This window comes from Balearica regulorum, chromosome 3 (genome assembly GCF_011004875.1).
Source record: "Balearica regulorum gibbericeps isolate bBalReg1 chromosome 3, bBalReg1.pri, whole genome shotgun sequence".
NCBI lineage: Eukaryota > Metazoa > Chordata > Aves > Gruiformes > Gruidae > Balearica > Balearica regulorum.
The window spans coordinates 45587872-45876229 of NC_046186.1; the positions used below are offsets into that span (position 1 = coordinate 45587872).

At 42.7% G+C, this 288358-nt stretch overlaps 7 protein-coding genes across 14 annotated transcripts; 2 read left to right on the plus strand and 5 right to left on the minus strand.

Moving 5' to 3' along the window:
• Positions 1-19578: 19578 nt before the first annotated feature.
• On the minus strand, positions 19579-49088 carry FAXC (failed axon connections homolog, metaxin like GST domain containing). 2 transcript variants are annotated; one of them, XR_012834477.1, is made up of 7 exons: positions 48698-49088; positions 48030-48165; positions 42420-42616; positions 33923-34140; positions 28155-28271; positions 26094-26566; positions 19579-25932 (listed from the first exon to the last, which is right to left on the minus strand). XR_012834477.1 is itself a non-coding variant. In XM_075747773.1 (6 exons), the coding sequence occupies exons 1-6, from the start codon at positions 48970-48972 to the stop codon at positions 26283-26285; spliced, it is 1227 nt and encodes a 408-aa protein (XP_075603888.1). In that variant the 5' UTR covers positions 48973-49088; the 3' UTR covers positions 19579-26282. The 2 variants fall into 2 exon arrangements, 1 of the variants encoding a protein (XP_075603888.1); XM_075747773.1 differs by having other exon boundaries at positions 19579-26566.
• An 11821-nt stretch (positions 49089-60909) lies between these two features.
• On the minus strand, positions 60910-67752 carry COQ3 (coenzyme Q3, methyltransferase). Its single transcript, XM_075747774.1, has 7 exons — positions 67608-67752; positions 66563-66686; positions 66041-66193; positions 65772-65871; positions 63956-64198; positions 62629-62788; positions 60910-61193 (listed from the first exon to the last, which is right to left on the minus strand). The coding sequence occupies exons 2-7, from the start codon at positions 66652-66654 to the stop codon at positions 60997-60999; spliced, it is 945 nt and encodes a 314-aa protein (XP_075603889.1). The 5' UTR covers positions 66655-66686; positions 67608-67752; the 3' UTR covers positions 60910-60996.
• Positions 67753-71430: 3678 nt separating this feature from the next.
• Positions 71431-100914, minus strand: PNISR (PNN interacting serine and arginine rich protein). Of its 2 annotated transcripts, none has more exons than XM_075747776.1 (12): positions 100786-100914; positions 86529-86647; positions 85139-85324; positions 81992-82215; positions 80140-80326; positions 79683-79873; positions 78919-79056; positions 77784-77883; positions 77017-77070; positions 75558-75728; positions 72027-73128; positions 71431-71776 (listed from the first exon to the last, which is right to left on the minus strand). In XM_075747776.1, the coding sequence occupies exons 2-12, from the start codon at positions 86614-86616 to the stop codon at positions 71746-71748; spliced, it is 2472 nt and encodes an 823-aa protein (XP_075603891.1). In that variant the 5' UTR covers positions 86617-86647; positions 100786-100914; the 3' UTR covers positions 71431-71745. The 2 variants fall into 2 exon arrangements, with proteins under 2 accessions (XP_075603891.1, XP_075603892.1); XM_075747777.1 differs by having other exon boundaries at positions 71579-71776; positions 72027-73125.
• A 6175-nt stretch (positions 100915-107089) lies between these two features.
• Positions 107090-166794, minus strand: USP45 (ubiquitin specific peptidase 45). Of its 4 annotated transcripts, XM_075747779.1 has the most exons (18): positions 166640-166794; positions 157148-157257; positions 154846-155015; positions 150218-150321; positions 149610-149710; positions 140306-140451; positions 138930-139025; positions 136739-136869; positions 124349-124436; positions 120664-120745; positions 119584-119675; positions 117468-117524; positions 116005-116148; positions 112226-112895; positions 110494-110591; positions 110021-110107; positions 109409-109562; positions 107090-108206 (listed from the first exon to the last, which is right to left on the minus strand). In XM_075747779.1, exons 2-18 carry the CDS (start codon positions 157245-157247, stop codon positions 108073-108075), a joined length of 2454 nt encoding a protein of 817 aa, XP_075603894.1. In that variant the 5' UTR covers positions 157248-157257; positions 166640-166794; the 3' UTR covers positions 107090-108072. The 4 variants fall into 4 exon arrangements, with proteins under 4 accessions (XP_075603894.1, XP_075603895.1, XP_075603896.1 ...); XM_075747780.1 differs by lacking the exon at positions 119584-119675 and having other exon boundaries at positions 166640-166694; XM_075747782.1 differs by lacking the exons at positions 107090-108206; positions 109409-109562; positions 110021-110107; ... (1 more) ...; positions 112226-112895; positions 119584-119675.
• Positions 166795-169654: 2860 nt separating this feature from the next.
• On the plus strand, positions 169655-172121 carry TSTD1 (thiosulfate sulfurtransferase like domain containing 1). Of its 2 annotated transcripts, XM_075747775.1 has the most exons (4): positions 169655-169778; positions 169967-170137; positions 170359-170518; positions 171839-172121. In XM_075747775.1, exons 1-4 carry the CDS (start codon positions 169694-169696, stop codon positions 171900-171902), a joined length of 480 nt encoding a protein of 159 aa, XP_075603890.1. In that variant the 5' UTR covers positions 169655-169693; the 3' UTR covers positions 171903-172121. The 2 variants fall into 2 exon arrangements, with proteins under 2 accessions (XP_075603890.1, XP_010300917.2); XM_010302615.2 differs by lacking the exon at positions 169655-169778 and having other exon boundaries at positions 169829-170137.
• A 4388-nt stretch (positions 172122-176509) lies between these two features.
• On the minus strand, positions 176510-195371 carry CCNC (cyclin C). 2 transcript variants are annotated; one of them, XM_075747784.1, is made up of 12 exons: positions 195208-195371; positions 194118-194224; positions 190365-190449; positions 190050-190119; positions 188269-188320; positions 185362-185417; positions 184038-184073; positions 182167-182258; positions 181360-181427; positions 180996-181075; positions 178938-179056; positions 176510-178260 (listed from the first exon to the last, which is right to left on the minus strand). In XM_075747784.1, the coding sequence occupies exons 1-12, from the start codon at positions 195237-195239 to the stop codon at positions 178206-178208; spliced, it is 852 nt and encodes a 283-aa protein (XP_075603899.1). In that variant the 5' UTR covers positions 195240-195371; the 3' UTR covers positions 176510-178205. The 2 variants fall into 2 exon arrangements, with proteins under 2 accessions (XP_075603899.1, XP_075603898.1); XM_075747783.1 differs by lacking the exon at positions 190365-190449 and having other exon boundaries at positions 195208-195341.
• An 18274-nt stretch (positions 195372-213645) lies between these two features.
• On the plus strand, positions 213646-220701 carry PRDM13 (PR/SET domain 13). Its single transcript, XM_075750054.1, has 4 exons — positions 213646-213786; positions 215490-215621; positions 215720-215840; positions 219233-220701. Exons 1-4 carry the CDS (start codon positions 213646-213648, stop codon positions 220699-220701), a joined length of 1863 nt encoding a protein of 620 aa, XP_075606169.1.
• Positions 220702-288358: the final 67657 nt, after the last annotated feature.

Consider the following 288358-nt stretch of genomic DNA (forward strand, 5'->3'; position numbering starts at 1 on the left):
GAGCACACTGCTACCTCCAGCCCTGGAAAACCCCAGTTCCAGGCACCAGAGGCACCTGGTGCAAAACTCCATGCCACGGACTCGTATCTCGCCACGCATTTGCTGGAACGCCAAAGGCCAGATACGCTGAAGATGCTATGCGTTATCCTGGGGGCACTGCTGACACCCTGCCAGAGTCGGGCTGGCAGGAGCTGCCGAGGCAGATGCTTGCCCATGTCTCCCAGCAGAAGCACAGCCGAGTGGTGACTATCCAGGAGAGGGGAAGAGGTACAAATAAAATCCTCAAAGTAAGAGCATGGTGTGCTCGTGAAATCTGATTCTTTCCTAATTATTTCACTTAGCACTCTTTATGTTGCCAATTATACAAGAGGGTGCAATTATTCATGCTATAGGAATTGCGACATGAGAGCAGGTCAGCGGACTTTTTATTATTAGATAAAGTTCATCTCTCCAGAAATATTCTCATGGGCCAGTCTGTGGCAGCCGAATGAACTCTCACAAGAGTGATGAACCATTGCTAATTCTCCGCTGCTCCATATGCAGAGCACGTTTCACCATCCTCATCATCTTTAACACTATTAGCAAGGTACCTTTTAAAAAATCTGAAAGACCCTACAACAGATGCCTCCACAGTTCTCTGCCCTGGGAAGAATATAAAATTTAATTTAAAAAAAAAAAAAAATTAAAATAGGCACTGCTTAATGTAGCACAGGAGAAGCTTAGTGTAGACACACTGAAGTTAGTATTATTGTGATAGAACAGAGCAGAATAGGATAGAGCAGAACAGAGCAGAAGTTACTTCTTTGTCCAGATCAATTAGCCTATATTCTGGCAATTAGGAGTAGTTAAAATTGATGATGCAGTCAGCTATCACTTTGAATCATTTTTATTCACAGGCACGTATACAATGAGCAGGGCAGGAATCAAGAGGAAAGTTTCCGCAGTCCCAGCTCTACACCATTTCCAGCCCACACTCTGCCCAGAAAGGGAATCCTCTTCCTCTTTTTTGCCACATCATGTTTCCTGTCCTTTTCTTTCTGTCCCTTGGATTTTCCTGCCGATGTAGTTGGTCAAACTCTTCCTCTCCCTCCCCTAAATAAATAAGTTTCTGACCAGGCTTACAAACAATCCACATTTTATGCAACAGTTGTATCTATTTTGGTCCTGAATGATGTACAGTGGCCACGTTCACCAGTTTTGATCAGGTTTCCTTTAATCTCCATCATAAAAATAGAATATCTAAACCAAAGTTTGATAATGTCCAGTGACAAATACCTTGAAGAAAGATGCAAGTCTTCATACAGATAACTAATGAGAAACCTGCTCTTGGAGGAAGTGTCTGCTTAACCCCTGTCTCTTGAATGGCTTCTGTATTTACTGAGGCAAAAAGGTTTACATCCCGTTTGCATTTTTCATCCTATCTAATGTGACTGTAGACTTCTTAGTTAACTGTAATTGCCCTAATAGTAAATGTCTAATCTGCTCTTAATCCTGCTAACCACTTGGCGCTCCATGACACGTAGCCACCACAAGTTTCACAAGTTTATTTGCATTGTGTTAAAAAAAGCACTTCTTTGGCTTTTAAGTAGTAACAGTGCTTTTTAGTTTAGATATTAGTTTCATTTGACATTACCAGAAAGAACATGCAATCTATTTACTTTCTCCATTTTCAGTATTTTATATTCTGCCAGTATGTTCCCACTTCCTTATCTTCTTTCCAAACTAAGCAGTCTTAGTCATTTCAACCGTAACTCAGATGGAAGCACCTATTTTTACAACCACTTCTGCTACCAAGATGGCAGCTTCTGCTTCACACTTCTTTTTGAGACAAAGGAAACAGAACTTAGATCACAATTCTGGATGATCATATTTTATGATTTGTGTCTTCATGACATGTCAGACATGACTGTAACATGTACGGTATTCAGCCCCATTCTTTGCACGGCCAACCTTTCAATCCTTTCGTCTATAGCTGCATATTGATCAGCCACTTTCACCGAGCTCTGGGGCTACCCCAATTATTTTCTTAGTTATGCTGAACTGAGATCCCAACAATATTTATGAGTAGCTTAAATTATTCCTTACAATGAACTGTTTTAGAAGGAATAATTTAAGCTACCTTGTATTCATTAAGAACAGAAACCTTCACTTTCCTTGTCACAATCTAGTAAGTAGTTTATTTTCTTTTTTAAATCCTCTTTTCAAAACCTGACTGTCAACACCCTACCTTTTGGCATAAGATCTTCTCTTGGGTCATTGAACTTTTTTCCTACTGGTCTTCATTCTTCAGCGGCTCCCCTGTACTTCCTACCAGAGCTCTGCTCTATGCCCGAGCTGGCACGTCCACTCTCCTCCATCGGTTCTTGGCATAAATTAGTGCAGCGGTATATCATGAAAATTTACATTCAAACAAAGAAAAATTTACACCCTGGGTCAGTAAGATGTGAGTCAGTAACAGGGAGTTCTGTGTCCAGTTCTGGGCTCCCCAGTTCAGGAAAGATAGGGAACTACTGGAGAGAGTCCAGTGGAGGGCTGCAAAGATGATGAGGGGACTGGAGCATCTCTCGTATGAGGAAAGCCTGAGAGAGCTGGGTCTGTTTAGCCTGGAGAAGAGAAGACTGAGAGGGGATCTTATCAATGCTTATAAATATCTAAAGGGTGGATGTCAAGAGGAAGGGTCCAGACTTTTCTCAGTGGTGCCCAGTGACAGGACAAGGGGCAATGGCCACAAACTGGAACACAGGAAGTTCCATGTGAACATGAGGAAAAACTTCTTCACTCTGAGGGTGCCAGAGCACTGGAACAGGCTGCCCAGAGAGGTTGTGCAGTCTCCTTCTCTGGAGATATTCAAAACCCACCTGGATGCAATCCTGTGCAACCTGCTGTAGGTGATCCTGCTTTAGCAGGGGGGTTGGACTAGATGATCTCCAGAGGTCCCTCCCAACCCCTGCCCTTCTGTGATTCTGTGATTCTGTGATTCTGTGATTGTGCATATACTTCCTGGTACTTGGGTCTTGGGCTGCTGAAGAGTTATTTTTGCCATCCTTCTCTCAGTACAACATACTTAAAACTAGTAGTTCATTATGTCACTCATTTTGTTTCTTGCAAACACAAGGTCCAAAAATACATTTTAAGTCTGGTTTCTTTTGCTTTAAGGCTAAAGTGATACAGAATAAATTCTAACATTCCCACCAAAGGAGAAAGGGAGAAAGAAAGATGCTGGCATAAGTAGGACTGAATATGGAAAATCCTCTGCAGTAGGTGGAAGAATTTCTTTCTTTGGTTTTATACCCATAGACACCACAATCAATGTATTAAGCTATTCATAATGGCATGTCTTAAGCCTGGCTCTTCCAGAGTGTAAATTGATTATAACTACAGACATAAAAGAGAAAAATGTGTAATTATGCTTGGCCTCAAAGATTTTAACAATAAAACAACATCACTGACCCCTCTCCATGACACAAGTGCAGCCTGGACAGTGTCAGAAGACAGGATGTAATTATGTAACAAGGAAAGACCAAGATTGTGAAAGAGGGAATGACACATGGGAACCTAGAGCTCTGACAAAAGGATCCGTCTGCCCTAACTTTCAGACCTGAAACAATGGCAAAGCCTGACCTTGTTGATTTATGGTTTTTTAATTATCAATGGGAGGAAACAGAAGTCTCCAGAGGCGATTCATTGTCACCTGTTGTAGGTGTCTGAGGATAATATTAAATGCTCTCTGGAGATACATGTTCTATACATCGGACTCCGAAGGGAGCCTTCATGATCTAATTCCAGTGTAGACATCCAAGAGCCATAAAGGAACTAGCTTTGATCTACACATCTAATTTTAAGACAGCTGAATTAGGTTGGATGTACTTCATACAACCTTGTTTAACGCCATCTTCCCTTTCCAAAAGACAGAGAAGGAAAAGATTGTGACCCCAGCACATAGTCACCCTGGGTAGACACTGTACAACGGACCTGGAGAGATGCTGAGCACAGCAGGAGCCCCCAGCATCTGGCATTGCAGTGGCCCAAACCTCAGCAGTAGCTTTGCCAGAGGTGAGCTTGGCTACCTGCCTTTTTAGCTTTATATGCCTTTCCAGCATATATATAGTTCTGCCTTCTGCTCTAAACCACGGAAGACCCAGGCTAACAGCTCATGCACTTGTATTCACAGCAAAGAATCAAACCTGCATGCAGACAGCAAAAATAAAAAAAAAAAAAAAAGCCAAACCTCAAGATTTTCCCCACTACCCCATTAAATCCACACCGAAGATGAGAAAGGGAAACACGAGCAGCCATGAGAGGTACACTTACGTGACTGGGTGCAGATGGACATAATCTCACTTCAGTGTGAAAAACAGAGGGATGCATTAGTGCATGGATGTGCTTGAGCTAAAAACTCACCCCATGTCTCCTCAGAACTTAGTTTCCTTGCAGGAATGCTGGTGGGGATGGCAGTTGTGAACACCTGCTTGACAGAAATGAGTGTGAAATGCAATACTGCTTGTTCAGCTCTTTGACTACGTTAAGTGCCACTAAAACACTGCAAGTGCTAAATATATTATTCAACTTTTAAAGGTATAACGGGAACTGGCAATCATTATTGGCTTGGCCAGAGTCTGTGTCAGATTTGTTCTGGCTGGAAATAAAAAGCATAGCTATTACAATTTGAGTAGGAAAACTTGATCATTAGCTCATATAATTGCCTCATAATATATAAGGACTGGTTTACCTCTCTGTGATCAGACCAGGGAAATAAGCTCATAATTCTCACAGCCAGTCCCACCCGCTTGACGATTGGCCACACACAAGCTGAAAAATCCAGCTCAAATTCTGCTCTGGTAGAGACTCCATATAGACCTAGCACAGGCAAAAGAATTGGGTGAGATGAGAATTCTTGTGGTAACAACAGGAAATAAGAAAAAAAAAAAAACCCAGAAAAAAAAAGAAGGAAATCCACTCTTACCTTAAAAATACAACAATACAACCCCATCAGTTCGCTGCCACTGGGCTTCTCTTGCAATCAGACTGCATCAGCCAGACCAAGGCTGTGCACCAGCAGCTGCCTTCCCCCTGCACAGGACCAGCAGGCCCACAGTCGCAACTGGCCGGCCAAGAGTTATTTAGTCCAGAAGGTCCTACAAAACATCCACTCCAGTGTTACCACACTGCCTAGCCCTGAAAACACTTTTTAAATGTTATCATGACCCTTAGCAAATGCCAAAAGCCATTGCTCAGCAGCACAGAAAGAGAGCAGAAGACATCCGCCAGCATCTAAGCACCTAAGACCATGCCATTTATATAATTATTGTATTAATAATGAGAAAGTAACATAAGCGTTCAGGAGGTAGGAAATGACAAAACGAATGTGACCCTAAAGCTCTCTGGTGTGCATGTTTTACAATACAGTCCTTAATTACATTACTGCTGGGTTTTATCTTTCTTTTGGTACCCAAGATACAGTACAGGAATGGCTGGGTTTTGCTTAGAATTTACTATTGTAGCACCCAGCCTTTTCTGTCAGCCACCTACATCAATACAGCTACACACCTCCAGTGACAGTCCCACACATATACTGGATCTGACGCTTCCTAGAGCATGAGGTTAACTGTAGGTATGCAAGGTGCCCCATCAGCTGGTTTGACAGCTGGATTTAATGCACTTGCACACAATCAAATACTGCACACAATACTTTTTCTGAGTACACTCCATAAACTTGCTATTTCTGGGAGTGCCTGCATGTAAAACATCAAGTCTTCAGTGGGGTAGTGTCCTCTGGAGGAACCCTTTCCCCCTCTGATTGTATTGGAGCAACCTCATTCCTGACTAAAGCATGAGCTGTTAACAGGCAAGATGAATAAGCACCAGTGATGCCTGTTTTGTTGGATAGTCAGCATTTTTGTAGTAGCCACTCTGTTTGGATCAATCTCCGTGTACTCCATTTATTGCTGTGTGTTTCGGTGGTCTGAGAACCAGGGGTCGAGTGACTCAGGCTGGACAGCCTTAAGGAGGGACCACACAGGTGTGGCTACTTGTGAATACACGGTCAGTTAAATTACTTGTTCAGTACCATCAAAAAACTCTGTCTGGGCTGAAATCTGACTTTCCAGGATGGTATTAGCCTGCTAAACTATGGAGCTGTCCTTCTTCTTACTTTTGTGTTTTGTTTACTACTCACTTTCCAACTCCTGCAGAAGACATGCTATAGAGGCCCTGCAGGCAATAGTCTCTTCCACCACCCACCCAGTCCTGCCACCTCTCCTGCACACCCTCCCGGCTCTGCTCCGTGTTCCTGGCAGCTTTCCCAGCTCCAATAACCCCAAGGTTTGAGGAAGAGCTGATTGAGCAAGTAAGTTTACAGACTTCCTAGAGAACTTAGCTCCCCTGCACTGGAAAAAGTGAGAAAAAACGTTCACTGAATTCCATTAGAGTGAAAACAATGGCAAACAGGCTCATGAAGATCACTAGACAAAAATTTTAAGTGCTCTTAAACTACACTTACAGAGGTGTTTGTCCCCTTTTTTAGAATTACATGCATCAGGTGCCCATCTTCCTGAGGAGTAAAGAGCATTTTAGGAAGGGTGCAGTTTGATAAACAAAGAAAAAAAGATGTGGCAGCTTTTTCAGGCTGGGCAGTACAAACATGGAGCTCACCAAGGTTTAAAAGAACAAAAATTAAAGGATGCAGGGAAGAAGCCCCAGGACTGACTACACAGTAAGAAATTAATCTGACAGAGCAAGATCAGAGGGTGTAGAGGGTGAGAATGTTTTTCAATTTAGAATCAAAGGGAATGTTACAAAGGGGAGGAAAAAAACAGGTACCGAGGGTAACTTTAAGATACCACATCTGAGCAAACAGCCCAGAGGAACCTGAGACTGTCCAAATATCTAAATGAAAATTCCAGAAAGCCCCCAGCACCAGTGTGTTGGTTTTGCGTGGCAAGGTTTTGGTAGCGGGGGGGCTACAGGGGTGGCTTCTGTGAGAAGCTGCTAGAAGCTTCCCCTGTGTCTGATAGAGCCAATGCCAGCTGGCTCCAAGACGGACCCGCCGCTGGCCAAGGCCAAGCCAATCAGCGCCTCTGTGATAACATATTTAAGAAAGAGAGAAAAACAGTTAGAGAGTGCTTTTGCAGCCAGAGAGAGGAGTGAGAAGATGTAAGAACATCTGCAGACACCAAGGTCAGTGAAGAAGGAGGGGGAGGAGGTGCTCCAGGCGCCGGAGCAAGATTCCCCTGCAGCCCGTGGTGAAGACCATGGTGAAGCAGGCTGTCCCCCTGCAGCCCATGGAGGGAGGATGAGGGGGTGTAGCGATTCCACCTGCAGCCCATGGAGGACCCCACGCCGGAGCAGGTGGAGACACCTGAAGGAGGCTGTGACTCCGTGGGGCGCCCGCGCTGGAGCAAGCTCCTGTCAGGACCTGTGGATCCGTGGAGAGAGGAGCCCACGCCAGAGCAGGTTTGCTGACAGGACTTGTGACCCCGTGGGGGACCCACGCTGGAGCAGTTTGCTCCTGAAGGTCTGCACCCCGTGGAGGAGACTCACGTTGGAGAAGGCCGTGAAGGACTGTCTCCCGTGAGAGGGACCCCACACTGGAGCGGGGGAACAATGAGTCCTCCCCCTGAGGATGAAGAAGCGGCAGAAACACCGCGTGAGGAACTGACCGTAACCCCCACTCCCCGTCCCCCTGTGCCGCTGGAGGGGGGCGGAGGTTGAAGCCGGGAGTGAAGTTGAGCCCGGGAAGATGGGAGGGGTGGGGGGAGGTGTTTTAAGATTTTGGTTTTATTTCTCATTCCTCTGCTCTGTTTTGCTTAGTAATAAATAAGATGAATTCCCTCTCTAAGTTCGGTCTGTTTTGCTCGTGATGATAATTAGAGAATGATCTCTCCCTGTCCTTATCTCGACCCGTAAGTTTTTTTTTCGTTGTACTTTTTCTCCCCTGTCTAATGAAAGAGGGGAGTGATAGAGCGGCTCTGGTGGGCACCTGGCCCCCAGCCAGGGTCAACCCACCACAACCAGAAATGAACTTCTTTGCCTGGAGCTCTGACCTGGGTCCAGCAAACAGCAGTGCTTAAGTACCAGGGAACATAAACAAAATTGTTTAAAAAAAAAAAAGGTTAAATGCAATCTTAGCTTGAAATGGGCTTGGTGATTAATATCTATTCAAGAAAATAGAAAACCTTATCCCTTCTACTCTGCAGCTTTCACCTGTAAGCTTATCATCAGGCTCTTGAGATGTACCTGTGGCTGTTCAGGAAGTCGAAATAGTCAGCAGGGCCTATTTCTGCCCAAAGGTAGTCCTCAGAACCCTCTTCAGGCATGAAGACAAAGAGACTGCAAAGCACATAGCTTTCATCAGCCTTACAAATTTGCTTCATTAAAACTGGGCTTATGTAGAGCAACCAGGTTTGGGAACACCTCAAAAAACTCTTGAAGGCCCGCTGGAAGGCAGCTAGCACTGCCTTTGCTGGAAGTTGAACCAGGACTGATGTTGCAGGTAAAAATATGGAATAAATTTGGTCAAACGTATCAGAATTTCACTGTCCTGCAGCAGGGATGGATTTGATCTAGTGTTTTGACACTCTAATTATCTGCTACTTGATTTATCCTCTACCCTATAAGACAGAACAGTGTTTACTGATCAAACATAGCTTTTTTCTACCAAAAGGGGTCAAAATCTTTTGTTTTGTGAGCCAGTGCCTGGCTAACCAGATCTCTTTGTATTAGTATTCTGAGAGTGGCCCAACAGCAGAGTAGCATGGAGGGGAGCAGTTGTTTTGGTTTGAGTCCACTTTGTGTTTTTTAGCCCCAAGCATTGCCTCCAGCCACTTGCACTTCCTTAAGAGGATTATTTGCTAGTGATATTTTCTTGAAAAAACATCAACACAATGTGATGCTGTTGCTTTTGCTTAGGAAAATAAGAGAAGTTAATGACCAGGCATATGTCCAGGAGGGATTACTGATGTCATTAATATTTCTTGTTTATTTAGTGGCTTAAAAATAACAACAGCAACAAAAACACACTTCTCTCAAAACTTTTTTTAGTGCAGACTACCTGATCTTGGTAACCCCGTGTTCCTCTCTCCCCTCCCACCACCCACTTCCACTGTATAGCCTGGGAATTTGGCTTTCAGCTCTACAGGCAACAGAAACAGCTCTCAGAACCAAAATGTTCCTTTGGATTGACCCATATCAACATTTTTTCAGCATTTCTGGTGAATTCAGGTTGAAGTGAGGTCATTTTTTGTAAAGGCCAGATCACTGGGAAGAAGTCATTGTCAAAAAATATCTCCCGTGAGGTCAGGTCGTGATGGGGAGGACTTTGTGCCCTGGTGTTGAAGGCACTGATGAAGGTTGGGGTGCGTTGATATGGGGCCAGCTGTGCTTCCATAAGAGCAAAGAGCTGAACTGAAACCTCCACTGTTCAGAGCAGTGCCCTAAATCCCCAGTGGTCCCTCTTGGCCCTCATTGTCTCTCATTGAATGGATATGGGGGATGCTGTTTTGGGAGGGCGAATGAGTCTGAATGCAAACCTGCAATCCATTTTGTTTGTCCTCCTCCTGAACCTATAGCTGTTGTGTTGGGGACTGTGAAGAGTACATCCCTGCCGCATACGTGTTTGTGGACCTACAGAGCACTTACGCAAAGCAGAACAGCTTCAGCTGAAGAACCAGGGAACACGTCGCTACAGACCGCACAGCAGTCCAGTGGAAAACACTTGAGTTTGGATCAGGTTCGGATTAGAGGATGAATTTGAGGTATCATCTCCCACAATCCAAGTGACTGTCCTAACCCAGCTGAGGAGATTTGGGGTGTAATTGAATGATTTACAGGTAATACTCAAATAGAAAAAGGTTAAAAGTCATTATGGATTGGGACTGCAAGTCAAAATTAACATCCTGCTCTGGAAACAACTCGTCATTTCTCTGTACTACTTCTCTCCACCTTCACTTGACACAGGCCCACCAGCCATAGGCAATAATTCCCTTTCCATGCAGCAAAATTTTTTTCTTATGGGAGAATCATCAATACTCCTTAAATGAGAATTCCATGGGTATGTTCCAGGTGAGACCTTTATGCCCCACAGCAGGTTTCCAGCAGCACCATTTCTCTATGTGCTTACACGTTGCTCCCAACATAGCAGCACTCAGTACAAAAAAGTAAAAAATACCTGTCTAGGCATTTGTATGTCTCTATCTCAGGACATGGGAAACTCACAGTTTCCAGTGGGCTTTTCATCAGAAGAAAAATGATGAAAGAGTATTGTTCCTACTTTATAAATAGGGAACTTGGAGGCCAAGCGGGCTGCCAAGACCTCGCAGCAAGGAGCTGAGTTTTTAAAACTGATTGTTGATATGATGGGGAAAGCTCCAGATATTAAAAGAATAAAAAAATAATTTTAAAAAAAAAAAAGGGAAATGCCTACTTATTGGTAGGTAGGTCACAAGGAACCAGCTGACAGTATGCAATATTTAGCATTTGAAACAGTTGAAATGGTCACCACCCCCCCGTGGTGCATTCGCTGTTTGGAGAAGGTAACATGAACAAGCATCTCTGCAGATACGGTTTCCCAATTCCTTCCTGTTGTGTTACTAAAGTAATTTAGACCTACCTTTACCGGGAGATGTTTCTGTCAACAAACTTCTTGCCCCAAATATTGAGGAAACCAATCAGAAAAAGGGACAAGAATCTAATAACAGAAATGCTTTCGCAGCCTCCCCCAAAAATCAGTCACTGGTGGGCTGTGTGTGGGTTTGCGCACACACACACCCTGGTCGAGTACGAGCCTGGAGGCTCAGTTTGATATAGGTGAATAGTGAAAGCAAGGCAAGTACGGAGAAATCCTGCTTCTTGGAGTTTATCCACAATTTTGAATGTACTGTAATCCAAGCCTTCAGCCGAAAGAAATGTGTTGCAACCCAAGGCCGGTGACAGATCTGGGAGGCCGTAATCCCATGCAAAATGAGCCAGATTTGTAAATCCATGTAAAACCACTGAGGGATAAATCACATGTGTACCTACACAGCGAGTCCAATCCAGTCACAGTGGGCATGTGGAGTCTGACCCAGCAAGCATCAGGCTGGCCAAATAGAGATTTTCATCGGTCACCCCGTGGTTTCTCATCTGCCCTTCGCAGTTAAGGGTCAGGCTCCTTTTGCTTTTCCAGTGCCATCTGAGCGTCCTCTCCTGTCAGCGTGGGCGCGCTGAACCTTGCATGGGGAACTGGTGACCAGCCAACCTGGCAGATGAAATGATGGGTCAATAACCTACCGGTATGCATCTGGCCAGTATATCTATACGCTGTCTGTTACATGCAGTCAAAACTACTTCAGTACAAGTCGCAGAGCTCCTACTTGGTCAGCTACTAAGGGATATTCTTCTATAATTAACTGATGGAGCTTGTACTTGGGGAAATGTGAGTTTTGCCTCTGCTGTGACCTTCTTCAACATGTCAACACAAAGACTGGCTACTCTACTGTAAAAATCAAAAAGCTCCAAAATGCTTTAGAGATTATACTACTCAAATACAAATAGAGGGGGGAAAAAAGTTACAAAATCAGCTCCTTGACAGCCATTCGAAGGTACTTTTGACACCAATTTGCCATGGGGAAACTGAGGCACAGCAAGCGTGGGTGACAAGCACAAGGTCATACATGCCAGTGGGAGTTCTGGGAATAAAGCCCAGAAGCTTCTGGCATATTGAGACACAGACATATATTTCATACCGCCTTGGCAGGCTGCGGATGCTCTCCTCTCCTCTCCTCCCCGCACTCAGTGTGCCACAGAAACAGCCTTTGTTCTCCCTAACTTGCTTCCAAATGTTTCAAACATCACTTCTGCTGTGAACCATAAAATTCAGATTCGGTCTCTGTGGTGCGCTTGTCCAGCCGGTATGTGGCTGTTTCTGCTTGCTGCTGGGCTGGACTTCCTCTGATATGGAGTGTTCGCCAACTCCTACACCTTTGATCGAGGTACGGGGTCAGTCTGGAGAGCTTGTCCTGATATTTTTAGATGTCTTTTGTCCGTCACAGACACCCTCTAGCCACGCACGCTCATCACAAGGAGACCTGTTTTCATTTGGTGTTACCAAAAAATGTTTAATTCTAACGACAACTTTTACCCTTTGCTAGCTTAAGCTGGATTATGCCACAGCATAGTGGCAAAAAGATACACCAGCCCATCAGCAAATCTTTATGCCACAGGAGGGTCTAGAGCTATGGTTTTTATTAAACTGCTTGTTGGCTGAAACCTGGGCTGAACACAGGTCAGGTCTTTAAATGAAGGAAGAAGAATTCTGAGTGCCTCTAGGACAATTTCTGAGCATCACAGATAGCCATTAAACTGTTTGTGGGCTCTGTGTTATTTTTTGCTTGGAAGAAAGTCCTGACCTTGAAAGTTGTGTAAACACAGGAGTTGTACAACCACGTTTCCCCTGTTCCCCTCGTGCCCTGTGTGCAGTACCAGGGACGGTATCACACGCTCTCCACACGCTGATGATAAGCTGAACTAACAAGAATATGAAGAAAATGTGCCAAACCCACAGTGGGAAATGAAAATCAAATCCCCTTTCTCGCATCAGCGTCAAATTTTTATTTCTTGACAAGATAGGAGCTCGGTGGAAGGGAAACGAAACGATTAAAAAACAGATAAAAACTAGAAGAAAACCGCATATCCAAGTCATCCACTGCCCTCCCGTGGCTGCATGTAAAGCACCTCCCAAGCACTTAGCAGAGAAGGCTCTCTCTTCACGGCTATTCAAATAAATTTCCCAAATTAGTAGATTGCCTTTATGTTATCTTTCCCCAGCACTTAATGGCTGTGGGCTAAAAGATTGTTTCTAACTTAAATAGCAGTAGAATATTAATTTAAAAAAAAAAAAAACCAAAACCAGAAAGTATGTTACGTGTACAATTTAAAAACCACAGGAAAATATAATGTATTAATAACTCTCTACAATTTTTAGAAAAATATAATAGTGCATTCTTGTGTCACTTTCAATAAAAACTCTTGCTATAATAGCATTATTCTCTGAGATTAACCCTGGATTTTTCCTTAATACAGCGCAAGAGTCCCTGAAAAATTCCTGGATCAGGCGCAGATAGGATTACAAAGTCTTACTCATTTTCCTATGCCATTGCCAAAGGAGCAGGATCAGGGCTGTCAAGCGCATTGGAAGCGTTATTCTGTGGCTTTTGATCCAGCAGCATTTTTGGCGTGTGGTGTATTTGTTGTCGGTGCGTATACGATTGAGGTATAAGAGTTGTTCAACAATCCTAAATCAAAAATTGACTGCATTTTTCAGAATTTCTGCTGTTTGCATGAGCTGCTTCCCACTTTCGCCGATCAGTAATCTGCAAATCGCTAAATTACTGCCACACCACCAACACCGCACAGGTTCGTCTTGTTTCTGTGAAGACAACGGGAAGATGTGCTGTCACCACAGAGGCGAGTGCTGAAGGTCAGATGAAGGACAGGCTGCAGACAGAGGCGATGTCAGCGCAGACGTGATAACTAAGGGACAGCTTCTCTGCGGCGGGTGTCCCCGTGACGGCCGGCAGCTGCCCCGTGCAGCGGCTGGAGAACCTGGCGGAGGGATGTCCCAGGCTGCCCAAATCCACCACGGCCACCCTGCCCTGGGCCAGGCAACCATGCAGACTGGTCAACTCGAGGAAGCTTCTGCTGCGAAAGCTGTTGTGAGAAAACCCCTAAGCAAGGGAATGAAAGGGGAATTTTAAAGGATGTACAATTCTTCCTATTTAAATATGGCTCTGACATGGAGGAGGAAGGAAGGGCCCTCGTTTCCTCTCCACCAGAACACAGAGGTGATGGCTGAGATGGTGACACACAGTGAAGCCTGGAGGCGTTTGTTTCAGCACAACATAGCATCTCCAGAAAACAAGTACACTCGGACAGCTGCGTCCAGACACCACAAAAGGAAGAGTAGGTGGTCAGGAACTGGAAACAAGAAAGACTAAGGAGGCAGATTTGTCACCACAGGGAGCTGCAGGAGTCATCCGAGCATGCTGGCAATACTGCACTGCTTCCACGTATCCATCAAGGCAAGCACAGGAGAGGTGTCTGCAGAGGAATGATTCAGGATGCAACAGGGACCTTCCCTGCAGCTGACAGCAATCAATCATCAGTGAGGATTCTGCAAAAAGAGAGGAAAGGGGCACAAACAACAGAATTATGTACATTTCCCTGATGTATAAATACGGCAAGATTGGATGGGATATCTTATGTCTCTCTTCCAGTAACAAAACATAACTAAAATCAACAACAGTGCCACATGGGCAACCCCTAGAAGAAAGATGTCAGGGTCTTTTTTGCGGCTTCTTCCAGAAGATCTCTTCAGAGTCTCTTTCAATTTTCTCCAGGAAAGAAAGCTGGAATATTTATGGTCGAAACGTTCATTGCTGGATCCTCTCCTAGCGAGATGGCAGACTGCACAAACAGGAGGGAGCACATCATCGCGTGCGGGAGCAGCCGGCTCTGCTGGAGACTTGTCAGAACAACCAGGAGGAGGTTCAATTGCAGAAGCAAACTGAAGGCAAATACAGCAGAAGCCCAACTTCAGTCCTCCGCAAAGATGTTTTGCTGAATGCAAAGTTGATGATTTGTTTCTGCTTCCTCATATGTGGCTGCTAAGAGATGAAGTACCAAGTAGGGAGCACTAGCTGTTTTAGAAGCATGGTGTATCTGTACTAGATGATGTAATTGTGTCGCTGAAAGCTAGTGGCATGATTCACTTGGCTTGAATGTTAAACTGGCTGATTATACCCTGCTTAGGATGGGCAGGTTAATGGAGCGGGAGGATCAGCACTTTAAATTACAAACATCAGTCTCTCATTTAGAGTTCTGGATAAACAAAAACTAATGATATTTTGAATACGTATGGAACAAAATGCTGACTAAACTCGGCCGGGAGGGGGGCATCCAAGGGGTCTGACATCTCCAGTGTCAGTCAATCACTCATATCTATTTCATTTCATTCACATGTCAAAGAGAAAAAAATATTTACTTACCTAACAAAGCTTCGTTTGCTTATGTTTGCAGTGGCCTGATGACACGAGCTACCCTCAGCTCCGGTAGGGAGGCAAACAGGCTTAGATTACAGTTAAAAACGGCACTTCTGTTTGACGGAGATTACACAGAGCGAGAATGAAAAACCAGCTAAACGGGGACTTTGTTGGGCCTTTCCTTATTCGGGGCATTGTTATACCAGATCAAAATCAGGGTGATTGACGCCTAAGTTGTCATTTTAACCCCAGCACAGAAGTTTGGGGATGTGCAGTTAATAACTGGCCCTGGTGCCTCCCAGCAGCAGGGAATCAGATAAGGGGTGCAGCGTGAGGCTGCTGCTCGGGCCAGGGCTGCCTCAAATTCCTTTCCCTAAAAATATTTTTTACTTTGAAGCATCCTTCTGTCTTGAATCCGGATGGAAACAGCGAAGTTTAATAAGATTTGTAAGCAGAAATGCTGCAGGATGACACATTCTGCTTCAACATTTTTTGCCTTGTTGAGTGGCATGGTGCACAGGGAAAGGCTGCCCCAGAGGGCAGCATCTAGCAGGCTGCAGGGAAGTACTCAAGCCAAAATAAATGACTTGTGCCTCCTCTGAGTCATTCCAGCCATGTTTTGGTATCTGTGAAATTTAATCATTGATGTTTGTAATCAGGGCTGTACAAATTATGATTATATAAACATGCTTAGCTGAATGTTAAGTATTTTATTTATCATTTCCTTCCTCACCCCAGTTTCTTCTCCCTCTTCCCATCTCCTCAGCCACCAAAGGACAGTAGAATACAAGATTGTCTGTAGAGCTGAAAAACTGTTTAATTTAGATGATGAATTAACCTCTTCCTGACTTAAAATTCCATGAGACAAGTATGCATTTATGTTTGTGCAAGTAAAATTTGTCACAGAATCTACCAATGTTTCCTCCTGGTGCTAAAAGAAACCTCAAACAGCAGCAGCAAATCCAGAAGCTTCTCACCTTACTAGCACAGAAAATGCTGAATTTTAAGATAATCTGATAGAAGCCATTCTGAAACCTTCAAGATGCCACCAAGCCTAGAAATCTAGGTTTAGATGGGTAAAAGTTTATCACAAAATCTACCTGGCCTCTTTGCCAGCCTCAGCCACTTTAAGAGATGGACTGAACTGTCATCACAATAAAGCTGTTTCATACAGGCTTCGTGAATGGAAACGTGCCCGCTGCAGCCTCTCAGTCTCTGTTGTTGGGTATCGCAGTGTTAAGTATGATGGAGACACCCTCCTGGGGATCTCATCCCTCTTCCTCCACACATAACAACCACTAGGTTTGCATTTGTAAATGAGTGTCTTCTGCATCCTCCTGCTCCTATCAATAGCTTCTGGTTCACCCCGTTCATTTAAATGTCTGCTCTTTTTTCCCCACCAGCTGCAGCTATTTGCCAGCATGTATCACATACATCATGCTTTCCTGACATTTGCCTAATGCTGTCTCAGGCAATGTTTCCAAAGCTCCCCGAAATCTATCTATGGATTAAAAATAATAATAATAATAATAATAGACAAGGCAAATCATTACTAAGTACTTGACTTTCATTCATCTTGTGAGCCAGCTCCAAAACCATGGAGAGATTAGTTAGCGATCGTACCATTCGTTCTTGTTTGTCACATTTTTAGGCTCGTTGTAAAAGTACTGATATTTTCATGGCTTTCAATAAAAGACTGAAGACTGCTTTAATAACTTGTCTAAGGGATTTGATATTGTGAACCACTTCATTATGCAGGCCTTGAAAAGATTGCTAGTCACTCTGATTCCCCAAGCGGGTTCCAGAATTATCCATTACATCATTTATTTATTATATAAGCAGTCTGTCAGATTTAGTCGCTTTTTTCCCCTCTTCGATTAAGATTTGCTTTTGGCCTCGCAGCAGAAAGCAAGTCAGTCCACTAATAGCGATAGCAGCTAGAAAGTTTTCATATCATCCTCAAACTTTCACAACCCCTTGGTACTCTGCAGGGTTTTGGTAGCTGGTTAGGAGCTACAACGAAACCCAGGCACTTCCCAACTCACCTTTGTTAGGTCATATACACTAAAGTAAATGTAATCTGTTGAATTCTTTTAATGGGAATAGCAGGGCTGGCATTGGCTTTTGGAAGATAGCTGGGGCAATATTTACTATTCAGATGGCATTAAGCCTGACAATGCAGAATAGCTACAGTCCCACCTTCAAAACACGTAACAGTACAGCTGAAATAATATAGGAAAGTTTTCCGGTGTTGTAAGAGGAAAAGAATGGGCTGTTCACAATTTGCACAACTCAGGAGAAAGGAGGCACAAACTTCTCCCCCCTGCTTTCTCCATCAGCGAACCTTCGCATCTTCCCCTTACGAATCATTGTGCGACAATGAATCACTGATCACCTTCAGCGATGGGGCCAAAAATAGGGCTGGGGGCAGAGAAAGGCTGACATCGGGGAACACTTCCTATGCTCAGCCCCGGGTCTCCCAAGCGACAGTGAGCACATCGCTCCATCTCAGAGCACTCGGGATCCTCCTGGGAGCAATCACCTTTCCCTACTGCACCGGCTCTTTCTGTGATGCTCTATTCACGGGTTAAAAGGGGTGTCGAGAAAGCACGACAACAAGAGCCGCGTTAGCATGCAGTGAAGTTTGCAGGCTGAGTAATTATGGTTTTCTTTGTCACAGGGAATCACTGCATGGGAAATTATGGCAATTTCTCTATGTGTAGACTTAGTTGACAAATCAAAGCTTCTTATTTAATAATGACTGTGCTTCAAGGTGGCTCCCAAACAAATACTGCCTTCAAAACGATGGCAAAGCATGGCCTAATCGTAAAGCCTTCATGCCTGGGCAGAGAAAATTGAGCTTCTTTTGCTACTGTCTGTAAGGGCAGCACACTCCCCAGCTGCTGCAGATTGTGCCATGAAGGACAGAAAAAGGGCTGCTGCCTGGTGACAACCCATGTCTCCTCTCTCCAAATCTTACTATTTCTGTGTCACATTTCGCCATTAAATCAATTTTCCGGTTTGACAAACAAGGCTCTATTTTAGACCCTCAACTTCCATCCTAGAGCTATCAGCACTTCTCTAAGACCCTCTAACCCACATAAAGCACATCTGCTAAGAATATCTTTGATGCCTATTGCTTGTTTATGCTCTTCCTTTCTTTGAGTCCAGCCACTGGCTCTTCCTCTATCAAATTCCAGTTTCTTGCACTTAGTTGCAAGGCTCTTGACGACTCATATCTTTTTAGTCTTGTCTATTACTGCATCTCAACAGGGATGTTGTGAAAATAAACTGGGTAGTACTTTTCAAGCACCTAGAAACCATGGTAATGACTGCCACAGAGACGCTCATGAGGAAATTAATCATTCTGTTGCCACTGTAGGGCTTGAATCCGGCACAGTAAATAATGTTTGGGGGTCACACAGGCACCCTCCCCTTTTTGGCAGTACATTCTGAAGGATCAGGCTTACCACAAGTTACCGTGATTGACCACATTCCTGCTGGCAAGGCTGCAGTAAGCAGCTGCATGTGCCCGCGCGGCCCAGAACTACCACGTAATGTCCAGAGTATTTCTCACGTGCCATAATTTAAAGTTTTTGGGACAGGGGATAAACAGTTTGTGTTTCTCCGAGACAGAAGTTCAGTGGGAGAGAGACCTGACCTTAACAAGGCTCTCAGTTTTGGCTCCCAGCTCTTCTGAGCTCACAGTATTTGTTTCAAGTCCTGTATCTCAAGTCAGGTACGTGTTTCTGACCTCTGTGTTTATTAAATACATTGACATTGCTAGCCTTCATGGAAAAAAGCCAATAAATACCAACTTCACTGGCCATAAAACTGGAAGGCAATGAAAGGAGCTAAAATCTACTCAGAATGGTACTACAGAGTTGTCTGGCTTGTCTTTTTTACCTTAATGTTCAGGTAGATGAAGTGCACATGCAACACTGACATCACTGCGTACCAAGTGGGATTTGATGTCAAGCTTCTGTGACGTCTGAGAGCACCTGCATATAGTCTTCCACCTTTATCACTTGCACGCTGTTGCCCCGTATTTTTTCCAGCAAGGTCACGTCTCCCGTCACACAGTCCCTACCCTGCGTTCAGGGCAGCACAATGTGTCTGGCTTAAGGACTTACGCTTGCTGAAAAAATTCGAAAATATTATGATACAATGAGACTAGCCAGCACAGTGCTTTGGGCAAAGACCTTAAAGCTTATGCACTCCTCTGATGGAGTTCCCTTCTCAGAATTATTTATTTTCACACTGGAAACATTAACCACGAAATAGGGTGAGGAGCAGGGACCTCTCCTCATGCCCAAGTTTAAGTGCAGTCCTTCCCCCTGTCCTGGCCCCTGAAATCCTTCCTGCAGTGCCAAGGGGAGAAGTAACAGAGTGACTCCATCCAAATAACGGGGGTGGCTGAAGTATTTGCCTGGGGAGATGTGAGTTAATGCAGCAGCCATTAAAGTTTCATGCACTCCCCGTTCTCACACTTAAGAGAACACTATTAGTTCACAGCTCTACAGAAAGCAGAGACACGTTCAGAATAACGACATGAACCAGAAAGGTATTTTAGATCCATTAGCTATAATTTACACACCAATGACATACGGCATAAAGACAAAATATACAGATTTTCATATATATATATACACATGGATCAACACAGTGCACAATTTAAAGTTATGTTACAATTAAGTGTACAATTTTAAATATGGCTTTATAAACTAGTAGTAATAACAGTGCTAAAATAATGTATGTCTCATGTAAGTTCATAGACAACATAATGCAGCTACAGCATTAAAGTCCTCATTTAGCAATGTGTTTCTTCATTTTATTAATTAAACCTTGTACACTGCATCTAGCTGGATATATCCCTCCCCCCATACCCACCCACAGGTACTTTATTCTTGCTGGATTGCATACCCCAATGGTTAAAACTGTGGGACTTGCATTCTTCAAGTATAATGGAAAATAAAAACCTGTACATTCAAAAAAAGATTAGTCGTAAGAACAAACTACAAAGTGAAGGAAGAACACACGCAAACATAGTGCCCAGTGATAATATCATCACGACCAGTGAAGCTTAAAAATGCACTTTTTGTTTGTTTAGAGAACTTAAAAAAGCAAGGGTCACATCTTGTTTGCCTTACTACCCCAAATAAGGCAAATTTTTAGGTGAGGATAATTAGAGGAATAAGAGAAGTGGTAAATTCTGGATCACTTGGAAGCTTGGTCTGAAATTCTGGCCCCACTGAAGCAAACGGCACTTTTGTCAGTGACTTCAAAGGAGGCAGGGTTTTACTTGTTCTGCAAGAGTTGAGTATCTTTTGGAAGCATACACTCCATTTCAGCTTCAGTTTGTTGAGCTGAACATGGAGATCATTAGATGAAATCTTACAATCCTTTTTATGCACGAGTCAGACTAAATGCCTCGAATGATCACCTCTGGCCTTAAAAACCTGGAAGTGGGGCAACCAGGACGTGGTACTAACAGTTTAGCACTGCAGGGACACACTGAACGCTTCCGTTGATTGAGATTCCTGTGCTGTACACGGACATCCCATTTCTGTTCCAACTCCTCAGGGAACTGCAGAAACCTTGGCTGAGAAGTACTTCACACCAGAGTACATCCATAGGGAAGGAACACCAAAAGACGCCCTCTCCGATGGCCATCAAAGGGAGGATTGCCCAAAACCACAGAGACAGAGCCGATTTGTGTTTCAACACCTCTCCGCTAAGGCAAAGCCACAAAGACTAGGGTTCCTGACCTGAAAATTAAATCCCCCCTCCTGTCAGACACCCATGTGGTACAGGGGGATTGAGAAACGCCTTCCCTTGACAGGGCACCAGCTGGACACGATGGCCCACCTTCACCAGTAAGCTCAAAGCTGTGTTCACTGCAATGCTCTGTTAAAGGGGTCAAATCCAGACGTATCCTCATCATTGCCCTTCGTCGCCAGGACGCAGACGACTCTGCAGCACGGGATGACGACACGCTGGCAGCCTCACCACAACCACAGCTTCCGAAAGGAGTCTCTGCGCTGCCTACCTAGCACTAACGAATACCTGAAGCATAGCACGGCACACATGGACACTTGTAGTACTAATCAACTGCTGAAAACCACCACGGTCACTCTAAGGTACCTCTGGTCCTCTTGGTGCACGGGAGTAGACACAACTGCTTGGGCGCTCCTTCAGATCACAGCCACTGACACGTACAGACATGACTCACGCCTACGCTAGGTATATCCATGTCCATATGCCAACTGCTGGGTTGCCCAACGTAATTCTGCATTTAGAGAAGATAATTTGCTTTATTTCGATCACATGCCTAATTTTGCAGTATTAGGGGATGGGGGGGCCTAGACTAAATAGCTACTTGTCAGAAAACAGATTCAAATTCTTATTCAAACATCTAAGGACAAGACCCGCTTGAATTCATCCTCTGCCACAGAAATTTCACTTGGTGAGCTGCCCTGCATAAATCTGCACATAACACACTTTTCCAGCAGGCAGTATTTTGTAAGGCTTAGTATCTGACAGATACAGCCCTTTCAATGAAAACAGTATGAAACTGTCATGATTACTTGAGCAGACATCACTGACAAAAAGAAATTTGTGCCTGAACTGTTACTGCAGAAATATTTCAGGCAATATTTTTTCAAAGAGAATATAGATCTGGAGGGACACTGCCAAGGTTTTAAAGATCAAAACACGTGACTTGCAGTGTTATAATTGGATGGGAACAGTCCTCCAGATCTGAAACATCGCGTTTGGTTTGGTTTTTAAATCAAGCACCACATTTGTAGTATTTCTGTAGGACCTATACATCCCAGCATCTGTTTCCCCCACTCAGTAACAGTGAGCTCTACTGACAGAGCCAATGAGTCCGACAGGGGTAAACAAATCCCTTCTGACATGACAGAGTGTTATGAAGTCAAACACTGCAATTCACATAAGAAAACAACAGACTGCTTCAAGCAGGGCTTGCTTTAAACTCCCATTTGCCAAATGAGGAGCAGACCAATTACCCATTCTCTTAAAGTAGAATATGGAAACAAAGTACTCAGCCTTTGGCGGTATTTAAGGTAAAGTAACCAGGAGGAATCGCACTGTCTCCTCACTGGGATGAGGGGCTGCACTCCAGCCCATGAGCAGGGCAGGGCTCCTGCCCGGCTGATGGAACGACGTTGGCCAGGCCGCAGGTTCAGCCCTTGTCCTCCTGCGACGACCTGCCACTCAGCACCCTCCCCGCATCCCACCCGCTGCCTCCTCCCTGACCATCCAAGGGCCCCCTGTCGTATTTTAGGAGGGGACAGACAGTGTGGAGGAGCCCCAAGCTAGCTTTCCTCCTGCCAGGACCGTGTACCACTATCTACCCGAAAACAGCCTGGAGCTGCGGCTGGGACCACAACCACATTTGGTGCTGGCAGCTGTGATGTTCTCAGAGACTGCACGGACACAGGACTCTTGTGATGGGGGTCCCTGAACCCTTCTTAATGTCACCCCACAATAAGTGCCTAGCCCTGGTGGTGGAATCCCCAGCCAGCAAAAAGTCTTATGTGGTCTGTGTCACCTCAGGCATGACATCGTGGCAATCCACCTCTCAGCTCCAGCTTGAAGAGGCCATCCCAGCTCACCCACCAGGCAGTCAGCACCCCACGGCTGTCCCAGGTTTCACCTGATGTCCCTGACCCCCATCAGCAGCACAGCCAGGACCTCTGGCATCCCTACGACAGACTTGCTTGCAATTTTGATCAGTGAGGTAGAGAGGAAAAAACGAAGAGAGGAAAAAACAAAGAGAGGAAAATTAAAAAATATGTTCTCCAACTATTTTTAGCTCTGTATAGCCCCTCAGCACTAAGATAAAAAAATAGAGACGATCGAGGAGAAAACAAAAACAAAACCACAAAACACTGCAGGACTAAGAAAATGTTGCTCTTTTAGCAGAATTCTGGAAAGTCAACAAAATTTGTTCTGGGTTTTTTTGTTGTTGTTGTTGTTTTGAGGGTTTGTTTGAAGAAAACTCATCTTCTCTTTCCCCATGCAAACCAAAATGAACTAACATTTTTTCACAGATATTTAAAAAGCAATTTTTTTAAAAAACATCTTACCTGCCCCCAGGAACTCTTTATTAAGACCAGCTTCCAAAAGAAAAGTTTGGATTAAATCCTTTTAAATAAGTCTAACAGTCAGTATTTGTTTCTGGAAGGGATAATTAAACCCAAGGATTTCCTACAAAACCTGGACAAAACACTACACCTATAAATTCCTAAAGATATGCCATTTCCTAATTTCACCTCTATAGTTTCAAACACGGCCAAACACAGAAATGTAGACTTTATCAAGAGTAGTTGTCACAAGGAGAAAGCCAACTAACTTCTCCCAACTAAATTCTCTAAAGTAACCTGAGCAGTCCCTCAGAAAAGGAAGGCGTGTGACGAGCTGCAAAATACATTCACCTCACTGACTGACACCCTGGAAAACCCCAGCCGACAGTAAAAAGCCACCTCCCCTTCTGCAACCCCTTCCCATCCTTTCTTCTTCGCCCTTCCCAGGGACGAAGCCGGTTACCTGGCCGGTCAGGGTGAGGTTCAGGCTCCGCTGAGCCATGCTGATTATTCACAACAAAAGCAAAAAACGCTGGGTGTGAATGTAACCATGGCCCCCCGTGGCATGTACATCCTTGGCACAGGTACCCGTGCCGTGGTACGGCAGCACCGGCTCTGCCCGCCGTGCCAGCTACTCCAGGTGCTGGCGGAGAATGGGGCCGTGGCACACCACCAGCTCTGTGCTGCACTGGTGTCTCCTGTCTCTTGCACCCAGCCATGCAAAATCCAAATCTGGCTGCACTCACACAGGAGAGTAAAATGACATCATCAACTTCTGGTTAACCTGTGTTTCGGAACGTCACATAGACTGCTGTCACGGACAGATCTGTCAGCCCACCAAAATGATAAAGGTGACAGTGTCTGCTGAATTCAGGCTGGTCTTTTAATAACTGGGACTCACAGCTGGGACTCACCCGCTGCCAGCAGGAGCCTCCATACCTACAAGCACACCCTCCCAACATTGAAAAGATGGAGAAAGCACAGCCTTCAAACATGGGTAAATGAACATCTCCATCAGAATTTCAAACACATAAATGTTTTTAAAGAGGAGCTTTTTGACATAGATGCCTTTTATCCAGAATACCAATACCTACATCTTTGCAGGTAGCATCTGCCCTAACTCAGCTATGGAGATTCACAGGCATCTCAGGCCATCATTTCTGTGCTTTCAAGACTTATCTTCCTGTGCCCTATTCCTGGGCTTGGTTTCCTGAGAAGGGTCCCAAATAACTGGTTGTCTTCCTCCTTCTCAGTTTTGATTCACTTTGCAAATGGTACTTGCCCACAACAGAGACCATTGAACTGGAACACAGCTCCCAGGACATGCCTGGGGAACTGAGGAAACAGGTACAAATTCACACCCATCTCAGACCACACCAAACTTGTCAGCTCTTGCTGCAGTGGCTCCCATGCATGACGAGAGCTGGGAACTCACTACAGACATGTGTGTCCCCACTTTCAGAGCCATGGCTGGCTCAGTGTTTCCCCGGAGTAAATGCTTTCCTCTGCAGAAGACAGTCCACAATCCGAGAAAGAGAGGTATTCTTTGAAGGCTGGAGTTATTTCAAACTCCAGACTATTCAGACTACCAACAATTAATATCCTAAAGCAGTTGTCTGCTCTGCCTGCTCCCAGAACGTATGGCACAGCCAACACATTATAAAAATTTTGCTGAGGGATCTTGATTCATCTAACTGTAACTCTGAGAAAGTCATAATTAAAATATTTTTAAATGGGCCACCATCAAAGTCTGCAGGCAAATACCCAATCTTATATGCATGTTCACAAATACCGCAGCTGAATATGTCATATATTTTATCTCTACTTAAAACCAACTAGTTATGGCCAAGCAACACTGATGTCCAGGCTTACCTTCAAACTGGTAAATCCATTGGATTCATTCTCCCCTCTAACCTGCATTTAGGGAGATATGAACATGAAGCATGTCAGCAACCGTGCAATCATTCTGGATTTGGGGTTCCAGATTCATGGATGTGCTAGCAAAGGCACCTTGAAATCACTTCTGGTTGCTCTTTCAGCACCTGGAAATCCCCAGACGGCAGTGCTGACTCACCTGTCCTATCTCAGCTGCCTCCCATGCACCGGCTTTAGGGATCATGCCCTGTAACCCAGCACAGCACCCAGCTCCCACTGAAGCAACCTCCTCGGCAGCTCTACAGCGTCTGATTGGGGAGGCCAACATCTTGCATTTACACAGCATCCCATACCTAGAAATACGCCAAATTGCTTTGCAAGCTTCATGGGTTTGATGCGTCTGTTGGTAAAGAGCGCAAAGCACCCACTGCCGAGACGCACCAGACTTTTAGTAACAAACCCCAATTCTTTAGCCTTGCCTAGCAATAGCAGACAACAGCCAGCAGCAGGAAGTAAAAACATAATAATAATTCAAAAACACAGAAGAAATTTAGATGCCTGAGGCAGGCTTTGGCCAACACACATTCCAAATGAGCGTCTCGGAGATTATACATTAAAATTGACATTTCCCTTCTGAATAAAAATGTTCTAGAGTAGCAATTTCAATCTTCTGCAAAGAACAAGAAACACTAAAAAGCTCCTTTCTGTAGGAATATGCTTTCCTCCTGCCTTCCTTGACCATCTCGAAAGAACTAGGAGCAGTTCTTTCCTGCAGACACTGTAATAATATATGCACCCAGAGTGCAGGTAGCTATCAAATAAAATCACCAAGTCAAAACTGTATTGATGCCAAATCAATATATCGATCATTTTCTTCCATGGGAGAAAGGTGTGCCAGTCATGCCTCTTCCATTTTTGTCCTCAACCCATTCCTGTAAAGATAAAATATCAGCACAAACCAGCTCTGGCAAATGCCCCACTTCCCGGAGGTCTGTCCAACCTGGTTTTGAATGTGAACAAAAATATAGATTGAAAGATCCTGTTGCCCTCTGGACCTCAAGTGTGCCCATATGTGTTTTAAATAACTGTTTACCTTGGTTCCACCTGAACAGTTACACAAAATGAAATAAGGTTGAAATAGTCCACGTAGCATATGACAGCCAAGTCAAGCACAATGGTCTCTTCCGAAGTGGTATAAACCTCTTCCTGCCCTGGAGGAGAAAATAAATCAGACTGATCCCAAGAAGCAGCTTGTCTGCAAAATGGGAGATGCTTGTACACATCACTTGCATTGTTCATGATCTCTGTAGTCATCCATGTCCACATCCGAATCAAAGAGGGAGTGTCCAGTGTAATCTGTGTCAGGTGTTTGAGAAATACTGTTCCCTTCCTCATCAAATGTTTCTGTCCTTGAATAAAAACTGAAGTCCTGCAAAGGGGAGTAAGTCTTGCTTGCTTCGCTGCTTTCCTCGGATTCATACAGAGTGTTATCATCATCATGGTGCCATTCTGGCCAAAATTTCCTCCTTATTCTTTCACAATACATAGCAAGATTAATCAGTTCACCTGCAACACAGCACAACAGACTCCAGTAAATACATCCCGTCAATAATGCTCTACCTCACCTGCTGATGCAGAAACACATTAGCACTGTTTGGAAACAAACTGTGGAGATTCTTTCCAAAGACGTTTCAAAATTCCAAGACCCCATCAATCCTCTTAGCGGATCTATTTTTAACTTACATGTAATTTAAAACACATATAATCAACCTACATACAAAAAGTAGGGTTACGCTGGAAGGAATATAAATGCATGTAGCAAAATAACTATCCCAAATTCAACCTCTACAGAAATAAATCAAGACAAAATACTAATACTGTAAGTTTTTCATAGTAAAATTCTTGCTTATTTTGCAGAAACTTGGTTTCTAAAGACAGAAGCTGATCCTATATATACACAATATACTTTATTAAAATACAGTGAATTTGGGTTTTGCACCACCAGATGGCAGCGTTGTCTACAAGATAATTTCACATTTTAAAGATTTTTCTATGGTCACTGGCTCACCCCTATGTTCCTAGCCTTAGTACCTTATGCTTTATGTTTATACATACATGCATGCTTAGAGTAGAAATTTCAAAAAACTTCAAAGAACAAAGAAATAACAGCATATTAAAGGGAATGTGTTTGTGAAACCTGTACTCACAATAACATGAGTAGATGGATGAGTACAGAGAATCATCCATACTGCTTGCATATTTGCATCTATTACCATCTATTTTCACCAGAGACAAACTAGTTCAAAAAACACAGTATTCCTTCTTGAAAGCTAGGCCCTTCAGAATTTTATCCATGATTCCCCAGATGTCAAGGGGAAGAACTGTACAGACAATACTCATGTCCTCATCTGAAGTATTTTTTCCTCAAAGTTTTAATAATGAGCAAGTCTATGCCTCCTCATTGTTGCTTTAGTAGCTCTCTTGCCAGAGTAGATCTACAGGTCAGATTAATTCCTTTTACACCTATTTCACATCCTTTTCCTCCTTAGCTCTTCCCATTTTTTATACCGCATGGTTTTACTCTGAAAAGGGATGCAAAGATACCATCATGTGCCTATACCAACTCACAAGAAAAAAAGAGAAAAAAAAAAATGTGTGGAGGGGAGGAGTATGTTGGTTTCCAATTCATGCAAAACCACAGTGATTCCAAAGTCAGGCTGGCCTTTTTCCTTGCCCAGCATCTTCAGTAACAGCAAAAGTTGTAATTTCAGTGGGACAATAGCACTTGTAGTTCTACCATCAATGAAACTACTCAGTGCAGCAGAATTTGGCTCATAGCTGTGCTTCTGTCTTCTCATACTTTACCCAGCATTCATCCCTTAAAGGTATTCAGTCTTCACTATGTTAAACAGGGAAAAGATCAAGTACAGGAATAGAAACAATTACTGTGTAGAACATTAAAGAGCAAACAAACAGGAATTTTAAGATAAAACAACATTACAGGATACAAAATGCTACATCAAAGGCAAGAACAGCCTGTGATTGCAGTTGAGGCACTGCTGCAGTTTTCACATGTCCTTACAAGGTGCTCCAAGTTTAAACACAGCAAATACTACCAAGAGTTTTTCATCAGAGGTCCCTGAAGCTTTCTTACCTTTGATTAGTCTCTCTGGTCGAGTCCCTGGTAGTGTCCACATTGCCTGTGCCAGATGCCCAAAGACAGTGGCATCAACAGTGGAAACGTTTGGTCCCATAATGTACTTCTTGTCACCTGTAAATACAACAACAAACATTTCTCAACCAGGTGCCGCTTCTCCCAAACTAAAAAAAAAATACATTCCCTGGTTACATTTTTTTTTCCTTTTTTTTACTGAAATCATTTAGCTGAAAAGGTTCACTGGTTCAAAGACAGGGATTCAATGTTGAATATGGTTCAGAAGCTGTTGCGAGGGTTCAGCAGGTGAAATCCGTTACTGCAGCTTCCCATGCTCACCACTTCTATAACTAGGCCAACTACAGAACTACCACTGGCCAAGTAACCTCCACCGCTCATCACAGCTGGCAGCAAATACACACTGCACTCATTCTGCTGCATTTAAAATCTTCTCTGCAGCCAGCAGGTGCCTGTAAGCATGATTTTCTCCTTTGGTGAAAACCCAAAATCATTCAAGCACAGTTCGAAATCATGAATGCACCCTGCTGAAAGAAGCTGGTCACCCTGTATCTCTCGTGCATGCAGATTCAGTTTCAGGTTACTCATCTGATCACATGAAAAAAGAAAGTCATACCCAAAGCTTTCCTCTCCCACCATTTGTTCAGTCTGAACCCGATGCACCAGGAAGACTGACAGTGACTGCTCAGAAATGACCTGCATCTCCAGGAGGAGGACACAGCCGCAGGCAGGAGTGAAAAGCTCCTCTCACACACCACCAGTGTGGTGCCCCGACCCCCAAACACTGGTTTCTACCTGGCAGGGACCAAACAGAGGCACATCAGGCACACAGGCAGGCACGTGAAACAGCAGCTGCTTGGGACTGGCCTGGGTCAGAGGAGGGACATGTCTGCTCCACACCACTATTCTGCTTACCTCTCTGGGCACCCCAATGCCATGATGGTCCTAAGTGGCCACCACAGCACAAACAGATGGATAACTACCTAAGACAGGGAAGAAAATCACGTTTCAAAGCCACTGTTTGCAAACAAACATCCAGTATAAACTTCTTTCCTCATCGCAGGCACAAGACCTGGAGCAAAGATTGCACACAGGGCACGCAGGTGAAACATGCAGTATTGCAGAGGTCAGGTTAGATGGTTGCACTGTCCCTGCCTTAGCCCAAAGCACTATAAAGTCTGTGAAAGATGGTACATAATTGAATTCTCCAAATCCAGTTATCCCATCTCCCCAGGACATTCCTCCCTGTCCAATATAAGCTGCCTGTAATTCAGCACATTATTAAATGTTAGGGTTATTGAGTGAGTTTAGAAAAACTGTCCAGCAGTAAAATGCATCAAATTCCAGAGTACGGTACAACAAATGCTGTCATGTCCCTGCACTGTAGCGTGGAGAAGCAGTGCTCAGGAATAACCAGTGACAATAACCTCCTCTAGCCTGCCAGATATAATTTTAACATGGAGTTAAGTCTCCCCAGCTCTTTCACAATGCATCAATCTATCGTTTGAAAACTATGTACTGGGTAAATGTGTCTTTTCAGTATTTATGTGACACCTAGCATTCATCGATCTCAAACACAGCTCACAAATTGGTCCCAAAACCACAGTTATATGCCAACACCAGGAATTTAGCACCATACAACTGGGTCTAAGACTCAATCCGTAATGACGTGCTAGGAAGTAATACTGCTGTTTCCATTTGGCTACAACTAAGGCAGACAGTGAGTGAGGGCTGAACCATCCCACTCAGAGTGACTCCCCAAGCACAACACCTGCACCTTCAGGTGCATGGAAACAAAGAGGAAGAGGAGGAAATAGAGCTGTGGTTCCATAAAACTGTAAATATGGTTTTCGGTCACCTTGCACTGCATAAAACAGCCTCCATGCACATTTCCTTCTACCAGTTCCAATCTGTTCCCAAAACTTCCAATGCAACACTTTTCCAGAAGACTGACAGACCAGGTATCATCTCTCAGTGTCTAGTTTTATGCCAGATTACACAGCAACTGTCACATTGATGCTGCCATAGTGCTAATAATCTCACACACCTCGCTGCATCCCCTGGCTAATCCAACAGAAATACAACCACCTGGTCACACCAGACTTGGATCAAATTTGTACTGCCTGGGGATTTGAGAGTACACAGCTCCACTATTTATGAATGCATGCAGCAGAGGATAAAAACCAGCTACTTCAGCACTGGGTCAAGAAATCCCGGCAAGAGACAGATCTATGAGACATGAGGCTGGCAGGAGACCCGCACCCTTCCACAGCAGCATGTACAGCCCACACAGGCTGCTGCAGGGCATTTCAACTAGCGTTAGAGGCTGGTGTTCAGGTTAGTCCCACCTCTGTGTTTCAGCTCTCAGCACCCCTGCCCTCCACAAAACACCAAATGTTTATCAAAAGCCAGTTCAGGAAGTTGCTGCCCTGCAACTTTCTGCTCAAAATCCCCATTTACTGAAAAGCCTGGGGCAGGCAGACAACTGAGAGGGCACCAACAGATTTATGGGCACTGCTCACTCAATTTATTTTCTAAATATCAAAATGTATATTTTTATATATCGCTAGATCATATGTCCAGATCCGCCCCACTTCCTTACACTACTACCAGGCAGTCGGAAACTACTACAACACAAGGAAATTACATTTGTGTCCTGCAAGACTGCAGGACAGACAGCAAGATGATATTAAGGGGGCAGGCTGATCCATCACAGGAGGATTAGTTCCAACTTCCATCAGAGATCTGGAGGAATCTGTTAAGGAATTAAGTACATGGGAGAAGGAAAAATGATTCTCAGAAATGAAAAAGAAAGAAAAAAAAAGCACCCAAGATGTGACTGGGAATGTCAAAATGAGTGGCACAAGACCTGGCAGCTGCCAAGTTATCATTCTCTGGAAGCAGCTCTTGGAATTTAAAAGTTATTCTTGTCCCCATGTGAATGGTCTCTGTTAAAAAATGGGTAGCATTAATCAGATATGACTGATGACTGACAGCTACAGTTTGGTATGCACAGCTATTCTGCATGACAGGCATCCTTTTTAAGCTCTTAATATTGCCCTCTAATTAACGGCCAAAATTGCAACTGTTTCCTCTTCCGGGAAAATACATGGGCACATATACACGGAAGGGAATCTCACAAGGATTTTTGTGCAGTCAACAGGCTGACTGACTGCCTTCTCCTTCCCTCTGTGAAACAAGGGAGTCTCCAGTCAGGCTGGAAGTCCTCATCCCGCCTCCTGTCCCCATCCCAGGATACTAGCTGGAGGCCACAGTTACTAGACCCAACCACAAACAGCTGGCTGGAGAAAACCTGAGCATGCTGGTGTTAATGAAAAATCAAGACAATTGTAGAAAAGTAGACAAATGCACCAATAATCAAAAGGGCAAATATAATGATTCACGTAATTGCACGCTGATTAATCTGACATCCGTTTCAGAGGGGAAGATGAAAAAAAAAATTACAATATTCAGCTGACAATGTAGCAAAATAACATGAATACAGCAGATGCCCATCAAGGCTTTTTGAAGTACACAAGGCAAGACATTCTCATCGATGATCTGGAAGTAAAAATAAAACTCCTGCTGATAACATATGTATCATACAATTAAAAAAATTGATATAGTGAAGAAAACACTTTATCCTTGAGGATTTCCAGTGATTTTTCCCACTAAAAACAAAAGTAAGACTGATTATAGTATTTACCTTCACAAGGAGATGACGCAGGCCACCCAGGGAGGAACATCTGCCTGCAGGCTGGAATTGGACAAACTCTGATTTGGAACAGGTCAGATTTTGAACAGATTTTGATGGTGATTAACGTTTACCACCAATTACTAATGAAAGTAGTAATTCCACCTGCTGAAATCTTATAATTAAAACTGGATGCCTTTCAGAAAGACACACTTCAGCCAGAAAAGAGAAACAGGCCTCAAGACAGCAACCAAGCAGTTTGATTCACAGAGGTCTGTCTAGATGATTTAATGATCCCTTTGAACTCAAAACTTTACAAATCTGAGTGTTAGTATAGACTCCAGAGACAGACGGATGTAGATTTCAAACAAGCAAAGCAAGAAACTTTTACAGGTACTTAGGAACTTGTTTCAGTTTTCTCTCGAAGGCTACATCTACTCTTGGCAGACAGGGATGACTTTAGCATAGAGACATCCACTGCCGCCCCGTTCAGCCTGCCGTTCTGTCTAGCAAGAACCAGGAGGCTCTGCTGAGCTCCCAAGTCACAGGCTGAACTTGCCCCAGCTCCCACCCGAAGCCCATTCCTCTCTGTGACATACAGGGAGCCACATGGTGCCAACCTCAAAGCTACAGGAGCAGCAGTCCCACAGTTGAGGGCACCTTGAGCTGGCCACAGCTCTGCAGATGCGCCCAGACCTTTTCTTCTAAAACGAGCTGCTCCCTCCCTTCCTTCTCCCAAAAAGAAAAGGGACCTCTTAAGCTCCAAATCCAGGTTTTCTTTGAAGAAGCACTAGAATAGGTAACTTTTTGTGTTAACAAAATACAGCATCAGAAAGCATTAACAGAAGAGGAGCTGTCAACAAATCTCCCCCTTGCCTATTGTGCCCGTGCATCACATGTCTTTTTTCCACCTTGCTCCTAATCCAGCAACTTGGCAGGTTTGTTTCAGAAAACAAAGTTACAGAAAACTCCATACAGCCCTATCTAGGTCCTCTGCTAACACCTTCCTTTCCAAAACACCTTGGAAGCCCAGAAGCATTTCTCTTCCTTCCCTCTCTCAGCAAGCACTCAGTTTCTGCCTTCTGCTGGGCTCCCCTCACCTTGCTCCCTCCATCCACTCCGCACTTAACCTATTTAAAGCACATGCAATATGTGCTCCCTCTGGATGACAGGGCAGCGAGGCATCCCTCCCGCCCTCCACTCAGCCACCTCTTTAACAGGGAACAAAGCAGCCACACAGGTACCATCTCTCTCGGTTCCTTCCACAAGAGAGATGCAAGTTCAAGGGAAGCAACAATTTGCTCCAAACAAATTGCTCAAAATGCAAATTTTACACAGAAGCACAATACGGTTACCTCTTGTAAGAAGCACAGTGTAGACAGCTCCGGTGCAGATTTCAGCCTGAGCTACACAACAGAAATGAGGCTCATGTAGTTCTTGCTAAGTGAGCTCAACTTTAAGACTAACCCTACGGGATCCACCCGTGACAACTAAGAAGCCTAAAACCACCTATTTTGACAACTAGGCCCATCTTCTACTAGCGGCTTTGAATAAAGCTGCTAATGCCAACCAAATACAACAAAGTCCAGCTCATCAAAATAACATCTGCAAAGGGTTTTCAAATGGCAGCCTCATCACCATCTATCAAACAGCCATGAGTTCCATGCAGAAAAAATGAGACACTCTCCTCCAATATAAATAAGAGGTTTAACTTGCAGAACTAAACACTACATTTTCCTATACTCACATAGCAAAATGCTCTTCCAAAATCACAGGCCCCATTCTGCTCCTCTAGACACAAACACCCAGTGCTCAGAGAAGAAAGCCGCTTACCCCTCTAGAGATACAATTTGGTAGCAAACAGCAGGGAGAGAAAGACGGTCCCTGCCAGAGCGAGGGTGGCACTGAATGACAGCAGCAGTGCAGATTCTACCCACCGACAAAATGAGATCATTTGTGTACGTGATCAGGTGGCCAGGAAGCACTAGGGGTTGATTTAATCCTCCGCACAGTGAGCTGCAAACAAACAGAACACGCGTAATTCATTGTACGTTACCCAGTAGGCCCGCTAGAGTCCGCATGTCCTTCTCCATCAGCGTGTACATCTCCTCCTCTGAGAAGCGGCCAATGCCATGGCCATACATTTCCCGCTTCACGATCCCTTTGGTCAGATGGCAGAGGATCCACTTCAGCACGTCGCTGAAGGGGCCAAAAAGTGAAACCATCTTTTGAGTCTCGTGAAGATTTTCCACCCATTGGCAATAAGCTAAAGTCCTAGAAAGATGCAAAAATAAGTTATAGCGGTGCAATACCCAGACAGCCCATCGCCACCCTGCAAAGGCTGGCACAAAGGTTAGGCAGAGAGCTTTCTTAACGCCGAGTGCTCACTGCCCTGATGGAGAGGTAGCTTCCAGTGAAGAGTAGACCCTGATGCAACTCAGGGTGACAGCAGAGAAAACTGACATTGCAATACTTACACAGACCGCCCAGCGCTTATTCTCTCAGTAAATCATGGCTCATTTCAAGAGAAAATGAGATTCACAATGAAATATAAAATAAAAGCCGCAGAATTCTGCTGAACACACATAACAAAAAATGCGGTGCCAAAAGAATTTATTAGCGAAAGATGATTGACTGCGCAGACCAGGGGAAAACAACAACAATTAAACAGCCCACAAAGAAACCCATTTCTCACCAACCTATTCTCATTTTCTATACTGCTGAAATTTAGCCAAGCAGTAACTTTGCCTCAACATAAATATTGTAGCAGTCATTTTTCACGAGATCTCTGCTCTCCTCAGAAACTAGCAATGATACAATCTTTTAAAAATAAAAAAAATGAAGGGGTGGTGGTTATTGGGGTAGTCTTCTCCTGTACTTTTTTCTCTCTTCAAAATGTTGGTATGTGTTGAGACATATTTCTAAAGGACTCTGTTGTATTTCAAGTTGTATTTCAGCTTTATTGAATGGCAAATATATTATTTTGAAGCAGCTTTTTATAAAAATTTGCCTTACCAGATGAAATTTTTGTTTCCTACATTAATTTTTGCTCTTTACTAATATTGTAGGCAAGTTGCTGTTGCTACTCAAGAAACTTCTGAAAAAAGAAACATTAACTTTTTTAGTTAATTGACATTATGTATTATATTATTATTTTTTAGTTAATTTGACATTATGAAGTTAATTTGACATTATGAAGAAACAAAAAGACCTTATGACTTTTGCCACCAGGTTCAAGGGATGTCCTTGGAAAAAGGACTAAAGACACCTCAGAGTAGACATAACAAACATATGAAGCCAATAGGGTCTCAGGAACACTGGGAGTCAATGCCCGTATTCCATTATGTTTGTAGCAATTCGCAAACTGAAAAATCTAAAAGTGGACTTACGTATCATATGAGAACAGGCTCATGGAGACAGGATAAACTAGTGAAGCTAAATCGAAAAGTTGAAATATCAAAAGTTGGAAGTTCATGTAAACAATTATATTAAATATTAACTTAATAATCAAATGTTTCCATTTCCAATATGATCAAAGCTCAATTTTTTGAATTTTTTTTTTTAGTTTGAAATATGACTTCAGTTTTATCATTGTACATATTTCTAATGGCATATAATTTCCTTAGTGCTGATATGGATCAACCAATACAAGAAATAAAACAAAACCAAAGCAGTATCTCCTGGAGAACTCCTGTGGAATTTTTTTTTTTTTTTTTTAAATGTATGCTTTATCAAACTCCTGTATGTCAAGGACAGAAGCTGAATTCAGCAATACCATCGGGGAACAACCACATTCACACCATGAAAATATTCGAATCTTTAAATTTCCAGAGATTCTTTACTTGAATTACTAGTAACACGAGGTAAAAGGAGAATATCTGGCACAACAGCTTAAAAAAAGAAAAATCCACTTATAGCTCAAATTTAGAATGCTGCCAGCAGAGCGGGTAAAAGGCATTTTAATTCTATTAAAAATTATCCACTGCAGGACAATGCCTTCTGCTCAAATTGATTTCATTAAAGTCAGTAACAGCGAGGCACATGCAGGTTTTGCTGCAAACGCATGAACAGCAAAGAACAAAAATGCACCTACGTTTCCGATGGCTTTTATCCTCAAGAGGTTTCTCTACAACCTCTTGCACTGTACTAATATGACCACAACATCCCGCTGACATTTCACACGCTTCAGTACCATTCTTCAAACAGAGATGTTCTGCACAATCCTTGTTTTTCAAAATGGATGGATCAACTCAAGTCATTGGGCTGGTTTCAGCACAGCAGAGTTTGAAACAAAGCCAGATTTAGCGAGAGGCACCAGCACAAAAGGGTGAACATGAAGCCAGCAAGCACAGGAATAAACAGCTCCTGAAAGTTCGGAGGTATTAACTTTGCCTAGAAGAAGTGGTGCGAGACTAACTTGCTCCAGGAACAAAAGTAAAACAGGATTTAAGAAGGATGGAAATAAGACTGGGCTGAAAGCATAAGGGCGCTCCATAGAGCAGAACGTTTCAGTAGTTGTGTTTCACGGGCCTGGGAAAGGACAAGGTTCCTTGGGCAGGTACAGCTCTGAATAAAAACTCCAGTCTTGATGCAAACACTGGGAAATAATTACAAATACTATTTATATCTGTAAGTTATTATTTATTACTTGAATAAGCTAAGAAAACCCTGCTCTCTAAGACCACTGCTGCGTCTCGCTGCAAAGACCCTCCTTCCCCAGCATGGATCTGACCAGCTTCACCCGGTGACTCTGCAACACAACTTAGTTGCTTTAGGACAATGGGTCCAACCATGGAGAGGGACAACAAGATAAAGAAGCCAAAACAAAACAGAAAGAAGAAAGCAGACTCTGCTACAGCTTTTTTTTTTTTTTTTAAAGTTACCCTAGTCACACAAGACTAACTCAGCCCTATGGACTTGCCATCACTGTTGTTCACTCCAACCACAACAGCAAGCTGGCACCGCACCAAGAATGATCAACCACATCCAGGATGGCTTTAATTTCATGAGACAGGATGAACAAGGTTTCCCACAAAACAAATCAGCCTATACTTCAAAGCAAAAATACATTTCCCTAGCGCTCGCTTGCTCTGGGGCAGAAGGTCTTTGGATCTGGAAGAGGCAGGGATCAGATGAAGTGTTTAACAATCAAGACAGCAACGCAGGAAGAGCAGAACTGCACAGGATTTAGGTAATCCTGCTTAAGCTAAACTGTCAAGCACAATCTTAGAGATCTGCTTGTCACTTTGAATGAGTAAAGTTGACACATATCCCAAATCTCAAATTTACATGGGCAATGAATGCAGCTAAAAAGACAACCACAGAGTTCACTTCTAGAATTTTATGGTTCTGAGCATGCAAAAGCAAAGAAAAACATAGGCTCAGATTCAGAGACAGTGAAAAGCACTTTTAGAATTGGCTTTACAAGGACTTTGTTAAAAAAAAAAAAAAATCTATTCAAAGGTTCATTAATCCGTGCTTCCTACCAAAACATACTCCTCTGCATTTAATCCCACCCATCATCCCTCTGCTCAGACTACATTACTAGAGTATTATCAACATTATAAAAGTTAGGAAATACCAGAAATCAGGTAGTCTACATAACCTACTTCAGCATACCTATACATTTGAAACTACAGTTAGTATTTATAGGATGACATCATTATTTTAAATACTGGCCTGAACTGAGCATTTTGGGAAACATTAACATTCCCATCTGTGCCAGCACATCTGTACAAATCTTAGAGTATAAATAAAACAGTAATGCGCAAGAGCCATGCTGCAGGGGTGAAGCAAATCTGAAGTCTAAATGTAACAGCAGCTTTGGCCTCAATACATAAATCAGGAAAGGAGATGGAGAAAGTGACTCATCAACAGCGGCTTGTCTGATTATCCCCAAAATGTCTGAACATCAAGGCAAGGGAAAGGTGCTCCCATGGATGTGAACTGGGCGTTATTTTTCCTATCTGAACTTGTGCAGACCGGAATTGCTTGATCTACAAAAGGACTATAATGAATTCATTCCACAATCAGCTGTAGAAACCCTACCTGCTGTGCATCATCCCAGAGCATCTGGCTTTTAAGCTGCCAGTGGCATTCAAGCCTCATCACTGTTAACAGCAGGAGAGACGTCACTCTTATAATTGACTTGATGTATTTAAACATATTTATATTATAAACATATTCTATGTTTAATACATGGCAAGTCTGAATACTGACCAAATTCATTTGTATTCTCACACCATGCTTTTTCTAAACACATCACATATGTGATGTTTACAGGGTCTTCTTGAAAGACAAAGCAAGAAATGAGTTAAATATGCGTGTATATATATACATGCACATACTTATAAATCCCTAAGGTTGTGTTTGACAATACAGCTAAACCAATCTAACTGGTTGGTTTGGTTAAGCTGCATATTCAAGGCTTTAGGTTTTCACTCAGCACATTAGTGTCACCGATGTGATATCCCTCTCCTGAGATTAAAGTGCCAGAAAGCACCTCGCAGCGACTGCTAGCCCTCCAGGTACCAGGAGCTGCCTGGCTTGAATGCCGGCACTGCCCTCGAGCCCAGGGTGCCAGTACCAGAAGGACGTGAGAATGTGACATCCTCCAGCCCATCTTACATAATCCCACAAACGTGCTGCAGATACACCAAAAACTCAGCACATCCTGAAGATGGCTGTGGGTGCCCCGCTGGTTTCTGAGGGCCCACGGGTCGTTGCAGGCAGTGGAGGTGACCCAGAGCAAGCCTTCAGCAGATGACAGAGGCCTGCACCAGATCCAGGACCTCAGGTGAGAGCCACAGAATCAGTCCACTCCCATCTCTTCCCTGCTGACTTGGCCCAACACTCACTCAGGTTAGCAGGCTTTTTTTCTTTTGCTGACTTAAACATAGCAAAAGCCTAATAGTTATGGTATTCTCCAGGAAAAGGAGATCCAGCACCAGCTCCAAATCAGTCTTGTGCATCTCAGAGATATGCTCTAATCCCAGCACTAAAATAGGTACACTCACTCATTCACTGTCTCTCTGCCTGACCCGTCAGGCAGACGGTTCAAGCAGGGGGTCTAGCGGCTGAGATTCACAACAGCCTTGCGTCGCTCTCAACTACAGCCAGAGCAGCAATTTCATAGAATCACAGAATATCCTGAGTTGGAAGGGACCCATAAGGATCATCGAGTCCAACTCCTGGCCCCACACAGGACCAGCCGAATCAGAGCATATGACTGAGAGTGTTGTCCAGACGCTTCTTGAACTCAGTCAAGCTCAGTGCTGTGACCACTTCCCTGGGGAGCCTGTTCCAGGGCCCGACCACCCTCTCAGTGAAGAACCTTTTCCTAATACCCAACCTAAACATCCCCTGTCACAGCTTCATTCCGTTCCCACGGGTTCTATCACTGGTCACCAGAGGGAGGAGATCAGCGCCTGCCCCTTCGCTCCCCCTCATGAGGAAGCTGTAGGCCGCGATGAGGTCTCCCTTCAGTCTCCTCTTCTCTAGGCTGAACAAACCAAGGGACTTCAGCCTCTCCTCATACGTCTTCCCCTCTAGACCCTTCACCACCTTTGTTGCCCTCCTTTGGACACTCTTCAATAGTTTTGTCCTTCTTGTCCTGTGGCGCCCAAAACCGCATGCAGTACTCGAGGCGAGGCCACACCAGCGCAGTGTAGAGTGGGACAATCGCTTCCCTAGACCGGCTAGCAATGCCGTGCTTGATGTGCCCCAGGATACGGTTGGCCTTCCTGGCAGCCTGGGCACACTGTTGACTCATGTTCCACTTGCTGTTTACCAGGACCCCCAAGTCCCTTTCAGCATGGCTGGTCTCCAGCGTCTCGTCGCCCAGTCTGTACGTATAGCCAGGGTTGCCCCTTCCCAGGTGCAGAATCTGGCACTTGCCCTTGTTAAACCTCACACGGTTGGTGATTGCCCAGTTCTCCAATCTGTCCAGATCTCTCTGCAAGGCATCTCCACCCTCGACAGAATCAACAGCTCCTCCCAATTTGATGTCATCTGCAAACTTGCTCACAACACCTTCTAGTCCTACATCCAAGTCATTTACGAAAACGTTAAAAAGAACTGGCCCTAAAATGGAGCCCTGGGGAACCCCACTAGTGACTGGCCGCCAGCCTGGTGTAACTCTGTTTACCATAACTCTTTGGGCCTGACCCGTCAGCCAGTTGCTCACCCATCACACTACGTTTTTGTCAAACTGTATGCTGGACGTTTTGTCCAGAAGGATACTGTGAGAGACAGTATCAAAAGCTTTACTGAAATCTAAAAAAATTACATCAACTGGCTTCCCTTGGTCACCTAGATGGGTGACCTTGTCATAAAAGGAAACTAAGTTTGTTAAACACCTGTAAGAGGCACTAATTGGTGAAGATGAGCAATTACCTCAGCAAAAGAAAAATGTTTCAGGAGGAGATTCTGAGCACCCATCAGGATTAGCTCCATCCAGAGACAGCATACCACAGGATGCACTTTGCTTCTTTGTTCGATAAATGTACTACAGTATTACTTATTTATGATGAAGCTACTTTGCATGCTGCTGGCAACAAAACGGTATGAATCACATTTTATATGACTGCTTTGGAGGCTTGATTTTAGAAACCTTATTCTGCAGAAAGGCGATCACTATTACAAGTTCCTCAGCGTAGAACTTGATGACACCATGAACAAGCCCTTAGCTTCAGGTGGGAAGTAGGCAGGTTAAAGGACCGATGTGAAGGGATCCCACAACCATGGATGTAATGCTGTCAGGGAGAAACATGGTCCTACACAGCTAAAGCTTGATTTTACTTTGGTGTATCTACAGGATGGTCAAAGTTGTTATCCAGGAATTACAGCAATACAACTGTGATGCCTCATAGCTCAGGCTTTGCCTAGTACAGAGAATCGGCATAGTGCAACCTCACCAACACAGCATGCTTCTGGTACAGCCACACGGCAGGGTCATACAGTAAGACCTACAGCTGAATGTTTTACTACACTGCAACAAAAATACATGCCTTGGTGAAACTCAACAGTGTAACTAAACAGGAAAGACAACAAGGATATACAGCCAGGCATGCACATCTCTATTCTTACTTGGTCTAGCTTTGTCCACCCATTTCAGTGCCACCTCTCTGGGTCAGCACCTGAATTTGCAATACCTGTGATGCCCCTCTATGACATGCTCCCCTGTATGATGCCCGGCAGTACTGAGTCAGCTCAGAGGGAGCCTGGATGGACAGAAAACAGCCTCACAGAGGAAAGCACAATTTGTAATTGAGACACAACAGTAGTATAAGTTTGTCATCAGTAATGTTACATTAAAAGCAGTTAAGTCTATGGACCATGAAGCAACCAACACTAAAGGCAAGGAGATGGAGCCTCATCTTCCCTTTGGCAGCTATAATAATTGAGGGGTGAAAAATGAACAAACAAAAAAAGCTACATTTGCAGGCTACTTCAGTCAGATTTTTCAGGCTATAGCACTGCAGATGGGTATAACTGGTGAAGGTCACACTTCTTGGAAGGCAGGGATTACATTTCTAAATGTATCATTTAAATCTGCCTACTGAATGCTAAAAGTATTCCCAGGAAACACTAAAAGTTATTTTAAGAACTATACGTACACACGTTGCTGCTCATGAGGTGAAAGAAAAAGCAAGTAAACGCATTCAATTTAAATCACACTGTTTTGAAGAAAAAAAAAAAGTGCAACATGAATGCAAGACTTGTACAGCAAGGACTTAAACACATGCTAGAAAGCAAACTATGGGGAAAAAACCTTGTGCCTGCTGAGGCAGCCAATGTAGCACCCAAGATGCCAAGTCCACCTGCTACTTCTATGAATCCGGACTGGAAAGGGCACTTAAAAAGGACTGAAATGTAAAGGTGGGGTGGTGGAATTCACAGGTACTATTTTCAAAGATGTCAGTAAAATGCATAAAGTACCAGCAAGGTTACATTTATGTTTTCCATTCATATACATACTTCAGCTTTTCAGGATACTGTGACTAACACTGCATCCTATCAACTGGCAATGTTGTCAACAATACATATAAACAGGAGTATCCTGTGTTACAAGAAAGACAATAATCCATATTGTAATCACACACACAGATAACTAAAATCATTAGCTGTAAGAACATAGTATTCCAGATTCACTACAAAAAATGGATTTGTTCCCTTGCGCCCCCCCTAACCACAAATATATTCAGCCATCTTGATTTTTTGCTCTTTATTAACAAGGCTGTTTCTGTACGGAGGTCATACGAAACAGGATGAAGGAACAAGCCCTTTGCTGCTCCCTTCTGCAAAGCTGCAGGCGAAGGGCCTGACTCCTTACCTTGCTTACACAGCATGACAACTTTTCAGGGGAATTACCCCCAGTTCATACTAGTGTATGCAGCAAGAAGCAGCAGTTTTCTGAGGTGAAGAGAGTTGTGAAATTAATAATTGGGTACCCAAGCTTTCTGCAAAAGAAAATAAGCATTCATGTCCAGGCACAAGCACAGGGGCAGATCTGACAGCACAAGAACTCAGCTAACTTCGCCATGCAAGCTTACCAGTACAAGTGCTCCTCCACCATTTTTGTCACGGCTCTGGAAACAGCTCTTTCATGCGGGCCAAGGTGTTTATTTAAATTCACTCCAAGTTTCTCTTCCAAAAAGTCAATTATGAACTCAGTGCCAGATACTTTCTTGTGATTGTATTCAATCCAAGGCATTTTCCCTTGAGGGGAAAGTTTTCCATCAAAATAGTTCTAAGAAAAAAAAGCAAGTAAACAAACAAACATACAAACAAAAAAGGCCCTTCAGGTTCTGTATCAAAGAGAATAAAGCTTTTAAAATATTTTTCTGTGTTTTTAAAAGCATTATTATCAAACTTTTTTTTTTTAAATTAATACTCAAGATTAGTGGTAGCTGTTCAATCAGAGCAACAGCTTTACCCTATATGACAATTCAGATAAAATTATATCCAGTTCCTGCAAGGTGTTATATGCTTTTACGTTGGATGCCATGTAATGTAATATTATTTAAGTACCCAGGTTATTTAAGGGGTTGGAGATGCTCAGGTATTCTGCAAGATTGGGTCCATTATTCTAAACAAATTTTTCATCACAGGACTCACACCTAAATTGGGCTCTTGCACAGAGCAACACTTTACACATTAAAAGTACTTTAGAAAGATTAATCCACTACCTACCTCAGATAGCTGCATTACCTCCAAGAATAAAACACACACAATCACAAGCACATATATAGTGAAAGGCATATCATCCCTTCACTGGGCAGCAACTTAGAGTCTCATACATTTACAAACACACTTGTTACAACTGGGTCTCCAAGAGCCCAGGACCAGTGCATCACTGAATACTGGTATATCTGCTCCATGTAGCACTCACACAGAAGTAGCAATGTATTCTCCCCACTTTCCAGTTGGAGAAGGTGAAACAGAGTCTCACCTGACAAACACAAGAGGAACAGCTGGCTTCCAAAACATAATTAGATGTTTGACTTCAATTCTCTCTTACTTCTGAAGGCAAAGACACAAGGCAGAGCTTTCTTCCTTTCTTGTAATTCTCGTCCTGTTATTTAGTGAATAGCAAATCCTAGCTCAGAAAGTCAAACCATAAAGGCTCACAATAAATGCCCTGCACTCAATCTCCAGCAGTCACCCTAAGCATTTTGGGATCTAGTTCCTAATTGCTGGAGGTTTAGGGTTACCAGTTCTGGACTGACCTGTTTGGGTCTCAAGTATTTATCCTTCCTGGATGCACTAAACATGGATTAAGGTCCTCCTCCCACAGCAAGGCACATACACGAGGACGCACCTCCAGTTCAGCATCCTGGCTACCACTCAAAACACACATGGGCAAAGCACTACGAACACGCAGCCACTCCCAGAGGCTCTTCCCTTGTGGACGAAAACAGACAAAACTGGTAACGCTGCTGGGAAAACAATGCCTTCTAGCTGTAGCCTTTTCTGGGATTTCTGCCCAAACAAATAGCATGGTAGGAACAGCAGATTATATTATGTCTCATCAACCACATCCCTGCATAGGAAAATAAAGTAACCAAATGCACTCTGCTTGCATGTGTGGGTGACATGGGGGTTATTACTCTGGTCCATGGGAGAAACTCTACAATGGCTGAACACATGAAACGGAAAGGAGAGCACCACCCCATCCTTCCACTTTCCAGACCCTTCCTTCATTAAAAAGGCTCTTTTAGCACTCGAACTGATAGGCTTCCATAATTTTTCATTATGAATTTATTGCAGAATCATAAGCTTTTTCTGGAACTACATAGTGTGTCTATATGGCACTGAGCATTGCTGGTTTAATTTTTGTTAAGCCCTTTCAGTATGAGATTTCCCTTCTTGTGCACAAACACTGATGTTTTGCAGAAGCTACTAGACTTGAAGATGTGTTTATTACATATTGCACTTACTGTAGTCCATATCATTTGCAATCCAGAAAAAAAGCAAGTTCTTATTATTCAACTGCACATTTCTTCAAGCATATATATATACTATATATAAATACATTGCATAAAAACTTGTTAGTACCGCATTAATATTATACTCTCAAAAACACAAATGAGAGCTGAAGTTCTTATAGGAAAGTTGGTTTATCTAAAATTAAAAAAGCCTTCTCAGGATTTTCATGTTTCAATACATACAGTTTATCAAACAAAATAGGAAACATCTTTCAATGACCTGAGAAAACCTTAGTCTCTTGACAAATTTGTTATATTGTTCTTGTATCCACTGTTCTCAAATGGGTATTTTTAGGCTTGAAACCTTGGTATCCTTACAGCTACTACTAATGGTCATCAAATATTTATCAATTTTCCACTTAAAAACTGTTCCAGCTGCAAAGCAGGGAAAAGTCATGGTATTATCATTAAAAAACCAAAAACTACCAAACAAAATACCCCCTCATACCTCATAGTACATTTAACTGAACTGCAGCCTGCAAAGCAACACTAACAACAGCTCCCCAGAACCTCATTTATAGAGAAGTTTATAAACAGAATAGCATAGGGCACTTCTGGGCTAATTTTATAGTACTTTCTTCTTTTATAGAAGAAATTAGGCTCCACATTTTCAATTAGTGCTGCTTCTGCTTTTACTTTTACTCATGCCTCTTCCCAAGGAGGCTACCATCTTCACAGACCTGGCATGAAAACAGCATGTTTCTGCTGTGCTAACACAATACTTATCGGATTACATAAACACTCAGCTCTTAATATCCACAAGGGAATCAAGGAACACCCAAAAGATCTCCACAAGCACCCAGAATGAGCTCCTTCAAAACAAGTTTTATCAAGAAAAGTATCAAACATTTTGGAAAAAAAAAGCTGGGTACTATGACAGCCCAGCTGGGGTGGGGCTGCCCAAATTATTTTTGACTGAGAACTCAGACCTAGAAAGGTAGTTTCAAGAAAATATAAGCACCTTACAAGACCGCATCTGTTGGGAGAAATTCAGATGAGAGTAAGGTAGGAACATGTCACCCAACTCCACTTCTCACATGCCATTAAAATATGTTGTGTAAAACACAGCACATTATTCAATAGTCTGATGCACTATAATAAAGTATAAACACAAGGAATCGAAAGAGTAAAAGCAGTCTGACCACCTCGCTGCTTTTTCTTCACCCTGTTTCACAACCCTCCCTTTGAAGCACCCCTTCCCTGGGAAGGCAATGACCACAGCAAGTCCCCGGAGGCAAGCCCCGGCACCAGCAGCCACCCAGAGTGCCATGGCTTCTCCATCACGGCCCCCACCGGCACACAGGGAAGCGAGGTGTCTCCTCCTGCATTCAGCTGCACCGCCCTACACCCTGCTGCCTGCCAGGGGAGAAAGGGGGGGGCCACTGGATGTCTCTGTCACCTACAGTGTCCTACAGATAACACAGCCACAATGAAACAAAATAAAAGCCTCTAGGTAGTCTGAGTATAAGGAACTTTGTAACTCCAGCTGAGAATGGCACTACCTGCTGGCTCCCCTCCTGCTACCCTACCACTTAATCCCACGTTGGCATCCATACCTTCCTCTACCCGCTGGAGATGAACACAGCACTGTACTCCTAACACAAGAAACAGAATCTGACTCTTCTGGGGAAAAAAGCTACATTCTCAGCTTGTAAGTTTAGCTTCACCAAATTTACCTCTAAAACCCTACACAGGGTCAATAACCCCACAAACACCTTAAGTCCGTCTAAGTCGGCACAGCTAAAAGCAGCAACCTGGCGTTCCCAGCACTGACGAGATCCGTTCCTGCAGCATGGCATGTGGAGCGTGTGGGGGACCAAGATGGGCTAAAAACAAATAACCTAAACCTTCAAGGCTCCAGCTGGGCCAGCTCTGGCCCAGAAAAGCACGTGCCGGAAGGGACAAGGGGGAGCCATGAAGATAGGACTGCTGCTTTTGGTGGTCCTACTGGCCTACGCCAGCTTATTGTGCTCACAGCTAGTGAGTACAAATAGAGAGATGCAACACCAAAAACCAATGCTGACCTTCAGTACAGAAAATAAAGAGGGGAGGACAATCCTCTGGAAATCCCTCTCTCTCTGAAAAGCTGGGTGACTCACTTCTACCCAGCATCAGGTGTCTGAACAACTCCATCCTGAATCACAGAAATGCGCAGTGTTATCTTTTAGAAGTGACCATATCCTGTCACAACCATCTTTTATACTGCAGCTTTCTTTAACTACTCTCTACCAGAGCAACATTGATCATTAAAAACCTCTGGACTGCATCAACTGCCATTAGAAAGAAAACAGATCTCACCAAAAGAGTTTTCCCTTCAAACATGCCATTTCTACCCAAATTGCTCTGGGTGAAGAAATGATGTGCACTAAGTCCTCCTGCTCCAGTGACATGTTCAAACTTCAGTATCTTGCAGGTTCTGCAATCTTGAACAAGGGAAATTTCCCTCTTTAATGCTCTGAAGTATCTGATTCGAGTACCATTAAATCTTAAGATAATGAACATTAAACTCAGGCTTTTAAAGACTTAAGCAAAATGTACTAATTAGGTTTTCTTTCACTTCCAATGTAAAGGAGTTTAATCGCATACAAAGCTGAATCAGTATCAACCACAAATGTGTAAAAAAAAAAAAAGTTGTAACATAGTTGCTTTTCCTCTGTAAAACACTGGACATAAATTAAACATTCTTCCTAACACCTTGGTATGCAGCAGTAAAAAGGGACTTGAACCCATGTGGGGTGAGCGTGCCACTTAACCACAGCTCAGCCCCTTTGAGACAAAGTAAGATGCCAAATTTACATCACTGGGGGGGGGGGGGAAGAGAGGCAGACATTTCTTCTACCTAAGATTCCTGTTATATTTATCACCACTGTTGTATCATCTTAAACGCACTCAATGCTTTACGCAAACAGAAAAGAAACCCATCCCACGTTTCAAAGAGCTTGCATGCTGTACAGCTCAGTGACACCGCAACGAGGCACACGCCAGACTCACGGCGTCACAACTAAACCTTGACGCTAAGAGGCGAGACTGCTAGATTCAAATTTCTGCTCTCCTGGCTTTCATTCACTGGAGTAGCTTGGGCTTCGTCCCCTGCAGGAAGATGGCATGGGATGCACCCTGCCACAATTCGGGAGCGGTATTCATGACCTCTAAAAGCAATCCTGTCTTCCTGCACTGGAAGGGAAGCACCTGTGATGGGAGGTGACGCAAAAGGCAAACACGTCTTCCCAGGAGAGGTCCGGAGAGAAACCCTCCAGGAAAGGGTTTCCTCTGCACCTGTCTAATCTTGGCCTCTTTAGCACGGTAAAATTCAAAGACCAAATTATGTCACGCTTTAGTTCTGGGGCGTTATTTAGAGTTATATAAACTCCAGACTACTCTTCCACTTCAGCATTTCCAGCCAAGTTACCTTCTAACACTCATTTAGCTTTGCCAGTTAAATCTAGAGATGTTCCAGATCAATGTTATACAAGTCATGTTTTTAAAGGTTATACACCAAATTTAACCGGAGACATAAAACTGTCAGCGTACCCACCTAGTTGTAGGTGTATGTTTACATGTCCCTGGGTGAGACAGATTGGGGAGGGAAGAGAGACGGAATGCTTATTTGCCATTTCAATTCATTTCACTGCAATTACAGCGAGCTGCAATGTAAAGGAAAACAGCACAATGTACCTGGTAGGGCAAATCAGCCATCCTCAAGTAAGTTTCCATTTTTAGACAGAACGGAGATAAACTTGGAACACCATTTTTAGGCCTTGAAAACTGATGCAGTATGATAGCATCTTTCGAATCAAGCTCTTGCTCTTTCCTGTCAGAAACAAAATAGAATTAAAAAAAAAAACCAAACCCACAGGAGCATGATATATTTATCTACATTAAATAGATAACAAAGAAATCCTGGCCAAGGCAACACACACATCCTCCTTTAATGGAGCAGTGCGAGGCAGGCGGCAGGCTCGGCTCGGCTCGGCTCACCCTGCGCCAGGGCAGCCGAGGGCAGGCAGAGCCCCGCACAGCTCCAGCACGGCGGCTGCCAGCCCCCGCGGCCGCCCTGGGACACCTGTGGAGGCGAGCCCAGGGCACCCCTTCACAGCCGCCTCCTGCACTGCTGCAAAGGGTAAATGGAGGAAAAAGGGTTGTTTTTCTTTTAAAAAAAAAAAGGCAAAATCACGGTGAAGCAGAGACACCAACCCACCAGGCCTCAACGCCCTCTCCCCTCAGGTAAGCGTCGCCTCAGCCCCGCGGTGAGCGCGCCCTTCGCTTCTACCAGCGCTTCTTCCCAGCGGGCTGCGCCCGGCCCCGCGCAGGCCCCGCCGCTCCGGGAGCCCCCGCAGCCTCACCGTATGGCCAGCAGCTCGTGGAGCAGGTAGGCGGCGGCGGCCAGCAGGGCGCCGCCCGTCAGGTACAGCGTCTTCTTCCACCAGGAGTCGGAGCCCAGCGCCGCCATGGTGCCTCCCGCGCCCCCGCCCGCCAGCGGGAAGGCGACGATCTCGCCCCCATAGAGGGCGGGCGGCGGCTCCTCGGGCCCCGCGCACCACCCCAGCGACAGGCTGCGGTTGCGGCTCAGGTCTGCCACGCAGGAGCGGGGCGCCGCCAGGCCCACCCCCCACAGCATGCTGCGCCCGGGCCCCGCATCCCCCGCCGCACCGCGGAGCCCCCACACCTGCCCTGCCCTGCCCAGCCCAGCCGCGGCGGCGGGGAGGGCCGCGCCGGGCTGCTCCGGCGGCTCCCTCAGCCGTCGCTGCGCGGCTGCGCAAGGCGGCGGGAGGGGAGGGGAGAGGAGGAGAGGGGATGGGGTGGGCCGGGCCTGCCCTGCCCTGCTCTGCTCTGCCCTGCCCTTGCGGAGGCCCCCGCGTCCCCCTGCCAGGCCCGGGGTGCGAGGGTTGCATGGATGGAGCCCATGCCGTCGCTCGGCAGCCGTTGTCCAAAATTTCGGGCTAAAAGCCGTGCTCCTGACCGCGGTTCATGCCTGAGTTTTCGGGTGTAAGCCGGTGCTGTCAAGATACCCGTGGTGTGCTGCTCCGAGGATCACTGCGCTGTTCCTTTACGGAGGAACGCAGGCCTGGAATTTTATCCCGTATTTGGAACAAAAGACGCCACGCCATCACGCCCCAGTGCCTGACCGCAGCTGAACATTACCACACGCTTCTCTAAATACCCGGCATCCTGCAGCAATTTTCTCTCTATTGTTCTGATGTGCTGTGAGGTGACCAAGGAGAACAGTTTACACGCATAAAGGTACAAAGAATGGGAAGCAAAGTGACCCTGAAGAAATCCCTTGAGATTTATCTGGCACTGAGGGTGCCGGTGCTCCCTTGCCCTCCAGCCTCCCTGCTGCAGCGGGAGCCCTGGGTGCCCCATGACGTTGTGAGCAGGGCTTGGTGTTACATTCTGCCAAATATCCACAGCACTGCCCCTAAAATGCTAACAATACCCTTTGTTTTCTGATTAATACCACTGCCCAAATACTTAGTCCTTCATTAAATGCTGTCATGTGTACACAGCTGGTCCAAAAATCTGCCACAAGTTAGATACTTTATTATGCCATAAGGGGCAATAGAAGTGACCCGATTCTTCACACAAGCGGAGCAACTTTCAGTGCCCAGTGGGGCATAGACAGGGTCTATGACCATGGCTTTGTAGATGCTTTACCCCAGGGTATAGCACAGATGAGACAAAGGAGGAAGAGATTAGCTGTGAGCAAAGCCATGGAGTTCAGCGCCAACTTCTCCAAGTGCCAGCAGTGGCCAATGAGAGTCTCTGCCTCCTGCCTGCACTCACTGGGAAGGCTGCTATGTTCTGGCACATTCCTGCGGTAGCTCCTTGCAACGTTTTGGTTTATTCCTCACTTTTACCTTGTTGTTTACAGGTATTCAACAGCCACAGGCTACATCACAAGAGCCCGGTGTTTGATACATAGCCATACAGAGTGTTCAACACTCTGCTGATGCCCCACTCTCGGGAATTAATGGGATCAAAGAGGTCCCAGGGACCCAGTAGATCTTGTTCCACAAACAGGTTGTTCCCTCCAAAACCTGCTGCGCTCCTTTGCCCTCATCCTTAGTGAGGTGCTGGCTGAGCACCTTCTTCACAGCTTTTGGGCCACTCCATGCTACAGATGATGCACAGGTAATGAAGTAAGAGTGGAAACTGAGAGCAGCAGCTGCTTCATGCCACAGCTGATGATTTGCAGCATGAGGTTTTGTTAAAACATGAGGGCAGTGAAGAGACAAAGAAAAACGCTTTTTCTCTGCTACAGCACCTGCAAATCTCAGGCTGAAGATTTGTTCAAGTGACAAGCCTAATAAATCTGGACGGTCACAGCCTGGTAGCTGGTCTGAGCTTTTGCTACTGCAAGGGAATTACTTGCTGTGTTACAGATAAGAGGGTTCCAGTTACAGATGGGATCTAAGCTTCTGCGAGGGCAGAGGAAGGTCCTGGGCATCCACGTCCCAGCTGCTGCCACTGCCTGACTTTCAGAGGCAAATGAGCTATCCTAAAACCTGCGTTGTGAATCAGTGGCCAGCACAAGCAGGGAAGAGCTGTGAAGGAGAGGAAAGAGGGAAGGAGGAAGTAAATCATTCACCTCCCAGTGCTGCCCCAGACAAGGTGGGCAAACCTGGTGTTTTGAAGAAAGCATTACTGCAATTTATGCTGTGAAAGTCAATGCTGTGTTTTGGTAGTCCAGTTTGTGCCTTTGCTGGCATTACAATGCTGTACAAAGGGAAGGGAAACCGGTTGCCCCAGGATTACTAGAGCAGTACTCTAGTCAGATGTTTAATATTTGTTCGACAAGGAGATTGCTACCCTCCTCCTGGAGAAAGACCTTACACTGTGTTACTCCTGTTCTGGGTGCGGTGTTGCCCAGAGGCTGCAAGAGTCCAGCACACAGCTATGCCTCCCAGGATGCAGTGTGGGAAGCCTCGGCAGCAGAGCCCATGTGCCTCGTGGTATGTCAGATACAGATCCCCACAGACACCCTGGCAGCCTTGCCATCCTGCTCATAAACGAGATTTTAAGAGGTTGGTTATGACCTGCATGGCACTGGCTGGACTTGAGCATTGAAAAGGTGCAAGTCAGAACGTCACATCTCGGTAGCCAGAGTTTAACACCAGCAAATTAAAGAACACAGATAAAACACAAGTTCTGTACCCTCATACCTGTCCTACACACTTGACTCGCTAGCAGTGCTCTGCCAGCCTCTCTTCCTCCTCAGGCTTTCAAAGTCTCCTGCCAGCAGGTACTGGATCAGTTTGGCTTGGCAGTCTGGTAGCCAAGCTTATCTGCGAGCAAAACAGCAAGGAGCATGTCCTCAGCCTGCCTTTTCCATGGGCGTGGAAGGCAGCGGTGTCCATTCCTCCAGGGAAGGTGCGCAGCCTTGCCAGGCAGCGCTGTGCCTGTGACCAGTGACCTGTATCAGAGAGGCTTGTTAGACAGCAGTAGTGCCCAGGAGCCCGAGCTGCAGCACTTTGTCCAATAGTAAATATTGCTTCCTGCTGCTGTGCATCGCAGGTGCTGCAGTCTCCCTTCGAAGCTCACAGGTGATGCCCACCAGACTGACAGCCACCTCGCTCTCTTGCTCAGGGAGGGTGGGAATCCAGCTCTGCATCTTTGCTAAATTACCACTTTTTGTTGTTGTTGTTTTGGAATGGGGAAAATAAGAGCTAACAGTGATACACTCATGTGCCTGTCTGGCTGCAAATACACACCGAGCACGGCACAGTCTGGAACCATGATCCCTCGGCTACATCATGCAGAGCAAAACAAGATCTAATATGTTAAAGTACACTTTTATCTCTAATCTGTTCTAGTGCAGCTGCCTAAAGGAAGAGAGTATAACAAAATAAAATAAGTGGAATTTTCCAGTTAACATAAATCTAAACCTACTTTGTTATATAGCAAGTCAGATTTTTCTTTTGAAGTCTGCAGTTTGATTTGGGGGCAGGGAGGCACTAATAAACTCATTAGTGTTACTAGATTCTGTATGTTGGTATAAAACCTCTTGTTCCTCATTACATTCATCTATTTTTTTTTTTCTGTAATGACTTTGCACCTCTTTAAAAAAGTCTGTGGTTAGCACAGTGGGCTGTCAAAACTGTGGTCTGAGCTCAGCATTTGCGGAGTCCCACCGCAGAAGCCATCCCATCTGTATTTTGGCTGCAAACTAAATAAATGTTTTAAAAATCAGGGCTTATGTCAAACACCTCACCCTGAGTTTTGCTTTCCCATACTGCTGCTAACTGGGTTTGAACAGCAGAGCTTTACTCACCAAATCTCCCCCCCCGGGACTTCAAGAAATAGAGCCACACATTTTTTCCTCATCTCCCATACTGGTATCACCCGTGGCTCCTACTCACTGCCCTCTCTCTTCCAAGCGACCAGAGTTTGGGCAGCACGAAGCTTTTAACAGCTCCATTAATGGGTACGGGTTGTTTTCACGGGTTGCTCTGCCTGAAGCGAAAGCGGCTCGCCATGCCCGTGCATGGTGACCAGCTGTCCCCAGCCAGTGCTCAGGCAGGGTTCTCACTTCGTGTACAGGCAGGGCATCCTCCGGGCATACAGAAACGCTTTCCTTCTCTTTGAAACAGCCCAAACTTACTGAGCCATTCTCTGCAGAAGACATAATTTAATAGGGTTTTGTGGTGAGGGCTGAGTTTATGAGAGGGTGAAAAAAGGCTTTTTCATCACCAGCAGGCTCTCCAAGATCCTTCTGAAATAATTGCTGACTGCTGCCAGGATTGGTTTTGTTGTAATATTAATGATCTCTCTGGGCAGCTTGAGTTTCATATACACGTCTTTTTAATTATTCAGGTAAAAATTGCCAATGTAAAGCTACAAAATAGTCATGCTGCATTTCGATTTGGATCTAGAAAAGGGGTTAATGATAACTTTAATGACATACAAAGGTACAAATACATAGGAAATGCAAAACATCCAGAGTCCAAACTACTGTGCTATACCGAAGTAGCTATTTCTAAGTCCACATTAAGTGCAATTCAAGCAGTTCCCCAGAGTTTACTTTGCACTTTCTGATAAACAAAAGCCACTTTCTGAGGTGACACATATCCTGAGACTACCCCAAATGATATAAATAACTCAGCGTTCCTTGCTTTTGACAAAAAAAAAAAAAAAAAAAAAAAAAAAAGACTTTACCTGAAACCTCCTGCTTTCTGCAGGTGGAAATATTCAGGCTGGCAGCTCACTGCTAAGTTGGTCATATCCATGAGTTATTATTACAGAGCCAGATAAACAGGAAAAAACCTCAGCTGACAGACCTACAGTCTCACAATCCTGTAGTTGTTTTTATTTTATTACAAGCTTTTTGGATGACTGACAACCCTCATAATGTCATATGAACAGTTACATACTTTTATAGTCGGATCTTTCATGTGAAACTTTCTCAGCGGAATCATAGAATCGTTTAGGTTAGAAAAGACCTTTAAGATCATCGAGTCCAACCATTAACCTAGCACTGCCAAGTCCACCACTAAACCATGTCCCTAAGCACCACATCTGCGGGTCTTTTAAATACCTCCAGGGATGGTGACTCAACCGCTTCCCTGGGCAGCCTGTTCCAATGCTTGATAACCCTTTTGGTGAAGAAATTTTTCCTAACACCCAATATAAACCTCCCCTGGCGCAACTTGAGGCCATTTCCTCTTGTCCTATCCCTTGTTACCTGGGAGAAGAGACTGACCCCCACCTGGCTACAACCTCCTTTCAGGTAGCTGTAGGGAGCGATAAGGTCTCCCCTCAGCCTCCTTTTCTCCAGGCTAAACAACCCCAGTTCCCTCAGCCGCTCCTCATAAGACTTGTGCTCCAGACCCTTCACCAGCTTTGTTGCCCTTCTCTGGACACACTCCAGCACCTCAATGTCTTTCTTGCAGTGAGAGGCCCAAAACTGAATACATCACTCGAGGTGCGGCCTCACCAGTGCCCAGCACAGGGGGACAATCACTCCCCTAGTCCTGCTGGCCACACTATTCCTGATACAAGCCAGGATGCTGTTGGCCTTCTTGGCCACCTGGGCACACTGCTGGCTCATGTTCAGCTGGCTGTCGACCAGCACCCCCAGGTCCTTTTCTGCCTGGCAACTTTCCAGCCACTCTTCTCCAAAAGCAGAACAGCCTTGGGAACCAGCTACAGATTGCTTGCCACAGCCCCATACAGTGGCTCCCCGTCTTTGCCCGTTTGTAAGTGCTCTCCCTCTCCCACTGACAGCATCCTCTGATCAGAAGGACTAAGATTTGCAGTACATGCTGCTGTGACCTCGTTGGCGTCTTACTTCATGTTTGATTAATAATTGAGATATATGAAGTTTTTGCAGATTTCCTTAAACAGATTTCCTTTCCTTACCGTATTTACTCTTTTCAAAAGATGCATGCAGTCTTCAGAAAAAACCCTGTTAAGTAAGAGGTGGTTTTTTGTGGGAAAACAAGTTGTTTAATGCATCTGCCTTAGATTAGCTAGCAACTGGCCTGAGGTGACATGAGATGCGATGACAGAGATGAAAGCGCTAGTTGCTGCAGACCCTGCAAAATGGGGCAACATACCATTAGTGAGCACAAACCCTGTCAACCCAGGGTGACAGGACCATGACATGTGAAGAGGAGATTATGCCAGTGCAACACACCTGTCTGCTAATCAACTGCCAACCAAAGGTAGTAGGAGAACGAGAAGGAATGGCAACAGGGAGGAGGAGAGCCCCGTCCAGAGGACGTGTCCCTGAGGCCAAGGCTGCGCTTTCATCCCCTCAGAGCTCTGAAAATGCAGAGGGATGGGAGAGCGAGCGACAGAGCTGATGGCCTGCTGTCTGCAGCCTCTGGGAAGGCGAACCAGTGAGCACCATAGCAGATAGCAGGATTTTGGTTTATTGTGAATTCGGTTCTGGAAAAAGGTGCTTGTCAAGTAGTCCTGTAGACAGCAGCTTTTTCTAATCTACAGGTAGGATTCAGTAAGGCAGAGATGCTGCACAACCCGCATGGGATTGGAATGGAAGTTTCTTCCATTACCCGCCGTGAAGCCCTGCAGCCCGGGTGGGTAGCTTAGGGGGAGCACCCCCACGAGCAGATCCCCCGCGGGTCTGGGGCAGCCGGGTCCCATTCGCTTTGTAAAGCGTTAACTTCAAGGTGGATCAAGGGAGGCGAGGCGCTGAGCTGCTGCTTCTCCCACAGCAGGAAGGCAAAGCTGGGAATTAAACCCCAAGTTTCAGTGCTGGGGCTGTGCTTCGTCAGAGGGCGTTCAGGGTAAATCTGCTAACTTTTGCAGTTGTGTGAGCTGGATACGTTCTTCTGAGGTCTCCTTTTTATTGTATTTTTTGTTTAATTTTTACCTGTCTTCAGGTTGTATGTGCTTACTTTAATTCAGAAAATAAACACCAGATCTTTTTCTATACCTTCTATTATTGCAAGTTTTTAGCATGCAACTACTGTACAAGGCAACATTAGCATTTTAAGCTTGAAGATGTTTCAGGTTTGCTTTTTTTTTTTTAAGTTAACACAACTCATGAGGATGTAACAGAGGTTTCAGATTTATTAATGGAACACTAATGGTCTTCACAATCCTTTTAAGCAAAAAAAAAAAATTATGTTTTAGAAAAAGTGAATATTGATTATATTGCTGGAGTGACTCCATGTGGGAATAAAAGCACAATAAAATGCAGATCAAAGTATATATCCTGAATTCCTAATGCACTGAAAGGTGGCTGTGCAATTAATGCATGTGTAAGTCAAGACAGGTCAGGTGATTTTATATCATAGGTGAAATCCCAGCCCTTTTGGCTACAATAATACATGACATCATTTTATATTGCTTAAAGAAAATGGGACGTTTGTCAATACAAATAAACTCTACTGTTAGCACAAGCTTTAAATGATTAGAATTTTGTCCTATAACCTGGAGGAACCAGGGGAAATGCAGGCTAGCTTTTATCATGAAAACATCACCTGAAAATAATATTATTTTTATTCAAATTTATAGTACTGTTCAGCCTAAGCAGAATCACATTATTTTTAAAAGGTTGTAAAAGTAGCAATCTACTTTCCATTGGAGAAGGGGCTGGGGAAAATAAGTGGTTATGAGTGCAACACAGTGCACTACATAAAAAGAACTATTTTTTGGTCACTCATCACGAAGCAGGAGACAATGCAACAAAATTTACCCCGAGCTGGAAAAATAGGAAGTTATTCTGAGACAGCGCAGAACTGAATAAACCACAAAGTCTGCGTTAGAGGAATGGAAGGACGATTGTACACCAAGCTTTACTGCTCCCTCGCCGGCTCAGCAAAGCCCAGCGGAGGCAGGACAGGAGAAGCGGTGCTTTGAGGACTTCAAAAGGGAGGTGATGGGGAAGAGAAATTATGCGTTCCTGGGTATGCATTTTTCCCCTTTAACAAGTTAACATCAGTAATTTTATTAAATAAACATCGATTGAAGTCAACAGCGTTGCAGTTTTAGCATACAAGTTGTTTGTACCTGTGTGCATCTTGGGGTAGACAGTGAAGTTTTGCTATAGCTTTATGCTCCTGATGAAAGGAAATTAAATGTGAAGTACAGCGGGAATACACCTGCGTGCGGCAGGGTAAGAGATCCTCTACACAAACAAGGGGAGCACCACGAATGAGGGAGCTGGCAGCTACTCCTGATTACTAAGTGACCAATATTGAGTTTGAAGTGAGAGGAGCCCACCTCTCCTTTCCAGGAGCTCGGCAAGGGTGTAGGCATTTGGAACAAGCCACTCGAGGTTAACATGCAAAAACAAGCAGTGAAGCTGTGAAAAGTGAACTGTTGGGCTTTGGTCTGATGCTGAGGCACTCTCCCAACCATCAGTAGTTCCTCTCGAAGGCACACTCAAACCCCACTGCCCCATACACCTTTGCTTCTCGTTTATTGTCTCCATCGGAATTATATTTATCTGCCAGGCATCACTCCTCTTCCTTCTACAACTTCGGGCTTTTCAGTGCTGCCCCCCCACCCCATTCCGGTGGGGTGCCTCCCAAATCCCTGCTACTACAGTATCAACACCAATGTGATGATTCACTTTGTCTCACTTTTTCCCCTCCAGCGTGCTTCATCAGGCTGGCTAATTACAGAAGCCTTTTGACTTCCGAACCTCTAGACTGCATGCAATTACTCCTTTCAAGCATTTCTTAGAAGTGTGTGGAAAGTAAGCTTTTTTTTTTTTAATTAAAGCTGAGCTTTCAACATAATGAAAAGAACTTGAGAAGCCATTTTCAGAACAACTTTCTACAAGACAGTCTTTATTCTTATCTCTTCTCACAGCCACCACGTATTTCCTTTCCCACTACTTTCTCCCTCATTTTTTCCATTCCCTAGGAACCTGACACAGAGTGTTTATGGAAATGTATGTAAAGAAACTGTAAAGTCCTGCAAAAATGGCCATGAAACATCACTGGACCACCAATGGGCAATGGGATAGCATAACGGGACATCATGGAAACTTCAAGTTCTGCTTTTATTTAAAAAGGAAATTAAATGCAAATCTCATACTACTCAAACTGGGCTTGAGTGCAAATAATGTTTCAGTTACTGTCTGAAGGTGTCGTCCCACAAGACAGGGTGAGCCAACCTAAAAGCTTACTGCCCCTCCCCTCTCCCTGGCCATGTGCTCCCACTGCTTACCTCCTGGCTGGTGCTGGTCCTCCACGGTGGCAAAATTCAGCTCCCTGAACAGCACAACCACCACCAGCACCCCAAGGGAGGGGAAGGGGAAAAAAAAAAAAAAAAAAAAAGGAAGAAAAAAAAAAATTTACAACTTGGACAAGCATCAGTCTTAGCAGAGAGCTGGGACTGTGGGGACCAACTGGGGAGAGGTGAGGCAACATGATGAACCACATCAGAGCTGAATATCTGAGATCACGCAGAAAAACATAGTTTGCTCTGTTGGATTTTTTTGGCCAGATCAGCTCCTTGGTCTGGTTTGTTGTGCTACAGGAAAAACTGGCTGGGAATAGGACAGTCAAGGGTCCACATCCAGAAATAAAGAGTAAGCCCCACATATCACCTTTTCCCAATCTCAGGGCAAAAATCACCTCTTGCCTCACCCCTATCCCCAGGTGTGTGGGTGGTGCTAGAACATTACTTTTTTTACCTCCTACTACCACTACTCCTGTAAGCATGGAAGCTATAGCTCCATAGTCATGAACAACTTGCAGCGGCAAAGCCAAAAGATTTGCAAATTTATTTGACTTAAATTCTGTCCATTCCAACAGCAGCTATTAAATTTCCACAGCAACTGGACAAAGAGAAGTGGGAAATCTCTATTGGTTTCCTATACACACATTTTAAGAAAAAAGTTTCTGCAGTATGAATACGTAGTTCATATTCAGTGCACAGTACTGAATTTGATTATACCGTGTCAGATGCGCATTGAGGAATAATACAAGGATTTAAAAAAAAAAAATCAGCTAACAAGCAAGGCGTATGCTATTCTTGCAATGTTTGATACTTCACTAACATGATCTCTACTGCAATAATTTAGTTTCTAGCTTAAAAAGAGGATGTTTTAACCAGAGTGATGAAATACAGCGAGAAAAGTTAGGATGCTCCACCTGGAGAGGATAACTGAGGACGGAGCACATCGGGGCATCTGGAGCCAAGCCATGGGTACAAGGACCTGTTCAAGCAGTCCCCACTCCCTTGCCCCCACCACTCATTAACCTCTCCCAGGTTGATAGGGCTCGTACACACGTCGGAGTGGAAGGTCAGGCACTTGTGATAAGGTTTTTGTCAAAAACAGGAGTATCCATGGACAACCAGGTCCATGTGCTTGTTGTTTAAATGCCAGCCATTGTTAATTCAGTATGCGAGCCCCGGCAGAGAACCCAAGCAGCATCAAAGGCTTTTTGTGCTAGGTGCAATAGCAATAGCAGTGAAATAAAACCAGTTCCTGCCCCAGGCGGCTCACAGTTTAATGAAAAAATACAAGCAACAAGCAAGCGGGAAGAAAGGAAAGGATGAGAAAGCCAGGAGAACAGCTGGTTACACAAACATCTGGGTTTAGGAAACAGGTGAACGGGGGACTGTTCTCCCCTGGGGGATGTTTCTAGTGGGCTAGTCCAAGTTTCTTTCAATTCACAGTTGGAAAAATTTGAAACAATCAATCATATAGTTGTAAATAATTTAGATTAAAGTTGATTACTCAGCTGGGGGAACTCACTCACATGCCTAAACACACCGTTAGGAACAAAGAGCGCTGGTTATCTGCTCTGGCTCCATGTTGTTCCCAGCATCGCTCCTGAACGCTACACGCGGCTTTGCAGGCATGACCAATGGAGCAGACTCCTGTGCAAAAGAACACCAGGCAGAAGCGTTCAGAATTGCACAGGTGGGTTTTGAATATCTCCAGAGAAGGAGACTCCACAACCTCTCTGGGCAGCCTGTGCCAGTGCTCTGGCACCTTCAAATTAAAGAAGTTTTTCCTCACATTGACATGGAACTTCCTGTGTTCCAGTTTGTGCCTGTTGCCCCTTGTCCTGTCACTGGGCACCCATCCTCTTAACATCCCTTTAGATAGTTTTAAGTATTGATGACATCATGTGTAATACAATAATTTAGCCCACCAAACCTCTACAGCAGGAAAAATGCAGTAGTGGCAAAAAACCCCCATGCCCCAGAACCACAAAAAAAAAAGTTTAATTTTTACCCCTGCAAACTAAGTTAGAAAACCACAGCCAGCCCACCTCTCTACCTTTATACAAGCAGGGAGAAAAAGAGGCAGAGAGAGAAGGAAGGAGATAAAACCACAGATACACACATGACATTTTATTTAGAAAGTCCTATTGCATTGCAGATCAACACTTTTCCTTACCTGGCACTAGGACTCTAAGACTGAGTAGGTATGGCACGTCAATTCTAGGACAGACCACCAGTGTATCATTTTTCTAGCACAAAGCTCTGGTCGCTTCATAAAATTCTACCCGCAACTTTTACTTCCCTTTACTTGGGTAGAAAATTGAAATAGGCATAGATACAAGTACCTTTATAGTGAAGAGTCTTCTGACAGCTGAGGCACTCTGGTCTAGGAGAGTCTTCTTCCACTGCACAGTTAGCTCACGTCAACTGTAGAAATAGCATGACCTGACAGAAAAGGTTTGCTGCTCTTTTTTTTTTTTGTCCTCTCATGGAGAAGGCATAATATAGAAACATGTGTTTGTGGTTTTTAAGTGTTTTGTCTATTTTAACTGACTCAGGCCAGTAACTTACATATCTGAGGTATTTATTTATCATACACTATTGTGTTTTTAAATCATTGTACATTTAAGCTATTATTCTGTGGAGATCTGAGTTTTCCTAGTGGGACTGAAAATGCCATCACATGTAAGAGCTTCCTCCAAGGTACTGACACAATAATTTTTATTTCCCTGTCCAACAATTTGAAACTATTTTCTTATAAAAATACTTACTCTTTAAAAGCCTTGCTCATTTCAGTCTGATATGATACCTGAGATAATGGGCACTTGTTTTTTTTCTGAGACTGCCCTAAAATATTTGGCCAAAAACAGCATAAGCATTATTCATGCAAACCGCAAGCTTGTTGTTAAAAAAGGTTTTATTAAGTCCATCTGGGTAAAACCTTTTCTGTTCCTGGTGGCAGTCCATCACCACACATCTAGGACAGTCACAGGGTAGTGCCAGCTGTGGCTGAGGGCTGTTCACTTTCCGTCTCTGACGGGGCATCTGTTGGGCTTGTCTGTCCCCGAGCCGCCGATTTCACAGCGTGCATTGCATAGTTAACGCTCGTGCTTTCCATCCAGCTCCACGACCCCGAGAGGGGATTGTACAACATCCCATTCACGGTCTTGACCGAAAAGCCATCTAGAAAAGAAAGAAGCCATAAAGCAACTAATGTTCTTAAATATTGTAAATCACTGCAACATCAAACCCTTTAGAATAGCGAGTCTGAAACATGCTCCTTCCTCCAAGCTGGGGAGCGGCGCTTCACAAGCTGGCCTTTGTCAGACGCCACCGCAAGCGGTGGCAACAGGCATCCCTGGTGACAGCCGGTCCTGCTGCTGCAGCAGCAGCAATAGCTCTGTGCTAGCCACACACCATTAGCATGCTATATAGTGAGCCACTGCAAAGCAGTATGTTAGAAACCCCAGCGTCACAACACCACATTTGGGTGACTGGTAACGTTTTCCGTAGGTGGAGATATTCTTCAAATTGACATCACACACTTCAACATCAAAAATCTGAGCATATCTTTGGAAGGATTCTGCAGATTCCCCGTAGGAATGGAAAATGTAAGAAAGATGCCATTTAGGACTTGGTGCAAGTAAACAGTGATTTAGTACTCCCTGCTGAGCAGCTCGCTGTTCGCTGCATGGCTCTGCTGTGTCCCAGCACAATACATGAGGGAAGGCAAAAAACCAACACCCTATCAAACCAAATCACTCCACTGCACCTGCTTCTCCTTTCGAAGGCAGAACAGAAAGAACCACCAGCATGTGAAGTGGTATTAGTCATGTTCCTTATGGCATCACTGCAAAGTGCCAGGAAAAGCCCTTGCCAAGAGAATAGCTCAACTCATACTTCAGCTACTTTACAGTGAACTAAAGTGAACTATTTGGTGAGAGAGTTTTAAAACAACTGCAGGGAAGGAGGGCAATGGGCAGAACTCTTCCCAGCTCAGTGCTTTGTCTCTTTTAAAAGCAATCAAACCAGGGCAATTTAATTATTTCTTCAAATCAGTATCATACAGTTTCTCAAGAAGTGACTAATGAATTTGTGGTAGGATTCATCTTCATCTTTTTGAAGAAAACTTTTAGTAACATAGTACGAATAAAGAACATGGAACAGCAACCGAAGACAGAAACATCTTCTCCCAAGGGAAAGACAGCAAAGAATACAGTGGCAGCAGTGCAGCTCTGGAGTGCCAACACAGTTATTTTCTCAAACCTGACCTAGAGCACATGAATGACTTCAGAGTGTACGTTCTGTCACCAGAACAGGGTGGAAAACCTTGGCATTTTTATTTAGCCTATCAAACACGGGGCAGCTGTAACAGTGATATTCTGTGAGTAATCTCTGCATTCTTAGGACTCTATTTATTTATTGTATGCAAAATCCAGTAAGCAGTAGTGTCTTCAGACCAGGAATGATACTCAGAGTATACGACTGGTAACTCACACAGGAAAAGCTGTGTATTGCTGCCAACACTCACCCCCCCCCCCAAGCTTAGCCCCTTCCCATTTCTACAGGGCCCATTTGGATATCTCTCTGCATTCCCATCATCTGGCCTGGAACTTACGTGATTCCAGCAGGCGCTCCAGCTCTTCAGGGGGAACAAACTTCTCCCACTCATGTGTTCCTTCTGGTACAATGCCTATTATTTTTTCTGCAACCACAATTCCCAGGATATACGACAACTGCGTTTTATTGATTGTAGTAATGAATAAAGAACCTTCAGGCTAATTAAAAGATTAAAATGTTCAATTAGAATAATAATTATGTTTTTTTTTTTAAAAATATAATTACATTAAAACACATAATTTGTCTACTTTCATGTCTACTGCTGCAAGAGTAAGAACTAATTTCATCCCAGGATAGGTATTTACAAGTATACCATTTAAACACAATAAAGAACATAATGTTCTAGCAGTATGACTCAGTAGTCCTCAAAGAGTCAACATAATCAAAGTCTTGGATGGTCTGAAAACCATTTCCATCCCCAAAAAGCATCTAACAAAGTAACTTACAATGTAACATTGCCCACGGAATGGATACATAAAAGGTATTAAGGTATATACAACACCTATTGTAAAAAGAAACACTTTTTAGCATTAAAACTAAAGGGAAATGTGCAATACTGCTTAATTTTTGAGACTGTTGAATGCCATACTTTTTTTAATTATTACAGGGTCAAAAAAGAAAGCCAGAAATTAACTTTAAGTACTTAAGAGACCGTTTGGTAGAAATAAACGATAATTTCTATGTCCCCAACAGGCTCAAAATCAGTCAAAGTTTCCAATCAAATAACCTATATTCCTTCCTGTGACCAGAATAATAAATCAAGAGATTAAAGGAGAGCTGCTGCTTATGTATTGGGCCTACCGTCCTTCTTTGCAAATGAAGTAATATCAAGAGGAATAAAACAGCGCCTGATTATCTCCAAGCGTAACTATGACTGCTTTAAAAGCAATCCAGGAGTACATCTGGCGTGATGCTAGAGCTGGAATAAAACCTTGTGCACCAGAAACATCATTACAGTCAGTTTCAATGCAGCGTGAGCCACAGCCACCCACCAACTGCATGTTCTCTCTCACTAGGTGAAATCAGATGCAACCAGGTTTCTCAAGGGCTGATGCAAAGCAACACTGCAATGCTAGGTGATGCCATTAATGCTTTTCTAAGGCAGGGTTGGGGAAATAAATTTCCTCTTTAGTTACTGAAGTTGGGAAGATGTACTTTCATCATGGAGGAGAATGGAAGGCACCTCTGGAGTATGATGCAGATCTCAAGCACTTCAAGGTGGAGGAATAAATGCAGATTTAGATGTTTTCACATGCCTTCAAATGAAAGCCTTAATAATAAAAGAGAATAAATATTCCTAATAATGAAAGCAAAAACTCTCTTACCTTTAACACCTGAGAGCAACACTTGATAAACATTTCAAGGTCAGCCACATGCTCCACTACTTCAGAAGCTACAATTACATCAAAGGTTTCCATAGACTCTTCCACAATCTCCTCCAGTGAACTGGACTTGTACTGTATTCTCTTGGCCAGGACTGGATCAAATGACTTGTGCTGATCTGCTGTTCTAATGTTGTCCTCCAGAGGATCAATTCCAGTAACTGAAGCTCCCAGTCTACCTAGAGGCTAATAATACAGAGGATAATTTATTGTCTGCATGAAAACAATTTACTTAAAGGTTTCTGCAACTTTGCAATGTACATACATGATGCAGAAAACATCTACCACAGAATAAGACAAACAACAGTAAATGATGAGCGCTGATCCAGCAGTTTTATTTTAAATGCTTATTAAAGTAATAAAATCCTTAGATTTCAGGGAGGTAGTGTTAATTTTCTCAGAAAATGCTATACTAGAGTGTACACATTTAAATCGTCTTTTAGAATAAATTGTTCTGAATCCGTTTTGTTACACCAAATAAAGACTTCTTCCACTATTACCCTGCGACAGAGGAAAAACAAAGGGAGGAAAACAATGCCATATTTAATTACTGTCATTACTTTCTTCAACATCCACCTGTAATGGTAAATCCTCATATCTTTTTAATGGTTACTTAATATATGATTATCTCTGGGACTTTCTCACTGCTGAGAACTAAACACTGATGTTTACTAGGATAGCATCAGGCTTGGCTGTCACTCAAGTTTCTCCAGTGTCTTCTTACTCATGGGTTAACACCCCAGCCATCACCTCTTTTGAAACTGAAACAGGGTACAGAACATGACCACATGTATGTTATTCCAACCTGAAAGTCACCGGTTGTTCAGCCCGAGAAGGTGATGCAGCACACCAGTTCTGCCAGCCTTGTTGGAGAGCGGGCTCTCACAAGACTACAGGGTTTTGCTCAGAATAAAAGAAAAAACCCACAAAAACAAAGAAGAAGGGAAAAAAAAAAAAAACCACAGGGAGAGATTCTGGTCCCTTTGTAACAGATGCTGATGAAGTTCCCAGAGTAAGTCAGCCAGATCTGTAATCCTAAATTCGCAAACCATGCCTAGTCCATTGATAGGACACACCACTGTTCAGAGCCTCTGCGGCCAAAGGGTTCCACCACAGACAGTTACATCTCGGTCCCGAGTTTGCGCAGACTCCTCGGGAAGGCGCTGGAACATCAGCCCTTGTACCAGGAGCACCTCTCCTCACAGAGGGGAGGTATGTCTCAGGTGTCTGATGTTATTCCATGCTTTTCCCATGAGATCAAAGTGAAGGTGAGAGTCCCCACCCCCCAACAGAAAAAAAATGAAGATAAGCAATTCACAGAAATGAACATGTAAGACCAAGTTTATAATAGAAGATACTTACTTGGTAATGAGGACTGTCGTAATTAAAATATTCTTGTATAGGCTTGTAAATTAAGAAAAAAATTGTTTTCATACCGTTACTGCCCAGAGGAATACGCAAAGATTTTTACATCATTCTTCCCCTTTGTTTTTCTTTACAGTGTTTGAAATCTTGTTTTTCTGATGAACCTCAGAATTTTAGAATTTCTCATTACCAATTCTCTCCTGTTCTGTAAAGCACCACCACTGTGCTAACCAATTATTCTATAGGGTTTGTAGAACACACAGCATTCCAAAACATTCAGTAACTAATATATCATAAAAGAGAAAAACTCCTATTTGCAGCAGTGTAATAGTAAAACAATTCAAATACTTTGTATGCTTTTTAACAAGAGAAACCAGAGCACGCTGTTTCTTACCTCACTTAGCAGTCCACCGCCACAGCCAACATCAAGAATCTTTACTCCAGAAAGTGGACTTCCTAGATGATAATTACTACTCATGTTCAACAGAGTATCTCTGAAAGAAAAGGGATGTGATTAAGAGCAAACACACAAGGTGGTTTAGTAGAAGCAATATGCAGTTATCTTAAGTACTGGTAATTGTTTTTCTTTTACAATGTTTTCTGAGGTTATGCAGAAATAGTACATATTTTAAAAAAATAACAATCTGTCTCCAAAAACCATACCTAATAAATGGCACTCTAATATCATTCATAGAATGAAGGGCTGAATACTCTCCTTCTTCATCCCACCACTTATGTGCAAGGAGCTGGAATTTTTTCATTTCCTTTGAATCCACTGATGAGTGCAAAGTGCTGAAAAGTCTCTTCATGGTGAGCCTAGATAATGAAAGATGAATGTCACAAAGCTAATATTGATAGTTCATGTCAGCTGAAATACGCGAAAAACAAATTCTGCATTAGAAAAAAAAAAGATAAAGCCTGTGTTCCTTTAGAGATTCCAGTTATACTTGGTTAAAAACAAACAGCAGATTTTATGCACTGTACATATAAAGTATCTTCCAAAACAGATGGCTGCATACCTGTAATTTTTTAGTAATTAATAAAACAAAAATAGGCCACATCAAACACTTAAACATTTGAGAGATTTAAAAATTACTTCACATGACACTGTCACAAAGTAAAATTAAGTTGTTATAGAAAACGGTAGTCCTTATCACACAGGATTATTTTAGATACAATACTTACATGTTGCTTTTTATTTCAGTCAGAGACACAGGCAGAGTACTACTTGATTTCAGCTGTATTTTCCAGTTGTAGTTCTGAAGGGTACCTCTCATGCCTGTCTGAAAAGACAGATCAGCATGGTCATCTGCATAAATAAAAGAAAGGCAACTGAATGGAAAACATCAGCTTTATGAGAACTCACAGGCAAAACACCTAGTTTAACAAAGCTGCTCTAGAACAACAATACTAACCATGCAAATCTTTACACGTTTGCTCGCTATCGTACTTAGGAAGCGCATGGGGATTAAATAAAAGAGCATATGCTAGTTCACCACCCCCGTACTTCTCAAATTATGTACAATGACATTTTTCAGAGCCTGAATGAAAAGGAACTTTTCACCCAGCTGAAATGTTTCAGTTAGAATTTCACCAAAATGTTTACTCTGACCACAAGTTACGCGTACACACACAGAGAGTTATCAATACTGGGCTCCGATTCCTGTTTCATGACATACCGGAATAAGAAATACACGTCTGCACGCTCATTTTGTATCATATGAACTGGTAAGAAAACACAAGAAAACCTGAGGGATGGTGCAGAGCCAGGCCAAGGACACCACCTTAAAAACTGTTCTCCACGCCTCTGCTCTGCCCACGTACGGCCGGGCTCTGACAGGCGTAACGCACACTCGCCCGCGATCCAGCTGCTGCCTGGTCACCCCAAACCATAGCGACACCTCATTGCCCCCACAGTAACGGCCACCTCAAGGTGATTTTAGGCCGCAGTGAGCAATGGAGAGGTCTGCAGATACCGCTGGGAACGCAATCACGCTGAAGGGCTGCACGGGGGCCAAAGGCGGTGGCAGAGGAAAGACGTCTGCCTCGGGAGAGCTGTTGGATGTGCGGAGAGCCCACCATGGCCTGTCACACGAGGCCTGACAGGCTGGCGTTGTTAGGCTGGCTCAGCGTTAGGCTGGCTCATGGAGCAGCGTTAGCAGCACGCCTGCGAGCACGAACGCGGTGCATCCGGTGAGAACGGCCGGTGGGTGCAGCCGCAGGCACGCACCGCTCCGCTGTGGGGGCTGAGCGGCAGTGCCGTAGCCCAGCAGACGGCCGGCGGCCAGGCCGCTCCCGCCGAGCCCAGGCCGGTCGGCGGGGCCGGGGTGGGGGGTGGGGGGACGCCGCCAGGGTCTGCCAGAAACAACCGCCAGGTCGAAGCCGGAGGGAGGTTTGCTGGGGCCCCATGAGGGGGCTGGTGAAGCGACACCCCGTTAGGCCACCTCAGCCGCGGGGAGCGACGCGGGCCGGCCAGGCCCGGCCGCCCGCGGGCACCTCGTCGGTCCGGGGCCCTCCCGCCCGCGCCCTCCGCGTCCGTCTGCTCACCGCCCGCGGCCACCGCCCGCCGGCGCCCGAGGGCGCGGGTGAGAGCGCGGACCGCCCCGCCGCCGCCCCACATCGTCGCGGCCGCCGCCGAAGCGCCGCGCTGGCCCCGCCCCGCTCCCAGCGCCGGGCGTGCGGCGGCGACACGGTGCCGGCTGCCTGTCGGGGCGGGCGCCGGGAAGGTTGGTTCCGCCCGGCGCTGGGGCCCGGCGGCCTCGCAGCGCGGCGGTGCCCGTCCGGGTCTCCCACCGCCGCCCGAAGGAGGCTCCGGCTGCTGCTGTGGCAGGCGTTGTGGGGCTGCACGGCCGGGTGCGGCGGGGGAAGCCGGCAGCGGGGCAACGCCGCCGTTTAGAGTACTTTAATAAATATAGATATCCGGAATATTAAAATTTTATTAACACTTATTTTATAAAATGAAAGCCATGGCTTCACCTGGAAGCTCTGCTGAAAATTAACACCGTGATTTTATTTAAGTTTATGCCCCGTTACCCCTGCACGCGGACCTGATCCTTGGGTGTGTTGGCACAGGAAAACGGCCCTTTCGCAGCAGCCACCAGCCATCGGCTTTCGGTCTCTTTCACCACCAAGTAACACCGGACGCGGAGGGGAGGCCCAGGTGACCGGACTGCTCATACCTGGGAGAGCAGCCACCCCCGAGGGCCTGTGCCACGGAGCTGGGCCCTTGGGCCCCCGAGGTGGCCGGGCTTGAGCCCAACTCCTGATCGCTGCCTCTGGGGACCCATCGCAGCTGAATCGGCGCTGCCCGCCGCAGAGGCTGCCCCGTTGCTCTTCGCAGGGCGCGCCTGGGCGCTGCTGCCCAGGGCCCCGAGCTACCGGAAAACCAGAGCTCAAAGGCGGCCTTCACGCTAAGGCACACGCAAAACTAAGTGTTCCTTCTGCGCTGGTGCGTATTGCTTTGCAAGTTAATTGGTAACTTTTCACTTGTGTAGCAAAACAAGCGCAAGATCTGGAGAAAAAGAGGCAATCTTTACACTGCCATTGCTTTTGCATTTGCAACTTTAAAAGTTTTAGTAACGAGCAGTTAAATACATGTGCACTGGCAAGTGTTTTACGTAATAGGATAAAGGCTGGTTTTAAACTAGAGGTAGCTATTCCATTTTTCTGTTGTTAAACACAGACTTTAAAACAACAGCAGTTAAAAGCAGCAGACTAGACATTAACCTCTCCCACAAGACAGGGCCTCAAGGACCCAAATAACATTTTGTTTTCCCAAACCAGTTATCATACCACGTTTCAAAAAGTGTGTAGTTGCTCAATCTTTAAAGTTACTATATTTTACCCAGCTATTCTTGTTTGGCCTATCCATGGCTGCAGCTGGTTCCTGTTCTTGGATGGCGTAATGGGTGCCTTGGGGTACATACTCACATTGGTTTTGTCATCATCATCTTCAGTATTTGCATGGAAACCACTTTTCACTTGATACCACACTACCCCTTATTTATAAAAAATAATTTTTCAAAGGAACTCAGAGTTGCTGCATAACATCCACAATTGTTTTGTTCTCCTACAGTGCACAAGTACTGATATACTTTCAAAGTATTTATTTAAAAATGTAAAAGAATAGAACAACCAAATTTAGAGCTTTCCAAAATGATACATTCCCATTTTTGTATATATTTGCACGTTTTAATTTAAGATTGCTTCAGATGTATGGAATTAAGGACTGGATATTATTTTAAGCCTTTACCATGAAAAACATTCATAAGGAAGTTACTAAAACAGGAAGAAGCTTAATGTCTGTGAAGCTGACATAGAACCAGTGTATTTTTAATTACTGATGTGCTGCGTGTGCTGTTTAGTAAGATTTCTGAAACAGTTAAATACAGAGATTGTATGCTCTTTTTATTGGCATACAGTCACTACCCATGTAAGTGCATTTGTGTCAAAAAAATAATTTTCATATTTACAGGAGGTGACAGAATTCCAGTTGTTGGCAGAGTATATAAAGCTTTTCATACACAATCTTTTTTTATTATTAGACAGAGAATATAAAATCTGAACTGAAAAAAATCAAATTCAATGTGTCACAGAAACTGTATTCCTCAATAGCTTTTCTTAAACTTAATTCTCTTTTCTCTCTCTCTCCCAAGACATCCTTCTAAGACATCTGAAGTGTTATGGTACCTATTCTTCAAAACGTCCTCACTTTTACCAAGAGCCAATAGCGTACTGATGGTGGATCAATACATCGTTACTTATATCCATACCAATGCAAGTAAAATCCGTCTGTTGCAAATTATACTTTATTTCACTAAGAGGTATGACTGCTTACTCTATGTGAAAGGACTGAATTGGGGGGGGGGGGGTGTTATTTATAACTGATTAACTAATTATTTCTCTGTAACAGTGTTTTGATAAACATGCATGTATTTGCCAGCCATTAGCTTGCTTAATAACTGTATAGTTAAAATGTGAATCTTTGCACTGAAGCAGTTTACTTCTGCATCTAATTTATGAAAAAAATTACATCGGCAAAAACGCTACATAGCTGAATTCTAATTTTAGTTAAATGGATTAATCTGTTCACGAAGACATGCTTTCCAAGTTGCCTGTACTAGTATGTTTTTTCTTAGAAGATACAGCCATCAAAGAGATCTTACTTTGATGTTAAGCCTTTTATCTTTTTCACAACTGGTATCATAGCAGACCTTCTAGGCACAGAACTCCAATCTTTTCCTGAATTAATGTTCTTCTGTAACAGTCACCAGCCTAGGGTTGTATATTGTTGTTTTTTTAACTAGTATTATTTCACATTCTTATTACTAACAGTAATAGTTTGTTTCCTGAAGAAAGAGGTAATCAGTGACCTCTTTCACTTTATGGTGATATTAAAACCAAAAATTTAGTTACGTTGCTGTCTAATCAATGTATTAGCTTTACAGGAATCACAAGTCTCATAACACTAACAAAATAACCAGCTTTAATGTTTACTATACATTTAATGCATGTGCCAAAATGTGAAGTTAACCTATTATCAGTTTTCTAATGTGTACTGAGTGCCATTTATAAATATATTCCATAAAAACATCTAAAATACTGAGTCTTGTTCCTGTAATATCCCTGAACGTCCAGAAAGTTCTCTTTGAAAACTGGGTGAGGAATATAGTTCCAGAGCTCAACACTGTCACGCAAGACCAGTTAGTCACACATATTCCTGATGGGGATCAGTCTGTTTAAGTATAGCTTGTATTACAGTGACCCATATTTTACACATACAGCATATATTACTTGCTAGTCCCGATAAAAAAGGATATTAAAAATCTATTACACATGTCTAAAGAAAAAATATGATGTCTTTTCTTTGTTCTTCCACACACCCCCAATAGATTAATTTCATCAGGTCCATGGATTACATACTTTGACAACTGTTTTGCGTTAAAATCTTTTTCAAGTACTTTAAAAATTTGTTATACCAAAAAAGCTGCCTTTTTTTTTTTTTAAAAAAAAAAGTACTTTCTACAATTTAACACAAAATTCAGGTGCAAGAATTTTAAACAAAAAATGAACTAAAGAGCTTTATTGACATCACAGTACATTCAATAGTAATTTTAAGAACATTACAGCTGAAAGAGAATGGCATGTTTTATATTCTTAATAAGCACTACCGTTCTTGAAAAAATGTAATACAAAGAAATCCTATTAGGTATTTAATTCTGAGCAGCATTTGGAAAAAATACACCTATTTACAGATAAAAAAAGGATTCTGGTTTCACCTACATAGCCACAATGTGCCTCTATAATGAGACAAGCCTTTTATAACTCATGGAATTTTTAAACGTCATAGCACTGGTGCCGTAAATTCCTCAGCGTTTACGACGAAGAGGAGTTGTTGATCTGAAAAATAAAGGAAAAGGGAAAAAAAGTTAATTGGAAAAAATAAAAGACCCCCAAACCCACACACACTTTAGGCTTAGTAATTAATAGTTTTAAAAGATTTTCCAAAGTTACTTTTGCCTAAGACAAAAAATTTAATAAATACCATACTTTATTTAAAAAAAAGTTCATATGCCGTACACATGAAGACGAATAGCAAAAAATAAATAAAAAAAAAAAAGTCAGACAAAATACTTTAAAAGTATACTACCTTGATCGTGACTTAGACTTGTGTTTGCGGCTTGCCTTCTTACCAGACCTTTGAGATTTCTCCATGGAGCATGACCGAATATGCTTCGATTTCTTAGCCTTCTTTTCCTTACTACTTCCTGGTGATTCAGAACTACTCCTTGCACTAGATTCAGAGCCTGATCGTTTTCTGCTATCTTTGGTAGAAATTTTTTTGCTTTCTTGTCTGGAATCCTGTCTTATTATTTTCACACATATTGAATCACTGCGAGAGAAAGTTCTTTCGCTGTCTCTTTTTCTCTTTAATCTATTGTCATCGTGATTGCCAGCCTTGCTTTCTTTTTCCTCTTTTTTGGGCTTATCTTTTCTTTTTTCCTGATCTCTCTCCCTTTCTCTGTTCTTTTTTCTGTCTTTATCTACACCTCCGCCCTGCTCCTTCTTCCTTTCTTGATCTTTACCCTCACTTTTATGTTTGTGCCTGTTTCCAGTAGGGCTTCTACGCTGGTCTTCAGTTTTACGTCTATCCCTGCTTCTGCTGCGGCTCGCACGGTTAGCTCGCCTGTCTCTTGAACGGCTGCTACTTCTACGTCGATCCCAGCTTCTCTCTCGAGAAGGACTCCGATTTCTTCGTCTCTCTCCCCTTTCAGCACTGCGATTTCTACTAGATCTTCTCCTTTCCCTTATTTTCTCCCTGCTCCTACTCCTCTCTCTCCTATTTCTGTGGGAGTAACTCCTGCTTCTGCTGCGCCTAACTTTATGTGAAGGCGTCCTACTGCGACTGTGTCTCTTCTTCCTTTTAGGAGAGGAAGAAGGTGAAGAGCTGCGACTACTACCTGAGCTCGTGCTATACGATGAACTAGATACGGTGCTGCTACTGCTACTGCTTCTGCTATTGCTGCTAGTGCTGCCACTGCTAGAGCTTCTTGACCCGCTCCTTCCTGTCCTGTCTTTACCCTCTTTTTTGAGTTCTATATCGGGTGCAATTGCATTTGGAGATCTTTTCTTTTCATGAACCATATCTGCTTCAATTTCTTTTGCCTCCTGTGATGCCGAGTTACTGTTTTGTTCTTTGTTGATAAATTCATTCATCTCTTTTGAAACTTTTTCATTTTGTAGCTTTTCTTCTGAGGCAAAAAAAAAAAATATACAAAAGGAAAATGCAATTAATTTGAGTAATATGTCACGAATTTCCATATTGTGACTTCTGGCAAAATCACATTTCCAAACGCTTTTCATAATTCTTATAATTAATACACTGTCTGCCATCATAACAACTATGTACCAAACAAATTATTATTTTTTATAACTCTAGAAAAGTTATCCTCCTGGTTTAGAAAAGCGCACAACCCAGACACTTTTACAAGTCCTTGATGTTATTTCATGCTTCAGTGGTTTAAGATGAAGTTCTCAGATGAATATCCTAGAGCACCAGAACTCCCAAATTCATCTACACACACATACTTTTTCCTCCTGCAACCTTTCTACACACCTGGTTCTCCCCTCCTCCTTCCTACTACACTCCTCTAGCAGTACCTACACCTCCTTATGGCATTTTCCAAGGATAAATTAGATTAGTCCTACATGCTAACTAGGACAAGCAATTTACATTTGTCCTTGTTTTCAACAGGTGTTATAGCCAATGAATTCCAAGGAAGGGAGGAATAGTGTAAAAAGGAGACTTACTGATAATTATTTGCTTAAGACTCAGCTCAAAAATTAAGACCACAGCATTTAATACAGATAGATGGTGAAGCTCTTCCAGAGCAAAAAGTTAATGTCAGCTGAGATCATATGTAAGCTCGGTAGTCAGCAAATACTATAAATGTGGTAAGAAGACAACAGAAGAATTAAAAATACATTTCTTGAAAGTAACATAATGAGTATCAGACCAAGATCTTCTTACAGCAAATGAAGAAATTCAGTCCCTCAGAGCATCTTCCAGAGGTTTCCAATTTTAAAAAAGCTTTACTAATTTCTATTCAATCTAGGATTCTTTGCATCACTGGCCAAGTTTATCTCCCCTCCCCATTTTTAATTGAATCCAGAAAAAATAACTGACATACACTATTTTTAGCCACAATTGGCCTTTTGATGTGGGCCATCAATTCCTGAATTCACTTAAGGAATAAAACTGCATCAGGAAACCCAGAGTGCTCCAAATGGCAACCGATGGCCAAATGTAACCTAGAAAACAATTCCATCTGGTCCCCCAGTTATTAGGTAATGCAGGCAGAAACCAGGTCTTCTATCTTAGAAGATGCTATATTGTGTATTAGAAATCATCTGCCTTTCCCAAACACTGCTACAAATGAGATCCTGCATTTAGTATTCTTCAGATGTATAGAATCAGCTTCTTTACTCTAGATTTCTATTTCTGTTAATAGCCCCATGGAGATGTCCCCAAACTGGCATCTGGCCTCTTGCACTAGGAAGAAAGAGGTCATAGGCCACCACTCGGCCACTCTCCACATGGCTATCCTTTTATGCATAAATCTTAAAAAACACTCAAGAGAGACAGGAATATTAAGGAAACTAAAAGTTTAGCTAGTTCAGCCTTTTATTAAGGGATCCCTATGTCTTATTTCTAGGCCTTTAAAATAAGAAGTAAAAGGAAGAAATCATCCATCTCGAAATAAGAAAAAAGTATGCTATTATAATAGTACTTTCTTTTTCCTCCAGCTTATGAACTCAGATCACAACTTCTTACCATTGTATTCATCTGTTGATCTTGACTGCTCTTCAGCAGTGCAAGGTGTCCATGATACCCTTTTGACCTACATTATTGCTACAAAAGGACAAACCTTACCTTGTATGGAGAAGCAGGAGTAAATCACAGATTTTTAATTTTTTTTTTTAAATCAAGCCTGCCACCTTCTCAGAAGCTGAGTGTGAAGTGACAGGGGTCAATAATCTTTGCCGGGTATTAGGTATAAAAATACAGTTATGAAGATGCAGCATGTGGAAACAAACCTCAACTGCAACTAAGAACAGCGAGGTCTCAGCCTCCCACTGTACATTCTGAAAGGTGCGCTGCACAAATTTATGTAACATAAAAGCAAGTTTTTCAGACGACGTGAAGTGTGCTTCATATACTTAAGAGTATACAACTTTAAGGAATCAAGTTTATATAAACTGCAGTCTGGTGCAGAAAGGTGAAATTTATCCCCCAGTCACAGCTGAGATGCATTTTTTTAAAAATTATTAGTGTTATACACACATACACATTTTTATAAAGCAGTATTATTATTTATGTAGTACAATATCTATAACATATAGATACATATGCACCACGACTGCTCTTTTCTACTGAAGTAGAATAGTTTATGGAAAACAGTACATGGATTTTTTTTCTTATTAGAAAGAAAAGCAGCAAACCCCATTTTGATCAAGCAGCTCAAACATCTTTTTTGTTAAAACTTTTAAATTAAAATTATTTCTAAATTTGGCTTCATATGTTTTGGCTTAAAATGTGTTTTCTCTCCCACCAATTTACATATACGAAGTAGTAAACTCCATATACAACAGCATAGTAAGAAGACATTATATGATTTACCTTCTAGCTGTTTTTCTAGTAGTAGTTGCTGTTCCCTCTCTTTTCTCCAAAACGCTTCCTGTTTTTGCCTGATTCTGTGTCGCAATTCCTCATCATCAGTATCAGATGATTCAGAGCCTCTGTCACTCCTCTCATCTTCACTGTCTCCTGATCCATAACCACCCAGTCCACCTGCGTGCATAAAGTCCAGTCTATCACGAGGAAAGATTAAGCTTTGTTCTTAATATTTCTGTGGGGCAAAGAGGAGAGTAACATTGCCCTTCCTTCACTTCCTCTTCTCTGAAGAAGTCACTTTATTCTGGTAAGTGCCAATGTTGTTTGACTGGTGTGATCAAGGCCCCCATATCTGCATTGATGCTCACTGTCTGGTTCTACTCCTTCTGGAACAGCTCGTCTATTTTCGGCAAGCAACCACTGTGATCACGGTACTTTTTCCATTGTATGGAAGGGCAAAAAAAGCTCCCTGCAGAGATCATGACAGTGCCTGCCTCTGTATCAGCAACTGGACAGAAAATGCCTGGGACCTTTCCTAGAAGACATCTCTGAAATGACTTCAGCCGCCTCCGTAGTCCAAGGCTATAGAAATTCTGAATGCCATATCAATTTTTTCTATATTGATTTAGAAAACACTGCACTTTGACAGGTACGGAGATGGAACACAAATGGACATTCTTCTCTCCTAGAGATATTAATAACTACTGGACTGATAAGAAAGATAAAGTTAATTTAAACATCTGTCATGGAGATATTTTACTTTCTTTCAGTCTGAGGTTCTTATGATCTATATTTATTGAGTTAGTTTTAAAACATGTGAATACTTGTGATGATAACATTCAATCTAATTCATTGGAATTCCATGTAACAAACACATAACTGATCACTGACACTGCTGTAGTATGTTTCAGATGATAAAAAGCATGTTGGGAAAGATCTTTTGCTGTTGTGTCTCAAGCTGGAATTTCAATCTTGTGTTGTTTCTGGTAATATACGATATGGGAGCCTCTGTGCTTATGTGGCTTTTCAATAAAATAATAACATAGTATTTTTATTTCTAGACTTTCACATTACTCTTCTGTCAACCTTCCCTTCTTGTTTGGGTGGATCAAAATAGGAGAAAAATATAAACCAGTATTCCTCTCTTTGAAGACTGCAGTGTGCTTCTGAAACAATCCTACTTTGAAAAGTAAATTTATCTAAAGCTTTTCTGTATTTTCAAAATTAGGGCAAGCTTCTCATACACTAACTCACACTGACTAGTCCTTTACTCCAAAAACCATCCCACTTTTATCAGTAGGATCACCTGTGGAACAAACAAAGGTGCTGATAATGATAAAGTCATCAGAAAGTGACCCATACTGCTGGGCAATTCAAATCTAGTTTCAAAATGCAATTTCTAGAAACGCAAGGCAAGAGTGAAACTCCCCCTTTAAGCCCTCTCAAAAATAAGGAACATACTTACCGAGTCCAGTGAGGGAAGCCAGTGCACTGGACTGTGCCAGCTGTTTTGCAGGAGCTTTGTATCACATCAACAACAGGAACAACATGTTAACACAAATAGCCACGATTTCATAGTCATGAGTCTATGGTATTGTTAAATCTACTACTATTGCTGTTCTTTGGAGGGAGAGAAGAAACATTAAAAACGCATCATCCATTTAAAACCACTTCTAGACTTTTCTGACCATGAAGATTTAGAATTTAACTGCATATTAATAGTGAACAGAAAAAAAAAAACAAATATATACTCATAAATCACTTTCCAAGTTACAGCATCTGCACGTAATTTTCAAGTTTCAATAGTTACATATTTAGATTAACTCATTTATGTTAAAAAAAATCTGTTATGTAAGTCAATACATGTTAATAGTGACAGCAAATGAAGTACTAATTGAGGACTCAAAGTTTGTCTCTTTTCACTTCTGAACAGCTAAGAACTTGAGATAAAGATGATAGCAGTAAGAAACAGCTACAACTCAAGAGCCATTGACACACAGGTACCATTTTAACTAAAATGAATTGTATGAAAGAAATGGAATAACTGAAGTAACTCACGATACACTGCACAGGACAACAGTACATGATTACTGGATTTGAACTCTACCAAGTTGGATGCACTACACTGGAATTGTTCTCGGGGGATAACTATGGAGGTTAAATGTTCTAGAGACATGCAAATATAGAATATTCACAGAAGAAACTAAAAAAACGAAACAAAACCCGGCATACCTTTAGTTGCTTTACGGTGAACATCTTTGGCCACATAATAAATTTCTTCATTTGTAACATCTAAGAGAATCTCTGTCAGCAGCATTTTTGTCATCATCATCTGAAGAAAATTGTATATACAATTAAAGGCCAAAACCTGTTAAATAAATGCTGCATTCCAATTATATCCATAGAGCTTCACTTTTTTTGATGGCTATGAAAGTACTCTCTTGCACATTTTATTTAATGATTTCTTTTCGACAGACATGACTGAAAAACATAAGTCTGAAATTGTTTAAATTTGACCTGATTTTAAAACCTTCAGGTTTGTATTTGACTATAAACTGTGTCCACATGTATTACACACAGCTATCCAGGGCACTGATTCCTAATGTCAAAGATGATACAACAAATGAATATGTAGATCAGAACATACTTAGACTGATCTCATCTATTATTTTAAAAAATAAAAAACACATTTCTATCTGGTTTACTGCCTCACTGACTGCAATCCTGCAAAAATCATCAGAGGTTACTTATGTAGGATTTTATTATGATATATCTACTAAAAAAATTGAAATGTTGGTAGCTAGCTGTCCAAGCTGCTCAGTCTGGCCATGTGCTTTACAAAAACACATTCAAAGTTTTTAGAATTCAGGGCCTTCATTAAGAAGGTTTCTGTTGTACAATTAGCATACAACTATGATTTCAAAGTACGAAGTTTCTGCAGACACGGTGAAATTGCTGCTGGACTAGGACGTAGGTTTCTAGCACTTCTTTGCAAGAATACATTTTGTCAATTCCCCTTCACAGGAACTGAGGCTGAAGCACAGATTTCAGACAGGTGCATTTAATCGTTAAAAGTTTTCAGGAACTTGGTAAGTTAAGCCAAGCCACAGAATCAGTAACGATCAATGTAAAGATTACAGTCATTACATTCTGTCACTATTGTGTTAAATATGAGTCATATAACCTATATCCTTGCCTATATGAGAAAGACAACATTATAAAGAGACATGCAAATATAACCCCGCTTTACTGTATAATATGTACTATATCTCTATTGACAGTATAAGGCAGAGAAAAAGTGTTTTACTTTGCCTGAAAAATATGAGCAAACGAGACAAATACTTAGTGAGAACTACATTATTAATACCATTTGATACTCCTTTTCTTCTTCTGTCATTTCTGGTTCACTTTGCTCCTCTTGAGGAGCTGGGGATGGACTCCTGCTGATTTTCCCAATGCTTACAGCTTCTGTGTTTTCAGCATCTTCATCTTCCTCATCACTGTCCTACAAGAACAGCATCATACATTTCAGGAAAAACTTAGATGTAAATCTCATTAGTTTCTATTTGTGATAGTCAAATTGATTTACTTCATACTGAAATCTGTATTACAGTTATCATAAAACGCTACTTCTTTTCTCCCTCCTAAAAAACATGCAGGTACCCCTCTACCCACACGAGATAAGTAAATACATAGTTGTCAGTTAGTTCACTGCCAGACAGCTACTCAGAACTGCAAACAAATGAGATAACTGCTACAGTGAAGGCAACGCAAGGCTTCCTAAATGGGCTCAATTTAGCAAATACAGGTATCTGAATTTGCTCTGCTACTGATTCAGAATTTAAACCTTCAAAGACCACGTATGTTCCCAAAATACAGAAAAGAAAAAAAAACCCACAATTTCATCATTGTTTCTTTGCTACTGCAGATCAAATAATATACTTTTACCTCTCAGACACTAACAACTTCAAAACACCAACTAAATATCAACAAAGCAGGAGCTTAACTTTACTTTAGGCAACAGAAACAAAGAGATAACGAGGAATACAGAGTCTTGCTTTTGAAGAGACCAAAAAGTTGATACCTTTAAGGAAATACAAACCTGAGCAAAAAGCAAACCCTTCTACTTACAAATTTACTTTTCTGTGGTAACCGTGGGCCATCCCCTTCTTCAGCCTCCTCACTTTCCTTTTTTTCTTTTTTAGACATCTGTGAACGTTGCTGCTCCATCCTCTCTTTTTCCAATTTTTTCTGTTTTTCTCGTTCCATCTTTTCCAGGCCCTCACGAATCCAGGCAGGCAGAGTTCTCCGCTTCACAGCATCTACATAAGCAAGGTTTACAGTTTTGTAAGATGAAAAAAACCCTCCCCTCAAAAAAGGAAAAAAAAAAAAACCCACAACAAAGCAGCAAACCCTCCACCCCAATCCAAACAGGCCGCACATCTGACTATGGGGAAAAAAACATTTATAATAGCATTATCTTTCCCCCATTTTTTACTTTATTAAAAAAAAAAGTCTGCAAATTTTGCAATTCTTTTAAAAACACATCTTTTATATTTTTTTTCATTAAGGAGTGGTTAACATGTACCAATCTGTGGAGGCTCCTGCTTCACAGGCATCGCAAGAGGTGAACGCTGTCGATCTCTGAATGAGGGTCTTTCCCTTCGATTTTGAGGAGGTGCAGGAGGTGCTGGTGGACCTGGCGGCCCTGGTGGTCCTGGCTGCCAATAAGGTGGATGAAATCCACCTTGAGGTGGACCAAAAGCAGCCCCATGCTGAAAGAGTAATGCAGTTTATTTTTCTTCACATGTAACACTAAATACAGCATGTGCGCAAGTCGGTCAACAGAAATCCATGCAAGTAGGAATCCACGATTTCTAGGCTACTGAAATATCTCAATCTCTTTTTCTGTGGTCCCCAAGAAACAAGTTTTCTTTAAATATTTAATGAGTAAACTTAGATTTAAGCAGGGATACTAAAGAAGCTGAAAGGGCTTTGACCAATCTCCTTTCATATTGTGCTAAACATTAAGCCCTAAAATCACCATCCATTTCCAGCAGTTCCTTGCCAGCTTATCATCAGAGCATGCAGTTAAATCAAGAGTATACAAAATTAAGGTTTAAAAGTCTAGCTATGTAAGCAGTCTTTCCTTCTAACTACAACACAAGGACAAAAATGAAAAGTTCAAGCTTTTATTACAAGAGAATCTTGCCCTGTGCGCTTTCCAGTAATCATTCAAGGATGTTACTAGTATGGCTGATTAAAATATTAAATGCGTAAATATGCAAGTTTAGTACAGACCCTGGGCTCTGAGCAAGCTGTACACAATCCAAAAGTCATGTCTTGAGGCATACATTAGGGGGTTTTTGGTTTAATATTTGGTGCTCAGAAATCCTAACAAAACTATTTAGGAGGAGAACATTTAGGAAGAAAGTTACAGCATCAAATATTTTGTTATTATATTCTATGGACTATTTAAGTCACCAGTGCTAGAAGCACTCTACCACTACAATTTCAGGTCAAGCATCCCTCTGTTATTCACTGCAAAACAAGTCTTCTGTAGTATTTAGAGAAATTAATTTTACGAGTTGGTCCCACAATAGTAAACAAAGAAAATTATAACAAACTAGTGTATTTGAAAATTATACGTTCACTTCCTAACAATACTGCTGAACAAGAGAATTTAATAACAGAGAAAAGTAGGCCAGAAGACAGAAATACATTTCTGCCTGTCTTCCCTTGGGTTTGTTTGTGAACAGGAGGTAGGTGTTTTAACAGATACAGTTTGTCATTTATATCAAGATTTTTGAAAGAAAAACACTGAAAATAGGGGAAATATCCAAAACTTCTTTGTGTTTAAAGATTTGTGCAATGCCCCCTGCTATTATTAATGCTAAAACCACCTACAGATTTATTATGCTATGCAACTTCTATGCCAGAAGGAAGAAAAAATTGGATGTGGACTTTTTAGAAATACCATTGTTTATTCAAAGAATCACAGTAGATAGATATGGAAAGGATCAATGGATCATCCAGTCTATCTCCCTGCAAATACAGGACTGTTCCCTATGATACATTATCTAGTGTATTTAAATATATATTTCTGAACTTTATTTTTTTTTCCTCCTCTTTTTTTTTAACCACAAAACTACATAAAGTTAATTTATATACTGAAACACAGTGATTCATTTTAATATTGCAGACAACAGCCATTTCTCATTACTAGTGTAGAAAAAAAACCCTTTGGCCTCAGACCAGAACTGAAAACTCTAAAGTCTCTTCTGTAAAGTATTTGGTAAAAATGTATCTTAGCAGATAACAGATTCTGTAGATGTTTGTAGAACTGAAGAATGAAAGTCGCCGCTAGATGATATTAGAGGAACACATCCACGGAAGGGACTCTGCGCGTCTACAATATTAAAGCAACAAATATGTTTCACCTGATAGTCAAACTGGTTCACTGGCCCCATTGCAAAGTTATCGGGAGGTCCCCCAAAGTTGTGATTGTTCTGGTTAAATATATGCCTGTTGTCAGGAGCAAATTCCCCACTGTCCTGACTGTTGCTGTCTTCAGATGGAGGAACAATTTCCATTTGACCTGGGGTTGGAGCCATCCACTGCTGATCTGGAGGTGGGTGAGGGGGTTGGTGAGGCATTCCCCATTCTGTTCAGGATTTAGAATACAGTTCAATACCAAGTTAGTACGATCTATACGAGTCACCAATCGCTCAATGTTCTATTTATCACAAGGTTCCTCAAAGCAACACAGATGATAAAGTTACAAAGAATCATCAATCTACAGACTGTATTATACTATTCCAATAATTTCTTCAACGAAATGAAGGAAATACAAATAGCTGTAGCTGAACTAGAACACGGAGCGGACAGAACTGGATGGACAAAGACACACTGTAGATTTGTTTTTATAAATTTCCAGTGATATTGAGTCCACTGTAGCACTTACAAATTGTGCAGACTGTTAAAGAACTGCTCCTGCTTCTCTGTGTTGTTTCAACTTTCAAAGTAATAAGCTATTTTATTCCTTTGTATAATACACTTAAAAGACCTATTACGGAAAGCAGATGGTTTTCTGAGCAGCAGAACCACTGAAGCCTGCTTTACAAAGTCTTGTATCTTGATAATGGATGATTCCCTGGATTCTCAAATGTCTAGCAGAGGTCCCAGCATAAGCTACAATTAGCTAACAGAGTGAAATGAGTTTAAGGAATGAATTAATAGCTCATGCAGCCATAAGCTTTGTCTTCTTAGGAAATCAGTCTAAAAATTATGTCAGCTATACAGATATTTATAGACTATGACAGAAATACCTTGTAACTTTCAGCAGTAACAGAATTAATAGCTAGCCTCTCAGCTTAACTCCTACCTTCCATCTAGTCCTTTTAATAATTCTTACCATTTTTCTAAGTTTTACTGTCCTTCCCATCTGCATAATAATTGGATCCATTACCGTAGCAACTAAAAAGGGTTAACATAGCTTTTCTACTTGGTTGTTCAAAGATTGTATCACTCCTTTCACTCTGTCATCCTGGTAGGTCATGTTTACCTGATTATCAAATCTTTTTCCAAGTAAATACTCCTGAAGTATTCTATAGGACAAAATCCTTTAAGTACAGCTTACAACAGTTATTGTTCATAAATGTGTAACATTTGACACTATTTAAACACCCAGTTTACTTCAAGTCAAGCATACAACAGATGCTGTTTTCACTTGTGGAATATGAATTCCTTCAGAAGTGTCTCCTAGTTACACAGTTCATTTTCAGATTGCCATTTTGCCTTTTCATTAGTAGCACGTAAAGGACTTTTGGATCCAAAAAGAAACTTGGAAGGATATGGGGAAAGATGAAGCTTTGTAGAAAGAGTAAATACATGAAGAGAACTTTGGCTAACCATGTATGCTATGATTTAGTTTGTCTGCTTTGACTACCTTTACACATTAAGAATGGCATTGCCTAAATTAAGGGAAGCTGGGTTGTATCTGCATCAGCATGGTCTTTACCAGTGTCTCCCAAAAAAACAGGAAAAGAACATATTCTTTGAATGAGATACCCAATGATAACAAAATGCATTGGCACATTGTTTCCCATTAACAAAAGGTTTTACATTATTCTCACTCCTAGATCTAAGATGTTCTCCTGTTCTGCATTTTCTGGGTGAACTTGAGCTCCTAATGTTTATAATGATCAGTGAAATGTCCTCTCATTTTTACCATTCTGTGACTATTTGCAAAAAATACCACTTAAGACATGATTCTCTTTCACCTCACAGACGAAAAAGCATAGGAGGAAGAACTCACCACCACAGGATCACATGAAAAACAAAGCTGTCCAATACTGACATAGTATTTCCAGGAAAACCTCTAGTTACTATGCAGAAATACAGCTAGAATACACTCTATATATTGCCGCATAGTAAAGTTAAAATTCTTACATGTGGCTACAGTAACTTATAGCCCAGGGCAGGTAGGTGAAACTTTAGTGAAATCTGATGGCTACCTCCCTTTTGTTAGGCACATGTAAGAACCACCAATGACATTTTAAGCCTACTTTTATTAAACATTGTACTGAGGCAAATTTGAATAGTCACAGTGAAAATTTGAGGCGTTATTCTTTCAATCATTAACAGAATCAAGCATGGAGTGCAGTTTTCACTGAGACAACAGAAGGCACACATGCAGGCTTACTACCTTGGCTCACGCATTTCAAATTGCACTACAGTGTGGTGACATAACAGACCTTTCAGAAAACAACTTCAGAAAAATTCTTAGTAGAAAATACCCTATCTCTACCCCATGCTTATTGCCAGTGTTATTTTTCGAAGTTTTAAAAAGAAAATGAACTTTTGGCCAAAACTGAAGTTTTGAGGAAGTTATCAAGGACTGAAAATAATTGATACTAACAGAAGTTTTCAAACAACTTTTACAATAACTGAAAAATTATGCAGATGACAATCAGATACGTAAATCAAAAGGGCAAATGCTTAGCATATGAAACATGTAATTAAAACATATTTTACTCATCTCCTCTTTCAAGATTTTAAAGACACCTAAAGTCAGCATTTGCCAGTTACATTGTGAACTCATTCTACATGTCAAGATCATGCCAGAAGCAGGTATTACACTAAAGAGAGGGCAACAGATGCTTTTTAATTCTGAGGCATCCTGTTGTCTTCTGTGCTGCTGTTCCTAGTGCAGTGGGATAAGCAACAAAACACCTACGATGTAAGAGTAAGATCCAGGGAAATAAACATATAACTGCATTTCACACTATCTTTCTATAACATTCAGCAACAAATATTTTGCATATGTGTATTATAACACCAATGTATTTATTCTATATAGAGATTACTGAATTGCACTATCAGACCTTTGTGTCTATACTGTTACCCATTTTGTGGAACACCTGACTGGAAAGCAGCAGCTGTGGTACTCAGTTGATTAGTTGATGTTTTTGGTAGTAACCTGAGGTTGAAACCTGAGGGATAGGGCATATTCACACCCAAAAATGTCTGACAAAAATAAAGTTTCATTACATGAAAAGAAGAAATGAATAGGAAGGAAAACAAACCTGGCTGCCACATTCTGTTGAAGTTGGGATCCCCCTGAAAATTATTATGGTTGTTTGGACCAGACTCTATTCCTGAAATATCCTGTCCGTTTGGCATCATTCCTTGTTGTTCCACTACACTCTGTTGCCCTGAGGCTTCTCGCTGAGCAATCCATGCTTGAGCTAATGCAGCCCAGTCAATCTGGCCTACAATAAGCAGAGGAAATTTAAAAGGTTAGTATTCACATGTCTGAAGTTTAACGCTGTTTCTCAATTACATGTCTCATTGCTCAAGAGAAATGGACGTTTATCTTCAGCAAGTACTATGAGCACCATTAAAAATTATTCACAGTGTACAGTAAAACAAACGTCACTGTATATACTTGCTGAAGTAGTTTCTCTGCATATGTTCAAAATGCCGTAAGACAGATTATTTTAGGTTCGCATTAGCACTGAATGGGTGGTAGTAATACAGTTTTTTCATAAGTGAACTAATTTTGACATCGAAAAGAAATACACATAGCCTTAAATTCTGAATTCATGAAGATTCGAGTGCAAGAAAGATACATAGCTAGAAAACTACATTTTGCAATGTATACTCTTTGTGTAACCCCTGATTTCTGGAATGCTATTTTACGTTACAGTTCTCTCCCCTCTTTTTTTCTTCTACCATTCCTACCAGTAACTAAATAAACTGCACTCTCAGATGAGGAGACTGGTATGTCTTCTGCTCATCAAGTCAGGAAATCTCTCTAGTGGAGTTACAGAAATTGAAGAGACAGAAAGCAGTGTAAAATCAGTGTGCCTGATCACTCTGCCTGAGTATTAAATATACACCTCCACTCTCTTTATCCATTTCTGTATTTCCCTTGATACTTTGTCACCCCACCCTCAATTTAAGGTATATTATGTTCTACTGTTTAAAATTCGGGATTTTTTGGTGGGGAACCTAAAACAAATATCACACTAATCTTTCAGTTAAGAGTTTTTCTGTGTATACATCTGCATTAGTACTTCTGCCACACAGGCACTGACTAAAAAGCAAACTTTGTCAAAGAAATGATTCAGCTTGGCTAAAGAACTGACAGGGATACAGATTCTATAAAGTACATGAGATCTAAATGTTGATCTGTATGACTGGTAAAATGTTGATAATTTGTCCAGGATAACTTGGGTTGGTTGCTTGTATTTTGCATATTAAATATTAACTATGTCAAAACATTTGGAATTGATGTATGTCTTCTGTATTTCTAGTTGTTCAGAAAAGCATCATAAATGTATTGAGATCAGCTATAAAAAAAAGCAATTACCAGTCATGCTCTGTAACAAAGATTCAAAGATTCAAAAATTCAAATGACAACAGGTTTAAAAAAAAAAAAAAAAAAATCCACAAAGCTTTCTATATACTTACTGGGATCTTGCTGGTGCTGAAATGACTGCATCCACTGCTGTTGGTTCAAAGGCCATTGCTGCCAAGGTTGTCCACCTTGATCCCACATCTTTTAAGTCTTTATATAGTCTATATTTCAACTAAAAATAATAGTTGTATGTTTAAATAGATGCCCATGAAATATCACATAACTGAAACTTACATAACTGCAGATATAGTTAAGCCTTGCAAAGCAAGCTGAAGCAATGCTGGCTTAGTATTTTAAGCTGGAGGAAATGGTTCATCCTTTAGAGTAATATCTGAAAACATTACTGTAAGATTTCAGAAGCCTAGTATGCACTCTCTGTATTTTCACAAAGAAATTAACTACAAAATGAGGTTCAAGGAGAGCTACGACAAGTTTGTAAGACAAGAACTCATCTGACAATAAATGCAATTTAAAGTAAGTCACAATACAAAATACATTACTTAAGTTATACACTTGGCTGTTTCTTAGGGAAAAGATGTGTATTTTTCTATACCAGTGTCATGCAAGGCTGTTAAGCGAGACAAAGAAAAATCACCAAATGGTAAAACACATCGTTAACAACTGCACTGCAGAACTGCACAGGTATAAGACGGTGTCCACGTGCATTTTATGCATTGTACAGGCTCATTATAATTTCTAAATAACATATGCCTTCAAATCTGAGAGAAAAAAAAATATCACTGCGGAACTGCACATTTACCACATGGTCCCTTCAAATCACGAGAAACATTTTTTGGTGCTGTGTCGTATATCCTCACCAAGCAGGCAGGAGCAGCCCTAGGACCTGAGGGCATGGGAGCTCCACAACCCGCTTTAAGTGAAGCTCCAGGACCAGCTTTGCAAGAATTCGATGAGGCACAGCAGTCTACCAGGTAGGTATGTCTATAATGGCATATCAGTTCCTTCTGGTCATTTATACCTCCTACGTACACCTAACCTGCTACATATGGAGGACAAGAGATCAGCCACCTACACGACTCCAAACAGCTTTTCTGAAGACAAAGCCCAGGCCCAGTTTTGGGAACACTTCACTCCAGGAACCGTTCCCAATGCCAGTATGGGTAAGACTGCACCAAGCGTGACTCCCTCTGCCCTTCCCAGTCTGTTAACAACTTCTCAACAGGCCTTCCACTCTTAATGAATATACCCGCACACCATTCAATGCACGATCCTTGATTTCATGCTGTAAGAGTACCACCCACGTAAGCTGTTTCAAACGCTCCAAAGAAACAGAGAAAAAAAAAAATCATTCCCTGAGGTGCCAGAAGCAGCACGCAAGACCTAGTCGATGCTCACAGCCAAGTGCAATACCAAACAGATGAATTACAGCCTGTCCGCTTCAGAGGAAACTAGCTCAAAGCAGCCAGTGCCACGCGGGTGGCCAGCCAGGAACATAACCCTGACCCCTCTTACTGAGCAGGATGCACGCAGCCCCACAGACAGAGCCAGCTTTCGGCAGGTGCAAGAAGGGCAATTAGAGTGGATCCCGTTTGCGAAGGGATCTCATGCTTAGTGCTTATGTGTTCATTTAAATTATTTCATGATTGTAAGGAAGAGAGCATCATACTACAAAAACGCACAGCAAAAAAGGCTGTACATAACATTGTGGGGTGTTGAGTCATGCAGAGATGAATGCAAGCTCATATTTCACATACTTCTGTCAAATTGTATTTTTAATCTGCAAAACTGTAGATCACCTTTGCTTTGAGACCACATACACTCAAAGCCAGTACAAAAGCTACACATATATGGCTCAGAAAAATTCAGATGCAAATGCATTTTTTGGGGGCTTTTAAACAAGACCAGATCAACTCTGGGAATAGGGGGGAGTATTGGGAAAAACTTACTTTTCTACTTTCACAATCTTTTCTTGCCAAACTAAGTATTTGGGTTTTTTCCTCTTCCACGATATCTTCACGATATTCACACTTTTAATAAGTGAAGAGAGTGTCCTTCTCTTGGTTTTCGTTTTGCTTTGGGGTTTTTTTTTTTGGGGGGGGGGGGGGGGGGGGGTTTGGGGTTTTTTTAGATATTGTGATCTGTACCTAGGAAATCAACTTTCTTACACCAGTTGAGAGTAAAAAAAGTGGCCAATGCGCACTTAATCCAACATCTAAGCTAGCCCTGCCACTCCTAGCTCTCCAAGTACTCACATATACATATTTCATATGCAAAGTATGAAAAAGTAATTTCTCATACTATTTTCACCCTCAAGTAAGAAAAAAGTAAGTATCTGTTTCTTCCTCCCCTTAATTCATCTTTCCATCCAGAATCCAAATTATTTCAACTGTCAAAATAAACTTGTTTACATCTTAAAACAAAGTTTTAGCAGTTGTGGTTCAAGATAACCACTAGCCTTCACAGCACTGCACAGCCTAATGGTGCCGCTCCCTTTGTTTCCAGCTGTTAAATCACACTACCGATAATAAAAATGTATTTCAGTAATTCTGGTATCACTTTTTTACCTAAATATGCAATACCTTGGAAAGAGTTCATGAAATTTCACTACAATAAACTTAGCAAAAGATTTAAAAGATTAAATTCTTCCACCAATAATGTAAGAGGCAGGTTTGCATATAATTGAATGCCAAAATAATTAATTTTTCAAACAGTTAAAGAAATGTCAACTTCTCTTATGGAAGTGTAGTAATATTAAGAGCACCTCTATAAATTCAACTGAATTGGAACGTCCTATGCACAGTTTTTTCTTGATTGGATCAGATGAAATTTATTTTTATTGGACTGGCTATATTTCTGTCCTAAAAACTTGGACATTCAGTACTTTTTAATTTGGGTTGGTTTTTTTTTTTTACATTTTCCAGCTAACACAATTAGCTTGTAACAAACTTTTGTACCTGTTAAAACACTTATCTGTTTCTCATGGATTCTGCACCGAAAAGCATGTGTAGTATTCCAGCTTTTTTTTTTTCTTTATTCTCTCACTACGGACAAACTGAAGCACTAGTTTGGAGCATAAGAAGGTCTAAGGTAACAAATTCCTCCAAATCTCTGCATAACCTGCCCCCCGAGATAGCAACTGCCTTACTATTTTACAAGGTGTTCAAAGAAATTAATTCAACCTTTTTTGTGGCGGAGATAAATTATTCTTCAGCTATATCGACTGACATCTGAAAAGGTGACCAAGAGACACAGCAGACAGACAGCGACTTTAGGCAGCAGCAGCATTCCTTCCCCTCCAGGCTTCCCTCTCAGCCAGTTATCATGCCCATAGCCACTGAGGCCAAGCCCACGCTCCTAAGGAAAGCAGTGCCAAAGGACTCCACCGTTTCCCCACTACAGAGTGGCATTGACCAGGCCACCTAGCACTCCTCCGGGCTGCTCCCAAAAACGTTTCAGGTTCCAGCACAGACCTGGGACCCAGCGTGCAGATGGGACGTGTTCGTTCTGGTTTGGAAGGCCAGAGACTTCCATTCAGTGCCAGCTGGCTTCAGAGCCAGAAGAAAAAAAGAGAAAGAAAAAAAAAAAGCAGTCGGGTTTTAGTTGTTAGCGTACATAGCTGCTTCTCCATCACTCTGCAATATAATATGGCCTAGAGTCGTCAACTTTCCCCAGAGAGATTATTTCACCTTATTATTGCTATTTTGGGAAGAGAAATCAGGTGGGCAAGTGCAAAGCAAGAGGTCAAGACATGCAGTTGATTTCTATTTTGATGCACAACAGCATGACAAGACAGCAACAACTGCGTTAAACCCTGAAGAACTTCAACATTTGGTTAATTCAATTTATGCCATCCAGAACAGACTGATTTAAAATCACTGCCATTTGAAACTGCTAATTTTAGTTTGGGAACTGTATTTGAAAGCTATTAATTCTGTACTGCATTTGTACTTCTACTGTTTTCCTGAAGAAATGTTGATTTTCATAGGTTGGCAACTATAAAACATACTGGCTTTGAAGTACACAGATTTACTACCAAATTTAGTGTAAAAACTTTCTTTACTAATCAGAAATACGTATTAGACAAATACCTAAGCAATTACATCACTTTCTTCATGCATCTGTGTATGAAGCCTTTTTTCAAATATTAAAACTGGCCAAAACTATTTAAAATTTTCTATTTATTTCAACTCATCTTCATTGTTGTGCTAATTGTTGGACATAAGCAGGAAAAGAAAGGAACATAATTAACATGTTAAAATGTTTATAAAAGTAACCTTAAGATGTATTGGCTAAAAGAGATAACCACATGTATTAAAATTCTTTTAGTATTGAAAATTAAATTATGTATTTTAATATGCACTATTCAAAGCTAGTGAACGGAAGAGGTTTGTTCTAAGGCCTCCTTCTATATGGTGACCTGAAACAGAACACCATCATTTTCTGAGAAACAGATTTACTTGCCTTTTTGCTCCCTGCTTGGTTGCCTGCACTTTTTCCAAATTTTCACTAACCAGTGTATAGTAAATATGAAAAAGATACTTGATGAAACGTCCTGTTACTTACTACAGGGAGGCTACAAGCATTTAAAAGTGGTTCATTGTCTTCATAAATTGTTTTGCTAAGCACTGCAGTGTTTAATGATTTTATCTGCTTTTAAGTTCTAAAGGCAAACTGGCTCTTTCAGTTATCATATTCTAAAAGATAACTAAATAAATCTTATATACACACACATCTATTAAATTACACGTACATAGGCTATTTGATGTTACTCTTTTTTTACATGAAAGTAACATAACTTTGTATACTACTTGTGAAACTTTACTCAAAAGAGTATAACAAGAACTTTTCAACAGAATCTCAGTATTGTCCCATCAGACACCACTGACACTTCGCTAGTAATGCTATTTTAAAGATGTCAAAAATAAAAACAGACTGAGGCAAGTCTTACCATAATGAACAAACCAGGTATGACAGCTACCAAACTTTGGAACGCTTTTGACCCTCAGTGCCATAAACTGGAAAGGGCACAAACTACTTCTAAGAGAACTCACAAAACACAGCAAAGAAAATGTAGCCTGTTCTCAGTAATTTTAGATTTACCACAAGGGATTCACCCCCAATACCGACGAGAAAAAAACCAAAAAACTCAAAACCAACAAACAGTGCCTCTCCCTCACCAAATCAGTAACTTAAAGGCTTGAAACAGCTGAAACCTCTTGTACTAACATATGTGACAAGAAGCAAACATCATTTTCCTGAGACACATCAAGTAGTAATAATAGGAAAAAGAGAATGAAAGTCCTCTCCCACCTAATTAAAATCTGCATGGCCAAAACTAACTCAGGATGCTGCCACACAAATTATAAATGAGTTTTAATTTCTTACAAAGTTCCCAAATCAGCATCACCTGAAAGAAAGAGGTTTCACCCAACACAACAGACAGCTCTAAGCCTACTTCCCAGTAGCGACAGAAGGCCAAATACACAGCAGAGCATCCAAATCACAGTGAAACAAGCTGAAGGGGGCGAGGGGGAAGACGGATACTGGCTAAAATCTGCTGAATTCAAACATCAGCAAGAGACCAACAGAGGGGTCCATCAACTGAGAAGTCATTAAGACAATCTGATTATGATGCCACCAGTGCGTACAACAGGTTTTGAAAAGCAAACGGGTTCAAAGAATGGATCCATTTTACAGGTACCTACTTGCAAAGGAAAATGCAGATGCTACCCTCCCTTATGATGACGGGTTAAGGTTTTTACTTAGCTGTTCTACCCTCTAATTCAACTGGATACAGCCTTTCTCTCTCTCTAGCAAACACGAATAAACAAAAGAACATTTATTAGTGCTTCAAGAGCCGTTCCCTGATGTCAGATCACAGAACAGGAACCTGAATCTATTAAAAATCTGTTTACCAATGAAGAAACAGAAGACAATTCAGGATTCTTTTTGTTTTGTACAGAAACACAATCACATGAAGGAAAAACACCCCATCAATTCACGTTTAATTTGTTACGCGTACTTAACAGATTATGAAAAGTTAATGTGACATCTCAAAGTTTTGCTAGAGTTTTTAAAAGCAGACATGTTCTGAAATATGTTCTGTTGTATGTTTAAAAAAAAAAAGAAAGATTCCTATTCAAAGGCTGGACCTACTGGAACTTTATTGAAAGGCAGGATCTGCTGAAGTTTCATTATAGCAAATTACTGGTACTAAAATGTACCACCTTTGAAAGGACTGCTGGTGAAAGCTCCCCTGCTGGCAATAAAAGCTGACATAGTAGCATAGCTAGGACTTACCTTGATCCCCAGCAAATAGCAACCTCTGAGAGCCAGCAGCCCCCAGAAAAATTTAAAGTTGGTGTCAAACTCTCTACTATACTTTAGTATTTTACCCAACAAAGCACTAGGTTAAGACAGAGGAAGAAGAGATATTTTAAAAGGCACCTTTCCACTCCTCTTTCGATAGCGATGTACATCTCAACTACAGATTACACCTCACTGTTAACCTGTTCTTTGAGCAAAAGAGGCACCTCCTTCAACCTGCCTATTTGTCTGCAAAATAAGACATTTTCCAATATGGTTGTATGATGTGTCCAGACACACCACACACACTGAAAAGTACACAATTAGAAGCTACTTACGAGTAACCAGAGTTTTGTGTGATAATTGATATGCTCACTTTTAACTCTAGGAGACTCCCCCCCAGCACTCCCCACAAAACACCATTACCCTGAAGCAAATTACAGACTTTCACACTGACGGGAACGTCATGCTGAGAGCATGGTAGAGCATGGTTTCCTGACAATCTCCCAACAGCACAGTGCTTGGTGAAGGGCCCCATAGTTAGTTGTCCACTGATGTGAAAGATAGGCCTGTTTTTTTAGACAAGGCCACCAAAAGAACTTGAGCTCTAATGGACTCGCTCAGATTCCTTGGACAACTCTACCTCAGCAGTTTCATAGTGTAAGCTCACAAAATCTGTTACTCAGTTCAACAGCGCTTGCGCAGAGGTAACTATGCTTGGACCTCTCAACAACAGAGAGGAAAAATCTTGGGGCGCGAGGCTCAGACCTGCGAATGGCAAAAAACAAAGCCCACTTGTCATCCCAGAGATACTATCTTCCTTACACAACTTATGACGTTGGCTGCAGCAGAACCGAAAAATATCACAAAATTTTACCTGGAAAGATAAGCAAGACCTGCTCCTAAATAAAATTTAATAGAGCTAATGGATAACCTGAATTGCTCCAGTTCATGCAGGTAGTCCAAGACAAGCAGCACAGAGACTTACAAAGTTAGCTCCAGAAGAGCACAACTTTTGCTTTACCTATTAAACCGTCTTTATCTCAACCCATGAGTATTCTCACTTTTCTGATTCTCTCCCCCATCCCACTGGGTGCTTACTTGCTGGCTGGGGTTAAACCATAACAACCAGGAAGACAACCAACCATACCTAGTCGGCCAGATGAGTACATCTAGTAGAGTCTTTCTTGCTCCTTCTAAGAACCTTCCATCATTGTGACAATATGAACGTTACATGGCAACCGAACTACACAGAACATCAACAGCTTCTGCAGAAGCAGAGATCTGGAGACTCTGAACAGCTTGTCCCAGGCAATTCAAGAAAGTGAAATATCTCAGCAGTGAAAAACAAGTATTCTTTGGAGGATGAAATTAAACAGGATATTTGTTTAGAAGCAAGATTACCTGAACTCCAAGAAATCAGGAGACAGCCTAGGACTCAGGCTGTCCCTAGAAGGAAAGTAGCAGGCTGTGTCATGAGCTGAAGAGATCAAGGTTAGATCTGTCTACATCAGATTATCAACTTCATTTGACTAGATCTCCAGGAAACCATCTGACAGTTTGGTTGTATTCAACCCTGTAGACAGGTAGCCTAATGACAGATCTAGAGCCTACGGAACCATAGCCAATAATCAAGTGCTTTCTGATGCAAAAGAGAGGCTGTTGCATCACCTTCCTGATAACGTGACTCATCATCCCTGAACGGCAGGTCCATATGCGGCATGAGATGGCCTGACAAGTTTTACTTGCAATCTGAGCTCTGACACGTAGCTGCCCAAGTTCTGGTGACGAAAGATCTTGTCTTGCAAGCCTTCCAAACAAGCACTGTATTTTAGCAAAGAAGTATCCATTATCTAAATAAACAAGATGAAACTGCAGGCTGTCATGCATCCTTTGAGAACCTCTACACAGCTGGTCTTTGGACCCCAGAGTTTAAAGACAACACACTCTTGATATTCCATTCATCAGTCAGATATCTAGGTAAAATCCCAGATGTTCCCTCTCCTCTAAGATAACCTGCCATTGCAGTCAAGACTTTTTGACTATCTTTAGGTCTACAGAGTAGCTGAAGGGAAGGACCCAAAGAAGTAGAAGTGTCCTGGTTTACAATAAACTACAAGTGCTGGTTTTGAAACAATATTAATCAATTTCATTAGCTAGGTCATCTTTTGACATGAGTTCAAGACAACGCAAGCAGCAAAGGTACATCGGTCTCTGTTTGATGCTCTTTGTGGAATTCCTGTACTGAAGGCAGCCATCTCAAAAGCACCACATGCTCTGTGTGCAGAACTTCGCTGTCCCATATAGGCTTAGGGTCTGGAGATGGACCTAAAGGAAAATGGAAAGGTCTCAGAAGCAGAGGTCCTTTAAATCAACGGCTTGATCTTTTGTGCAAGCGCGTTGTTGTAATGTAAGGACTTTTCCTTTCATTCAAGGTAGTCAATACTGAGTCTGTGAAGTTTTAGCACAGTGACTGAAGGTTTATGGTGAATGTCCACGATGAATTTTGTGGAACCAATCAGTTGTAAACAGTGTAAATCTAACCATACACTCACAACACCTGGAACAAAGCAGCACAAAGATAGGAATCAGACCAATGCCACCAAGAGCTCAAGCTGAACAGTATTGCTTGAGAGCTGTTCTTCTGCCCCCTTCCTCCCACTATGCTATTCCTTCATCAGGGTCATGGCAGCATAGACATGACTGATGAGGCTGGAAGGACTAGTGGATAAATACTCTAGGGATACAACTCCAACAGTTGTGGTGGGTTGACCCTGGCTAGAAGCTAGGTGCCCACCAAAGCCACTGTTGCTCCCCCTTCTCAACTGGACAGGGGAGAGAAACTGTAACGAAAGGCTCATGGGTTGAGATAAGGACGGGAAAAGATTGTTCACTAATTACTGTCACTGGCAAAACAGACTCAACTTCGAAAAAAATCAATCCAATTTATTACCCAGAAAACAGAGTAAAGCAATGAGAAATAAAACCAAATCTTAAAACACCTCCCACAACCGCTCTCTTCTTCCCAGGCTCAACTTCACTCCCCATTTCTCTCCCTCCTGCCCCCCAGCAGCACAGGTGGACGGGGAATGGGGGTTGTGGTCAGTTCATCACATGTTGTCTCTGACGCTCCTTCCTCCTCAGGGGGAGGACTCCTCACACTCTTCCCCTGCTCCAGCATGGGGTCCCTCCCACGGGAGACAGTCCTCCACCAACTTCGCCAACATGAGTCCTTCCCATGGGCTGCAGTTCTTCATGAGCTGCTCCAACATGGGTCTCTTCCACGGGGTACAGACCTTCAGGAACAGACTGCTCCAGTGTGGGTCCCCCACAGGGTCACAAGTCCTGGCAGCAAACCTGTTCCAGCGTGGGCTCCTCTCTCCATGGGGCCACAGATCCTGCCAGGAGCTTGTTCCAGCACAGGTTTCCCACAGGGTCACAGCCTCCTTCAGGTGTCTCCACCTGCTCCAGCATGGGGTCCTCCACGGGGTGCAGGTGGAATCTCTGCTCCACCATCACCCTCCGTGAGCTGCAGGGGGACAGCCTGCTTCACCATGGTCTTCACCACGGGCTGCAGGGGAATCTCTGCTCTGGCACCTGGAGCACCTCCTGCCCCTCCTTCTGCACTGACCTTGGTGTCTGCAAAGTTTCTCACATCTTCTCACTCCTCTCTCTCTGGCTGTAAAAGCTGCTGCTAGGTTTGGGGTTTTTTCTTCCTTCTTAACTATGCTATCGCAGAGGCACTACCACCGTCACCGATGGGCTCGGCCTTGGCCAGTGGTGGGTCCATCTTGGAGCCGGCTGGCATTGGCTCTGTCAGACATGGGAGAAGCTTCCGGCAGCTTCTCACAGAAGCCGCTCCTGTAGTGCCCCCCGCTAGCAAAACCTTGCCATGCAAACCTAAAACAACAGTTCACATGTTTCTCCCATGGAATTACATAGAGCAGCTCATTCATGGTATTACCAACATCCAATTGAGCTGGAGTCCAAAGTCAATAAAGGACACAAACTGTATAAACTCCAAGAATATCTATTTCTATGTGCTCCAAACTGGAAGGAAACATAAACTGACCACTTCTTCCATGACTGTCTCACTGGAATAAAGAATACTTGACTGTAAGAATCTGTAGACAACAGGTGTGACTGAAAAAAAAGAGGTGCAAAGGAAAAATGGCCTTGCATACCCAGAGAAGCCCCTATACCAAGAAGAAAAAAAATAATGCAGAAAGGGTAGCACAAGAATCATCAGCTGCTGGTCTTAATGTGGGAGACCCAGACAGGTAAGACAGAATACCTCTGCAGCTGAAAAGATCTGGGAGTATGCACCTGCACAGGAACAAACTCTGGGAGTTAACTGCAGAAGGGCTGCAGACACACACTCACTCAGTCAGAACAAATGCATACCATCACTTAGACAAAAACACACCAGCTTCCATTTTATTTGGGAAAACAAATATTTACTACTATGTTACACTCAGCTGCAATCAGAAAATGAAATATTTATGGGGTGAGTTAAGTTTGTAATAAATCAGAAAAAAACAGTTAAAACAACTATCTTGACTGCTACTCTGTTTTGCCCATCCCATTTTCAGTTGGCCAAAGACTTCTCTACATCACATACAGCATCACCCAAAGTTGTTGCAGGTATTTAATACCCAGATACTATGCATCTTTTCTCCTCCCAAGAACCAGAAGCTACACCAATGTGCCTGCTGGGATCTGTCAGCAAGATGTCCAGTCAAAAAAAATGTTTAAATTTTTTCCACCCCATTTACAGTTGTGTATCACTAGAATGCTGGAATTCAACTTCAGTTACTCCACTGCATTTTTTAACATCAGAACTGTTCTTTCTCAGATTGAAGAATAGAGGTTTTCCAAATGCGTAACCAAGATCCAAAATACAGAACCAGAAAAAGAACTGAAAAAAACAGCTTGTTCAGCATCTACAAAGTTTTCCAGAATGTGGTTCACATCTCAGCATGTCTGATGTCTGACTAATATTTACAGTGCTACCAAGATGAAGTATGCTGAACAATGGCCAAATTTAAAAGGGGAGAAAAAAAAAAACCCACCCCACTATGAAAACTTGTTCAGTGAGTCATTCAAACAGTGTGGCTTCCAAAGTCTGCTATTTTAAATTTACATCCACATATCCACTAAGCTGAAGCCAATCCTTTTAAAAGAACAAAAGGACCAGATATTGACAACTCGGGTATCATTCGCTTATCTTTTGTATTTTGAAGACATAAGGACAAACACACACTTTGATTATCATAAAGCACCAAAACCACTGCTAGAACATTCACTATCACAGAAACATCATAATAACTTAAGTAGTTTGAGTCAAAACTCTATTGGGTTTGGGGGAAAAAAAGTCTGATATGATTATTTTTTTGCAGTTATCATTCCACTAGAAGACCTGATGCTAGATTTCCAATTAGCCATGTCATACAGCATTTTTTTTCTGAAGTGAACTGTCCATCTGCAACTTCCTCCTTGATGAACATGCTCTGTACAAAAAATGAATAATACCAATAACTAAATAAACAACTATTCCTCCGTGCTCATGAGTGGATATTACCCTCAATGATAAATAGGGTTATCACCTAAGGAAGAGAGATCAGCTAGTGATGAAAGTAGGAACATCTAATAAAACCTACCCACAGTATTATTTGTTGCCAAAGGCTGACTTGTGATAATTACGTGCCTCAGACATGAAAAGAAGGGAGACTGGACACTCCTGTCTATTACAGGACACTCCTGTAATATCTTTGCATAATCCTGTACCTAACTGAAAATCAAACATGGTTAAGACTCCTCTTTGCCATTACAGGTTATGTGGCGAGTTGTCCACTAAAAATTTGTGGACTCTGAAGCCCTGCAATACCTCTGAGCCCAAAATGGAGCAACCACTCTTTCAAAGCAGGAGTTTGCATGTCATATGTGACAAAGACAATACAGCAAGTCTCATAATGGCGTAACAGCAGAGATGACACAAGGTTTGCTGCTGCCCCAGACAAATTAAAAATCAGTAGCTTGTCTTCTGATTTGCCAATGAATTGCCAGTAATGCTAGCGGCTTGTCCCTGGACAAAGCCGAGGCTCCCCGTTCGTCCTGTGTTCTACAATCAGGGGGAGCCGCAGCATCTGTCACCTCCGTAAGAGGCACCATCTCTCAGCCCAGCCTGACTTCAGAATTGCAAAGGGGTTTCTTACTCCTATACGTGATATAGTTATTCAGCTGGACTGGACTGTTATTTGTAACCCTGCCTTTGTAAAATGATGCTTGAATACTGTCTGCTGGTAGACATGCCTTATGCTTCGAAGACTACCATTCCTCATGTTTAAAAGGTGGCTGACCCTTTGCCTTAAAACAAATCCTTTAGAGCATCCCTTGCTCCCTGTATCCTGCACCTTTCAATAAAGATTGCTTGCATACAGACATTCACAGGTACGACTGTAACAGAAGACATGAACAACCACCAAGGTGACTGAATACTCTGTAATTTGTTTCAGAAACTTGGTACATTTCAGCTGAGGTAGCCCATCATGGAAAGATCCAGTGGTTTGGATTGGAAGGGACCTTCAAAGATCATCTAGTCCAATTCCCCTGCCATGGGCAGGGACATCTTGCACTAGACCAGGTTGCCCAAAGCCCCATCCAGTCTGGCCTTGAACACTTCCAGGGAGGGAGCATCCACAACTTCTTTAGGAAACCTGTCCCAATGTCTCACCACTCTTACCGTAAAAAATTTCTTCCGTATGTCCAGTCCAAAGCTACCTTCTTTCAGCTGAAAACTGCTACGCCCTGTCCTGTCACTACAGGCCCTGGTAACAAGTCTCTTTCCATGTTTTCTGTAGGCCCCTTTTATATATTGAAAGGCCACAATTAGATCTCCCCAGAGACTTCTCTTCTCCAGGCTGAACCAGCCCAACTCTCTCAGCCTGTCTTCAGAGGAGAGGTGCTCCAGCCTGCGACCATTTTTGTGGCCCCATCCTTAACTGTAAAGCCTAACACATTCCATCAAAGTTTAGTCCAACACTGAACTTCATGGGATTGTCTGAAAAAGTACTGATAATTGGTCTGGATAAGCGGTTAATGCAAAAAGGTTCGCAAACCTGTGGTCTGTTTAAGGATCAATTTAGAAACATCCTGCGTCTGCCAAGCTACTGACCCAGGTTGAGGTACCTTACAAGTGTTGCTGTGTGCGATGATCTGGTTAATTTTAGTTCTCTGGAGCCCTCCAGCGGAACAAACTCATGAGAATAGCCACGAAACCCATGAAACAGCACAAATATTCCACAAAGACATTTTATCTGCAGGAGCCAGGCTGTTGACACAGCCAACTACCAAATCCTGGTGCACGTGTTGCTTCCTAACTGGGTTACTGGCTAAATCAGTGGATGTTCTCCCCTGCGCATCGAGGGGCGTTACTCCGCTAGCAACGAGCAGCGTTCCTTCGGCGCGTCCCGGGCCAGCTGCGCGCTCCCCCCGCGGGCCTGCGTGCGTACGGCCGTCCTGCGCGGGCCTCTCCCGGTCACACCGCAGGGCCAACAGCACCCACGGCGGCTTCACCCACAGCTGAAGGCGGCGCCGGGCAGCCCCGGGCCCCCCGCGCGGCCCTGGGGCATGCGCACTGGCCGGTAACGGGACCCGTCCCCGGCGGCTACCGGGGACCCCCCAGTGGGGCGGCGACGCATGCGCGTTGGGCGGGACGGGGTCCCGAGGGCTCCCCGGCACCGGCCGCCCCTCGTCCCCCCCGCGCCCCCACCGCGCATGCGCAGCGGGCCACCGGGGCGGCGGGGGAGGGCGAGGAGCTCGAGTCTTCCCTTCTCGTCCGGGCCGGCGGTTCCCGCTCGGGGCAGCGCGGTGCCGCCGGCTTCTCGCGGCCGGTGAGGAGCTGCCGCCACGGCGCGCGGCACCCTCCAACGCCTCCCGGCTGGGCTGGGGGAGGAGGAGGAGGAGCGAAGGGGAAGATCGGGTCAGCTCGTCACCCGCTGGCCCCCGGGAGCGCTGGCGAGCGCAGCCTGCCCCGCTACTTACACTCTCCCCCGCCTCCCGCCGCAGGCGTTGCCGCTGCTACCGCTCCGCGGCCGCTTTCTCCCCTCTTTCGCTCCTCGTCTTCACGAACAAGACAATATGGCGCCTACTAGCGCTGACCCGGAAGTAAAAGGCGTCACGGTGGTGACCCTTGCCTGGAACACGCGAACGCCTCTCGCCACCATCTTTGCTAAGGGCTGGCGGTGCCTCCCTTCCCCTCCTCCCTCGGCGGGAAGCGGCCGCCCGCGGGCAACGCCACGCCGCTGCCATCTTTACTGTGGGCAGCCACACAAGTTCCTGTCGCTCGCCGCTCTCCATGGCAGCCGCGGCGGGGGAGGAAGGCGAGGCCGCGCTCACGTCAGCCTCCCCTTGTGCGGGGAGAGAGTCCCCGGCCGGCACCGCGGCCCCGCACCGGCGCCCTCCCTCAGCCCGCATCACCTTATCAGCGCAGGACGCCCCGGGGGCCTCCCGGCGGCGGGGCTGGAGCGCAGCTGGGAGCGGTGGGAAGCAACCGGGATTCCCTTTCCCGCCTGCGTGCGTTAGCGTGAGGAGACCCGCGGGAAGCTCCTCAGGGCTGTGGCCTCCGCAGGTGCCTGCTAGTCGGAGAGTGATCACAGGTTCCACTCTGGAGGGCGGAGCCTACCTGAAGAAGTATATAAAGCTACTTCGTTAAGTGGATGTAACTCTGGGCCATCATACCGCATTGAAATCTATAAGGAACTTACGTGGTGCATAGCTGCGGGGTGTCGGCAGTCTAAGCCAGGTCAGCGTATGCATATCTGGAGCATTCGTGGAGCAGGACAATTCTTCAAGTAGCTTATTCAGAATAACCAAATTAACTTTCAAGTTATGAGATTTACCTTGAAATTACCATTGTGTTTTAATGTATGAAGATAAACCAAAATCATCCTTGGTAAATAGCTCTTCTTTTATCGACATTGGGGTTGATTCTGTAGGCAAGGACTTAATGGTTGCATTGCCTTTTGTGGAACAGAGATTTTCATTACCTAGCACATTACTTACCGCTGTGATCACTTCCTTCCCTTCCTTTAGCGTCATCTGTTGTAAATTCCTAAAACATCTGTCATCTCTTTGATTGTTGGATAAAGTAATGTTAATACCTACATGGAGTGACAGAATAAATTAACTTTATAAATTACAAAAAATTGAAAGCTTCAAGAAATTTGTGCTTTACTTTATGTAATGATTTCATTGTAAGAAGTTATTATGCTATGTATTGGTGTTATCTGAAATGTTCTAGACGTCTACTCTTTTAGTGTTGCAGTGGCTGGACCAAGAATGCTTTCCATGGTGTCCAGCATCGACTGACGCAGCTGGAACCCTGCAACGGTAGTGATGGATGCACAAACTTTAAGCTACTACAAAAATTTGGGATGTGAGGGGGACCCACTCTTGGGCCTGGTCTTATCACAGAATTAGAGAACTCAATTCTTGCAAAGGGAACAAACTGTCTCTTAATCTATGACTTATGCCACAGATGGTAAGGCAGGGGGGCACAAGTGGTGTAGCTTAAGTGTTTGAGGATTTGGACTCATCTCTGGGTGGCTCTTCCAAGTGCAGTGAAGCTGCGACAAAAGGACAAAATATTCTCTCTTTACTTGGGAAAAAAATGGAAGCTGTGTGAACTCAGTTGTACAATGTACAGCTTGTCCAACCATTTGGAAAACTATATTGTTTAAATATGTTTTATTTATACATTCGTCACATATAACATAGATGAAAAGACAAAATGAAGACAAATGGCAGCTTTACTCTGAGAAACTTGTGAAAGCACAAGGAAAGGATAGATTGGAAAACTGATCAGACTTGTTTTTTTAAATACAGTCTAAGGCCCTGTTTACTTAGAAATATTTGGAATTAGAAATCTACAACTGAAGTGTACAGTGTATCAGTACTGTAGTAAAATTCTAAAAATACTGGGTTTTAAATACCTGCAGAGTAGAGTTAGACTATTGGTTCAAGCAGATGAAAAAAGCAAATGAATGAAAACAAGATGAAACTTTTAACATGCTTGATTTATTGCTCAGAAGTATTTTGAACTTGGCAACAGCGTTTTTTATTACTTGTGTTGGCTTTTGTATAAGTACAAGCACATCTGAACATATCAGGGACTATCCCCATGCATAAATGACAGTAGAATCAGAACTCAACTTTGTGCAATGGCTACGTAGGGAATGGCTGCCACGGACATGGTGGATTCATTACAGAGTTCATTGTAATGATCCCTGGATTACACAGCTCAAACCCAAAAACCTAGCCTAGCAGAGCAATGAGGTTAAGAAGTCATAAACCTGCTCAAAGTAAACGTTTTTCTGTTATCTTTTAAAAGCATATATTTTTATATTTTCTACTAGAAAAATATTGGAAGCTGCAATAGATGTAAGAAACATTCCTGACACTTAAAAAATAGTTTTTCTACTAATATCAGTGAAGACAGAAGTATTTATAACTTTATATAAATAAAATGTATACCAAGGAGTCTTAAAGTAGTTAGTGGATTGCAATTGTTTTATTATGACAAATAAATTCACTTGGACTTTTTGTATAGTGTTGTGCAAAGGAAGCGTTTTGACTTGCACTAACACACTTCTGTCTGAAAATATGTTTTATAATCTCAGTTTACAAAAAAATAAGATTTTGAATAATTTTGAATAATCACTTTCTCACTGTTTCTGCAGTTTATTTATACACCAACAGGAGAGGTACAAACAGCTAAAACAGCTGGCAAGACAACATCCAAAGACACAGTAAAGAGATACAGAAGCAAATATAATCCATTCAAAAACAATTAGACTGAAATGGTTCCACTGAAAATTAGTGGCAATCTCTTTCACATAGATCTATAAATCTTTGTTTAAATGCATAAATGTGTACAGGGCACAACAAAAAAGTTTTCAGCTGAGGAAAACTGAGGGGTTCTTTGATTAATCAGGGCTGCTGTGAAGCTGTTTTGTGAAGTATACTACCACTTTTTAATTAGAATTGGATGTGCTATTTTTTGCTAACATAAGAGTTGTATTCAAATGCTTTGTTCCCATTTTAATATATCTTAAAGTTTCTCTTCAAGAAATTATTAATAATGTTATTTCGTTACTAACATGTTCAAATAAGGTTTTTATAATGGGTTAATTTGAGAATGTAGATGCATTAATTTCACGTCCCTTTATGATTCAGTTTGTGTTAATATAAAAAAGAAGTCCAAAGAGAAGCAAATAGCAAAGTTAAGACATTTCAGCCTCTTAATGAATCTATAAGCCACTCTTACCTGCTACCACTTGAACTCCATAAGCAAGAGCACTTCATTGATACAGAGGGTGAGAGGGGCAAGGAAGGTTTGGCAGACTGCATGGAGTTAATTTTCTAAACAAAGACGATTACAGTGTACATTTTGGGCAGAGAAGTTTAAGATTTGTTTGTTTTTCCTTCACTGCTAAGTATTTGTAGTCCTCTCTTAGGAGAACAGACACATACAAACATGACAACTGTGCATGTATTGGTGTAGGTAGGTTAGTATAATAAATCTCCCCATCACTTTTTGCTATATTTAGCATAAATGGTATATAAATCCAAAGATAATAAAGTTTTTTCTGAGAAGAAAAACTATAATCTGGACTAAGTCCTTAGCTGATACAGCTGTCTGTGTTGATGCTTCCACTCTTGGGAAGCTTTTGTAGGGGGTTCCAGTTGTCCTTATGCAAATGAAGTACTTCTCATAAATCAAGTTTACTTACTGAAGAGTGAGGAACTATTTACTTTGCTTTCTTTCTCATTGTTTTAAAGGCACTGTCTTGTGACTGGTCAGCAGAGAGCTGCTCAGGAGTCACACCTTTTCTCAGATACCTGTGTTGCCTTCTGCAGGTAGTCAGTGTGGTGGTAGGGAGAGGCAAGACCATAGTTAACAGTAGCTCTTCCAGTAAGAGTTTTGCTAGTTCACAGAATACAAGGGATGGGACTGGGAAACATTATGTTGTGGTTAAGGATCAATGAAAGAAAAGGCATTGACGCAGAGGCTTATGGAGACCCTGAAAAGATAAAGATGAGGCTGATGAAGAAAACAGTGCTGCCCTTGCGAGAAGAAAAGGGTGGGATGAAGAGAGCACCATTTCTAAGCTATTCCACAGGAAGCAGCAGGCTACTGCACTTTCTCAGGGTGGGCAGGACCACAAAGGTTGCTGTAGCTCTGTGAAGAGTAGATGCTGTTGGCCTGAAGATTTTCTTGTTCTGGTAACAAGATATTTTAAGGAGAGTCTTTAGAGCGCTACAGTTAAATTCTGAAAACACATAGTTTTTGAATAATGCGCACGCACCTGGCAGCTGCAGTAAACTCCGAGTTCCTAGACTTTACAAATAGCCTCTAAAATCATGTCTAACGTTTTAGCAAATACAGGATGTACATCCTTATTTTCCTGGAACACTCTGACCTTCTCTTGCAATTCCTGATAAGGAAGTGTAACAGGTCTTCAGTATGCGTATTTATGTGCAATCACTTGCTTTGAAGCCAAATTTTGCCACAAACACTGTGTCCCCCCCTTGAAGGACACACCAACTGTGACTTGCATCTGAAATTGTGTATGACATTCTCTCGTTAGTCATCAATTCTTCATTCTAAAGCCATAACTTCACCTGTGGCCCTCATTTTTAGAATTAGAATGTTTCCTTCTATAATATTTTCATCCCTGTTCCTGATTCTGAACTTACTGGAGTTGCTACTAACACTGTGGGTTTGGGTTTTTTTTTTCCCAACTCGGGAAGCCCCACCCAGGAACAGTAACGGGGGCTACCTCAGATAAAGGCGTTAGGTTTTTTTCATGCCATTTTCTCTCCATGTTCTATAAAATACTGTAATGGTAAGGAAATGTTCCCTGGGTGTTAATGAGGAAGTAATCCTGCCCACATCTTTTGTGGCACCCTGGTCAGTATGTCCACTTGGGAAGATGTCAACAGTTCAAGACTGTGAACTCTGTTTCAAGAGCGTGTGAACTCTTGAAACTCTTCTCTAAAGAGAAGCGAAGACCATCTCAAGTTTCCTGAAAATAGCATTAAAATTACGAGAATACAGGTTAAGAACCTTGCTCTGTTTCTTTCCTAGTTTTGTACTCTAGGGAGGTGGTTCTAGGCTAAAAAGTAGGAGATTAATATAGGTACTTCAGTAATTTTACAGAAGTCAGCAAAACTAGGAACTTCAGGCCTCATCTAGGCAGTCTTTTTTGCTTTAAGGTGGATAAAATACACTCCATCTGTGGTCTCCTAGCAAGATTGTGTCACAGAAGTGAAACTTAGTTGGTATTTGCTGTGATTCTTGCCCAGAACTAATTCTGAGGTTTGATCAGATATATACAAAGAGGGGGAAGGTGTGTGTAGGTGGATGAAGGGTATGGGAGGATAGGGAGGTAAAAGAGAATTAACATATTTTAACCAACTCTAGTCTAAACGTGATTTTTTCTTTCTTTCTTAGTGTAGGCTCAGGTTAAGATGTGTTTAGTTGGAACACAGATGGCTAAAGTTGATGGCTTGGTTTCACTGTGTTTTACTACTTTTGGGTAGACTGAGAGAATTTTAATCTGTGGAGGGAAAAATTATTGCAGTAGCCAAAATGCATAACCTAATTTTGACCTAAACAGAGGAGTTTTCCAAAGGAAAACAACATCCTGTGTGACTAGGGGCTTGCTCTGTTACGACAATCAGTTGTATGGCCAGGATCTTAGTGCCTGCACAAGTACGTACAAGTAATGTGGCTATAAAATGTACCTCAGCAGTTTGAGCAAATGCAACTAGGGCAGGTTTTGCTATTTTCTTATGCAAGAGTGAAGGCAGGTGGGATGGAGCTCTGAAACAGAACTAGGGTATAGGAAAATCATGCAAGCAGGTATGACAACATGTGATGGAGATAGTAATAGGGACAGCATGTTTTCTTCACCAAAAAACATTTCTATAAATGAAAATAGTAAGCAGAAATAAACATAGTCTTTTCTCTACCAAAGAGCAAGTTGGACAGGATGGAACTGTTACAGAAGTAATTTGTATTTAAGTAACTGCTTATTAAATAGATGAATTACCACATAGCTTCACAGGAGTCATCAGATTTTGACCTTAAAATGTATCTATTACTCTCTGGGATGGAAATGAGAAATAACCAAAAGAAGTAACAACTCATAACAGGGCAGTCAAACAGGACACAGAAACAAGTTCTGCCACTAGGACACCTGCTGTCCTCCACTGATGACAAAGGGAAGTCCAGACACGTATCGGAGGGCAAAAGTCATCATTTACTGTCCAACTCACACAGTGCAAAAATAATTTATAGTTTATTATTCCTGTGAGAAAAGTATTCAGGAACAGATAAACAAATTCATGTTTAGAACCAAAAGTAGCAATTACCCGGTTACACTTAAACCCCATACATACTCTTACACAAGCTTATATACTGTACATTGTCATAATTATGAAGTTGAAAATTTACTAAATACAGAACTATTTGCAATTCTTTTTCCTAGTAGGTAAAATGACAACATATATTGATGGATTTATGGTGCATATATATGAGGATATACATACGCACACCAAGTGTATATATATATTAAAACAGGAGTACATTGCTATACCAGTGCCAGTTGGAGGCTGCTGAAAGGGTCCTGGGTATCTGAGGAGGGTTCACTGTCACTTTGTAGAAGCCGTGCTTTCCCCATCTATTCCCACCTCTACGAGGACAGTGCACTGGAGCACTACCCTGAGACAGCTGTTACTCCATTCTGGAAGCACTGTGCTTTCCAATTATTACACGTGGAAGCAACACAATTTGACAGGTTCTTGTTGGCAGAAATCTTAACAGTTGGCATCCAACCCAGTGACAGGAAGGATCGGGACTAGATCACAAAAAGTTGAAGTATTTTATATTGTTACTGTACACCAGCAAATCCAGGCACTTAACGCTATCAGGATTTTTATTCTCAACTGTTCTAGAACTATGGATGAAACTTATCTTTATTGAAATCAAGAACAAACTTTCCATAGACATCAGTAGGATAGGAGAGCATCTTACATTCTAACGGTAGTGTATTTTAATGAATCCAGAATTTTACATGTTTGGCAAAGTGCGTACTTTCAGATACCATTCAGATATTTATAATAGCGTGACTGAACTTCAGAGTCAACGTATGATAAATTCTCTACAAGATAAAGGCACAATATTTACAGGTACTCTTACCACTGCAGCTTTAAATAAGATAAACTAAATAACTGCTACCATCTTTTAAATTAAACTGTTGAAAATTATAGTAATAATCTTTCATAAAAAAGTAGATATGCTTGTGCGTTTAGTACTCTTGATTCTGGAACCATCTGAACATGGGCATCACTAACATACACCCACTGTCCTCCTGATGCTCCCATGGCTTCTTTTATACCTGAAATGCAAAAGCAAAAAAAAGTGTTTCTTGTCTTTCACTTCATCATCAAACAAATACAGTGGATATTTCAAAAAGCAGGAGAAGCTTCTAACCCACAGGAATAACTCATGACTTAGATGCAGTTCAGTATTTGTAGTTTGAAATTTACATGTCAAAGAGTAAGAGAAACTGGTGGAAGACAATGCTTACAAATGTTCACTGCTATCACTTTTTTCATATTTTTTCAAGAAGCCTAAGACACTGCAAGCTTACTGAGTTCTAACAGTAAGTTATACTAGCACACAACCAGTTCCAATATAGGGAAAAAAAAATCGTATTTCAAAAGCTGACCAGTGTGAAATTAAGAACACAGGAAGATCTAATCTGTTCTAACCATCATTACAAGGGAAGCGTAAGACTGAGGGAGACTTTTGTTTCAAAAATAATATAAAAATTGTCCTTCTGGGAAATTAGCTTCAAATGCCAAGTGGTACTGCACAGGGTAGACAGGATAGTGCTTGGTTCTCACGCCTTCCATGAAGGGAAACAGTGAATATATTTACCTTACTCTGACAGCTCAACATTCTTGCCTCCAAAAATCATTCACTAACAGATTCTATCCTAGAATCTTATTTCATTCTGCATATCCAAAACATATGAATAAGAACTAGTGTGCTGTTTTCAAAATACCAACAGAAACCCAACAGCAAACCTTGTATCCTCCATGAAAAAGTTTCTTGCTGTTCACATTAAACCAGAATATTCCAGATTTTTAAGCATTAAAAAATTTCCAATCTTTAGATTGGATGCTCAAATATACAGAAAATTTCATTTTAATTGTGATGGATTCAGCTCCTGTACTAGAACATTTTCAAATACCAAACATGCCAAACAATTACATTTTACCGGGCATAACTATTCATCTGGATATATTATTTTGACTAGGAAAGAGAAGAGAGTTTTCCATCAATTCTGTTTAATACCTGAACCCAAATTCCATTATTCACTCAGCTCTATGTGGGGTTAATACAGAAGTAGGTCATGTACTGGGTGTAACAGAAAAAAGAAAAAAGGAAATGTATTTATGTGGCCCTAAAAATAACAGAATATTCTGTGCTAAAACAATTCTTTGCTCTAAATCCCCTTAAGGATAAGGAGCTGTAGCCAGTGGTTGCTTTTGGTTTTTACTCACAGAGAAAGGAGGCTCTGTTTGTACATACCCAGAACATTTTTGGTGGTAGAAATATGGTCTAGTAATTTCTTGGAGGGTGTCCTGACTTTCACATACGCTGCATAATGACCACCTCTCATTGACCCACTGTGCTCCACTATTCCGTAAAGGCTGTATAGCACTCTTGCACCATCTGTAACATTCTGCATTCCCAGAAACACAGAAAACAAAGATACATTATTTCACAATGAATTTTACAGGTATCTTAACTAGCTATCAGCAGTATTACTTTAAAAGAAGAAGACAGACATCTACAGCATTTCCGTGGTGAAATACATCTATTAAAAATACTCAATAGTCTATTAATTGAATTTAGTAACCATGGAAGCAGCAATACTTGTCCTTAATGCTGTTAGACACACTAACACCATCAGGGCACCATAGCTTAACTGATACTAGTTAACATCCATAATATTCTTGATAGGAATGGAATTTCAATTAATTACAGTTCTGACCTTGGGATACTATTTGAAAACATTCACGCTATAATTTCTCTAGGAAAGCAAGGAATAAACAACATCATCATCATCAATCCAGCTTAACTTGTGCTCAGGACAACAACTGTTGAAGTACAATAAAACTAAAGATTTGAAATGAGTACCTTGCAAGATGCAGAACAAAATGGTGCCAAGTCTAAAATCAGTGGGAAATCCACATGCCTATTTACTTTCCGTAGACTCAAGCCAGCCTTCAAAAGAAAAGAAAAAAAACCCAAACCACTGTAAAATAAATATTTTTACTAGGAAGCTTTTTAAAGCTAAGGTGTATTACTATACTATTAAAATAAACCAAAACCAAGAATAGGATTGTAACTGATTTAAACATTCTTTGTTATATTTTCAATACAGTGCCTGCTACACATAATGGACACATAAGAGGTTTCCCTGGATACATGTGAATGGCTAAACACACTCTGAAGGTATTAGACAGTCAAAAAACCACAAGCATGTTTCAAATAGTGGTTCTACCAGTTCTCCGTATAAAAAACAAGTATCGGTATGCACAACGACACTTAACGAATTCCTTGTCCACCAGTGGGGCAGAGGAATATACAAGAGGGTTTTGGCCTTTTACCTGGTGGAATCTTTTTAGATGGAGAATGAGAACAGCAGGAACTGAAGAAATCAGCAGCTGTTTCCGAGCATTTGTGTAGACGCCTTCCATTTTCTTTTCTGTATTTATGGATATAAAAATAATTTGTAAAGTGAGGGCAGTCACACAGCATTTCAGTTTTTTTGTTAAACATCTGACAAAATAGATCTATGTTGCAATGATTTTTTACGTGTTATATAAAATGCAAGGGAAATTTTGTGGAGTAACAGAAACATATTTTTCTCATTTTTCTAGTTGTTAGTAAACATAATCTGCCAAATCTGGGCATTATTTTAGCCCGTCCTGTGCAAATCAGACCAAAAGTTGGAAGCACGTACACTATCTAGGTCAGCTTGCACACTGAGATACCTACATCGTCTGTTACTATAGCACCCAACTTTCCTGTTAAAACCATTTCACCTTAGTCCTAACCACTAAGACTAATTTTCCATTCTTCACTTCTTTCTGAATGACTCCGCACTTTTGTGCTTATTTCAAAGAAAGGTCTGAGGAGGGGTGTCGACTTCAGGATGCCTCATAACCTGGTGGCTCGAGCACACAGGACTGGGAAATGTGGACTCCGATCCCCCTGTGGTGCAAAGCGAATCGAACCCGGGTCTCTAACCAAAACTAGCTCAGTGGTTACCAATACAGTGAAAGGGAACATGCCACTGGCATTTTTTTCAGTGAAAAAAATTAATTTACTGATTTTACACATGTCCAAAGGAAAATACTTAATTTGAGGTAGAACGGAGCATTTCATGTAAAAGTAGATGACTTCTTACATCTTTTGGTTTAGAAGGAAAAAAATTATTAATGATTATTGTAAACTGATTTTCCTTTTCAATTTTTCACTGTGGCCACGGAACCAAAATATTATTTATATAGCACTTACTCTCAGTCCAATAATGATAAATGAATTATTATAAAATACTATTTTTAGATTAATTTTTCTGAATTTACTCATGCTTAACTTGTATCTCTCCAGATATCTATAAATGCACAGCAAACAGGCACTTTTTTGTTACTGTACGACCTCCCTTTATATTTTATTGACAAATAATCGGAAGACCTTAATTTTTTTATCCTTCTGAATCACTATATATATATATATAAAAAAATCTTCCAGTCTTTTTTAAAAGTTTATTCTTCATTATATTGTTCTTAACTCAGTGAACCCTAGTGTTCTGCTTGGGCTACACAAACATCAAGGAAAACATTGTCACAAGAAGGTGGTTCTCTCTCATCTCCATTCTTACAAAGCTTTGTTAAGTTTTTTTTTCCCCACTCTTCATTACAAGTGTCTTTTTTTTGCCCCTCTTACATACCTGATTACATTACTTCCCTGAGTATGTAAGTTGCTAGAGCTGAATATTACAGCATTTATTTCAAAGCTTCTAGGATTGTAAAGAACTGAAACAGCAGCAAAGAGTAGTATCGAATGATGAGCCTATTCAGTTTACGGTCATCTTTAAATTACTTATCTTGGATAAAATAAAGATGCAAAGTAAATTCTAAGTTACATCTATGGTTATGTTCTAATATAAAATTTAGTGTTGTTGCCTTTGCAGGATGAAGTTTTAAGCTGTTAGTAGCCAAGTTCTGCTCGGGAAGACACGTTGTATTTAGCCACAAGGGGGAGGCCCATGCTGGAGCAATGAAACTGGTTTTGAGAGGCAATTTTGTAGTGTCCAGACAGATACAAGGACTTTACCTGTGGAGTTGGTTTTCTTCTGATACTTCTGCTTCCTTTCTGTGCAGCTCTCACATAAAAGCTTGTTGTTCCCCATCAGGAGCTCTACAGAGGTGAATTGGTAAAGGCAGGACTGAACAGAACATTCCTTTGAGCTAGTTATGTAGCTTTGGGAAAGTGTCTGAAAAGCATTTTGAGGGTTTTGGGATAGTGGGGATTTGTCTACTGAGAACATGGAATTATTCGATAAACCTAAGGCTGGATCCCCACGGCTTGACTTTTTATCTTCATTTATAGTATCACAGAAGCTGAGTTTGGATATGGCACTGGAAATCATCTCATCATTACTGTCACTTGGTTTGGTGTGTGGCATTTTAACATTTATGTGGTTGACGTGCAAACCAGGCGTGTTGCCGGATGGGCTGAAAGCTGATTGCTTAGAAGCACTTTCACTTTCTGAGGCTTCACTGTCTGCATCAAAGCTGCTTTCAGAGCGGCTGGCTTCCTTCTCACTGCCGTCCGTCTGACTTCCATTTACAGTGGAGTCAGCAGTCGTGTCTTTGGAGTATGGGACGCCAGAGCTACCTTCCAGCTCAAGCTTTTTGGTTTTTTCCTGCATGATAACAGGACTTCTTTCTTCTTCATTCGAGGAAGCTTTTCTGGCAAGCCGTCTCTCCTGGTTCAATTGATTCTGTAAATTATGACGTTGTTATTTCAGTAATATATGGGAGAAACAGAAAACAGATCTGTGATCTAACATAGCTTTTGAAACATGACACATTCAAAGCAAATTAAACCTATTATTTTATATTTTCCATCTCTCACATGTTTAAGCTACTTGATCTCCTTAAGATCTTTTTAAACCAGTTTAGGATTAGAAACCTACACCCCCGTCAGCTAAGAGCATTATACTTACTGTGAGATCAATACTTCCCACAACTAATTACATTCACTTTGTGACAGCTGTGGATGGCACATCTAAAGTGGTACTCAATCTAACTTAAGCTTCTAAAAGGTTCTCAAGTTTAAGCTAGTCCCCTAGCCTCCCATCAGATGGGCAGCTCCAGAAGAAAATTCAACTCACCTTGTAGGCATTTGTCTTAGAACTAAATAAAGCATCCCTAGTCATACGTTTGCTCATTTGTATATTATGAGAAGTTGATTTTTTTTATTTTATCAAGATTGCAAGAAGAAAAAAAAACCTTTGCTGCCACAGAAAACTACTACTGTAAATTAAAAAACAAACAAACAACAACCAAAAAAAACCCCTTAAAGCTGCCGTGATTTTAAGTGATTTATAAGTACTCATGATTCTTTTCTTTCTTTTTTTTTTGGCTTCTTTCCAAAAGAAGTGAGCAATTTTCCTTCCTCTGTGCTTTTTTCCTTTATCTAAGCTGGATCAAAATTCCAGTGATGCCCGTGGGAATCCTTCCACTCACTTCAACGGTTTGAGTTTTAGGCCTTTTCTCCTGTAACAATCAGTGTCTGCACTTTCTTTCCATCCTTTGTTTTGTTTCCAGCACATGTCCTTTTCCTACTTCTATCTCATTCTCTTCTCCTGTCAGTTTTTTATATGGTTATTCAGTTATATTTTTCCTCACATGTATTTAGTGTGTTAGGACCTGTTTCAGGAGAGTATTTATGGTCCCCAACAGGGCACAGACCCAGCCAGTAGGGCTCACTGAGATACGAGGTAAAAGAATCTAAAATTGTATCATGACCCCATAACCTATAGCCTAGGCACATTCCTAATATAAGGCTTGAAATTCCCTCTGAGTCTCAGGAGCCCTGCACTTGTACCTTCCACTTCCTGGCATTAATAAGAAAACACCTTTTAAACACACAAAGTGACACACAGCAGGAGTTAAGCTCACATCAGTGCTCTCACAGAAAAACTATGCAAACTAACTTTCATAGGTTGCTTCAATAACAGGGAACCTAAGTGGATGGAAATAGCCGTCTGCACACCCGATTGTGCGCCCAAGCTGCAGCAAAGGTGTCATTTTAGACATGGCTTTGTGTTTAGTATTTCCTACTGACTACCTTTAGGTAGCTTCATATTTGGTAGAGAGGGTTTCTGGACTGGTTTTGTTTCGGATCCCACTCCAAGTCATGGGTACCAAAATGATGCTACAGGTAACTCCTACCTTACAGGTATTGAACTTTGTTCAGTCTATCCCTTAAATATATTCCATAGACTCAATTCATGAAGAATCCTCAAGAACATATTCAGTTTTAAACTTTAAGCAAGAACTTAAGTCCAAACGAAGTCTACGTGAAAGACAAAAAATATTCTTGGATATTTTCTTAAACAGGGATTAAACCAACACTTAATGTACAACTTTGTAATTCAAGTCCTTAAACTTATAAACAAGTGACCAGTTTAGCAAAAAAAAGAATAAAATCCCAATATAATTTTTTTTTTTTTGTCTCAGTTAAGCTTGCTTGCTTTATAAATAAAGAAAAGGGAGAGGAACTTGTTTGAAACTACTGCTAGTATTCAGGGGTATTATGCCAACAGCAGTCAAAAAATTCTTAAAATTGTGAACCTCTCCATTTCAGGAGAAAAGCCCAACCCACTAGTGTTCAGGCACTCTGTGGCCTACGAAACCACCCACGGGACACCCCCATTTTCACAAGCAAACTTACAAACTGGTGAACTGATGTCACAGAACATCAACAAACACTGATTGAATTCAACCACTGTTTGGGATTAGAAGTTTTACTGCAGAACAGATAAATTACACTGAAAAGAATTCAAAAAAAGTCTAAAATAATGATAAATACATGTCTGAAAAGATGGAGGGGGAGCAGAGAATCACAAAGCCTCACCAATTAGACAGGCATACTTCGTAAGTCACTCTGTCCATTCTTATCGAAAGCAGAGTTATTGCTTCCTTTATATTTGTCTAATCTATTTTACTTAATCCATATTATATTTTATTAATTTTGAAAACATTTCAGTAATTGTGTGGTATGTATCACTATTAACACTATTATTAAGATTCTAATTGGCCACATAACCCTATAAAGATGATAAGGCTTATTAAAAAGGAAACAAAAGGAACGTTAATACTGACAGTATATGACATACAATGACATTATACGGCAATAATGACAATGCGAGCCTTTGTCCCATTTCGTTAGCAAGAATATACATGCACAGTAATTATTACAGATTTCTTTCAATCAGCAAGCACTAATACATGTAAATAATCAACCCGGTGAGGCTGGCGTATTTGCAGAACCATTTTCTGGCACCAGAAAGAACTGTGTTACGAGGCTGCGCTGGAGACAGGCTGAACCAAGGTCCCCAGCCCTTGGGGTGCTGAAGGCCAAGTGGATGATGGAAACCGTGCCCTCTGTCTCCACGAGTCTCTGCTGGCTGTATTATTTTTGTTGCACCCACCGCCAGCTAATCCCTGGCATGGCACTAACACAGACTTGCCTGCTGTCTCAGCCAGCATTACAGTTCTTGTGATTGCAACCAGAAACAAACTATGAGGACACCAAAAGAAAAGCAGTCAACAAAGCCAAAAGCACCATGAACTGAAACCAACTTGCAGATTATTTTTTTCCCCCTTACAAACGAAAACCTGTAACTGAAAAGTGGATGGTTCCCAATGACTGTCATTTCTCACACTTCTGCTAATAACCTAGCTATTTTAAACCAAGTCTATCTCAGCTATATGTATACAAAAAAACCCCATCGATAGGTGTCAAAATTCCCACCCCTGTAGCCCCAGAAACTTCAGAATAAACTCAAGACAACTGGTTAGTGTGAGTATTTAAGTTCTTACCTTATCTTTTGTTAAAGCATGTTTCTTGAAAATTTTGGGTTGATTATTCAGTGTAGTGATAGAAGAACAGTTATACTGGCCAAGATCTGCCTCTTGTACACTTTTACCTTTACCTGTTCTTCCCAAAGGCACAGGTTTTGCAACCTAAGAAATTAGACAAGAAATTAGAAAAGGAAATAACGCCAATTTTGTATTCCTTCGCAACCTACAGAAAAGATGAATGTAGGTGGGTTTTTTCCTGTACTTTAGAAAAAGGTAACCTACATAAATCCAATTAACTGAATTGTGGTAGAAGACTACTTTCTAATTTTATTTATCATAAACTCACTGTCAGCATCTTTGAAGGATCACCTGAGAACCAGAAGAAATAGGAATGATACAAAATTCCTGTACAGAACACATACCAAATAATCTATTCTAGTATGGTATAAGCACGTGCGTCGCTGTACGAGATGTGAATTTATCAAAGGTCCCCATAAGTCAGTCTCTGGTGCCACTTGTCACCTTATGAAGGAGCTGCCACACATCCCCCATCACATTAACAGCAGCAGCATATTAGACTGTGCACCGACTACCATAAAGTAATGCACGTCCTCAAGTAAGGGCAGCGACTGCCAGCAGACCACCCTCTTGAAGAGAGCCCATGAAGTTCCCACGCCATACGTGTGAGCTGGGAAGCACAGGGGCCTGGGTACTCAAAATGCTCTTCAACGTTTAACTCCCACAGACATCTGCACTCTATGCAGCAACGAAGAGGAAGAGTTTATTATGAACGAAACTTGTGTTTGGAGACAAGAATATTTTGTACATGATTAAATATTTCATTAGATACTCACCCTTAAATGTACATGAATATATTTGGGGGGGTGGCGGAAGAAACACTCCCAACCCATCGCCCCCCTCCCAAATGAAACCCCCAATTCATGCAAAACCAGAGTATACGCCTTCAAAGGAACACAGTTCCTCTGCAGCTAATGGAGGCATTCTGTGAACTCTTTATGCCAAAAACACCAGAATAAATACGTTCAAAGTCTATCCATTTTTACACTGTCTCATCCTGTAGGTACACTTCAGTCCAACTCAGTTCTCTAAGTGCAAATCGACAGGCTAAAATCTAACTCTCTGGACCTTCACAAAAAGTCTATCATCATTCTATTCATGTAAGTGTATACTAAAAATACTACTAAACTAATCTCAGACCTACATATATTGTAAATTACTATGCTCATTTGTTCAAAGTTTGGACAGATTTAAAATATATGCACTTATGACATTGTATGCCTATATGTATGTATATGTATATATATACATAATATCATATAATGAACACACAGTATGACAGTGGACAAGCATACATTCTTAGACTCGAAATCAAAACTGTGTATACATAAACATCTTCATAAAGGTATGTAAAAACAATCCGCTGGAAGCAATAGTTATTTATTACATATTCTGTTTCTTACCCTCTCCTCTATTATAGGAAGTGAAAGATCAATGAAAGGTTCTTTTACTGTTGAAATCTTGAAGAAAAAGAGAAAATGCATATTAAATGCAAAGAACATTATATGAGTTTAGCATATAGCTCCTCTTGTTTAATCAAATTGTTACCAGAAACTATACAAAAAGCTAATTAGTTACAAGATGTATCAAACTACAATGAAGAACTTCACACAGACTTTTTTTGGTTTTTAATTTATTTTAAGTTAGCTCTGATTTTCTTGCTAACACTGCACAAAATTTCACCACAGAGACATAAAGGCAAGGCCATTCATCTGGGCACGAACTGGACCCAGAAGCAGTGTGGTGCTCAGTTCCTCTGAGCTCCAGAGAGATTTTCAGGTCCTGTGGGCTGTCTAGATGGTACAATTCTGCAAAAAGCTAACTTTCAGAGTTTCCTGATCCTGGACACTTGTCTATGTAGGCATTTGACCTCGTATACTGTTAAGCAGCAAGGACTGGTTAATGACAGTTAGATGACAGTTTCTAACCTGATGCTCTCAGAAAAGATTAAGGCAGGCTTACTGGTTACAGCCAAAAGCTTTATTAGAATTTTTCACACCATAACATGTTCTAGTAATTGTTAGAATAAACCAAATTACTGGGGAAAAGGGGATTGAAAAAAACCCCAACCTTCTTTTCTGTACTAAAGTTTTATTTTGCCATCTGTAAGCCATATAAAAATCTAAGCTGAAACTGGAAATACCTGGCAAAGCATACCTAAAGACATTCTCTCTCAGCACTTCCTATCTGTCTTTATGACTAGACCATCTCATCCAAGCCTGTTCCTCAAGCTCTCTCCCTTGCCATTCTCAAATTCCTTCCAAAACTGACTTATTTTACCTCTGGAAAGACTGTGAAAAACAAGACCTTAAAAAAAAAAAAAAATCATGTTGTACATATAAGTTACCGAACACAGGCATGCCCTCAATTACTGTCAGCGTTGCCCTTCTCTTATATTTGTGCCTCTATCTTCCACCTGCAACGTTAGATATGGACTGTAGGCTTACGTCTACCTGTCATGCGAGAGACTCAGCATGGTTTAGGTTCCAGGAAAGCAATAAATGAGATAAAAAGCTATTGTAACTATGGTGACTGACTGCCTGATGAGCGATGTTCAAATGGGTTCCTCTAAAGAGTGAGTCGGCATGAGCAAACTTCAGTCAAAAATGTCTTTGCCAGTGCAGGCAAAGGAAAGCGAATGCTAAACTCTTCCTACAACTAGCAAATTCCCAAGTCCTCTGCAGGCAGAATATAAGGATCCAGCAAAAATAAATGATATTCGCAAAATACATACAACCTCTATTTTTTTATATAGTCAAAGTTCTTCATTGATACTAGTTGCACATTGAAGTGTAATCTGCACATCACACACAGGGAAGTTTACCTGGCACTGCAAAGCTGTGATTAATTATTCAGACTGATTGATTTACTTAATCTCTATAATATGAAATATAATGTTTTAGAGTAAACACAAATGTAACATTCAATTAGAGAAGTCATGCAAATAAGATTTTTCTCTTCCAAAGTTAAAGAAAATTATAAGGATCATGGAAAGCATTTATGATGAAATGTCAGTAATATTAATTATGAAAGGAATATGCTCATTAGAGTTATTACATTAATTATAAAAAATACTTCAAGGAAAAAAAAGTAATTTTAGCATTTCCCCACTCATACTAATGCAAGGTAAGTAATTTCCAATTTTCAGGTATATCCCAGAATAGCAGGCAGGAGGATTTATGTTCTAAGTTTGATAGGTCTTTTAAAAATATCAAATAAAATTGGGGCGTAACACAGTTGATTACAGAATTTGGAACCTCCAGCCTTAAGTTAGATGTAAAATCAAGCCCAGTACTTGAATCCTTTTTGAATTCAAAGGATCCCTCTTCTTAGGTTTGGGAGGATAATGCTTTAAAGAAGGAATAAATAATTCTTAAATGAGAAACTTTCAATAAAGTCTTGTTTTTACAGACAAACAAACAAGTATAAAATTGGCAATACAATTTTATACTTTCAAGACAACGTAATCAAACCAGAATGTGATCTATTCCACATCAAACCAAATTCCAGAATACCTACATTTTCACATTCCTCACACATGACAGTGCTAGTCAATTCACCAACAAAGATCCTATCTATGAAGTTCATCTTCACACCCTCTCTTCCATATGCTGAAAAAACATTGCCTTTTTTAAATGTGAAAAATAACAGATCCAATGCCACACTATAAGTATAACACAATTCTTTCTACAATTTATTGTGAAAGCACAATTTTAAACACATTCAAAATGTTTTGAACGCAATACAATAACTAACACATCATATACTATATTATCTCAACATTTAAAAACATTTTAGTGATACGGTCCCCTTTTATCCATCCCCACCTACAGTAACAATAATAGTACTGTATCTCTCAAGAGGAAGTCTTTTAAAAAAGATCTCAGTTTTCTTTTGAATACATAATATTGCATTGCCTTAATATAGACAGTAGGGTAGCAGACAGGTTGTCATCCTTTCTAAATGGTTTTTGAAGCAATAAAACTCTAAAAAATGAGGCAAAACCCTGCTCTAATACATCTCTATGCCTTAACTGTTGCAGATTTGGGAAAGGTGACTTTCAAAACAGCTTAATCATTACTAAGACTTTAATTAAAACAAACCCCCCAAAATTAGAATTTTTGCATAAAGACACAAAAAGATAAAATTTAATTAAAACCCTTTTGTTTTGAAAAAAACATCTCTTTGTTTGAAACAGCTTCCTATCTTGGCTTTCTAATCATATTTATCAGTGAACTGACAGAAAACAGTTTTATTTATGGTAAGTGGCCTCTCTGAGTGATACAATCATTGCAGCTATATAATAAACCTGAAGATGCAAAAAACTATTTTAGAAAACAAAATTATATTCTACCTATCATTACAAGAGGCATCATATTAAGACAGGGGAAGGCTTTATCCTGGATACAAAGATGCAAGTCAGTACATACTAAGCTCTCTATATGTTAGATACGCGCTAGGTGGCACTAGAATAATACGTAATAAAAGTCTTGTAACTGGTTACAGTACTTTGAGATTGCCGTTTGCAAGTTAGTTTTGAAGAAAATGGTATTTAAAAACTTAGGCATTTTTAAAAGTATTCAATAAAGAGTTGCCTACCTTTGACTTTTCTTCTAGTTTCTTCATCTGCTGTCTTAGTAGTTGGATTATTAAATGCTTTTAAGATACCAGTTTGTATGCGCTGTAATTAAAAAGAAAAAAACAAAACATCGTGAGAGTACTTTAAGTGTAAACATTCTGAAAATTATTAATATATGCTTAGATTTTATCTACTCTTATTTCCATAAAATAAGCATAATTTAGTATTTTAAAATGACTGTTGTTATTCACTAAGCATCAAAGCTACATGAGCTTAACTTTTAGTAGGTAACCATCCAAAAATTCCCTCCCCATAAAAAGGGAGCTGTCGTAGAGCACTCAAGAAGTTCTCAAGAAACTGTAAGATTTTTTAGTCAACAAATACTTTCCTTTTCTTCCACTGTTGGAGTGGTGAGATGCTGAAGAAAAATGGACTATTACTGATTGACTAGGATACAGAATACTGCAAGGCAGCTAAGTATCTTTCAATAGCCAGACTTCAATGCCTGTGTTTGGGCAGTGCTTTTACTACTTCTGTTTATTTTCTAACACTCCATGTTTCAAAGTTACGTTAGAAAACCTTAGGAGAGATACAAAACTTTTCATGAATCCATATAAGTGTCATCAACATGTGATCAAAAAAAAATCCTGAAGACTACATTTTTGAAAGAAGAATCAGAAGCAAATTCATACAGGCGAGCTGTAGCTGCACCTCAAAACAGGGGGTGCTTCTCTCCCTGTCCCCCCCCTATGTCTCAGCTGCCCTGGGCTAAGGAGATGCCGTATTGCCGAGAGGGAAGCCGCAGGCTGCATCAGGTCCTCAGCCAGGGAACGCTGCAGCGTGCATGACCTGTGTTTCCCTTTTGCTTTGCTCCCTGATCCACAGACTCTAGTAACGCGTATGACTCACTCATGTCAGCGTGCAAATGACATTTACAGTGACATGTGTCACTGAAGTCACACTTAAAGCGAAGTCCATTCTAGAGACAAATGGTGACACCAAACCTTCTGGAAGTAACTCAAACCCTGTGTCCTAACAGGAAAAGAATAATAAGTAACTCTTGTTTGCAGGCAGCAAATAACACTTTCAAACCATCTATTACAAAAGTGTTACGAGGACAGACAGAGTCCGAGGTTGGGTTTCCAGTTCAGGCACCCATCAGACCAAGTCACACTCTTACCTTATGAGCATGTGACCTGGCTTGTGAATTAACTCCCCCTGCCCCGAGCTCAGCTTTGTTCATCTTAAAGCCAACAATATACTAAAAGGACTAATCAATAGGTAATTCATGAAGTTGAGCACCATAAATGGGTTTAGGGCCATAAGCAAGCCTTTTGTTGGGATTAGTGCGTTGAACCATTTATTTAGGTCAAAGAAAGACATAGTCTTTGAATGGACAGGGTGCTGCGGACAATGGCAGCAGACATTAATCAATTAGCAGCAGGGTTCAGCCACTTCAGGCCCCGGTGTGAAACCATCTCCGGCCCACATTGCTGGAAACAGCAGACGCTATGTCATCTTTATTGCAGTATCAACAAGCTTTTATCTTCAAAAATCCACTTGTGCACATACGCACTTTCTAACTTTTTCTAACGTGGATAGGAAAAAGTTCAACACTGGTGTCGGAAAGCCTTATTATGAGGTACAAAACCAGGGAGAAGAGGCAAAAGTAGAAGGCCATTTTTTGTTAGTTCCTGTAAGCAGTGCCATGTTATGTATCGTATCTATTTCCCATCAAAACTCTTAGGGTTTAAAAATAATTAACGGCCACATTCAGCTCTCTGGCAGGCGGATGGCAAAGCAGGCGGCTGCCCTTTCAGCACGGCTGTTCCCTCTTCCGAGAGTAAAGTTTAAAAGTGGGGTGAAAGAGAAAGGTTGGTGGCTGTAACCCCTGCTCCAGGACCTTGGTGGCGGACGCGTTGGTGCAGGCAGGCTGTGCCCGGCCGGTGCCCGGGTGGTGGGGAGGCCACGGGGGCAGCTGCCAGGCTCCCGCCACATGTAGAGATGCTCCTGCCTGCGGCCGGCCAGCACGGCGGCCGGCGCTCACCACGGGCCTGATGCTCGCCGTTCATCACGCCATCTACAGACCCAAAACAGGGGATAATTAAAAAAAAAATAAAAGAAAATAAAAAAAATAATAAAAAGACCGAGAGCTTTTAGGAGTCCAGTCGCTGTCGGAGCAGCCGGAGGTGATAAAGACGTGTTTGCAGTCATGCACCATTAGGGCAGCGGAGGGGTGTAAGTGCAGGGCAGGGTGTGACCAACCTCTCCCTGCCCGGTGACGGGGCGGCACTAACACTCTGCTGCCCGAAAGGTCACTTATAATTCTCGCCATCCGCCATTAGTCTGTTGTGGTAGCTACTGTAGCTGTTACTGCTCTCTAATAAGAAGTGATTCAAAAAGCAAATACAAACACAGGTTATGATAATGATAGCACATTCACTGCTGAAACAGGAGACTGACTTGAGGGGAAAGTGCAATCACTCACTGGAGAAGCCACTTAGTTGTTGTAATACTCCTATTTTTGGTGAATCCTCATTTGTGAGGCAAATACAGTTTCCACCTTTTATTACATGACAATCAGCAAACAAAATAATAAAGTTTCCCTCTACTGCAAAAACATGACGACTGTTGTTTAACAAAGGTCAGCTGCTTCTGCTGCGTGCCCTGTTCAACACCAAATTTGTAAGTGTGACAATGTCAAGGTTTAGCTGTTTCTCCCTGTAGTTCAGTTCTGCTTATGATCAAGTGTACTGCTGACAAGACCAATATATACTAATATTCTGGTAGGATGGGGATTCGTTCAGTGCTACTCTGGTGCCAGGAACTGGGCTCAGACACAGCTTTACGTCTCATCTCCAAGATAATTCAGCTCAGGATCATGAAGTTCATCACATTACTAAATGAGAGGGAAGAGGAAGTATGCTGGTCAGTACGAGATTTACGGCCCTCCTTTCCACGAGACTTAAAAAACACTATTTACCAAAATATCATCTGAAAAGAAGGGTCCAAGACCAAGTCAGGAGATGAAATCTGATATGGTCAAAATAGTCTGAGCAAGAAAACACACGCCTCCTTGTATTCAACAATGCAGGAGGCAAGAAATGTGAGAAAAACCACACAGGTAACAGGTTATATACTTAGCATATTTGGATGTAGATTTTAAATAATGAAAAGCAGCACCTTATTTATAAAACAAGCAGTTCTTCACACTTTCAAGAGATAGAAGAAACTTCGCAATATTTTCTTTTTGTCCTCATTTTTTCACTTAAATAGATTTCAATGAAAATGATGGGCAGGCCCACAGCTAGGAGCTGCAAATCTCTGTCCCAAAGCTTTTCCCTAAGATGCACTTTGTCAGCTACATCAGAGGTTCTACTTTATTGACCACTCAGAAGTCCTTTTCTTGTCCTTTTATTTTTTTTAAAAAGGCAAACAATTCAGATTCCTAAAGTTATCATGATCTACTTACCGTACTCTTTCTGAAACTCAAACTTTTATTCAAATCAGCAGTTTTAACATATCAACATGAACATAAATAAATCCTCTTTCAAAAAAGTCATTATTTTTCTCAAGACAACAAAACCAGCCACTGCTACTCCATTAAGTATATATTTAAAACATGGCGAACATGAAGAACATTGAAGCAATGTAGTTTACCATACAGTCAAATAAGTTCTTTAAAAACACGCACAAAGACGTTACCTTTGTTTCTTCAATCCTCATTGCATCCAACAGATAGTGCAGAAGCTCCTGGCTGTCCTGCTGCTGGAACCCCTTAAATCGAGGAGCCCTACAAAAGAAGTGGTAAGGAATTTAAATTTACATTGGGAGGTTCTTAATGAGACAGTTGTGAGGTTCTTAACAATAAGTGTCTACATCAGACTGTTGGTGGATGCCGGGGTACAAATAAGTGTAATCCCAGCTGGACCTGGGGCTTTAGGAAGCTCCTAGCAAGGTTCTAATTACACCAAGAAGGCTGCCCTTTCATCTAGGTAGCATTTTGACCCTATTGGGGATGGCCTGACTAAAATACAGCTGTGTGAGTAGAGTTTCATTCATGCTAGCAGCGCTTTGCTCACAGACTACACCAGCACTTCTGTATCATCAAACAGTCCCAATGTCACGGAGGAGAGAGAAAGGAGATTTTCAAAGTACTTAACCTCCCCTGCTCACTCACCCTCAACGTTCATAAAACAGTTCATATAGAGTAAAACAGAAACAGCACTGGAGTCTGAAATGAAAAAAGATGATCTTGAAACGGAAGGGAAGTTACAAGGTTGTGCATCAAAAAACCAAAAGTTGTGGGTCAAAATCCAAATGAGAATTTCTTGACTTCTTAAACAAAAGCATGTAAAACCATCTCGTCCAAATGGCTCCACAGTCAATCAATGCAGTAATCCGCAGCTTACTGAACTGAGCGAACAGCCAATGAGTAAGATGGTAAATACACTAAAAATAAGTAGCATCACATAAGCACAGGGATTTCAAATGCTATTAAGAAAACATAAGAGAAAACTGTAATAATATGATATCCTGATATATGTAATTTACATTGTATTCAATTAGTCTTTTATTTATGCTAAATTTCTTCAATTAATATTACAGATATTGGAGATAAATGCTATAAACATAGGATTTCCATTCTAAGAGTATTGCTAATGAGAAAAGCCAGGGTTTGGGGTGGGGGTTTTTGGTAGGCACAGTTAATCACTCTTCCATTATCAGGTAAGAGTTACTCCTATACTTGCTTCACAGAAGTTTTAAAAGGACTTGTTACCATTGTGAATTATCGACACATGCCATATCCACATCCAGACTCCTGTTCTACAGTCTAACAGACTGCAATACTTCACATCTGAAATTCCTAATAAAACATGCAGTATTACCAGAAGCAAACAAAATGGAAAGAGCCAAATAGTGATGAGACAATCTCTTCGCAGTTATTTTAATTCAGACAATACATCTGAATCCAGATTCCCAAAACTATCAGGTCTGCAAAAGCAGGTAATAAATCGGCTACGTATAATCTGATTCTCTTCTCCAAAGCTGGTTATGGGAGTTGTATACCCAACCAGTTTTGAGAACACACCAAAAAAAAAAAAAATCTGAGATGAGAGAGGTTGAAGTTTCACAAGTCTTCTGCATGGATTCAAAGAAACCTTCCTGACTCACCCAACAACCGAGTATATCAAGTATATCAAGTATTTTGCTCCCACTGCATATTGAATACAAAAACATTACAAATTTTAGCTTTTTTGCAATTTCTGACTGCACCAAAACAAGTTATCTGGCCAGCTCAGGGAAGATCATAAAGTGTCGACACTGTCACTGTGATTTAATATCACTACATTTCCTATGACCAGGATCTTACTTTACTAATCTGAATAGCCAGCATTAAAAAGAAAATTCTGATGCAATGCTCTTTTCTCACCCTAATCAGGTTTAGAAGATGGGGGATAGCGTGGTCCGTCCCATCCAAACTTTATAACCCTTGGTAAAATTTTTAAAGCCTGATTTCCGCGCCACATCTGTAAGCACGGGTGGCAGATACACCAGCCCCAAGCCCACCAGAATCAGTTCCTGCAGGGGCAGGAAATCCTCCGTGGGGATTTCCCTGGTCATTCCCAAAACGGTGGCAAGCAGCGTCTTGGGCTGAGTGCATGAAGTGGCCTGCAGGAGAAAGCCAGGAGGCTGCAGCTCTCCAGCCGTCCTGTGATTTTGCTCATGAGGTGAGTGATAAGCACTTCTGGTATAACCGTGCGCCACAGCCGTCCTTTTTACAATAAAGTTGAATGAAGAAGGGGTTTTTTGTTTTGCTTTGGTTTTGAGATCCCCAGTGAGCTAAAAAGCATTAGAACTGCGACTGAAAAAAGATCCTGCTTCTGCATAAATACTATCAGTACCTTTTGGATGTGTGATACTGAATGACTGTCTGAAATTCCCAGATTACAAGCCCACCTTCTAGAATAATATACACTGGCTACTCAGGTTAAACAGAGATCTAAGTCACCAAAGACTGCAACAGCTTCTTTTTAAAAAAAAAAAAAAAAATAAAAATCTGTGTACTTCCAAACTTTTCATCTCTAGAAACCAGAGGTCTTGAAGGAAAGGGTCCACATGCCTTGGAAAATACACATCTGGTGTCGCCCTTGTCCTCTCAGGCTGTGCTGTCCTTCAAGCTGTCCTCCTCCGTGGTGTCTGGCCACAGCACCAGCAGAGACGAGCCAGCTTGCAAGTCAGCCCAAGGACACAGAAGGGACCTGGCACTGGCTGAGTTTGTACCGTTAGCGCTTTACCACGCAGGACAAATGACAACCAAAGGCTCTATGGGAAAGGCAATTCTTGTAAAAAGGCCACCAGCAGCATCCGCATGACCCTCATAACCTAGAAGAGGAAAAACCTCTGTTTCAGGCTAAGCTCCCACTTACACCAGTGATGTTTTAGTCAACTGCACAGGGGTAACGTTGCATCTGTTCACGAGACAGCCATTCAGTAGTCTCAATTACTGCTATTCAGAAACTGTAGATTCCTTTTTTTTTTTACTACTCACAGCATCTAAATATACTTTAAATATCCTATTTTGCAGGCATAGCTTACATAGAAATTACAAAATACACTGATGAATATGTGGATAGATCCTTAAGCTGTTATCCTTACCAAGACAACCATAGCTAGAAGGCTTCTCATAAACAATTTGGATCTCCAGCTTCTCGCAATCCCAAATGAGACTGCATAAATACTCACTACTAACATATCTCTATTCACATTAACTATAACTTACTGGCCAAACCATACCTGTCTTTCCAGGCAAGTTACCCTTTAGATCTTTAATTACAGTCTTAGACGAATTTATCTAAAACGGGATTTGAAAGGGTGGGGGTTTTTTTGCATTTCCAGTAATGCCACCACATGGCAGCTGTGATTCTTGCTGCACACTGGAAAGAGCACATGCAGGCATGACCATGTGCACCCCTTCCAAAATCTGGCAGAGACAACCGGCTGAGCAGAGCTCAAACAGGAATTTTATCAAACTGTCAGAGCAGCCAGAAAAACCAACTACTCGGTTACTCAATTCTGTTAAACGTATGTTGAGCCAATTTTCATTTTCAGCCTCAGATTGCCTGCTCTCGCTAACCAGGGCATGGAGCTGTAAATACGTATCAGTATTTTCTCAAGGCACAATAATCTTATTTGCCTGGCCACGTTCTTTCAGCTGTCCTAGTGCTCCTCAAGGTGAGGTTTCTTTCCCATTCATACACTAAAAGCTGCTCAGGTTTGCCTCAGAAATTTCTGCTCACGGACAGGAGGAATTAAAGGCAATCGGAAAATGCGTCAGACGTAAAACATGCCTACAACAGCAAAACTTAAAGCTGGGCAGGACGTTGAGATGCCAAGTTAGGGCGCAGCAGCCCTGGGCTACTGGCAGTACAGTGATACATGGGTCTCCGTCTTAAACTGCTCGCTGGAGGCACTTGGGGACGTAACTGGAGAAGGATCTAAGCTGACGAGGCATCTAAGGTCAGCGCCTAAAATTAAGTGGAATAAATCCGGACCTGCATATGCAAAACAACATCTTCACATTTACAAATATACTTTCACATTTGTATTTCGTACCTACTTTTTGGCGCAAAGTTGACAATATCCCTAGTTAAAAATGATTTAATGATGCTGCTCCACTATGAGGCTTACTATAAAATCTGGAATCAGCAAATGCCAGGTGATTTTTTTAAGAATTCTTTTTAAAGTCTTTTTTTTTTTTTTGCATGTGCAGATAACCTAAAAAATTATTTTCAAATTTAAAAAAAATTAATTCAAACTGTGAATACTCCTCTTAGAAATTAAATATTTTGGCTTAATATTATTAAAATGCAATTTCTTACTTCTGTTAAGATCAAATATTTCCAATTAATTTTATTATTAATACATTCTGAAAAGCACTGAACCTTTATTTTGGATCCAATAAAACACTCAATATACAATAAAAAAATAAATAACATATGTACCTGCATGGACATGTTTACATGCATGCACAGTTTCACTTTTCAATTTGCTAAAACAGTTTTCTCACTGTTTCTTTCATTGAATGGCCAGGAATCTGAAATAATCTTTTTTTTTTTTTAACTCAGATGCCAAAATCAGTTCAACTCTGAGAAACCTAGTTCATTAGCCACAGTATTATCACTAGTTTTATTTATGAGAAATTTCTTGTTTTCCTGAGACAGTGAGAATCAATGGGTAAGATTCAGCCTATCTCCTCGAATAAATGCACATTGATAGCTCCAGTGTACAGCCAGAAAATATTTGCATTTACATAACCTGGATCCTGGTATTAATAGGAATTTTGATATTTATACAGATATACAGAAGCAGGGCCACTGCAAGAGACATTACAGTAAAAGGAAAGAAAAATGAATAATTACTTGACAAAGAAGGAGGCAGAAACTCCATCACTGTTAACGGAGGGTTTTCTCATTGTAGGCACACCTCAGGGAGCTAGATTTTCCATGCAAATCAGAACAAAGCCCCACACATACCTTCCAGTACTGTTTATGGTTTGCAGTGTAACCTTTTGCTGACTGATGAACACACAATAATCATTTCAGATTAAAATTAAAATAGTTTACCTCTGTGTTCTGCACAGTTTTATTAGCTGAAATGGAAGGGTGGAAAAATGAACTCAGCCATGGCAGTTTTTTGTTTCTCTTTCATTTTACTAGTGCATAGTGCATCCACGAGGACAAGATTATTTAAGCTTCTCTGTGCTTGTATTAAACCCTCTTCCAACCTCCCATAAATTTACATGCTTGAATTTTAATGCAAATGAGGACAATGGGAATGTAACAGCTACCACTTTAAAAGTGAAGTGGCAAGGAAAGTGACTTGTAAAGACACTAGGTAAGGTTTGAGTCATTTATTTTGACTGACAAACAATGTCATTGTTAACACTGTTTAACATATAGTTAATCTGTCATTCATGCAAAAAGCATGCTATGTAGTGTTGTTATAATTCTAAATATCTGGTGTTCTGTGGAAAAACATTTCAGATTAGTGCATTTGGTTTTGGGGGGAAGCCACAAAAGAAAACAAAAAAACCAACAATAACAGACGAGAAGAGAGGGAATTTCACACCACACAACGCATTTACTGGAAACTTCTTACACTTATAAACCAGTATTAAGGGGGAAAAAAAAAAAAAAAAAGAATTAATCTGTGCTGATACACAGAAATCTGACAAGTAAAAGATGTGCTCTCTCGTCTCCTTGAAAATACGCTTCAAGCAAGATCCTTGGCAAAAGTGGGGGACTTGAAGATGGTTGGTTGAGTTGACCGCTCACAGATGTGCTGACATATGGAAGCCAGTGCCAATGCGATACAACCTGTTGTACAGTGTCAGCAGGATAATGACAGAACAGGTTGAACTCCTGCTAATGGCCATAAGTGGTGAAGGACAACTGTGACATCTACATGCATACTACTTATCTAGCCTCTTGTCACTCATCTGGAGACCGGTTAGAATTGCTTGACTGTCAGTTAAAAAAATACTTTCCATGATGATCTACCTCCTAGAATGTTTTAATAACACTAAAAAAAAAAAGGGGGGGAAAAAAAAAAACCAAGCAAACCCAGTCCTCCAAGCATTAATACTTTTAATTCCTATCTTATATTTATTTGAACGAAACTAAGCTGTTCTTCAAAAGCAAAACTAGGATATAATTACAGCCATTCAATCATACTGCACAAAACTGCCATACCTTTACTTCTCTAATAAAAATCCTCTCCAAAATCATCCTTTCAATAATTGCTATCTTTGAGCACAAGATAGCTTAATACCTTGGAAAACGTTACAAACAACAATAAGTGCCTGAAAACAGAACATACCGTTCCAGTAGTGCAAAATGCAGAGGAACCCCTTTAATACTGCAGTACACTATAGAGAAGCAAAGTAAAATGTTTTCTTAATGTTAGCCTGAAAGAAGAAATTTTGCTTATCTGCAGATAAAGATGTTCATCTCTCAAGACTGATCTGTTACCAATGCAAGTTACAAAAAAGAGCATGCAAAGGGCCGGTTTATAAAAGTTACCACAATTCACAGGACTTACCTTTCCCAGTGACACCATGAAATACTTATCCACTGTCATGACAGAATAGCTAGAATGCAAAATTTTGTTCTTCCTAAAGCAATCATTCTCATTAGTGATCCCAAGTTATCTGCAGCACTATGACAGAAGAGAGAGTAAAATCCTACCACATGATTAATCTCCATGACTAATCTTATCTCAAACCTGTCCCACAGACATAACAGTCCTGCTACCACTAGGTGCTTTGTAGGAAAAAACCCAACCAAACATGGGGATTGCCCCCACATCCAAGTAACAAATAACACCAGGCATGCCTGTCCTATCTCGATGGCAGTGACAGACAGCACTGAGCTCTCCTTTGGACATGCTGGCTGATTTCCTTCATCTTTTTCTGTCCCACCTTCCCCCAAAAGAGAAAATGAAGCACCATCACTTTCTTGCGATGCACTGGATCTCTGGTACCTGAGCAAAAAGCACTTGTTAGGAGTAGCTCTGAACAGACATAATAGCTGACATGCTACAACAGAGTCATTTCCCACTTGACCATCAGAGGGAAAATACGTCTCTCTTTACCGACTAATGGAAATACCTGTCTGGGGAAATGTCTTCCTGCCAGCTGGTAGCCAAGTGAAGGCCTTTATGTGTGAGGTATTGCATCCCTACAAAAAAAGCTTTCTTTTTATATGGATGTCTAATTCTTCTTTCTTCCTTTAAGTCCTGCTAAGATTTTCAAGAGCGGTCTGTGACAGCCAGTTCCACAGGTTAGCTCTAAAAACTCTTTCAAAAACCCTTTTTTTTTTCCCCTGGCACTAAATCTGTTGCTTTTCAGTTTCACAGACAGCTCGTTGAACCCTTATGAGGGCAGTTAAATAAGCACAGCTAATTTATCTTCAATCATTTATTGTCTTCTCTTGCTGTCATGCCTCATTTTCATGTCCTCTCCTGCCTAAACTGCCAATATTCAAGTCCCTCTTCACATGAAGGTTTCCTATTTTTGTTATCTCTCCCTAAAGCTCGAAACTGGCTTTACCTTGTAACGCTCTATTCTGGTTAACACGAGCATTGCTTCTGAGGATACACTTCCAATGTACCTAATGAAATTATTGGTTTTCTCCTTCATTGTATCTACAAACATTGCTTATATAGCTCACCAACACCACACACATTGCAAATACTTGTGTTGTCCAAAATGCTGCACAGGTCTTCCTCCTGAGTGGAAGAAGTGCACGCAAAACTCAAGAACAAGTGCAGATGACTCCTGCCAATGCACACTACTTATATACACAATTAATCTACTTTGCACTCATAAACCTCATCCATCCAGCTTGGTTAACTTGTTCCTAAAATTAAGGAAACTCTGACAAGGTTAACTGAAATAAAGATGTGCAAATCTCTCAGCTGCTGCTGCATGGAGAAGAAGATTCAATCTCCTCTGTCAGAGAGCTTCTGAACATGATGCAGCACCATCAGCAATGCACATGGAGGCACAACAGAGACCCAAAATAATCCTTCACAACTGGTCAAGGAAACATCAAACGTGTTCTGCTGCTATTCTCTTTAAATGGTAAAAGTCAAATGGGGAAAATAAGCAAGTTGGAAATCTTTTCTTAAAAAGATTTTTCTCTACAGCAATGTTATTTAAAAAGAAAAGCCTCAAAAAGATTCCTAATTAATGAGAAAAATTCTGTTTCCTTCACCCCTTAAATCTTGTACAACATTACCTCAGTTTCCCTTAACATTTCCTCTCAGAAGTGATAAATGTGGAATGCTCCAAGCACTGTTTAGGTCTCCCTCCAAAACTAATCAATAGTCCCAACTGCGCATGTCCTCCATTCTGTCAGTCCCACATAAACCTCTGTCTTCAGTTCTACTTTCTGCACCTGAGAAGGAAAGATGAATACTCCTTGGGCAGTGAAGACCTATGTATATTTTTCTGACCACCAATAAAATCTTTGGTGGCAATTATTTTTTCCTGCTGTTAATGTAACAATATAATACTCCTATAAATAATTATTTGGTGGAGGTTTGAAGCAGCTAAATTCTGTAACCACTTTCTGGACTCATCACTTACATACTGCAACATTTACTTGCTACACAAATCTAAGCCTTCTTCCATCAAAAAAATTATTCAATCATAACAAATAAAGGAAATAAATTTTATGTCCTCTTAATACATCAGTGTTGCATTAGTCACTAAGTCTCCAGATAAGTCAGAAGTCTGCAGTCCTGATATTCAGCATAGTGGAAAACCAACAGAAGGGCCCCGTAGCTATGCTCACAATCTGTCCTCACAAAACATCTGACAGCTGCAACACTAACAAAATTAACAGTGGATGAATTAGTACCAGACGCTAAACAGTTGCTATAGAAAGACTCACCCATTTCTTTCTTCTTCTCCCCTTCTTCAACCTGGCCACCCCACCACTTGATAAAATTAACACTCGGTATCATTTTTTTCTTTTGTTATTTAATAAAAAAAAGCACCACAAATACCCTTTCATACACAAGAGGATGAACTTCATGCCGTGATCTCCCTCGACTCTTAAAGAAGCAGTCTGCAGCTGAAAGGACTGTGTCCCAATTCTCTTACTGCTTTTGAGCAGCAAACATGCATCCGCTTGCAACTTCTCACTTGTAGGTTTTGGGATCCCTTTGTTAAAGGCTCTCTGCTCACACCTAACCGCATTCCTACGTGCCTTTGCCCACTCCTTTTTAGCTTCTTTCCTTCCCTGCCTTCTTAGGTCTTCTTTCACTGAGCACTTCTCAATTTTTGAGTAAGGATGCCCAGTTCAAATGTGAGCATTCAAACTCATACTGTAACACCTGAAGCAGGCAGAGTCCTGAAGTCTTACAAGTCCTACAAAAAAAGCAAGTCTGGGCATCAAATTCAGAAGTTTTATTCCAGCATTGAACTGGAAATGAGGGCAAGTGTCACGTGTTAAATTTATACAGCTACCTTTACTATACCTTGCATCAACTGATCCAGCATGAAAATATGTCACCATTCAGCTAGCAGATTAAAAAAACAACAAACCACCCAAACTCATCAATACCAATTTAATCAAAATTTATATATATTTATATATATATAATTCAATTGTGTCATCACGGAAAAGCAACCATTTTTAAAGGATCAGCCTTCTGCTACACATGAGAAACATGTTATTAGAAAATTGCTGTGTTACATTTTGGCCAGATAGCATAATATAACAGTCCTGACAAGTAGACCTAAGTACTTAAAGAACAGTGGCACACTATCATCTGCTGACAGCTTCAGCATTTCAACCATTCGTATCTGTAAGAAGCCTAGTAGGATTTGGAAGTGACTATACTAAGTATTAAGTAAAAAGTCAATATTCTGTATGACCACACAAGGTGTCTGTCCCTGTTGTGCAAGATACAAGCAACTACTCAAAATAACGTCATGGTAGAGACTGGGAAGACAATTCCTGGGTCACTGAGTCCAACTCTTGATATCACAGACAAGTACATCCTATACTATCTGTACAATCTGCTTCATAAATTCTTTAGTGAAGAAAGGTATGGTCATATACTGTAGGCTAGGATTGAGATAGCAAGATCTGTGATGGGGAAAGAATAAATTTAAAAAAACAAACAAACAAACAAAAAAACCCTGAGGTTACAACTGGAGTCAGCAAACTTTTATGTAAAATATATCAAACTAAAATATTATTATTTAGAAGTCCTTCTCTGTACCCAGTAGTTAACTGACTTGTCTCTAATGTATCTCTCTGAAATATTTTTTTTCAGTGTAATTCTTCCTTTTACACATTTATCCTGTCATCTCTTTAGGAAAGATGCTGTTTGAACTTCACTTGTTAAGTAAAAAGGGTTCGTGCTAATGCAGGTGAAGACCACCAGTAGTGCATGCTTTTAAGATCACTTTATTAACATGACTTCTTGGCAGGATTCAAAAAACAGTTTATGGAGAATGCTGCAGCAACACAGACTTCTTCCTAGCTGGGACTCCTGCAATCTTGCCATGATCTCTCTTTCATTTCAGCTTTGCTGAAGACTAGAAAGCCAACTTTAAAAGATGAAAAAAGGCTTTGTAAAAATGGCATGACAGAACACTGCATTCACACTGTTTAAGTTAATATGTAGTAAATGTATTCCGTTTGCAAGGATAAAGATTTCCCATTCTCCTACTTCCACCTCTACAGACTGCTGAATTTGCTGAAATTCTCCCTTTCTTCTTTCTTGCTTACATCATCATCATTAACAAAATAATCAAAAGACCAAAACCTTCTGTCATACCTGTGCAGCCACTTACTGCCCCTGAATACCTAATTTCTTGCTAACAGGATGTGGCTGACACTTGTTATAGATATAAATCCTTTACTAGCTCTAGTACCAAATTTGTGTTCTGCAAGGCTAACAAAAGAAAGAAGTAGGGATGAAAGCAAGAGATGGCAGAAGCTGACAGATACATGTCTAAACAGCAAAAGTCTTCTGCTTACATTAAAATCATAGAATCACAGGATTGTTTAGGTTGGAAAAGACCTTTAAGATCATCGAGTCCAACCATTAACCTAGTACTGCCAAGTCCAACCACTAAACCACTTGATGACTACACAAACACTACCACACAGCAGATACAAAATAGCTATCACTTCAAAAATACAATGCCATCTGAAGTGCAAGGCATCGTGATTATTTTACAATGAGTTTGCTAAGGTGGGCTTCAAAACATGTTTTACATCGTCTTTTCCCTTCTATCCTTAATACTTACAGAGAAAATACCTACTATTCCTATTTAATCATTTAATTTCTACTTCTCAATCAAATTTTGTTCTTATAATCACATTTTTGAGTCAGCCTCAAAATAGGAGGAGGAGTAAGGAAACAATATATTTTTCTTCTCTATACATTTTTCTTCCCGGTAGATAAAACTAAACAGAGAACACTGCTGTCTGACTCAAAATCACTGTAAGGACATTTTACACACATTTCCTTCTACAGCTCAAAAGAATCAAAAGGAAGTCAAGTACAATAGAAAAAATATAATATTAAGTTTCTGAAATTGAATTTTGAGGATAAAGAAAAAGTAGTAACTGATTTCTTTATTAGAATTAAATTGTCCTTGCTCTAGTCTAAAAGCTTTTGTTTCTTTACACCATATTTTAAACCCATGCTTGCACAGTGAGGTTGCCCTGGAATGCCATGGTAGGAGGCTGCAACCTTCCTCCTAACTCTCTTGCTGCAGAACACTTAAAATTCCATACAATAATACTGTAGCAAATAAATTAGCATGCATTGTTAATCTTTTTTAATGTGAGATTCAGCTATATCATCCTCCAGTTACTCTGATTCTACATCCTCTTCTACTTGTAAAGTCAATATGTAAATATTTGTATCAACTTTTAAATAGGTCTTCTACAGGTGTTTTAAAAAGCAAGATTGTTTGCATCATAATTGAAGGCACCTACAAAGCACCACTGTAAACATTTTCCACACCAAGAAACAGGAGTTTCTTTAGGGCTTGTAAGCTCTTTGCAATCTGGAGCCATATGCCATTTCAGTACTGCTTCAAGTCCTTACTTGTTAGACCCTTTTTAATTTTGAATTGATGCCAAGGTCAGACATCATAACAGAGGTTTCCCATTTAAAAGCTTACCCTTTTTTTTTTTTCAAAATACCTACATACACTTTGCAGTATTAGCACAGTTTTATGCTAAAATATGACAAAACCTGAAAGTTAATTCTATTTTCTTCAGTTTTATTATGCCCTCTTCTGCCCCCTCCTGCTCAGTTCAAAGCCCACTGAAAGTTAGTGGTCATGGACTGGGCCATACGATTCATGAAAAGCAGGTACAACCACGGAGCGCAACAAGGAGCCCTGCAACTTTAAAACATGAAGAAGACATTTTCTGGACTGCCCAGTAAAAATCTCACGGCACCTTAGGAAGGACAACAGACATGGCACACTTAGAAACTTATCACTAGAAATTAAAAATAAATAAACAAGTAAAAGATACTGACAATACGTACTTTTGACAAAGCTGGCTGAACAGCACCTTGGGAGAAAGAGGACCTTTTCCAGCCTCCCTCATGCTGTGAAGGAACAAGAACATCGCTGAAGTCAAGGGTCCTGGGCTGGAGAGGTTTACCACCAAAGGATCCTTCAAAGCAAAGGTAAATTGCACAGCAGATTTCAAAGTTAATGACACACAAGACTTATTTCAAGTTAGTACATTTATGACAAAGAATAATGTAACTTTCAGTCTTAGAGTGTTTGTTTTGTCGTTTTTTTCTAATGTTGATGTCACTACATGATTGAAATAGTTGAAGAGAAAGCTTATTATTTAAGCAGTAATGTTGCCAAACCAAACAATTCTTGTTGAGCAAATTGGCTGGTTAACAATAGTTTTGGAAATAGGTATATCAATAAGCCAGTTGATTCTTGCAAAACCAGACTACCTCCTGTATTACCTGCTTTACTCTTACTCCCACGTGCACTGAAATTCAGTTGGAGAGACAACACGGGCAATCTCCTCCGTTGGCCAGCATAAGACGGAGCTCAGTGGCACTCTGTCTACTCAGCCTCAGGGAAGGGCTGGCCAGCTTCTCCGACCTGAGCCGTGCACCAAAATTTCCACACATCCAACAGCCACGGAAACAAACATACCCTGTTCCTCCAGGAACCAGGCGCCCGGAAGGTACCAGCAGTGGTTGGCAGTAGAGGCTGACAGCAGACCCTACGGGTCCACCGTGTTGGTGGGGGACAAGCACAGGGTGCATCCCTCGCAGCCTCTCCTGGTGTGAGATTCACCCCAGCCAGCAGGTCCCGGGGCTGGAAGAAGCCAGCCAGCGGGCACCTGAGCCAGTCTTAGTGCAGGAGACACTCTCCTGCACTGCTTACGTGCTACATGCATCTCAAGTACACATTGCCAGCTCTCCCTAAGACACTCCCAGGCTCACAGATGACCACAGTGCTTCCTACTAGCTGGCCTGACTCTCATAAAAAAAAGTTTACAAACGTTGGACAAACAGTTACAAAGGCTGCCTCGTCCACAAAGCAGATCCATACAAAACATAAGCACTACAGATGCACACAAATATAAAGTATTTGCATTATACACACTATCAAAAGGTGGAAAAATGCCCTTCACCAAGCAGAAAGCTGGGACTTTCTACATTACTATTAGTTAGACTACTGCAGCCCTCTAATCCTGTGTTGATATACAAAGATCAGAAAACACAGTCTGCTCCAAAGATTATTTACATTGTAAGCATTGACATTAAACAAAAAAATAAATCTTCTGACCTTATGGTTGTGCAAGTTTCACATCAAGCATAAGCCAACGTACCCCTGGCTTTCTAAGCCCCTGGGCACAAACAAGCTGCAGACCTCCATTGTGGCTCAGGATAACTTAGTGAAACATGTTACTGCTCAGAAGTGCCACTGGAGGTAATACAGACAGCAACACAGAGAATTTCACACTCTTCTTGCCTGGAGAAGTTATGAACATCACAGAACAGAACCCCACACCTCAACCCTCCCTGCCACCAGAAAGCTCGGAGCAAACAGCAGAAAAAGAAAATTTAAAAAAAAAGAATAAAATTCCTCTGTTAACTGCTTTCTTTAGCCAGCAGAGGCAAAGGGGTATTATCTTTATTGCCAACAACATATTATGAAAACCCAAGTCTCTAAGACATGACAGGGGACAGCAGCATATTCTTTTGATAATAACCACAGGAGTCTCCTTCCCACATGCCTGCAATGAGCTTGACGACAAGAAATTTGGTCCTCACTGAAATTTTGCTTCTCTCAGTTCAGTCCCCTGGCTTGTGAAGCACATAAATTTTACAAGCCTTATCAATGAAAGGCTGGGACAGACTGGAATAAAATATTTCATGAACACTTTCTAGAGCCAAATATACTATTTCCTGTGTCATACATTCATACCAAAGAAATTTATTGGGAAACAAAAATAAGCCAGCCATTCTTTCTCAAGGTCCAGCATTATTTGCTACTTCAATGTCACAAATGTGAAAGGAAGTGATTATTCCTCGTCATCCAGGGCTGAATAATTAGTTTTGTAAAAGGAATGAGTTCACAGATACCATAAAGGCAAAAGAAACAGGAGAGTAAGAGTGTGTCTTTAACACAGATGCCATTTCCTATCCTCCAGCTTCTTCCCACATTTCCCCAAATTTATATTTCTCACCACATACTTACCAATTGGGAGTCTGAAGTATGACAGATTTTTAACTTTGTTCCTTTCTCCCTCATCTCATACATCAGTTCATTTAGTATGTGAGTCTGTGCCAAGTTCTTAAAGGAAAAACAACAAATCCAAGAAACACAGGCTGATCTTTCAACTATACATTTTTCTTTAGTTATAAATTCTAGCTTCAGGGATAGATGAAACCAGATATATTTCATAATGTACAACTGAGTTTTAAATCAGACCACTAGAAAAAGCAAGTATCACCCTTATAAGAACCAAGATCATTGATCTCAGACTTACACTAAAATTGTATCCTCTTCTGTTTCTGTAATTCCAAAATAGTTTCCTAATAATAACTTTGTTATTTTTGTTGAACAACAAGATTTGTTAATTTATTTTTTTTTTTAAGATGAGGACATTTGTGTCAGAAATCATTTGTTTCTTTTAAACTCTGCAGTCCCCTTCATCATACCCTAAGAAGCACAAAAGCTTTGACATACTGAAAAGCATCACCTCTCTGAATTTAAGAGAGAAACCAACTCAACCCATCTCCACTTTTTTCTTTATTTTTGGTTAACTTTGACTGCAGATCACTTAGGTTTCTACAATGCCCTAAGCAGGGACAGAGAACAATTTGGAGTAATTCTACTCCTTATAAATTTACTATTTGCTTGCTGAGTTTTGTAATCATGACCATAAGCACAAGGCAGAGTCCCAGTTCAGAACACCTTTGTAGCAGTTTTCTCTCAACTGTTCACTCCTGTCTGCAGACATGCAGATGTCTCTGCTCAACTGACAAGCATAGGATGGTCCAATATAAAACCTGATAAGGCTGCTGCTTTTTTGAGTATGTTAGACTAGTTGTACATTCAACATCAATAAAATTTTATTACTATAGTTCATTCCACTTTTTCTGATCAGAAAAAAACCACCTTCATCAATAAAAGTACTTTTATAACTGCATCCATTGTAAGGGTTTAAAATCATCACAATGCACTATGCAGACATTTACATTGTGCACAAAGTACCACTTTTACCACCCACCAGTATGGTAAATACTGTGCATTACTCATAGCTCCCTAATGCTGAACTACAGATAAAACCATATGCTAGAATACAACCCACACACATATGCAGTGTATAAAACACTTGACATTTTCATTGGTCTCATTACTGTGAAAAATGCTACTGATCCAGGAATTCTTTTTTGTTGTAACAGGAAATATTGCTTGGATAGCAAGGAGTAAAAAGAATTTGAAAAGGCCCTTCAGAAAGCAGACTGAAGATTGGTAAGAGTCAGAGTCTCTTCTGAAGCCCACAGTTTACACAGATTAAGTATTTCTGAAATCTGTTAAGAAAAAGCTGTATCATCTTTTCATCTTACCTGCATGACAGCATTAAAAAAGCATGTATTTCCTAAGTTATTTATTCCTTTAACTGGAACTGATGCACCATTACCAGAACTTTTTCCTTTCAGTATTTCACTTGTTTCACTGTTTTCTTCACGGAGTCGGATGATTTTTGATGAACCTATAATTAAACTATAGATTAATATTACTATATAATTGCATAGTTTAATCAATTAAATGAATTATGTCCTTCCATGAATTATGTTTATAATTTTTAACATATGCAGAAAGATACCTTGATGGTACCCTAAGCTGCTTTATGTAATCTTTGGGTTAAAAAAAAAAAAAAAAAAGAGACATCAGTTAGACGCCTGGGGAAAAAAAAATCCCCCCAACAACTGCATATACGTGACAAAACCTTCCACAATAATCATACTGTCTGATAAGACTGCAACTTCTTCAATTACCCAAGCAATAAGTAAAGTAAAACAAGCTCTGTTAGTTTATTAACAATAGGCAGTGAAGATGTACGTTCATTAGACCACTAGAAACACCACACAAAGGCTGCTTTTTGGTGCATTTAAGAGAGGTAACCAAAAGTTACCACCTGGATGCTGCAAGTCTTTACCAATTATTGCACTCTGTTTGAATTGCATTGTACAACTCGGGCCACGGCCAAATTGGAGTTGTTATCAGTTCCCCCAAACTCAACGTTTGCTCCTCCACCCACCTCCCTTTGTGACAGCCTGAGGAATTGCTAACACAAGCAAATGCATATGATGCTGCTGTTTTAATTTTAAACAACAAAAATTTGATAAAACTGCAATGGAATATGCTACCAGTATTACATGCATGTATTTCCCTGTTTCCCTTATTATTTAAATAGACGAGGGGCAGCAAAGTTAGACAGTCATTAACTTGTAGCCTAGAGGTAATGGAAAGACTTGAGATAACAATATTTAGCCTCAAATTCTACTAGCAACTTTCATATTGTCATGATTGCAGGACTAAATATGAACATTACTGACATCTGCAGTGTCTTAAATATTGATTAACAATGCATGTCAATGTAAACGAGTTATGGACTTAATAGATGCCAAGAACTGTGATGCTGCAATCTCTGTCTTGACATATGAATTCATGTATTTGTTCTAATGAGTTTCACATTGAAGTCTCATTAAAGTGTTCTTGAGAAATAACTAACAGACCTATTTATGTTAATGAAATGCTCATGCCAAAAGGTTCTTTTATGTACACTCCTTGATAGTTTCTTGCTTAGAAGATGAAAAACTATAATTAAATAAAAAATAAGTCATTAAAATATCTATTGTATCTGGCAACAAGCTTCTGACGCAGTCTGTCTGCACCCTATAATGTCATCAAGGCGTAATTATTTTTCCAAATTGTACCTGAGTTTGTGAAAACGCAGTTAGAGATGCTTTGCTGTTTAAAAACATTTTTAAATGTTCTTGGTAATACTGCTTACACAGCTTTAAAATATCCTCCTTTCCAATCATGTGGAAAATTAAGACAGTACAAGGGCAAAGTAAGTCCTTTCAAGTCCTCCTTGAAAAAGCAGACAAAGCATTTCTGAATGCAACGAACGACAAATAGCTTGGGAGCTGCTCACACCCTGAAAGAGTCACCCGTTTATGTGTCTCGTGCAGCAACACCTTTTAATTGATGTGCTTACGAGGGGCACGCTACAGTGTCTGAGACTCATCCACCCACGCAGAGCTCCCAAAGAATCATAGCAGGAGACTGGGAGCTCCAAGTGTCTGCAACTCGATGGCACTGCTCACTCTCAGAAATGTAGTAAGTGGAGACTTCTTTCCCTCAGAAGTGTGCCATACAGAGAAGTGCTGGGGAGAAGAGATGGTTAAAAAGAGAAAAAAAAAAAAGATGGGGGAAAAAAAAAAAGCCAAAATTGTGTAAATAATTTGTGTATTAGTATACCACAGTTGTTGCATTTATCCATCGGCATTCAAAAACATCTGGGACAGCATCTTAAAGTAAACAATGTTCACAAGGCCATCTGGACAAAACTGCAGGCAAAAATTAAAGCATAAGCATATGGAAAAGCAGATTTTTCTCTTCCCTTTAGCAGTACGGGATGACAAATGTCAAACCTAGATCTGTCCACGCTTCACTGTGCTATGCTTTGCAGCACCACCTGGCTCTCCTTGCACAGCCACCAAATATGGACAGCACTGCCACAGCGGACCATATCTGCAGGGCAAACTCAATAAAAGCATTTCACTTCATGGTTAAATGGCAGCTTCACACAAGTAGCAAGGTTCCATTTGCTGAACCTTACACAGAAATTATTTTGGGGGGGGGGGGGACGACGACAAAGCTGAAGCATCCAGCTTTGCAATAAGAGCTGGATGAATACGCAATTATAAAACACAATAAATGAGAACCAGACATCCAATTGCCACAAAGCTGGATAATTAGTATAGGGATAAGGAGAAGTAGTATTAAATTAAGAAAAGGCCTGTATGTTGTTACTGAAGTCTAGGAACCTAGTTTCATTCAGAAGGTTTTAATTACTGCCTCTTGATTTTTTAATCAATTTTACAAACACAATCCATGTCACATTTTACCAGGGGTTTTTATCTGTGAAAAAGTCTTGACAGAAAAATGTTGCTTTGCCATTACAAACATTATCTGCTGCCTCACTTAGACCATGCAGATATTTTTAAGGACATATACGGTGCCAGAGGAGGGACAGCAGTTTTTAATTTAACTCTGCTCAGTGTCTCCAGCTCAGTGACAAATGACAGACAGGCCTGAAGCTGAATGTTTAGTTGACATGTGAAGAGTTGGTCAGTCTTAATAGAAGATGCTGGTAACGACTGTGATAGCTAATACTTCTACAGATTGGGGCTGGAGGGTCCTTCTGCAAGATTAACCCAAGGCTACAAGCATGTTATTAATCAAAAGGGTAATATGTAATTTTTTAAAGTGAATTTGCTCTGAACTGTTCCAAAGACCCTTGCTGACACAATCTTGCAATCCTGTAATGTTTTAACAGGCGTGCTTTTGGATATGAAAAGTAACTTTTGTGCCAGTATAGACACAACAAGGACCCCAGCAGAAGGATTCCATCGAAATGGTTGTCATCTGCTGCTGCCCACAAGGGCCTTCATCTCCTGGCCAAACAGTGCTTTGAGAAAAGAAGCACTGCAAGCCATCCGGCTGCGTGCAGCAACACCGGTTATCAAGGACCCTGTTAATGTTAACAAGAGCAAGGCAGGTGACAAGCGCAAAAGTAATTAAATTCACAGATTGATTTCTGTCTGTAGTTCACTATTACATCTTTTTGAGAGGTGACGCGGTGCCCCTCAACCTCTCTGCCCTTCTCAGGCACTGTGGCCATCAGCCCACAGCGGGGACAGCGCATCCGACAATGACTGTTTCGGGGCTCACACGTTCAGACTGCGCACCTCTGTCAGACTCCTGCAGTTTTGTGGTAGCGGTGGCCTTTCTAACCCAGTCACGCAGGGAAAACTCTCACCCAGGTTGTGCCTTGATCACCACAACCTCCTTTTCCCTCAGCAAGGCATATCTGGCTGCAGAGATGCCCTACTGGAGCACTCAGCCAAGATCCACTGCCCAGCTCTCCGTCTGACTCATCTCATCCTGCTGACCACCTCTTCCCTGGCGCCAGGTCAGTCCCACCACGACGTCCACCTCCAGCACTCACTCCTTTGGCTCTCAGACAGCTGTATTTGTCCTTAGGCGCAGCCTTCGCGCTCAGCAAAGCTTCCCGACGTCACCGCACGCTAGCAACCCCCCTTCCCACCAGACCCAGAGGAAAGAGGACAACAGCCAGAGACTGCTCCTCTGCCGCAGCTCTTGCTTGCAACGCACTCTTGTCTTGCCACTCTTTTCTTCAGCTTTTGTAATTTTTACCTACTTCTGCTCACCTGTAGTCTTGTCTCGAAAGCCCTCCGGAGGCAGGGAACATCGTTTTGTCCCACAGCTGCACAGCACCGGCCTCATGGCTATGTGACTGAGATTCCTAAGCCCAGTGTTAACACAGACAACGATTCAGTCCGCGAATCAGAGCAAGTCACCGGACCAGGTGTACAAAAACACACGGTGCTGACACATCCACTTGCAAAAGACGTTCAGAAAACTTATCACGGGTTCTCTATCAATTTGTTTTGCCAGTATTTCAAACGTCTGCAGCGCACACGGACTTCTGTACTGCCCTTGCTGAAACTGAGCTGTGCCTGGGGGTGCAGATGGTATGCAAGCAAAAAGATAAACGACATCCAATTTTTCTTTCAGCCAGGGTAGTAAGCATTTTTCCTCATCTTTTCAATGCAACTTTTTTTTTTTTTAATTATAAATGAGGGTTCCAGGAATATGCACTTTTATTCCAAGGTCAAGCCTTTTCTATTGAATACAACTCTGGTACTTCAGCTGAAGGTCTTCACAGTAAAAGCAAGGTTAATAGATTGCCTTTCTTTTACCAAGTTCTCATCATGCTGCATTATGAAATGCTACTAAATTGTCTGGCACTCCTTTTCTGTTTAAAAAATCTAAATTTTTTTTTCAACACTGTACAACGAGAATCTAACACTTAGAAAAACAGCACAGTTCTCTTCTGAAATGGTCACTAGCTTTACATTTTAAAAGTCCAATTTCTCTTGCAGTGCTACAATCCTGCCAAATTAAAGATTACAACTACAATTTTATTTCTCTGAGTCTGCCAGAATGCTATAAACTAAAAATCTACGTCTGCACACTGTGAAAGAACAAGCTATTCAAGCACCAGTTTTGATCCTCTACGCTCCCATGACTTATGCTACACCTCACAAGTAAATAAGTACATGGACAGGAAAGGGAAGAATCTGTGGATAAAAATGAGAGAACGTCTACAAAGTTTTTTGCCAATGATTCAGTTCTCATTTCTTTGCAATATGTATAATTAACAGCAGCCACTAACAAGTAAGTAAACTTGAAAGATAATTTATGACCAACAACAGAAATGTCTTTTTGCTGAAGTGTATCTCAGATTTGGAGAATCAACATATTCTGCTATATTTTGCTAGTTGATTTTATTTTTGAGTAGATAGAAAGGACTTATACAACTTCAAGCTCCAAATTATGCAATAGTGAAAATCAGTTAGGAAAGAATACATTACCTTTTTTTTTCAGTACGATCCTTTGTCAACTGCTAATATCCACAGACAAATGCAAATTTGAAAAGTTATTCATCATACCTTGTTTTTCCTGCAAGTTAACACCTATTACTTGTACTGTAAAATTATCTATTTTTAAATCTTTGTTTTACATCAGTTATATCCATTGGCAAATCTGTGCAGCTGAACTTACTACCAAAATCTCAATCCTCTGCTTGACCTTCCAAACAATAAATTTAACTACAAAATTTGAGAATAAATATTCTTCCTTCCCATTCTATTGCCACAAAAACCAATTTAAGTAACTGCTCCATAAAAAAATTGAATATGCAATCTTATGTCTCCACCAATGTCTAATTTGGCTTTTGTAAAGAAAATACGCATAATATTCACTTTTAAGACTGCACAACAATTTATTTTCTCCAGCAAATGAGCAGACACGCAGATCGCAATGTCTCAGCATGGTTTCTGTGTACTACATGTGCATTATGTCCATGTGAAGCTCACAAGTGTGCCACACAGACAATACTGCACCTGCCTTTCTGTGAAAATCATCATGGCCTGCTAACCTTTTCCACAAAACAAATTTCTGGGTGGTACACCCTAGAAAGCAATCTTGCTTTATTCTTCCATCTTGTGCCCAACATGACCTCTTAACCAGACAGACTCCCCTAAAAAAAAAAAAAAAACCCAAAAATAAAAAAACCAGGCATTGCTGGGTACAACAAACCATAGGATCAGATGCGAAAATCACACAGCTGCAAGCATTCTTTTGGGAACCCAGCACTGGGATTTATCTCAATCGCTTAATGTAATTACAAAAGTCAGTCATGTAGTAGTAATGTAATTTGCACATTTTTACAGCTGAAGTGAAGTTGAATCTTTATGAGAGGCTGAGTGAAAAGCAGGGATCCTGCTGCCACACTATTCCACCACATTAGTACCAAATGACAAGCATTTTGCTTTTGTTTATTTTCCAAGATGCATTAATTAAGAAATCTATATAACCCTCCCTTACATGTTCAAGCCAATTATTTTATCTTTAAATGACTCCTGCCCTTTTGAGAACTCAAAACCAAAAACCTAGCAGCCCTCATCTGTTACTTACATTCAAATTCATACTGCATTTATGCAGAAATTTCTACACAATGCTATCTGAATTTTAATGCCGCACCATGCTAACCAGTTGTTACAACAGAAAGAAATCCAGATATAAGATGAATTGTTGTTACAGTGCCACATTCTGATATGAAAACTAAATGTCTTCGCTTCGGCTGCTTTTTTAGGAAGAAACAGAAAAGCAATGGGAAAAAAGCACAAGATTGATTTTTAAGTGGAAAATATGAATTATTGTCAGGTTTACACTACTTGTTTCTCACAAGTTATTTTTCATTTATTTAAAATTGGTTTATTTTTATAATGGCTGAATATACAAAATAAATTTTAAAACATCTAAGCCAACTAATAATTTAAAGGATGACAGTTATGCTGAAAATACCACTTTAACATGAAACGAAATGCTACACTTAAACAAAACAAAAGATAAGTTGTCAATAGTAGAGTTAGTTTTCACTGTTATACTTTGTGTCCTTTGAATTCTGGACAACAGCATGAATTATACTTCTATTTCAGATTTTATTTTTTAAAAAATCCTCATAGGCAGTCTAATTTAAAGTAAAGGAAAAAAAAATATCTTAAGTTACATTTCTTTAGGGGGAGTACCAAGTGTGCTAGCCCAAGTATTTGACATAAAACAGAAAACTTATTGCTGGTACATTTATCCAAGTGAAACACGAATGCCAACTCCAACTGGGAACTCCCTCTCACACATAGCACTTATTTATCAATACACGGCTGTTTCCTAGCCTCTTCCAGCGAGGAGCCTGGCCCAAGGCAACAAAGTATGCCAAGCAAACAGCTTTTTCCTCCTTTCCCTGCCACTTAAGAAAACCCAGCAAATCATCTTTGGCCCAACGTCCCCAGAGCTCTCAAGAGCATGATCCACATTGCTCAGCACAGCCGCACTCTCTGCCACGCAGGGAGTCGCCAACTTCCAGCTTTAACACATCACTGGAAGTACACACACGTGCTTGCTTTGTGCATGAGAACAGGCTTGCACGTGAGCCTCAGCCCCTTCCCAGCGTGGAGCAACCTCCGTGCTGAAACCTCTGGTTGTCCCAGGGGCCACCCTGCAAGGCTTGCGTGTGACTTCCTTAGCTTTGAAGGATGCTGGCACGTCTATTTGCTCAAAGCTAGGCAGGTGCATAAATTTGAAGGATGAAATGTATCTGTGCAGACCAGTAACACACAGGCCAAGACACTGGGAAAGCAGGCTCCTCAGTCTGTGACCAATTTAAAACCACCCTGCACCATCCTTGTGCTGCTCGCAATGCACTGCTCGCTTGACATCACCGCTGGTACCCGACTCTACCTTTTACATGACTGCCGTGAACCTCCTTTTCCAAGGCACCAAAGCAAGCAGGGCCAACTCAACGCACTGCTACAACAAAATGCGCGACTGCAGACTGAAGCTGGATGATAGCTAGTTTTTTAATTCAATGCCTGGTTTCAGAAACTGAAGGGCAAAGTGGTTTAAATAAAAAAGGAAGAAAAAAAGAAAAAGAGAAAAAATGTTTATGCCCTAAACAAAAAAAATACAATTTTGTTTCCAGTTACAGAAAAGAGTAGATCACTTAGATCAGGCAAATACTTAAATGAAATACGTGCATTTTCAAAACAGAGTACCAAAATGAAACACAAATACATATACAGCAGAAATATATTCTGTCTTGCTCTGCTATACAGACCTGATTTTTAAGAAATCCTGGGCCTAACTTAAGCTTACTTTTCCTGAGTTTGGAATTTCAGTTGCTTAATTTAAGACATTTCACAGAAAACTGCTAAGCACCATACTGTGAAAACTTCAGATATTCTGAAGTTTCACAAATTAACAATCTAAACCATGAAGCACACAGTCATATCACTCTGAAAGTCTTATCCAGCAGCACAAAAATGGACTAAAATTGTTTCAATGAACTAACAGAAACAAACACTACAGCATTTTCATCTGCAAGCAAGCTGCAACACCCATTTATTACATGTAAACCTGAAACTGAAGCTGTGAACAAAAGTGAAATCATACTATATTTTCATTACTTCAAGCAAAAAGATGCAAAAAGTAGCAATTTATCAATTTATTACAATTGTATAATTTAACGTACAACTTGTGATGAGATCAAAATATAAAATATGTATTTCTGAGTTGCCCTCCATTTCCCCTCCCCGCCAAAAATATCTAATACCTCTTAAAACCAGTAGGATTTATGCACATGCAGCTAGAGGAATACCTAGTCTAATTCAGTAAGGCAATTCTTTCCATTCTTACTTCTAATCACTTGATTATCTCTGCTAAAAACTGCAGCCAATTGTGTTAAAAGTTTACTTAAGCTGGCCTTTGTGAGTAAAATCTGGAATCCAATGTACTCTTGAAGCCACAAGCCAGAAATGCTGCTGAGTGTGTTACGGAAGGGATGACACCGTCAACATTATCAAGAGCAGGCAGTTGAGGGCCACACATACAAAGTTTTACCTACTATTACGTATATTGAGAAGATATAGTAGGCTCTCAACATAAGAAAATAACGTAATACTATTTTCTATTAGTAGAAATGAATATTCTATCAATTAAAACCCAATAACATAGATGAACAGAGAGCATTACATACAACAACCGAGTATTAGAAAATCCATTTAAACAAATCTAAGTAACTGTGGAAAACAAATTCAAATCAGAAAAATTTTAAGATGTGACACATCCACACTAGGAAAATTCAATTCATTCACACTTCTATATAGTTTTTGTGCATTAATTTATATGGTATCTTATTTAAGGTAACATCTTCTCTACAATAAACTTTCTTCATTAAAGATGAAATTTGGAAAAACTGTCCTATGGTACCCAAAATATTTTTAAAATGTAATCATACTGTAGGAAAAAAAAAAAAAAAGAAATTATGTTTCAACAGGCATTATTTGCCCAAGTAATTGTGCAATTACAAATTGCATTATACTCGCATCATACATAATTTTTCAATCTATGTTTAACATGACTAAAAATCCAAAATGCTCATTTCTAGAGACAGTATACAGACCTCTCCAGATAAAACTATTTCTGTAAACTTACTTGGTTCAGCCCTGGAACCATGTTTTTGAAGAAAGTCAACTATCTGAGCCAAAACCTTTTTGTTGCAATGTGTCGACAGCTCTTCATCACATTCATAACACCTAAACAAAAGAAGAAACTAACTGAAATTCAGGGTATCTGGGTACACCTCCCAGCTCTAACAAACCTCTCAAACAACTTTACCCAAGTTACTTCGGCTCTAGATTTCAATTTTTCATACTAAAAAGAGGAATAAAATTGAACTCTCTCATCCCACATATGCTCTTCTATAGATCAGCCCCAATTCACTGTGATACTTAGAGATTCAATTAATCTCAGTTTATAGTCCTGCAAATAATCATTTAGAAACAAGCAGAAAGGACAAACTCCTGTAAGCAACCAACTCTACAGAGCACAATGGACTCAAACTTCTATCTTAGTATTGATTTGTGACCCCTCTTAGAGTCCTAAAGACAAACTAATTTCCTCTCCAGAAAGCCTACCTTTCCTCTATATGAAGTATTCATTTTATCTGTCAGAATCATTCTTTATCATGAGAAGACACTGCTTTAAGTTATGAGCAGTCCTTATATACAAGTGTACACAAACACCTGCATACTCATTCTTACCATATGATCCATGTGCTGAGGTTGATAACAATGCAATGAGGTTCTGTGCGTGCTGTCTGGAAGTGTTTCAGAGAATGTTGGCCTTCTGAGTTCTTACTACATCCCTAAAAATGGAAACATCAACACAGTAAGGGGAAAAAAGGGAAGTAGGAAAAGTGGCGGGATGGGTCCTATGACTGGAGTGTTGGGACGGAAGGGTACAGGCTCTTTAGGAAGGACAGGCAGGGCAGACAAGGAGGGGGTGTCACCCTCTATGTCAGTGACCAGCTGGAGTGCATGGAGCTTCACCTGGGGATGGATGAGGAGCCAACCGAGAGCTTATGGGTCAGGATTAAAGGGAGCACACGGGCAGGGGACACTATAGTGGGGGTCTGCTACAGGCCACCTGATCAGGATGACTGAGTGGATGAGGCCCTCTATAGACAGATAGGACCAGCCTCACGTTCAGAAGCCCTGGTTCTCATGGGGTACTTCAAACACCCCGATATCTGTTTGAGGGGCAACACAGTAGGGCATAATCAATCCAGGAGGTTTCTGGAATGCACTGATGATAATTTCCTCCTCCAAGCGATAGAGGAGCCACTGACAAGAGGTGCCATGCTGGACCTTGTTCTAACCAACAAGGAGTGACTGGTGGGAATGTGAAGCTCAAGGGCAGCCTTGGCTGCAGTGACCATGAAGTGGTGGAATTCAAGATCCTTAGGGCAGCGAGGAGGGCACACAGCAAACTCACTACCCTGGACTTCAGGAGAGCAGACACTGGCCTCTTCAGGGATCTGCTTGGTAGAGTACCATGGGACAGAGCCCTGGAGAGAAGAGGGGTCCAAAAAAGCTGGTTAGTGTTCAAGGATCACCTCCTCCAAGCTCAGGAGCAATGCATCCCAACAAAGAGGAAGTCAGGCAACCAGGAGGCCTGCATGGATGAACAAGGAGCTCCTGAGCAAACTCAGACACAAAACGGAAGCTGACAAAGGGTGGAAGCAAGGACAGGTAGCCTGGGAGGAATACAGAGAAACTGTCCAAGCAGCCAGCGATCAGGTTAAGAAAGCTAAAGCCCTTATAGAAGTAAATCTGGCCAGGCCAGGGACGTCAAGGACAACAAGAAAAGCTTCTATAGGTATGTCAGTGATAAAAGGAAGACTAGGGAAAATGTGGGCCCTCTCCGGAAGGAAACAGGAGACCTGGTTAACCAGGACATGGAGAAGGCTGAGGTACTCAATGACTTTTTTGCCTCGGTCTTCACTGGCAAGTGCTCTAGCCACACTGCCCAGGTTACAGAAAGCAAAGGCAGGGACTGGGAGAGTGAAGAACTGCCCACTGTAGGAGAAGATCAGGTTTGAGACCGTCTAAGGAACCTGAAGGTACACAAGTACAGCAGGTTGAGGGAGGTGATTCTGCCCGTCTACTCCACTCTCATGAGACCCCACCTGGAGTACTGCGTCCAGCTCTGGGGGCCCCAGTACAAGAAAGACATGGAGCTGCTGGAGCAAGTCCAGAGAAGGGCCACGAAGATGATCAGAGGGCTGGAGCACCTCTCCTATGAAGACAGGCTGAGAGAGTTGAGGTTGTTCAGCCTGGAGAAAAGGCGGCTCCGGGGAGACTTCATAGCAGCCTTCCAGTACCTGAAGGGAGACTACAAGAAAGCTGGAGAGGGACTGTTTACAAGGGCATGTAGTGATAGGACAAGGGGCTTTAAGCTGAAAGAGAGTAGATTTAGATTACATATTAGGAAGAAATTCTTTACAATGAGGGTGGTGAGGCACTGGAACAGTTTGCCCAGAGAAGCTGTGGATGCCCCATCCCTGTAAGTGTTCAAGGCCAGGTTGGATGGGGCTTTGGGCAACGTGGTCTAGTGGAGGGTGTCACTGCCCATGGCAGGGGGGTTGGAATTAGATGATCTTTGAGGTCCCTTTCGACCTAAACCATTTTATGATTCTATGATTCTATTATTAGTAAATAAGCTGCAAAAACTTTACTTTTCCAAATTAGACAGAAAGGTATAGTGCCCTAAATACTCACTTAGCATTCTCAAGGATTGAGAGGGTTTAACATTCTTTATAATCCAGTATTATAAAGATGTCAATTAACTTTTTTAATTAACGCATTTTCTTTTTACTAATAAAGGAAAATCAATGACAATACAAAACCAAAATCTCATCTTTTCTACTTGGAAAAGTCAGTTAAAAGTATAGAAAATTACCAAGTTTGTTTTAACTTAATAGAAATAATTCCTAGCTTTTGATTAAATATCAATAGACAGCAAATTATGCCATTCACAAAACTAAGAATTCTCTAAAAAAATGTGAATTCAATAGTGTCACAGAATCATAGAATCTTAAGGCTGGAAAAGACCTCTAAGATCATCAAGTCCAACCGTCGACCCAACACCACCATGTCTACTAAACCACGTCCCAAAGTGCCACATCTACATGTTTTTTGAACACCTCCAGGGATGGTGACTCCACCACCTCTCTGGGCAGCCTGTTCCAATGCCTGACCACTCTTTCAGTGAAGAAATTTTTCCTAATATCTAATCTAAATCTCCCCTGATGCAACTTGAGACCATTTCCTCTTGTCCTTTCACTAGTTTCTTGAGAGAAGAGACCAACACCCATCTCACCACAACCTCCTTTCAGGTAGTTGTAGAGGGCAATAAGGTCTCCCCTCAGCCTCCTCTTCTCCAGGCTAAACAACTCCAGTTCCCTCAGCTGCTCCTCATAAGACTTGCACTCTAGACCCTTCACCAGCTTCGTTGCCCTTCTCTGGACATGCTCCAGCACCTCAGTGTCCTTCTTGCACTGAAGTGCCCAAAACTGAACACAGTATTCGAGGTGTGGCCTCACCAGAGGCCCTTCTAGAGTACTTCCCTAGTCCTGCTGGCCACACTATTCCTGATACAAGCCAGGATGCTGTTGGCCTTGCTGGCCACCTGGACACACTGCTGGCTCATGTTCAGCAGGCTGTCAATCAGCACCCCAAGGTCCTTTTCCGCCAGGCAGCTTTCCAGCCGCTTTGCCCCAAGCCTGTGGTGTTGCATGGAGTTGTTGTGACTGAAGTGCAGGACCCAGCACTTGGCCCTGTTAAACCTCATACAGTTGGCCTCAGCCCATCAATCCAGCCTGTCCAGATCCCTCTGTAAAGCCTTCCTACCCTTGAGCAGATTGACACTCCCGCCCAATTTGGTGTCATCTGCAAACTTAGTGAGAGTGCACTCGATCCCCTCATCCAGATCATTGATAAAGATATTAAACAAGATTGGCCCCAAGACCGAGCCCTGGGGAACACCACTTGTGACCAGCTGCCAACTGGATTTAACTCCGTTCACCACAACTCTCTGGGCTCGGCCTTCCAGCCAGTTTTTTACCCAGCAAAGAGTGCATCTGTTTGAGCCATGAGCCACCAGCTTCTCTAGGAGAATGCTGTGGGAGACAGTATCAAAGGCTTTGCTAAAGTCCAAGTAGATAACATCCACAGCCTTTCCCTCATCCACTAGATGGGTCACCTGGTCACAGAAGGAGATCAGGTTGGTCAAGCAGGACCTGCCTTTCATGAACCCATGCTGACTGAGCCCGATCCCCTTGTTGTCCTGTACCTGCCTGGTGAGCACACTCAAGATGAACTGCTCCATAATCTTCCCCGGTACCGAGGTCAGGCTGACAGGCCTGTAGTTCCCCGGATCCTCCTTCCAGCCCTTTTTGTAGATGGGCGTCACGTTGGCAAGCCTCCAGTTGTCTGGGACCTCCCCTGTTAACCACGACTGTTGATGAATGATGGAGAGTGGCTTGGCAAGCTCCTCCACCAGCTCCCTTAGCAGTCTTGGGTGGATCCCATCCAGCCCCATAGACTTGTGAGTGTCCAGGTGGTGTAGCTGGTCGTTAACTGCTTCCTCCTGGATTATGGGGGGTTTATTCTGCTCTCTGTCCCTGTCTTCCAGCTCAGGGGGCTGAATGCCCTGGGAACAACTGGTCTGACTATTAAAGACTGAGGCAAAGAAGGCATTAAGTACCTCAGCCTTTTCCCCATCCTTGGTGGCCATGTTCCCCTCCATATCCAATAAAGGATGGAGATTCTCCTTAGCTCTCTTTGTTGTTACTGTATTTGTAAAAAGATCTCTTGTCATCCCTTACAACAGTGGCCAGATTGAGTTCTAGCTGGGCTTTTCCCTTTCTAATTTTATCTCTGCATGACCTAATAAGATCCCTGTATTATTCTTGAGTTGCCTGCCCCTTCTTCCAAAAGCGGTAGACTCTCCTTTTTTTTTCCCGAGTCCCAGCCAAAGCTCCCTGTTCAGCCAGGCCAGTCGTCTTCCCTGATGGTTCGTCTTACAGCACATGGGGACGGCTTGCTCCTGCGCATTTAAGACTTCCTTCTTGAAGAATGCCCAGCCTTCCTGGACCCCTTTGCCCTTCAGGACTGTCTCCCAAGGGATTGTCTCAACCAGTGTCTGGAGCAGGCCAAAGTCTGCCCTCCGGAAGTCCATGGTAGTGGTTTTGCTTATCCCCCTCCTTACTTTGCCATGAATTGAAAACTCTATCATTTCATGGTCGCTAAGCCCAAGACGGCCTCCAACCACCACATCTCCCACCAGTCCTTCTCTGTTTGTGAATGTATTTCCACCATATGCTTACCTGAGAGCCACATTTGAGACACAGCCATATGTCCGAAGGTGCCACAGGCTCACCATCACTCATCCGCCTCTCCTTCAAACATTCTCCACATATTGACCACACACTCTGAGCTACCGCTCTCTTCACATGATGCACATCCACTGCTTGGCTCACGTGCTGGCAGGTTAAGCCTGGAGAAAATGACATACACTCAACTTTCATCCATTAAAAATAACAGTTATGAGAGGGAGCATGCTTACATTAAAAGAGCAGAATCTTCAACAAGTTCAGCATTAGTAAAAAAATAGCCAAGAACTAAAATAGGAAAAATCAGCCAACTGCTCCCCATACACTGAATTTTATGAAGGATCTATTTCAGTCTTTCTGTAACAAATATCCTTTTTTAAGTCAATAAATGCCACCTCTTAAAAACAGATAAGCTACTTTGTACAAAAGTACAAGCATCGCTTTTGTACAAACTTCATTTACCTGGGGTTTTCTGGTGGGTTTTATTGGTAGGGGTTTTTTTGTCAACAGTAAAATACTACACACATCTATTTTTGCATATAACAAAATATACACAGGCAGTTACCTCCTTTCCTATCCATAAAGAAAGATTTCCAAATACCCATGCATCTGTACTACAACTGCCTGTTCTGAGCATGTATATCAACCACCGTTCTTTTCTGTCATATTTTTTGCACAAATTCCACTATAACATCACAGAATAACCTAGGTTTGTGGTGATCTCTGAAGGCGATCTTGTCCAAATCCTCATTCAAAGCAGGGTCAAATACAAATTTAGATCTGGTTGCTGACAACTTTGTTCAGCTGAGTGTTGAGTATCTTCAAGGACAGAGGCTTCACCACCTCACCAGAATATCAGTGTTTTGTTTGACCATCCTCATGGTGAAAATAAAATACATTTCCTCATACCTAGCCAAATCTTCCTTGCCCTAACTTTTGTCTGTTGTCCTTTAGTCTTTTCATTGTGGACCTCCTAGAAGAGTCTGGCTCTGTCTTCTCTATAACCACCTATCAGGCAGTCAAAGAAACTATACTTTCATTCCTTTGGCTAAACAAACTCATTCCCTTCACCCCTCTTCACACATCATGTTCTCCATCTCCTTAACCATGTGGAGGGGGTGACCCACTGCTGTACTGACTCTGACAAGTCCATATCCTTCTTGTAACAGGGAGCACACGACTGGACACAGTCCTCCAGATGAAGTCTCACAAGCGCTGAAAAGATGGGAAGAATCACGTATCTCGACCTGCGCTCTAGTTAATACAGTCCAGCATACAGTAGGCACAAGCAACATGACTTGCTTTTACTCAGCATGTGCACTAAGACCCCCAGGACCTTTTCTGCAAAGCTGCTTTCAAGCTGCTGATTCTCACCCTGTAATTGCAGGTAGTTATTTTGGCCCAGGTGCTGGACTCTCCACTTGCCTTTGTTGAACTCCATGAAGTTTCTGCCAGCCCATTTCTCCAGCCAGTCTAGGTGACACTGAATGGCAGATCTACACTCTAGTGTATCAACTGCTCTTCCCAATTTGTTGTCATGAGGATGACAGAGCGTAGCCTCACAATGACATCACCTTCCTCTCTCAGCACCTTGACATTCATCCCATCTGATCCCATGGACTTGCGCATGCCCAGTTTGCTTAAAAATTCTCAATCTTCTTATACTCTGGACAATGCTTAAATCCCAGTGTCTGCCAACAGGCTCAGGAACCAGGGAGGACTGAGTGCAGAGCTTCCATGTGAAGACAGAAGCAAAGGTAGGCTTGAGGTCCTCAGCCTTTTCCCATGCCCCGTGTCCCTAGCTCCCCCACTCCCTCAAGCAGCACTTGCCCTAGCTTTCATTTTACCAGCACAATACCCATACAAGCTTATCTTACCCTTTACAACCCTCATCGGATTCAACTCTAACTGAGGCCGGCTTACCTAATCCCATCCCTGCACACTCAGGGCCCCTGCAAGGACAGCCCAAACCTGCCTCCACCCTCTCTGCCCTTCCTTTTTGCCCGAGCTCAGTCGGAAGCTTCCCATTCAGCCAAGCAGCCTCCGGCACATGTGGTTGACCTTCTGCACATTGGAAAGGACCATTCCCCTGCTCTGAAGAGGTTGTCATTGAAGATCAACCAACTCTTCAGACCTTTTTGCAGCCACACACTGTAACAACCGATCACGTCACAAACACTTGACTGGGGATATTTCTGTTATAAATTCAAACAAGGAAATTATTTTGCGGTACTGCTGATCTGTGGTTTTCATCAGTCAAAATACAAGTTGGCCAAACATCACCTAATGTATTTACCTGAAATATCATCTGAAGAGTCCTCATCCTGTGGCCTGTTAAGCCTCTTGCTTCTTTTTGGTTTCTCGGGGTTGGCTCTTGATGGATCTTTTACCCGCATCTGTTACTTACTAGGAAAGAGAAACAGGGGTTGCTTTATTGTCTAAACACTTCATCAAATGTAGCGAGTTTGAACTCTAAAAGCATGAGATCAAATCACAAGTTCAAACCCCACAAACACTTTCAGGCTTTGACTAACATCAGCTATTGTGTAACAAAGAGTATAAGCATGTCAGGAAGGAACTCTTAGGAATGCCACAAGATCAGCTACACTACATGACGTTATGAATTGTATCTGCAGCTGCAGGGGACACACACTTCCAGGCAGTAGGGTTAAATATTTGAGATACCAAGATTTTCTTTAACTAGTAGTTTAGTAAACTAGTAAAGAGCTCCAGCCATACCTTACCAGAAAAACTTCATTAAAATAAAAGCTTCTCTTCCTTAACATATCTCCCTTAGGAAAGGTTTCAGTCACCATTTACCCTTGCACATTCCCTAAAAGCATTTGAGCAATTTCAAGCACTTTAATAAAACACAAAAGTCTTCCAAATCTCAATGAATTGTACTCTCCTATGAGTGCAGCCAGACTGGAGTGCAAGCTGACCCCTCTATTAAACATCAGAGAATCCATACGAATGAAGTCTCTCGTAGGAAATTTAGGTCATTAATCAAGGAGTCCTATGAGGAATAGAATTAACGGATAAATATTTGCCACTAAACTTAAAAAAAAATCCTCAGATTTCAGCCCACCAGTCATTTAACCAAAATCCAAATGTGAATTCACTGAAGGAGTGTAGTTGCGCATCACACAAAGAGCTTCTGAGGCTTAGTTTACAGGTTGTCTTTTAATGATGTGCTTCATAAAAACAAATTTATGTTTTCATATACAGAGCATATGAATGTAAGATAGTCAAATATTCATACACTGCAAACCTGTGAGCCATTCTGTTCAGAAAAAAAATTACATCTTCTTGTGTACTAAACAGGTTGTTAATGTCACCTGATCCCCCAAACATTTTCAGCTGTGCTACCTCATTTATGTATAGCAAACCTCTAAAATGCCCCACAGTTGGGAATAGCAAAAGATATCTTCTTGCTACAGATCAAGTAGACATGTCTGCCAAAGTTTAAAGGTTGTCTACCTACATTTTGATATCTTCCCTGTATATGCATGGAGACCTTTGTACCACTGAAGCTCTGAGAGACACAGGAACTGACCTGTTGTATTGGGTTTGCGTGGAAAGGTTTTGGCGGGGGGGGCTACAGTGGTGGCTTCGGCGAGAAGCTGCCAAAAGCTTCCCCCATGTCTGACCAAGCCAATGCCAGATGGCTCCAAGATGGACTCACTGCCAGCCAAGGCCAAGCCCATCAGTGATGGTGGTAGTGCCTCTGCGATAACATAGTTAAGAAGGGGAAGAAAATCACCAAGAGCAACTGCAGCCAGAGAGAAGAGTGAGAAGATGTGAGAGGAACAACTCTGCAGACACCAGCATCAGTGAAGATGGAGGAGGTGCTCCAGGTGCCAGAGCAAAGATTCCCCTGCAGCCCACGGAGAAGACCATGGTGAGGCAGGCTCTCCCCCTGCAGCCCAGGGAGGTTCACGGTGGAGCAGCCCGTGGAGGACCCCACATCGGAGCAGGTGGATGCCCAAAGAAGGCTGTGACCCCATGGGAAGCCAGGGCTGGAGCAGGCTGCTGGCAGGACCTGTGGCCCCATGGAGAGAAGAGCCCACACTGGAGCATGTTTGCTGGCAGGACTTGTGACTCCATGGGGGACCCATGCTGAAGCAGTCTGCTCCTGAAGGATCGCACCCCATGGAAGAGACCCACACTGGAGCAGTTCGTAAAGAACTTGTAGCCCATGGAACAGACTCACACTGGAGCAGTTGGTGAAGAACTGCAGCCCCTGGGAAGGACTCATGTTGGAGAAGTTGGTGGAGGACTGTCTCCCGTGGGAGGGACCCCACACTGGAGCAGGGGAAGAGTGTGAGGAGTCCTCCCCCTGAGGAGAAAGGAGTGGCATAGACATGTGATGAACTGACCGCAACCCCCATTCCCCATCCCTCTGTGCTGCTGGTGGGGGGAAGGTAGAGAAACTGGGAGTGAAGTTGAGCCCAGGAAGAAGGAAGGCATGAGGGGAAGGTTTGTTTGTATTTCTCATTACCCTACTCTGATTTGATTGGTAATAAATTAAACTAATTTCCCCAAGTCGAGTCTGTTTTGCCCCTGATGGTAATTGGTGAGTGATCTCTCCCCGTCCTTATTTGGACCCACGAGCCTTTTGTTGTATTTTCTCCCCTGCCCAGCTGAGGATGGACAGTGACAGAGCTGCTTTGGTGGGCACCTGGCCTCCAGCCAGGGTCAACCCACCACACCTGTATATTGAACTCAATATTCCCTCTCTTATCCATTAAGCCAATCAGCAGAACAGTCTTCAACATCGATACTAGAGCACCACCATCACTGGTATCTGAACAGCCTTCACTGAAGTGAAGCAAGCAATTGATTTGTACTATATTAAATACCATGATGTTCTTAAATTATAGATTTCAAAATTTCCTGTACCTAAGGGTATAAAGCTTCACTTGCTTAGACAGGCAAGTGAACAATGCCACTGAATTCAGCTTTCCTGATTTTGTAGGTTTGCAATTCATATTCATACAGTAAGAAAGATCTGCATATTGCAGCTTTTGACTATTTATATTCAACAAATGTTAGCACGCCTAATGTACATCAACAGCCATGCATCACAGCATCCCTAGGACATGAAAAGGTGCTTCAGACTCAAAGAACTTCAACTGTGTATTTCTGCCTTGGCACCTTATCACATACATCCAAGCTTCATGTGAAACTACCCATCACCACTTGTCGCACTGCCACCTAACTGAGCACAAGATTCATCGAGACATTCATCAAACAGTAAGGCTGATACAGCTGCTGTTAGAAAACCCACGATTTTACACTAAATTATGTAAAGAGTCAATAGCAAAGACAGCAAAAATGTCCTCCCTAAAGGAACATAGTTGTGTTTAGGTTATTCAACACTGACATAAATGATCTATGATTTCATTTCAGCATAACAATTTTTATCTCTTTGGACAGATTATGTAAGACTGTCCAAACCACAGATTTCACCCAAATGAAAGTCATGTTCATACAAGTACATTTTGAGAGCTCAGATGGCTTAATGAGAGAACAATTACGGGCCCAACCAGCTGAAACACACATAAGTCTTTACCCCCTGTGACATCCTGTGGCCCACAGGCCAGGCAATACGATCCAGATTGGGACACACACGTCCTACCGCTGAACGCACTCTCCTGGGTCCTTCAGGACACGTGGAAAAGATAAGAGTGTCAGCTGCAATGACTGAAAACGTGGCATTTCTGGCCCAACATAATCAACATGGCATTAGAAATGAACACCGGCACAAGAAGCTGGCGTTCACACTGCAGGTTGGGGAACCCACCGAGCAACCCAGAGACTTTTCAGCCTTCTTTCAGTAAAAGCAGGCAGAACAAAAGATAACACAGACCATTAGATTAATCAGTTTTCATGAACACACAGACAGGCATCCATCAGACAATGTTTACTGACCTGTGAGCTCTTGGAAAAGCCACAGAGTATCAGGGACCTAGCCAGCCAGGGTTTGTGTCTGATTTTGAAAAGCATGTAAGTGGGATGAAAGGGTAAGACCAACGAGCTGCGCAGCAAACATTTACAATGCAAGTAGCACAGTAGATGTGCAGTAGTCTCTGCCCTTTTCTAGTATACCTGGGAATAGGAAACCTTACAAGTAAGATTGCATTTACCAACTAAAAACATGATCGACATTTCAAAATCAAAATGTTTACGCCAGGAATTTGATTATTATATTTAATTGAGATAAACGAGGAAGAAACCGAAGGTGCTTCAGAAATGACTTCTCAGAAATATTTCAGTTTATGGGAAATAAAAGACTGAGATTTTATTGGAAGGAAACCCCTGAACAAACATAGACCTAAGAAAAGATAAAATATAGCTAAGAAAAAAGCAAGAGAGAAATTCTCTAGGTTTCTCTTGACCATAGGCACAAGCCATTCAGGATAAGCAGGCAAAGGAGAAATGAATAATTTACACAAAATGAACTTGATACCCTGAAGAGTAAAAACCTTGGCATATTGCCATGATTTGTCTCTTTCCAGCCCATTGTCCTATTCTTTTTACTATGTTCCTTGAGTAATTTGTGGCTACAGCCATCAACTGTCAGTGTCCTAAAGGAGGCACTCTCCCTTTGAATGCATAAGCAGAAAGAAGTCTCCATGCACCCTTGCTTGGAAGTTTCTTTTTATGATGGAAAAACAAATGTGGTAAGTTTTTCATTTCATATGCACAAAATCAAGTCATGGTGCAAATGACACTTGACTAATGAATTTGACAAATTAAAAAACCCTGACTTTTGCAGTAGAAAAAGCTGAGTTCAGAGGGTATGTTAGAGATTGTGGTGGAGCTATCTGGCACACAGTAAAAATCTTAAGTAAAAATTATGCAGCTCCATGGAAAAATCCCTAAAAATAGAAAGAGCTAAATCTCTTCCTTTTAAGCAATCATTTCATACAAAACTAAGAACTAGTCCCTGCCAAACGTGTTCAGATTCTTTGAGCTCAGCATACAAGAGTTTGAAGTGTAAACATCATCACTTGCTATTCTTGATTTACTTTTATTTCTTAAAAGACTCCTAATGGCAATCTGCCTACAAAAAGCTGATTAAGATCAAAAGCTCCTCACTACAACTGCTCATTTCCACCTTTCTAGAAAGATCAAACCACTTCAAAAGCAGCAGAATGATCTGCCTACCTAATTTTAAAAGCTTCAAATTTGACAAGGTGCCAAAAATCAATGTGCTAAATTTGTTAAGTTAAATCTAAGGTATGCCTAGACTATTCTAAATGTAAGGTATGCCTGAAATAGTCTGTATTTAACAACATTAATATTTCTATATTTAGAAATGCACCCTCTTCATAAAATATTTAGGAACTAAAAAGAGTTGGATGTAGTTCCTACAATAAATATTTGTTATTTTTTAAAGTTTTATATTTTACTGGAACTCAGTAGAGCTGGAACCAATATAAGCTACAAGGCTAGTGTGAACTAGAATTCACTTTTCTTTTGGGAAAACAAACCAAAACCAAACAGGTTGTTCCTCTTCATGGCATCTTTATGCAAGAGAGGTGGAGACACAAACTATTTCTTCACTGTCTAGACTCTCCAAAACCTATTCTCGTCTCACCATCTTGCACTCCTTACTTAGAGGTTGAATTCCTCACCTACAATGCCTACAGCTCACTTGCTAAATGTTGAGATGTGCCACCTTAGTGAGTTTTCCCACGCTGTACCTTCACTACGAAGCTTGGAAGAAACCTGAACCAGATCATCAGTTTTTAGAGAAATACCCTGCTGTGCTGACTGCTGCCATATCACTTCTTCCATCTGCCTAGATCCACTTTTTCCCTCCTCTTATAATTAGGGTGCCAGCTCTTTCAGGGAAGTGCCACATTTTTGTTTCTATTTGTGTAATACCTATCACAACATTCTTCCTGATCCTTGATTAACTAGGAGGATTCCACTGGCGTTACTAGAATGCAAACAACAAGATAAAAATGGTGCAATAACCACTAGCTCATCTAAGCATACTTACCCTACGAAATCCCAAATGAGTCTACATATAGTCTCCAGGTACTATTTTGGATACAGGTAAGACTCTCCCAGTAGGACTGGCCATCAGCTGTGAAGCCAGTCTTGTTAATTATTTCATCAGTGAGCACCTGAATTCAAAGAAGCTAGGGCAAATCCATTCAGCTTAGTTCCTAAATTCATCTGAGGTATCCTAAATTCCAGCTGTCTCACCACTTGTGGTCAAACTTTAAAGTCAAAATGATACCATTTTATGTTGCTAATGCCAAAAAAACCCTGCATTGCACTGAAAAGGCATAGAACGCACTGAATACAGTGAAAAATAAGCACTTTCATGTAAATTAACAGAACTGTCCAGCTGTCAACAGCAGCCTCCCACCAAAGCAAGCGGCTGAGGAACAGCACAGATGTGCAGATTAAGTCCAGAGGCCAAGATGCTCCATAGCACATCTGTGAAGGGTGTTTATGAGCTTCCATGTAACTGTCAGAGTACAAAAAGAAGAGCCTCGTATGGGTCAGTAATGCCAGATCCTCTGCAGAATTGCTACATGTTTTGATGTAAGCTGCAAGTTGATCTATTTTGGACGACTTGTTCTGAGCGTTACCTGTGGCATTTTGGCTTGCTCGCCACGAGATCAAATATCACCCAATTAGAGCAAGAACTGCATCCATCACGGTTAGCAATCGGGCAGTGTCACCCATCAGTGGGCCAGGAGGCTCAGCGCTCTGACAGCCACCAAAACCTTTGCGGCAAACAAGCCCCCACTGCCTGCTAAAGCAGTAAAAGGACCAGAACTGCTGACTGGTAGTGGCAGCAACACTTCTTCCCCTGGAAAATGTCATCTGAAATTCTGAGTGTGTCATCTCCAAGATTTCCTAGCCCAAAGGCACATCACACATCCTACACCGTCACTGGAGCTCAAATGCCAATCCTGACATTGTATTACAGTCCTAAAAGGGTGAGACACTGATGTACTTTTTGCGCAAGGACTGAGACAGCCTTCGGACCACTAGACACCACTTTCCAACTAACAGTAAAAATCCCATAGCATTTCTCACTTTTATTAATCCTTTTTATCCAGCTGCCCATGCTAAATATGGTCTGCCAATATTCATGTCTGCATCCTGCGCAATCCCCCTCAGATTTCCTACTGAAACCCACTTGCCACAGAAAAATTACTTCTAAGGATGAACAGAAACCAGATGCGTCCAGCAACAGGAATGAAAAGACCCTGTAATTGGGTCTTTTATGTCATTTATGATTAAAGTAAATTAAAGGATTGAGTGAGTAAAAGGAGGAGTATTTTGATGACATATTTTTGCTAGTATCTTATAGCAAAGATCTCATGGAAAATTTCATGGATACCTGTCAATATTCAACCTCATAAAGCAAACTGCAACTTTTGCTTATGTTCTCTATCCCACCTTAAAAGCATTTTAAAAAATAAACACACCAAGAAGGAAAAACATCTGGGTGGATGCGTTCATGGTCTAACATGGATTTTCCTACAAATTCATGCTTTAAAAACCAAAACATAGAAGTATGATAAAAAGACCCATGGCTTATAACTAATGACGTTGGCCTGCAAGTGAAAACTTTGTATGTGAAAAGGCAGTCAGATGACAGAGCTGACACTCTATGCACTCATGTGATATGAACACTGATGGAACAGTGCCATCATCACAGAAAATCTGAGGACATAACAACTGAAACAGCTGGAAAATAACCAGTAAACTCACAGTATCTTGGTGGGATAACCATGAGGACAAAAACTGGGAAAAAAGTGGTCCGAGCTGTCACAGGAGAACGTGAGGGCAATATGATGAAATATGGGAAATGCTAATTCCGTGAAGTGCACAAAAAAAAAAAAAAAAAAAGGAACTGTGGTTGCAGCACAGTGTGTGAGATAGCAGGCTGAAGCCCACACAAGTTAATACGTTAAGCAGGGACTCACACTGTACTCCTGCCTAAAGGGCTGAGTTGGAACAGATGAAGGAAGACAACGGCTGCATGTAACTTCCCATCTGCTCCGGAAGGGTGTTGTGGGAGTTAGCTAATTAATGGAGGTAAAACAGATACATCAGTAAAGGACTACAAAAAACTAGTTTGAACTCTTTGAAAGTCAAAGTCTTGCCACCAAGAGAAAAAAAATTTCATTCCGTTTTCTTCCTCCACACAAACTGCCCCAGTTTGTTTTGATGGCACGTCTGAAGTGGAACAACTTGTCCTTGATCTACGATTGATGCTCACAGCAGAATCTGAGACACAAGCTGCATTTCTGTGAATCTCGCAGAAACAAAACTACAGAGCACCAGTTCTTCAATATTTCATGAAGAAATCTGACAAAATATTTACAACCGTAGTAAACTGCAGAGCAATTTCACAAAGGCATACCCTGCTATCAATCTGGCACATGCTCATGCCACCATTTAAAAAACTAGAAAATGAGAGCAGATAGAATCCTTTAAACACAACTCTGCTTTATATGCTGGTATAAGAGGATTATTTAATGGAATTGGGAAGTATTTTTAGCTAAAGATGATGTGCAACAAGAATACAGTGCTACACCTGGAGTTATTGCCATCTGCTTCTACGCTCTTCACATTTTATTCTTCTGCATCTGTGTTTAATATGCCATCGTGCATATCCTGTTTAACTGTGCAAGTATCAACGTATCTATAGAAAGAGCAAGCTGAAGTCCTAAAGTAAAGGACATCAACAGCAAAAGACTGAATGAATTTCTAAAAAAAAAAAACCACAGGAATCTGAGAATCAAACAACTCACACAAATACAACGTGCAGATGTGCAGTTCTGGGTCTAAAATACCATGTCTCCAATCAATTAAGAGGACCATCACCAGGCTGTCACCTAATCACCAGGCACGTACCGGCCTGCATTCACCGAAAACTAAACTTCAGGCAGCAGCGCGCCAGCGCTGCGGCCACACACACCGCCTGCTACAACACTTGGCATGGGGAGCCCGCAGCCTGCGTTCACGCGGCCACGCAGCAGTGGCAGCGGGCCGGCGGTGGCATCACCAGGCCGGCATATGCCACGCTGTCAGAGCAGGGCAGAAATAATCACGCCAGCCTCATGACAGAGAACCGCAAGACCATTTCATAACTGCAGTCGCTTGCTAACTTGCCTAATGCAAAGTGAACGGCGCTTACGTTTAAACCCGACCAAAGGCGATGCTACCCAACTCTCTCTAATAGACCAAGAAACTTACTGCAGGTCACGGAGACGGCCCGCTGCTGCTGTTTTCGCGTCACGGTAGGGTTAACCTATTTTAGACCGACAGCGGCCGGTCGGCAGCAGCTGCTCGCCGCCGGCTACCCAAAACGAGCCCACGCGAGCCGTACTTGGCCACCAGTTCAGAACACGGCGGGAGAAGCGCCAGGCAAGCCTGCCCCGGCCGCCTCCAGCAGCGGGGAGGCCGCCCGCCCGACCCGCGGCCACGGCAGAGCAGTCGTCCCCCCCCTCGCCCGCCCCCAACCCGGCACACGCGTCGCCCCGCTCCTCGCCCGGCTGCACCTGCGCAGCGCCCACAGGCCGCGGCTCCGCAGGCCGCGGGCCCGGCCGCCGCCATGGCGGGGCGGATCGGCCCGGCCCGGCCCGGCACAGCACGGCACGGCCGTCCGGCAGCGACCGCCGCGCGTCGGCGCCGAGGCTCCGCGGCCCCCCGGCTCCGCAGGAGAAGCCCGCCGTGGACACGGCGTGCCCCGAGCTGGGCCGGCGGGCTTCCCCCCTCCCCACCCTGAGCGCCCCGCACTCACGGAGCGGCGGGCGGCTGGCAAGCAGGCGCGGCGGCAGGAAGCGGCGGAGGAAGCTGGGCCGCAGCCAGGGCCGAGCCGAGCCGCTCCGCTCCGCTCCGCTCCGCCCGGCGCGGCCCGCCCCCGGCCTCACCGCGCCGCTCCCCGCCCCAGCCCCAGCTTCAGCCCGGACGACTCTCCGCGGGCTCCGGGGCGGCGGGCGGGCTGCTCCCGGCGCCGTACGAGCTCGGCCGGGGGCAGGTAGCGTGGAGTGCGGGTGGGATCGCGGGGTGGTGCCGGTTCGAGGGCAGAACGCGTCTCCCAGGTAGGAAGGGCGGTGGAGGAGCGGGGCTGCCGGCTGGGCGGGAGCGTACCTGGGCCCGCTGAGGGGCAACAGGTAGCCGCAGGTCTGGCTGCGAGGCACTTTACAGACTCAAGGCAAAGAGAGTAAGGGGGTGCAAAGGAAGGGAGACATGATGGGGTTACCTTCACGTCTGAAATTAGCAGGGTCTTGCTGAAAGATCTGGAGATCCTGCACTGGGTTTGTGTGTGTGGAGGAGCAAGCTAGCGGGTTTCCCCGTGCACAGGGGTGTGGGTATTCGTACTCAGAGGTTATGCAGAAGGGTCTGCACCCTGCATAGATTTTCGAGGTAGCCACCTTGTAGCGGATCTGCTAACAAACAGGCTGAAAGGATGGTTAAAGAAGCATGTAGAAGTCATTGGACCAAGCAAAGACAAGATGTCAGGAAGAGTATTGTTGAAAGAGGGTGACAGATTAAGCAGGATTTGATTTAGGTGGGAGGAGTTCTTTAGGCATTTCAGATCTGCAGGCCGGGTAACAGAGGAGCCCAAGACATGGGTTGTGAACACCGTGTTCCTGGAATCTGTATGTGAAAGGGAGAAAGAATATGGGACAATAATCGGAAACAAATTGGATTGAGAAGTGGGTTCCTCCTCCTCCTCTGCAGAGGAGAGATTAAAGAATTCTTGCAGTGCAAGAGCAATAACTAGACTAAAAGGTTAAAGAGAAGGAAGGAAGGAAGGAAAAGTGAACATGTGAAAGGGGGATAGTGTCATATAAGGGGAATACGTTCATCTAACACAGGAGAGGAGAAGAGAAATATCTGGAAGAGGTAGAATGTCAGGACACTGGCAGAAGTGGAAGGCAAGCAAAGTGTTTCGTATGGGAAACACTTCTTCACCTCATCTTTTCCACCTCCTTTGCTTGCAGCCTTTATGCATAAGTTCCCACTGTGTTGGGAAAAATGGGATATAAATTAAGAGTTGCATGTGAGGAAAACAGATGTGTCACAGAAATCAGCCAGGTCCCCAGCTTTCCTGTAGAATCACTCAACAATGCAAAAGCAAAGAAAGACAATGTTAGAATCATGTCCGAGGTTTTGTAATGGGTGAAAATGAAGGGTCAGAGGCAAAGGAGAAATAAAGACAAAAAGCATCAGAAATCAGAGGCATGAAAGAAAGAAAAGAGAAAGAGAGGAAAAGCCAAAAGCAAATAGTAAAGCATGGTGAAGAATAATGTGGGAAGGCTGAAAAGTTTGGGGGGGGGAACAAAAATGGTAGAAAAAGAAGATGCAGTAACAAAAAAATCAGAAAAGTGGTAAGGCTTGATGAAAGCCGAGATCTGTGAACCATTTCTTCAATGAAGGCTTCGGTCAAATGTGAATATGAGGATAAAGAATGTGCAAGGGTAATCAGCTGGGAAATGACACCACTGGGGACAAGCATGGGAGGCAGTGGAGAAATGGAGAGTGAAATGGAGAGAGAGGGTCCTGAGAGGTGAAATGAAGAAAGCTGCTGAGGAGGGGCTGGATGAGTGCTGGATGGCAGTGCCTTGAAGGCAAGGAGAATTGGATGTGCTGCTTCCCACCCTTTCACCGACCAGGGGAGTTTGCCTAGCTTGATCTCCTCTGACTTCAAACTCTCAGTCTTTCACAAGATGGCCAGTGGATCATTTCTGTTTCTGCAGGCAAGCTAGTGTGTTCTTTCTTTGTATATATATATATGTATGATCCAGGGTCAAATTAAAACCATAAATTAATTTATAAAAATGCAATTTCATGTGAATATGCATTTCATATGACAAGTATCCTGACGCTCCACATCACACGCTTTAAGGTCCTTATAGTAATATATGCAATAAATGGAGACTAACTGTGGTTGTTATTTTACTACAGATAAAATATACAGTAAATTATACTTCAAAAAGAGAATTTCTAGAAGTAGTGTATTCTACCCATACCTTGTTGAAAATGGAGAATGCATAAAACTTCAACTCATATATAGATACACTGCTTCCAAGAGACAGTTTGCAAATGCCTGTCAAGGCGGCCATATGGAGGGGCTGGCAGAAGGGCAGCTAGTGAACCAGCTATATGTGCCAGGTTCAATTTGTCACACTTTACAGTACCAAGAAATATTTTGTGCTCATTTTGAGAAGGAGAACACTCATTAATAAAGATTCAACAACATACTCCTCAAAATGCATCTCTTACGAAAAGACCCAACACATTTGCCTTTAAAGCCTGGAACCGCTAGTACATAATATGTCTACAAAGGTATGTCGTAAATACAGAGTACTGAATTGAAGTATGTTGAACAGAGGGACCCTTGTTTCTCCACTTAAAACATTCTTGGCCATCAGTCCTTGGGGCTGGAAGACTGACAGCTGTCAAAACCAAAGTGTATCGAAATTAGGGGTACAGTTGTTACCCTTGGACCGCAGCTCCTGTGGCTCTAAGGGGACAGTGGCAAGGGTGAAAGCAGTGCAGGCCAGCGCTAAAATCACCTTTTCTCAGGTGTAACGCTGAGGGGGATTTTTTTTGAATTACTGTGAGAGGATTTGGCAGCAAAATTCCCCATCCCAGCTTTCAGTACTTTAAGGTTCAGTTGTGGAAATTACCCTGCTCAGGCAAAGCGGTATCAAGGCCTCCAGCCCCCGCCTCTGAGGAGAAGGTGGAGCCGCCCGGGGAGCTGTCTCCTCGCCGGCCGGCGGGGGCGGGCGGCTGGCGGGGAGCGGCAGGGACTGTCGGGGTGGCCGCCATCTTCAGAGGCGGGCTGATGGGGGCTGGGGCCTGGGGCTGGTGGCGGGCGGCGCGGGCCCTACGAGCGGCGAGCGGCGGCTGGTGCCGGGCGGCAGCGCCCGGTGAGGCGGGGGGCGGAGTGGCGGCTGGGTCTCTCTGAAGGTGGGCGGCGGGGTGAGGTGCTGGCGGTGCCGGCGCCCAGGGGGGAGCCCGGTGTGAATGTTAAATGTTCTTAGGGGAGATAGGCTTCCCCGAGTGGCCGGGGGAGCGGGGCCCTGCTCCGGGCTCATAGGCTGCGCGTCTTCGTCAGGTCCCGGGGCGGTGGGTGCCGCCAGCCGCAGCCTCTGCGCCGGCGAGGTGCCTGGCCTTTCCTACCAAGAGCTTAAAGACTTGAAGAAAACCAACGTCCTCCACATAGACGTGCGGGAGAGGTGGGAGATCGACAGATTTGGAAAAATCCCAGCGTCCATCAACATACCGTGTAAGTTATTAGCACTGCTACGTGGAGATGTTGGGTGTTCCCCTTTGCTTGAAGGTTAAGTCTGTGGACAAGTGGTGGTGACTGAGCAAAGAGGAGCTGTGCTAGACAGCTGCTAGTATCTTGTGAGGCTAAACTTTTCCTCCAGAGGAATTGGAAGCCTTATGGTGTAAGCCTGTCTGTGGATGGAGAATAAATGAGACCTTTTTTTCTGTATTTCCCAGTGGGTGAATTAGTGGAAGCACTACAGATGGATCCAACAGAGTTCAAGAAGCAATACAGTCAAAAGATGCCATCCAAGTCAGACCCTGTGGTTTTCTCCTGTTTGGCAGGAACAAGAAGTAAACAAGCACTTGGTTTTGCCACGTCCTTGGGTTTCAGCAGGTATGACTTGTATGTGTAAGGATGGGATTAATGAGGCTTCCCCCATGAAGCAGAACTCATACTCAGCTTCTTGTGGGCAAGGGTAAAAATTTAAATGTGCAACATGAACAAAATTACTACTCTTGTCTCCACTGAACCTCGAAAGACGCTGTTGGGTGTTGCAGCAAAGTAGGGTGTGTCAATCACCCTGTGAAACAACCCCTCAGCAGCTCTGTGCATGTGCCACAATCTGCTGCAAAACCATGCTCCTGCTGAAGAGTCCTTCTGCCTCTTAGGGCTCCCTTGCCGAGACTGCTTCCTTATGGAGCTTCAGAAGCACTAGTCCTGAGACACAGGATGATCAATTGGAAAGGTGGAGAAGTGCTCGCTTTGGTCGAAGTACAATCTCAGATTAAATAGTTTATGAAACCGCACCCTTTGTTAAATTGCAGTTCTGTACAGTTCACTGTTGACAAAGTACACCTTCACTTTCAGTAAAGCATTAGATTGTTTGTCAGGAGTAAAGCAGTGAAGGCAATAGCTAAAAAGACAATGAGATTGAAAGAGTAAAAGGAAAAGCAATGTTTGGTTGGCAGAATTGTTACACCTGTGCCAGAAGGTGCCTCGCTGGCTTGAAGACTGCAGATCAAATTCAAAAAATTGGTTGTTTGCTCATGTTTTTGCTGAACTGCAATTCATGAACTGGAATATCCCTGCTAATTCTAGTCAAAAGTGTGGAACCACGTTCTTGTTTTATAAATATATTGTTTTAATAAGTGCAAAATATCCTCCATTACCTGTTTTTCATGCTGCCTAATTGAAAGAGTCAATATTGTTTTGCATGGTGGGTTTTTGTTTTCCAGAGTTCAGTTTTGTGCAGGCTTATGTCAGGTCTATAGAGCAGCATGTAGGTTTGCAAGGAAGTAAAGATCAGTTTGCTGCATTTATTTGATGACATCTGAAGTATTAGACATAATAACATGTAAATCTCCCACTGCAGTCAGTCTGTTCTCTCTTTTTTTTAAAAAAGAAGTGGCAAGCTGTTCCATTGATCCAGCTACTACTACTTGCTTGATGTTTGATCTCCAGCATTGTGTCATTTGGAAGAAGAGAGTTACAGAACACACTGCATGGAAGCAGGCAGTGTTAGAATATGAGGAATGTCAATCTGGCTCATTGAAGCTAGGTACAAGTGTATTTGATTACAGAGAATTTCTGTATGGGTTTTTTTTTCCTTTGATTTTTTTGTTGTTGTTTTAGTTTGGGTTTTTTTGCCATGTCCTCTTAGATACCTTTTTCAAGAAGAGTCAGTATTAACATTTATCTTCTGCATATTTTCAGAGTTCAGCAATATGCTGGTGGCTTTGAGGATTGGGTAAAACATGAACCTCCAGAGAAAAAATGAAGATGACTACCCCATGCCTTGCTGCATCAAGGCTTCAGGATGGTTTGTAGGTTTTAGCATTCAAACTACATGCATTCCACTTCCAGAACATGGCCCACTCCTGTTTTCTAGTGTCAATGGACATTGACCTTCAAATAGCTGTACATATCAACTGCTTAGTTTAAATTATATCTGAAGACTATGACATGAAGAGAGAACATTAAATTATTTCGACCTTTACTTTGGGCTATGTTTTTTGGTGAAAGTATGTGAAGGCACCCCAAGTGCTTACTATGTTTACTAAGATTTTTGTATGATGCAGTTTATGACTGTTTAAACTAATGATGATAGACAAAATTATCCTTTCCCAAATATCTCTGTTGGGTAGTTTTAGAATAGTTAAACTGCAAATGTTCTAATGGATTGGGGTAACTGCTGTAAGCACAGATGTATTATACTCCATGTGTAGCTGCAGTTTTGAAATAGTTGCTGGGTTATCGAAGAGTAGGAGTACAAATTTTTAGGTTTGTACTATGTGATTGTAAGGCCAAAACTTCACTACTGGTCAGAAAATACAAAGGGAAACTAACCTGATGCTAGAATACTTACTGTTCCAAATGTTGTGATTGCTTATTTTAAAAGTATATCCATTTTTATACGCAGATCTGCTTCTGAGCACAAAATGCTATAGCGTTCAGTCAACAACTTCTGTTCCCTCAGTATCAAGTGAGAACTTGCCTGTATTTGAAGTTGTTATTATAGAGATGTAATCATTTTAGGCTGGAAAATTTGAGGTGTCCAAGGAAGTTACTAAACTCCCTTCCTTGTACATTAATTTGTGTGTCTTAAAACTTTAAAAAACAAACCGACCCACCCCATGCCTACCTATAAATTTGCATAGCCATAATCCTAAGGATTTTTTTGTTTGTTTTTTAATGCTGTTAACAGTTCAGGGGAACTAGCAAAGGTGAATTGCTTTGGCCTTTAGAAAAATTAAGTCCTAGCACAGAAGTTTGGGACTCTGGAAAAAGGAATTAAAATTTCTGATTCTGCTCCCATTGGTATTGGCAGGCAATGGGCACCTGCCCAATGGCTCTTCCATTCCAGTGAGAAGAGAACCTAAAAAATACACCCTCTCAAGCTGAGAGAACAGAGAAGAAAAAGTAACTAATCTTACTAGAATTTTATTTCTAATAAGTCCCGCGGTGTCTCTGCAGTCACTTGTTTCTGGAGGAGAACTCCTGCAGTTGGCACAGGAGCTGTGTAGTTGTGCTGCCCTGATGCTGTATCTCACAGCGGTTTCTGTTCTCTTGTCTTTGCTAATAATTAGAGACCCTGTGGTGTAGCTGTGATAATAGCGAGTAATGAGGGCATTTTTCTTCAAAATATCATTGACTTTTTGGCAGTCTTATTGCTATACTTTATTTCCAATCCCTTAAAAAAACAACCAAAAAAACCCAAACAAAACCAGAATTTAGACAAATTTCCAACATACTGGTTTAGTTTAACTGATGAATTAATGGGAGGAAGATGAAATTAAAATGCCAGGATGAGTATGGGTGTTACCTTGTTGTGGTCAATTACTCTGCAATTCTCACTAGTTGTAAGTGACCAATGCTTCCTTTCATAGCTATGTTACAGTTTGTTGGGAATATCTAAAACTACATAGCCACAAAAAATTAACAACACTTATATTGGGTCACACAAAGATCTGTCTAGCTCATTATTTTCTGTTTGGCAGCAACTCGTAAACATCTGAGGAAGAGCATAAAACAGGATATGCATGTAGTGATACAATCCCCAGATTATTCTTGTTCACTTCCTTCAGGCTTTGCACATCTTGGTATATTTGGGTATTTGTAACGTTTCAACACCAGCTCCCGGCAGTGTCAGCAGGCTGCGCTGGGTTTAACAACGCATTGTGAGAAGAAGTCTTTCCTTTTGTTGCTTCTCAACTTGCCGTGTATTGTTTCCATTGGATGTTCCCACTTCTGTCGGAAGTGATGAACAGTTGTCACCTCATCAGTCTTCACACCAATTGTGATTTTTTTTTGTTTGTTTTTTTAGACCTCTGCTGTCTTTTCTGAGCTGAAGAGTTGTGGGGTCTTTTTATTTTTTTTAACTAGGAAAGCCATTGTATACCTCTTATTTTTCAGTAGTTTTTATTAGTCTTGGTAGATTTAGTTTTTATTAGTAGTTTTTCACAAGGTGTTTCTCAATCTATTTGTAGCTTGTCAAAGTTGATAATTGTTTCTGTCTTCCTCTATCATCTTCTTTATGTGGATATAACTTGCTTTTCAAATGATGCCTTTTGAGTTTATTAACTTGTCTGATCTAGGTAAGTTTGCTTCCTTTCAGATTTTTCCTTAAGTTTTTTTGGCATAGATGGCCTGTGTTTGCTTTGACACTCCACTGTCACCTGTAACCAGATAATCTGAAGACTTTTCAGCTACCTCTCTTCTAATAAGATACATAAAAGTGAGGTATTTCTCTCCTTTGAATTGAAGCACAGTAAAGGTGATTTTTTTTTTGTCTGGTTGGTAGTAAAGCTGTTGAATTCACATTATGTTCCATTTAGAATCATAGAATGGTTTGGGTTGGAAGGGACCTCAAAGATCATCTAGTTCCAACCCCCTGCCACAGGCAGGGACACCCTCCACTAGACCAGGTTGCCCAAAGCCCCATCCAACCTGGCCTTGAACACTTCCAGGGATGGGGCATCCACAACCTCTCTGGGCAACCTGTGCCAGTGCCTCACCACCCTCACAGTAAAGAATTTCTTTCTAACATCTAATCTAAATCGACCCTCCTTCAGCTTAAACCCATTACCCCTTGTCCTGTTACTACACTCCCTGATAAACAGTCCCTCTCCAGCTTTCCTGTAGGTCCCCTTCAGGTACTGGAAGGCTGCTCTAAGGTCTCCCTGGAGCCTTCTTTTCTCCAGGCTGAACAACCCCAACTCTCTCAGCCTGTCTTCATAGGAGAGGTGCTCCAGCCCTCTGATCAGCTTTGTGGCCCTCCTCTGGACTTGTTCCAACAGCTCCATGTCTTTCTTGTAGTGGAGCCCCCAGAGCTGGATGCAGTACTCCAGGTGGGGTCTCACAAGAGCAGAGTAGAGGGGCCGGGTCAGCTCCCTCGACCTGCTGGTCATGCCTCTTTTGATGCAGCCCAGGACACAGTTGGCTTTCTGGGCTGCAAGTTCACATTGCTGGCTCGTGTTGAGCTTTTCATCAACCAACACCCCCAAGTCCTTCTCCTCAGGGCTGCTTTCAATCCATTCCTCGCCCAGCCTATAGTCGTGCTTGGGATTGCCCTGACCCATGTGCAGGACCTCGCCCTTGGCCTTGTTGAACTTCATGCGGTTTGCATAGGCCCACCTCTCAATCCTGTCAAGGTTCCTCTGGATGGCATCTCTTCCCTCCAGCGTGTCGACCACACCACACAGCTTGGTGCCATTGGCAAACTTGCTGAGGGTGCACTCATTCCCACTGTCCATGTCACCAACAAAGATGTTAAACAGTGTCATTCTCAATACCGACCCCTGAGGAACGCCACTCGTCATCGTTCTCCACTTGGACATTGAGCTGTTGACCACAACCCTTTGAGTGCAACTGTCCAGCTAATTCCTTATCCACCGCGTGGTCCATCCATCAAACCCATGTCTCTCCAATTTAGAGACAAGGATGTCATGTGGGACAGTGTCAAATGCCTTGCACAAGTCCAGGTAGATGATGTCAGTTGCCCCTCCCTTGTCCACCAACACTGTAACCACATCATAGAAGGCCACCAAATTTGTCAGACATGATTTGCCCTTGGTGAAGTCATGCTGGCTGTCACCAATCACCTCCTTATTTTCCATGTGCCTGAGCATAGGCTCCAGGAGGGTCTGCTCCAGAATCTTGCCATGCACAGAGGTGAGACTGACCAGCCTGTAGTTCCCTGGGTCCTCCTTTTTTCCCTTCTTAAAAATGTGGGTTATGTTTCCCCTTTTCTAGCCAGTTGTTCCAAATTACATCTTTTTATAACTGTCATCATTAGTTTTTTAAATTGAAAGAGGGCAGATTTAGATTAGATATCAGGAATAAATTCTTTACTGTGAGGGTGGTGAGGCACTGGAACAGGTTGCCCAGAGAGGTTGTGGGTGTCCTCTCCCTGGAAGTGTTCAAGGCCACATTGGATGGGGCTTTGGGCAGCCTTGGGCAGGAGGGTTGGAACTAGATGATCTTTGAGGTCCCTTCCAACCCAAACCATTCTAGGATTTCTATGATCACTGAATCCAGTTCCTTTGCACTTTATTCCCTTTCACTGTTTACACTGGAATCAGAGCTGGTAAAACTACCCTCACCTCCCCAGTAGAAAAATGACTTAAGACACTTTCAGTTACCATCAAGAAGTGCCTGATAGAAGAAAGCTCTGAGGTTTAGGTTACAGGTAATTTTGGTGTGAAGTAGTCTGTAAAGGCTCTTGAGCAGCAAGAAAACTTTTAATCACTCCAGCCAGAATTCTTTATTAATACTGCAAAATCCCAAATTTCAAACCATTACCTTTCATAGCAGATTATGTGGTATATGTGAGAAGACTGACATTTACCTAAAGAACAGTTCCTGTTTAAGAACTCCAGACAGTGGTCAAGTTGCATTGATTTATTTCTACTCCCCAAGTCCACATTACAAATAGCACATTTTAGACTTCAAGAAACAAAGGCAAATAGCCAAACTCCACTTCATCACTCGAGCGTCCATAAAAGGTATGGATCAAGTGGCAACAAAAGTAGCAAATGTATATATTTTCTAGCTCACCAAAGTGGTTTGGGCTTGTTTACCTAATGTTTTATGGAAATAACCTGAACAGAAATAAATGCTAGTAGCCTAGTGGGCTACACACAAACACACTGCAGTTGTATTTCACTGAATGACTAGCCAATTACAAAGACAGGTATTTGCAAAAAGAGTTGTTTTTAAGGGGCCAGTTTTTTGAACCAAAACACATCACAGAGCAAGGGTTTTCAAGAATTTCCCTCCTGTATTTCAGACCAGTGAAATGTGTTACTTCGGGGGGGGGGGGGGGCGGAAAAGGAGAACACGATTACTGCACTTTATCATTCAATTTTTATACTTGGGCAAGTTGGCATTATCATTCAAAATGAAGTTGTACATAACTTAATTAGAAATGAAGTTACCTAAAAACCAAGAAATTCGATTTAGGCCAATTCCTGACTTCAGTGGGATATCTGCCTGAGTAAGGAACACAGGATATGGCCTGTTCGAAGGAATCTCATTTTCTCCAGCACACAGTTAACCAAGGAATCCCATTTCAGTTATTCTAAAGAGTTGTTCCTAACGTCACAATTAAAATTAGCCAGTATGAAGCTCACCGAAAGCTTGATCCTCTTAAATAAACTCCCTAATGAACCACACAAATTCACGCTAACAGTGAAGGCAGACTAACAGTGTATATCTTTTGTACAAATAAAATCCACCATAAAAAATAGCAATCACACCCAGATTTGTACTCGATTGTGACATATTCCAATTGTACTATACAGTACATTTACTTTAAAAAAAAAATCATAGTATGTTGGGGTTTTTTTAATTCCTAACACTTGAAATGTTTAAAACTGCAGAATCACTATACATATTGCACTTCTCTGGTAAGCTGGGCTACTATGCTTCATGGCAAAAACATCCAAGTACATCTACCAAGTAAAACAGCATCTCTCTAATCCAAAAAAGGAACTGAATTTCTTTCCTGCAGCTCTCATGAAAACTGTAACAATATTTTTTGTAGGCTCTTCTAAGCTTTGTTTCTGAAGGATTGCTGTGTTAACTTGTTACAGAATCCATATTTATTTTTTAAAAATTAACAAAACTCAAGGTAATGAATAGATTTAACATACAGTGCACTATCTTCCTTCAGTCACAAACAAAATGAAGACAACACAGGCCATTAATACAGTTACACTTAGGCTTCAGGTTACTGTCGCTTTAAAAATAGTTCACTTCAATGGCGAGTTACAATTTTCTCAAAGCAAACAAAAACCAATAATGAACTATTTGTTTTGAGTGGATAGTGTTAATCTATTGCAGCTTGGTTTAACGTTTGATTCCTTACACTGAAAAACCTCAGTACATTTGCTCCAGCGTCAGAGAAAATGATGCAGTTTTAGAGAAAAAGCTTTCACAATGCTTGACACAAACAAGCTATTTATTCTTCAAGTTCTTTGTCAAAGATGTTACTAAAACCTTCTGTCCATTTCATGAACACAGGAAAGATCCCAGGATGTCTTGAGTCAAAGTGGTCCATAAAGAAATTCTTTGGAATGTCTTAAGATTGGCTATAACTAGAGTTCTGGCTACCATTCGGACCCTGTTCTCCTTCACTGTTTGGAAGAAAAAAAAAAAAACAAACCACGTGTCTTCAAAAAGAAGCATCGTATTACACTTTTGTCTTCTTTTTAAATTAAAAATACAGTATTCTGAAAGTAGTAAAAACCTTTTGAAGGAAAACACTTCAACATATACACAAATAGGTTAAGATATTCTGCTCAGCTTCATAAAAAATGCAAAAAGTTATTCTCAGCATGCATGAGTAACTTCAGTGTACTTATTTGCATATTAATTTCAATATATACCCATGCACCTGCCTACTGAATCCACTTCTGAAGTCAACATTTCAAAGTTACATTACAACATTACAAAGTTCACATTACGTAAACATGTGTACAGGAATCTGCATGTGCAGATTCCCGACAGTGACATTTAATCACAGTAATTAAATACAACATTCAAGCAGGCCCAGTTCCAACAAACCTGGCCCAGCCATGGAGCCTCACATCCCGGTTCCTCACATTTGCTGAGCTGTATCGATCACATTCTAATCACATTAACACTCTCCGTAAAACAATGAATATTCTGCTTCTCACTAGCTCCTGAACAATCAAGACTGGCTGGCTGTAATGTAAAAAACACTCGCTATACCTCAAATTAAACATTTGCTCCTTCTTAAGATAGTAGTCCAGTTTTTCCGTATGAAAGGTATATTAAAGAAGTACAGTACCTGTTTGGAGGTGGTTTTGGTTTAGGCATTTTACTAAGAATAGTAGCCATCTCTTTCCTCTCATCAAAGTTCTTCCACTGCTCATACAGCTTCAGAATAACCCTGATTATTTCTAAAATCTGATTAGAAAGAAAAGAGATCCTAAGGTCAGACACAATAGTCATTTTATATTTGTCGTAGTCAGTTTAAGTGTGTAATTAATTAAACATGCCCCAAACTGAAATTACACAGCACAATTTTCATATTATAAACAGAGCTGTCTCACATTTAATCTGGTCTGGCAATCAACCATTTCTATAATTAGTTTTTTTGATTTAATTGTGAATGGAAGCCTGAACAGAATACTTTCCTTCCCATTCAACTGTACATATCACTCCTCCTCCTCCTCTGAAAGCTGAATAGCTTTTTATGTATTTATTTGCAACTACTGCCACATCTTATAACTATGTTAACTGGGAAAATGCAGGCACCTGGCAGCATGACTGCAGCTAGATGACTATGGATTACCAATACAGTAACTGATGATTATCAATGTTCTATACACATCAGAGGCACAGTGTAGGGGAAAAAAGCCCCAAACCACAAAACATTGGTCTGAATTCTTTCTTTCCAAGAAATAAAGTGCTAAGGAGTGTCTAAATTATTATTATTATATTCTTATATACATGTAGTAAGAATTGTTGAACTTTCATATTCCACTTCTTAAGCATTCGCTACCAGTTTGGACACTTTCTATCTACTGTACCTCAACTACCTTAATTTCCTATTAAATTTCTAGTGCAATATTCCATACAAAAGGTAGATATCATTTGGATCATAATTTGTTTCATCATTCTCTGAATTAATACATTTCTTCTTTTTTTCTATATACACAGACTATGATTAAGTACTAGAACAATACAAATCCTTGAAACAGAAGTCATAGCTGGCTAAGAGGTCCATGGTGTTAACGTAAAAAAAATCCAGCTTAGATTGTATCGCCAGCATGAGAACCAAGACATGTAAACATTCAAACATGTTCAGTATGAAGCTTATGGTAACCTTATCTGTCAAATATAGGTTGCTTCTCCTCTGCTGCCAGTTTATTATCACCCTGCTTTTACATGCATGACAGCATAATTCACAGAGGTCTTGATGCAGCATAGCATCCACACCGTGCTTAAATTTGAAGACAAACCCTGGAAATCAAATACAATGCCAGGATCCCATCAGTGGGATAAAGGGCAATACCGGGGACGCAGAGGGCAATGGTATGTCTCATCCATAGTAGGCTATTTAATCCCAGACACTCAGTTTCAGAAAAGATAGACTGAAAAACATGTGCAGAGTGAAACTGTGATAAGGAGTATGAGTACTGGTTTGGCTTGCCTGCTGGAGCTAAACAAAGGCTAAAGAAGTCAACCTAAAAAGTAAAAGGAACTAGTGAAGATGAAGAACATTATTGTTATGAGAACAACTGCACCTTGGAACCTCATAAATTTATGAAGGGGATTATTTGACATAGAATTTGCAATAGCAAGGAGCTCAACTGAATGATCTTGGCGTTCCCTTGTTTAACATTGACTGAAGTCAGGTCCTGGTCATCCTGAAAGTGTCAAGAATGATTTACACTTTGCTACACTATGTTCATTTATAGGGAGAAAATGAGAACAGTATGTAGGCACGATGCTGAAAGGTGAAGCAGAAAATCACATGCACTAGAATTTAAAAGTCAAACTCGTGCTGGCAATCTTGAATGGCGAAAAACATTGGGAATTCTTTTTCTGGCAAAAAATGCAAAGGATATTGGGTTTATATTGCCATCTGAAAAACGACACCACCAGCGACACTTTGCCGTTATGCAATGGTTCTGGCTTGAGTTTCAGAGTAGGGTGATAACCGAATTACCTGACATTGTCTCCCTCCCCAAGAGACCTACCTAATTTCAACAGCACCTAACATATGATCACTGAATGAAGTTCAAATCAGTACCGCAGACATGTAAGACAGTAGTTTTATAACCATGACTACCATTTCTGGTCAGTCCATAACAGGTGATGGGAATTAAAAACAGAGTACCTTTTCCATATCAACAGATAACTCAGCAAACCATTGCCTTGCATCCTTCTGCTGGACAACACAGGCCACGTGTAGGCAAGCTGCAAAGATCAAGTGACATGGGTATTGAACAAAGATCCACTCTTGATACAGTTAGAAACATTCTATATTTTATAAACACTATAGAGTTCAACAGAGAAAACTCAGGATCCATTATCTGATTTTTCTTCAAGACTTTTTAAGTTGCAAGGCTACAGTGTCAATACTGTATGAAACGCAAACTGAAGCACCTTATGAGGGGACTCTAAGGAATGCTTGTTGAGGGGAACAGCACACAGATTATATCCATTTAAACATGGCAAGAGACATTGCTTGTGTTACTTACCTAGAGCTATCATGAAAGGAGGGTACAGCAGACAAAGATCAGTCCTATATGTGTCATTCACTATCCTCCTGTGCAAAAAAAGAACTTGTAAGTATCATCCTATTCACCTTTAGACTATATGACTCCAAAAACTACTGTCAGTTTAAAAGTATTTTGTCAGTTTCCCAGATGGCAGAAGCAGCGAAGCTGCAGGGCAAAACGGCAAGGGAAGAGATCTCTTCCCTTGTAAAATCTCTTAAAGCCTCTCATTTTTTTTCCTTGTAGTCACAGCAGAAGTTTATATGGAAGCACTATTATAGTACCATAAATGTCTTTCTGTAGAAGGTGTTGATATGTACTCTGAAACGATTATCCCTGTTTCACAAATAAGTAACGGCAAGCATAAAAGTAGTATTTTTACTGTCTTTCTGTGGTTGAGAAACAGTTCAAGAATAAGAGTTCTGCTAACACGGCTAAAGACCCCTACATACTGCTTCTACCTCTTATGACAAACAAGATACAACAGAAAGCTGACGTTGATAGAAAAAGATTACCTCTAGTCATAGTCACCATTCAGTAGTGTGAAAAAGTATGCTACGAGAGCTAGTCTAAAAATTAAAAATTAGACCATTGCAAAGTAAAATCATTACTGGGTTAAAAACATAATAAGCTAAGTCAGGGACATATACCTGCACAGGTTAACTAGGGCACCCTTTGTATTCAAATATGGCTAAGTCAGCTTTTGCTTAACTACCTTTGAAGCACAACTGTTAAACACTTGCTTTCTTGCTGAAAGGAAGCACTACTGTTAGTCATTGTCTTCATTACCATGCGAGAGGTAGCAGCATGTCTTCTTGGCCCATATCTTGCACATATTGGAGCAAAGGTCTATAAGGATGATATACTATCAAACAGCAGTCCTAGGAAAAATGTCAATGGGATAAAAGTTAGATTACAACAATAGAATGTGTTGTCAGTTCATATAAAAAACATTTGATTTACAAGTCAATTACTGATTTATTTATTTTTTAAGCAGCATTCTGACACCTAACCCTGCTCTAATGAGGGCAGTGCTCTCTCTAGAATACTATTACATAGCACGGTTGCCAGTCTGTCGATGTCCTTCCCCTAAGAGACACAGAAAGCCACATCTGCAGCACACTGAAACCTCATTTGCCTCCAACCCCATAACTCCCACTTGGAAACACAAAACACTGCCAGAAAACAGTCTGTCACTAAATACCATACATGGAAAACATGCCAAAATAATTGACACTGGTTCGGAAAGAAAGAAAGAAAAAGAAAAAAAAAATCCACTGCTCTCAAATCTCCTCTTTTCAGGCCCAGGTTGGTATAAACAAGAAGGACTAACTCTCTTGCCGAAAGCAGACAACTGTATGGATACTGTAGAGAAAAGCCACATTGTTACATGTGCTGAACACTGAAGTGAGACGCAGTTATTATACATACTATATATTGCACAGTGTACTGGAAAAATAAGTTAATCCCCAAAACATAACTTCTTGCAAATGCAGTTACTTGTGATAAAACTCCTATATGCAAAACTCAAGACTTACTGCATGTATAGCAGAGGTATCAAGGACTAAATCTAAACAGGATATCTAAAAAGGGGTTATAACAACTGTAGGCGCAAACAAAAACTTCAATCCGACCTCCTTTGTGTCCTGTTCCCAAAACACATCCCTTCTCAGTTGCTGCCTAACTCACTAGGCTCCTCCCTGGTTTCTGTCTCCTTTTCTCTGCACTTGGGCAGAACTAGCCCAGCACAGCGAGCTCGGTGCCTAACCCATCCAAGTCCAACCAATATGCAGAAATCCAGCACCACTTTACCTAAGCCCCCTAAGAAGTCTGGGCTGCATCCTTGCCCTAGAAAACACAGCAATGGAATAGCAACCCTTACAAGAAGGAGGTACAGCTCTTTCTTTGAAAGTGCCTGGGAGAAAATGTCACGTTGTGCTCCTTTCACCCAACAGCCTAATGGTTACAGCACAACCTCAGAAAATGGGAGGCCCTGAATTCAGTTTCTTCCTCACAGGACTCAAACTCACATCTCGCTTTCTAGAAGATTACTTGAATTATCAGGTTATACTACCCTGAGTGGGATACTACGCACATCTCTAGCTGAAGCTGGACCATCGTGTAGGTCCAGATTCTTCCAGGCAAGAAAAGGGCATAGCAAGAATACACCTCTTTGTGCTCTTGACTGGCCATTCATCCGGGGAAATAAGGACACCGACACACTAGTCTCTGCATCAGGACTTACATAGAGTTACCTTTCTTTTTAAAACAGAAGCAGTTCTGGAAACAGAACTTGTGCTTTCCCCTTCCCAACAATGCTCTAACCACCAGGATGCAGAGCCATAGACGCTCCTCCTGTCCCCACCGCTCCTGCAATCTGCCCTCTTTCTGTTGAGAAATCCAGCGTCAACACAAGGAGGTGAGAATGCCCTCACTCAGCCTAGATGACAGCACAGGAATTATGGCACTCTGCTGAAAATGTGAATGTTAGACCAGCATGGACATAATTCTAAAATTGGAGTGGGGGAATAAAAAAAAAAAAAATGTATAATGCATATTTCATAGCACAAAATTTAAAATATTCTTTATCAGTAAAAAGTAAACTGAGGCAACAGTAAAAAAAAAAAAAAAAAAGCAAACCACCAAAAACCCCCACCTACCATTAATTCTAAGAGATAGAATTCACATTCTAGTATCTGCAAAGAAGCAAAAATCAGTTAAACAGCAGCATGTTTCAGCCAGCAGAAAGAATTAACTGGCACCCAGTTTAACATTATGAATGCACAGGAACAGGAATTCTCAACACATATTTCCAACAGTCCTACATGCATTTCATCTGAAACTACAAAACCAAATAAAAATCAAACTATTATTAACCGTTGCCTTACAACCACTATAACTTAACTCCAGTCATATTAACAATGTATTTAAACATTTTAGATCACGTTTACTATGAAAGACTACTTCATTGGCAGCACTTCTCTGATTTGTTTGAACACCTGGCAGCAGCAAATTGTTCCCAGTATATAAACACTTAACAGCAACAGACAACTCCTTTTCCAGAATTACAGCCTCTTCATCAGGCCACTAACATGCCAAATGGCCTTTTAAAGTATTTTCAGATTTAATTACATATTTTCAATATTCTGTCCAATTGTAGCAATTAAGTCAGCTCTCATTTTCCATAGAGCTAGTGACGTGCTAGTGATATCAAGGAAAAGACCGGACTACTTTGGCTATAGGAAAGCAGTACTCCAAAATTTATTTCCATTTACCTTTATCTGTAAAATAGCAGTGCAGTTGTATTGCAAAGTCTTAGATATTTTATATTCTGATGTATTATTTGGCTTTATAGACTGGGTGAAAAGCAAACCAACAAAAAAATTAGTATTTGTCACAGTTGATCTAAAAATAATTAGTTCTGTTTAACTTTCAAAATACTACAGCACAGGTCAAAATTGGTTTCAAGAAAAACTCCAAAATTTCTCAGCATTGTGACTGAGAATGCTTGAAAACCACTGGTAAATGTAAATTCTAAATAAAAATAAAAATGATTTTTCAAAAGCCATTACATTTTACAGGCAAAAATAAAACTGTGTTCTGTAAGCCAACTGCTCTTGTGCTTGGAAGCATCCAGGTGCAAGGGCTATTTACCTTCCCTGGAGCAATGTATTTGTAAACAAGAACATTCAAAAAAAGCTAAATCTCTTTTATCATCATACTATATAAAAATTACTATTTCAGTCACCCAGTCACATCACTTCTCCTTATAGCATTCCTGTCAACAATTTAAGGAAAGGAGGTTATATACAATTTATTACTTTTGAAAGAAACTTTCCCAATAATGTATTCAAAAGTAACTATGAGCAACCTGACATATGAGTATGAAAATATTTCTTTGAATTTAAAAGAAAGGATTTCCTGCTAACAATTATTTGTCTTTTAATTTATTTGATCAAGTTGTATTTTGAACAGCATACTTACATGGTTCATCCTATAAGGAAACTCCTTCGGAAAGGCATACGAAAACCTAGTTTTCACTACAGTAAAGAGAAATCAGTATGTTAAAAATGATGTAATTAATACTTTTACTTCTTTCCCTTTCTGTTAAGTCATTTGTCATTCATAGCCCTTCGAATCCATTTGGCAGCACAACTGCTTGCAGTACAAAAGGTTTGTATTTGAAAGACAAAAGTTATAAAATTTAAGATCCTGAAAGGGAAAGAGGAATACACCCGAAACCCAGATTTGCACAGGTACTCAGCCAGACACATCTGATGCTTTGGGCACTATTAAATCTTCTGGTTAACCACCAACCAGCTTATGGGCACCTAATTTTCCACAAATTATCATTCAGAGAACTATCTACCTACGGATGTCACTCCTTATCTGCTGATCACTTCAGGATCTCAATTCCAACACTAAATCCAAATGGAATTTTCACGTGGGATTTTTTTACGTAGGCTTGATCCTTCAACATGCAAGATTTTAAACAAAATAATGAAGTCTTACAAAAGCAAGACTGAGGGCAGGGTGAGGGAGCTCAGCCAAGAGATCCTGTATGTCCATGATGTACAGATTTTGGATATGCAAAAAAAAGGCTCAAATTCAAAGCAAGAAGCCAATTCATCACACTGCAGATTAATGTCCTAGGCACTGGCTTATCAGACATTTTAAGGGTGTTTCTCTCCTTGGGAGAGACATCTAAGCATCTGCTTAGGCATATGATATGATTTAAGGCTCTTGCCTCCAAGAGAATGTTCAAATATATCCTCCGTTTTCTAGCTTATGATCCCTGATTTAGATACGTAATTATCTTCATGCATTTTACAAGGAGAACAGGTACAAATAGTGCACTGTTAAGAATTACATTAAGTTGCAAAACCAGAGTGATCTCACATTAGAATTCTGAGCAAAAAAAAAACCCTTAAGTACACTTGAGGATGTGGATTTGAGATTTGTACAAGTGAAACATTTAAAAATCTATTTTAAGTATCTGTCCTCCAAGGAAAACAGGTAACATCATTTAACATCCTGGAAGTGGACAATATTCCTATATTAATGACAGACAGTATATTCTGAATTGATACTACTTCCAGAAAATCAGTACATCATTCACTTTGATGAAAAGGCAGTGTCAGTTCTCTGGGCTAAAGACTTCAACATTTAGACCTATGATGAACTTTACTACAAAATTTGCAGTAGGACAATAAGACTAGGCTACTGATTGGAAATGTTAATTATTTCAAGGAAGAGAAGAATTAATAAAACAGGCTTCTCAAGAAGCATGCAAACTGAAGAGACACATAGTAAAAAAATGAACCACTTTGAGGGGGGAAGACATGGAAACAAAACGTTTTTCCCACAAAGCAAGCTGCAGACACAGCATACGGAGCTGTCCTTTTAGTGAGCTGTGGAAACATAGCAAAAAGCTTTTGAAGAGGTTGCTAGAAACCAATCCGAGATTACCTTCCTTACAAAGGAAGCATGCATTATTAACTTCACATTTCCACCTAACTAAAAGCAGACAAACCTTTTGAACTGACTACTATAACGCTAGTTACCCTTTTGTTAGCTTTATTTTACTTGTCTCGCCTCATCTTTTTTCACCTTTTGTATGAAGATCTCAAAAAAAAAAAAAAAAATCCTGTGTGCTACTGAAGCAGCTCTGTTAAAGGAAGAGCAGGTAGAATAAAAGACATAAATGCTAGTGGAAAGCCTGTTGCTCTTTGTCCCCACTTCTATGAAATGCAGAGTACTTATCAGGGCAGGCAGGGCTTCTAGGTCTGAAGGAAGAACTGTGGGGGAAATCTTCTGCAGGACTTGGGATTTTCAGACACAGCACAGCTCAGGACTAGAAATCCAAGTAAAATCAGCTACTGCATATTTACCAAATTCATCTGCCTTTCTCACCGATTCATGAAAACTGCCACATAGATCTGTGCCTTGAGACACTACTGATGTAAAAATAGCAACTCTTATTGCTAAATCCAGTACTGGTCTTGGTCACGCTGGCACTAAAGATGCATTTCAGTTCCTAGTGGTGGAACTGTCATTCGGCCAGCCCCACGGACTGATATACTTACTGCATGTGGAGGCTACAGATGCAGCCAGTCACCTGTCCCCTCCACAGCTAAGAGGGATTTTTGAAAGCGCTGACCTACATTTTGAAAAGCACAGCCAGGAACTGCCTACAGAGAGCAGCTGGACCTTCTGGGTCAAATTATAGTATTCAGTTAAGGAAGTCATCACTTTAAGACCTTGATGGATGAGATGCAAGGTACAGGAACTGGGAAATATAAGGCAAGCAGGAAAGAGAATTAACTAACTACAGTGCGAATTTATTGCATTTATTTATGAACAATATATAGATTATAAAATTTATTTTTATAAATAAATGCCATGTGCAAAGACTGATTTTATGATGGGGGAAGAAAGGATTAATTAGAAGGTATACAGCCGACCAAAAATTCTGAAAACAGGTACTTCCATGGAGCCATACCTTTTATAAAACGGACAAATAAAGCCCTAAGTTTTCAATTTTATCTTTGAGTAGTTCAGAATTCAATTCACTACTTGAAACTGTTTATAAACCTCAATAGTTTAATTTTATTACTTTGGTTTTATTTATACTTGGCATAAGTTCCAAACAGAACTAACCAAAACTAATACAGACAGGCCCCTTCTGTTTCTGTAGTTAGAAACAAAGTTATTTAAGTGGCTTTAACTAGCTCCTAGCAGTCAACACACAAGTGCCCCATGACTTGATAAAAAGTGACCTTTTAAAAATAAGCAAACAAACAAACAAAAAAAAAAACAAACCCAAAGAAAATGTCTGATCTCCCTGCAGAAATACCTAACTACAGTATAATGAAAATCACTGATACTTACATACAGAAGTAGCAGCAGAAATCAACCTTGTATTTGAAACAACACCAAATTCCTGAAGAAAAAGAGTGGTAAATGAGATGAACCACCTGAAATACCATATACTCACACTGTTATCAAATTAAAATAACGGCTTCTTACTAAACTGAGCTTCTTTATGCAGTATTTCTCCCCCCCTCTTTTTTTTTCCTTTTTTTTTTCTTAAGGTGAACAGGGTAAACTCTTAGGTAAAGAGTTTTTTAATTGATTCGTTAGTTTGTTGTTTGAGGAATAGTAAACATTTATGAAAAGTACTTAAGCCACAAAAGCTTAGTTGACTAACAGTCTACATATAAACTAGACAAGAGAGCTTCAAGAAGGTACGTTGTTTTTCCTTAACCCACTTGGAGAAAACTGCCTTTAGAAACCTGTCATTAACTACCCTATTTTATTATGTTTCCATGAAGCCTTAGCTTCTCTACTGAGACAATCAGCCAGCTGAAAATCTTCTGTATACAGTGTTCTTTCAGAGAAGTGCATAGCTGAATCATTACTGCCATAGCTGCCCTCTAAACTTGCTTTAGTGTAAGGAAGGCTGCACAGACTTTTACTATTTGTTCTAAAATATAAGGTACATCATATACATATACACACAGAGAGTATACACTCTATGTCTGTACTTTCTTAAAGGCTTAATTAACAGGCTGATAAAAAAATACTCTCTCCAATACTCTACGTCTTTCTCCTTCCACTCTTCCAATCACTGAGAGGTACCACAGGATTTGTACAGACAACAGTATCACGTGTAGACACTGGTTTAGTAGGACTGCTTCTACTATCCACCAGGGATTTGAGTTCCTCCTGTAAAATTCATTTAAGCTGAAGGAGGGTCGACTTAGATTAGATGTTAGAGTGGTGAGATACTGGCACAGGTTGCCCAGAGAGGTTGTGGAGGCCCCATCCCTGGAAGTGTTCAAGGCCAGGTTGGATGAGGCTTTGGGCAACGTGGTCTAGTGGAGGGTGTCCCTGCCCATGGCAGGGGGGTTGGAACTAGATGATCTTTGAGGTCCCTTCCAACCCAAACCATTCTATGATTCTATGACATATCACAAATGGGCCAATTTGAGGGTTTGGGGTTTTTTTTCCATTACACAGACACTTCTCAAACATCTGAAAAATTTCTTGCGTTATAGAGGACGGAGAGCAGCACCCAGCTGATGCTAAGTCTCGGCCACACTCAAAGTGGGCTTCTAATGGTGGAGGCATGGAGCCTTCTCACCACTATCCCTAATGGGTCAGTTCTTTATGATAATTTCTCAAAGACAGAGTATGAGCTACAAGAACCTTTTAATTCAAGTAATGAAAGCGTGGTGTAAACTAAGAATCCCTCAGTATATGAAAGGGGAAAGGATAATTCAGAAAATTCAAATTATGTTTTAAAGTTGGAGTAAACATAAATAAGGAAACACACACCAGAAAGGAGACACTCAACAGTTTAAGATATAGTGTATGTAAATATGTAAACACTGTATCACAGTGAAATAACCATTTAAGATACTCTTTCCAATTTTCAAAGGCCCTTCAGGGTTAGTAATTCAGACAAAATTGTGCAAGATCAAATACTAAATAACATGTTTGAAGGCCTTCTCCATCTCCTTTTCTTAAATGCTATAGAAATCTATACAAAAAAGAGAAGGTTTCAACCCCCAAAGCATGAAGAATGACAAAAAATTTAAAAGTCCAAAACGTTTTCTCTTTCTCATACATCACAGAATTTTACATTAAAAAATTGTAATACTTCATACCTCTACTTTGGATGCCAAAAACACACACGTAGGAGCCATTAATACTGGATCTATACTTTTTAGGGAATATCTGAAATGTTATAACAAAATTATAATAATGTTGTTTCATACATGTAGAACGATTAATCTATTAAGAGCACCACACTTCCTTTTGAAAAAAGCAAAGCTTAAGTTAACTTTATTAGCATAAAAGCTTTACACCATCCAGAAAACAAAAGTGGCACTGTTTTTAATACAGAACTGCATTTTAAAAGGGCTACCAAAATGTGCCTAGCAAATGTTTTATTCTTGTACCATCATAGTAAACAGTCCTACCTGGCATAGAATCTCTTGAAGTAGACTGTAGCAGTGGCAATAACTTGTTGTCTTAATTTAAGATGTTCACCTAAAGCCTGGATAACTTAAAAAAAAATGAACAAAAGCTTGAGTTGAGTTTTTACAACACTTTGACACCAAATAGCAATGGATCCCAAAACATGACTAGTGCTGGGGATTCTAAGGAGCAGCAGCACAGTCTTCTCCCTCAGTTCAGATACGTTCTTCTGGTGAGACAACATGTGGCTGTAAACCTACAGACCTGCAGGTGAAGAGGAAGTACTGCATCCTGATGCTTGTGGACACCTTCAAAAAGGGAAAGGTAACTTGACTTCACTGTGTACAAAGTGAGTATGACCTTTAAGAAGATGACAACACAAATCTCAGAAGGGCAAAGCTTGGGTATTCCGTTTTACAGCAAAACAAATTCAAGCACTTAAAATACAAGTCTATGGCTTTTCAGTGCCATGCAAAATGGATGGGTTTTTTCAAACAACTAATGCTGCCAACACAAACATGGTCATTAAATTTGGCAGAGGCAGCAGGTGTTAAAAAAATGACATATTTAGTTTAGGGAGAGGGGGTGGGAGACCAGAGGATGCAGTCAGCTGCTCCATCACAATGGTCCTCTGCCAGTTGGCCAAGAAACAACCCTGGTGTCATCTGTGCAGGTAGCTCTTGTTTGGCCTCCCAGGCAAAGGAAAGGTGCCAAGCAAATTAGATGCAGCAAACTGGGATTAAGAGCAGGGGTTGGATATAGAGAATGGCACAGTGAAACATAAGGTTGTTACTTGTTATTTTTCCCATACTTCTTTGCGATCATTATTCTGAGCAAGGCTTAGCTGTGTTAAGACTCCCTCTTCTTTTTTCCCCCTCCCTCACCAGAAATGTCCAAAATAATAATTTAAAATACACTTAAGTATATATTTAAAATATGTAATGCAAGATCAAGATAGTGACCACTGATGGGAAAAGCAAACAATTCTGCCATCAGTCATCGCCAAATTCTTAGTCTCTACTCAAGCACACAAGTCCAGATTTTTTCCCCTGCTCTTATGCCATATCCCTTGGAAATAATCAGGATACACCCTATTCTCACTTTTAACGAGCATCACAGCATTTTACAGCATGCAAATATCAAAGACATTGTTGGCTAGAAAAAGCCTGAACGTAGGAAAAAAGGAGAAAACCATTCTGAACAGCACTGATGATTAGCAACTTTTTTTTTCCCCCCACAGGAAAAGGTAACCAATTTGTCACCCACTATGATTACCCAAAGCAACATTAAGTCCCTGTCCGTGTCATATCACTCTTTTTCCTAAAGAGAAGAACACCAAATTGTGACTAGCTTGCCAGTCACAGCAGGACAAGCAATACTGCCAGAAAGGAGGTTAAGCCCTGTATGCAACATCTGTACAAATATTAAAATATTTATCAGCATATCTTGGGATGTTTGAAAGGATTTTTCTCTTTGACTTGACCATGGGGCTACAAAGCTGTCCTACTACTAGAGCATCAGAAAAATTCAAATATTAAGCTAAAAAGAATTCTCCAAATATGTTTCTCACTCCCATGGGATTTTCAGGAACAGTTAGGCCATCTGCTGTCAGAGAAAAATCAAGTGTGGTTTAGGGAAAAAAATGGACAAGAGCCTAGAGAGACTTAATGAAATGGAAGCTTGTATATGCTGGGAAAGAGTCCAATACTTGTAATTATTTTTTTAAATATTTTAAAAGAAACTATTGGATTATTTATTCCCTTATGCTTACAAAATAAGTGGTTTCAGTGGGGGTTTCTTTAAATAAAAATTGTTTTAAATCTGAATATCTTGAGCAGCCTGTAACACTAACATTACAGCTTCTGCCCTAAACCAAAAAGGGAAATCAGTTAATGAGCTTTTCAACCAAAAACTCTATTAAGACTTGGTGATCCAAAGAGAGAAATGCACATCAGTTCCCTTTTTCGAATTATTTTAGAAGATGGTAGTTTTCCTTCTCTACAGTATTAACATTCTGAGTAGTTGCGCATGACCATACAATGAGGAGGCAGCAGGAAGCTGCCACTCTCCAGGCAATTTTTTGGTTGCTTTAGGGAACAACCATCTCCTGGGCAGACACATGTTGAATGTGACAAGCTGTGGCTGAGACTCACATCCCTACCCGGGTAATGCAGGAGGTGGTAGAGAAGAGACCCCAAACAGGGTCCCTGTTCAGAGGCAGGTGATGATGCAACACATTTCAAGGGCTTGAACACAGCAAACTCTGCGTGAGCTCCCACCGGCACAGAGCAGCACCTGACTGTCTTCCCCATGAAGGTGCCTCTCTTTGCTACAGAAAGGGTGGAAGCCCAGCATCACTCTCTCCTCCAGGGTAGGCTGCGTTCCTACGCACACAAGGAAGATGCTGGCAGAGCTGCTGTCCAGCCACCGCACGTCACAGCTTGTACCTTCAGAGGAGTCAAAGAGTGCCAAGGAAAAGGAGCCTGAGAACCACACACCAAAACCACCTTGTCTACTTACTAAATCTTTGTTTACTCAAGACAAATACCAAAGTGAAACATTTTTAAAAAGCGTATTTCATAATTCAAATTAATACTACTGAAAGTTAGCATAGAAATACGTGTTTAGAAATACCAGTACCCTGTTCTCCCTTTTGGCGTTATGAAGCTATGATGTTTGTTTTAACCTCAAGGAAACTGATCAAATAGCTAAATCATTGCTAGCTTGATTTCCTGGTGCCATATAAGCACTAACACAGATGTATACACAGCAATCAGATTTGCAGCACAGGCAACTATTATAAAAACAGCTAAGCTAAGAGAAAAGCTGGGATAAGTTTCTTTCACAAATATCATTCCACCACTGACATAAGATCTTCAGTGGCCTTGGGAACGTCACTTAACTCTTCTGTCTCGAGTCTGGCCAGATAGCTGAAAAAACAACCATCCTGTACTTTTAAAGGACTGCTGTGAAAAATACTTAAAGAGCCATGTGCAAACAAATTACTACTTAGCAATATCCTTTGCTCAGAGAGATTGTTTTTAAATGCTGAACAATTGCACAGAAAAGAGTTTAAGTGCCTGCATAATCTGACGTGCTCCAGTGCAGCCATTCATACACAGCCATACTTTACAGGATCAAGTAAGTCTTAGACAACTTCACAGACAAGCCCCAAACTCTTCGGGAGAACAGGCTGCCTGCCGACGGCTCTCAGGAACTTGTAGACAATTTGAGAGCCACATGGTGCTGGGGAATCAGGCAACACATAGGCTGTGGTGCAGGTTTCAAAGAACGTAAGTGAACACAAATAACAAGTTTCCAAGCTTTGCTGTTTAACAGGACTGCAGAGATCAGCTAAAATACTTACCACAGTGTAAGAGCCCACCAAAAGCCCAGTTTGAGTATTAATGCTTGACACAGAGCGTTTAATATGCTAGCTTAGCAGTTGCTTCTCTTCCTTTTATGTTTTTTGCAAGAACCTTGTGAAAATAAGAAAATGTACTATGTTTTGTCCCATCACAGGTTAAAACATTATATATGCAGCTAATTTGCCTGTAAGTTCTCCTAAAATTGTGTTAATATAACTAACAAATGACAATGTTATTGACATTCCAGTTCTTTGTTAAAATACGTTGTGAAAGTATATGTAATATCACAATGGAAACATTACATTCTATGAGCAATTCAAACTTGCATTTAGACATGGCAGATACTATACAGATTTTATGACAGAAATAAAAATAAAACAGTTTTACCATTAGTAAAAAATATCTGTAGTTTCCAATATTCTTCTTCAGTCAGAAATTTCAAGTCTTTCTGGCGTTCCTTCAATAGATCTTGTTTATCCAAAATCCATTGTAAACTAGAGGAAGGAAAAATTATTTCAGCAACTCTTTGTCAACATCATATCGAGTGACTCCTGTACAGATTACAGATTGCAGGTCGGGGCTAGAGACCTTTAACCAAACCACACACAATCTTCTCAAGCAAATGTTCACAAAGGTTTTCAAAGTTAAACATCTGAAAACACACTAAATACCAGGGACCAAGATTAGCCTTTACCTATAGTAAACTAAACTGGCTGTATAGCTCTTACGCACTGTCAGTTACTGGCAAGGTTTACTGTGAGGGTGGTGAGGCACTGGCACAGGTTGCCCAGAGAAGCTGTGGATGTCCCATCCCTGGAAGTGTTCAAGGCCAGGTTGGATGGGGCTTTGGGCAACCTGGTCTAGTGGAGGGTGTCCCTGCCCGCGGCAGGGGGGTTGGAACTAGATGATCTTTGAGGTCCCTTCCAGCCCAAACCACTCTGTGATTCTATGATATTTAGTACATCACAAGCACACATTTAAACCTGGATGCGCTCAGCACGGGGTATTTTAAGGCAGCTCAGCCTTGGCTGCCCCTCCGCTGGGGATGAACATACGGCACCCCGGGGATGCAACCGCCCCCACCCGATCGCTCGAGACCAAGGCAGCGCGGGCCCGGGCACCGCCACGCGACTCCTCTCCCGGGGAGCCCACACACTTTGAAAGCCCCGGCGCAGGGAGGCCAGCCGGCCGGCACGGCGGCGGCGGCGGCGGGAGCCGGAGCGGCTCCGGCTGCTCTCCCACTCCAGCCCGGCTCTCGCCACGGCTCTGCGGCGAGCAGGCCCCGCCGCCCGCCGCTGCTGGGAGACGCAGCCCAGCGCCGCGGCGCTCCCCTCGCCCCCGCCGGGCCTCCCGACAGAGCCGTGCCCCGCGACCCCGGCCCGGCCCGGCCCCGCCGCCCCGGCCCGGCAATGAATGGACGAAGCGCGGCGGCGGCCCGCAACCCCCTCGCCCCCCACCCCGCGGCCGCGGCACCCACTAGTGCGAGCTCTGCCAGAAGTTCCCGGCCATGGGGAGGAGAGGAGAGGAGAGGGGAGGAGGCGCCCGGGCCCGCGATGCCCCGGCCCCGCCGCGCCAGCGCCGCCACCCCCGCGCCGGCAGCAGGAAGGAGGCTGCCGCCGCCGCCGCCCCGCTCCCGCCGCCGGCCGGCAACACGCGGCACTGGGAACCGGTTCCCCTGCGCGCGGGTTCCGCCCGCCCCCGGCAGGCCCGGCTGGCGGCAGCCATCGGCCGTCCGGTGGCACGGCACTGCTGCTGCGCCTTGCCAGCCCTCACACGGCCTGTCGGGCTCTCGGAGCGCGGCCATCCGCTGCGGTGGCCAGGTGCGAAGGCACCGTGTACACACAGCAAGAGCGTTGCTGCCGCGGGGGGCAGGAGCCGTTTGAGATCCCCCTGCCTTGTCAAGGCTTTCCTGCGCCCTGCTCACTTGTAGAGACACGGAGCGGTTTGGGCTGGAAGGGGCCTTATAGACCATCCAGTCCAACCCCCCCTGCCATGGGCAGGGACACCCTCTGCTAGACCGCGTTGCCCAAAGCCCCATCCAACCTGGCCTTGAACACTTCCAGGCATGGGGCATCCACAGCTTCTCTGGGCAACCTGTGCCAGTGCCTCACCACCCTCACAGGAAAGAATTTCTTCCTTATGTCCAATCTAAACCTGCCCTCTTTCAGTGTAAAACCACTGCTGTTTAAATTCCGCACCAGCCTGCTCCCAGTAAGGTCCCAATTGGGACCACAGACTGGTGGTCCCAATAAGACCACTTACTTTTCTTGCGCTGTCTCCACCTGACCCAAATTTCCCTTTACCTTACCTGTCCCCAAGGTTTCAGGGCTCAGCTTGCTCCGTGCTAGAATTTTCCTCATTGGAGAGACCCTCTGGAGCCTCTGGAGGCCATTTTATTTAAGTTTAAATGAAAGAACCTGGGCCTAAATCCTTTGCAGCTTTCTTTTCATGCTCCTTTCCTGTGGTGGCGTATGAAATGCTCACAGCTCTCAGCTTCTGAGTGGGATCTGAGATGTATTGATCCATGTACCGCTGGGAAGGGTGCATCGAGGCAGGTGCTGTGGGTCCCCGTACCTGCACTGCCACGGGGACGCAGCGTGGGAGGGATGGTGCCTTTGTTTCTTCAAGCAGCACTGTCACTAGGAGAAGTACACCAAAGTTGTGCAGCGAGATCAATAAAAAAAGGACATATTTGCAAAGTCTGAAGGAGTCTAGCTGAATAATAGCTGTCATCTCCCAGACGAGCAACCCTGCCTGGCGTTTGTCAAGGCTGGGAGTACACGGCCACCGATGATGGACCCTGAGTGAGGCTGCCAGGACTGATGCTGTTAGAGACCAAGCGTGCACACTCCTGTCACACGTTGGCTAAAACCGCACTCCATATTCAGAGAGGAGGCTCATTAATGCCATTTGGCAGCACGTAGCAGTGCCTGATGGCTCCGGGGGCTGAGATGGGGTCCTGGCCTATGGGTGGGAGGTAGAAGGCCCGAGAGGGGTGGCTAGGGACAGCCAGGGCTGTGGGTGCCCTCAGAGCCCTGGCACATGGAGCTGGTGTATGGTGTGCCAGCACGGATGCAGTAAAGGGACCTCTGTTTCGTGAAAATTAATATTTCACCCAAGCATTTTTGCATTAAAGCTGCAAATCTAAATCATTAGGTTTTGCGCTTTATTGCCTCAGCTTTCCAGAATGGTTTCCTAATTTGCTAATTAACCAAGAATGTTAAAAAGGTGAAACTCTCTGGGTCTCTCTGCCCATGTTCACTGGTGCCAGAAGTTATGTTTGTCTCTTCCTCTTCCCTGTCCTCCACATGTGCTGTATATAAAATCAGCTTATTGAGTCAGGCAGTCCCAGGTGTGTTGCCCATTTCCATACTTTCTACTGCAAAATCAACAGCCTGACTTGGTTACTTCTAATGAGGACCCTACTGTGGCAGAGTCTAGATTGGGGGATTATTTCCTTCCCTACCCAGAGACATACATGGTGGTCTTATACCCAGATGAGTGTGTGTACTCATCCCTCCTGCAAGCCCAGTTTTCAGGGCTGAATGTAGGCAGGAGAGGGAAGGCTGCCTGGACACGAGACAGACAGACAGCAGCTGGCAGCAGCTATGGGAAAGCTGCAGCCCCCATGGCCTTCCCATTCCACCATGAACCCAGGCTGGGGTTCAGACCCATCCCTGCACCCACAAAAGTCAGCAGAGTTTCTGTCAGCAATCATGGTGGCAGCAAGAAGCACTCCCACAGCGCAGATCCATGGCGAGGTGAAGTAACTCCTGATTTATCCTGCTGGGTAGGTTGTGCTTGGTCCTATCAGTTGGCAAGACCTGTGAGCACATTATGACTATATTTTGCATGGTGTGACAAAACCTATTTGTTCTGAAATTTGAGTATGCCTTGTCCTGTGTCTTTACACAGTATCCTGTGCAAAGAGCAGCCTGCTTGCTCCCTAGGGGTTCTCCTCACAGTGGGCAAACACTCTCCATTTCTGTCTACCACTTCAAACATCTCCCTCAGCTTCATCAGCCTGAACTGAGAGGCTGTCTGCAGAGCTAGAAGTAAATATCCTGCAAGGCAGCCAATACCACTGTCACCAGTAAGCAATGAAATGGCTCCTTTCAGCAAAACTTAACATAGGAACTTTCTATATATTCAATGAGCAAATAATTGAGAATATAATTAATGTAGTTCTGGGTATCTTTTGGGATATTCATATATTCATATGTGTGAAGAGCTAGCTGACTCACAGTCCAACTGCTGCTTGGCACCATGGCACCAAAATAGGGGTGAGGGATGTTTACAAACTTCCTAAGTCCACATGCTGCTTGAGGGTGAGGGGAGTTGTAATCATTGGTGCCCTCTAAGCCACAACTCTTGCTGGACATTGTGTTAGGCAAAGATGAGCCTAGAGGTATGCAGGTGTGTATGCATATACATATACGCATACATATATATGTGTAGGGGAACCTGAATGCTATCTTGATGTTGTCATGACAGTGACGGTCTGTGAATGTCCCTCCTTGTCTCTGCAACATACAGGGGGCACTTAGTTTGGGCTTTGCCTTGAAACTGGCAGGGGCTGGGGACTGGAAGCAGTAAACCAAGGATTTCTGGATGGCAGGAGCAATGAGAAGCACCCAATGGTTGTCCTTAAACTGACCAAGTACTCCTGAAAGGCATTTCAGACCCAGTCCCACAGGACTCTGCAGTGCTCTGTTGCTGATGGTGTAGCTAAGATGCTGGAGATGCATGAGGAACTGTGAAGTGGAGGGGGAAGATACATGGGATAAGATGGAGACAGTGGCTTTGCTGGCAGAATGATACCTCTTTCTTGACATGTCAGAGAGAGTCTAGGTTTGAGCCCCTGTTTATAAGAAGGAATGTGAGGATGAGAGGTGAGGTAGGGAAGAAAGAATTTGCATACCCTGGCTGTGTTTCCTTTACTTCTCCCTGCTCAGTGCAAGGAGACATGACGGAGACCACAGGTTGAGTTCTGTGGGATTTCTATGGAGGCTCTCTGACCTGACACTTTTCTCCAAAAAAGCCATCCAGACCTTGCAGAACTTGCTGAGCATGTGAAAACTTAAAGGGAAAAGTCCTTATTCCACTATTTCAATGTCACAGCTACAAAGAGGGGAACCAGATTGCCAGCACGTGCCTTTGGATCACAGCCACCCACAACTGTGTCACAGCCGGCTTAGCACAGCGCCCAGAAGCCAGCAGAGAAAGAAGCTGCTGTACAACAGAGAAGCCTGTCATTGCCTCACTGAACGTACGAGAGCAACCAAAATAGTAGCAGACCTCATGCTGCTGCTTATCACATCATGCAGGCATCTCTGTTTCACCATCCTTCGCTACCTGCCCCCGTGCCTTTTTCTTGCTCTGCTTTGGTACCTGCGTTTTGTTACCTCACGTTGGCAATTTGTGTTTCTGCGTGCTGCAGTGTGGCAGGAAATAATTAGTAGGGACTGGGCAGGAGACTTACCATAGCTATACCGTTGCTTCGCTGCACGCTGGGCACGAGGGACAGCTCTGCTTGCCCTGCACCTGGCATTGGAGGGGCTGTCTAATGCTGCTGGAACGGGACCGCCTGGCAGTGCAGGGTCTTACCAGCCCTGCTCCCACACTGTCTTTTTCTTGGCAGGACAGACCTCATATTGCATGACCCCATTTCACAGCGCGGCAGCTGACCACACCAGTACCAGAGCAGTGGAGGAGTAAACCCTCCTGGTGTCCTACAAAGGGACATCCTGCCATGCTGGAGAGCCTCCCTGCGGTGTGGCACCCCAGGGGCTCCCAGTGTTTCAGGAGGTCCGTCCCAGCCCTGCAGCAACCCCTGCGCAAAGGGGCAAGGGCTTCTCTCGACTGGGGCGTGCTGGGGATGCCCATTGCCAGGCCAGGAGTCCTGTGGCCGGTGTGGAGCCATGAGGCTGCGTTACACGGCGCAGGGGGGGATTGACGGCCATGTGTGGTTTCCCATGTTTCTTGAAGGATGTGGATGCTGCTGCGGCTCCATCTCCCTGGAGGCCCAGCTGGGAGGTGCTTTCCTGGGCAGGGGCATGGTGGGGGGGCAGAAAAGGCACAGCTTCTTTCCCTTGACATTGCTTTGCATCCTTTCTTTTCCAGGAGCTGCATGGAGGATCACTTTATTTACCATGTCTTCTCTGTGTGTTTCTGTCAAAACAGCCAAACAAAGATTTCATGAAACAGATGTGCAGTGCTGCTGTGTGTGCCGATGTCTTCTGCTCAGCCTCAGACCTGGCTGCTGCTCTGAGGGACATCCAGACATAGAATGAAAAAATCGCAGCCAAAAACCTGCAGGTAAAATTATACTTTGTCGTATTTGTGAGATGAAATTATCTGTCAGCTCTCGCTGATCTCGTCCCCCCATGCCCCCCTAATAAAACCTGCCACAAACATATTGAATATAGTTAGTAGTCCATCGCTAGATATAAATATACATAGGATAGTTGGATAATTATTTTTTTTTTTTTACAAATAAATGCTTCTTCCAATCCACATGTTATAAATAGCATTTAAAATGATGGAAGGATTATGCACATTCAGTTTTTTGTTCATAGGTCCTCCTCCACAATTCCAAATACAATATTTCCTTTAGCCCTTTCTCTTAGTTGCACACAAAAATAGTCTCTACTAATACTCTCAGCTTTTTTACATGCTTACATATTCATCTAATAACTGAAAACAGTATGTATCTTCTCACAGATCTGACAATAAGCATTCCTGTTTGCCCTCTTCTGTTTAATATCCCCTCAGGAAATCAATGAGTGGTACAAAACCAGATTTCCTGACTTTAATCAAGCTTCCACAAAACATGTCGAGAATGTGAGACATTTCAGGGGAGGAACGGGGAAAAGAAGTGTAAGTGGAATTGAAAACCCCTTCCAGCTTATGTTATGTCACTTCTAATGGAAGCCTTTGTTATGATTTCACTAAGTTAGGTAATGTGACAGTTGTCTGATATTTTTCCCAATAATGGTGGTCTTTTAGGCTATATTCTGCAATGAGGGAGGTGGATTGGAGGAGTGAGGACTCTGGATGTGACCCCACGTCAAACCAGTAGGAAGTATCAACAAATAATGTTTATCCACAAATAACGTTTATACATATGAAATAAAAATTCAGCTGCTCAGTAGCACATATCTGAACGTAAGGATCCTGTTACTCTTAACTGACAATTTCAGGGGAAAATTATTTATATTGGAGAATTTTTTATTTGTAGCACCCTCACCCCTCAACGCACACACAGGAAAAAGACTCTTGCAAAGACAACCATTTGATATTTTACATAGAAGACATTCAGGATAGTTTCATTAGGTGAGGGAAAGACTTTAGAATAATGATGGTTCAGTTTACAACGCGAAGGTAATTGACAAGAGACAGAGGCATTATTAAAACCAATCAGCTCTGTTGTGAGAATTCCTTGGTGAGGGTAGCTGGATGAGAAAGATGCTCTCAGCCACCTCCTACCAAACTGCACTTAAAATCATTTTAAAAATCGCCAGCATTCCCACACAGTAGCCTGTTATTTCAAAAGATTTTCCTTTCTGGGTCACAGACACTCTGGCATTTAACCCCACCTCCTCTCAGTGAAACATACACAGCAGGAACATATGCAGGACTGAGTATCAAATCAGTGTTATGTTGATTTGAGATTTTTTTTTTTTTTCCTGTGGTCAGCTGGAAATGCCTCCTCTGCCCCGATGGCTCAGGGTTTCCGTGCAGGGGGTGGCCCCGGCGTGCGGGGCCGGATCCTGAGTAGCCCACCCGGTCCAGGCTGAGACATGGGTTAAACCGTCCTTCAAGCCCCGGGAGCCATGTGGATCAACCTGCACTCCAGGGCACCGGGTGGACCTTCACTCACATGGGGCGTATGTCCCATCAGGGAAGACTTTCCCCCCTGGAAAGACCAAGTTACCAGGGTGAAATGCAGCCCCTCTGAAAAAAGTATTTTGGGGATTGCCCAGCGCTGAGCAGAGTCACGGCTTCTTTCCCTGTGTTGGTGCTGCAAAGGGAAGGTGGCTCGGCTGGGGACCTCCGCGGGAGGGGATTGAAGGTCTCTGAGGTAACCTGCACCTCGCAGGGAGAATTTACCTCTCTCTTACCTCTTCGCAAACGGTCAGTTAAATAAACATTAAGCCGTTGTGGGCGATGAAAGGCGTCCTGAGAAGTCAAGAGGCTGCCCGAGGTTGCCGCCTAGCTCAGGGGAGGAGCCCTCTCTACCCGCACCCCTGGGTGCTTCAGGGGACCCACACACACCCTAAACACCTTCTGGAGAAAGCGAGTCTGTCGCGAAACTGTAGGGTTTTGTGCTGAGCTCTTGGCCCCTCCGGAGGAAAGGATGCTGCTGTAAAATGGAAACGGCCCTCGGTCCCCCACCCACCCGGGTGCCACCCCAGGCTTGCACAGGGCTTTCCCCACCTCCCCAGGACCTTTTTCGCTATTCCTCCAGGTTTTCACTCAAAAACCTGCGTTTGCCCCCCCCTAGAGCAGCTCCTCCGCCTTCATCCCGAGCCTCCCGCGTTTGCAAACTTGTTGTGTCGTTTTTCTTAACTCGAATAAAATTAGGAGCACGTATTTTCTTGCTCGATTCGTCCCCGTGGGACCTCGGGAGCCGGGTTTTCTGCACGACTTCGCGAAGGTATCGGGTAACCTTGAGGCAACCCGGCAGGCAGGAGGGGGGCTGCGGCTCCCCGGTGCGCACGGCGGAGCCTGGCCCGAGGAGAAAACACACACACACACACACACACACACCCCCATTCCTCGACAAGCCCCTGACATTACCGGAGAGAAATGAGCTGAAAACAGAGAAGCGAGTTAATTAGTTGCATCTTCTCCGGATCACGCTTGAGAGACGCTTTTCCGAGGGGAGGCTTCGCTGCCTAGCTCTATCCGGTAGCAAACAGTTTCTCTCCAATACAGAAGCTCAGAGGGGGTTTCTGAAACTATGTAAGTGAGGAAAAACTATATAACCGAGGAGAGAAAATATATCACTGCCGTGTTGTATATTTCCGTGTCTGTTTTCCCCCGGACAGGTTTCATATACGTGCACACACGTACACATCTGTATGCACATCTTTTCCACCCAGTTTTGCGGGCTCCCAACGGGAGTTTGAGAAACTACCGTCTTCCAGCCCCAGGTTTCAACCACCTCCAACAAATCCCCTCATTCTGGGGCCAGGTCGACGGGGCAGCGGGCCGGGGATGCAGCAGCCCGCCAGCCGACGGCACCGCTCACCAGCTCCGCGCAAGCCTGCGCGGCCGCGCTGCCAGCCCGGCGGATCTCGGCCGGCTTCTCCTCCAGCGGGCAGACTGCGGGGGGAGCGCTGGTAATGTTGATATTTATAGGAACTGAGGGACACGGAGAGCGGGGCTCGCTGTGACCACTGGCACAACGGGGCGGGGTGACAGCTTCAGGTGTGCCGTGATGAAAATCCAGATATTTCCACTCCTGGGAACTCACGTCAGGGGACAGGCGTATTTTTGCTCTCTTGGAATTAAAAAAAAAAAAAAAAAAAGTATTTTTTTTTCTTTGCAAGGTAAAACACTAGTGAAAAATGTCATCACACCGGCTACGGGACGCCCAGGCTGTAGGACGGGGCCGCCTTTTCTCAAATAAAGGCAGTCCGAGGTTGCGGGGTCTTCCCACGGAGCGGGCAGGGCAGCGGGGCTCAGCCCGCAAGCCTGGGGGCGGGGGGGGCAGCGGGTGCGGGCAGCTTGGTGCAGCCCTGGGAGCCCAGTACCGGGGGGTGCGGGCACCTCGGGGACTGGCCTGGGTCTCACATTCCCGAGGAAAAGCTGCCTGGAAGGCTCATAAGGAATGTCTGAAAGCCAGGTATTCCCTCCGCATGGGGTTACGTTTGTAGAGGGTGCAATCCCGCACCCATCCGAGAGCAGTTTCTGTACCTGGGGTGACCCCTAAAGCCCCGGGGGCTGCTCTGTTGAAAACCTCTTCGCAGCGGTAGCTGAATGTGCACACTGCATTTTTTTTTTCTTTAAATACCACATGGGTTTAAACACAACTGTGGCAAGTAATCTTTCTCAGGCAGACGTACCTCTATGGTGGGCATCATAATTTAACTTTAAAACCAGTGACTCAAGTAGGAGGTAGTTTGATATTTTTGGGCGCAGTTTAATTCAATCCCGATTTTAAGAAGGGTTCAAATAATTTAAAGACGTCAGTTTATTAACAAGACGCGCCCCTCCCCAATACCAAGCCGTGACAGAAATAGTCAAAGAAATAGGATTTTTTCTCCTAGTTTTGGAAAAGCTAACCCTTCTGTATGTGTGTGCCCGAAGTGTGCCCTTATTTTTCCGTATGAGAGACATAGAGTGAGACAGAAACTTTGAGGTTAATCTGCCTTCTTCTAAACACATATTTGAATATTTAAACTGAAAGATGATGACACTGGGGAAGCTGAGGGCAGCGGTCCACAGGCTATCGGGCAAAAATACTGAATAATTTTATTTAGATTTTATTTTAATAGCACAAACAATGAATAAAAAGAACAACATTACATCTACAGGCTGTAACGAAAAATTATTTCCGACAGATGACACCTACAAGTTTCTTTGGTTTCATAACTCCGAAGCTGTCAAAAATGATGCATTTTTCAGCATCAAAATATGCAATGCCGAAATGAAGAGAAGGGAAAGGGCTGTACTTCGTGATGTACTTTAAGATAAGTCCTAGATAACATGGGTTTAACTTCCGTTATTCTGCATATCTAAATCAAATTCTTTCTTCTTTCGAGTATCTTTACTGGGTTAAAAAAGGGAAGAAGAAGAAAAAAAAAAGTCAAGTCTCAGGAACCAGAGAACCAGAGGAAGACCTTTCAGTTTGTCAAATTCATTAATTAGAGAGCTGCACATACTAGAAAAAGATGCGTTTTCTTGCCCTGCCTTCCGCCCCCACCAACAATTTCACCATGAGGGGATGTTTACCAGAGTGTAACGAACAGTTTCTGATGGCTGCAGTTGTGCTAAAGTTGGGGTTTTTTTCTTGCTGATAGTCGTATCTTGAAAAGCATAAAATGCTGAAACCCTTTACAACATTATATGCGCTCATTAGGAAGTCAGCTCTCTTACAGCCCTTACTCCTTGCTGGCAAAACCTATCTCTTTCTCCATTTACATCATGACCAGCCAGCCAGCAAGCTCTGCCCTGCTCTCTGGTGCCACTGCAGAAAGAGATCTTCCTTCCAGCAGCTACCATTTTTTCATCCCTTTCTCTCTCTTCCGTGCCAATGGTTTATTTCCCTGCCTCTCCTCACATCAACTGCCGGATTCACTGGGAGCTTAACTGGCGAAATCACCATCGGTTTCACCTCCCGACTCCCGAACCGAGAGCATCCGCAGCGGGAGCGGCTCGGCGCCTTCCCTCCGCCGCGCTCCCGGCTCCCCGCTCCCATCCCGGCACTGATGGCACTGGCTTCTCCCGAGGTCCTTGGCACCTTCCTATGAACCGCCCCTCCATAAGAGCCAGCTATATGTTGTTGCTGTTACTCTACCATAACGCTGCCCCTCGGGGAGATGTACAGAGATTAAGTGCCTGGTTTTACAGCTGCAGCTCTTCTGCGAACACAGCTGGTTTTAAAAGAGATGAGCGCGTGTCCCGTCCCCCCCGTCCCCCCCCCCCCCTCCCCCCGTAAGCTCCTGGGGAAAACACGATGTAAAAGATTTTTTTTCCGCCTTGAGCCGAGCTGAGCACGGCAGAGGGGTCCGAGGAGGAGGAGGAGGAGGGGAGCTCTGCAGGATTCGCGCTGTGTCTCCTTCCTCTGTCGCTGCACGATTTCGTCCCTGGACGAGATTCAGGGTCGGGCTCGGATGTATCGAGCTGTCAGGACGGAGAGAGACAGTCCGTGGAAATGCTCAGAAAAGGGGACTCCCACTGTATTTTAAAAACCCAAACAATTAAAACACAGGCTGAAATAAAAATTCAGTGATAGCTTGCCTGCCTAGAGGTGGAAGGACCATGTGATTTAAGTGGTACAACCACTGTCTTCGCAAAGCCCGAGTCAGAGGGAGCTCAGATCAGAATATAGCTCTATGAATTGGATTCACGGAGATATTTTTGATGCTGGCGGACAGAGGGGAGAAGCACCCTCTGCTTCTTCACCCCGCTGCTCTCCGCAGCGCACGAACAACTCGGTGTCTCAGCGCCGAGCAGACCTTTGCAGATGCTTCCTAGCGCGTTGGTCCGGTATGTGTTCGGTAACCTTTGTCTCTGTATGTACAGTATGCTTTTCCATAAGTCACAGCCCTGTCTCTCAGGAATGGCCGGGAGGGAGAGCAAGGGCCATTCTCCCTGAGCTCCTGCTATGAATCCCATGGAAAAAAAAGGATCGTAGTGACTTCAGCATACCGACTTATGAATAAATCTCTATGTGTGTGTATAGACACAGACGTACCCGGGTGCGTATGTACGAACACAAAGGCAAACCCGCATCCCTCGTGCCTCTGAGGTGCCTGTGGATATAGGCGTGATAAAGTATGGATGCTGTAGCCGCAGTCTACGCACCTTTGCCTGTCACCCGAGGAGCAGCGTCCGGGCAGTGGGGCCTCCCGGGCATCCCTTCCGCGGGCACCCCGGGAGCGGACAGCCGTGGGCCTGCCCCCACGCCCGGCCTCTGCGTGTCCCAGGACCGCGCCTCTCTCCTTGGGCTGGGGAGGGAGATTTGGCTCCCAGAGGGGGCAAACACGGGTCCCCCCGGCTGAGCTCGGGCTGCGCTACCAAACCGGCCGCATTCCCCGTCCCCGCACCCGGAAAGCTGGGGCAGCGCTGCCGGCTGGCCCCGGGATGCTCTTTCCTTTTTTATTTAAATATCGCAGCCGTCTGGGGCGAAGGCATGTAAAGACTTTGCATTTCCCCCGGCCCGTAGCCAGCGCGGTTGCGGCGAAATTATGTCAGGGGCTGAGCGGCGGCCACTCGGTGCGACCGCCGTGCCCCGACTCCCGCACACCGCCACGCACGACCGTGGCCGCCGCTCCTCCCGCCGCCGCTCCTTCCTGCTCTTTGTCTTGCAGAAATATGAACGTCGGGTACCCGGCGGTGCGAGAGGAGACGCGAAGGGCCCCGCTTCCCCCTGCCCTGCCCGGCCTGCGCGGCCGCGCCCCGCTCGGGGTCTGGCAGTCTCCTCTAAATCAGATCTTCTTCTTACTGGGGACGGGTTGCAGGGGCAAACCCACGCCGGAGAATGGACTTCAGTCCTTGATCTGAGACTTCAGCAACATTTGCCAGCCGGACTTTGCATGTCGCATCCTTAGCCCAGTTCAGTGCTGGAAAGAGATCACCGTGCCCGGGGTACTGGGCACACTTCGGCTTGGGTCAGCCCCATGTCCTCTCCCCGACGGGCCAGACCCACGGGTAGGTACCCGCATAAGTGAGCGGCGTTACTGCCTAATCACGGGGCGCGGGCAGGACCCTTCCCACAGCTATGCACCAGCCTACAGATAGTGCCAGGGAGTTTCCCCTGCGGAGGGGACACTCAGCTCTGTATAGCCGAGGAAAGTTGTGTCCGTATCGCCCTGGGGTTGCCGAGCCCTCCCGGAGGTCCCGCCGGGCTCTGGGTCCCGGAGCCCGCGGCGACGGCAGCGGGGCTCGGCCCGGGAACGGCCCGACCCTCCGGGACACGGGCTTGCCCGGGACGCGGGCACAAAACCGCCCCGTCGGGGCGATGGGCACTTTGCAGAGGAGCGTAGAGAGCGCAAAAGCAGCAGACGGTCACCAGCTCGCAGCCACCTCGCTGGGACAAAGGCCCTAATAGCAGTACAGGCTCTTCCCCGTCTGATTACGGTGGTTTCCAGAGGGATTAAACATCATCTTGTTTGATAAGCGAGCACAGAGTTTAAAAACCACTAACCTAAGTAACATATTTCCCACCACGTTTTGGGCTGCCACATCCAGATGACCTCACACTCGGATTAGTCACACTGTGAAGGCCAGGCCTGAGCTGTGAACGTTGCCACTTGCTACAGCTCCAGCAAGGACAGACCCTGCAGTGCAGGGTGCTTCGTCCTGCCAGGGCCGCTTGTGCACAGCTGGCACGCAGATGGATAGACGGGCAGACAGGGCAACGGATGGATATGGACGTGGAGCAGGTTTGGATTAAAAACATAGACTCATAGAGTAGTTTGTGTTGGAAGGGACCTTTAAAGATCATCTAGTCCAACCCTTGGCCGGGAGCATCTTTCACCGGATCAGGCAGGCCCGGCGCAGGGTCTACAGCCCCCCCGCCAGCATCCCCTGCCGCGGGGTTCCTTTCCCAAAAACCCCATTTCCCTGATACCAGTGCTGGGCTGGGCAGGGAGAGGCGTCTGCCTGTGACTCACATCTCCCCTCCCTCCCTGGCTCCCTCCCTCCCTCCCTCCTCCCCTGAGAGCCTGTTCCTTAGGCTAGAAACACCCGGGGAAAGTTTCTCCACGGGGTTTTTCATCCACATCCCGTATAACACCCAACCTCGGGATTATGGTTTTGCATACGGTTCTAAGCCTGAATACAAGCCGGGTGTGGGAGTGCCGATGCTCGCTTCCCTCCGAGAGGAAACCCGGCCCCGGGTCCGCTGCCGGCCCCGCCTGGCCCCGGCCCCGCCGCCTCGCCGGGTCCCGCCGCTGCCCGTTGCTGTCCCCGGCAGTTGCCGCGCTGGCAACCCCGCAGAGGGACATTAGCCCGGTCGTTTTCTGCGGCTCCTTTATTTCCTCAGTTTCTCCCTGAAATCTTTATAAATCCCCCTTTTCCAGCGGGAGTGTCCAGGCGGGTGGAAGTCTGAGCACAATGAAACCTGAGAATTTCTGTCACTCTCTGCATATGGTCCGAAGTGCTTTAATCCCAATTAGGGGCGGCTGACACACGGTCCTATTCATCCCAATCAGCTCTTGAATACATTTGCCTAGAAATGAACTTCACAAATAGACTCTCTCCTAAATGTGCCCAACAGCAAGGAAAATCGAATTGAGGCAGGGGCTCATTCTGAGGCGATCGAGGGAGAAAAGGTATGAATTTATAAGGTACACCGAAACATTGCAATTCAGCAACAAGTTTACTGACTTTTATTTGCACCATGTCAACCGAAAGAACCAAGAGATACGGTGGGGGCTGCGGGAGGGGGAGAATCCGGTTAAAAGGCAACTTTAGACAGACTTTGAATACTTTATGCGGCAAGTTGCGCCTCCAATTGAAGCTGGGCTAAAAGAAAAAAAAAAAAATCGCAGCCCCTACATTGGAATTTTTAACGAGCACAAAACGTGTTTGAATCCGATCTGGGCTGACGCTCGCGATTAACAATACGAATACCAAATCGAGCTCCTGTCATCTGCCCGGGTTCCCATAGAACCTGAATTACTATTCAAAAGCTGCTTTAATATCCCACCCGCATCTCGTCTGCACCGCACAGCTGGTTGGGGGCCGCCGGCCCGGGCCGCGACCGCCCGGTCCCGCCAATCGGCCCCGCCCGCCCGTAGCACCGGGCACCGGCAGCTCCGCGGCGGGGCGGCGGCTGCGGCGGCTGCGGGAGGCGTCGCGGGGAGGAATGGATGTGGTGGGAAGGAACAGAAAGGAGGAAAGAGTGGTAAAGGGAAGGGGGTTTGAGAGAGAGTGGCTGAAAGAGAGAAGGTGAGCAAAATCGAGGAAGAGATAGAAAGGAATTGCAACAGAGAAGGAGGGAAAGGAAGGGAAGGAGGGAATGGACAGAGAGGAGAGGAAGAGAGGAGAATAGAGGAGAGGAGAGGAGAGGAGAGGAGAGGAGAGGAGAGGAGAGGAGAGGAGAGGAGAGGAGAGGAGAGGAGAGGAGAAGGGAAGGGAAGGGAAGGGAAGGGAAGGGAAGGGAAGGGAAGGGAAGGGAAGGGAAGGGAAGGGAAGGGAAGGGAAGGGAAGGGAAGGGAAGGGAAGGGAAGGGAAGGGAAGGGAAGGGAAGGGAAGGGAAGGGAAGGGAAGGGAAGGGAAGGGAAGGGAAGGGAAGGGAAGGGAAGGGAGAAGAGAAGAGAAGAGAAGAGAAGAGAAGAGAAGAGAAGAGAAGAGAAGAGAAGAGAAGAGAAGAGAAGAGACGTTCAGACCATGTCCATCTTTCCGGCCAGTTTAAAGGGGATTTCCACGTTTCAGGGTCTCAGCAAGCCTTACCTCCCCCGCCCTCCGCTCGCTTCCTAGCATCCCCATCCCCTTGCAGCGGGGCCGTGGCGGCGGAGCCCCGGGCCCGAGCCCCGGATCTGGCTCGGGCAGGGCAGGAAGCCCCGGGTCGCCCCGTCCCTCATCCCGGGGAAGGGCCGCCCCGGCGGGGCAAAGCCATTTCGGAAAAAGGTCACCCCGGGAGCCGCCGGCTGGGCTGCCCCGCCAGAGTATGGCCTGCTGAATGAACTTGCAGCATTTTGTTGAAGCCTCCGCTGCGGTGCTCCGCGGCATAATGAGCCGGGCCCTGTATACAGGCATTCATGCTGGTCTGAATGTGGTGTTGAACCTTCTCTGTGCCGGAGCGGTTTGATGGTTTGAATGGAGCTCCCTGGTGGGACATTGCTCTCTGCAACTGTGCCTCTTTGGATGACTGTTGTTCCTTAACATTCATGCCTCATTATGGGGCAACCTGTTAAATCAGGGAGAACAGTGTGCCAAAGTGTTACTCAGGGGCACCGGCAGTTCAGCGGTGGGCATAAATAAGGGCCGCCGAGGAAAATAACTTTCATCGCATCTCTGGGCAGAAGTGATCTCGCTTTAATGGTGCCTCTAGTAGCCCGGTTTAAGTATATAAAGAGCGATAGTGGAATGTTTTGATTGAGTCTAAACATTGTCTTTGAATAAAGCTGAAACCATGTAATTAATGTGTCTTTTTAATAAGGGACAATACGGTCGTTCAAGCTATTTAATTTCATTTAATTTTCCATCCCATTTGCTCCAAAGGCTGCTTTTACTTTTAACACCCGGCCTTTCATGCTGCATCTTGCTCCAGTGGGCACATTAGATCGGTTTCACCCTTCCTTTTTAGGGAAGGAAAAATAAAAGAAAATGTGGTTCCTTTCCTCTTTTGTGGACAATTTATTTCACTTGGGGAACTTCAACTTTGAGCCACAGGACAGAATAAAAATTGGAGAACTGGTGTGAATGCTTCCAGAGCAAGGGCTTTTCTTTTCTGAGTGGATGGGAACCAGCCACAATCGGCTATATTAATAAATAACTTTCCTCACAGTCGGCCTTTACATGGTCCTATTGATAAAATTGTTCGCGTGTCGTTCACGCTTTTTGACTCATTAAGGCCTGGGAGGGAGCGGCTCCCGAGGCGGAGCAGTAGGGTACCTTGGTCGCCTTAAAAGCCCTCTCTCTACCTCTGCGGCTCTCGGAATTTCAACCCGGTCTCATCCTCAAGCGGCCAGGCCAGAGGTTACAGGGACATGTTCATGGCTTAAATTTATTGCCCTCAACTTCTTGTTTATCCTTTTTTCCCCATTCAGGCCGCTGATCAAAGGGGTCATCTTCAGTTCCCCACATCCTCTCGCCCCCCCCTTTCTCGTCCCTGAAGTGAAAAAGAACCACCCCACCCCCGCTCCCGGGACGGTCCCTGCCACCGCACCCCGGAGAGATGCGATCGATGGTCATTGACGCTGCTGGGGGCAGGCGCGACATTTATCTCGTGTACGCGCCAATATGTATCATTACTAAAAATAAATCCACGGCCCACGCGGACTCGTTGCCGGCCAGCAGACCGCGGAGCAAGCGGCGGCAGCGGCCCGGCCCGGGGAGCCCCGCGATTCCCGCCCAGCTCCGGCGGGCACCCCCGAGGGTGGAAGGGGCGGTGCGGCCAGCCCTTCGCTGCCCGCTGGTCTCAGCAGAGATGCTGGCATTTTGGGACTCGCCCCGAGTGGACGCCGGTGCCTTGCGGAGCGCAGCCGGCTGGGAGCGGGCGGGCTGGCAGCGCTCTGCCGCGGCGCGACCGGCGTGGGCAAATGTCATCGCAGCAGCAGCGGTACCTTGCCAGGCTGAGCTTTAATTGCTCTCTCGGCGCGGTGCCGGGCAGGGAGAGGGGAAAGAGCATCTTTGCGACTGCCAACTCGTGAGACGCGCCGGTTCAAAATCGCTCTCGTCCCCCGTGCGCATCCTTGTGGCCTTTGCTCCCACGGTGCCACGCGTGACGGCGGCAAAGAAATCCAGATTAGTGTCCACGCTAACGATCACATCGAAAGCGACGTGCCAAGGTTTAGCTTGCGTAACGCAGGGTTACCTGAGAAGAGCCCGCTCAGTTACCTGGCACCTCTCGGCAAATACACCTCTAAAAGTAGCTTTTTGCTTTTCTTTTGAAATGTATTAGGTTTGACTATTAGGAAAAAAGCAGGGGGGGAAAGCCCCTCCATACCTGCAATTGCTTCTGAAAGCAATGGATAAAATCTGCATGTGCAACTTCTCCGCTGGAGAAAGGTTCAGAATTCTTTTTTCTTTTCTTTTTTCTTTTTTTTCTTTTTTTTTCGGTAGAGTTATGAGATATGGAGCGGCGAAAACCTGCTAGCGGGAATTAGACAGGATTATAAAAGCGAAAATGGAAAAGTGAATTTGTTAGTGTACTCTTAGGTCTGACAGGCACATCTGGACTGTTGCATGTGCATAAGAAAAAAGTCGCACACTTTTGTTTTTCAACTCCTGGAAAATTCGTGGGATATTTACCCAGCCCGAATTATAAACTGACTTAATCCTAGCGCCTAGTTGTATCTTAATTAAAATATTTATGCGAAGAGGAGGGACGTAGATGCACTCTGCCTGAATCGCGTCCTTCTAGCTTTATTTACAGTCGCTTTTTGCAGGTTCCACCTCCGAAAGCAGTCTCGGTGAAAGGGATTTTGCGTGTGGGAGAGGAACCTGTGGATGTGTTAAACGAGGAATCCAGCTGCACGCTGTTCGCTAGACATCTGTGTTATCTGCTGGCCGTGCCTCTCTGTTTCCTGGTGGCTGTATGTCTCTATTTCCTCCTGTCTCTATTTCTTAATGGCACGAACTACAGGCACAGCTTCCCCAGCGCTCGCAGATGCAGCGATTTGTGTTTTACAGGGGCTGTGGCGGCTGATATTTTGTGCTATTCATCCTCCTTAAGGATCAAAGCTCTTCTGAAGAGATTACTGGCCTGAAATCAAGCCACTGAAATGGTAATATGGTCGTTCTTTAAAAAAAAAAAAAAAAAAAAAAAAAAAGAAAAAAAAGTGTAGGTATTTTCTGGTGTTTTCCCATCAAGTACCTGCCCAATTTCTGTATGGCACACGCCGGGAATCAATAGAAGTTAACAAGTCCTCAAAACATTCCCCATCTCTTTGTTTAATCTCCTTTACAATAAAGCCAAGGGAAGAGAATTAAAAATCTTTGAAGTATATTAAACCTCAAAAGGCTCAGCCAAGTAGACTTAAAATAGTCACTTATTTTCCAAAACTGGTTTGTCGAGGAACAATAAAAGGAAGTAAAATTTATGGAGAAATTATACAGTGGATTTGTCACTTAAAATATCGTAACTGTCTCGGGGACAATACCCCATGCTGAGGATTAATGGTCCCTCCAGACCTTTGATTCACCAGCGCCTTTTCTTTGCCCTTGACAAATTGGATTTTTAGGAATGGGAAGGTCGCCTGGCCCATTGTCTGCCAGCCATTCACTCCGCCTGATTATGCAGGAGGGTTAGGGAAAGGCTCCATGTGACCCTCTTGGATGGGACTCCGCAGCTGCTCGAGGAGCCAAACTCTCTCACCAAACTCTGCGCCCCAGAGCATCCCCCTGCCAAGGGGTACCCCTCCTGCTCCCGTTGAAAAGCCGGCGTCCGCACCGCGCCGCGTCACTCTGCGGGCGGAGATACGCCTGTGCTCATCCTCCCCGCTGCCTGCCGCTGTCACTCCGGCCCCCTTAAGTAGTTGGGGTTCCCGAGCGCTCACACCCAGAGGCAGCGATGCAAACCAGCAGGGCTCCGGCCATCAGCGTGAGCGCAGAGAGCTGCATCCCGGCTGGGCTGCGGCTGGGTCCTGTGCCGGGCAGCTTCAAACTGGGCAAGTACCTGTCAGACCGCAGGGAGCCAGGACCCAAAAAAAAGGTATTTTCCTACGGTCTCTCCTGCACCGCTGGACCTCGCTCTTTCGTTGACTCGGGGGAAGCCGACTTGGGACAAGAGCCTGCTCTTCCTCCCTCTCTCTTCGATCCTCCCTTCTTAGAGCGAGCCAGGAAAGGAAAGGGAAGCGTTTCCAGAGCGTCCCGAGATGTCTCCTCGCGGCTTTGCCAGGAGAGCCTGCCCGCCCGTCCCCTCTCCCTCTCCTCCCCAGCGCCGGGGCCCCGCTAGCCCGGCCGGCCTCCGCGACGAGGCCAGGGGACCCCGGGGTTCTCTCGGAGGAGCGGACGCGTCCCCGCCTTGGACATAGACGTGCTGAAAGCGCCGCCGCAGCCCCGTGCCCGGTGCCCGGTGCCGGAGGGCGCTAGTCCCGCCGCCTGGCCCCCGCCCCGCGGGGCTCCGCTTACTCGGGCATTGCCCCCTCCCCGGTAAGGCCAGGACGTGCCGCGGCTGGCTGCTCGCCCTTGGAGCCCCCGCGAGACGGGGGCATGCGGCTTTCACAGCCCCCGGGTTTTGTCCCGGGGGGAGACGCAGAAGAAGGAGAGTTATTTCTGCGTTTGGCTGTGTTTGTGGCCCCCCCATCCCTTTCCTCGGCCGCGGGTACAGCGGGTCCTTTGGTTGGGGCCGGAGGGGAGCGCTGGGTGAGCGGGCCGGGGCTCCCCCGGGGGCGGCGGCGGGGTGCGGGTCGCAGGTGTGGGGTCAGCCCAGCGCCCGGCGGAGCACACCTCGGCCTCCTCGCAAACCAGCTCCTAGCCCCGGAGCCGCAGACAACCCGCACCGCCGGAGCGGGAGGAGGTGACGGCTACTGGCTCCGGGGTCAGTCGATGTCCGAGCTGGGAAGGAGCGAGGAGGAGGCGGTGAAGGGGTACTCGCCCCGTCCATCAGTCTCGTCAGGGGGCTGCAGATGAGAGCCCCCCTTCCACCCCCCCGGGCAACCGCGGCTCACGCGTTCCGCTCGGATTTTTAATGCCCTTTAATTGTTTTTAAACGCTCTGCCAGCCCACTCAAATTTATTTCTCATCTGGCTCTCTTGGTTTCTCGCTTTAGACTGCTTTGTTTCGATGACTTTTATTGCACGGTCATTCAGGGAACGGGCACTTAATTTTCTCTTTGTATGGGCAAGCAGATTATGAAGTATGGGGCTACAGAGACTTTGTAGCTAAGCAGAATCCTCTCCCCTTGTCCTTTCCCCGTTTCCCGACAATTGTTTTGCACGGACTTAGAGGCTGCACAAACCCTTCCAAAAAATCATTTCTTACCTAGGCATTTAATATAGCGTTAAGCTAAATGCGGCATCTGAGGCTGCACAAGGTGCATTTGGACCAGTGCGACCCAAGGGAAAAATCCCGTTTCCCTTCCCAGTGCTGCAGGTCCCCGACGGGCCAGGGCTCTTCCATCCTTACCCCCGCAGGGCAGCGTCTCCCTCCGGGCCAGCACAGCTCTCCCAAGGCGCCTGCGAGTCGAGAAAGGTGGGTGAAGATGGAAGAGTCAAACAGGCGGCAAAACGAGATGCTGTCGCCGCTGCTTCCGAGCTGCGATGCCCAGACACCTGCCCGGTGTGTGAAAGCAGGCTCGCCGGGCAAGGCAGAGGAGGCAGGCGGGCAGGCAGGCAGGGGGACGGGTGAGCTTTTTGCTTTTTGCTTTCTGTTTCATCTCGCGTGGAAGTGACAGCCGTGCCGTCTGTCTTCCAGGTGCGGATGGTGAGAGGGGAATTAGTGGATGAAGCCGGGAGCTCAGCTCTGGAGTGGATAGGGTTAATCCGGGCTGCCCGAAACTCCCAAGAGCAGACACTGGAGGCTGTTGCGGATCTGCCAGGAGGACAGGTACCCCACTCGCGGCTCCGGGCCGGCCTGGCACAGCTCTCTGCTACCTGCTTCCCCTCTCAAGCCTTCTGAAGTAGTTTCCTTTCTCCCCCTCCCAGATTTTCTACCGGGCGCTGCGAGATGTCCAGCCGGGAGAGGAGCTCACCGTCTGGTACTCCAACCCCCTGGCGCAATGGTTTGACATCCCCGTCACGGCCACACCGACGCACGACGAGAAAGGTACAGATGCGGGCATTCATTTCAGAGCAACCAAATTAAATGAAACAAAACAAACTCGCTTTAATCGACACCTTTGACGGGAGCTCAAACTGCGGTAGGCAAATGTGGGCCCTTCAAATCCGCGCCCTCGGAAAAATTAATGCCAGCACAGCTGCAGTGACTTTTAACCCGCCACCCTTTAAACTAAGACTCCATCTGCTTATATTTAAAGGGTGATCTATTAACTCGGTAGCGTATGGAAAGGCCCCCGTGCCTCGAGTCGTTCCGTCATCGGCACAATTTAACGATCTTTTGATAGGCAAATGGGATTTCTATGAAACGACGCTAGTGTTGTTATGCGAGACAGTAATTTGGCTCGGTAGGTTTTCAAAACATCGTTTTCAGGTTGCGTGTTCCTCGCTCAGAGCTTCAGAGCCTCTTATCAGGTTATCTTGTGGGCAGATTCACAAACGAGTACTAGGCAGTCCCTGTAAATTAGGATGCGTTAGGTAAAAAAATAAGTCGGCGTGAAATCACAGTCGGATAAGGATATCCGAGGATATCGGGAAGGGGAAGATACCCGTCTGGGACGGCTTGTTTCAACCTGCAAGCTGATTCTTAGCTGGAATTACACCGACGTTAACAGCAATGATAAGGTGGCAGTGCGTTAGACGGGGGGAAAAGAAGATGAAACCCCTCAGTGTTCACCCATCGGACTGCTCCGGTGGCGGGGACCCCCTCCCGCTGATCCCGGTCCCGGCTCCCCGGGGCGGCCGCGGCTAGGCGCGACCTGCGGGCACTCGCTCACCTCGGGCTGAGCCCGCTCAGCTGGTGGCCAGGGGACCCCCACCTGCTCCTGCCCTACGCAGAAGTTCCTTCAGCCTGACGGTGTCCCTGAGAAGGGAGCAAGGGCAGGATCCTGCGAGGGGCTGAGCGCTCCCCACCCCTCAAGGCTGGCTGCTCCGCAGGGTAATCAGGATCCGGCCTGGAGGGATGATTGCCGAAACGCCGGGCGCTGGCTGCTCACGTCTCAAACCCCTCCTTGTACTAAAAACTGTACCCGAAAAGAAACTCTTGGTCGCGTCTCTGTTCCCCCACCCCAAGCACAGTGAGGCCATGGCTCTGCGGAGGGTCACCTGCTCTAAAAGACCGGGCTCTGGCGAAGTTTCGGCTGCAGGAAGGAGGCCACGGTGATGGGTTCTGCCTCCACTCCCCCAGCAGCCCCTGCCTGTGGATGGGTACCGGTGCTGCTCGAAGGAAATAAAGGGAAGAAAGCTCAGATCTGCGAGAGACACCCAGCGTGTGGCATCGTCCTCGTCCCGTCGAAGCGAGGCTTAGTTGTAGACTGACCCCGCGGATCTGCTGTGTCTCCGGCCCCACAGTTTCCAGACTAATTAATACGGACTCAGAACAGGTGCATCAAAATGCTGAAGCGCTCTTCTTTTAAGGATAGTACGATGAAAAAGAACAAAACAAAACAAAAACCCAACAAGCAACCCAGGGCGGAAGAAATTCAGAGAGGTTTGTTTTTTGTTTTTTGTTTCTTTTTTTTCTAAAGCAAACTAAAACTTTGGAAATCTTCTGTGTTTGATCCCATTTATTTGGGTTTATCGTGATGAGAAAGGGATGCTTTTCGTTTCTTTCTTTCTTTTTTTTTTAATTTTTAAATACATATATATATAATTTTTTTTTTTTTTTTAACCTGACCGATCGTTGCTGGGCTGGGGTGACCCGGGCAAAGCGCCGGGCCGGGCTCCGTGGCTCTCGGGAGGCAGCCGGTCCCTCCGATCCCGCCACGCTTTCGCCGATGAACAACCAGGGCCAAACCGCGCCGCTGGGAACACCCGTAAAGGCAAATGAAGGCAACAGGAGAGAGCCCACGGACGTGTGCGGCCGCATGCCTTTCGGTCCGTACCGCTCCTTTACCCGTTTTCAGTCGGTGGGATCGCGGCCGTGGTTCCGCCTCCCGCGGCTGCTGCCCCACCCGCGGCCGGGCAGACACGCTCCCACCTCCCTCCCTCCTCGACGGGGCGAAAAACCACGTCCATCGACTTCGTATCGCTGCACAGCCTGGGACCGCCGCTCCACGGCAAGCGAGGAAGGGCTGCGCACGGCGGCAGGGACACGGGCGACGAGACACAGGCACCAGAGCTGGATCCTTTCACGCGAGTTCGCGCCCGTTTCCCGCGGAAAGTGAAGACTTCGCGTTTCATTCGCACCAGCCCTGGGTGCACCGACTGCCACCGGCTGATCCCCGACCCAAACGCCGCATTAAAAACCCTCTCGGGAGGCTGTTCGCGGCCAGCGTGTCCGCCTCGGTGACCAGCCATGCCACGGGTGCCCCGGCTGCCGCGGGGGGCAGCGCACGGCCGAAGCCCTCCCTATCCCCGGTCGCTTGTGCCTCACCTCATCCCCCGTCCCCCCCCGAGGAACCCCCCCGAAACGTTAGGAGCTGTCCCCAGGCCTAGAGCGGCCTCTCGTTTCGGTGTGGCACTTGGCCTCACCTGTGGCGTGTCGGAGTGAGGGTCAGCTGGGGACGGGCAGGGTGGGCAGCTCGGGGGGCTTCTGAAACGTCTTGTCGGTGTGTTGTAGGGACTGGGATGAACGTGTGAGAGAGATATGGATACATACAGGTAAAAAAAGAGAGAGAAGAAAGGAGAGGAGACAAGGGAAAGGGAAGGGGGAAAGAGAGAGAAGGAAGGAGGGAAGGAAGGAAGGAGAGAGAAAGAGAAAGAGAGAAAGAGAGAAAGAAAGAGAGAAAGAGAGAAAGAGAAAGAGAAAGAAAGGGAGAGGAAGGAAGGAAGAAAGGAAAGAAGGAAGAAAAGGAAAGATGAAGTTAAGATAAAGACATCCAGAAAGGTTGCCCGCAGAGGCATCGTTTCACTGTCGGGGCTGGGGAGAGGCTCGTCCGTGGGAGGACACTGCTGGCAAGCAGGGCCAGGAGGGGGAAAGCGAAGCCTGTGTCTCTGCGGTGCCGGGCAGTCACCACAGTCGCGGCCACCGAGGTCTGTTCCGCTTGAGAAAAGCCGAAATGTTTAGGGGACGGGGCACAAAGGGCATTGTCCTCTGAAAGGGAACGATTACATATGGCCCATACATATCGGATATTGTCTCGCCGCGTAATGAGGGGCTCACGATCATTAGATTGGCCTTTGTTCGGTGCAGCCGACTCCCTGACATACGCTACCTCCTCTGCAAACTCCAACAGATGGGCCCACCGACAGACGACTCGCGGCGGCAGCTGCTCCCCCCCCGGCGCCACTGCGCTCCGACCGGGGAGCGCAGCCCGGACCGCACAGCACCCGCACCGCGGCACGGCGGGGGCGGGCCGGGGCGGCGGGGGCGCGGGGAGGTGCGGGGATGCGCGGGGATGCGCGGCCGCCCCTGACGGGCCCCTCCGCTTGCCTCCGCAGGGGAGGAGCGGTACATCTGCTGGTACTGCTGGAGGACCTTCAAGTACCCCAACAGCCTCAAGGCCCACGTCCACTTCCACTGCGCGCTGAGCCACGGCCGGCCCTTCCTCCACCACGACCACGGCCGGCCCACCGCCGCCTTCGGCCTCCCTCCCAAGGAGCCGCCGGCCGCCTCGCTGCGCGGCCACCCGCCCCCCGGCTGCGGCCCGCGGGAGGCCGTCAAGCGAGAGGCCGCCGCCGCCTCCCCGCCGCTCGCCAAGCCGGGACTGCCCAAGCGGGCGCCGGGCAAGGAGGAGCAGGAGCGCGCCCTGGACATGAGCGTGGGGGCCGCCCGGGGGCCGGGGCCGCTGCTGGGGCCGGCGGGCGGCAACGGGCTGGCGCTCTGCCCCGGGGCGCGTTCGGCCTTCCGCCCCGCCGGGCCACTGCGGGAGGAGGCGCGGGGCGCTGCCGCCCTCGGCTTCTCCAAGCTGCTGGGGGGGCTGAAGGCGGGACGCGCCGCCGCCGAGGCACCGCCCAAGTGCGGGGCGCTGCCGGGCGAGGCCGGCCCCCCGGCGGCGGCAGCGGCGGCCGGGCTGGCGTGCGGCGGCGGCCTGCGCGCCTTCCCGCTGCTCTCGCCCCTGGAGGAGGCCTCGGCCTTCCGGCAGGTGGAACGGGGTCTGCCCGCCGCCGCGCTGCCGCCCGCCCGCTACCCGCCACTGCCCGGCGGCGCGCTGGAGCGCTTCGCGCTGCCGCCCTTCGAGGGGCTGAAGGCGTACGCGGGGGAGTGCGGGCTGCCGGTGATGCCGCTCACCGTCTACAACGGGGAGCTGCTCTACGGCGCCGCGCCCTACTACCCGCTGAAGCTGCACCTCGGCGGCCTCCTCAAGTACCCCGAGACGATGTCGTACTTCGGGGGGCCGGCGGCGGGGCTGCACGCCGCCGAGCTGGGCTCGCTGGCCAGCATCGACCGGGAGATCGCCATGCACACGCAGCAGCTCTCCGAGCTGGCGGCCGAGAAGGGCCGCGGGCGGCTGGAGGCGCTGCCGGCGGGGTCGGCGGGTGCGGCCGGCGGGAAGCCCAAGACCGGTCACCTGTGCCTCTACTGCGGGAAGCTGTACTCCCGCAAGTACGGGCTGAAGATCCACATGCGGACTCACACCGGCTACAAGCCGCTCAAGTGCAAGGTCTGCCTGCGGCCCTTCGGGGACCCCAGCAACCTCAACAAGCACATCCGCCTGCACGCCGAAGGCAACACGCCTTACCGCTGCGAGTACTGCGGCAAGGTGCTGGTGCGGCGCCGCGACCTGGAGCGGCACGTCAAGTCCCGGCACCCGGGGCAGAGCCTCGGCAAGGTGGCCGAGGACAAGAGTGACTCTGGCTACGCGCACCCCGAGCAGGAGCAAAAGACTGACAACGAGAGCGACGTGGACGTCTGCTTCACCGACGACCAGAGCGACCCGGAGAGCGGCAGCAGGAACCGCGAGCAGTGATGCAGGAGCCGGCCGGGGCGGGGCGGGGGGCGGGGGGCGCGCTGCAGCCCCCCCTACCACGTACTCTGAGCTCCCGGCCTCCCGGGGCGGTCCCACGGGAGGCCGTGTCGCGGAGGAGCGCGGGCTGGCGGGGCCCCGCTGGCGGAGGGGTGGTCAGGAGTACGAGCTCGTCGCGGGCGTCCCCGGGCTCCCGCCGCGGCCATCGCCGCCGGGCGCCTCCGGAGTTGCAGCCGTGGTGCCCGGAGAGGGCCGGGGCGGGGGGGGAGGTGTGTGGGTGTAGGCGAAACCCTGGCAGGCCCGGGATCCCATCGGACAGGCACCGCTTCCCCATAGGCGCCCGTATTTCAGTGGCCATATATTTTTATTGTACCTTTGTGTCAAGGAAATTGTGCCTTTTGGAAACGATTTTTTTCTATGTGCTCTCCCGTCACTTGTTCCAGCGGTCCGAGCCGTGGGGCTCAGCAGCAGTCCCGGGTCTGCAAGCGCCTCTGGCATCTGTACACTTTATTTGACACCTCAGATGTGCTTTCTCGGCTCCTAATAAAGCAATACCAACAGCTTTTGGGAAAAGAAAGAAAAAAAAAAAAAGGCAACAAAAAGCCACACTTGCAGCACTGAAGAGGTTTGCATATGATAACAGGTGCACCATTTGATCAAGTTGCAATTATTTATAACATAATATTTGAGTAACATGTAAAATAAATATTGAAAAGCATGAATCTAAAAGCACGCACTATATAATTTTAAAGGAAATACATTCTCTGTTTGGTAGAATACAAATGTGGTGTATGTTTGTTTTCTAATGAATGATGTACAGTGGATACCGTATTTTGGTCTTGGTTCCAGTTTGTCATGCGATTTTTTTTTTTTTTTTTAAATAAAGTCACTGACAAACTACCGTTTGTCTAGCTGTTCACTGAAGTGCTGTCAGCAGGATCTTGTTTTTCTCCGTAACGCTTCTGATGATCGAGAGTTCGGCCCAGATCCCGCCGTATTCAGCGTCTTTGGGCCAAGCTCTAAATAATTTGTCCCTGAATATTTCGGCTGTTTTCCTTCTCTCGGCAAAGCAAACCAAACCAGCAATCCCCAAACAAATTCCAATACGTTCTTCCCTATGCCTACGACTTTTTGAAAACATTTTTTTTTTTTTTTTGCACATGACCAGCGCAAAGATATTAAAGGCAGTGCATTATTAGTTTGCTTTATCTGTTTGTGTTCTGACATACGTGCCCCTTCTGCAAACACTCCTCTTTAGAATTGTCGTTACTTTTAGCTGAGGGAACAATCCTTATACGGTCGGTATGAAACCCTGAAACGCGTTCAACTTAAAAAAGACCGTCAGAAAAATATCTGTTTCCCCTGGAAAAACCTGCAGGTCACTCCGCGAACTGATGCAAGGCTGCCGGTAGTGACCCCCCAGCTGTGCGGCTCTGCCCACTGATGTCCGAGCTGGTGCTTTCGGGGGGACCTTGCACTCGGGCAGGTGGAGGAGACAGAAGGGAGCCCTGCTTTTTGATTTTGCCTAGCTCACAACTCTCAAGCAGATGGTAAATCTTTTCGATTGATGCGGGTAGTCAGAAGGCTGTGAGTTTCCAGGATCGGGCCCTATTTCAGTTCAGGGTGTAGATGGCACAATGTAAAATACAAACAAATTACTTCCAGCATCTGAAAGAACCTCAGATACAAAACTGAAAGAATTTCAGATACAAAAGTGATCCTCCTTTTCCTCACATAAGGCTAAACGTGCTTGACAGTAACAGGAAATGGGAATTCAAATGTCAGTCTTGGATTTGCTTTAAAGGCTTGATTTAGATTCAAAAGCTGTAGGAGTTAGGATTTGGGGGGTTCTTTTTGGTGGGTTTGTGAATTGTGAGTTTCGTTGTTGTTGTTGGTTCCCCCCCCCCTACTGCACTAAATACACTAAATACCCACGTACTCGATTTGCTTTTATCCCAGGACGCAAGTTGCGCTCCTGTCATGAAAGTAAATGGAAAAGATCTCTCTTGTGGAGAGTGGGATCTCGTTCATCTTCGGTGGAGTCGAAAATCCTGTTGTCATTTATAGCACCGGCAGCAGGACCTGAAATTTAGCCAGCCAGTTTTTTATTTCAACATGTATCATCTGTTGCCTTCTCAGAGGAAGGCACCGTCCACGGAGCTGCTGCCGGGGAGAGATGCCTCCTGTACGCTACGAGGTCGTGGCAAAGGGTAGAATAAAAAAACCTGTATCCCGCAATTATTTACATGTCAGTGGAGTTTGTGTGTTTTATAGAAGTGTCCCATCAAATCGTAATACTTGAGCTGCTTTTTTTTTTTTTTTTTTTTAAAAAAAGGTACTCCGGGCAGTCAACTTGTATGAATTAACGGTCTGTATATCTAAAATCTCATGTAGTTTTTGAATTGACAAAAAAACCCACAAACAGAACTAAATAGAACCAACCGCAAACAACCAAAGTCGAGAACAAAAAAACCCCCACCCAGACAAACCCCCCCATGTTTTGCCTTTTTTTTCTTTTCTTTTTTTTTTTTTTTTTTTTTTTTTCTTTCACCGCTACGCAGCGGCTACATCGAAATACAAAGTACAAGGGGAGATACAGGGACAAATTCTGCCACATTTCATTTTTAAGGCCTCATCCCTGCGACGTCCCTAGCGGAGACGCGCACTCCAGCACCGAGCCCACCGGGTCCTTGTGCGGGGGCAGAGGGCGAGCTCCGGTGACCGGCCTGGGATGCGCACCGGTGCGGCTGCGGCCGCTGCACAAGCCCGGCGGGGCTCTTCCGCCGGCGCTGCCCGCCGCCCCGGGCCGCCGGCCTCACTGCCCGCCGGCCCGGCCGGCTCTGTCGGGCACAGCGGGGCCGGGCAGGCGGGAGCACGGCGCGGTTCCTGCGCAGGGCCACCGCGCTCGGGTGCCATCTGTCAACGGTACGATGCGCTGCGGCAGTCCTGTCGTCAGAAGAGCTGGTTGATTATTATTATTATTTTTTAATTTTCTTGTGGTATTTTATTTATTTTATTTTATTTTATTTTATTTTATTTTATTTTATATTTTATTATTTTATTTTATTTTATGTTATTATTTTATTTTTCAATTTTATTTTTCAATTTTATTTTATTTTGTTTTATTGTCCCGCTCGGGCCAGGGATGAGGGGACGATGTTCTCCCGAAACCTCTGTGATTTAGGCAGCGTCGGAAGCCCGGGCTGCAGCCAGGGCCAGGGAAAGCAGCAGCGCGGATCAGCAGCCACCGCCCCGGGGCTCCGGCACGCCCCCCGCACCGCGCAGGGATCCCCCTCGCTCGGGGCTCGCCCTTTGCCCGGCCGCGGGTCCCGGGCGGGCGGTGGGTGCCGGGCGCCGCTGGCCGCTCCCGCGCCCTCCCGCAGCACCGCCGGCGCGGACGCTGATTGGCTGAGCTCTCCCGCGGTCCGCGCCCCTATTGGTCAGCCAGCGATCCGCGCCGCCGCTCCGGGGTGCCTGGGGGCCGGGACGGTGCGGGGGGCAGCCAGGCGGGGTGGCGGCCCCGGCGGGGCGGGACGCGGGGGAAGGCCGAGGAGCACCCTGCCGTGGGCTCGGCGGGTTTGCCTGTGGCCTGGTGGATTGCAGCTCGTGGGGTCATTAAGTCACACGCCAGTCATGGCGGTTCCTGCACCCTTGGGTTTCCCTGGAGGCAAATTTGGGTCTGAAAAGAGATGAAAAACCTGCAGGTCATAGGTTACGTGCTGAGCTGATTGCAGAGCGAGGCTTGGCACAATGTGCTCTGGATTTTGCGTTCTTAGCGTCTCTAGGTCTACCATTGCTGCTGGCTGGCTGCCATAGTGACTACCATTTGCAACTAGGAAAAAAAAAACCAAAACCAACAACTGGGTTTAGTTTCTGAATTTGTGATTATTGATAGCTGGAGTAAAGCAACTATGTCCTCTGCGTTTTATACTACACAGAAAATAATTAACCGCATTTACAGGAAAAAAAAGCGAGCTTTCTAGATGAGAAAAACATACTATTTTGATCCATTCAAAGTGGAAACCATAGGCAGAAAGAATGGTGGTGAGGCTGAAGAAAAATTATCTCCTTTAAATATTACTCATTGAGAGGTTGGTTTGCTAAGGGCCATAGAGATTAAATAACAAGATTTCCCTATTTTATTTTCTATGGGAGAACTCAGATTTTCTGAGTAAAGTTGAACAGAGAATAATGAAAAACTGCATTTTTTGATTGAAGAATAGAGCATTATTTGCTTGCTGGAAGTCGAGAGCAAAGAAGAATATGTACACTGGGATGACTTTTGGACATTATTAGAAACTAGTCTAAACATTTTGGAAACTGGTCTTTCAGTTTCCAAAAAATCATGCTCAGCCTCAGGTATTCTTGTAAAAACAATTGCTTTGAGTAACCTCCTATTTTTTTAATATGAGAAACAGTTTTGATGATTTTTTCACTTGCCCTATATTAGCCTGTTGATAGAAACAGCATCAAGAAGTCTGGGTGCATCTGGCAGGAGATGCAAAGCATTACCAAGTAGGAGATAGTAAGGATCTTGGGGTAATTTTGTTTTCCAACCAATCTTGGTTTTGATATGAAACTCTGCCATACATCTTACTAGTTAATGCTGTTGTTTCCATAGTCTGAGGATGCACATGGGAGATCAATGGCACTGTGAATAACCAAACTGTAGTAGGGCAGGGTCTTACAGATCAAGGATGTAGGTTTTACTCCTGTAAACTTGTTGAATGGATTTAAACACAAGACGAGTTTACAGCTTTAAACAATCCATCAAATTACCTGATTTTGCAAAGGTGTTGCATACCTGCTCTTCCCGGGGAAGCTAGTGGGACTGATTTAAAATTTGCCAAGTTCTTTGACATATAGGTGAGATAGATGTAGCCTGCTGTAATGGAAATGAGTTTAAGTTTTGGACTGGTTGCTAGTATAATACTCAGAGAGGACTTGATCAATTCTGCACAAGGCAATGGCTCTATATACTTAAAGGCATATAGTTTCAAGGCTTTTTGCATTAAGCTCGTATTTTAAATTCACACACACACAGATGTGATCTGATCAGAAAGCTTTGCTACAGGTATGAAAACATGCATGTTCTTAAGGGTTCCTTTCTACGGCTGCAACTAATGTGGCAAAGAAATGATTTATTGATTCAGAAAAGCCTTTGAATTCATGTGGGTGCATTCATGCTGAAAATATTTTCAGGGAACTGCTTTTCTATTTTCACTAGAAGTTATGTGCTTGAAAGTACATTTTGAAATAGTTGCTGTATTTGTAAGCTGTGTTTTCAGTACAAAAAAGAATCCCCAGACCTGCACCTGATGAAGTGAGCAGCAAGCCTTGGATTCAAACCTCGTATGTGACAGGGAGACATGAGGATGGGAGAAAATATAACTACACTTGGCTTCAGGTCAGGGAATGGTGAAGGTCAAGGATTGGGTTTGATCTTTTTGTTTTCCTCAAAGCTGTCTGAAAAAAAAAGATTTTAAACTTGACTGTGAGCAGTTACTTTCTGAATTATCACCTGAAGGTAAAGAGCAACATGTCAAGGTCGGGTTCAAGCTCGCTGGAGTTCATTGGACCATAGCGGATAAAATCGAGGAGCAACAAAATGCTTTCAGGTATATTCAAAGTCAATCCAATGAGGAATGATTCCCTACAGCATGTCGGATGTTATAAACTTGTATTTTACAAGAAACAGGAGAAAGAAGTTTCTTAGCAACTGAAAAAAATGTAGCTGAAGAAATGGATCACTGGATCTGAGGTATATGTTCGGCTGTGTTTAGAGCTGATATTCTCAAAAATTATGGAAAACTATGAGCAAAGTTCACAAGGTTTTTCTGTAGACTTGCAGCAGGGTGTGGTTTTTTGCTGTTTAACATTTCATAATTTTTTATCTGTTCTGCTTTGGAATGTATTACCCTGTTTCAAGGACAATGGAAGGGCTTGTATTTATATTGTTTTTTAGAAATTGTAGACCGCTTGCTCCTGAGTAGAGTGATTCGGTACCAGGTAATTTGAAGTCTTGATCTGAAATGGAGAAAATATGGCAAGATCAGTAAACGAAGGTTCCGAGTGCTAAGGAATAATTCATTGCTTTTTTGCTGTTTGCATCACTTTAGCCTCACTGCAGATGAGTAAACAGTTGCATGGGGAAAACATTAGGAAGAATGGGCAGAGGTGAAGTCTTTATACTCCTTTGTAGTTTGCCAAACCTGCTGGTGAGTCAGAGCAGCTGGAGCCTGTCTTTAACTTCAGAGCATATGCCTGGTTCTTACAGCATGAGCAATTTTTTTAGCTCTATTCAGAAAATTGGAGTACTAAAAATACATTTCAGCTCTGAGTCCTATTTATCTGTGTAGAACTTTGCTTTTCCATTTTCCAGCACTCTAAACTATGCAGTAGCTCACGAAAAGAAATGATCGAAAAAAGCAGACAGTGTATTTTTTTAGTACATTTACTGAAAAATCAAAGAGGCTGGATACTCTGGGGTTTTCAGAGGTATTTCAAGAAAGATTCTGCTAGCCACAGCACAGGGCTAAAGCATCCTGTTGAGAATGCACATTTGCAGCTAAGCAGCAACTTAAAAATTGCATCCAAATAGCTATGTGACTGATGGTTGGCCTATAGTTTGTGCTTTTTATCTGTTGAGAGAGTCCCTCCTTGTAGAAATAAGCAAAGCAGACATTTTTGACTGAAACAAAGGACTCTGGGGACCCTCTTCACCCTCTGGTTTGAGTTCAGGCAGGATTCTGGTTGGGGCTTGCAGCACCCTGTGGCCATGCGGTCTATTTTTATTTTTTTTTTTCCTTTCCGTTTTTAAAGCAGAAGCTTAATTTAACATCCCTTGTTTTGTGTTGCTGACAGCCAGCTTGCTAGCAATAATGCCTTTTGGACAAAGCAGAAGAAGGAAGTGAAATAGTTTTTCAATGCTGTAGTGTGAGAGACTTAAGCCACTATAAACAAGTTTGTTATATTAAATTATTTCAGTGGTTCCATAACAGATTGTGTGTTCAAGTTAAATGAGGCAGCTTAGCTGTTGAAGAAATGAAGGGAAGTTCCTGAATGAGTTAATTTGAGTGTTATGTGGGGCAACTAAGTTGCTTAAGCTTAATTTTTTCAGGCTGTTAAAGGAGTAGCTGCTGCTCGAGCATTCACACACCGTTCATGGTGTCGCACGCGCGCACATACACGCACACACACAGACACACACGGACACACTTATTCTTGGGCACGCTTCCTCTTTCTTCAGGCTTGACCCTGGGTTTCCCGCAGCAGAGTCTCAGATGTCGGATTTTATAAAATAATTAATTTAATTGAAAGGTGCAGCAGCAGGATCAGTCTGGGCTGGGCGCCTCCGAAGAGAGCGACCCAGAACAAAGCAATCCCCGGGGCAATTACACCCTTGGGTCCTACACACCCGCCCCTCACGCGCTGTCCACGCGTCCTTTAGTCCAATGGTGGGTTTTGGTCTGGGGTCTTCTAACATCTGATTGGATTCTTCTGTGTCCAGGCAGGCAGGCTCTTATCTTGTTGACTCGCAGTTTCCGCAGATTTCCCCTGAAGGTTGGAGCGTCCTTATCTTCTGGTTTACGCTCCTCGTGCATCTGCCCTTGCTGGTGGAACATGGAGAACTGAAGAGTTCCAGACTTGGAAAAACACTACTGAGACATTAGTGTGATATCAAAATACTTTCCCATACTAAAAGACTAAATACAGCACTGTTCTAGCTGTTAGGAAAACCACTAGGAAAATTACTGAGAAAAATACCTCTATCGTAACCTAAAGGTTTCAGCAAATCTAGCTACTCATGCTAAGTAAAGCTAAGCAAACAGCACAAATCACACTCTGTTATAATCCTAAGTAATTTATTCTAATTAAAACCTACTTATTTACGTTAAACAACTAACGTCCCTCGACAAGGCCGCCAGTATTAATTTTAGAATATGCTTCTATGCTTTGTCATGATCTTCCTAAAACTCTAAAAAGAGAGAGACATTTAGAATTTTGGGAATTTATGTATTTTAAATTGGATAATAAATAGGAAGGAAATGTGTAACTTTTGTTCCTGAATTAAAGCTGTTGAAAATATTATCTCCTGCTTTTGTCATAGCTAATAAAATTAAAAAAAAGACATGTTGTAAGGGTACATATAAAACATCTGAAAAATATAATTAACAAATTAAAACAATATACGATGATGCAGATGTTTCAATTAGTAAATCCAATATTTATCTTAAATTAGAAGAATTTATGTAGAAAACATAACTCTTGTCTCTGATTATATGCCTCTCTTCCACAAAGGTCTGAATCACCACGCTTCAAACTAGACCTTCCTGCTTCTTGTTCTCAGCTTAGTATTTTGGAAAGAAATTAATTTTAATGCAGTGCAGAAACTAGTAGTAAACGAGAATCCGTAGTTAGAAGGATTTCCATAAAAAGGTTCTTTTCAAATGCTCGTTATATTTAACATCAAGCTAAACATTTGTAAAACCAGAAATACATGTCACTGATTAAGATATATCATGTAGGAAAAGGAACAGATCTTTTTTTGCTTTTAAAATGCCTTCCTCATATACGCAGCAGATGGTGCTAGATTGTGAATATATGTCAATTTGATTTATTTATAGTCTGAAGAATATACGGTGAAAGACATGGCATGTACAATGCTCAGATAGACTACATAGCAAAGTGATCTTTATAAACTCATTTGTTTTGGCACAGTCTTCTGTGGTGTGCCTGCTTTCCCTGATGCCTCCTCTGCACCCTTCCAAGACTTTCAGAATTGCTTCTATCTATCACGCTTATGAAAGATGCCAAAACTAACAAGGAATTGACTGACAGAATTACAGTAAATTCTAAAAGGTACCTTTTATCTAAAGAATATGCATAGCAGAGGTAATAGGAGGTTGCACAAATTTAATTTATCTTTTGTACTAGAGCCTCTGTGAACAGCGTCCCAAAAGCCTGGCAGTTTTCCTGATCCAAGTCTGGGTGTCGACACTGCTGGACTTAGCTTTGGCAGGTACAGCCTTGCTACTAAAAAAGACAAGCGAGACTCCAGCTGCCTACAGATCCCGTCTACCCTTTTGGGATGTGACAGGGCCCTTTCTGGAGTGGACTCAGGTGAATATTTCTGCCATACACTGGCTGTATGATGCGTTTCCACAAAAACAAGGTTTTGGGGCATCCACAGAAGGATGCACGTTTGGACCCCCACCCAGACTGCCTCTCAGTAGGTCTTTGGGCTCACCTAAAGTGCCTATTTGCGGTCTAGCACCTAAAGTTGCTAGAGAGGTAAAAGAGCTGCAGGAGCGACCATATACAACTATCAAAGCAGAGGATGCCACATGACTTCTAACATCATGCCCTTGTGCTCTCCTGCCGACATCCAGCGCGAGACATTGTTAGAGTACGGTCAGCTCTAGTCACATCACCTGTACCTCAACGTAATTGGATTTGTTGGCTGAAGCATTACTCAAGGAGCTCAGTGTCTGACTCTTGAGGAATTACAGTGGACGTTTGGTGCATTAGCGTTTTGGGGCTCTTTAGAAACTTCCAGATGCAATAGTTTGCAAAAGAGGCTGATTTGTCCCTTGACTGTAAGAACCTTTGTTAAAGTCTGCTAGCATAGATCCTGGAAAGACACTTCTGCTTTTAGGAAGGCATAGCTCAAGAGAGATGCAAGGTTATAGCTCATTTGCCTTATCCAAGACCTGGAGAATAAAAGAGGCAATGTCACCGCAGCCTTTCCAGAGGCCCTTTCTGGAATGGAGAAACACCCTTTTGGGATCCTTTGTCAGGTGCTGATTAGATATTCATCAGAGAAAAAAGCCTTCTCAAACTTTGAGGAAAACTAGGATATATTTGTATAGAGATTCTCAAATATCACCCTAGAAGGCATTTCCTGCGACTAGTGCTGCTTTCTGGTGGTCAGCGCATTGGTAAGTAGGAAGAACTAAATTAGTGGGTTAGTAGAGACTAGTGGGGTTTCTGAAAGAGTGACAGAATTGTTTAATCTTATCAAAGAAGTGGTTACTAAAGCAACTGCAGGAAGTTTAATGACCGAACCACAGTTAATGTCAGTACATCCAGGTGTTGCTGAAATTCCTCAGAAGTGAGGCCTCGATCACAATAATGGCATAATTATTTAGTGACTTCACAGATGGGGAAAACAATATGAAGAATGATCCTCAAGCTTAGATCACCTGAGTCATTCTCTCAGAAAGACAATTAAAGTGTTACCAAAATTTGTATCTTATTAAGGCTTTTAAATATCATTCCCTCAGTGTGAATGTTTATGGAGAAATATCTTGCATTTTAGCTTTCCACGTACAGTTCGGGCTCCTTGTTCTTTCCTTCAAGGTCTTGTGCAAATTAGCTCCCATCTGTCTTTCTAATTTTCCATCTTCTAGCCCATTTCTTGCCTGCCTTGCCTGTCTCAAACTGCCCCTTTTTCCTACTCCCCACCTCTGAGTTCTGGCAATTTTTTCTTTTTAAATTTTGCAAGTTGCTAGTTAAACGCCTTATGGGACCACAAGCGTCTTGTTTTCCCTACTGGAGAAGACTAACGTGTAAAAAGAAAGAAATCATACAAGAATAATGTGCCTGTTCTGTGTGTTCTGTATGGACATTGCCTGAATACTGAGAATGAACTATATGTAAGTAACAGCTCTCTACTTGGTAAAATAAAAAATGCTCAACTGTGCAACATACTCATGTTGGACCATATTATATTGTTAATAATGGAAATGCATCTTACCCCCTGCTAGACCAAGTTGTTTTTAGGGGCTTGGTCTTTGGGGACAGGGAAGATGTCACAGAAGCTGAATCAAGCAGAAGAAAACAAAAGTTACGAGAAAAATGGTAAGCAGTAATGATGTTGAGCTAAAGCTAGTTGGTGGAGATGTAGAGGAGTTACAGCACCATTTGATTAGACCCTTGATGTCATATGTGAAAGATTTCTTAAATCTTAAATGGAAATCACTGATAGCTTGCTTCAGTGCTCTTTAGCTGAATTAGCTCTTTCGAGCTCTCAACTTGAGTTAGTTCTTTAGCAGAGTTTAACTTCAGTTTTAGCTCTTTAGTAGAGTTTGAGTTAGCTCTTCAGTAAAGTTAGCTCTTTTGAAGAAGCCAAGACTGTTTGTAGTCCTTACTTAAGTTTTAAGTCCTGAGGAGCAGGATGTATTAATTTGGGTCCTTTGTGTTGCTAATATACAAACCTTCTTAACCAAAGTCAACTTGCGCTTGCCCCCTTTCATCTATTTCCAAATCATTTTTTAAACCGTCTTTTTCACGCCAGATGATCTCTTTCTACATTTTGTATTGAAAAACATTCCAGAATGTCTGATGACATCAGCATCAAGCATTTTGCTCTGGCCTTGGATAGGGTTGAGAAGGGACCTATACTGGACTCTCCAGCTTTTCTAAATATTGTTTAAACAATTTTAACACTATTTCTACAAAATTGTTGTATACCCAGAAGAATTTCACTGCAAACATAACTGCAATATCCAGTTTTTTGTCACAATTCTGGTTTTCTCAGATGCCTTCAAAATTAGCCCACTTGGGTAGATGTCTTAAGGTGTCAGACACTAAATGTGCACAATAACGAAGATTTTTATGCTTGAATGCCTTATTTTCAGTTCTGCCCTTCTGCAGCTCCAAGCTTTGCTTTACCCCATTCCTGCTCCTCCCTGTAAGAGATGCCCATTCTTCTTTGGAGGTTCAGTTAGAAAAAAACAGCCCAAAGTTCTTAGGAAAAGTTTGAGGAAAATGATTTGTTCAGGATTTTTGTGTGAGGGCAGCTTGACTGAGGTTGGTCCAACAGGGTTTTGTTTGTTTGTTTGTTTTGTTTTGTTTTTTTTCTGGCTGTCTAGGCAATTAGTCTTCAGTTTTAATAGCTCAGAAGGAGAGAGCTGGGTTTTGTGGGGTCTGTTTCCTTTGAGAGACATCTCCGGACAGTGCTGTCTTTCCTCAAGTCTCCTGTCCTTGGCTTAGTAGATTAAGCCTGACTCTGTCTGTAAGTGGCCGACTTCAGGGTGTTTGAAACTGAGGGGCAGATCGCTCTCTATGAAATGAGTTAGATAATTGTGGGGTATTAAGGGGGTGTTAAAAGGGCCTGATCTTTGCCCATGATCTCTTTGAGCAGGAATTATGGCATCAGACTGCAGCAGAGGCTTCTGGCAAAAATAAAATATGTCTTATTCATTGACATGTGTCTTGTCTCTTGAATCAGTGCCCTGGGGAAGGACCTTAGCTTCAGCATTCAACTGAACATATACTAATCAGAGAAGGCCCCTGATTCCCCACCAGCCTTGGCCATGTCCCTGGGTAACAGTGAGCACTACTGATGCTGAGCTAGGCTCACGGGCTCCCTCTGAGGAGAGGGAGCCCACGCTTGAGGACACATGCTGGGGAGATGACAAATGAACACCATGAGATGTGACAGTGTGCCGCATCCCTGCAGGAGCCTCCTGCATGGGGGTGAGCCGGTCCTACAGAGTAGATGTTTACTGCTCTGTATATCTTGTCAATAATTCAAAGCATGGGAAGAGCACAGAAAAGGCTGATAACCCACTAACTGTCCTGTTTCCCATGGTCCTCTTTCCTAGCCCCTGGTTTATAACAGGAAGTAATAACATGTCTGTTATAAAGGCTGTGAAGGATGCACATGGTACAGCAACGACTATGGAAAGTCCAGGAGAAGGCAGCTTGCCAAGTGTGCAGTGAGACCTCACAGGACAGGTGAGACATGTTTGGGGCAGTATGGATGTGGCTGGGAGCCTCCAAAAGTGCCACGTGGTGTGGATGGAGAAGGATGACTTAGTCCTGGATGCGCTCACAGGGACAACTCAAATTAACAACCTCATAACAATATTCAAGTAACCAACAAGATTTAACATCTGGTATACTTTCAGCCTGCAAGCAAGCGCTCCATTTCCCAAAACTCTCACAAATGTTATCTTTCTAAGATTTTATTTTACCTTACCACATGACTTCTCCATTATCTCAGTATTATTTGTCTGTGTTCAACATAGCTTATTCATGTTTACACAGACTTTGCCCCTAATGTCAGATACTGTCTTAATTTGTGCACCAGATATCTAGTTTTGCAATTTATGGACACTTCAGGGCAACTTTTTCTCTGCCTTTGCCTTTCAATTCCCTGTACCTTTATTTATATTCCCTTTAAAACTTACTGCAACCTTTAGAAATCTAGATGACAATCATCTAACAGTTACATTTTCAATTTTGCGTTTCTGATCCTTACTGTAAGTGGATTTTGAGTTAATGTTGCCACAGGCATTACAATACTGCATGTCTGACTCAACAATCTCAGGCGTGTTAAATGATAAAAAGAAATCACCAGTCTGAGATTTTTTAAAAAATAAAATCATATCTTTTAGAAGTATCTTTTTTCTAGGATCTCATATTTTTTGAGTTTCTTTAGCACAATCTAATAACTGCATTCTTTCCCCACAGCACTGTAGGCTATTGAAAGTCTAGCATCTCTAAGCAAACAATAGAAAAATATTAGGACACCCCCCCGCCTTTGCACACTGCTGAATCTGCATCATCAGCTGTTCTTTTCTTGTTATTCACCTCTTTCTGCTGTTTTTCTTCTAGATTTAATCCTCTGGCTTTACCTTCACTCCTGCAACCAGGAAATGTTCTCTGGTAGTCGTAAGCCAGACCTCATAATTATCAGGTGGTCTTACCCAGAGCAGGCAGCTGCCCCTCGCAGCAGACTGCCGCAGCTGACTTTGGGGGCTCCCACACTCGGTGTAGCGGGTCCTGGGCTGTGGGAAGCTGGGCTGGTGCAGTACCTCAGTGCTGAGTGTGGGAAATGACCCTCCTAGCAGCAGCATTCACTGCCCTCTTCTCTCCTGTCCTCCTTCTCTCCAACGGGAGAAGCAAGCTTGATCCTTCATGGTGGTTCCTTGGCTCTCCCATCCTAGCTCCTTTCCGTAGCAGGAAGAACCTAGTCCTGGGACCTGTTCTTCATGGGGTGCAATTCATCTGTCTTTGTTGTAATGAATCATGGGATCATTCAGGAGGCCATCCAGCCCAATCTCCTGGATTGGAGTCATTCAGGCTGGGTTGCTATGGACTTGGGAGACCTGGTAAATGCAGTGAAGCTGTGGCTAATCATAGGTAAAAGAATAAGAACAGAATGTCTTGCATAGTTGTTTGTCTTGACATTAGCAAGGCATCTGACACTGTCTTCTACAACACTCTCACTGACAAACTGATGAAGTATGAGCTAGATAAATGGATAGTGAAGTGGACAGAAAACCATCTGAACTGATCTTGAAAGGCTGTGATCAGCAATTTGAAGTCCAGCTGGAGGCCAGTCATCAGCAGTGTGCTCTGGATGTCAACACTGGGGCCGATAATGTTCAACATCTTCATTAATGACTGAGATGATGGGGTAGAGCGCACCCTCAGCAAGTTTGCAGATGATGCAAAACTGGGAGAAGTGATTTATAGACTAGGTGATTGTGCTGCAATTCAGAAGGACCTTGGCAGGCTGAAGAAATGGTCTGAGAGGAGTCTTAGGACGTTCAACAAAATGAAATGTCAAGTCCTGCTGCTGGGAAGGAATAATTCCATGCACCACTGTATGCTGGGGACCAACTGTCTGGAAAGCAGTTTTACAATAAAATGGCTTGGGAGTCCTGGAGGACAAGTTGAACATGATCCAGCAATGTCCCCCCACAGCAAAGATAGCCAACAGTCTTCTGGGCTGGATTAGACAGAGCTTCACTATTAGGAAGGTGATCCTTCCTCTCTACACAGCCCTGGTGAGAGACACATCTGGCGTGCTGGGTCCAGGTCAGGCCTTCTCCGTACAAGAGAGACAGGGGCTTACTGGAGGGAGTCCAGAGAAGAGCTATGAAGATGATTAAGGAGCTGGAGCACCTGACATACAAGGAAAGGCTAAAAGAGCTGGGGTTAGTCAGCATGGAGAAGAAAAGGTGGAGGAGGAGCTGATCAATGTGTACATATGTCTGATGGGAGTGAGTAAAGGTGGAAAAGCCAGGGTCCTCACAGTGGTGCCCAGGGACAGGTCAAGAGGCAATGGGCACAAACTGAAACAGAAAATGGACTGATCATGCAAAGGTGCACTCTGAACACTCATTGGAAAAAACGCAGTTTGACAGTTAAGCTCAAGAACAAGAATTAGCATTTTTCAGAGACAGTCATATCCCCATGCTTCATATTCACATCCTCATTCTTTTGTTTATGATTCACCACTTTTGTGTTTCATTTTTTCTTGACTTATTTATTGTATCCAGGCTCCACTTTCATAAAACTTCCCTCTCTCCCTCTTTCTCTCTCTCTGAATTTGACTCAAGGCTGTACTCACTGATAAGTGTCATGTGTCACGTAAGTACCTGGTACGTAAGATACCGTACCTGGTACGTAAGATACCCTACCTGGTACGTAAGTACCAGGTATTGGTTATATTGCTCATACCAGCTAAAGAAAACTGGTAAATACTTCAGGACAAAATCAGACATGTAAATGAGGTGCATTTTGTAATCAAACAAAGAAAGGTATTAATTTGTAAATTAATGTTGTGTTTGATGTGAACCCAGTGAAAGGGCCTTACTGAAGAACCTATGAGCTCCATAGAAACCCATAAACACTTTTCCAGGTACTCACATATTTGTACTATTTAATATGTATAGCACATAATTTCATCAGTAAGCTGTGATTTATTTCCTACTAACAGACTGAAAAATCTGTAAAACTGACTCCTATTCACTACAGCAAATACTGGGGACATAGTCACAGGCAAATTTAAGCTGAGTTTTACTCTGAGTTTTAAAATATGAGATTAAAACTATTCTGATAAATCACTAAGATGTACATAATTTTACTCCAAGCTTTTTGGTGACATTACAAATCAGCAACAGTATCACAGAAGGTATTCAAAGACTATATTTAATCATGAAAGAGCAAGGTAACAAAATTATGCTAAACCAGGATGTTTAACAATTAGGAAGAAGCCACTTCAATAGTCTGAGTCAGCTAAGGCCAGACCTGCTTCAAGTGGGAGATGTGAAATTTGCAAGGAGTGAGATGAATTATAATGTGTTGAAAACATTTTTTTGCTATAATTACACCCCCACACCCTTCTTTTAGAAAAGTAAAAAAGACCTTGTCTTGAAAATTAAGTATCTTGCTCGCCCCCTCACCCCAGTAGTGAAGCCTTCATTTCTTATCATCAGCTCAGACCGAACCTGCAGCTTAGTGCTGGAAGAGAAACAGCTTCCACCCCTGGGAGGGAGCCCTCACCAGGCAGAAGCATCTGGTGGGCCAGAGCATGGGCTGAGGGAAAGGAGATACGAGTTTGATGGACTGCCACTGGGCCCAAGCAATGGGGTTCTGTCCACTCTCCCACATTTTGAGTTATTTTTTTTGTTTGGAGCCTTCTGCTGCTGTTTGTAGCCCAGGGTAGCTCTGGACAGCAGGAATCTGCTGGAAATGCCGACCCCAGAGCCCCAGGGCTATTGCAGAGACGTGAGTGGTTTCACCTTCTGCCAACAGAAAATGTCCTGGAGGACTGGATATTTACTTTTGCATTTCTTGTGCTTTCTGACTGTTTTTATCCATTTAGAGAAACACTACCAATAATAAAAAATAATTTGCCTTAAAATTAATTAAGTTTCTGGTGGACTGGGTGATGACATGATATCAATGCATCTGATTTCAATCCTCCTTCTCCATCTAAACAAGTCTTTTTCTCCTCTTTGTTCTCTGTATCACTCCTTTTGTTTCTCTGTATTAATAATATTTAGTATGGATTTTCAGCCCCCAAGACATCTGAAGTTAGTGTAGTGAGGTGTATCATCTAATTTAACTGTCTAAAAGCTACCTAGGCTGTAGTTCATGGAGATATAAATATCTCCTAAGATATGGTTATTCTTTATTTTTATATTCTTTCACTAAGACTTTGCTTACTGTTGCTTACATCAAACATTTTGGAGTTGCTTATGTGAATGAGTGCTTGACTAAATGTCATGAATAACATTTATTTCATGGTGGACTGACATTTTCTGGAAAAGGAGAGTAGTGACAGCAGGGAGCTGTTCCTGTTCTTTCAGGAATTTTTGTGATCTTTCTTTTATTTTAGGTTTCCTGCTGCAGGTCAGTAGTTGTTAGACATTTTCTGAACAAATGAGAAACTGAGAAAAATGGAGAGCTTGAAATAATGTGTTGGAGATAATAGGGATAATTTATTTCTTGATGGTGGAAAGATAGAAATTGATCCTTTTTCAACACTGAAAAAAGTTCAGTTGCAGTTTTCAAGACAAGATTTTTTCCTGGCACTTGCTTCATGCTGAACAACCGGTTCTAATAAGGAACTTTCAGTATTTATTTGCATCTTTATGTTTATTTCAGAAACACTAGCTCATTTGTTCTTAATAATGTTACTGAAAAATACCAGTAATTATATAATGGCTGTAGAAATCACATTTTAGGTAAATGAAGAGAGAAATTATTTTTTTTTATTATAACTCTCCAATTTATATGTAATTACCAGCTATAAAAGAACCTTCCTGGTATGCATAATGACCACCTTTTGTCCTTGCATGAAAAGTCGAGGTGTTTTCATTCAAGGTTTTGTTCTCTTCAGCTTATTCCTGGCTGGTTGGGGAGACAGAGGCAGCTGTTTTTATGGCAAGTCGCACAGCCCTTCCCCAGACTATTGAAAGTGTTGGTTTGAAAACCAGCTGGGTGTATTCTTAGTCTGTCAAGCCCAGGCCATAGAAACAAGAATCCTGGGCAAGCTAGTTGAAATGTGCCATTGTTGAAAAGGAGCTGTTCTTGATGTTGTTTTTTAATGTTAATAGAAACTAGCAATTATTAATTACCTGTAACTGCTATGATTTAAGAGTAATACAATAGAAAACATGCAGACAACATAAAGCGACACGCGTTGTTTTTCCAGTTACTTTGGGCTCCACTGGAGATTTGATGCTCTACTGTCTTTTGTGTACATATATATAAAATTCTAAAGGAAAAGGAGGCAGAGCTACTCTTGCTGTCTCAGTTGTTATGATTACTAACTCTAAGCCGCAGTAGAATTTGTAATCAGAATGAAATATACTTTTGTTTTTTGGACAGAAGGAAAAAGTTTACTGCCTGTGTAACACCGCAGCCACCTTTCTAATAGAAGTGTGTCAGTTAATTGACAGGGGAGGATGATACTTTTGGCCTTTGTATTTTGTTTGGACTAGAGGAGTATTGCCAGACATGGAAAATGCAGAAATGCTGTAGATGATACAGTTATGGACTGCACCAAGACTGTAATTAGTGGGACAGAAGGAAAATGCTGGACATAAATCTTGTGGAGATGTGAGAGCTGGTGCTTGACAGCAGCCTGGCTACGCAGTCCCAAGGTGGAATATCCTCAGGTGATTGAACCTGAATGACAGGTAGGAGAGCTGCTGAATAGCAGTCTTCATAGCCTACAGCAATTTTATATACTTGACCCATATCATGTGAGAGTGCTCAGAAACAGCAATCTCTTTATCATCACTTTTGTGATGGCATGAAATTATAGGTACAGCGAATGACTGGTACAAAAGAGACACCTGCCTCTGTCGGCCTGTCGTGAATCTAACGGCAACTGAGATGAAGTGGCTGCAGAATTTAGTACATGTAGAGCTGGATGAAACATCGATGTCAAAAATGCCCATATTGTCCTTCAAAAAATAAGGAACTGGATAGACATTTTCCATGGTTCAGTGTCTGTCACAGGTTTGATTCTGTTTTGGCAGAAATATTCCCAAGAATTTGGCCAATAGGGAAAAAAAAGTCTTGCTGCAGTGTTATTTTTTTCACATTTTAAATAACTCATGTTTTTAATTAGGAACATGGGTGAGCAAGTAATTCTGGAGCTTGACTTGGCTGTTCTGCTGCTCTTGTGAAAATTTCCCCAGACTGAGCTATGAAAATTGCCCTTTGAACCGCATAATCTTTGTTTTGTACAGTGTGTTTTTTTCAACCAGTAAGCAATCTGGACAGTGGTAGGTCTGTGCTTCTCTGCAAATTTCTTGTATCATGGCTGGCCAGACAAATGAAACTAGTAGGTACAAGAAAGTGGAATTTCAGTTGCATAAGCAGTAATAGATTCTGAATGTTGTAATATCGAACATTTGATTTCGGGTCCTGAACTGCCTTCATATGGGTATGGATTTATAGATTTTCAACTTATGTTTCAAGGCATTTTTCCAAAGATTAAATCTAATCCCAGATCTGAAACATTATGGTCTGAAAGGTGGAATGAAACATTTTGTGAGCAACACAACAGGTAAGAGCCTGGTTCCCCATGGATTTGTACGTTCTTCCTTTCTCTGAACATCCCCATGCTCTCAATTCTCCTGCAATATTTTTACTTTCACTTTTATTCCCTAAAGTTCTTTATGACATGTTCTGCATGTCCCCCATCGTCGTCCTTCACACTGAAGCCTTTCCTTCAGTGGAGGCATGCTGCCCACGCAAAGGTGTCTGTCCTGAAGGAGCCAAGTCACATTCTGGTCCTCCCTGACTATCTTGCCTAAACCTCTGCTGACAGTAGTGAGAACCAGGGCATAAGTACACACCCATGTGAAGGTATCTCCATGTATGTCTCTGAGTCTGGAGCTGAGTCTTTCCAGCAGCTAAAATGAGCTAATGTTAGAGGAAAAGTTAAACCAGTGACCACATGAGTGGAATGGTGGTTCCTCGTAACCATGGGTCCATATTTACATTTTGCTGCAAAAGCAGTCCCTGGTTCAGGCAGCAACTTTTAGCTCTGAAGTGGGTTCAGTGAGGAAACACAAGTTAGTGCAATGGTTCGACATGTACTTGGCAAAGGCATTTCATGTGGAATCAAATTTGTAAGATATGGAAATACATCAGCTGATGGTACAGGGTTGCTTGTTTGGATACTGATGAAATCACCTTTGTTCAGGTTAGAGTTAAAAATCTATTCATCTGTTCACCAAAATTTATGGGCAAACAAGCCTGCCATATCAGATATTGTAATAAGAATGACTAAATTGTTAAAAATTCTACTTCATATCTAATTAAAAATCTCTCTTGTTTTCAGCAATCCACATGTTTTATTCAGTTATTGCTTAAGAAAGTGGACTATGTAGTGATCAGGGGATTTACAGGACATAATTGATTTCTAGTGGTAATGTATCTTTATCTAGCAAGTAGCAGAATTTTCTCGTTACAAATGAACTACATTTATTATCTTGATAAATGTCTAAAGATAATTATTTGAGGCAACAATGCTTTGATATGACTGAACCTGTGACAGCAAAAATGTCACTCAGCTTCAACTGGAAGAAACCCTATTAACATTTCCATTTACTTGATTCCAAAATTCATAGAATCATAGAATCATAGAATGGTTTGGGTTTGAAGGAACCTCAAAGATCATCTAGTTCCAACCCCTCTGCCATGGGCAGGGACACCCTCCACTAGACCACATTGCCCCAAGCCTCATCCAGTCTGGCCTTGAACACTTCCAGGGATGGGGCATCCACAACCTCTCTGGGCAACCTGTGCCAGTGCCTCACCACTCTAACAGCAAAGAATTTCTTTCTAGCATATAACCTACATCTACCTTTTTTTAGCTTAAACTCTTTACCCCTTGTCCTGTCACTACACTCCCTGATAAACAGTCCCTCACCATCTTTCCTGTAGGTCCCTTCACGTACTGGAAGGCCACAATTAGATCTCCCTGGAGCTGCCTTTTCTCCAGGCTGAACAACCCCAACTCTCTCAGCCTGTCTTCATAGGAGAGGTGCTCCAGCCCTCTGATTATCTTCGTGGCCCTCCTCTGGACTCGCTCCAACAGCTCCATGTCTTTCTTGTACTGGGGCCCCCAGTGTAAACTCAATTGTCTCTAGCTCATTCTTGAAAAGATCTGGCAATGTTTTAGAAGCTTTTGAAGCAATCACATTGTAATGGTTCAAACTTAAAGGGTATTTATACCAAGAGGAGTTACATTTTTTGCTTTCTTTTGAGAAAATCTGACAATTGTCTTCACCGAGTACTGTCAGATGTGTTGTGCTATGGTGATCTTCTAACTCTATGGACAAAGGCTTTTATGTGCTCAAGGGAAGTCATACCACATTTCATCTCAATCTTTTCTACCTGCTTTAGACAAAACTGATTCCAGGTTATCCCACAGAAACATGCATCAACCTCTGTAAGGTTGGTTGTTTTTTTTTTTAAGTCTAGGAAGACTTATAGCATATTGCAAAATCATTCTGGATAAATCTGACACTTCTGTGACATCTCTATGTATATTACCAAGCACATTATCTATTCATTGACTCCTTAAGTTCTACTTAAAAATAGAAAAACATTTTTCTTTGTTGCTTTCTTTTAGCCTCTCTCCCATCTCTTTGTAGAATTTTTTTTTTACCTTAAGGGACTTGTGGCCATTTTTGTTAATAAGCACATGTGTGTATATTTTTGGGAAGAATCTTAAGGAGAGAAAACTAATGAAGAAAGCCAAAGAATCTTAAGTATTAATATTTTCTTTTCAGTGCTGAGTTATAGGAGTTCTTTCTCTTGCACTACGAACTTCATGCTCATAGTTGAAAGTTTCAGTATTTAGAAAATACACAGAAATTTGTTTTTTTTGTGAAGTAAGAAGCTATATATGTGAGGCTAGGTTTGGTTTTATGGTAGGTCTCAGATAGCATGAGGAAGATTTTCATTCTTAAAAGTGTGCAGTGGTCAGTCTGGGAGGCAATGGTTGAGTGGATCACAGTTTGGCTTTGTGGAGTCCAAAAAAATGCTGGATTCCCAGAGGATGTGTCATACTGTTGTGATGGATGATCCAGACAAGACAAGCTTTCCATAGTGCTTTTCTGTTCTTAGCACTGTCAGCTCTATCTTGCTTATCTTTATACCCTCTGCTTTAAAATTACCTGCAAGGTGTTGAGAAAGCTGCAGAATGGTGTGATTAACACACAATATAAAAGTGATAATGTGTAAATGCATGTGTTGTCTGCTTACAGTTACAGGCTCTTGTCTCACCATCACCCTGAAAGGCTTTGGATCGATGCTGCTGCATATGAAAGAGAGAGACCTGTCCTGAAGGAACCTGCAGGTGCTGCCACCATAGCCTGTAATGACCCTCTGTGCTGGATGTGAGCGGGAAACAGGACAACTTCTTTACTCCACCCTGAAGTCTGTGGAGATGGGACAGAAATGTTTGGTTATCACCAAACACCAAAAACACCAGAACATAACACATCTAAATAGGGTTCAAATAATACTTTCTTTTTATCCCACAGAGACACTTGCATTATTGACCGTCAATAGCGAGTGAATGGTGAATTTAATACACAGTAACCCATGCTAAAGCCTACAGGTAAATGACTGTCTTATTTGTAATAAACAGCTTTCTATTTAATATACTGGAGTTGTTCCAAGGACATCTTTTCATAGGAGAAGCAGATGTAGATGAAGTTTTGCACAATTTAGGCTGTATATTTTTTTAATAAAACATTTAATTAGCAGGCATGAACACAGCCAGACACTTGAAATGGCACTAAAACAATTGTTTGATATTAAACAGCATACACATTCAACTTGTGAATGCAGTTATACTGAAAAGCTTGAAAATATCAACAAATTGTGGTGTGTTTAAAAAAGAAGTTTTAATTTTCTTCCAAGGTTTTTTCTTACAGAAGTTGAAAGCTGTGGGAAAAAAAAGTTCAAATGAACACAAAAAAAAATAAAAGGAAAGGAAAGAAAGAGAAAAGATTGCTTCCTTAAATGCCAAGAGCTTATTAATGCTTCTTTCACAGATCAGAAAAAGAATCGTGACCCATATTCTAAATGCCATATTGAACTGCTGTGCTCTTACCTGGAAAAGTTTGCTCACATCATCGTGGGAGAGTAGGACTCTGGATCATCTTGTTAAAAATTTGAATACAACAAAAGAACCTAAATAGTATTTAAAGTGAGAGGTTGGTAAAAAGAAGAAACTCATCTTTACAGTCATTTTTGCAAGTGGTTGGGTGCTTAGGGCCAGTTCCAACAGAGGATTGCAAAAGCAACTGCTAGCTTTTCTGAACTGGACTATTGATTTCATTGAGAGCATCTGAATGATTAAGACATGAGCATGTCCCAAAAAGTCTTGATGCTTTGGGCTAAAGCTCAAAGTGTCCTTTGAAGATGTTTTTTAGTAGTGCACTGAGGTATAGCTTTCTGGATAAATCAGGGCATACATAATTCAGAAGAAAACCTTGACTGCATCACCTAAAAATATTGACTTCACAGTTTTCTACCAGCAGTTAGCCATCATTTCATCAGTCTCTTATATCCACATACCCTTTATAGACATCATTCATCATCCAGAAAATGATAACATACGGATGACTACATACAAAAAAATCACAAACCTACTCCCATCAAATCAAAGTTTTTCCAAAACCTGCTGAAAAATTTGTAATTTGCTGCTGAGATTTCACGTGACATTGTGGGGACCTTAGATTTGCTCTGGAAAACTTTTCATCTTACCAAACTAAAGAGCACTAGTCACCCTTACCCTCTGGATGAATAAGTTGGGTCTCTAACTGTGCCACCTGTTTACAACATAAAAAGCACCCTTCCCTAAAGTCATATATTCCTAGTAATCATGTACCATTATATATGGGATTTCTATAGAAAGTCTTTTACACAATTACAACCTGTACTATGAGAAGGCTATGTCCCAAAATATATTTTCCCAACTCCTGCTCTGTCATCTTTGGCACATCTAATCTCACCAGACTCATAATCAAGAACAAGCTTCTTGCAAACCAACAAGTACTGAATGAATCTGTCCGTGGCAGAACCACGCGGTCCAAAACAAGAAATATGTGTGTACAAGATTTCCATAACTACCATGGTAAATGTATCTCACAAGGGAATCACCAGAATCCAGGAGTGTATTACTTATATAACATTCTCATCCAATTTGTCAAATACTTTTACAGAAATTAATCACAACAAACTGGAATTAATTAATAGACAGACCTGAGAAACCACTAGTTACTGAGAGAGCACTTTCATGAAACAGCAATTGTGTCTTTGACATTTTAGTTCTGATTTTCAAGGAACAATTCCTTCAAAACATAAGTCTGGAATTTTTTTTTTTTTTTTTTTCTGGATTCTGGACATCATAGACATGATAGAACCAAGTATTATAGGATAAGTTAATATTGCAACTTATAGAGTTGGAAAGAATGAAAAAGCTGGAAGGAACGACAACTGTTGGTGTGCATGTAATTCTAGAAACACAAAGAGCAAAGACTGCTAGAGAACAATTTGTCTGAGTTTAACATAATCCTTTTCACCAGCTAGGCACTGGGAGTTGTTACCTGTGGAGGAGGGTGAGGATGTTACCAAGAGGAGAGAAAATGAACTTGGTAGCCTCTGTGTGACAGTCTCATGGACGTGGAAGTGGATAGTTATTTGCCACTTGTAAAAGATTGGTGTTAGGCAATTATTATGGGTAAGATTATAAATGCTCTATAAAACATGACTCTTTCCTTGTATCTTTTTAAATAACCATACAATAAAAAGAGAAACAGACAAAACAGAATCCCATATACCCCATCTAATAGCTGAACTATGTTTTAGAGCAAGTGAATAACATAATTAGTATTTTAGGTAGTACAGATGAAAATTTGGGGTAAAAACAAATAAGGAAAGCAAGACCTTCAATTTTAACTACATATTCTTAAAAACTGCTAGTGAACTGTGCTTTCCAGGTTCAGCTTTTATAGTGTGCACCTATACAGCTGTGCATGGAAGAGGCGGTGGGAGGCACCAGCTCTGAATCACAGTATGGAGGAGAGCACAGCAGAGCCTGTGTGAAACCACACAGCATGGGATTTTCAAAACAAAGCACTCACGTGGCAAAATAAAGGATTTAGAAGAGAGTAGTTCATGCACATATTATAGTGAGAAATTAGCATATGTAGTACCATTTTCACACTCAACCCATGAGTTTTAGAAAGAGCCAATTATTGCCAGCACCTGCTTTGGATAGCAGTTTTGTTTCAGCTGGCCAAGAGGTCATGCGAATGAGTCAGAAAACTTATGATTCCCTTTATGCAGCCTGGCCCAATGTGATGGTGGTTGCCTGCTGGCTAAGGTGAGGGATGAAGCAGAAGAGTTTTGGAGATGCCATTAGGGATGCTTGGGAATGCATTGTGTAGGGGAATGAGGAAGCATCAGTTCGATCTGCTGAGCCTGGAGAGGGCAGCTTCAGCCATGGTCAGGGTCGTGTGTTCACTTGCAGGTGGAGGGAGCAATGCCCCACTCAGTCTCCAGTTGAAGATTCTTCCACATCTCTTATTTGCTAATTTGGTGTGTAGCTGTACAGGGGGCATTTATGCAGCTTAGTTCCAGACACTGCCAGAGCGCTGCTTTTACCCACCTTAATCCCACTTAAGCTGCTGACTCACATTTGGACTGTTCATTTCTTGCAACGCAGTAGGTCAGTATTACATAGAAGCTGTCCCTGAAACGGTGCCTACTGTTGACTCCACCAAGAGTGGGGCTGCTTATCAAAAGTGAACTTCGCAAACAGGCAATGAGGGAATAACAAAATCCTGATTGCAGGAGAAATGTCTTTGGAAATTATAAAGTGGAAAAGATTGGGTATGTCTGCACCAGTAAACCAAATAGGACCAGGGTACACGGCCAGCTGCTGTGTTGAAACCATCTGTACTGTATTTTTAGTGTGGCCTGTGGCATGGCTTCTCTCTTGTTCCAGACACTCGGAGAAGGGCTAAGAAGTTTCACGCTGAGCAGCCTGCTGTGAATTGCCCAGGCAGCCTCGCTCTGTCTGAGCAGACCCCGACAGCCATTGCCACACTGGGCTACCGTGGAGACACAGGGAACATCAGGAACCATCAAATTTGGGAGAGTTCCTCCACCTGCAAGGAAGAAGGAGGCAATACACACAAGGTGATGTCTGAAGGCTGGCACACCTTATAATGTCACAACATATATTTGTTCATTTTCAAATACATACCAGCTCACTAGTTACCTTGAATATTTCCTGCATATTGTGGCTAAGTTTTGGACAAATACTGCCATTTAAAAGTTGCTATGCTGCTTAGACCCCCTTCATTACCCAACCTTGCTCTGTTCTACCTGAGGTCAATAACTCCATATTGCACAGGAAAGTTGATTTGTCAAATAATTTAATCACCTCTTCCTATAATGGTAGAGTAAAATTGGCAGAGGAAGCTTGCTATCAATCTGGGGCACTGGTAAGCAGTAATTATGTGTAATGAGGCTTTTGTCTTGCAGCATTCTGAAGACCATCTTGAACTCCTCCTTGTGCTTTAGCAAAGGGACTGTCATGCTGTATTTTCCTGTAACATTTTCCCCACTCCCTGAAGAGAAATTAAAGGTTGTTAGATGGAAGCTCATTTGTAGCCTCAATTTTCTTGAGTATCCTGCTCTTGTGGGGAGTACCAGGTGTGCTCAGAGACTGTGGCCTTCAGGTTCAAACTCAACTGGCATTCTACAAGTCTTTGATTTTTTTTCTCTTCCGCTGAAGAGGCAGTGGTTGTCTTGACAGCAGGAACAAAGCTTCATCCTTGTACTTTGATATGTAGCAAGGTTAAAATAAAACCAAAATAGGCTTTCGAGAAACTATTTTTTAAGACAAAGGTTGTAGTAAAGGCTCTTGTGCTGATAAGATACATTAAAAATTATTGATTGTATTCAAGGCATTTTATTACACTGCTCACTGTAGCATATGAAGATGCCACCCATAAAAATGTATGCCCTGCAAGGTGATTTGTGAGGTGTCACATACTGTGAACTCCAAATGATGTTATGTTCTCAGAATCATATCCCAAAGGAAGATAGAAAAGCACTCAACAAATTAGTTTTGCTGAAGAGGTACAAATATTGAAAAATAACATGATTGTATTAAAACCACTAAAAGGAGTCCTGGAGTGCTGAAGAGACAAAACAAAGCTCTTGAAAGAGAAAATAAGCATTTTGCTGTTCATTGTTTCTTAGAAATTCCTACATCAATGATTTCTATAATGTTGACCAGATTTGCAGGACTCGTGTTCAGCAATTCTGTATTGATAAGAAGGTCAACATAACATTGTAGGAAGCTGTTGTGGTTTAACCCCAGCTGGGATCTAAGCCCCACACCGGCAGGGTGGGCGGGAGAATTGGAAGAGTAAAAGGGCAGGAGAATCGGAAGAGTAAAAGTGAGAAAACTCATGGGTTGAGATAAAGACAGTTTAATAGGTAAAGCAAAAGCTGTGTGCACAAGCAAAACAAAGCAAGGAATTCATTCCCCACTTCCCATGGGCTGGCAGGAGTTCAGCCATCTCCAGGAAAGCAGGGCTCCATCACGTGTAATGGTTACTGGGGAAGACAAATGCCATCATTCCAAATGTCCCCCCACTTCCTTCCTTCTTCCTCCAGCTTTATATGCTGAGCATGATGTCATATGGTATGGAATATCCCTGTGATCAGTTGGGGTCAGCTGTCCCGGCTGTGTCACCTCCCAACTCCTTGTGCACCCCCGGCCTACTCGTTGGTGGGGTGGTGTGAGAAGCAGAAAAGGCCTTGGCTCTGTGCAAGCACTGCTCAGCAGTAAGGAAAACATCTCTGTATTATCAACATTGTTTCCAGCACAAATTCAAAACATAGCCCCATACTAGCTACTGTGAAGAAAATTAACTCTATCCCAACCAAAACCAGCAGAGAAGCACTAAAAACCCCTGCTTATAACACTGGAGTTTTTAGCTTTTAACAAAATTGTAACATGACCTATTGTTTTCTCAAATTAAATCATATTTGTCTCTACAGTGAAGTTATATTTGTGTATAAAAACTTCTAGTGAAGGCAGAAGTTAGATATTCATCAAATTCATTTGGTACTATGAATTCTTGTTGCCACGTTGTATATAAATTATGATTTCCTACTTAGCATAATTGTATACATATCTGAGTAACTCTTCTGGTAACTATATCTTTTTTTTTTTCTTTTATTTTTCCCATACTATTGTAGGCACTTCAGGAAAATAAAAATACAATAAATGAAACAATATTGAAGAGAACTAGCCAAGAAGCTCATAGACCTCTCAGCTGAACTACTGTGAGAATAAAATCATAATATGTCTGTATTAGACTAATTTCTCTATCATGTAACTGGAAAGGAAATCCAAGAGGCAAAAGTCCGTATTCACGTTCAAATCTGCGTCTGTTAGTACTCAATGAATAGCTTTTTTATTATTTATTTATTTCTATTATATATACAGTGACTGTACCCAATCATATCTAGATTTAGGCACCTGATCATCTTTATATTACATCAGTTTCAATTGCCGTGACGTGTATGTGATCTGCAAAAAGATATTTGTTTACAAGAAAGAATATTAACATTCATTTCTAGTGCAAGAGACTTGCATTTAATATTAGTTCCTCTAAAAATAACAAAAATGATATAATGGAGTCACAAATACTGAGAGTTGATGGAATATTGGCAGAGGTTAGTAACTAAATGCTGGAGAAAACTAGTCGTGTTTTGCAAAAAGTCTGTAAGCAAATAAGGTAAAACAAAGGTAAAAGCTTTGTTCCAAGCTGAAAATAAAAAAGAACCATAGTAGTGTCAAGTTGCTGAAATTGCTGGTCCCTCCATTTGAGATGACCGTGGGAGGTCAGTGCACTGCTGCAGGGGAAATCCGTGGCAGCTGGTCTCCAAACCTCCTCTTGGCCATGGTGAGGTGCTGGTGTTCGCCGAAGCAGTGCGTGGTGGCAGAGGTGGCCCTGGCGAAAGCGGCCAGCGATGGTGAAATGAGGGAGGAATGACTAACACTACTCTGAATGCCGTCCAGCTGCATGTGTGAAAACATAATGATAGAGAGCTCAGAAGCCTCAAATTTGAATTTCCACCAACTTTCTAATGAAATAGAAGAATATTTTCTAACCTTACTGATAACCACAGGGAAATAAAAAACCCCAACTGACTTCTGTCAGAAACATGAACACAATGCCGTCATCTTGCCATGTCTGTATCTTTGGATTACTCTTCTTGTAATAGGGGGAATTGTTACTGATAGGCAAAAACGAATGTGTTCCAAGGCTGTGCCAGGGAACTGCAAGTTTAAGAACATGACTCCAACCAAATTGCCCTCTTCATAATGACCGATTGTCAAGATGTAGGTCCAAGATGCTACCTCTAAATGGAACAAAACCAAAAACCACTGTGAAAGACTACTTTTTTACCTTTTCAATGGAATATTATGCTAGCAGATTAATTACGACAAAACATGAGAAAATGCTTCTGCAAAATGTGAGTTTAATAATCTAAGTGGAAGCAGAAGCTGAAAGTCAGCAGGCACAATGTAACCAGAAGGAAGAATGATTTTTAATGACTGTTACAGAATAAGTAAAGAAGTTATGAGTTGCAAAAGAGCATCTGACATTTCTGAGTGGATGATGTCAGAGAAGTTTTGGGTAGGGAGGCAAAGAGTCTTTAAATCTACAGATGCTATTTCTAGTTCACCTGTTTTAACATAAGATTTATCTAATTCCTATTGTGGTTTTAGTGGTCACAGAATGGTACTGAAAACGAATTGAATCTGATGCTTATATAAAACATTATTATCTCTACAGTCACATGAATAAAACTTGTAAGTGGTGTTGCTGATAGCACAGAGTTCTTGGTTCTTGGAAATTCAGTGACTGGCTACTGGAGATTTACATTCTTGCTGTGTAAAAAGAGATTTGGAACATGTTATACTGTGAAATGTAAATCCACACATACCTACATGCAACTCTGTGTTTGTATAGGAAAGTTTGCGGTCACTGACAGTCTTCTGCTCATTTGCAAATTGCTCAAAGAAGCTGGTGCTTGACTTTATGAACCCACAGTTGGGAGGAATGGGGAGAAGAGCCCACCAAGCAACGTCACTCATTGTTTCAGTTATACCTCCTTTTTATACTTACTGAAAGACTTGTCTCATGCTTACAAATGATTTTTAATAGTACATTTAAATGTAAAATGAAAATGAAAGACTTACCGGTGTTATCCTGAGCCCCTATAGAGCAGAGTTTTCCCATGCATACCTCTCTGCTGAAGGGGCTCTGTTCTACCTTGCACGTTAGAAAACTTGCCAGCCAAATTCAGGGCCTTTCTTCATTTATTTGCCACACAGGCCAAAGTAAAAGAACAAATAGGAAAGGTGACTCTTTAGATCCTTTGCTGATATTCTGTTAAGATAAAATGAGCGCGCTGGCAAATACAAACTTTAAACTGTATTTAGAAATTAGCATACCGGATGTGCAATACCTTAGAAAGAAGATTGTATCTTAGAATCCCATCCATTTATCATCTGCTGAAGCAAGTATAACTGCTTAGTAGAAGCTAGATTATTTTCCATTAAATGGAATTTCAGTTAATAACTGCAGCTTAATCAGTGCAGCATATAATTTATTTTCATTAGACTCTATCAGTCTCCTGGGAGACTAGGGCTTAAGGAAATTCAGCAGTTGTAGGATCAGCCATCATTTTTTTTCCTGACCTGTATTTTTATACTTGTAATTTATATTATTTCAAGCAGTTTCTCTTTATATGCCCTCTTTCTAACTGCATATAACTAAATTAAAGAACAGTAAGAGGAAATATCAGAAATCAGAACATATTATGAGTCTCTTGCATGGTCCACAGTGAATTGGGTCACAATACTATAGGACAACTTTTTCTTGTAGACGGCCTTGTATATTTTTCATGTAATTATTTGGAAACCCACAACACTAATTTAATGTATTAGTAACCAAAAGCTAATTTGTTTTACACTAATATGTAATTAACTTCTAAAGATCAAGAGCAAATATACTGCTTAGAGATGTGCAATTACACCAAAAAATGTATATACATAAGAACATGTCTGTGGATACTCTTCATACAGTAACAAAATGTACTAGGGCTTTGGATTCAGGTATAATGCAGCCAGAATCTGGAATTATTGTCATATGCTTCATCAAAATAGCAAAATGGTGCAGGTATTCATACAAGGTTTATAACTAAGATTTTTGTTTCCTCTGAAGAAGCACTCACTATAGGAAAAAGTGCACTGCCTGTTTCTGTGAAAGATGTTTTTTTTCTTTCCTGGCATGTTTGAAAGATGCCAACCATGGGACACTGACCTGCAGGGACTCATCAGCCCCGATGCTTACAGAAAGAGTTATCTCAACAGCCCCGAGGTGGGAGGGCAGCAGGTGCGGCTTGCAGAGTTTGGAGTGTGAGCCTCCCACTTGGCTGGATGGTGGCAGTTGTCAGCCAGCTGTGCTGCGTGGGGCTGGGCTGGGAGGCCAGCTGTGCTCGTGCTGCCAGCTGTGCCCGTGCCACCAGCTATGCCCGTGCCACCAGCTATGCCTGTGCTCTAGGGCAGCGGGTGGCTGAAACCACAACTCTTTCCCTCTGTTAGCCTCATGGGCTGCCTGTCCCTGGGATGTTGGGATGAAGGCTGGTTTTAACTCTAACTTTTACAGAGTTCCTCTTATTCGCCTCTAGGGTCAGACCCTTGAAGTTGCTATTTTCACTTCTTCCACCCGGCCTTTTTGCTTGGGCATTGCCTGCTGTTAAATACCCAGTGTTACCTTACTGTCGTCCTCCTTTAACAGTCTCAAGCCGTAAGAGCTTAACTCCTGTGGTGGTAACTTGTTCGGTGTTGGCTGAGATGTAGAATGACTTCTAAAGCTTTTGCCAGCAGCTAGACACCACATTGAATGAGGCTGCTGCCATCATGCTGGCTAGCAGCACGTCAGAGTCTTAGTCCATCTCTCCATCTGCTTGTCGGACCTCTCCTCAGGCAAAAGCGTGCCAAACACAGCTCTTTCTGTAGCTCAGCAGTAGATGGCTCAGCCATTGCTGTTACTTCCACCACTTGGCACTGAGTTATGCCACAACTGCAGCACTCCCATGACAGGTTTAATTGCTTCCAGTGCAGTATAATAAGCACGTATGTGAATAAGTGAACAGTTGCCATTTGGCATCAATCTCTATTTTAACTTTTTTTGTCTGTATTCTCTTGCTAGACACCAGAACGGACAGGCAGACATCTTCTCTGCTCCTCTGTGACTGCCACTGGAGGCTAGCTCACCTATGAAAGATATTTTCACTAAAGTTCTGATAAAGTGGTAATGGGCCAAATTGTCTCTTCTTTCCCACTTGTATGAAGGGATAAGAACTCCACTGGAAACAAAATACTTATTGTGGCTGCAGATAGATGTAAGAGGAGGGATGTTGAGGCTCTTCTTCTGTCCATATGGAAGCACTGATGCATGTTTGATTTCTCCAAACAAAGACAAAATGAGGGGAAATGCTTTAAATTGATTGCTGTTTTGGATGTATATTAGTGATACAGCATACAACACAGGTTTTCCTTAGGAGCAAATGTGCCTTCCATCCATACCTGGGGGCAAGTGGAGCACACCTGGGGGAATCAAGGAGGAAGCTGTGTGTAGGATGCTACCCCAAGTACCCTGTTGTGGACTGAATGCAGAGTACCTTTGGAAGAAAGACAGCAAATAATTTCCAAGACCGTTTAAGTATGTGCTTTCAACCCATGTGCAAGGCGTTGTACAAGGCAGTCCATAATGGCTTGGCAGGCTGACTTCTGAGCAATTGAAGAAGAGGTCCTTGTCAGACAGTGTCACGGAGGACTCCTGCTTGTCACCAGCAGAGAGACCGGGTGCGGCAGACCTTCCCTCTAGCAAGGAAGGGGAAGATACATTTATACACAGCCAATAGACTGGTTAACCTTCGCAGGGGATGGGTGGAAAGTTTTGCCAGAGGTCATCCTACTTTGTGGCAGCATGTGGAGATCACCTGCCAGCTGGTTCCTCAGACAGCGGGGATATAACGCTGGGGGCAGTGTGGGGGCAACATCTACCTAGGTACCTCTGCCTGAGGTGGTTGCAATAGGCTCCCGCTGTAACTGATGGAGAGAGAAATAGGCATTTTTAGCAATCAACCTGTTGCCTATTTTACGGTGAGACATAACTTAGAGGGGCCCATCCATTGCTGTGGGTTATACAGTTTGGATGACTAACTGGGATGTGGATGTTTAGAGATGCAGAGGTCTCAGGTTAGAGGATGTGAAACCATACCAAGGTGCGTAATTGCATTCCTCAATTTTAAGTCCCTCTATAATTTTAATTCATTTTTACTTCCCCTGTAAATTCTAGCTTTATAGTATGGGAGCTAAAGGTAACTTGCCTTCTATATGTAATCAGTACTTTTGGGGGACATCAGTAACATTGTAGCCTCTCTAAACCTATTTCTTAGCTGACCCCTCCCCAGGTTCTTGAAATGCTGGGTGACCACAGAGGAACAAACCAGCAAACCTATCCACCCTGCCCAATTTACAGAAGGGAAAACTCTGCTCATTCTCATCCATACCTTCCCCACCACCCCAAAAGGCTGTCAGCATGCAGTGCCCATGGGAGATTATAAATCCAACAGCTTCTGCTATCAATCTCAGCAAATGAAACTGGACAAGGAAAAGCCCCAGCTGGTTAAGAAGAGGCTTATATACCATTCCCTATATCTGTAGGGACTTTACCCGAGCCTCACCGAGCAGCCACAAGTATACACATAGTTTCTTCCTGCTACTCGTTTCTCTTCTCACCACCCTATATGGTCACATGGGGAAAAAAAGGTGCGGGGGGGGGGAAGGATCTTTTTCTGCAGAAAGACACCCCCCCCACCTCGCATTTGAGGTCTCAGGATGTGAATATGACCGGCCTAATTTTCCTTTGTGCTGTTAAAGATTACCGTGTTGCTCAAAAATTGTGGCTTGTAAAAATGAATGTGTTCATTGTGAACTACACCGGACACATATTCCTTTAATCATTACGTCTCCCATATCTGTATGAAAATCGTTAATAGTAAAAGGTTTTGCAATTATGTAGCTACTTTCGCTGTGAGTGTTCTTGTGGTCTTGAAAAACTTTGCTAATTTCTCAGTGGTATATTCATAGGAAAGATAATAGAACAGAAGACTTTTAGCTGGAGCCTATTATGTGTTTTTCCATCTGTTTGTGGTGAACCAGAAAGAGCTATGTGTTAGGTCTTGCCTTATGGCAAATCCTGATCTGCAGTTGCTGTTTTCCCACACTTACTTAAGCTTCTCTGCACATCCCCGCACACAAAGCAGATGCCGGTGCCACAACAGGCCTGAGAGCCTCCTCCTGAGCGCGAGATACTGTTATAGAGCCAGGTCCTTAGGACTAGCCTCCAGCAAAGCCAACCAACCAACCAACCAAAAAAAAAAAAGCTGCTTACAGTTGACATCAGATGATCTGAAACTGGTTTATCGATTGAAAAAGACAAAAAAAAAAAAAAAAAAAAAAAAGCACATGAGATCATCAGTTTTCTGCTGCAGTCCTCCTGGGCTCAGTAGCCTTTTTGGTGAAAGGTTTTAGGAAAGGAAAAGAACTGCAGAAAGGGCACAATATTTTTCCTATTTTCACGTTCCTTGTTTTCAAGAATGTAGCAAAAAGCAGTGGTGCTGAGGATACCTGACAAGGAATAAATAATATTTTCTCTTTTAAAAAGGATGAGAGGATAAAACAAGCAGTAAAGTGTATCTTTCCCTGCATTGATGGTGATTGTTCCCTCTCCCCAGGATTGAAATCTTGCCATATTAAAATAATTGGGAAGATGCCATTAATGTCAATAGGGCCAGGATTTCACCCCTTTTATTCAGACCTGGACTCTCTTGTTGGCAATTGGCCCCATCTCAAACTTTCCTCCAGGGAGCCATTCTCTTTGCATTATATCCCAATCCCCACCCAGTGCTACAAACTGTCTATTAGAACTAGACAGAATACTGACCAGAAACAATGAAGCTGATAAATGTGTTGTCAAAAGACTAAAATCATCTTAGGCTGCTTTCTCTCTCTCTTTTTTTTTTAATTTTTTTCTTTTTCCTACAGTATTTGAAAATTTTCTGTAGCCATTTGGTAGCTTTTCAGTCTGAGGTGGTTGAAATTATTTTCATGTACAACATCATGAAAATAAAATGATTCATTTATGGAGTTGCTCTTACTCATAGAACAATTACACGACAATTGTTCATAAATGGTGCTTTTTTATAGCAATAAAATAATCTACCATACCAGATTAATTACTGTGGTTTAATAACAGGTGTGATACTTGTTTTTCTTACCTGTTGTAATTATGAAGTAAATTGCAGACTGTATATTCATACTGACAGAACACTCACAAATATATGTGAATTTAAAAAGCAATTGATTTTGCTTCTCATCTTTCCCACACAGATTTTTGGGTCAAATTCTGCTTCCATTGTCTCAGCAATTAAATTAAAACTAACTTCTGCTTTTGTATCTATCTTTTGTAAAAAAAAAACAAACCCAAAAAGCTAAAACCCCAAACCCTGTCTATATTACTATACATTTTATATCTCAGGCAACTAAATCAGTAGTTGCTAAAAAGATTTTTACCAAAATGAGGTTAAGCTATTTTGTGTCTATCAATTAATCTACATAATGCACTCTTTAAGGACTGAATTTTTGCCCCAATGTAATCTGTAGCAAAATCTGTATTTATTTATTTCCGTGGTGCAGGATCATGTATGGATATTTACACTCACCCTTGCAAGAGTCTACTGAAAGGGCTTTGTGCATCAGCTTTTCATTTTGGCTACCCATATTCATGAATGGATGTTGATGTAATCTGGCAATTTAATCTTCTCTTTCCCTTTTTAGAGGCCTGCTCTTAGGCTTAGAAATCCACCGAGTCAAAAATATGTAACCCAAATGATAATTTTTTATATCTATAGATTCTTGAATATTTGTTTTTCAAATTTATCAATTGTTTGGTACTGTTGTTGTTAAAGACAGCGTAAAATCTTTCCAGCCTCTCCTTTAAAATATACATATAAGAAGAAAACCATGACAAACATCTTGCCTTTGTGGTGACATTATTAAAAGTCTAGCAGGGGTCTGGATCTACAGCCCTGGGAATTTATCTTGTACCGAAAGCTCTTTGAATACATAATGAATACTCACAAATGAGCACCTATTCAGACGGTGCGCTATTGAGTCAAGTTCATCGAAGTTAAAGTAGCATATATTTTCTGAAAGCTGTAGATGATTACACACTGGTCTAACTTCAATGAGTTCTGATAATCATAATTCCCTGCAATAGAGTTAATTAAATTATGTTCTGCCTTGGAGTTCCTTTTTTATACCAGTATGATTGTAAAATACTCTATTATTGCATTTCTGCCCGGCAGAATTCTACTTAAAAGAAACCAACCCAATGACCGTATTTGTTAGATAGAAATAAACTCCTTCTGTTTTGTGTCTACCGATTCCTTTAACGTGTTCCTCCTAAATCGCACCTGCCAAAACCGGTTGAGATCAGGCGTCTCCTGACCTAAAAGGAGCAGGGCCAGTCAGTGACTGACAAGCACCCTGCCTTATCTCTTGGCGGATCTTCTGGGGAACCTGCTCCCCAGCGCACGAGCCGCTGCAGCGAGTGCCGCCCGGGAGGCAATACGGAGGGACGTCGCTCCTGCCCAGGCTGGTGGGAACCCGTCCCTCCCGCAAGCGAAGGGCACGGGGCAGCACAGCGAGGACACAGAGGCTCAGCACCTCGCTCTCCAGCATCATGAACTGCCAGGGATTAAGCTGCCAGCTCAGGTTTAGTGCAGGGACTGAGGTTGTTCGCCGCTTTTTGCGTGGCAGTCTTTAGACCGCCATCATATCTGCAGCAAAGCTAGGGTGCTCCCATTTTTGAGGATTCAAATATCTCATTTACGAACAGTGCTGCACCCCACATTTTCATGGTTTGAGGGAAGAACGTTCAGAAAAATATTCTATTTATCCTTATCTCTAGGTTAATGGAAAGAGTTCTTAACCGAACTCACGTGGCCAGGGAAAGTCAGCACAGTGTTTTAATGGAGAAATTGATTTCACGAGGTTGCTGTAATTGTATTCGATGTATTACTTGACAATTATTTAATCTCATTCTCCAAGCCTGGTGAAATATGATGCTTTTTAGATTTTAATTAATGGGACTAATGCAAAAGAATCTCTGAGTGTATGTTTGAAGCTATTTTCAATCTCACAGTCCAGGAAAAAAACTGAGCTCAAATTTTACGTAAAAGCTTGCCATATTTTTTGTCCCAGATTGATCCCTATTAATTTAAAAAAAAATCTTGAAGACATTTTTTTGCACCTTTGTGGTTCTAACACAAAACTTCAAGCAGGTGGGGAGGCCAGATTTCCTCGAGTACATTTGTCTGTAGGGTTTCTGCTGTTACCAGAGCTTCACTGGAAATTATTTTAAGGTTACTTTTCTGTAATTGTGTTGTTCTTTTGTTACAATGATAAGGAACATGCACTGTTAGGGTTTTTTTTAATCAAAAGCTGAGTCTATCTCCTTTTTACATAGTTTTCAGGAAACAATGAACAAATCACATTAACATTTGCTGTGATAACAGAAAGTAATCTTGATGTTCCAGTGGGGGCTGAGACCTTTGGAGTTTTGTGGTAGCAATAACGACCGATCTTTCATTAGCCAAATACTACTTTTGAAACATACTTATAACATGTAATTAAGCAAAATCATGTACCAGCAGAATTATACTAATACTATAAAGAAAACAATGGATAAGGTCAGATGCGTAGCAAAATCGGAGTAAATCTCAGCTTCTGATCTTGTTCAAACACTTGATCTTTGAACTTATGGTTTATGATATCCTTTGTCAAAGTGCTTTGATAGATTTATAGTTCATCTTTCCCCATCCGTTACACTTCAGAAGCCAATAAAGTTCTCAGACTCAAGTGTCGGTGGAATACAGTAAAATACTTTTTAATTTACTAACTCTGTGCGTAGCTCACCTGAAATTATTTTATGCTGAAAATCACATGCAAATACATTAGATGCATACATGTAGTCTAGTTGCTGCAATACAGAGAGAAGAGCTGATGTAATTTCTGGGGTACTCAATTTAGCTATAAGTGAGTGTACGACTGATTTCTGAACCGTCCAGCCCTCAGAAACTCCAGCGCTTCCCCCCTCTGCAACAAAAAATGTATATATTGTAATATTTGTTTTGAAAATTTATATATTGGCGGACCATATGAACATGTTCTCATTGCCTACTCAGGCCTTTGAGCAATTTGCAGCCTTTTGTTAGCAAATAAAGGCGCTCTGAGCCTCCTACTTGAGCACCGAGTTTACCAGCTGCTCTCCACTCCTAGACCTCATTAGGGGCCTGCTGTTCTGCTGAGAACCACACCACATGCTACGCCCCGCGCTGGCGGCGGATTAGCCTGTTGCTGCTCCTTAAATTACCAGGTACAAAAGGTTGCTCTGTTTCTCCATAGAGAACTACCACTCTTATCCGCTTTGAAGAGGCTCTATATCATGATCTCTCTAACTAATTACCGTCTGCAGACAAGCCACAGGTTGTTACAGAGGATTCGTCCCCATGGTTGATATCAGTAGGGCTTTTTTGGGGGGGTTTTGTTTGCGAAGGATTAAAGCTGCTGTTTCTCAGAAGCAAGTCCTAGAAAAATACAACGAAAAATATACATAGTCATGCAAACATTTAAAAATGCTTCTTAACATCAAGTCTCATCAAGCAGATTTAATGTTATTTTGCTTCAGTTTCAGAACATGGTTTGGGAGAAATATTTTATAAATTTAAATAATGATTTTAAATACGAGGAATAAATTGAATGCATTTCTGTGTGTCTAGGAATGAGTCCGTTCTAGCTGCAGTCGCAAGTAGTTTCATATAACTCTGTTTCAACTCTGTTCTGCATTTAAAAAAAGAGAAAGTTGACCAGGATAGGTCAATTGGGAAATACTCTTTTGTTTATCTGAACTACAGTTCTGATGGATTTATGTGAACACGTGGGTAATTGAGTGCCATGTGGGAGAGAGGCTGTAATTTAGTGATGTGCTTCGAGGCCTGTGCAGAGCAGACCTCTGCTCCCGTGGCCCCTGTTCAGGGTTCCCAGAGAGTTATCGGTCCTCACGTACTGGATGGCATTTGTGGCATCTAGCGGGATTTTTCTAGTTTGTTTTTGTTTATTGTGTAGCGCATTATGTCCTATCTGTCACATAGTGGCATTAGGTATTTTTTGTTTTCCTTCCCAGATGTATGATGCCCATGAAAGAATAAGAATTAGCTGCATCTCTAATAAGGTAGCATGTGTTCCACAGATATCGCATATTGATCTGAGACCTTGTTCAGCAACCGAAGCACTCGGCGTTGAGTCTGGTCTTTTGTGCAAACATCATTATATGCTGGTGCCAGTAAAAAGTTGCTACTTGCCTGAGATCGTGGAATTGTTTATATATAGAAAACATCAATCTGTGCATTCTTCAGAGGGGTTCAAACAATGAACACGGAAAGAAGAAATGAATATATCAGTTAAGGAAACAGGTTAAAGACCCTCTTGTGAAAAAATACTGATTATGCAGCTTGTGGTTTTTCCCACTATTCGGTATGCAGAAGTGTACCAATACTGTATGGATCTGATCTACAAATGCATTTTGGTATGTGCTAGAATAGTTTTTAATTTAGAATGGGAGAAAACCAGTGCTGGAATCTTTTGTGAAAGTCCATTTATATGATCCAGTGGCAGTCGACGGCTCTGTTATGTGTTCTGCCATCTGTTCAAAAAACAAGGAAACTTAGCCATCCTAGCTGTTCTTTCCTCCAGGATCTCACAGCAGATTCATAAGGTGTTCCAGCAACTCTATAGTACACGCAAGTATAAATACATGATGTATAAATGGTCAAGAAATTACAATTACAAGGAAATGTCTTCATTCTTTGTGTTTAGTTGTGCAGATCACTAGCATCAGAGTTCCTGGTGGTCCTAAATATCTATTAATGATGGTGGAGTCTGGCATCTTGTGTACCACATGCAAAGACCCTCATCCAGTAATCTGTAATTAAGCCTATAACACTTGCTTGAGCAATGTTGTATTTCTGAGAAATAAATACTGTTGTAATTTGAGGACTTCAAATGGTGAAATGTCACCATGTCCATGGCTATTTCAGGGCTTGGCATCTGTCACTGTTGAAAATTTGCTCCATGAAGGAGGTACTCACTGCCAGAAATTTCTTCCCTGAATATGTACTTTAGTTACTAGCAAAAATATTTTTTTTTCTTTTCTGAGGCTGAATAAGCCTTGAAAAACCACAGATTACTTAATACAGGAATAACATAAAAAACAATTTCTCCATAATAACAGGTGTTTTGGGGATTTTAAAGTTTTTGTTTGTACTTTCTATATTTAAAGAATTGCCCTTAGCTCTTTGGCCACTCACAGATGTATTGATTTTACTGTTAGCTTTCCTTATAAAATATATGCAGTTATAGAAAGTTATGGGAGGCTTAGTGACCTGAGAATGTGACTGCCACTCTGTGTATACGCAGCCTCACCTGTAGACTGGACTGCCTTAACCTTCCTTGCCTCCCAGATGTCAACTTTCCCATTTTTCATTCACTATAAATAACTCTGAAGAATAACATTGCTATTACCTTGGCATCTCTTCTTAACCAGGACTGGTTTTTAACAAAAAAAACCCCAAACCCAAACCCCTAACCCTGAACTGGACATCTCCTAAAGCAAAGACAAGTGCAGTTTCAGAAATGATGAAAAGGAGATTGGTTGTGTCTTCTCCAAAACCCTGCAGGTACCACAGCCTGAATCTCAGCTGTACCAAAGAGGTGCAGAGGCTGTGCTTATGGATTTGGGAAAACAGAGACTCCCAGGATGGGGAATGGTGGGAGCTTGTGAGCTCTGGCACCAGAGGATGGCTTCTGCCCCACCAGTGGATGGCTTCTGCCCCACCAGTGGATCTGCTGCTCCAGAATAGGTTCAATGCCCTGGCAGTAGATGAGGGCAGGGATGAGTGGAGATCTGCTTAGAGATGGATGGTGAAACAGCCTAGCGCTTATGGGTCAGTACTAGCAGGCATACAAATATGGATGATGTTGTGGTGTGAGTCTGCTGTAGACCGCCTGATTAGGAAGAGGTAGATGAAGCCTTCTCCGGACAACTGGAAAGGTCCTCACATTTACAAGCCGTGTTGTTCTCATGGAGACCTTAAATCCCCCTGAGATCTGCAGGAGGGACAACACAGCAGGGCACAAGCAATACAGCAGGTTTCTGGAGTGCATTGATAACTTCCTGACACAGATGATCAAGGAGCCAGTGAAGGGAGATGCTCTGCAGGACCTCATCTTGGCAAAGAAGGAGGCTTGCATGGATGAACAAGGAGCCCTTGGCTAAGCTAAATGTAAGGAGAACGAGAGGTGGAAGAAAGGACAGGTGCCTTGGAAGGAATATACAGACACTGTCTGAACATGCAGGGATGAGGTTAGGAAAGCCAAGTCCATGTGGAGTTGAATCTGGCAAGGGACACGAAGGGGTTCTACAAGTACATTGCAGCAAAAAGAAGACAGGGAAATTGGGACTTGCTGCTGAATGGACCAGGGGACCTGGTGACAAAGGAGATTGACGTGGCCCTTAAGTTACTCAGTGCCTGGCCTTGGCGGGTAAGATTTGCCTTCAACTGAGATACACAGTGCCATGTGGAAACAACAGAAATGTATGCACAAATGTTTGCATTACTGAGCATCATTAATCTAAAAAAAGTTTTAAAATACAGTGGTCAGTCCCATCAAGGGGACAAATGTTTCAGGGAGATAGGGACAAGGCTTATTTACAAGCACAGTTCCTATGATATGTGCAAAGAGGGGCATTGTATACACAAATGTCTGTCGACAACCATTTCCACGTACATTTGTGTTGTTTCCACATGGCACTGTACACCTACTTTGTGTAAATGTCATGGCTTGGAACTAACAGTGCTGGTGATGCAGCTTTTTGAATGACAGCGCTGTGAAAAAGAGCTCCTTGATATGTGTACTTAGTTAAAAGTCACAGTGACAGAAGCAACTGGGCCATGATTGCTGTGGGCACAGCTACAGCACAAATCTGCCAGCCAAAGTTGCTCTGTAAATTCAGTTCTGTTACACGCTAACTTATTGTTACAGATCCAACCCAACACAATCAAGTAATTATATGGTTGCAGCTGCTAAAGCAGACTGACATTTATTTGACTGCGGAACAAAAATGTGTGAAGCTGGTCTAACTGCTCGGGACAATGTGGATGGCTTTAAATAAAAATCACAAGGATAAATACTAAGAAGCAAAATTTGAAGGAATGTGTAAAGTTCAGCTGATATACTGTGGCCAGTGGGCCTTAATGGGATTTTGTCAAAATCTAAATGGGTCGAAATTGCATATCCATGCTTCAGAAGTCTTTCTGAGTGAACTATATACTCCAGGGTTGTTAACTTTTTCTTGCTAATAACATTGCTTTCAGTCCTATGAGCTGGGAATTACATCACCGAAACATATTGCAGCTGGAAAAATGCTGATGTTAGGTTGCAATTTTTTCAACTTTAAAATTTTCCTTTTGGAGCCTCATAGATGTGCAGTTAGGGATGTTCAGGTTTATTTCTTATGGATCTGTTTTAGAATTTTCGAGTAAGTGGTGATTCTGGTGAGATTGCTTTGCAGGAGACACAGACAAAGCAACTGAGAAGGCAATCTGGGACTGCAAATTATCGTGGCTGGGACTTCATGCTAGAGAAGTGAAAGTTTAGGGCTGCATTATCATTTTTCCGAGGCTTGAGAAATTGCTGTGTGTAAAAGAAATGTGTAAATGCATTTGGAACATATCACCAAAGAAGAAAATCTGATGATGTTTATTTAGTCAAGGAATTGTCATTTCAGAGAATCTTTGCCCTTCCACCCAACCCAGGAGCTGCTGATATGCTGATTTTCCAAAGTAGTGTCATCTGATATGCTGATTTTCCAAAGTAGTGTCTCCATATAATGTAGGAATTGGAACTCTAAAAAGAATTCTTTTTTTGGTGGGAGTAGGAGCTCAGATGCCCACAGTTCTCAGCTGAAAGCCATTTATCACAAAAATAGCTAATACTGACTATTTGAATCTGTAGTTTTCCATTTGGAAAAAAATAGGAAAAAAGGAAAAAAAGAAAAAAGAAAAAAAAGAAAAAATGGCTGGGAGGAGAGAATATAGAAATATGAGAAATACACTTACCATGGTGGATGCAGAAGATAAAGCAAATAAAGAAGTGAAAATAAGAGGATGAGTTTAAAGAGGAAACATCACACGTTTATACTCTGGTTTAAATTTTTAGTCCTTGTAGAGGAAATTTTTTTCAGGGACGCTTTCATTCATTAGTTACTTGGATACAGGTGGTAAAGTGCGAGCCACTTAAAGATCTGACTCCTGGCTTGGATATAACGAAGACTTCATGAGGAGTCTGGCAGAAAATCTGATCTGGGAAGAAAGTAACATGGATTAGTATTTATGATTACCTTTGGATACACAAAATGTTAAGTCATTTAATGGGATATTTGGTCTTTTTTATGTATAATGTTGTGGCACAGATTTTTGAACTGTCAGCTTAGGAGCACTTCTATCTCAAAACCAGATTAATTCGGTATTGTGGGGATGAGAACAGATTTGAAGATGACAGCAAAGACGAGAAAAGGGATTAAAGTAATGAAGACCTACTGATTGTTTCAGATCTGTGAAATAAAAGAAAATGGCAATATACATTCTGATCAGGAAGATTCTCTTGTACTGTGGTCCTCTTAATTAGTTCAGCTGGGTTTAGTGGAAGATACAACCTATTGTCCAGCAAATCAACTTTTCCAGTGGTACTTTCTTTTCTAAACTGCTAAATGCCTCAGCCAGTTCTACTCTGTGTGGGCTCTTAAAGAGGCTGGTTGCACTCAAATTCCTACTACAAAGAATTTTTTGTTTTGGCTAGCGTTGCACTTTACTACTAAAAGAAAGTCTTTTCAATTAAAACCCAGCAAACTGTGCTGCCTTATGTTAGCATCTCATTGCTGCTGATGGAGAGCCTCTCTCCGAGCTGCATCATTAGGTCTCCTCAGGAGGAGCCTTTATTCTGATTTGTTCCCAGGACCTGCCACATGGCAATAAGTGGGCACGGTTCAAACCCCAGAGGTGGAAAGGCAGGCCAGGGCTCCAGCACACTCGCAGACCCCACAGCATCCACTGCGGTGGAGGGGCAACAGCAATCAGCTACTGCGGCCGTATGAAGATTGGCCACTTCAGGGTGTCAGTCACAAAGTCCTGGCCATAGTCCTAATGACACAGCGTTCCTTGTTTATCGGCCAATGTGGGTAGATCTTTTCTAAATAAACACTGCATAGTGGGTATAGCACACTCTCTCTTCTTTAAGGGCACACAGTCTGAAAAAAGTGTATATAAATTGATGGGATGCATCAGGCTTCAGCTCAATAATCATCAGTCAGCTCATTTGTGGTGCCTCCCCTTGCCCGTCCCGTGGTTAAACAATATTAACTTCTCAACCTCCATCCACTGTTCAGCATGGCATCACTCCTGCAATCATGTTTCCATTGTACTAGAGTCCCTCCCAGCACTCCTCTCCTTTCAATACTTCTCTCCTAATACGAACAAAATAGCTGAAAGTGAGTGTCAGGAAAGAAATTAAGTTTGAGCAGGTGTTAGAATGGGGCAATATCACTGACCGGGCCATTCTGCCACCGATGCGCAGGATGCAACAGAGGGTGGGAAAACAGCCGCCACGCTCAGGCTTTCTTCACCGGTGTCATTAAGGAAACAGGCATGAGGAGGCAAGGCTGCGAGAAGTAAAAATATCTTGGCCCTTGAAACCAAGAATGAAAGGCTAAGTATAAAGTTTCATGTGGCAGAAGGCATAGCAACAACGAGTTAACACATAGGAATGACAGTCAAAATTATAATCTCAGGACTAATCTCAGTTGCATAGTTTTTCACAGATTGAGGGCATTTAGTATAGACATTAGAAAGTTGCAAGGACCATGCTGTGAAATCATTAGAGCCTGAATGAGATTTAAAGCCCGAGCACCATATATGTATGCATCGTCGTATTGCGGTCCAGAACTCGAGTCCAAGAATGCAGCTCTGGTTGTGTTAAACTTAGGACAAAGATTAAATATTTCAGACAGAATGCCATAGTGGCAGGCTAAGATGTTGTATGGGCTGGAAGAAGACAGATGCAGAGATCGAGGCTGTACTTTCAATTAGGATTAACATAAGAAAGGCCATACTGAGTCAGACCTAGCCAAGTATATTGGTTGTAACAATGGCCAAAAGAAGATGTCACTCGGGGAAAGTGAATTGCAATAGAGCAAGCATATGGTGATAATTTCCTGAAGAAAAGTGGAAAACAATAGAGAAAAAAGATCAATAAAACCTGGAGGGGAATCTCATGGATTGAGGGAGAAATAAGGGGATACAGCAGATGAGATGCTCTAATAACAGCTACTCTGTAATGTGGTGAAGTAAGAGATGACGTGTTTGAAAGTTTGAGGGAAATCTGATATTGAGGAGGCGAAAGTGCTGGTAAGTGCAGGAGAGAGTATAGGTGTCCAGAGAAAAGAACACTAGATGATAAAGAGATGATGTTTTTCTTTCACAAATAATTATTCACTGAAAAATGAAGTCATGGGATGGCTAACATGTTCATGAATTTATAGTCATTTCAGCCAAAAGAAACATGAAAAGGTATTTAGAACATATTAAAAACTGCTTTGAAATTTCTTGAGTGCTTCATGCTCTGACACTTGTCAGGAAGGAAATAAGAAGCTAGTGCCAGGAAGCTGAAGGGGGAGGTTGATCTTGCTCTTTTTTTCCTAGTTCGGAAGCCAAAATAATCCATCTAATTTGAAAACATGATTTCTTATTCGAGGGAGCTGAAATTAGAGAAGGAAGAAAGATAGTGGCTATATGTGTGCCACAAGATAGTGCGGCTATGTGTGCAGTGGCTATGTGTAGGAGGAATACAGGTGAAGTGTTGGTGTCGTAGATATATATTGTTGATATTTTGGGAAATTGGAGAGTGACTGAGGAACAAAACCAAGACAGATGAAGGAAGAAGGGCATAAGAATGGGAGTGAGAACTGATATCAGTAGGACAGCTGGAGGGGTTGGAAGTTGGAAAATCTTGGAAACAGAGGTGGCAGGAGTAAGATAGTTGCAGAGGGGGCGTTACGGGAATAGTAAGTGTTCTCTCAGAGGTGGTAGGGTATGTTCTCTCAGACATAAAGAGGTATGAACTGATGGAGAAAGGACCTATTTTTGTACAGCATCATGAATATCCAGAGTGTTGAAAATGAAAATAGCATTGCAGTGGGATCCACAGGTGTGCTCTTTTTTAGAAGAGAAACTCAAAATGATGCTGCTGCTGAGCGAGTGCAGGCAGTGTGGCTTATCACCCCATCCCCCCGATCTTCCTCTCTTGGTAAGTCACATCATAGCAAATCCAAGGCTGGATAAAGAGGTTACCAGCTATCATGATTGTTCCTGACAAACAGCAGCTTCTCACAGCGTGAGGCTGATTAATAAATGCACGACTCTTAAAACTGAACAGCAGAGATTCACCCAGAGGTGAATTTGGCCCCTGAGGCCATGCCGTGCTCTGACTTACAACTCTGATGTTCTGGGGTCAGCCGGGAGTAAGGAGACAATTTGGTCCATTGCTGTTTATGACATCTATTTTGAGACTTTTGCTGGCACAGCTGCATGGCAGACACAATTAGTGTTCAACAAAGAAACGCTAATTATTTACAGATGCATCAGTAACAAAAGCTCCTGACATTCAAATTCAGAGTTTCTGGAACAAGCAAAGGTGGTAGTGACACCAGTTAACCCCATGTGGCAGCATTCAAACAAGTAACTTGGATTTTACATTAATGCCTGCAGAGCTGCTTCCTTAGTTACTGAATCTCAGGACAAGGTACCATTTTGGAGTACCTTGGAGTCAGTCCTCCTGATGCTCTTTTCAGGCAGTGAAAAGACCAAGAGTGGATAATCTGCTCCAGACATATCGTCTTTCTTTTGTTTTGCTCTGTCCTGAGCTGGAAGGAAAAGTGAAACTTCTAAAATTCATTGTGAAGATGCTCAATAGAGGTCCTTTCAGACTGATTGGAGAATTGCATGATTTTGAAGTCTGCCATCTTAAAGTCTTGTATGGAAAAATGACTGAGTTTTTACCTTGGTGGCTTAAATGTAGGCTCTGACACTTGGGATACCTCAGTTCTGTCAGACTGTCCAGTCTAATCTGGACTAGTTATACCTGAGACATATAGTTGGCTTCTGCCAAATATATAAGCTCTTTCTGTATGAGATTTCTTGCATGCAGAATGGGTATAAAGTAGTGGACATAATTCCTTAGCATAGTGCAAGTCATGACAGTGTAATGAAAACCTCCAACCAAGAGTGAAAAGCAAACTTTTAAAAGCCCACAATCTTTGTTTCTTATTCATGCTTTGCTTGAGTATATTGGAAATGAGTAAGCTGTGAAGAATCAAGCCCATTATTGCTGAATTCAGGAAGGGATTTCTAGTCAGATAAAAGCAAGTTGAGCCATGACATCCTAGATTTTCTTTCTAAAAACCCATCAGTGTTTAGTGATTTTTTATTTTGTAAACCAACATAGTTCTTGCTCTTTCTCTTGCTTTCAGTAGACCGGACTATTTGTGGGCTAGACTGAGATGACTGGAAATTCACGCCCTCCTTTTGGCCCCTGGGTGGGTGCTGACTGCCATTCCAGGCATTCCCAGTCTGTTCTCCCTGCCTGGGGGGACCAGCCCTGAGGCCAGGGGGAAAAAAGCCTTTGCAAGGCCAGCCCTGCCCTGGCCTGCCTGCTGAGCCTGTCACTAACGCAAATGGTGCTGATGTTTTCTGCGAAGCAGACACCTGCCCGTGAGGAACTGGAGTGAGACGGCCAAATTGTTTTAGGTAGGTCAGCAAACAGCTGTCGGATTGTGTAATTTGGTTCTCCTAATTTGGAAAGGGATCTTATTCAGAGATGGAGCTGTTTGCCTGCTGACAAGCTCACATGTATTATGTTGTGCATAATGTGCATGATTAACACTTGTTTATTGGCGCAATTGTGCTCCGTGGTGGAGCTATAGCTGCTTTTTTATGTGCCAGTGGCAAGCAGCAGCAAGCTCTCTTCTCCCTTTGGGAGAGGCAGTGTAGCATGCAGTGCAAAGCCTTTTGCAGCTTGATCAACAGAGCTACTCTAGGCACATGGCAAAGGAAATATTTTGTTGGAAAAAACTCTTTTAGTTACCTACAGGTGTGCGTGTTGTAGATTTGCAGTCCAGTCTGCAGGTAGTAGGCAGCTGGGATTTTTATCGCCTTGCTTTTCAGCCTTCTTCCTCATAGATGGTACAAACTAACTGGCTACATGAAAAACTTTTTGGGCTAAACCCTCTGTAGCTACTTTCATAATTTGCTTTTTAACCTCTGGGGCCTCTGCAATCCTACACTACATAGTGTTTTTACTATTTTTATTAGTATTCTTCTTTGTCTTACACTGATATTGCCTGTGAGTGAGTACTAATCATGTAACATTAACACAGTGGTCCTGCCCTTAGACAACAGAAAGTTTGGTTACAGTCATGCATCTAACTGTAAGTTTCAGTCAAATATATCATATATTCATGTGTTGCATTTGCTTAAAATCTGGGGTTTTTTTGGTAGGTTGATTTCTTTTCTGTTAATACAGTGCTTGTTTTCCTTAAAAAGGGTAGTGGAGACCACAATACTGAGAATTTGCAAAGCAATTAAAAAGTGGTAATTAAAAAAGAAAAACTAAGATTGTGATACAAAGTTACATTAAATTTTATTCTTATTTGATATAATTTGGAATTGGATTGTATTTTTTTCCTGTGTGAGAAATATTCAGATTCAGCTAGTAATTGTCAACTTCCGTTTTTACATGGGCACATGTGTTTTCCTCTTTGTCCTCTTCCTAGTTTTATAGGAAGTAAAAAAAGATAGCGAGACTAGTGGAAGAAGTTGAAAAAAAAAGGACAAAAAAGAAAGAAGAATACATATTGTTTCCTATTTTACCCATATCAGGTATCCAGCTACTCAAAACCAGAAAACATATGCATTAAAACCCGCGCTCCTGTATTCGTGCCAGGAAATAATGTAGCATATGAATAGTTTCTCCAAGAAAACACTTGCCCCCTATTCACTTGTTGTTTCATTGTTTTCTTTAGCACTCCACTCTTAATTTAAATTGACCTACCTACTAATAGAATTGAACTTATTTCACTCGGCCTGTAAGATACACCTGCAGTTCTCCCTTATGTTTCCTCGGCAGAGTTGAAGAGCTTTCCACCCTTTTTCTGCCTCCCCCAGCTGTGTGTTCTCACCCTCCTCCATGGGAGGTTGCTGCCCCCCCCTTCAGCCCCCATCCTTCCATTGTTTCTGTAGCCCGGCTCTGCCAAATGAGCTGCTTAAACCCCTCCCAACACTTGCAAGGAGGAAGAGTTTTTGTTTTGTTGTGGGTTTTTTTTTTTTTGGGGGACTAGATCATTTACCAGACCCAGTTTAGAAGTGTAGTTGAACAGTTTAGTCCATGTGGTGGAGAAAGTGATAACCATGGAGGTGGTGATGGGGAGAACTGGGGAGGAGCAGGTATGGGGAGAAGGGACCTGGAACACTTCAAGGTCTGATGGTGAAGGAAGTGCAGCAGGAGGGGAGCCAGGCTCTTGAGATTACCTCCTGCTGGTACAGGCAAACTGAGAACATCATTGGTACAAAAGGTGTTTTTGGAGAGCTGGGAAGTGTGGAAAGGAGATGGTGTGGTTGGGTGGAAGAGCGGATATGGGAAAAGGGGGTTTGGATCCAAGAAAAAAAAAAAAAGAAGAAAGAAGGAAGAATGGCTGTTAACATGGTCATTAGCAGGGACAGGATGATAATGGGGCAGCAGCTTAGGACTGTCCCATGTTCTCTACAAACAACCTGTGTCCACCCCTATGGAACTGTATGTAAAAACAGAAGTCCTGTTGTATGGCACTAAATGCCATTTGGGAATGCATGGCTGCAAGAGCTGAGACACTTCCCACTCTTACTGTTCTAAATAATATCTAGCTCATCTCACATGCAGTGTCTTGTAAATTAGGAATAAGGAAATCAAAGATGATACTCTTACAGCTTTCCAAGTTAACCCTTCTTTTGTAGCCTTGATTTACCAATGGGAAGGAGCAGGAAAAATTAGGCATTGAAACACCAGTCCATTCTGTAGCCAAAGCACCCAAGGTCCCATTTCTATTGAGCTAGACAGTACCTGGGGCCATTCAAGTATTCATTTAAACCCTCTGAGAGCTTTGTTGCTGTGATTAGAGAAACGTGATTTTTCTAGAGAATGCTAATATAAATCTTCCATATCTACTGGTGTTACAACCAGTAGAATAAATGATTTCATTTATTCTCTGGTAACAAACTTGGTTAGTAAAACTCTCATGTCCCCTTCCATATACAGTAAACTGAAAAAAAAAAGGGAAATAGTGTCTGCAGGATCAAGAGTTACCTTTAAAAACTTCCAGAAAGAAGCCTTCCATCTTTTAATTTTAAAGAACTATCAGCTTTAAATGTGGTACAAATATAATGTCAGATTTCCATGCTTGAGCTTGACTGAACCCTATTTTTTTTTCCATTTTCCTGCTTGCTGCTTTAAAAAAAAAAAAGGTCTGAGTGGATTTTTTAGGAAGGAAAAGAGATCTGAAAAATAAAGATCTCACAAATTTCTCTTCAAGTCTGGAAACTTAAACCGTGCCCAGGGGCATCCCCAAATGTGCTCCTGTGCTACACTCTCCCATGGGATCTTCTGTGGGACTGAAACAGCAAACAGGCATCATGTTAAACCTAGTTGCAGACACACATTTTAATTTTGGCGTGGACTAGAGGGTTCAGTAAACATGTCCAGCTGCCAAGGACAGCACACTGACAGTTCTGCTACGGCACCTTCTGAAAAGGGTGACTCTCACAGTCTTTCCCAGTAGAGCTGGTTCCTTTCGTAAGTAATTATCTGTTGGATGAAAGGCGGTAATCTAGAATGATCAATTCTTAACACCAGCAGTTAGCAGAGCTCATTCAACTTCTGGGAAGCTGAAGTTCAGATTCCTCTCTCGGTGTATATTCAGTTGGTTATGTGGGTTGGGAAACAGTTGTTTTGTCAAAGTGCTGGCCTGAACTCGGGCAGGTGTTAGATGTGAATATGGTATTTCCTTGTCTCCTAACAGTGGTCTGGCAGGCAGGACATGTTCCTCTGACAACATTTCTGCATCCTGCCTTTGTCTTCCTTATGTGGGATGTGTGTGATCCCACTGCACGCCCTGGTACCTGGTGATCCTCACTTTGTGGCTCGTTGGCTTATGGGGCTCGGTTGGCTGCAGCTGTGGGGCAGTGACACAAGGGGACAGTTGCAGCGCGCACTGGAAGTGACATAGAAGCTCATTGCTCCTGGAGGACAGGGACACCATTTAGTTTTCCTGAATATTGCATATTTTTTTATGTATTTTTTGAAGGAGGAACAAGCAATTAAACTCAATGAACACAAGTTCAGGACATGCTGGTGGTCTATCATGACACCCGTATCACTCTATATTCTTCCAAATGCAACTTAATGGTCTGATTTTTGTGAGGATTGGGAATTAACCTCTGCTGTTCCTCAACTGTACATTTTCATTGACTGCAGCAGTTGGGAAGGACACACAAGTCATACTTTCCATTGCACCTCAACACATCCTTGCTTACAGTGAGTTCCCCAAGCATTTAGCTAACTCTGCAAGGGTTGTCAGCAGCTGCCCAGGGTCCAATCACACCTGCGTCAACTGGGCCTGGTGGGTGAAGCCACCTTTTTAAAAATACGAAAACACACATCTCAAGCTCTAAAAGCAGTTTAGCCTTTCTCAAACCATGGGAAATGTTCCCTGGGTGAATCAAGGACAATTTTCTCATGCCTGTCTTTCAAGGTACAGCCTGCTGGATTCTCAGGCTTTCAAACGCACGGCTTGCACATGTGCAGAGAGCTGTTACAGCACCGCTTGCTGAAGGTTTAAACCTTCAGCTTGGCCTCTGTGCTCATGAGTTTACAGCCCAACTGCTTTCATGTCATCTGCATCTTTTATAACCCTAGGTTTTTTTGTTTTTTTCTTTGCCAGCTATGGTAGGCCCTCTCTGTATTAGGCACTACTGCCTTAATTATATCTATTTATCACCTGTTAAACAGAAAACTCACTGTTGCTGTTCTTTCATCCTCCCAGTCATTTTTAATTCAAATCCCCAAACTATTCATCTTAAAATTATAGTCAGTTCCTTACTAGCCCGCTGTTGTGGAATTTTACTGAAGGCTTTTGAAGCAGGAAAAAAAAAAAAATTTTTTTCCTCTATGATATTTTCCTGCTTCCCTGGAGGAGTTCTTTTATGCTGACAAACAAGATCTTTCTTTACGTATCCTATCCTACCTTGTACTTTTTGTAGCATGCTTTTCTTATGATTCAGTAGTTCTTTATTGTTTCATTTAATTTATCTGGCACTCCAGTAAAATATCCTGTTCTGATCCCAGAAATCTCCACATTTTTTTCCCAAAGCTTACTGTAGCTTCTTCCCAACCTCCAGTTTTAAGAAACAATCCTTAACGTTCACTTTGTAAGACAGGAGAAATGGAGACAGAGGAGAGCTCTTTTCAACATGTATCACCAGCCTGGCTTTATGTTTTCATAACTCTGGTCATCAAGCAGTGTTTGGTAGAGACAAGGGTGTGAGAACATAAGGGTAACCATCTGGGTCCAGTCAAAAGTTGGGTGAATCCCATACCTTCTTCTAGGCCAGTAGTAGATATTTAGGGAAAAATGTACCTGAAACACTGAAGTTTTTATAGCAGACTGATCCCACCTCTTGTACATCCTCTGAGCTTCCAGAAGACACCAGGTTACGGACCACCTCAGCCAGAATTTCACAGAATTACATCACAGAATGGTTTGGTTGGAAGGGATCTTAAAGATCATCCAGTTCAACCCCCCTGCCATGGGCAGGGACGCTTTGGATCATTATATCTAATAGCCCCTGGTGGGCTTTGTGTCTCTGAATTTATGTGAAGGAAATCAGGAGCAGAGAGGACTTCTTGAGCCCTGTGTCTAATCCTCTGTTACAGCAAACAAGGTTTTAAAAATGTATTTTGAAAGTGTGTAGTCTTTTTCTTGAGCCTCTGTGATGTTAGAGGCTCTGCATTTCCTTCATTTAGAGATAGAAGCCTGGACCTTTATCCACTGATGCTGAAATTATGATTACGGTGATAGGAGAGAGGCTTGTAGTATCAACTGCTTTGAATTAAAGGTTTGCCCTGTCACTGATTATCCAAAATTTGCAACTCATGGTTGACTTCAAATTGCCAGTTTGCCAGACTGTCAGATTAGCAGATGCGGGGCTCCATGGTTAGATCTAGGGAGGACAGAAGGTGTTAGAAGATCACACTGGAGTTCGTGTTTGGTGAAGACGTGATTTACATTATACAAAAATTACTGAACAACTGAAAACTAACCTCTGTACATGTGTGTGGAAACAGTTTTTGGGCAGATCAGCTATATTCTCTGGCTTAAGGTGAGTAGGCTGGAATATGTAGCCAGAGCTTAGAGAGGGCTGAGAGGGGGAAAGAAGGGCAATACAGCAGCCTGCAGTTGGATTCATTGCGTGCAGGGTGGAACTGCAACCCCACACAGTGTTCCCATCTTAATGTTGTTCGCCAAATGTGGACACTTAGGTCCAATTTTGCTCCAAAATACATGTGCTTCCAACAAGCAATGTCTGTTTTGTTTCACTTTTGCACTCACACTTCAGGGCAAGTTCAGATAAATAGATTTATTTTTAATGTTTCTGCATTATACTGCAATAATATTTTCCCCAGCATTTGGCAACGGCAGATGGCAGTTTAGGTAGCTTTTCTAACACAAGGTTCCTGTGGCTTCACTGATTCTTTGTACAGGACACTAGACATATAATTGCGTGAATTCCTTTGTGTATTATTCATTATTTGCAGTCACACAAACACATAATTTCATCTGTAGGCTACCATGTGACTCAAAATGACAGTCAATTAATTGCAATTTTTACCATGGCCGAAGTTCACTCTTTATTACTGAATGATCTGTAAACAAACTAATTTTTCAGTTGTAATGATTATAGGATGTTTAAAATTGTTCTTTTATGAAATATTGGTTATACAAGTAAAAAATAGAGTAGAAAAGGAGCTTGATTCAAAGTTAATAAAATAACCCAGAGACTAACATCTGCTCTTGCATTACTATATGCTTTCTGTAGTTTGGAATGTGAAGTTTCACCCAATTTGACATCAATATTTTCTAATTTGTGTAAAACTGCAATAGGTTTTAATGCTGTCTGATACTGAGAGAGTTCAAGAGGTCTGAAAACTGGCCCATTGAGCCAAATAGGGATCGGGATGTCAGTTCGTAGTTGTTACCTTGTTGTTGCCCCAGTGGTAGTTAGCAAATGTTCCTTGGAGACGTGCTCACATTCTGGAGTATTCAGTCCATGGGACCAGACTGAGATGCTGTGATGTAAATCCACAAAATGGATATTCTGCAGTGACTGGGTTCCCAGCACCAGCTCTACAGATTGGCTCCTCTTGAGCTGCAGTACTTGCAGTACTTGCTAATGTGGACACAGCCTACCTGGGCCTGCCTGGGCCTCAGTATCATGTAGAAGACTACAGATCTAGCACAGAGATTGGAACTCGCTTCTGGGGCCAGGTGCTTTGAGTTTGAGCATTGCAGGATTTGGAATCAAAACGCCTCATTCCTTTTTAGCTGCAGACCTAAATACACGTCCATTGGCATCTACCCATATAATTCTGCTGTTAAGTTTACCAAATAGAGACATTTGTGATAAGCATGTGAAAGAGAGAAAGGGATTTATAGTCTACATTAAAATCTTTCATCAGGAAGAACATGCTCATTAGTGCAATATTCACTTTAATCTCATCTTTTTCTTCTGCTACTGCACACTGCTCTTCTATCAACACTGATTAGCAGCTCGAAACCTGGCCCGTTTTTTTCTTACTTGAGCATCCTGCGTATGGGGGATGGACCTTAGCTGTTGGTAGACAGGCAGTGGGGTTCTCTCTGTATTATGTTAATGTTGTCACTCACAATGTTTTCATTATGAGCTTCATTGTTTAGCGTTAATTTCCTGGCTGTTACAAATTATATCAGGATGAATTGTAGCACAAAAGCTTGTAGGGTTGATTTGATTTCCTTTCCCAGAGAGGGTGCAAAATTGTTCTCAGTTCTGTTTTTTTTTTTTTTTAATGTGGGTTTTCAGATACTGCTTCCCTGATCATTTATATCTAAACAGAATTCTAATTAAAGGGAAAAAAAGAAATTTTTTTTTTTTTTTTTGTTGGCTGTTTGTCCTCAGTCTTCCAAGCGCTTTTCTTCTAGAGTTCTCTGTGAAAATACATGGGAGATCTTGGAAAGCCACTTGTCAATCCGTTCTTAACAGAGCTGCTGATTTTCTCTCTCTCTCTCTCTCTGTGTGTGTCAAGAAGGAGATAAAATGTGGCTTGTAAATTTTTTCTTTAGAAGAAAGCATTTTCTTAGTTCTTATAGGTGGCTAAAAACCAAAGATCACCAGCTCTCAAGAACACTACTATCTACTAGTGGCAAAAGAAATGATTTAGAGTTGTAAATCTAAAGATCCACGTTTAAGTCTGCAGACAGTAAATACAGGCTCTCATCTTTTAGAACTGATGTTCAATGGGCACTTGGGAAAACTAACTGTTAAACCGTAAGTTAGTCACAGTTTCAGAGTGCTTACTCATCCATGAACACGAACATAGTAACAGACAATAAAACCGGGTTTGAGAATGGCTACTGCATGTTTTTACAAAATAATAGGGAACGTGGAGTCAAAAGCTCCCAGTTTCCAAGCTGTCGTGAAAGAGTATGACTCTTTTATGACTTCTTTTCTGTACAATCCAAGATTCGGCCTCTAACTACTCCACTGATGTAGCAATTTAGAAACTATTTTTAGAAAGCTATTAGGATTTTTCAGCTATTTCACTTGTTAGATAGATTCTTTTGTCTTCCTTGGGCCCTTTATTTTTTAAGGAGATATTTCTATTCTTAGATTTGAACACCTTTAGAGCAAAATACAGCTATAAAGAGATGTGATTAATTCTACTGGTTGCTACAGAAATAATTAAAGTAGCTAAATACCATCTTACCCACCTGGTATATTAATTTGGGACACAATAGTACATTAAACAAATTCAATCATCTGCACTGGGACAAGCTACAGCACGTGTCTAGTCAGAGATATCTCAGGTTTGAATGTTTCTTCTAAGTGAAGGCACTCCAGTGCGTGCCAAACCATATCTCCCAAGGTACCACTCTGGCTTTGGCCCCCAAAGCTTTCTGTAAGTCACCAAGCTGCAGCATATTTCTGTGCACGCACAACCTTTTTCTTACATGACTTTCAAAACCTTAACGTAAGAATATATATAGAATCAACTGGCAGCTGACTGGCTACTGCGTATGCCACATTTGTGATTGTAGTCGAATGCAGTGCTCCAGGAAAGAAAAGACGACTCATAATTTTGGCTACTGCCGGGCACGGCTCAGGCCATCACTCCGGCTTTGCTGTGCAGCTCTGTCAGGCACATCAGCCCTGGTTTGCAGCACCCCTCGTCCCCCATCCCCGAGGCAGCATGGAGCCGACACTACGGTTTGCAAATGGGTTGAGGTAGGTACATAGAAAAGAGGGGAAAATCACCAACTTTCTGCTACCACTTTGCTGCCTGAAAGCCTGGGGTTGGGTTGTTTTGTTTGGGTTTTTGTTTGTTTGGTTTGTTTGTTTGTTTTTTCAGTGGGGGAGAGGAGGAGATTTTATATTAACAATTCCATTTTAATCAACTGCAAACTGGCCTGTGTAGTAAATTTGGTTTGTAGAGTGTTTTGTCTTTACAAAATTATTCCAGTCTACTAGGGCCACTGGATTAAAGCCTTCTCATAAAAATGAGCTCACAATATTTTTATAACTAACAACACCGAATTCACCAATGGGGAATCTCATCTGAATATGCATCAAAATGTTTAGCATGTAATACTGAAATTCAGAGAAAACATTTTCAGAGAGATTATTACTGAAGGGTTAGAAATCAGAGGTGATGTCTCACAAACAAAAACCAGATGTTACAAATAGGTTTTCTGTATATGAACAACTGAGGGCTCAAACCTAGACGCCCAGTGCAAGTGCAGAGCTGGCCTTCACTTGATCGTTAAAGTCTTCAGCCTGTTGCGCATCTGGGTATTGTCATCAGTGTTCTGTATCTCTATGTATGTCTGCAGTGACTAAGTAAGACTGGTTGAATTTAAATTTCAGTGCAACACTTCTAAAAATTATGCACCTATTTTAAGGCACATGTGCAGTGAGGGACTAATGGGGACTAACGTGTTTTGGTGTGAGTACATTACCATGGATCAGTGTCACACTGATATTTGAATGTATGAACACTCTGGTGGCATAAACATATAATTTAATTGGAAAAAAATATGCCAGAAGATAGATAATTACGCTTGCTGCTTTTCCCCTCTAATTTTATGGAAAATCTTAATAAAGTTTATTGTCATATAAAGCATGAATTGTCCACAAAACAGGCAGAATGATCATCCTGCACTTAAATATCAACAATTTTTTCTCAGAGTGATAACAATTGTAAGCTTATCTCTGATACAAAATTCTGTCCTTTTCTCATCTAGAAATATTTTTTATTTCCACTAGAAAACCTCTCCATTGCAATTCCAAGGAGAATTTTGTGAGCAGATTTATTGACAATATTTTACTGGATAACAATTTTTTTTTTTTAATATGCAATTTTGTATAACTTGATGGTGCAAAAATTTATTTTGCAATTTATTATCCACATTTCTCCTTATTGTATTCAAGAAAGTGAAACTCAAATATGCATGTTCAAGCAAGAACGTCAGATTTATTGGCTCCTAACACATCATACTTGAAGGCTCTGTGGAAACCCTGGAGTCGCCAGGAGAAAACAGAAGTACTGCACACCAACTTCCCTTTCAAATGAAGAACTGGGAGAAGGATTGGACTTATGGATGGAAACAGAACTGCATGTGAAAGCCTCTCAGCTAGAGTTTTGATGATGACATGTCCTCCCCTTCTTCAGCAATTTCCCTGAAAGTAGAGGTGCAACATGAGACAACAGTGCAAACCCAGTAGCTTCATACCATGTCACAAATTACTCTTTTCTTTTAAAGCAGGCATGGCACATTGCAATACTGTGCGTGCTGGCCATCCAAGTGCATCCTTGCTGGCACCTGTGTCCTGGTGAAACAGGCTGACTGACTTGTGAGCAGGCACGCAGCCAGTCTAACAGATGGAGGTGAGTGAAGTCAGCCAAGAGACCATGCACTAACCGCACGTCAAGTGTGCTAGCTAACGGCAGGATTCCCAGACAGAAACATCCAAATGTCTCCTAGTAATCTTACATTCACTTACTGGTACAAGGAAAAGATCAAGAAAATGGCTTTTGCAAAAGAAGAAAAGTAGAAAGATATGAGAAGTTGTTTCTTTGTGGTTTATGGTAGTAATGTAGCTGTGGTGTGTGTATCAACATTTTAAAAAGTTTCCTGTCACTCCATCTTCTAACACCACTGGCAAAATTAGGCAGGCAGGGGAAGGGCTAGCTCTCTCTAGAGGGGATGCATTCAAGGTTGTAGGGTACACTTGTAACATATTAATTAAAAGAGCCTAATTTCCTGACTGTCTTTTGCCTTGGATACAAGACCAATAAAAGAGCAATCTTTTAGCACTCCCACTCTTAATAAGATGATCTTTATTTAATGCCGTTGGCAATGAGGACAGAGTTGCATTTGTAACAATGATTTTAAACCCATGTGATAACCAAACAGCAGTATAAACCAGTTGAACTATCATGCAATGAGCTGAAAATCAGGGTCTGGGTAAACTGCCACCATAAAGGGAGAATAAAAAAGCAATCTGTATAAAGGTTTGCTAGTAACTTGTCAGACTCACTTGGTGCATCCTGTGATAGTAGCATCTTGTCATTTGCAGAGCAACGTTAATAAAGCTGTACCAGGCACGAAGAAGAGTGTTATTTGGCATTCGGGATGCTACAAAAATATAATAAAAGCTAGTCAGCATTTCTTCTCCAACTGGTTTTTGAAGGGCTTACAATTGAGCCGTACGCAGCCTCTCCAATGCAAAAAGGGTTTCAGTGGAGAAGGGTCTTTGCATTGTGTTTTGAGAAATTCTGATATGGTTGTGAATTGCTAGACTCAGAAGGGCAGATTGAATTGTGTTTGACGGACAGCACAATCATGACTATGAAGCTGTGGAGTCGCCGTGGCTCCCCCTGCATCATGCACCGGGGAGTGGGCAGAAAACTGACTAAATAGTACCGGTACTTCACCAGGCAGATGGTCAGGCAAAGGCCAGAGCCCTCTGTCCCTCACTCCTCACCGCTTCCAGTTCCCAGATGCAAGTTGAACTGGCACGGGGGTTGCTATAATTTGCTGCTGGTATAGACCAGCAACAAATTACTGCCCTGAGGAGCAAGCAGGAATAGGGAAGAGCATCTCTGAGGCATAAGGCCTCCAGGATGATCCGTCACGCACCACCCATCTCTCAGGGCTATGCCCAGAGGCCCGAACTACCCTGTAGAGGATACATCTGAAGCCACCAGAGAGCAGAGAACCTCTGTCCCACCTCCAGAATTTCCTTCTCCCCTTCTGAAGTGTAATCAGTGTAGATAGATGTCAACTTGATTACACTTGAATAAACAAACCGTATTGGTACGTGTCTTGGACCTCAGTGTAGTAGAGACACACTTGCCTACTGACAGGCTTGGAACAATACCTTCAGCTAAGGAGATTTGCTTCTACTTGTTTGCCTCTTTTTGTATTTCTACATTTTCAAGAACTTTGGGTATAAAGGGCCACCTTCCAACAATGCCTTCCACGTGGTAACTGGTAAAGCAAGGTATTACTCGGCATGAATATCAGGGTCACAAGTGAATCTAGAGGGGATATATTCAAATAGGCAGCCAAAAATTCTAAAACCCTAATGGTGAGCCCTTTACTTCCACTGTGAACTTCTATTTGCATCACATATTTTACAGGAAATCCTTTTGCCTTTTACTTAGCTGGGAGAGACTTTCACTTGTATTTGAACACAGCCATACTTAAGGATAGACCACATTTTTTCACATGTTGGAAGAGACTTATAGGACATATCACCAAGGTCAGGGATCCCAGTATCTCAGAATCATTGATGTGTTTATGGTCACCATTAGGATGGGGCATGCATGCAGTAACTTCCCACTGAAAAAAGGCAGCTGGCAATAGTGAGAAAATATAGACGCCTGCAATGTAGGTCTCCAAATCCCAGCTAAGCATCCTATGCTATTCAGGGTCAGTGGAGAGAGATAAGCAATTCTAGGCATGATTTATTTTGTCTTGCTTTGAATGTCTTTCTTAAAGTGCTATTGATTGCAGAGTTCAGGGTGAGCAGCTCAGATATCTGTATTGTAATTAAACAGCAATCCTGTTCAGGGAGATTAAAAACTGCAGAGGATTTAGGTGGTTACATATGAAATATGGATGCTTTTTTAGTTGCCACTTCTTGGAGATACCAAGAGTTCCTGAGGACCAAATCTGTAGACTTGCTGAAGGCAAGCATGCCTGTCTGTGAGGCACCTTGACTCCCAGTGACATCCACTGCCCTAGGCTTCCCCTGTTCAAATGAAGAAAAAAGCAAAAAAGCATCAGTCAGGACAGAGTGTAGCTCTGAAATATTACACAGTATAAGCAAGGATGCAAAAAACAAAAAAAAAAAAAAAAAAAAGAAAAAAGGGAAAAAAAAAAGCCTGAAAATCCAGAGACATAGTTTTTGTTAGATTTTTTAATAATTTAAGTTTCTGGATTGACTGGAAATTCCTCAAAAGTAGCAATTTGGGGTGATATTTTGGTTATGGCTCCTTTTGTCAATAAACATGCTTTCCCCACATAAGGCAAAAAGAATAAAGCTGTAATTTATATGTGATGTTGAATATACTGTATCATAACTACAGTGGCATTTGATGCATGCTCACACATATCTATGTGTGTATGTATATATATGTATAAAGTCTGCAAATATTTCCAATTGCTAAATGCATTATAAGTGATAAGAAGATAAGGACAGTAATGCATTGATTAAGAGCAACAATTCCAATTAATCACTGGTAAACACAGAAGCTTGGGAAGGTATGTTTACTGGCCATGTTTACCTTTCACATTGGTAACTTATGGAAGGGAGAAAGAAGGCAAAATATATTACCATATCTTGACCATGTGGCTATCCCTGTTTCCGGCCTCCATGCCCATTTTTAAAGATCTGTAGATTCCTAAGACCTTTGCTGGCTTGCTGTTAAAAATGGTGTCAGGTAGATGGTAGGACTCAGATTCTCAGAAGTAATTTGATGCATAATTCCTGCTAGAATATATTCTCTCTCTTTGGCACTCAACAGAGATTGTCTAAGATCTAAGATTCCTTATTTGTGCTCCAGCAGCAGTACAGTTTCTCCCTTCCATTAGTCTGCTTGGCAGAACTAGAGATTTCTTGCTGATGGCTGTATTCTTACTTCTTTGGTCCATCATGGTTTAATGGGAAAGTGACTATAAATCTCCGTCTTTTACCCAGCGGCCCACTCTTCCTTTGGAGTGTCCAAAATATCCTGGATTTGCATGCAATTGATCAGAACATCTCTTTTTCCAATAAATCAAACTATCTGATCAAGACACACTGCTGTTGTGGGTGCCAGCTGGTCTCCTCTGACCAGTGTAAACACCACTGTGAAATGTGTTAAAATGTTTGCAGGGAAAAGACATTATGAAAGCTGCTTTTTGTCCAGTGTAATACTTGATAATCTCCTAATTTTCCATGATAAATGTATGCAGAGTAACTTAAAAGGGAAAAAAGTACTTTCCACTTCAGCAATGGTGGGGCCAAAACTGTCGCTAACAACATGAGCATATGTAAGGAATTCTTTGATTTGTTTTCATAGATAACATTTTTTTTGGAACTGTAAAGTACAAAAATATCCCAGAATTTATTCTGAGAATAAGATCCTTTTCTGAGATTTCTAGGGCCCTGGCTGGTTTACAGTTAGAAGTGGAAATAACTAGGAAGAAGAGGGTACTTAGAAGATGGCTCACTTGTACGCTTCCCTAAAAGATCTTTGTGCCTGCATGAGATCTGTCATATGCTCAGTCACGTCTTATAGAATAACTCAGTTGGATTACGAGTGGTCCACCCAAAGTTCACTAATCCAGAAAATTTTGTTCTGAGAAATTGGAGGCCTGTGAGATGGAGGGGAACCTCTCTGCATGGCTCTGAAAATTCAAGTTCCACCTGAGACTTTGACTGCTTTCCCATCTTTTTCCTTCGACACCAATGCTGCCGGTTTTGTGAGAGCGTATGTCAGTGACTCCTTGGGGCACCAAGTCCGATTCCCCACGGGACTGAGAGGTGGGTGACTGGTCCAGATGGGTCCACAAGAGCTTTCTGCCCCAACTTCCCACTCCTAGCATTTTCCAGCACTCCGTGGTAGACGTAGCCAGTCAGCGCAGAAGAGCAAAGGCCTCAGTATGTTCCCCTGAACTGGGGAACAGCCTGAAAAATAGCATGGAGATGGCTGAGGAAGAGGTGAACAAAGAAGACATCTATGACAATGCATGAAGGGGAGTGTCAGGCCTGGTAAGGTCTTCAAGGCTAATGAGAGAAGACTGGACATGGGAGCTTTGCTGATGAATGGTGATAGAGGGATGTCATCGTACTCTGGCTGAACAGGCTTTTTGTCACAGGAAGCATGTGTTGTCCACATGTGTTGGTGCAACCACTTTCCCGAATCACATCCCTTCTGGACTGCTCACAAGCCCCCAACTCTGGGAGACAGACTCGGTCCTCAGATGTCATCAGCTCAACGAGAGGTGGGTTGGGGTGATCCCTTGACTGAAAGGGTCCTCTCTTACACCAAGAACAATATGAAGTTGAGGCTTCTGTTCTTTTCCTCCTCCAAGTCACAGCAGAAAACATGATCCAGAAACAGAATCAAAACTGTGAGTCCCAAAACTGGTCTTTTCCCTGTGCAGGCGTCCTTTTCTTTCTCCTTGTGAATATGCTTTGTTAGACAAAGTAAATCTTTACTTGAGGCAGTTCATGCACAACAGTAGCGAGGGTTGGCACTTCCTGACCTGTGTGGCAGGGAAGTAGACCTTCCTGCCTCTTCCTGGATGGACCACCTGGGGGAAACAGGCCTATTGCAGAGGCCAGAGGGGAGGATATAATTAACCACTTCACAGACGAGAACAGGTATGAGAATTTATGGGAAAAGAGAAATAATGGTATCTGAAAGCAGATTGTTAGAAGAAGGAGGCAGGAGGTGGAGTCCTTTACCTGGGTGGCTGGAGGGCCATGCAGTAGTCGGGGAGCCAGGGAAGTCACCAGCGTTGGCTGCCTGGACACAGACCGAGAGCGGGAAGGGCGGCACGGCACAGCTCGGGTGATCGCTGCCGGGCGTGTTTCATCTCACCTGGTGGCACCCAGCAGACATCAGGCAGCCAAGCAGCTCTCGAAAAGAAGTCCTTTTAGTTGTCCTTATGAAATCTTTTCACTTTTAAGGAGGTGTGTGTGTGAGGTATGTGTGATAGAGCATGGGAGGTTTTGTGTGAGACTAGCTACAAAATTTTTACTTTTTGTTATTTTATATGAGGATAGCTCTTGGTTGCTTTTTAAGAAATACATTTGTTAAAGTGCTTATTGGACATGGAGCTGGGCTAGAAACAAACATTTATTTATTTATTTATTTACACTTTAAAGCAGCTCTAGCAAAAAAGGTAAATAAAAGTCACTTCAATAGTTCCAATTTCAGACATCTAAATTAGGTAACGTTATCCCAGTATATTAAAACTGTATTTGTACATGCTTACATTACCGAAACCTTTAATTGCTAGAGTCCAAGTACTGCTGCTATGCATAAAGTACTCCGTGAGGTACACCCATATGTTGCCGAAGTAGCATGAACGTGTGCACTGATGTTGATGCAGAGGAAGCCTAGGGGTGCTTCCCTTCCCTCTTGTACGCTGATTATTTCTGCCAGGCACAGAGTAATCTGTGTGAGAGCGCGGGGGGCATGGCTTGGTGACAGGCTGTACATGCAAACAGATAGCTTGCATGATGCTTAGAAGTCTTTTTTTCCTGAAGGTGCCGTGTAGCAACATTTTTGAGTTGTAGGAGAAGACAGCATGGGGCAGATGGGAAGGACCCGGCCCCGTTGCTCTGGGGCTAGGGTTGGTGGGTGCACTGCGCCCAATTGAAACGGGGCCCAGAAACGCTCCTTCTCAAGTTCTGTATGTAAAGACATCAAACATAAACTGTGTAAATATGCCAGAAAGGATGATACTTTCATGTTTTTATGCTAAAAATGGGTAAGGGAATTGTCAGGACTCTTGTGAGGAAAAATTATAATGTATGAATGACATTAAATATTGTCTTAAAATATCTGTTTTGCCACCCCTTTCTATTATTTCAGTATGCAGTTGCTTCAAGGTAAAGTATGATTTTTGTGTCCCCTCTGTAATACCACCTAATACATCAGAAAGGATTGTCTTGGAAAAATCAATCCGCTTTCCCTATTCAAATGCAGATTAAAAATATCAGATCTTGTAGCAATTATATTTCCGATCTTTTAATTTTTAAGCCTATATCATGATTAATTCAAAATATAAAGTTTTGGGTTTTTTTTGAATGTAAATGGCTGAAAACCTGATTGGAAAATTACGAGAGATGTGAGGGTCTTATTTTGAGTGATTAGTAACATGCTAAGTATATGACACCTGTGTAGCCATGTCTATAAAATACTAAAAAGTGGTGATATAACAGGGATAGTATTTACAGGTGGGATCAGTAAGATGCTGTATGTGTTAATAATTGATGGGAAGAGTTATCTTCTGGTTTGCACTGCAAATTGCAGAGTTAAGTTGACAATGAATGATTTTTCATGCTAGGGATCCTATGTAATGTTGTGTTCAGCTGGGAGATGAGTGTCACAGTCTAGCCAGACATGAGCAGTTAGCGTGCAGTAGACTCAGTTCTTTACCTGATATTTTATTTAACGAACTGGGTGGTCATAGTAAGTGACTAGGATTTATTCAGAATAACACGTTTGACATGCAAACGCTCATTATTCTAGTTAAAAAACAGCACCGAATGCATTCCTGTGCACGAAGATATCTTCACATTTGAATGGTTTCTGCTACTCATTTGATTTTAAAGTAATAGTTATTATTATGTAGAGCTGTTTCAGTTGCTCTTCCTCAGCTGTGATCATATGTACCAAACAACCTTTTGATTTTACCTGAAATAAAATATAAGGACTTCGAGCCATGTGTATGTTATCTATAAGCACATATGTGCACATGCAGACATGGGTATTGGCATTGTGACACAATGCAAACACCACAGGCGCACGCACATGCATAGAAAGAGAAAATTATTTTTCTCGTGCTTATTTTCTTGGCACTTGCAGTTTGGTTAGATGTGAGGTAGATGAAACATTTGCATCTTCTATCTGCATAATGAGTTCTATACAAAATGATCGCAGCTAATGCAAAAGACAGGGTGGCATGTTTTCAGTTTTAATGGGGACACTCAGAAAACTTCCAATCTTTCTTGACATTTCTTATAGCAAAATAAATGTGGTCTAGGTTGCAGTGTCTATTATGAAAATAAGAGAAGAGCAAGTCAATTATATTTCAATGACTGAATAGCCAGGGGTCCTCATTAAAATGATCAGAAAGGCTGCAGTGTTGCTTTCCTGTATGTAGCCACTGATTAAGTTGTATAAGAATGACATGGCCTTTTTGGAAGAAAAGCAGAGTATGCCGTGGTCTCTAGCCAGCCAGCCAGAAACCGTTGACACTTACAAAAGTGAGATGTGCACTCCATCAAGAAAGGGAAGTTCCTACTTATGGGGTCATGGACTCCTGATGTATTTAAAAATAGTTGTGGCTGTTTTATTGGACACGGTCGTAGAAAGCTTTGAATTTGCACTAGGTTGTATGAAAATGCCTGCGGTATGGTGGTGATATGGTATGTTTTCCTTTCCGCTGGCTTCGATGAAGTATACATAGCTTAACAGAATAGTATTATTATTACAATCTTTGTGTATGTGAACCTTTAAGCAATATTTTAGTTATCAGTTCATTACTATTCATTTCTTAGAATTTAAATTCTTCTTATTTGCCAATTATTTTTTTGGTATAAAATGTTAGGAGAAAAAGGCTCGGTAATTTTTTTCCCGGGAGAGACTGTATCCTGAAACAGTAAAAAAATATTTGTTTAACCCTCCTGAGGGTCTGCAGTCTAAGGAAATATAGTATTGCCTAAGATCTGCTAATCCCAGATCAAATGGCCATAGACTTTTTTAAATATATGTTTTCCCCTTCATGTTAGTTAACAGACCTTACATATTCATTTTAAAATAATCCTTCTGCAATTATATTTTATACAATTTCACTGAATAAAGGATACTTGTGATAAGGATTGCTATAAAGAGATATACTTTGTGTTTATTTTTTTTTATTGGAAAGTGATGTAGAACGTTAACATTTTATGTTTAAGAGTGATACAAAGCAGAACAACATCTGTATGTTCATTAAGCTGTCATGGTTTCAGTTTCTTCTCTCTTTAAATAAATTACATCACTAACAGTTTCTGAAGATGAATTGAGAAATAAAAGGCGAGATTTAATAGTGATCTTTTTGTTATTAGCACAGTGAAACAGTTTGAAACAATAATTTCATCTTCCATCAAGGTGGAAGTACACCTCAGCATTGTCTTCTACTTTTACCATCTGATTCATGTAAATAATTCTAATGCAACAAATTAAACCAAATAAAATCTCTGCTATTTATGCAAGTACTAGTTAATCTAAGCTTGTATTCTAAGTCAAATCACATCATGCAGTGGTCCATCATTAACAATGATGTTTCATTACAAATTAAGACAATTTGAGATTTATATTGCAGTCTGCTCATATTTTGATGAAACAATTTTCTGTCTGAAGAAAACCAATAGCAGGAGACACTAGAAGCTAAAAACATTAACATATCAAGTGCTTAAAACTAATTTAATTTACTAAAATTAGCTAATAATGCAGCTAAATAATGATGCTCTTCAATTACAATTCAGGAGCTCAGTAATGGACAAGGGAAACTGCAAGTGCTTGCAGTCAACAATAAAAGAATTGGTAATTTTGCCAATTATTCTGTACCACAAGATGTTTCCTTTAAAAGTTTCTCGTTGTTTATTTATATACATGGCCTCTAAACAGGAGACAAAATGTCTCTGCCTTATTTACTTATGAATGCGTGAGTTGCTTTAATTCTTTTCCATATAGTTTCCGTGATATTTTGACTCTTTAAAGTGTTTGTGGAATTCACTCAGTCATTATTTCTTGTTTAGTAAATGCAGAATCTCATTGTTTTAAAAAAGAATTTGGTTTATTTTTCTTCTTACTGGTTAGCAATATGTAGTAAGACTGTATAATTTATATGTCTTGCAA

What these genes read in the sequence shown, in the direction of transcription:
- USP45 (XM_075747779.1), bottom strand. Translation starts at nt 157,247, where the DNA reads ATGCGGGTAAAAGATCCATCAAGAGCCAACCCCGAGAAACCAAAAAGA. An exon ending in GTCTCAAATGTGGCTCTCAG is followed by an intron (nt 150,322 to 154,845) that starts GTAAGCATATGG and finishes TTCCATTTTTAG; the next exon opens with GGATGTAGTAAGAACTCAGA. An exon ending in ATACTTCAGACTCCCAATTG is followed by an intron (nt 136,870 to 138,929) that starts GTAAGTATGTGG and finishes TTTGCTTTGAAG; the next exon opens with GATCCTTTGGTGGTAAACCT.
- CCNC (XM_075747784.1), bottom strand. Translation starts at nt 195,239, where the DNA reads ATGGCCGGGAACTTCTGGCAGAGCTCGCACTA. An exon ending in TTTTGGCATCCAAAGTAGAG is followed by an intron (nt 188,321 to 190,049) that starts GTATGAAGTATT and finishes CTTTTTCTTCAG; the next exon opens with GAATTTGGTGTTGTTTCAAA. An exon ending in TCCTTTCATGATAGCTCTAG is followed by an intron (nt 181,076 to 181,359) that starts GTAAGTAACACA and finishes TGATCTTTGCAG; the next exon opens with CTTGCCTACACGTGGCCTGT.
- COQ3 (XM_075747774.1), bottom strand. Translation starts at nt 66,654, where the DNA reads ATGAGAGGTACCCTTCAGAACTACAACTGGAAAATACAGCTGAAATCA. An exon ending in GCGGTGGACTGCTAAGTGAG is followed by an intron (nt 64,199 to 65,771) that starts GTAAGAAACAGC and finishes CTGTATTATTAG; the next exon opens with CCTCTAGGTAGACTGGGAGC. An exon ending in GGAGCGCCTGCTGGAATCAC is followed by an intron (nt 61,194 to 62,628) that starts GTAAGTTCCAGG and finishes TTTCTTTTCTAG; the next exon opens with ATGGCTTTTCGGTCAAGACC.
- TSTD1 (XM_010302615.2), top strand. Translation starts at nt 169,876, where the DNA reads ATGTTAAATGTTCTTAGGGGAGATAGGCTTCCCCGAGTGGCCGGGGGA. An exon ending in AGCGTCCATCAACATACCGT is followed by an intron (nt 170,138 to 170,358) that starts GTAAGTTATTAG and finishes TGTATTTCCCAG; the next exon opens with TGGGTGAATTAGTGGAAGCA. An exon ending in ACGTCCTTGGGTTTCAGCAG is followed by an intron (nt 170,519 to 171,838) that starts GTATGACTTGTA and finishes GCATATTTTCAG; the next exon opens with AGTTCAGCAATATGCTGGTG.
- PNISR (XM_075747776.1), bottom strand. Translation starts at nt 86,616, where the DNA reads ATGTGGGATCAAGGTGGACAACCTTGGCAGCAATGGCCTTTGAACCAA. An exon ending in CAACAGAATGTGGCAGCCAG is followed by an intron (nt 82,216 to 85,138) that starts GTTTGTTTTCCT and finishes AATCCTGAACAG; the next exon opens with AATGGGGAATGCCTCACCAA. An exon ending in TACCACAGAAAAGTAAATTT is followed by an intron (nt 79,057 to 79,682) that starts GTAAGTAGAAGG and finishes CTGTTCTTGTAG; the next exon opens with GACAGTGATGAGGAAGATGA.
- PRDM13 (XM_075750054.1), top strand. Translation starts at nt 213,646, where the DNA reads ATGCAAACCAGCAGGGCTCCGGCCATCAGCGTGAGCGCAGAGAGCTGC. An exon ending in AGCCAGGACCCAAAAAAAAG is followed by an intron (nt 213,787 to 215,489) that starts GTATTTTCCTAC and finishes TCTGTCTTCCAG; the next exon opens with GTGCGGATGGTGAGAGGGGA. An exon ending in CGGATCTGCCAGGAGGACAG is followed by an intron (nt 215,622 to 215,719) that starts GTACCCCACTCG and finishes TCCCCCTCCCAG; the next exon opens with ATTTTCTACCGGGCGCTGCG.
- FAXC (XM_075747773.1), bottom strand. Translation starts at nt 48,972, where the DNA reads ATGCTGTGGGGGGTGGGCCTGGCGGCGCCCCGCTCCTGCGTGGCAGAC. An exon ending in GTGGAGGAGCACTTGTACTG is followed by an intron (nt 34,141 to 42,419) that starts GTAAGCTTGCAT and finishes GCATCTTTCTAG; the next exon opens with GACTTTAGCTTATTGCCAAT. An exon ending in ACCAGAGAGACTAATCAAAG is followed by an intron (nt 26,567 to 28,154) that starts GTAAGAAAGCTT and finishes GCTGTGTTGCAG; the next exon opens with GTGAACTGATTAATCTTGCT.